The sequence below is a fragment of the Anabrus simplex genome, chromosome 1, assembly GCF_040414725.1.
Source record: "Anabrus simplex isolate iqAnaSimp1 chromosome 1, ASM4041472v1, whole genome shotgun sequence".
Taxonomy (NCBI): domain Eukaryota; kingdom Metazoa; phylum Arthropoda; class Insecta; order Orthoptera; family Tettigoniidae; genus Anabrus; species Anabrus simplex.
Genome location: NC_090265.1, coordinates 509568412 through 509832774, shown reverse-complemented (window position 1 = coordinate 509832774; position 264363 = coordinate 509568412). Strand labels below are relative to the sequence as shown.

Genomic DNA, 264363 nt, shown 5'->3' with positions numbered 1-264363 from the left:
GAATTCCTTTTATGAGGACACATATCTCAAGAACTTGAAGATGCTAGAATCATGATAATTGGTATTTAGTAGATCCTTTATTATTAAAGAAACAATAATGTTTTGTGAAAAGAAGTGAAAAAAGTTAATTATTTTTATGGGGTACTTACATCTCAAAACTCAAGGTAACAGACATGAATATTGATATTTGGAATCTCCTTTAAACATAAAGAAACACGCCTTCTTTTTTTTTTTGGATGGGAGGGGATAAATCAACTTAATGGCGGTGGGGTGAAAAAGGAGTTGAGACCAATTGATTTTACTGTTCATAATGTACATATTAGGAGCCTCTGTGGCTCAGGTGGCAGCGCGTTGGCCTCTCACTGCTGGGTTCCGTGGTTCAAATCCCGGTCTCTCCATGTGAGATTTGTGCTGGACAAAGTGGAGGCGGGACAGGTTTTTCTCCGGGTACTCCGGTTTTCCCTGTCAACATTCATTCCAGCAACACTCTCCAATATCATTTCATTTCATTTGTCATTCATTATTCATTGCCCCAGAGGAGTGTGACAGTTTTCGGCAGCTGACACAATTCCTATCCTCGCCGCTAGATGGGGCCTTCATTCATTCCATTCCTGACGCAGTCGAATGACTGGAAACAGGCTGTGGATTTTCAATGTACTTATTCTGATCACAAACCGAACATTTTTAATCTTTCCTCGGTTCGTTTTCAAAAGCCATCTTTTCCTTTGGAGAAAGTTCCTAGATTACAGTAGATTCTCCTGACATGTAAATAAAAAATTTAAACACATTTGAAATAAATGATAGGAATGATATTGATGGTGCAATTGTTCACCTCTATAATAAGGTCAATAATGCACGGAAGTATATCATTCGTATCACCAGAAATCCTGCGCACTTGCATACGCACGACAATGGTGCTGGTCACATAGTCAGCAATGACAATGGCAGAAGATGTACTGTAATTTACCGCCAAGTAGCGGTCTTGCATCTTGCTGTGGGGTCCTGAACATCAATAATAATAATAATAATAATAATAATAATAATAATAATAATTATAATAATAATAATGTTCTGGACCATTGTCAAAATGTGCGGACCACGCTGGAAATGTGTCCTGGCCGGGTAATGACTGTGAATACAGTCCGGCCACAGGTTTAGTACCGCCAAGGCACCCACGATGACACCACGCCGGATCTCTTATAGGGAAAGATGGCACAAAGACTTAGGGACCCAACTGACCGGGTGGAATAGTTGGACCTAGGCCGGGAAGTACGAAATTGATTGCTGGAAGGAAAGATTGAAAAATGGGAGGAACTTTGCCGTAATCTCTCAGAGAACGAGTCAGATCGCAAATTTTGGCGGATTCTCTCAGAAAACGAGTCAGATCGCGAATTTTGGCGGATTATATATAAAACATTAAGCATTCAATCATAAATTTCAGTCTAATACCATAGCGAAGCACGGGTATCTTGCTAGTAATCAAATAAGTACTTCAGATATGGTACTATATCCCAACACATTGTCTTTAGTTTATCCCCACAAAATATGATCAATTCCAACTGCTCTTCTAGTTTTTGTATCTTATTGTAAATGTCATTGTTATCATAGGTAAATTTTAATACTTCTTGAGTATTAGTCACCTCCTCTATCTGGACAGTATCCTTGTAATCAACAATCCTTACATACTGCTGACTGAATATTTCTGCTTTTTGAAGATCCACACATACACACTCCCTTTCTTCATTAATGATTCCTGGAATGTCCTTTTTGGAACCTGTTTCTGCCTTAAAGTACCTATACATACCCTTCTATTTTTCACTAAAATGTGTATGACTGCCAATTATGCTTGCCATCATGTTATCCTTAGATGCCTTCTTTGCTAGATTCAATTTCCTAGTAAGTCCCTTCAATTTCTCCTTACTTCCACAGCCATTTCTAACTCTATTTCTTTCCAGTCTGCACCTCCTTCTTAGTCTCTTTATTTCTCTGTTATAATAAAGTGGATCTTTACCATTCCTTACCACCTTTAAAGGTACAAATCTGTTTTCACATTCCTTAACAGTTGCTTTAAACCTATCCCAGAATCTGTTTACATTTTTATTTACCGTTTTCTGCCGATTATAGTTTCTTTTAAAAACTCCCTTATGCCTTTTTTATCAACCTAATAGTCCTACTTTTAAGACCTTCCTTTCTATCACATTTATTTTTAACTACAACAAAAACAGCTTTGTAATCACTGATACCATCTATTAATTCAGTTTTTCTATAGAGCTCATCTGATTTTACCAGCACCACATCCATAATGTTTTTGGAGTGTACAGACCTAGTAAGGGTGGTGCAGACACTAATTCGGAATTATTTGATCAGATAATCAGCTATGCGGAAAGCGATGCGGAAAGGAACCTGACTGTAGTGGGTGATCCCAATTTATCAAATATCAATTGGGAAGCTGAAGTGAACGACAGGAAGCATGACCAACAAATGGCAAATAAGTTAATCTGGGAAGGACAGCTGAATCAGAAAGTGATGCAACCAACTAGAGAGAAGAATATTCTGGATGTGGTGCTGGTAAAATCAGATGAGCCCTACAGTAAAACTGAAGTAATAGATGGTATTAGTGATCATGAATCTCTCGTCGTAGTTAAAAACAAAATGTGATAGAAAGAAGGTCTAAAAAGTAGGATTATTAGGCAGTACCATATGACTGATAAGACAGGCATGAGGGAGTTTAAGAAGAATAATTATGATTGGTGGAAAACAGTAAATAAAAACTTAAACAGACTGTGGAATGGGTTTAAAGAAATTGTTGAGTATATGAAAACAGGTGTGTACCTTCAAAGGTGGTAAGGAATGGTAAAGCCCCAATATATTATAACAGAGAAGTAAAGAGACTAAGAAGTAGGTGCAGGATGGAAGGAAATATAGTTTTTTTTAAATTGCTATTGGCTTTATGATGCACCGACACAGATAAGTCTATGGCGACGATGAGATAGGAAAAGCCAAGGAGTTGGAAAGAAGCGGCCGTGGCCTTAATTAAGGTACAGCCCCAGCATTTGCCTGGTGTGAAAATGGGAAAACACGGAAAACCATCTTCAGGGCTGCCGAGAGTGCGATTCGAACCCACTCATCTGATTTTACCAGCACCACATCCAGAATGTTTTTGGAGTGTACAGACCTAGTAAGGGTCACTGCTGGCTCACAGCCCTGCGACCCTAACCGCACGGCCAACTCACCTGGTAGGAAATAGAGTTAGAAATGGTTGCGGAAGTAAGGAGAAATTGAAGGAACTTACTAGTAAACAGAATCTAGCGAAGAAGTCAGCTAAGGATAACATGACAGCAAGCATAATTGGCAGACATACAAATTTTAATGAAAAATGGTGGAGTATATATATAGGTACTTAAAGGCAGAAACAGGTTCCAAGAAGGACATTTCAAGAATCATTAATGAACAAGAGGACTGTGTATGTGAGTATCTTCAAAAGGCAGAAGTATTCAGTCAGCAGTATGTAAAGATTGTTGGTTACAATGATAATATCCAGATAGAGGGGGTGACTAATACTAACAAAGTATTGAAATTTAGCTATAATAACAAATACATTTACAATAAGATACAAATGTACCATATCTGAAGTACTTATTTGATTATTGTTTGCATGAAGGAGCTATACCAAAGGAATGGAGAGTTGCTATAGCAGCCCCTGTGTGTACGCAGGTGAAAAACATAACGCCGAAAATTACAGGCCAGTCAGTTTGACACGTGTTGCATGTAATCTTTGGGAAAGCATTCTTTCTCATTATATTGGACATGTTTGCAAAATTAATAACTGGTTCAGTAGAAAGCAGTTCAGGTTTAGGAAAGGTTATTCCATTGAAGCTCAACTTGTAGGATTCCAGCAAGATATCTTAAATTCAGGAGGTCAATGGACTGTATTGCAATTAACCTATCTAAGGAATGTGATAGGGTAGATCATGCGAGACTACTGGCAAAACAAGTTCACTCGGACTATACAAAAGAGTGACTGAATGGGTTGCTGTATTTCTAGAAAATAGAACTCAGAGAAGTAGAGTAGGTGAAGCATTATCTGGTCCTGTAATTGTTAAGAGGGGAATTCCTCAAGGTGGTGTTACTGGAACTCTATGTATTCTTATATATATAAATGATATGATTAAAGAACTGAAATCAGAGATAAGGCATTTTTCAGATGATGTTGTATTGTATAGAGTAATAAATAAGTTACAAGGTTGTGAGTAACTGCAAAAAGACCTCAACAATGTTGTGAGATGTCATTCAGACAATGCTATGATAGATGATAAACAAGGTTAAAAGTCAGGTTGTGAGGTTCACTAATAGGAAATATCCTCTCAGTTTTATTTACTGTGTTAATGGGATGAAAGTTCCTTATGTGGCTCACTGCAAGTATCTAGGTGTTAATATAAGGAAATATCTTCACTGGGGTTATCACATAAACGGGATTGTAAATAAAGGGTACAGATCCCTGCACATAGTTATGAGAGTATATAGGTTTTGTAGTAAGGATGTAAAGTAGAGGGCATATAAGTCTCTGGTAAGACTCCAACTAGAGTAATGGTTCCAGTGTATGGGACTCTCACCAGGATTACTTTATTCGAGAACTGGAAAAATCCAAACAAAAGCTGCCCTTTTTGTTGTGGGTGATTTCTGACAAAAGGCTAGCACTACAAAGTTTGGACTGGGAAGACTTGGGAGAAAGGATACAAGCTGATCAACTAAGTGGTATTTCCAAGCTGTCAGTGGAGAGATGGCTTGGAATGACATTTGCAGACAAATAAATTTGAGAGGCATCTTTAAAAGTAGGAAAGATCACAATATGAAGATAAAGAGGAAAAATTAGGGCAATATTCATTTATAGGAAGAGGAGTTACAGATAAGAATAATTTACCAAGGGAAATGTTCAAATAATTTCCAAATTCTTTGTAATTAAGAAAAAAAATAGGTAAACAACAGATGGGTGACTGCCCTAAATGGAGATCATTGATTGATTGATTGATTGATTGATTGATTGATTGATCGATCGATCGATCGATCGATCTAGTATTGTTTTCTTATAGTCTATAGATCAGCAGTTCTCAAAGGGTTTATCCTAAGAAAAATAACACATTATGAAAATATGAACACACAAAACTAGGCATATGTATTAAGTATTTTGGTAATGTTATTTATTAACCTTAGAGAATGTTCACCTATGTAGCATAACAGTTAACACTATTAGCTGCCATCCTCATTTGCCTGGGTTTGATTCCCGGCACTGCAAGAAATTTAAGATTTGCAGGAAGGTTGGTATGTGGTTAAAATGGTACATGCAGCCCCAGCATTTGCCTGGTGTGAAAATGGGAAACCACGGAAAACCATCTTCAGGGCTGTCGACTGTGAGTTGCTGCACCTGGAGAGGAGGACCCTTTTTATTTATCTTAGAGATTTGCAAAGATATGATAGAAAACAAAAAATTAATAATGCCCTGTCAGTAATTACTTTATTGTTACAACCCATTGGGAAATTTGGGGTGTTTTTTTTTTCTTTGCTAAATACTTCAATATATGGAAGAATCACGGACAAACAAACCCATAATTTTGATCTACAGGAAGAGATGTCATCTCCATTTTTTAATTGTTTATCCGTGCCAAAAATCCCTGTTCATACAGGCATATTGTTCAAAACTGAAATAGTATAGATAGAGCATGAGTGACTAATATGCTTGTTGAGTGTTCCAGTGGTTTATATACTTTCCACCAGGGTTTGTAATCTATCAGGTCTGCTTACTAATGTTCAAAATATTTTTAAAGTAGGCTGAATATGCTGCAATATTTCACAAGGGTAAACAATGAGCTGAAAAAGCCTTCAATAGATTATATCTGTTAGCATTTTGTTTTCTCAACTGATTTTCTGTTGTTGTGGAGGGTGTTTTCAGATTGATACCCATGTGCAGCTCAAGACAGATAATGATCATTGAAAGTCATTAAAGTATGTTCCCTGTTACAAAATTATTTAAGAAACTCAGGGGATAGATTAACTTACAGGAAAAATTGGGCAGTTAATATTTAAATATTACATTAAATCAAATATTTGGGACAGTATTAAAAGATACACTTTAGAATACATACTGAATTTATTTTGTGATAACCTTATTAGTTTTATAGCTGCCTCTGTGGATCAGTGGTAGAGTGTTGGCCTCCGGATCCCAGGATAGCGGGTTCAAACCCGACAGAAGTAGTCGGATTTTTGAAGGGCAGGAAAAAGTCCATTCGACACTCCATGTCGTACAATGTCGGCATGTAAAATATCTCTGGTGATGCATTTGGTGTTTACTCGACAAAATTCATTAAAATCTCAGCCACAGATGCCCAAGAGAGATCCGATTTACTCTATCTGCCATCTAGTAGGCCTAGAGTAAAACAGAACATTGAAACTGATGAGCAGACAGCCAGATGGTGTCATATTGAAATATCTGAACATGGTAGCTGAGGCCATACGATGATGATGATGATGATGATTAGTAGTAGTAGCAGTAGTAGTAGTAGTGGTGGTAGTAGTAGTAGTAGTGGTGGTAGTGGTAGTAGTAGTAGTAGTAGTAGTAGTCCGTTAACGCTGTGTATTTTGCCCTTTTATTGCGCACCGCCAATTCCTCAGCAGAACCAGCAGCCTTGCAAGTGTGAGGCAGATGAGATGGTGCTAACGTATCCACACACACACATGGCATCCCACAGGAGAGATCTGCCTTTGTTCCATAGGAGTAAAGTCAGACCATCAGGGTGTTTTCCGTCTGTGTGACTAATTCCACTCGGTTCTAGGACAGAAGGGACCTCGATAGATGTGAAAGCTCTTTTGATAATGTCATTAATTGAACAGTGTCTTGAAAATCGACCAGCACTCTTAGGGTAACTTATAGCATGGCAGCCATAAACGTCGACTTTCACTCCGCATATGCACTTATGTGAGTGGCATATTTTGCAACCAAGACGTAAGCCGATTGCGATTTTAAACGACATGTTATCCATAAGTGTGTCCACATTGGGTGATGGAAAAGCCTTACGCCATGAGCCTGCTTTCTTTTCCTGAAGAGCTCGATCAATTTCTGGTGGACATGACAAAATCAAAGAATCAAAAATTAGACGGGTGTTGATCATATCCCAACTTCTTTGTGAATCGAGGGATACTGGAGGGCTCAAGTTATTGGTCATGATATTCCAGTGATATCTTGTGTCAGCCAGATGGCATATCTTGATGTTATCACCGCAATCAGAGAACAGAGACTTAATAAAGTCAGATACTCCACAGGCAGAAGCAAGAAAAGTGGCAATAATTATAATAAATAATAATATAAAACCTCCAAGCACAATCTGAACAAATACAAACCCCCAAGTCTACAGTTTAAAGATTCTAACAGGAAACTAGCTCACAATGATGAAGATAATTGTCAGATTCTAGCAAGTTATTTTGAAAGCCTCCTCAACTGTGAGACTCCAGAGACCACATACATTTATGAAAAAAAGTCCAAACATCCACCCAGATTCGCCCCCACGACGAAGGCAGAAATCAGGAAGAACATCCAAGAGCTGAAGGACAACAAGGCACCAGGTGAAGATTTGATAATTGCTGAACTGTGGAAGCATGCAGGTGATAAGGCAATCGACATGCTTGTTGCAATTATTCAGGAGATCTGAGAAAGCAAAAAACTTCCAAGTGGATGGACTTCTGCCATAATTCATCCACTGCATAAGAAAGGGGAGATAACAGATGTCAACAACTAGCGTGGCATCTCTCTTCTGTCAATAACTTACAAGATCCTCTCAAAAGCTCTACAGAATAGGGCAGAACAACAAATCGATCCACAACTGGGGGAATACCAAGGAGGTTTCAGAAAGGGATGATCATGCGCTGAGCAGATTATGAATCTGAAGTCCATCCTTTCATATCTGAAACTCAGGAACAGGGAATTCATGGTGACTTGTGTTGATTTTAGGAAAGCGTATGACTCAATTGATCAAACCACCCTATTGCAAATCCTTGAAGAGTTTGGCTTAGATAACAAGACAAAAGCAATTATCCAGCAAACCCTGACTAACACCACCTCCAAAGTGAAGTTCAAAGGAGAGATGTCTGATGCCTTTGAAATCAGGACAGGAGTGAGACAAGGAGATGGCTATCACCTCGTCTCTTCAACTGTAATTTAGAAAAGGTCATCTGAGAATGGCGGAAAGAAATGAAAAGTTCAGGGGCAGAAAATGGGGTAAGGCGAGGCTACAAGTATATGAATCTTACAATCGACTGTCCAGCCTTTGCAGATGATCTAGTGATCTTTTCAAACTCCATTGATATGGCAGAAGAACAACTTAACCAACTGAAGACTAAAGCATTGAAGGCTGGGCTTCAAATCTCCTTTGAGAAGACGCACTTCATGACAAACATAAAATCAGCGCCAAAAGGTCGGACTAGAAAAATTAAGCAGGCAGAAAAGTTTAAATACCTCGGTGAATGGATAGAGCCTACCTAACCTATCAGAGATAGAAGCCTTCATGTCACGCATTAACAAAATGAAAATTGCCTACCAACTAACTAAAGACATCTACAATAAGAGATCAATATCCTTAAATGCCAAAATTAGACATTACTACACTGTTATTTGACCAGAGGCTCTGTATGAAGCAGAGACTCTTACAATGAACAAGAAAGGTCTAATGGAAAAACTAGAGGCTAAAGAAAGGAAGATTTTGAGAAAAATCCCAGATCCCATCAAAGAAAACAGCGAGTACAGAAGGCATCACAACCATGAATTATACAAGCACATGAAAAAATAAATGACACAAATCGAAAAAGAAAGATTGCCTTTTTTAGCCACGTGACACGAATGAGCCCAGGCAGGATGTCTGAATGGATATTAACATACTTTCAAGATAAGAAAACCAAAGGGGCATGGTTCACAGAAGTTGAGAAAGATCTACGAGAAATGGAAATTTCGCCTAAAGATATTCAGGAGCGCGTTCTGCTTAAGGAAAAACTACGTACGTACAAAGGTTTCCAGGTAAAGCTGAAGCTGAAGACAGGAAAGGTGTGGACCCAAGAGAGAAAAGAACAACACCGGAGACGAATGCAGGAGCATTTGGTAGCAGTTAAAGCTTGAAAAAGGAGACAGTTTAACTGACATGGTTCCTAGTTGGCTGAAACGAAGAAAGAATAATAATAATAATAATAATAATAATAATAATAATAATAATAATAATAATAATGAACTATTTGTAAGTGTGCAGATGCTTATGTGATTAAAATGTAACACCACAAATAACTATTCATTGGCTAGCTAGCTTGTCATGCACTTTCACATTGTAGCAGCCTGTAGCCACCAGACAATCAATCAATCAATCAATCAATCAATCAATCAATCAATCAATCAATCAATCACCCAGATGGTAGATTATCTATCAGTTGTTTACCTAGTCTTTTCTTGAAAGATTTCAAACAATTCAGAATTTATGATTTATGAGAGGATGATACTTACCACTTTAATTTTATTTTTTTCTTACATTCATCATCATATGATAAGTTGTTTATTTTCCCTTGTATTTCTTACAACCTTTTTTGTTGTTTTTCCTTTAATTTTCTTTCACCTCTCAGTAATTGAGTAACACCAGGATATGATGAGAAGTTGCCTAGTACTTTACCAGTATGTCTTTAATATAAGTCAGAGCCTTTTGGGATGAGATCACTAAATCTATTGCACTCCCTCCTGAATTGGCAGTTTCCTGTTTCATTCCCCAACCACCCACCGATCAGAATCTATTATTGCTCTATTGCACATATTTCTAATAATTTATCTCCATTCTTGTTGCAGTCTTTATCTTTGCTTATCCTTCCTTCTATTCCTATTTCATCTATTTCTCTATCATACACTGAATATGTTTCACCCACCCTTGTATTGAAATCTCCCATTATAATTATTTGTGCTTCTTCATTCTTTAATTTGATCTGATTTACTACTCCAACAAGATCATCAAAGAAGGTTTTCTTCTCCAAAGAGGACCCCAATGGATGACTGTAGCAGAAACCTATGAAAAATTATCTCTCTTATCAACTTCTTTTAGCTATTTTCATCCAAATCATTTCATCAATCCCTGATTCCCATATTTCTACCTGATTACATATTTCACCTTTTATAAACACTGATATCCCTCCTGAATAGTACACCATCAGGCTTCTTCTTTGTTTCATTTTACTCCAAATATTAGCCTGGTATTTGTAGTTTACATCCTATCAGAAGCCATATTTCAATCATCTCCATAATCTCATTACCCTGCATTAAATCCCTGACCTCATATTTTCCAGTTTATTCAATACTTATTAATCCCATGACTCAATCTAGTTATTTGCTCAGGGGCATTTCTGCCAAAAGTGTAGTCCTATTCTTCATAATTTGTGATTTCTCTAATTGTATAATAAATCCACTGGGGAACTAATTATTTCCTCTTGCAATTCATCAGTACTCATCAACATTTTTTAGCCTAAATTTCCTTCAAATTTAATGCTGACTTACGTTTTTCTTCTTTTCCTGAGCTGACTTCCCTCCTCAAAACCACCTTTTCTTCCTGTACTACTTGTTTGGATTGAAGATGTCTCGAAGTCATTGCTAAGTCACCATGGCCTCTAGTTCTGCCTTGTTCAGCGGCACACACTGCCACTTACAGTTGACTTTCTGCATAGCTGACACATCAGGATGTTGATCCATCTTTCATAACTGGTTAACAGTCCACGGCCTACTCCACAAATTTTTTCCTACCATAAGTCTGTTCCTGCAGACATATGCCTTTAATCCTGATTGATGATCTCCTCCTAAGTGAAAACATTATGTTTTCATATTTTGCACTTCTTCTTACTTAATCCAAATTTTTGATCCTTACAAGTTTTTTTGTGTTATCCAAAAAATTTTTGGCCTTCAAGCTTGTTACCATACATACTTTAATCAGTCTTCTTCCCATACTTTTCCCTATTCTCAAGGCATTTTCAGTGTCACTGACATTACACCCAACCTTTAGTTTCTCTCTGATTAAGGAGAACATATCATTAGAATTCTCTTTATCTGAATCTACTAGCCAATATATTATTATATTTCTCCTCATATCTTCCTTCTCTGGTATCCATTCTTTTAGCTCAAGCTTCCTTATTCTAAATCCAGGACTTTATTCTTCATTTCATCCAACTTGAGCTTATCCTGCAGCAGGCTCTCCTTGATGACACTGAGTTCTGTTTGTAAGAAGGTCCCCAAATGCTTCATTTCCTTATTTTGATCCATTAACATTTCCTGAATCTTATCCACTTGACATACTTCTTTCATAACCTCCTTTTCTCCACATCTTCTGAAGACAGTCAGGGCCTGAGTTTAACTCAATATCATTGATCACCAATAGCAACATCACCACCACTGATATTAACACCATTTGCATAAAGTTATAGTTATTATTCATCATTAGTATTATTTTCACTTTCAACCTGCATTGCCACCTTCCTATAGCACACCAGTAGTACTCAATTGAGACTCCCATGTTCGGTTAATGCACTCGTCTTCAAAATCCGTACTCTTATCACTCACTCAGCACTCCATGTATTTTCCTCTCGCTGGCTGAATTGCAACTGTGCTTACAGCTACATGGCACATACCACACAACCAACTCATTTAATTGGAGCATGTCATACAGTCCATATTAGGTTGGAAAGTCTTTTCCTATCATTAGTACCTGATTTAAATAATTAAAAAAAACATACCAGAAATGTTTTAATTTACTTGTTATTACTAGCTTTGCCTACATTGAAATTGGATTTGAATACTGTTGGTTAGGAAAAAAATACATGATATGAACTATTTTGTAGAAAATTGAATTCCGAGTGGACTTGGTAGGCTCTATTTTTTATAAGACTAACAGTTCAGGCAGGTTTTTCATTTTTAAGGGTTCTGAACACACAATTTTTATAGTTTGTTCTACATTTTTATAGCTTCCTACTTCCCTGATAAACTAGCATAATCATATACTATATATCCTGTAGAAATAAGCCTTCTAATGGTCAAAGAATTGCTGAGAACAGTCGTGTACCCAAAATTACCCTCCATTTATAAACAAACTGACAGACTTTCTCTCTTTATAATATTAGCATAGATTAGAATCCTCATCTGCAATGGGGCTCATTGCATACATGTCGTCCTCATGGTGGGAATGGTAAGACACATCCACAAGGACTGCCTGTTCTATGAGGCAACTAAAAGAGGCACCACAAGGAGTCCTCAACTCTGAGCATGGGTTGACGATCACCAGGCCCTTGCTTTCATCTTTCCTATCCAACCTCCATTGATCAACTCTTGTTCTCTTCTGATGATGACAGTGTTAGATTGTCTTTTAATTTCACACTCTTCAAAGCTCTTTCCTTTCAATCAATCAATCAATCAATCAATCACTGATCTGCATTCAGGGCAGCCGCCCAGGTGGCAGATTCCCAATCTGTTGTTTTCCTAGTCTTTTCTTAAACGATTGCAAAGAAATTGGAAATTTATTGAACATCTCCCTTGGTTATTCCAATCCCTAACTCCCCTTCCTAGAAATGAATATTTGCCCCAATTTTTCCTCTTGAATTCCAGCTTTAATCTTCATACTGTGATCTTTCCTACTTTCAAAGACACCACACAAATCTTGAATCAAGTAATCCTGGTGAGGGTCCCATACACTGGAACCATACTCTAGTTGGGGTCTTACCAGAGACCTATATGCCCTCTCCTTTACATCCTTACTACAATCCCTAAATACTCTCTATACCATGTGCAGAGATCTGTACTTGTTATTTACAATCATATTTATGTGATTACTCCAATGAAGATCTTTACCTACAATTAACACCTAGGTACTTACAATGATCCCCAAAAGGAACTTTCACCCCATCAATGCAGTAATTAAAACTGAGAGTACTTTTCCTATTTGTGAAACTCACAACCTGACTTTTAACCCTCTTTATCATCATAGCATTGTCTGAATGACATCTCACAACATTGTTGAGGTCTTTTTGCAGTTGCTCACAATCTTGTAAGTTATTTATTATTCTGTACAGAATAACATCATCTGCAAAAAGCCTTCTGATTCCACTCCTTTACACATATTCATATATAATTATAAGAAAATATAAAAGTCCAATAATACTGCCTTCAAGAATTCCCCTCTTAATTATTACAGGGACAGATAAAGCTTTGCCTACTCTAATTCTTTGAATTCTATTTTTTAGAAATACAGCAACCCATTCAGTCACTCTTTTCTCTAATCCAATTGCACTCATTTTTGCCAGTAGTCTCCCATGATCTACCCTATCAAATACCTTAGATAGGTCAATCGCAATACAGTCCATTTGACCTCCTGAATCCAGGATATCTGCTACCTTGTTGGAATCCTACAAGTTGAACTATACCTTCGTTCTTCAAATAATCAGAACTCTTCCTCTGTTTAGTGTAAAGAGATGAAGGTTGCCCAATTGTACTTCCTCTTTAAAGAATAATCACCATCACCACCACAAAAAAATACGACTGCAAAATAAGCTATTCCAATAAGCTACACTCCACATAAGCACACAGTATGGTGATTATGGAACCATACTCTAGTTGGGGTCTTGTACAATAATTTATACCTAAATATTTTAAGTATGTATGTATGTATGTATGTATGTATGTATGTATGTATGTATGTATGTATGTATGTATGTATGTATGTATGTATGTATGTATGTATGTATGTATGTATGTATGTATGTTGCATACTACGTACATACCTTATTTATTTATTTATTTATTTATTTATTTATTTATTTATTTATTTATTTATTTATTTATTTATTTATTTATTTATTTATTTATTTATTTATAGGTCATGTGGCAATGTTTACCTTGCGACTATTTTAATCGTTTCTTTTCCAGCACTGCAACAAGTGTATGTAATTATGACAAATATAACAAGATAAATTATTTAAGTTACATCTCTTAATGTGTATACTTCTTCAACAATTTTCATGCTGTATAAATTACAAAATAAAAACAATTTGAAAATAAAATGGTTTCTTTAATTTGCCCTGTCATCATAATTATTAAAAAAGGTTTGGTCAAATTTGATATACACTCCGGGTAATTATTGGGGGTCATGCAGTGACATGTGGTGAAATGTTCATTACCCCAGCTGAAAAAATATTAAACATCACAGCCCCTCACCCCGACATTACCATTTCCAAACTAGTATTCAAGGTACCACCATAACAGAAGCTACAGCAGATTTTAAACAACATACTTTTAACCCCTTAAGCAGGGAGCTCGGTACACCCCAGCTCACTTCCAGGTGGGAGCGAATTCACTGATTGAAAAAAATATGGAATTACTTGTTTAAAAACAATCTTAGACTAAAATGAACTGTAGAAAGGGCCCTAAGAGAAATACTTATTTGAAAATAGTTATTTAATTATTGAAAATCCTATAATTTTAAAAAAAATATTTTGTGCAAGAACATGCCAAGTGCTTTCACGCTGTGATACCGAGCCTGTTTCTTCCTAATAGCAAAGCTCTGGTTTTCCCTTGTACAATAATTTATACCTAAATATTTTAATTTACTAACAATCTCTGCCTGGAAATATATTTTTTGTTAGCCTACATGTAAATTGTACATTTACAAAGTTTACATATACTTAAAAGATTTAGAACGGAATAAATTATAATACTCACAAAATTTTCTGTAATGTTGGTTAGCGCTTTTGAGATTCAATTTATATACCTACAGTTCATAGGCGACACACAGGGACTATATTACACTACACTGCTGGCAATATTTAAAATCTGTACAGTGTTATGTCTTTTACAGATGTTCATTATAATACACATGGAAGCAGATCGTGTCCCTGTCCTGGCTTTGTATAATTTTTATGATTCCATTCCAAAATGAAATAGTTTTTTGGCATGTAACTTTCTACTCTAGACACCCTTTCCATAACAAGAGGTTCTCATCAATTGACATTTTGCCATCAGGGGTATAAGCTTCCGGACTTTTTGCTATCAGGTAGTCAAATACTGGCTTTATCTTACATATTTTGGGAAGAATTTGTTCATTATACACCTCATTGTTAGAGAAATGTAAAAAACTGTAGAGGAAAACTCTCTTCTCTGTCATCAGCTGATAGAAAATAGGCATGGTAAACAAGCGATTGCGAGAAATACAATGGTCTAATTTGTGTTTCTGTACAATCCCCTGTGGCAGCAGTATGCCCATAAGAAGCTTTATTTTGTCCTTATTTGTCAGGACCCAGTCTTGATCTCAACTCCTTCATTTCAACTTACTAAACTGGGTTTTATGTACGATTTTCTACTGGACATAAAGATTTGTTTGTCCAGCTATGGTCTGGCATAGCTCATCATGAAGAAAAATAATTCAAGTATTTTGTTCGGTTTTGTTTTCCCTAAAAACTTTCCCTTTACACCATTATGTAATTTCAGATCTTTGTCCATCTTCAGTCTAAGTTAAAGAAGAATTTGCACTGGTTGGAATATTACCAGTATCACTGATCACTACTTGAACTGGAAATCGAACGTGTTGTCCCTTTCGCAACTGCTGAACATTCACATCAGCTGGGCCCAAACCTTGTATATTCAAGCCTGTAGTATTTAATCCAGGTAAATTCCCATCTAGGCCTTTGCTGGTAAGATGTAGTGTTTACAGTGCACTATGTCCTCTGGTATGGGCTAGAATAAAATTGTTACTTTCATTGAGCTCTCTCAGTCTTATACTTGGCTTTGACAATATGAAAGTGGCTGAGGTATGAGTGACGTTATTAATGCCATTCCTTATGCAGCCAGTCCCTGCTATGAATGGTGTGAAAATGTCACTCATAGGGTTGGTTGGTGCACACTTTTCAGTGGGCTTGGCAGACTGATGTGCAATAGCAACTTCTGGCTCAGTGAGGAAAGCAACGGGAAACTACCTCACCCCTCATTTCCCTCGTACGCCTCTTCAGTAACACCTAGGCAATCTATGACACCTAATGGTGAACCTGTTGAGGATCCAACCAGCCTTCGGACTGAATACCCAACAAACATACATACATACATACATACATACATAAATTCCCATCATGAATTCCCCTTTGGCAGAACTTTGGCCGAATGTCAATGGAATTGAATCCGCAAATAAACTGGTCACTTGAGAAAATAAAGCAATTACTTTCATGCGGCTGAATGTCAATGGAATCGAATCTGCATTCTTTTAACGTATGTGACACTTGGCACAAATATGATATTATTCACAAATAGTTCACTTATGCTTTTACAGCTCAAAGAATATAGTACAATTATTTGTAGACTTCTACGGCTTTGTGATTGTTTTGCATGTATTTACAAAGTTAATTTAACACTGTTGTGATGCTATGAATGACAATTACTTCACTTTGGTAGAGGAAGTTAAATGCTTGGCCTGTGAAATTAGTTCCTTTCACATGCGCTGTCATGTTCACGTTCAACCACAAATAATAATGCTGGTAAGGCTTTATAATACTTTGATAGTGAAAATTAGTTCTGTTCACTAATAGTCCTGGGGTCATTTAAAGATACTGTGAAATTATAAGTTAATTCACAGTGAAGTTTGATGTTTTCCTAACAATCAGATTTCACTTGAAGAAAACAAATCCCAATGCACTGTTCAATATTCTAAGTTCGCCATCTGCGGAAATATTTCAATTACTTTGAAGAACTTAACACTTGAGAAACTACAGGTCTTAATGCACTGTTCAAATTCTAAGTTTGCCATCTGCGGAAATATTTCAATCACTTTGAGATATGAACCACCTGAGAAAATACAAGTCCTGTTCCAGATTCTAAGTTCGCAAGACTACTGAAATGTTTCAATCTCTTCTCACCGTAATTTTGTTGACTGTAGACTTCGATTCCATATTGTCACGTCGTGGCACAAATTTCCACCAGTCAACCGTCCTGGTTTGACTGTGGGACAAGACTGTGTCGTGTTTAATTTTTCACTCCTCTTTTATACCAAAGTCGTGGAAATTGCAGCTGTTTCATTTCTTTCAATATCATCCTTAATCTGAGGTGGATTTTAATGAAACTTAGTGGTATTGTAGATATTAAAATGATGTATATGGTGATGTTATTATTACACTGACTGACAGAGCAAATGCAACACCAAGAAGGAGTGGTCAGAACTTTATGCCAATTGCAGGGTAGACTGACGTCACTGAGGTATGCTCATGATGTGAAATGCGCTGCTGTGCTGCGCACGTAGCGAACGATAAATGGGACACGGCGTTGGCGAATGGCCCACTTCGTACCGTGATTTCTCAGCCGACAGTCATTGTAGAACGTGTTGTCGTGTGCCACAGGGCACGTGTATAGCTAAGAATGCCAGGCCGCCGTCAACGGAGGCATTTCCAGCAGACAGACGACTTTACGAGGGGTATGGTGATCGGGCTGAGAAGGGCAGGTTGGTCGCTTCGTCAAATCGCAGCCGATACCCATAGGGATGTGTCCACGGTGCAGCGCCTGTGGCGAAGATGGTTGGCGCAGGGACATGTGGCACGTGCGAGGGGTCCAGGCGCAGCCCGAGTGACGTCAGCACGCGAGGATCGGCGCATCCGCCGCCAAGAGGTGGCAGCCCCGCACACCACGTCAACCGCCATTCTTCAGCATGTGCAAGACACCCTGGCTGTTCCAATATCGACCAGAACAATTTCCCGTCGATTGGTTGAAGGAGGCCTGCACTCCCGGCGTCCGCTCAGAAGACTACCATTGACTCCACAGCATAGACGTGCACGCCTGGCATGGTGCCGGGCTAGAGCGACTTGGATGAGGGAATGGCGGAACGTCGTGTTCTCCGATGAGTCACGCTTCTGTTCTGTCAGTGATAGTCACCGCAGACGAGTGTGGCGTCGGCGTGGAGAAAGGTCAAATCCGGCAGTAACTGTGGAGCGCCCTACCGCTAGACAGTGCGGCATCATGGTTTGGGGCGCTATTGCGTATGATTCCACGTCACCTCTAGTGCGTATTCAAGGCGCGTTAAATGCCCACCGCTACGTGCAGCATGTGCTGCGGCCGGTGGCACTCCCGTACCTTCAGGGGCTGCCCAATGCTCTGTTTCAGCAGGATAATGCCCGCCCACACACTGCTCGCATCTCCCAACAGGCTCTACGAGGTGTACAGATGCTTCCGTGGCCAGCGTACTCTCCGGATCTCTCACCAATCGAACACGTGTGGGATCTCATTGGACGCCGTTTGCAAACTCTGCCCCAGCCTCGTACGGATGACCAACTGTGGCAAATGGTTGACAGAGAATGGAGAACCATCCCTCAGACAACCATCCGCACTCTTATTGACTCTGTACCTCGACGTGTTTCTGCGTGCATCGCCGCTCGCGGTGGTCCTACATCCTACTGAGTCGATGCCGTGCGCATTGTGTAACCTGCATATCGGTTTGAAATAAACATCAATTATTCATCCATGCCGTCTCTGTTTTTTCCCCAACTTTCATCCCTTTCGAACCACTCCTCCTTGGTGTTGCATTGTCACTGTCAGTCAGTGTATATTCATGTTGTAATTCCTACACAGGTTATTTATGATAGAAAGTTTGGAAGGTTCTATGGATGGTATAACTTAGACTTGGCGAGCCGAGGCTGGCTCCTGTGTCACTCGCTGCTTGCTGTAGCCAGCTGCTTCATTGGCGTGCGGCGTGTATTTTAAGTTTGAAATACTTAAACTCTAATGCTGGACCAGCATTCCTGGTACATGTTACTTATATTTATATTTAGTCCGTTAAGAATGAATACTGCATAACTGACATTTCTGGTGGAAACGACCTTTCGGCATTGTTTGTATCCTTAATGAGTCCCTCATCTATTTCATTGTTGTTGAAAAATTGGCAGTGACACAATACTGCATAAGTACAGTGACTCATATATTTTTTAAATACTGTGAAACTGCATCGTCTCATTTGGCAGAGTTGTTGTGAATTAAGAGGATCTCCCTCGCATTTTTATAACTGCTGCCGATTCATACATAGTGAAGTGAAAGTAGCACGATATTGTTGCCAACAGCCAACTCTGTGACTGTCAACCAGTAGCCCAGGTCTACAATAGTTCGATGGGAAGAGAAATTTGCCTCAAGTTCACTACAATACTTGTGTTAAAGTAATATTTGTGTTAAACTAACTGTGGTAGTTATTATCCAGAAAAATCAGAATTTAAGCCACTGCTTTACGTGGCTTCAGAAGGAAAACTCAGTCATGAAATATGTTTCACTGATGAGTACATATTACTTGAATACTCCGATGATGTTGATGATGATAATGTTCTTGGAACATGAAATAATAGCAAAATAAGAGTAAATGCAAAAATCAAGTAATTTTGTTTTCAGTACATTATTTATTACACAATGTAGTTTCAAAAAATATATTCATTCAATAGTAAGTCTGTTTGTTATGTAAATTAATCACTTTATATTACATTATAATGGAGACTAAAAATTTTTATTAATATTTCAGATCACACTACTCTGCATTTATTTACCCATGCAATTATAGATACAAATTCCAAATCAACTTAAATCAGTATTTGTTATTTCATGGACTCTAAATTAAATTTATGATCACATGCCCTAATTTCCTTACATTTAGCTTTAATTGCTTATTTTGGTGGCCTTAATTAAGGTACAACCCCAGAATTTGCCTGGTGTAAAAATGGGAAACCATGGAAAACCATTTTCAGGGCTGCCGACAGTGGGATTCAAACCCACTATCTCCCGGATGCAAGCTCACAGCCGCACACCCCCATCTGCAAGGCCAACTCGCCCGGTATATTTTTGTAGGTATTGGTGATGGAAGCGTGAGAATGGTGCTCTGAAATTCCAACCAAATAAGAGATCTACACCTGGGTCTTCAAGCACCTTTACAGACAATGAAGTATGCACGTTGCATTGCACTAATTTTCAGTACAAGATCATCTAACTACGTGCTAATATTTTCATAATGTTACTTCAACCTTTTATAGATGTATAATATTTTGCTTTAAAGGACAACCCATCCTTCCACCTGCCAACAAAGAATCCAAAGAAAATGACTCTGATTACTCACCTGTAACATCGGCTGAGCTATTCAGTGCACCAGAAGGTGAAGAAGAAGTTTGTGAAAGAGATCTCTTTGTAAATTGAAGTGAATCAAGAAAAACAAAGAAGAAAAGTATGAAGGATACATGTAAACTACACAAAAATAAGAAATTAAGAATGAAAAGCAAACAATACCTAGGTTACAGAAGGACAAAGAAGTGAAAGTCGTACAAGATGTCAAGAGAAACTAAAGGAAGCAGGGCCCGCCTTGCACTTCAAATATGTGTGAAAAGTCCAAATTGAGGGAGTGTAACAACATTAAAGATGAAGAAAGAAAAGAGGTATTTAAGGAATTTTGGGAGACTATATCAAGGGATCAGTGTAAACTGTACATTACTGGGCTTGTGGATTTCATCCCCAGAAAAATAACCATGTACAAGGGAATCAAGACGCAGTGGTACGTTGGTCTATTACATTTGCATCAGCCACCAGAAGAAACAAGTTTGTCAAAAACTGTTTTTAAACACATTCAGAATTAATGAGTGGACTATGAGGTACTGGAAAGGTCATGCTTTGGACAGTGGAATCATTCCTCATGCTGAGAAAAGCCATCCATTAGTCTATCCTAACAAGAAGAGTGGGGTACATAACTTTTGGAAAAATTGCTGAAATTATCATATCACTACTCCAGAAGCAAGTCACGAAAAGTATATCTGGAGCCTGTAATTCAATCAAGTAAGTAATCTGTACAAACTGTACAAAGAAAATAATGAGACTGCAAGTAGATACATCTTCAATATAATTTTCTCTGACTTAAACATAGATTTGTTCAGACCTTTGTATTGGCTACACAGCTGGCAATGTAATTGAGTATAAGTATTTAAAACATATCGCCATGAAAGATAAAGCTTAAAATGAGAAAATATAGGACAAAAAGGATGCAGAAGCCGGAGTATGTTCCGTGCCACCATGGACCTTCAAGCAGTGAAGGTAGCTCTGTTTCTGAGGGCTAGCACATTATATTACAGAACAAAGCTTGCTGTACATAACATTACTGTATATAACTTAGAAACTCATGATGTACCGTAATATGCCATTGATTCGATGAAAGTCAAGCTGAGCTTGTAGCTTCAGTATTTGCCTCTTGCATAATCGATACAATAAGCAAGCATTTGGAAAAGTCCAGAGTTCCTATGATCTTGTATTCCAATGGATGCACCTATCAAAGTCAGAATGTAGTGATGTCCAAATGCTTTGTTGAAGTTAGTTAAGAAAACTGGGGTTATGATTTTCCAGAAATCCCTAGAAAAGGCCCACACCCAAGTGGAATATGACTCAATCCATAGTGCAATTAAATGTAAGTTAAAAAACTGCAAAAATCACACTTCACAGACAATATGCATCAGTGTCAAAAGAAGCATGAGGAAAACACAAACCTCTCTTTTAATATTTAAAATTATATTTGTTCGTTGCGTCAACCTCTGCAGATCTTTTGCCACTACTTTCACCCCATACGATAGAAACCTGCGTGTAAGTGTAATTGCAGAAGTGTAGAGTGTTGAATGTGAGGAAAGGAACGTTAAGGATGACACAAACACCCAGTCCCCAGGCCAGGGATATTAACCATTTACAATTAAAAACCCCTAACCTGGCCGGGAATCGAACCCGGGGCCGCCAGATGACAGGCGGACGCATTGCCCCGTACACCGCTGGGCCAGACAAACATCAACCATACAATGCTGTTCATCTCAACTACTCATTCTTTACCAATTATGCTGTAAAAAGATTTATGGATCTATGACTCCATTCCCCCCAGACGAAAAGCTTATGGCAAAACTGTAATGGATCTTAAAATTATTAAATAAAATCTGACCGGAGTCATTTTTACTGGTTGGATTTTGAGGATGATTTTATGGAGATGCCCAGGAGACCTAGACCAGTAGGTGAACAAGAGCTTCCAAAACTTTACCAAGAGTGCTTAAACATCAGGAAAATAAAATGCGATCATCTCCAGTAACTCAAAAGTTAAATTCCTAAAGACTGTCACTCCTATTATAACAACAGTCCACACTCATAAGAAAGAAAACACGCTATAAATTTTGGATAATGATCATATTTGATGGCTCTCATTTTATGTGGCCCAATCTGGGCATTATAAAAAAAAGGGATGTTGGACTTTAGTTTCTTAAGGTTTTATTTTAAATTTAATGGTAAATCTTCTGTATCAGTAAAAAATTGGATTAAAAGGAATGTAAACAATTAGGTTTTATCAATGTTGTTATGGAATCCAACACTGCATAACTCAAAGTTTTCTGAAAATTTAACTGATCCAATTTAAAAAACTAAAAATTCATTCAATAGCACTAGCTGAGTATCCAGTGAGGCTTTTATTCTTGTGTTTATCTAACTTTCTCCACATCCTACACTTACTACATCAAGTATGAAAATATCCAAGGAATGTCTCAATAAATGTGGATGCCTACCCTTAATGGAGCTGGCAAACAGAAGCAGTCCAGGCGAAGGCTGAGAAGAATTAGATATGGAAGGAAGTAATGATGAAAGAGTACGTCTATGAAGATGTCAGTACGTGAAGATGTGAAGTTGTGAAGTTTGTCCTTGTTCTTTTGTATTTTTATGTTTGTCCCTGTCTCATCTTCTGTTACTCGCTCTTCTCACACTAGTGTGTCATTTTTTTATCCTTTGTATTTGATTCTTTCCTCTTATCTAACCCGTATCTGCCCGGAATTATTTTCTTTCACGGATATTCATTATTCTCGCAAATATGGTGCAAAATAGATAATAAACTGTAAGAATTGATTAATTTTAACTCTACGATGTCCCAAAGCTGAGATACAGCATGATAAGGAAACACACCACCAGGCGTATAAGGTAAGGTAAGGGGTTGTTCTGCCCGAAGGCAGGTCCGAACCTCCGCAGAGGTATTCCTGAGCCGGAGTTTACTTGCGGTAGGGTGGCCAGTTCCTTTCCGCTCCTCCATTCCCTTACCCCCCACCAACAGCGCGTGGCAACCCATCCAACTCCTGACCACGCCCAATGTTGCTTAACTTCAGAGATCTCACGGGATCCGGTGTTTCAACACGGCTACGACCGTTGGCAGGCATATAAGGAATTCTTATCATTTAAAAAAAAGTAAAATGCTTGAATATTACAAGGTTAGTCATTATTTTAACTATAATAAATCTGTACAGTTAGATTCAGTAAAGATGCTATTGTCTGAGTTTACTCTGAAAATATATACAAGAAAAACAGAATACTTAAAACTTTATGGATCTATGTAATTCCATAATCTGCACTGAAACGTCAACAATGTCTGTGCTACTTACGACAATGGAAGGAATAAAATCTTTTTTCATGTAATACAACTCAACACTTTGCACATTTCATGGTCATGTGTGACTTACGCAAGGCACATATTGTTCTCTTCAGCTGGCTTACAACAAAGTGTCCCCTTTCATCAAAACGTACATCTGAAGAAATTCAACTTGTCACTGATGTTGTTCTTGGGTCTGGTCTAATCTTGGAGATTCCATACTTTGCAATAAGGTCCATTGCCACATTTCTCCAAAAGTGTAGAAGATCCATTTCCTCAGTTTTGGTGATTACTGCAGAATTTCTGTAGAGGACCATACATTTTGTAGTGCAACATCCAGACCCAAAAAAACTAAAAGCCACCACCACTTCTATATTTGCTGACATTTTGATCCATCCTGTCTGTTCTACCCATAACAACCTTGTACTTCTTTATTACATTTGGTTGGGAAATTGTCATCGTCTTCTTCTCAGAAAAAGAATATTGCTAAGCCTTCAACACAGGCTCAATACCATCACAATTTGATGCCACCATAACTAAGGAATTGTCATTCCAACGGTAAACCAGCAAGTTTTCATTACTGTCAAATTTTACATCATGACAGCCTCTGGCATCCTTTTTCATGATGCTGATGTCTTTTAGTGGGCAATGCCGATTCTATTACTCCGTAGAGTACCTGTGAGGCCAGAGCCTATGTACATGAGTGTCCACAGTCTCAGGTGCCATGAAATAGTTATCTGCATATAAATGGTGAAGGAGCAAATTCCCCTTTCCATCTTGAGGCAAACATTCACAAAATTTCAGTAGAACTCCAACTCCTAAACCATGCTTCTGCTTGTATTCATTCTGTGTTCCTTTCGTACCTTGATACACATCAAAATCAACCAGGTAAACTAATCTCATGTTATGGGACTACACTTTATATCCAAAACAGATTGGTTTGTTGCAGATAAATTGTTTTGATCCATGTCTACTATAATATGGTATCATAGCTTTATTGATGTTTGATTCCTTCTCCCAAACGGCGTATTTCATGAAGATGACGCTCAGATTACTTAGGTAGGGTCTACTTTTGAAATGCAATTATTTACATCCAAGACAGTATTATCAGCCAGATGAAAATTTCTTGTAATCTCTTCAAACCTGTTTCTCCACTTTTCGTGTCAATACTTTCCTCCCAGTACATCCTACATTGAGGCAAAACCACATAACCGCTGAGTACTAAAATTACGATACATGCTCCAAGTTCTTCAGGATAGAATTGAAACATGGATCAACCTTTTTGGGCTATGTACATTACACTATATTTCACAATTTCTATGATCAAATTATTGTTCAGAAACAGTTCAAAAACTTGCAGAGGGGACAGTGGTCAGCACAGAGGGTTTGGTTCATAAAACACAGTTTGATGCATTTCCTTTAGCTTGTTTCTTATTTAACAATCCTTGGGCATATCACAACTATTCCATTTCCTTTCAGTTACTACATCTGATTTTTTACTAACTACCAAAAATTTCCTACATTTTTGGCATGTCCTGATTACGTTCAATTTTCCAAGCACTTACTGCAGAATCAACATACTGTCATACATAATCACTTTTTCAACACTGTCTTCGTCTTTATTTATAATCACATACTCCCTCAAGTTTCTAATCACTGCCTCAGCTTCATCCCCTTGCTGATGACCGCTAAGATTATCCATCGTTCCCCTGAGTCTTCATCTGCACTGTCTTCATCAGTATCGTACCTTACATCAGGTGGAGCCATAAATATATATCTACTGAATCAGCAGTCATCACTTCTTCTGAACTCTCTTCCTCCAAAAGGCTGATAATTTTGTGGATGGTGAGGTTTCTGAAAATAATTGCGCAGTAATGTAGCATAAGTTAACTTATATGACAATGTCACTCGTGTGAGAAAACATAACTTCTGTACCATCATATCACAATACGGTGAAAAACTATTAATTGTAAAGAAAACAGCATTATATTGGGTTTGGTCAGTCATATGGCATGTGCCCAGTGCTACGAAAATGTAACATTCATTTTTCAGCTCTTATAACTAGCACAATGCCACTTGAAATATTCATTATTACACATGAAATAATAAAATGGAACCAATATGTTCTAAAGCACTATCAAATGTGTCGTCATTCTTCATAAAACAACAATAATTACCTGTTTCTATGTGAAGATGTAGCCATTTTCAAGTGTCACTTGTCTGCTGAATTCAACTGTCAATTCAAAACATACAACTGACCAAATAGCAATGGAAATGCACCAGAGATGTTATATAAGGCATACATATTGTATCCTATACAATTAAACAGTTGAGGAGCATATTGGTGTCTGTGAAGTTTGCAAAATGAAGACTGGGTATATATGAGCTAACTTCCTTACTTTCATGTATAAGGTGACCCACCTAAGTTTTTCGCCTCAAATATCTTCTCAATAGTTGAAAATAATGATAAGCGATTTTCTCCTATGTGAATAATAATAAAGGGCTCATGAAAGACCATGCAGTAATAAGCACCAACGCATCAATAACAACTTGTTTGTATACCTCGCATACCTAGTTGATGGTAAACAGTCACATTTAGCAATGCAATTATACCCACTGTCAGACATTGGTGAAAAGGAGTATTGAAATTTGTCATTTTTAGATGTGGCACCAACATTCTGAATGTTGATGGTGGGATGATGCATCAGAAGTTGTTTGTATGTTCATTCTTCCCTGAGACATTAACACAAGGTGAGGTAATCCAACAGATAGGAACTCCTGAAAACATGCACACTTCAATGTTCCTTTTCGTCAGTCTGACTGTGACAATAATTGAATTGCTGAATGTAGCTGTCTATGATTATGCATGTATTTATGTAAGAGAAAAAAGCAACCGTTACCACTACCTTGGTGCTTATTAGAGCATGGGATGCATACTGTACATCTTTCATGTGCTTCTTACTTTCATTCACATAGATGAAAATTGTTTATCACTACCTTCAGCTGGTCAGAAATCATTTGAGTTGAAAAACTTAGGTGGGCTACCCTTATATCTTTCATTACATTAATTTACAATATTATTTTCTGCTTTTCAAAGTTTATTTATGTTAATATTACAATCATCACTGAACAGATCACAACATAACATTACAATAGTTGTATATAGGGCAGTACATATGTAAGTTTTCCTTTAGTATGAAATAAAGTTTCACATTTTTGAGATAGTAATAAATACAGATTTCTACAATAAGTACTTCATTTCATGCATTTGTATCAAAATTCCCCAGTTCAGAAATATCTCTTTATTGAAAGATAAATTTCCAGCATATCATCTTCATTTTGGAAGTTACTAACTTGATCCATTGGGAAATTAAAACAGTCTTTCCCCTCAAAAATGTTCTGAAAAGTATTGGTCATGGTGTGAACATCTCGTGAGAAACTAAATGTCCTCTCAGAGTTTTTGGCACTGCCAGACATTGAGAACTCATACCTGTATTCAGCAATATCTCTCTCATCCAATATCAGGACTGCACCATACAGTTTCTTATCAGAAAGCTGATATACAAGCTTTGCAATGAACACCATTCCATGTACTAAAATCATTTTGTGGTAGTTACATGCTGCTGGATTATGGACATCAACAATAAACTTCATGCTTGGCTCAACTGAAGTGTGTTCTCCATGGCTGTTTACCATATGATCCCACATACTATCTCGCTCTCCTGTCCAAGTACACTCAGGACAAATACATTTGAAGAAGCTATAGAGACAGTGGGCTTCATGGACTTTCTTCACTGCAGGTGGAAACTTATCAGAACAGCCTACATCTTCATTTTTACATGGTAACAGAAGACTATTAACCAAGTTTTCTAGAGCAATACTGCGAGTATCTATGAACTCAGATTTACATAATGGGCAATGAGGACCAATTGAACACAGAGAACAGATAGAATGTCCCTGTTCACACTGACCTATGGGAGTAGTGAGATACTTATCACACTGAGGATTCTGACATCTTAGGATGTTGATTACAAACTTAACATCATCTGCCTCATCATTGCAATTCCTCAAGTCAACCAAATACCTTGGGTTTTCAGCCATTTTAAGATGCAGCCTCATGTGCACATTTACTGTCCACTTGTCCACTGCATTCCACAAAGAGGAACTGAAATATAGAGAGAGATATACACATGTAAAATTTTACTCTAGAATAAAAAGAATTCTTCAGTATATTTTAAATAGAAGATAAATTGCCCGAGTATGTATTGAACTCATGTTCTGCATAGTGTTCATGAACTGATTTTTAAAGTAATATCACAAATTACAAGGCAGCACATACTCATTATTAAGATGAATCAGACACAGGGTGGCATTGGAAATGACACCCCATATAACTTTGTTCTTAAATCTATACTCCTGGGGTATCAGCTTTCATACTGTACAAGCAAATTCTTCAGTTCATGGAAATTAAGCTAGGTAGAATTGTTAGTCCATGCATAAGTTTGTGATAATTGATAGATAAAGGAAGAATATAGAAACAAATTCATATTCAAACATGTTCATTAAATAAATAAAAGGAAATTTTTCTTACAGCCAATCAATAGTATTTAATACTGTACAGTACTTATTATTTAAGCATATATGTTTTGCCTTGTTTAAAGGCTTCCTTAGGGTGTAAGTCATTTGCTAAAACAACTTATATATTAACATTGCTCAGTTGTATATAAAAAGCACATACATTATAATTAAAATCCTTAAATCAAATTAAAATTGGAATTAAATTTACAGTAAGAAGCTATTCTAATAAGAAGTTATTTAATATAAGTAAAAATTAAAATGAAATTTAAAATCTAAAATAGAAGACTGGAGGACTATAGCATGTCCTATGCCCTTTAGTTGCTGAATCCAAAATTGCTTATATTTACTGTATATTACAAGTATTGACACTGATACAGAACTATTTCATTTCAACTATTGCACAAAAGGCAATGGTTGTACTGCTGTTTGCAGAAAGAAATGTTACAGTGACCCAGAACATTTGTTGTAAACACTTTTGTACACTATGAGATCCCTGTCCACAGACAATAAGCAGATTGTCTCACCAATTTGAATGTGATGGAGAAGAACCAACCACATGATGATACGATTCACACTCCAAAAAATGTTGTGGCTCTGGTTCAAAGCCTGAGTAAATCAACAAGAACTGATGTGACTTTTACATTTGGGGTTGTCTCAAAGGGAAGGTGTACCACGGGAAACTCAAAAATACAGCATAACTCAGGGTCATCATCGTGGAGTTGTGCTATGCGATTCTGAAGATCCGTACTGGAGAGCCATCACCGAAGTAAGGTTGCATCGTCAGGAAGTTGCGAGGCATATAGAACATGTTGTCCATAGATGCATTTTCTATGCTTTGATTACATTTTTATCAATTCTGAATCAGTCTTGCCCAAAATAAATATGCCCTATATATGCACTATGTGCACCACCCTGTAGGTAACACTAGTTGGTAAGTATCTTTTACTCTCCATGGACCTTCAAGGATACCCATCACATGCTTTATATTATGTCAAATATAGACTTCAAAATGATTATATCCTGTGTGATATTGGATGGAATTATGCAGCACAGGTGTTTCGCTTTCCGAGTTGTCCAGTTCTGCACAGTAAACTGGTAGGTTTGCAGATAAGCAAGCAATCAGCCAAGTAGTCAGCAACTTTTTTTTTTTTTTTTTCAAGATGAAGCATGGCTGAGTAAGGTACAAGCAAGGAAATGTCATCATCCGGCAGCAAAAATCTTAAGCATGTTTGATTCTTCTAACTCATGTTAAAGCACGTTCTTCACAACAAATTTTACGACAACATATATGGTTCTTTGGTCAACGCCGAGTGTGACACTATTTCAGACACCCGTGCACGAGTAAATGTGGCCTGGATGAAGTGGCAGCAAAGTATTGGTGTTCTCTGTGATCGTCGGATACCAATCCACCTGAAATCCAAGGTTTATAGGACTGTTGTTCGCCCAGTCGCTCTGTATGGCTCTGAATCCTGGCCAGCGGCAGTACAAGCAAACTCTTCATGTCATGGAGATGCACATGCTTCGCTGGTCACTTGGAATGACCCAGCCAGATCATGTCACCAACCTAGAAATCTGGAAAATCATGGGAGTTGCCCAGATCATATAAAAGATGCGTGGGACCCAACTTCGGTGGCATGGTTTCATAATGCGTAGAGAAGTTTCATCTATTGTACAGACAGCACTTCGCATCACACTATCTGGAAATAAGCTATGTGGTTGGACCAAGAAGCGCTGGCTTGATCGCCTTCAAGAAGACAAGCGCTATGTTCATCTTGTTTCAAATGATGCCCTTAATAGAATCAAGTGGAGATTGGCTTGAAAAACAGCGGACCCTACTCCACTGCGGGACAAATGCTAAGAAGATGTATTCCAAATCGAAAGAAAGTCACTCAACAACACTTCCTTGCCTGAATACTAAAAGGAGCTTTCCACATCTGAGACTTGTTTTGAAGTGGTAAAATTCAGGTGAACTTGTAAAGCAATGTTAACCTGTTAAAGCTAAGTGTCCTGTTTTTAAGACTGCCTTAATACTATTTTTAAAATAATATCAAGGTCGCTTAGCATTTTTATCACAGAATCATAACAAGTAAGATGTTTTGATGTTATTTTGGTCAAAAATGTGTTTAAATATGTTATTTGTAATTTATTCTTCAATTCATCAATAGGTTGGCCCTGTTACAATATTCTGTTACATCTTTCAAACTTTCAGCAGCATAAGTTCAGTTGTTGTTCTAATGTATTCATTACAGATTTCCCTTTCTGGTTATCATCTAAGTAGTTTCATAATCAAAATGATTTGTGCTACTTAAAATGAACATTAATGTCTTTTAAACAGATATGTTATTAAGAGAAATTGATACAGATTTTTATTTAAAGAAAATGCATACTGTGCCTGTTAAGGTCTATCATCTTGTTTGATGATGGATGATATTATCCAAACTGAACAGATTACTTCATAAAATTGCTTGTATTTTCATATTTGTGTAGTGATACATTTTCACTGCAAATTAAAATACACCGGTATATAGTTTGGCTTTAATGGGTTAATTAAGTAACCTTTATTTTATTAGATAATGTGCTTTTGTCCCACAAGAGGTTCATCCAACCAATTTCAACGAGCTTCAATGTACCTGTTGGGGGAACACTCAACAGTAACTTGTGTATATGGGTTTAGGTCAATAAACTTCAGTTTAAAAAAAAAAAATTGAGGTCAAATGTCATGACATAGGATCTGCTTCAGACCAAGTTGAGACGATAGAACTTTAAAAGGTGAACAAAATTTACTTTAACATGTCAGGTCCGCAACCTAATAATTTCCAAAAAATTGATGAATCCCATGTTCCATTGCAATAAATATATACTTGGAAAGAGTCAACCGGTGGATCCACAAAATTCAACAAGATATCAAAGCAGTTGCATTCAAAACAGCTGATGCAGAGAACAAAAATAAAATTATCGCCTTCTTAAGACTCACAAATTTTCAGCAGAAATCACACAGTCAGGCAATAGCGATTTTAGACAAATTGAGAAAATTACAATCAGAATGAATGAGAAAGTACTGAGCAGATCACTAGAAACAAACAGTACAACCTTCAAAGAAAAAATGAACTAGAAGATATCCAGACACCACTCATCCACTGATTAGATGGACAGCACTTGAGTGCATGTTGTACAAGCTGTGGTTGAGCTGTGCAGTCATTGGGTCAGCGAAGGGCTTCACCAACCACCTTACTTTCTATTTCAAGCCACTGTGACTTCAGCTTAATCCTTAAGATAAAGGAACCAATTCACAGCAGTTAATTAAGAACTTCCAAATATTCTTTAGGTAGTAAACTCTTCTGTTTGTGTGATTAACCTAACAGTAACCAGTTACTTCTACAATGGATATTACACAATGTTGGTGACTACAATAGTGTTGAATAAAACTTGGAAACAGCTGTCTATTCTGCACATGCAGTTATAAGTAATTGCAACTTTTAATATGCTACAGTCATATGCAAGTTAACTGGAGCTTTCCCGTGATTGATATTCTTAGATTCAGCATTTTCTATGTATAGTTTGTTGACTGAAGAGTAATTGCTTTGTGTGATTATTGGTTTTTGCTCAAGTGTATTTATTCGCATGTGTTGAATTTTTTAAATTTCGTTGTGAGATTCAAAATATACGTCTTCAATGTATACAACCCCCAAGAGGTGTAGTGCAATGATGGCAGTATTACAGAATACTTCTATGAAACAAAGACAGATAGCTCGAAATTTTGTATCTATGAGAGAGATATTGTGCCAGCTTCATTGTCTAGGGTTTGCGAGCCTGTCTCTTATCCAGAGAGCCTGAGTTCCAATTCCTGGGCAGTTCAAAGATTCTTACCTAGATCTGAGGGCTGGTTCAATGTCCACTCAGCCTAAGTGAGAACAATTGAAGCACACCACCAAACAACGCTGTACCGGGTGAGTTGGCCGTGCGGTTAGAGGTGCGCGGCTGTGAGCTTGCATCCGGGAGACAGTGGGTTCGAATCCCACTGTCGGCAGCCCTGAAGATGGTTTTCTGTGGTTTCCCATTTTCACACCAGGAAAATGCTGGTGCTGTACCTAAATTAAGGCCACGGCCGCTTCCTTCCAACTCCTAGGCCTTTCCTATCCCATCATCGCCATAAGACCTATCTGTGTCGGTGCAACGTAAAGCCATTAGCAAAAAAAAAACAACGCTGTATAGCACATTTTTGGTCAAGTTGGGTTAATGGCCGACCATTGATGTATAGGGCATTCTGTGCGCGCTGATGCATGAAACAAGGTAGGATGTTATTTACAAACACCTCGTTTTGAGTCTATAAGTTTGGCGCTAGGTGAAAGAACGTTGTACGGCACATTGGATTCTAAAACATGGCGAGCACGAGATATGCTGTGTTGTGTCCTAGTAGTGTAAATCGACTGAACATATCAAGAAAATGTAAAGTGAGTGGAAGTATATCAAGTGAAAATTAATTCGGGATCAGGGGAAGGCATATAAAAGTTGATGTGGGAGGAATATCGCTGCCAAATAACTTCCATACCATGTAAGTGGAACAACGCTTTATGGTTTCTCAAGTGATGGTTCCTATGCAGTGGAATACGTGATGGGAGAAGCATCTCTGAACAAACCATTCACAGTAACTGGACTCCAACAAACTGATTTTAAGAATTTAAGTCATGTAGAAGCATCCATACACAAAGGCTGTAACCTAAAAAATAAACTAAGGTTATATGGTTAAAATTTTCCAGTGATGATCCAAATGCTCTGAGTGCTCACGAGTCCCATAACATTCTTCGTCCATGGATAAGATACACTATGTTGTGCAGGAACAAGGCGACATCATTGAACAGTGTTTCAGCAGGTACTCTGCCACACAATCTTCCAGCCTTATATGTGAGTCCACTTCCCATCACCAAAGAAAGGAAAAAGCTTTCCTAAACATGTGGAAGTATCTGAGCACAAAATACATGAATTTTTAGAAAAATATCCTCTCTGAAGACTAGTATTGCTGTTTTGACTTCATGGAGTATTGTATACTTTGACATGGTTGCATTCTTTTATTTGGTTTTCTTGTAAGTTTTTAATGACAGTTAATGACATCTATCGGATTTTTCTATTTTAGTCAGACTATCTGGTTGAAATATGATATTTTCAATTATTTTCAAAGCAATATCAATAATTATATCAGATATATTTAATATCAACCGATAAATATAGTGCAATGTGCATTGTGTTCATGTAATACATGTATTTTCCATGTAATGAAGTACATTAGAAAATGATTTCTGTTATTATATTCATGTATGCTGTGTTTACTATGGAACAACGCTGTATAGGCATTTGTATACAGCATTGTTCTACTATATTCAGATTTCAAACAGGTGTTGCACTGTACTTGGAGCAGTATTATGGCATCTGACGATTGAATATGATTTGTTATATACAAATAATTATGTTTAATGTTTTGAAGTCAAAAATTAATATATGTGCGATAAAGAAACATTTTTGTTTGTTCCTGTACATTTTGATAAAAGTGCCATGCAGCATTGTTCGGTGACGTGCTTCAATTGTGGAGCATCTGACAGTGAGATAGTGGGCCCGGTCTAGAAAGCCAAGAATAACAGCTGAGGGGATTCGTCACACTGATCATGTGTAACCTCGTAATCTACAGGCCTTTGAGCTGAGCAGTGGTTGCACGGTAGGCCAAGGCCCACCAAGATTGTAGCATCATGGGGTTTTTAAAGTATGAAGGCTTTCACGGCCGGTGTCAGTATAATAAAATTCTTCCGGGCTGTTATGCCGTGGTCCACTCCTCTCGCTTCTCCCAGATGTTTCGATTACTGCTGCGGTAGTCATCTTCTGTGGCGTCGTGTAGATACGCTCTCCTGTATCCCGCTGGCGACTGCAAAAGTTGTTTGGGAAGCAGCTGTATTTATATGTAAGTGTGTGGCCTCCAATTGGTTCGCGCTGTGCAAACCGACATCTGATTGACTATCTGAAAGCACGACCTCCGATCGGGTCGCGCCGAGCAGCTTGACGTTTGGTTGGCTACCTGAACACACGACCTTTGAATGGTTCGCGCCGGGCATGGATTCTGACTGGGTCGCTCCGAGAAGTCTGTCGTCTGATTGGATCTCGGAGTGCACGACCTCCGATTGGGACGTGCCGAGCAATGGATCCTCTGGTTGGTTGACTGTAATGTCCCTGATCTTAGTAAACTTCGGCCGTACGTTATATAAAGGGGTGTACCTGGATCAAGAAGTTATTTGATCTTATGTTCATAATCCATGGTGTTCAAGATAACAGTAGCATTACCTTTGTCAGCTGCTAATATGATAATACTTTCGTCGGCTTTTAAATCCTTTAGAGCAAGCCCCTCCTTCTTGCTAAGATTACGTTTTGGTAACTTGGCCTTGCAGAGTATCTTGGAACAGTCGTGTCGTATTTCCTCGGAAACCTCTGGCAGCAACTGACGTATTTCTGATTCTATTTTGGAAATAATATCTTCTATTGGGATGGTCGCCGGTGTAACAGCAAAATTGCCTCCTTTTGCAAGAACAGTAGTTTCATCTTCTGTTAAACAACGGTTAGATAAATTAACGACTGTCTGGGCAGTGTCCACTCTGTCGATCGGATCCCTCGTCCTCATATTGCCACTTACGCGTTCGTACTTTTTCTTCTGCCGTAGCGTATCCTTCTTCTCCTGATGTTCCATGGTGTTGTAAGTAATCCTGTCTATTCGGTCCCAATCACTCCAGTGCATCGAGTTGCCTGTCGTCAAATGTAGTGATAAAAGCCGTTCATTGAGGGCCAGTTCTTTACGAGTAAAATGAATACGTTCCCTAAGAAGGGCTTGTTCAGTCCTGTTATAAATTCTGTGTGCCGAAGGAGTTGAAAAAAGTCTCTTCTGTCGAAGAAATTGTGGAATAACACATGTGTCGCGGCAGCGGAGTAAAAATGTAAGAGAGCACAGTAGATGGGATTTCTTCTTGCGAAGCGTTTCAAATTGACGACTTAAACGATAAATATCCTCCCCGTAGAGGTGGGTCATTAAAGTATGAAGGCTTTCACGGCCGGTGTCAATATAATAAAATTCTTCCGGGCTGTTATGCCGTGGTCCACTTCTCTCGCTTCTCCCAGACGTTTCGACTACTGCTGCGGTAGTCATCTTCTGTGGCGTCGTGTAGATACGCTCTCCTGTATCCCGCTGGCGACTGCAAAAGTTGTTTGGGAAGCAGCTGTATTTATATGTAAGTGTGTGGCCTCCAATTGGTTCGCGCTGTGCAAACCGACATCTGATTGACTATCTGAAAGCACGACCTCCGATTGGGTCGCGCCGAGCAGCTTGACGTTTGGTTGGCTATCTGAACACACGACCTCTGATTGGTTCGCGCCGGGCATGGATTCTGACTGGGTCGCTCCGAGAAGTCTGTCGTCTGATTGGATCTCGGAGTGCACGACCTCCGATTGGGTCGTGCCGAGCAATGGATCCTCTGGTTGGTTGACTGTAATGTCCCTGATCTTAGTAAACTTCGGCCGTACGTTATATAAAGGGGTGTACCAGGCCTTGCTGAGTTTCAGTCCTTCCTCCTTTCTATTAAAGTTATCTGGATCAATAGAATCAGGAATACGTCAGTTGCCGCCAGAGGTTTCCGAGGAAATACGACACGACTGTTCCAAGATACTCTGCAAGGCCAAGTTACCAAAACGTAATCTTAGCAAGAAGGAGGGGCTTGCTCTAAAGGATTTAAAAGTCGACGAAAGTATTATCATATTAGCAGCTGACAAAGGTAATGCTACTGTTATCTTGAACACCATGGATTATGAACATAAGATCAAAGAACTTCTTGATCCATCGATCTACAAAAAACTTCCCCGTGACCCGACTATGAGTATCCTGCGCAAGACCAATACTCTGATTAAGAAATCTTCTATTTCACCAGAAGAACAGAAGAAGCTGAAGAAATCAGAAGCCTTGTGTCCAAGACTATATGGTCTTCCTAAGGTCCATAAGCCAGACGTCCCTCTTCGTCCCATCGTTAGTACCATTGGCTCTCCAACTTATGAAGTCGCAAAATATTTAAGCAATTTACTGAAACCTTACGTAGGGACTAAGGACTCGCACATCAAAGACTCGGCCCATTTCATAAACAGATTGCGACACTTACGAGTACAACCGGGGGATATACTTGTTAGTTTTGACGTCGTCTCGCTGTTCACTATGGTACCAATCAAGGATACTCTTGAACATATTCAACATCTCTTTGCAGAGGAGACAATAGTTTTATTTGAACATGTACTTACGACGACATTTTTCCAATGGAAACATGAATTTTATGAACAGACAGACGGTGTTGCCATGGGAAGCCCACTTAGCCCTGTTATTGCTAATTTTTATATGGAGTTCTTTGAAGAGGAAGCCCTGCAGACTGCTGTAAATAAACCCAGCTGTTGGTTCCGCTTTGTTGATGATACTTTTGTAATATGGGGACATGGAGAGGAGGCACTTGACGGTTTTCTTACACATCTGAACAGTATTCATCCTCGTATACAGTTCACTGTGGAGAAGGAAAAGGATGGAGAATTAGCTTTCCTGGATGTGCTGGTGAAGAGGAAGAATGATGGATCCCTAGGGCATCAAGTATACCGAAAACCAACACACACAGACCGATATTTAAACAAAAATTCGAATCACCATCCTGGGCAGAAGCGCGCCATGATGAAGACTTTGGTGGATCGCGCCCCTCGTGTCTGTGAACCAGAGTACATCGAGAAGGAACTACGGCATCTTGATCTAGCCTTACAAACCAATGGCTACACGGTACAAGAGGTCAGGAGAGCACTCCACCCCAGAAGACAGCCAGCGAATAGTAAGCGAGAAGAACCAAGGAAGAAAGGTATCGCTTATTTGCCGTATATACGGGATGTCACGGATCGTATTGGAAGGCTCCTTGAACGTCACGAAGTTAAAACCATTTTTCAGCCGACCCAACAGCTACGAAACATGTTACGTTCTGCCAAAGATCCACGTGACCTTTTAACATCTACTGGGGTCTATAGGATACCTTGCAGCTGTGGAGCTGTTTATATTGGCACGACTGGCAGAAGTGTCAATACTCGCCTGACGGAGCACAAAAGGAATTGTCGCTTGGGACAATACGACAAATCAGCAGTAGCGGAGCATGCACTGCTTGACGGAAATCATGAGATCCGTTACGAGGATACTGACATACTGGCCACAACATCCCACTTTCACGCCCGTCTCTACAGGGAAGCAATCGAAATACATAAACATCCAGATAACTTTAATGGAAAGGAGGAAGGACTGAAACTCAGCAAGGCCTGGTACACCCCTTTATATAACGTACGGCCGAAGTTTACTAAGATCAGGGACATTACAGTCAACCAACCAGAGGATCCATTGCTCGGCACGACCCAATCGGAGGTCGTGCACTCCGAGATCCAATCAGACGACAGACTTCTCGGAGCGACCCAGTCAGAATCCATGCCCGGCGCGAACCAATCAGAGGTCGTGTGTTCAGATAGCCAACCAAACGTCAAGCTGCTCGGCGCGACCCAATCGGAGGTCGTGCTTTCAGATAGTCAATCAGATGTCGGTTTGCACAGCGCGAACCAATTGGAGGCCACACACTTACATATAAATACAGCTGCTTCCCAAACAACTTTTGCAGTCGCCAGCGGGATACAGGAGAGCGTATCTACATGACGCCACAGAAGATGACTACCGCAGCAGTAGTCGAAACGTCTGGGAGAAGCGAGAGGAGTGGACCACGGCATAACAGCCCGGAAGAATTTTATTATATCATGGGGTTTATTTTGTAGGGATTGTAAACTGAATTATTCAGCAGCATAAACAGAACTGGCTCAATCTCCACCAAGTAAAAGGGAAACTGCAGCAGGAAAGAAAACTGTATGACTGATGTCCACTTCCTCCTCAGAAGAAGCAAATTAAACCCCAGATTCACTGCTGTAGTTATGGAAACCAAGATGAAGAAAGAGATTTTGTAACAGATTTTTGTAGAAGGAATGGATTAATTATTGGCAATATGTGGTTTAGAAAATAGAACTCACAAAAAATAACTACAGTAGATATGGTTGGAGAAATAGAAAGACAAAAACAATTATTGATCTTATTCTGATGGAGAAAGAGAAATGTAGACAACTGGAAGATGTGACAGCAATGCCAAGGGACAATTTCAAAGGAGACCATTAAGTGGTGGTTGCCAAATTGAGACTTAGTAAAATAATGAAGTTAATAGAAAAAAGGGAAAGAAAAAAGGGATGGAAGTTAAAAGAGAAAGAAATAGGGGAAAAGTTTCAAAAAGATCTGATGAAAGAAATTCCCAAAGATGACGTGAATAATGTGGAAGAGGAATGGACATGTTTCAGAAATGGTTTTGTAAAGTGTGCAGTAAACACCTCTGGAAGACTATCAGGGAGGAAAAGGAAAAGCAGACTTCTTGGTGGAATGGTATGGTAAAGGAAGCAGTTAAAGAGAAACAAATGGCTTGGAGGAAGTGGATGGGCAGCAATAGTACAGAGAATAGGCAGAAATATAAAGAAGCCAGAAAGGTATGTAAGAAAATAGCATAAGAAGAGAAATAGAAGAGCTGGGAAAGTTTCACAGAAACTTTACAGAAGGATATAAAGGGAAGTAAAAAGGTTTTGTACAGTTTGGTGAAGAATAGTTTAAGAAATAGGGAAGATACAAAATTTGTAAAAATAGAAACGGCAGATATTGACGCAAAGAGATGAGATACTAAAACAATGGGAAGAATACTTCTCACAAGGGAACAAATACTTGGGATACGCTTGGATCCGGTTGAAATTGGGTAGGAATATTCATGGGAGGCAGTAGAATGCTAAAGTAAAAACTGCATGTGTCCAGCGCAAGTTTGAACGCCAAGATTGAACAATTAAATAGTCAATATAAATGGTCCGTTATTGGACATTATAAATTTTCCAGCTAACTCATTCCTGGTTGCCAGCATTTTGCCCCAGTGTGCTAAGTTGGGCCCATCAGTTGGTAAATAGCACACCCACCAAGACGCATGGCTAGTGCATACCGTGGAGGCCTTTTTTTTTTTCTTTCCAAAGTTTTCATTCCCCACCCTGAAGGGGTGGGGCGGGCTACCTAGAGGGTTACACCCTCTCTCTGGCCAAGAAATGCAGGCGGGTCAAGAAGATGTGATGGAGAAGGAAGGTGGGTAAACGAAGTGAGAAATGATAGGAGATGTGTGCGAAACGGGAAGGTTAGTTGAGGGTTCCAGGGCAGAGATGCAAGGTTAGGAGGTGGAGGGTGGTGATGAGATTACAAAGTGAAGTGGTGAGGAGTCGAAAGAAATGTGGCGTCGGAAAGATTTGGGGAAAAGAATTAATTGGGGGGAGGGGTGGACAGACGGGTTGATGAGGTTGCAAGGTAGGGGGAGCTGGCCGGGGGGCGACAGTGGGCAGTGGTGGAAGGATAGCGAACAGGTCGGGGTGGGGAACGAGAAGGCTCCACTCGGTAATGATGGCGGTAAATATGGGCGTCGTTGTCGATCAGGTGTTGGACGTCTGCTGCCGTTGGAAGGTGGAGGCGAACCATGTAGGTAGGGCCGGAGCTGTTCTGTATCGGGGACGCACGTCTGGCAGGTATTCCTGTTGTTCGAAGTTCATGAAGTATGTCCTGGTCAGAGATGCTGGGGTCTATGCTACGGAGCACGCAGCTAGGCATACCGGGGTGAGATGTAGGTGGCAGCGGTGATGTTGACGATGTGGCAGCGGCTGCTTCGGCGTTGTCTGGTGGGGATTGTAGAGTTGATGGCGGTGCTGCTGTGGTCGAATCCAATGGGGTGGTGGGGAGTTGTTGGAGACTAGGTTGTGCGGGAGTCAAGGAACGATGGATGATGACATTGTAGATGAAGGGTGGCAAGGCGTGATCGTAGTAACAGGAATATAGGAAGAGGTATGGGCGGACGTCGTAGTGGTAGTGGTGGTGGCGGTGACGGTTGTAGTGGTGAGGTAAATGGCAACGGAAGGCGATGAAGGTTGTGATGGTGTATGAAGTTGAGTAGTGGTAACGACAGGCAGAGTAGTTGGATCTGTAGTGAGTTGGGTCAAGATGGGTGGAGGAGTAGGCTCCATGAGGTAGAAGCGGTAATGTATGCTGACTCTGGAGGCGAGGAGGCGCTTCCAGTCATCACACGTTGGTAGATATAGGAGAATCTGTGATGACGGTGTTAAGCTGGAGCCATCCAACAGCCGGCAAACATCATGGACTTCGAAGTTGGCTGAACGGAGTGCACGGCAAACGTCGTCTTCTGAGATGGTAGGTTCAATATCGGGAATGATGCAGGTGAGCATGGTTAGGGAGACCGACTTCCTTCTTGGCGTCTGGCCGATATGCTTTGTTGTGGCCAACTAGGTGCATAATACAGGTGAGGCATCACCCGGCCAGGCAAAAAAAATAAGTTTGAGGTATTGACGGTGTTGTTGTCCTCGTTGAGATCGAGAAGCGATGTGTGGATCGTGTGTGAACCAGAGCTGCCGTGGAGGCCACTGCGTAGGCTACTTGAAGCCACCGGCAGTGTCAATGCACTATGAGAGACTTTGTCTCATTACGAAAAATTGATGCCTGCCTGGCCATCAGATGATATAGATGTAGATTCCCAAAGGGAACCTGAAATATTTGTCCCAAATTAGTAAATTTATAATACTAATATAAATGGTCCGTTATTGGACATTATAAATATTCCAGCTAACTCATTCCTGGTTGCCAGCATTTCACCCCAGTATGCTAAGTTGGGCTCATCAGTTGATAAATAGCACACCCACCAAGACGCATGGCTAGTGCATACCGTGGAGGCTTCTTCTTCCTCAAATAGTTATTTCATTCCTGCCCAGTAAGGGCTAAATATGTAGCTCTTTGACCAGTGATTGAGTAAATAAAATGTAGAAATTTGGAGCAAATACATACTAGTATGTCTCGTACATACTGAAAAGGAGATGGTAGGTGATGATGTGGCACAGAGGCAACCGCAAACACACAAGACGGACCCCAGGGAGCGCCCGCAATACACCCACCATAGTCGGCCCCCGCTATCCCCCGTTTATTGCCAAAACAAAATCAAGTACAGAGTGGGACACAGAAAATATGAAACATACACAAGTATACAACAAATAAATATCATGGGATTTCTTCCATGTCAGTCTATAGTGCACTGGCTTCGATGGGCACATAAAATAAACAGTCTCGTGCCAAAAACTGTGACACTTGATCAAAAGCATTTTGGTCACAACCAAATTGTGAATAAGAGAAAAGAGAAAATGACAAGTAATAATAATAATAATAATAATAATAATAATAATAATAATAATAATAATAATAATAATAGTAATAATAATAAGAAGAAGAAGAGATAATAAATATAAACACACAACACAGTACACATAAATAGAAATACCTTCAGTCCATCTTGAAGAACGATATGAAAAACGCTATGGTGAATACGGAAGGAAATGAATGAACACTATAGAGACAAAGATGACACGAAAAGCACAGAATGATTGAAAACGAACACATATAGAGATGACACTGGTGGTGTCCTAAATCACTCAGACACAGTTATTGGAGGCCGGTACCACTACCAGGAGGAGCATCATAATATCCAGTAAAAGAAAAATGTAGAAAGAGGGGAAGTTACGTGATAGGAGTAGGGAAAAGATAAGAGATAGCAGGAGTGCGGTCATTATTAAGGATAGCGGTGGCAAGAGGGGAGAGGTTGAGGGCTTCTTTAATCATAGGATGATTATTGGCTAGGGCAGATTATAAGTAATTGAGACAGAGGTCATGGAGGTGTGTAAGGATGGGGGGAAGGAATAAAGAGGTTGGAAGTCAGCAGAAGGGGTATAAAGGGGAGATGGTATGCAATACGCATAGCATGTTTGTCAAGTTTAAGCAATGTCACATATTGTCTGTCAGCTGTGAGCCAGGTCAGTGAACTGTATGTTATGACAGATTGGATAAAGGATTTATAAACTGTGAGGATTTGGGAAGGACGGAGGCCCCATGTATTACCAGTGAGAATACATAGGACGCAGAAGCGGTGAAGGGCACGTTTATAGACTTGTGTTAAGTGATGTTTCCAGTGAAAGTTATTCTGAAACTGAATCCCAAGGTAGTTTAGTGTATTCGTTTCTGTTGTTGGGGTATTATACAACGTTAAAAGAACTCAGTGGCGGTGTCTACAGAGGCGGGATTTTTTCCAAAACACAATGAATTGGGTTTCGGTTGGGTTAACAGCAATATGAAGCCAGGCATCAAACCAGGTTTCAAGGAGGGACAAGTAGGTCTGTAAGTAACGGGTAAGAGTAACAGTGGTAGGAGTAAGCGCAAGAATAGCCAGATCATCGGCATATTGATATAATCTTAAAAGGGAGTCGGGATGTGGAATATCGTAAGTGTATATATAATATATAAGAGTGGTGAAAGGGGGGAATTTTGGGCTACACCCACAGTCATACGAAAGGAATAGGAACAGGTACCACAGATGAGGATGTGTGCTGATCGATATTGGAGATAGTTGTGAATAAAGCGGATAACGGTGATAGGAATGGGAAGATGGCGCAACTTAAAAAGCAACCCAGCATGCCAGAATCAAAAGCCTTATTCACGTCAAGGCAAACTAAGGTGGCAGTTTTACGGGGGCGAAGATAGGCATTAAGAGAAGAAAGAGATGATCGTGGGTGGAGTGTTGGGAATGAAAGCCGGCTTGAGATGATGGAAGAAGACCTATAGAGTCGAGATAGGAGGAAAGTCTCCTACTCAAAATCCCTTCTAGGATCTTACTAAGGACATGGAGTAAGGAAATGGGACAATAAGACCAAATGTCGGATGTATGTGTAAATAATACTAAGGAAATCAAAAAGAATGGAAGGAGTTTCTTGGATATGACAATAAGAGATGGTATCTGAGCCAGGGGATGTTTTTCCTATGTTTCAGGAAAAGCCATATGCCATTGGGTGTAATGGGAGCATTTAAGGGATGAGTATAATCAACATGAGAAAAGTGGAGGAATGAAGGTTGGAGTTGAGGGAAGTTAGGGTCAGAGTAAGCAGTGATGGTGGGTTCATGAGGATGATGAAAGTTAGGGGTGGGAGAGGGGGAAAAGACAGTTTTATAGTAGTCAGCAAAAAGATTAGCCTTGCCTTGATCAGTTAGTGGATGATTGGAAGGATGTGTAATAGGGTATCGAGGAAGAGGGTTGGTAGTTTTGGTTAATTGTCGAAATGTCGTACAAAAACGTCTAGGGTCATGATAATCAGCTAGCTCAGTACACTTGTCCATCCACAATTTACGTTTAATAGCTTTAATATAAGAACGCGTGTGACGTAAAGTTCGTCTGTGTTGTTGAAGCATAATAGGGTCCTTAGTTCGAGTATATGCCATATAGTAGTCATAAGCTAGCTGGAGTAAACGGAGAGCTTTGGTGGGTATAGGAGGTTTGGAGGGGTGGTAAGAATGGCGAGGAATATGAAGGAAATCAGCGGTTAGGATAGCTTGCTCTATTTTAGAAATTAATGAGAAGAGAGTGGGAATATTAGTAGGCGGTACAGCATCACTGAGTAAGTTAGTGAGAGTAGAATTTATTAAAATTCGTATCCACCTTATTCAATACCAAAAATACAACATTTTAATAAATTGTAATCTTGGTTCAATACGGACGAATAATGAAATGTATATACTTAACTAGTAAGAGTAGTGTGATAAGCAGTCCAATTAGTGTGGGCGGAACGGCAAGTAGGGAGAATGTCAGAAACATATCAGATGTAAGGCTTTTCAGACGTTTGCTCTATTAACCAGCGTTTCATCTTAGGTCTGACACTAGATTCATCAGAGTGGGATGTGTCAGACCCTACCCACTGATGCTGGGGTGTATGCAGGTGAACTTATCAGAAGCCCATAACCCTTTCAGACTGAGTACGCACAATTGTGCGGGTTCGTATTTTAGTTATCCCTGACCGTATTTGATGTTTTTTCGGTGCTACACCGGACTGCAGTGATTGTGCAGGACACGTGGCGTGTATTTCAATTGATTTTAGTATGCGCTTGACCGCCAGGACGAAGGAAGAAGAGTTTAAAAAGCACAGTTGATCGGCGAGATGGCAGGAAGCAGTAGTGCCGAAAGTAAGTATTTATTTACTGCGTTTATATTAATCTAGAAGCTTTACTGAATACCGGAATATATTCAATGAAGTGTGTACATTGGTTAGTGAACGTAAATTTTGAAGCTACACCATCGTACGTGATACGAGGTTTTGAATTTTGATACGCACAATTGTGTGGGTCCTGTTTTTCGGATGTTAGTTTTTATTTTGTAAAATAAACTATTAATATGTGTATTGAGGAGCATTTTAGTCAGTTCTTGACGTACAAACAAAAATTCACACCTCCAGTTTTCTTTCAGGTCTGAAAGGGTTATAAGAGTTACAGTCTGATAACTGCATATGGGAGATAAATCTCCACAATGGAATTATTGCCCGCCTAGCAATTCCAAATGGAAAATTTTAAATTCCCATGGAGGGAATTAGATGGGGGAAGGCGAGGAGGGGTTTGGGTCGTGCGGGGAAGAATACCAGGTAGGGTGATGAGGGCAGAGGTGTGGTCGCTACCTGTAGAGATGAGCTTCTGGATGGTGATGGATGTAGCAAGGGAGGGAGAGAGAAGGAGGGCATCAGGGGTGGAATTATTGGCTGGGAGGGTGTGGAAAAAGAAATGGAAGCGCAGGCCCTGGAAAGACGTACATAGATTATTGAACTTAAGAGCTGAGTGGGGGAGTAGGAAGTAACATTGAGATCTGCAACTATAATATATTCGGAGAATTTAGCGTCTGTATATTTAATAAAATCAGAGGGAACTGAGGGTTTGAACGGAATGTACATAGTAGCAACAGTGATAGTTTTCTGAGGAGTATTTACTTCAAGGATAAGATATTCAGTCGTGATTGAGACAGTGGAGTGAGCGGATGTGCTGAGTAGAGTGCTGAATATGGGTGATTCACTAGCGCAGTCCATGGCAGCTATAGGAAGGTGGAATGGAATGAAAAAGTGTGATGAGAGATGAAAAATGGGCAGCAAATCGGTATATTGGTAACCTTGTTGGTAGCCACAGTGATAGCAATCGTATTGGAAATTGGTGGAGTTGAGCTAAACCCAGGGCCTGGACCAGTTGGTGCAATCGGATGGGAAGAATTTGAAATGATTAAGGAACTGATCAAAGAAGCATGTCAGGATGAGTAAACTAGAGACCTAATTAGAGAACAAGCCAAGGAAATAAATAAGGAAATACAAGAGTTAAAACAGTGTGTTAAAGAGGAGATGAATGTGATAAAAGGGAGAATGGTTCACAACACGGAGTAAGTAGAACGACTGAAGACCAAAGTCAGGGATTTAGAGGAGGAACTGCATCAAGTTCAGTGGTCTGAAAACAGGAATAACCAAGAGCTCAGGAGGAAAAAGCTTTTAATTTATGGTGTGCCGGAAGGAGACAACGAAAGCAAGGTGAATAGTATTTAAAGTGGTAGAAGTAATACAAAGTAAAATGAAGATAAACTTTAGTGAGGGGGACATAGAATATATATATAGAGTGGGAAAAGTGAAGGAGACTGATCAAGGTTAAGTTAATATCAACCCTGATGGCAGAAATAGTGCTGAGGAATACCAGCAACATAAAAGGTGAGAAAATTTGGGTGAGAAGGGGCGTGGACAATGGCATCCTCAAGGAACAAAACATTTTACGGAGGCACCTAGGCAAAGCAAGATTCAAGTCCTAAAGACCTACAATAAAGGGCAGCATTTGGTCGTTGGAGACGGTCACTGGTGGCGCACGTGGACACCAGCTCAGATACAGGAAATAGACGAAGAACACCAATATCAGCAAAGTGTAACGTGTGAGGAAGGAGCAGAAGTGAGCAAGGTAGTGCTGACGGAAGTCAGTGATGACGTAGGTGGGAGCGATGCGGCAGAAGGAAGAGGAGTGGATACAGGAGACGAGCAGTCAGCGGCGCACGCAGGAGCGGAGGGCAATGCACTGGAAGACAGCCCTATCAAGCAACGCCCAGGGGTCAGCAAGGGGATGGAAGAAAGAAGACGAGAGACAATGGTAAAGGGTAAAAACCTAAGTCTAAAAGATTTATGGCCAAAGAGAAATAAGTTACAGACTTATAACGGGGAGAAAGAGAATGGCAAAACGCATAAAACTCTGGAAGAGGATACGGTAGAAATAGAACAAATGGAAAGATCTAGAATGACCAGAAGTAAGTCAGGGAATTTAGAATACAAAAGTAAAAAATAACTAGAGTTAAAGGTATCATGTGTTAATATCGAAGGAATATGGAACAAAATAGGTAACGAAGACTTTAAAGAGCTACTGGAAGAAATGGACATTCTTGGACTTGTAGAAACTTGGGCTGATTACAAGAAAGACTTAAGGATAGAAGGGTATATTGAATGGAGTCAATATCGATCAAGGAGATCCAATAGAGGAAGGATATCAGGAGGAATTTCGGTGGTAATCAAAAACAACTTCAAAGATAGGATACGGCTCTTAGAATCTGAATTTAAGGAATTAATCTGGATAGGAATACTTGATAGGGTCAATTGGAGGAATGAAATATGTATAACTTTTATATATAATCCACCTTTGAGCTCCCCATTTTCACAGAATGAGTTTTTTGAGAATTTAGCGACAGAAATTAGACGAATGAGAAGTACGTATGTTCAGGCAAGCATTATTATTATGGGTGATCTTAATGTGAGGATAGGGGATAAGAAGCCAGTTTATAGTCAACATGAGGATGAGGTATTAGTAGTTAATAGAAATAGCCAGGATTAACAGAAATGGAGAAAAACTACTAGAATTATGCATGGTAGAGGAGCTTTATATATTGAATGGATGGTGGTTCGGAGATGAGAGAGGAAAACTAACCTATATAGTAGAAAATGGGGGCAGTACAATTGACCTAGTTGTATGCTGTAAGGATAGTTTGCAAGTTATCAAAGAGATATGCATTAGGGATTGGGCGGAGGCAAACCATATGACAGTATCTATAAAATTCATGATTAAAGATATAAGAGTGCAGGAGATAGTTTACGATAGCGTAAAGGCGAGGAAAATACCCACGTATCATTGAAGAGAAGAATTAAGGAATGAATTTAGAGAGTACTTCAATGGAGAGAATTTTGAGATCTGGAAAATAGGTATTGTAAAACTGATAGAAGAGAATAGAGTTGAAGAAGCCCTAACCAGGATAGAAAATGTAATTGGAATGGCAGGAAAATGTATGAGGCAAAATCCTGGTAGAACGCAGATAAAATGTGGATAGTATAATACAGGATGTGCAAAGAAAAAGTCACTGGTTATGAAGGCACTTAGAAGATACAGGGAGGATGGTGATCAAGTAGCTAGAAATGAATTTTGTAGGGAAAGGAAAGAATACAGAGAATTGTTAAGAAAGACGAAGTCGGAAAGGCAACAAAGAATGGCTGCAGACATAAATAAAAAGTGTACGTAAAATGACAGTAGGAAAGTATGGGATAAAATAAATCAGATGACCAAGAAGAAATCAGGTTCAGGGGGGACCAATATAAGTCATAGTTACATGGGTCTAGTTTTTAGAGAAATTATTGAATAAAGAAGACAAATGGATAGATCATCATGAGGGGATTATTGTCTCAGAGGGCTTGAGTGTCACTCTGCCTGAATTAGATGAGGCTATTTCAACTCAGGAAATAAGGAACATGTTGCAAGGAGCTAAAAAGGGAAAATCAGGAGCTATGTCGGGTATCACATATGAATTTTGCAAAGAGGTGGGAGAGCGAAACGGAATGTGGGAAATTTTGACAAGGATATTCAATAAAATCTTCGAGAAAGGGATATTCCAGAAAGCTTGGAAAGAGGGGATAATGTGCCCTTTATACAAAAATAAAAGGGATAGATTAAATCCTGGAAACTATAGGGGAATTACATTATTGGATACATTGGGGAAAATATATACTGGTATACTAGCAAATAGACTAAGGAACTGGACGGAAAGACATTCAATCCTGTCAAAATTTCAAAGTGGATTCAGAAGGGGAGAAGAACAATAGATAATGTTTTTATAGTGAGAACTCTTATTGACAAGTATGTAAAGAAAAAAGAGGTAAGCTCTATATAACATCAATAGATTTTGAAAAAGCATTTGATACTGTGAACAGGGGGCAGTCGTTACTAGATTGAGACAAGTTGGAGTGTCATGTAAAATGAAAAGAGCTATAGAAAAGTTGTATGCTGAAGTAAAGTGTAGGTACTGTGAGAGTGGAAGAAGGTGTAGTAGTAGGAGAGATTATCTCCAAAATGGGTTTGAAACAGGGGTGTAAATTGTCACCGATTTTATTCCTATTGTTCACTAACGATATACTATAATTTGAAGTTGAGGAAAGATTTGCACTGCCATGTTTAGAAAATCAGGATAAGATATTTGGAGAAGTTATTAGAGAAGTGAAAATAATGTTGAACGACAATAAGATCTCGTCTGACGCCGATAGCCACTCCACCATGGCCTTGAGTAAGGCGATCAGCGTGATAGAAAGTAAGCAGTGGAAATTGAGGCTGTTGGATTGGCGTCAGAAATGTCTCATTCAGAACAAAAATATCTGGTGCATACAAGGAAAGGGAGGTATCCAGCAGTGACTGATTGGACTTATGAGATCTTATGTTAGCATAGTAAAGCTTCAATATGCTAACGCACAAAGTGAACAGTACTTAGGGGAAAAAATGCAAAGTGGATTTTATTCCCCAAGTACGCCATGTCTACATGGGTGTTCAATACCAATCGAGCCGCTAACTGGATCTGATTCAGGATGTGTGGGTGGTGGAAAGGGAGGACATTCATAATTTTTTGAAAAGACATTACACTTTTAATAATAAACAACCATTAAGAAATTCCATTGACTTGTGTGACATTTTGCTTAAATTTGGCGTGCGTTCAAACCAGATGATGTGTTCGTATGACGTAGTGAATATGTTCCCAAATATTCCGACAGATAAAACTGTTAATATTATTCATGATAATATTTGTAAACACAGTAATCTTAGTAAAATGGAAGTAGAAGAATACACTAGATTGTTAAATTTTGTATTAGACAATAATTAATTCTCATTTAACAATAATATTTATAAACAGAATGGATTAGCAATGGGTGACCCAATATCGGGCAATTGATTCAATCGAACACAATGAAATAATAGCAAAAAGTAAAGAAATTGATTTATGGTTGAGATATGTAGATGATACATTTGTAATCATAAACAAAGATGTCACTAATAATCAAGAAATCTGAAATAAATTAAATGAAATCGAATCTAATTTGAAATTCTCGAAAGAGGACGTAGTCGATAACTCATTGAATTTTCTAGATATAACAGTTACGCGTAAGGTTAACACTTTTGATATCCAAATATTTAGAAAACCGATACAATCATCTACAACTATAAACAATTTTTCTTTACACCCGAATTCACATAAACAAGCATCTTTTCACAGTCTGATTTACAGAGCACTTAGAATCCCTCTATCTCCCAAGAATTTGAAGAGAGAATTAAATTATAATAGGTACCTCACTAAACAAAATGGTTTCAAAATAGAAATGATTAACAAATTAATCAATAAAATTAAGAACAAGTTATCTACGAATCTGATACCAGCAAAAACAAAAAAAAACTGAGTATTCTACATTCACTTTTAATAATCCAGCTATACACCAGATTACTAACATATTCAAGAAACATAATTTTAATATAGCTTTTAGAACTACTAATACTAACCAATCCATATTCTTTAATCATAAAAAAGTTAATTATGATAAAAATCGTTATTTGGGATCGGGAGTATACAGATTCAAATGTACTCAGTGTAATTTTTCATATGTTGGACAGACTGGGAGAAGTTTTGTGACAAGATACATGGAACATGTTAACGCGGAAAAACATAGGAAATACTCAGCGATGAGTTCGCATATGAGGGAGACTGGTCACAGATTTGAATCCATAGAGAATGACTTAGCGATAATTAGAAACATACAAAAAGGGAGAATGTTGAACGAATTAGAAAGTTTATACATCTATTTAGATCAGACGTACAATAAGCAACAGAATCTTAATGAAACCACGGACAATAAAAGTATGTTACATGAATTAATGCCAAAATTATTAAAGTCAGTTAGTTCGAATAAATTTAGGATACCTAATATATTTAATTCTTCAAACTCTAATACTCCTCCCATACCTACAGATATTAGGCCTACTTCCAGCAATACGGTTGACTCCGCCCCTTTGTCAGCTTCGTCACAATTGACTCCACCCATCCTCTCCTCCTTTCCATACTCCCCTATTCCTTCCCCTCCGAGTTCACTGCCGCCTCTGCAGCACAGTTACAACACCAGACTCAGAGCCAACAGACGGGCAGCAACCAACACAACAGTAGATAACAAATAACAACTTCCACTAACATGTAAGTCCTCATCTGCTTCAATTTATGTAAACCGAATTCTCTCCTTACGTTCAACTTCTTATTTCTTTTTTTCCTTCTCTTACAGAAAACATTATTTCTGCATCTACTGACATTTTCTGGCAAGCTTTCAGCCAATTTTATTACCTACCGGTGCTAAGGGCCACTTACAATTTTTCAACAGATGCTTCTGTCTCACTTTATGCTGACGAATTTCATCAGCGGCCTTGGAAAGATTGTATTTATGACAATCATGTTTATGCTTGTGTTCACGCCCTCATGTCGTTGGCTTTATATTATTACCACTTTGGTTTTCCACTAATATTTTAAATGCACTGTTTTTAATTAGAATTTTAATGGAAGGAGTTTTAGTCTCTGACAAGATTATAGTTTAATCATAGACAGTTTTCCATTACCATCTTTATATATTGTATCATTTTTCACATTTTTATGTTCCAAATTTTAATAACTGGCTAAACTTTTAGCTTCTACTTTTAATATTAGTTGTATTCTTAATGATTGTTTTTAGGCTGAAGATGCCCTTAATTGAGGGCGAAACATGTCCCATTTAACTAAGAGTCTATTTATGTAACCACTATAAGTGAAAATAAAAGTATTGAATAGGTGCAACAAATTAAAACACCTTTATTGTTGTTGAACAAGTGGTATATTCCGAGCTGTCAGCGGAAAGATGGCGTGGTATGACATTAGTAGACGAATAAGTTTGAGTGGCATTTATAAAAGTAGGAAAGATCACAATATGAAGATAAAGTTGGAATTCAAGAGGACAAAGTGGGGCAAATATTCATCTATAGGAAGGGGAGTTAGGGATTGGAATAACTTACCAAGGGAGATGTTCAATAAATTTCCAATTTCTTTGAAATCATTTAGGAAAAGGCTAGGAAAACAACAGATAGGAAATCAGCCACCTGGGTGACTGCCCTAAATGCAGATCAGGATTGATTGATTGATTGATTGATTGATTGATTGATTGATTGATTGATTGATTGATTGATTGATTGATTGATTGATTGATTGATTGATTGATTGAAACAAAACAAAACCTAGGATCCTGGCTATTTTGATCTTAGGTAGTAGGAACAGCGGCTGAAGATGCCTAAAAAATAGGCAAAACATAACAATAATGTAAAAATATTTATGTAAATCAATAAAAGAACATAATGTATTGAAAAGGTGGACTCTCAAAAAACATTATTTTAAAAAGATATATGTTGCTCAATACGGACCCAATGATGAGATTTAACTTGTAAAGAAAGACTTGTGATAGAAAATGAAAGAATGAATGAGGCCGAAAAATCGTAATCCCACATTTTTTATGAATATTGGCAATAAAGCAGCAATTGTTGTTGGGTATGTTTTAATGTTGAAAACATTTCTTATCAAACAAAGTAGGGGCCCCCATACTATGAAGAATGTAAAATTAAGGAGGTTCCTCAATTGTGCCGAAAGTTGAAGGGCTAAGAGCCCAGAAAGGTTTCAAATTGTGAGTCTTGGATAGCTATATCAAACTTTTTTTTAAAAATTGAAATTCACTTCCGGCCCAAATGCAGCCTAAAATCGCTTGTTTCTCTGCATTTTCTTTTGGATTCAAATCCTAGCCAAATTAACTTTTTTACATAATTCTTTCCATAATGTATTTCTTGGTTCAATACCCTCAGACTTTTTTTGATATTTTGAAAAATGTCCACACCGAATGCAGTTACAAGGGCTTAAGTGAAACTCTGCATTGACTCACATTAGCGCTCATAGTGTCGCTTATGTGAAACAATGCATTTACTCGCCCATAGTGGTAGAAAAAGGCAAACGGCTAATCTAATCGACAGGATAATTACTTACAGTACTACTTACTAGTCTGGCTACACAAACAGTAGTCGTTTTTGGCCTTGCCAATTAGCCTCCTCCACCTTTTTCGATCTGTGTATTCTTCTTCGGTTAGTCCCATTCTGCTCATATCCTCTCTGACCCCATCTATCCATCTCAATCGTGGTCTTCCCTTTGGTCTTTTGCGTCTGATGTTTTCTTCCACCACCTGCCTGGTTATCTGACCTTCTTGATGCATTATGTGTCCATACCACTTCATCCTCCTCTCTTTAATCACTGCCACAATGTCTAGCGATTTGTACAATTCCTAGTTCTAGGTTTTTCTTTTCCCTCCATTCTCCTCTATCCTTCACTGGTCCAAAAATCTGTCTCAGTACAGCCTTCTCAAATGTCATGGGTTTTCTTTCTGTCGTTTGGATCAGAGTCCAGGTCTCTGCTCCGTATAGGACCACGGATTGTATTACAGTCCGGTAGATCCTTATCTTCGTGTGTCTCGATAGAAGCCGGGACTTGAGCAGCTTTCTGACTGCAAACCTTGACCTGTTTCCTGCTTGAATTCTAGCCATTATTTCTTGATCTATCTCATTCCTCTTACTGAGTACTCCCCCAAGAGATTTAAATGCTTTTACTCTTTCAAAGATTTCTTCATCCACATCTAAGGGTTTGTTATTGTTTTCTTTGCTCACTACAAGGTATTTGGTCTTTTCCATATTCATTTTTAAGCCCACACTAATTGTTTCTTCCCTTAAAACTCTTGTTATTTTAACAAGATCTTGCTCATTCTGTGCTATCAAGATTACATCATCCACATATGTCAGGGTGTTGATTCTTCTACCCAGTTGAATTCCTGTCTCTAGGTTTGTTACTTTCCTCAGTGCTCTTTCTAGTACCAGATTAAACAGAAGGGGAGAGAGGCAGTCTCCCTGTCACACTCCAGTCCTCACTTCAACTTCTCCGACCTCCTTCCATTCACACGCACTGAGCATTTTGCTTCTTGTATACATGTGTTAGTTTGATTAGTTTCCTTGGAACTTGTGCCCTTTCCAATTCCTGCCATATTGCTTGCTTGTTCACACTGTCATATGCTTTTTGGAAGTCCACAAATAGACAGTGTGCATCTCTGCAAAATTCCCAGCTCTTTGATAATATTTGCCTTATTATACAAAGTATGCAGTTGGTCAATGGTTGATTTTCCCTCTCTGAACCCTGCTTGTTGGAATCCAAGTACTTCCTCGACGTATGGTGTTAATCGTTTTAGTAGCAATATGCTCAAGATTTTATATGCTGTACATAGTAAGGTGATTCAGAAATAAACCCCCTGGTAGAATGCCACTATGCAGAAAGTGATAAATGAAAGGAATATGGCTAGGAAAAGATAAGGATAAGGAGAACCAGAAGGGTGCAAGAATTTTTTTTATCAGACTGAGAAAATTAGAGCCAGCCCCATGGTGTAGGGGTAGCATGCCTGCCTCTTACCTGGCAGTCCCAGTTCGATTCCCAGCCAGGTCAGGGATTTTTACCTGGACCTGAGGGCTGATTCGAGTTCCACTCAGCCTACATGATTAGAATTGAGGAGCTATCTGATGGTGAGATAGCAGCCCCGGTCTAGAAAGCGAAGAATAATGGCCGAGAAAATTCATTGTGCCGACCACACGACACCTCGTAACCTGCACGCCTTCGGACTGAGCAGCGGTGCTTGGTAGACCAAGGCCCTTCAAGGGCTGTAGTGCCATGGTGTTTGGTTTGGTTTGAGAAAATTAGATCAGAAGTACAGAGATTTGAAACTTAAACCTAAGAGATTAATCAAATCAGAGAAAGAAAAATGTTGGTTGGATTTCACTGCCAAATTAGAAAAGGACAGCAAAAACAACAAGAAGCTCTTGTACAGCATTTTGAAATATAGAAGAAAACCATATGTACCAGTGAAAGTTATAGAAAATGAGAATGGAACGGTCATATGGAAAGAAACAGACATAAGACAAGTGATGAGGAACTATTTTGTGCAGTTATATAATGGAAAAGATGCAATGGAGAAGGAAGGAGAAGGTTCAGAATCTGACAGTGATAGGAGTGAAAGTGAGTCTCCCCTAACTTGTTCAGAGGTTGAAAATGCTTTAGAGAACAAAAGATAAGTCACCTGGCATCGACGAAGTGAATGTTGACATGATAAAGGCTGCGGGAATTCCTGGACTTCATTGGTTGTTCAGAGTTACGAATGCCATCTGGAAGGAAAATAAGGTTCCAGAAGATTAGACAAAGGATATTATAGTTCCCATCTTCAAAAATAGAAGCAGACATCAATGTAGCAACTACAGAGGAATCACACTCCTGTCTCATGGATTAAAGCTTATGGAGAAAATTATTGATAAACAGCTCAGGAATATCATTGAACCTCAGCTAGAACAATATGGATTTAGGGGTGATAGAATAACCATTGACCTCATCTTTGCAGTTAGGATGATTATAGAGAAATACTGGGAGAAAGGAAGAGATATCATCTTTGTCTTCTTGGATCCCGAAAAGGCTTATGACAGCGTGCCGAGGGATAAGATCTGGGATTGTCTACAAGAAGAAATGTTCCAGACTCTCTTATCAGAAAAGTGAAAATGCTGTATAACTATTGTCAGAGCTGTGTTAAAATAGGGAGCGGATATTCAGATTGGTTTGTTACTTCGGCACTGCTGTTCATCTCTGTAATGAACAAAATCACAATGAGAGTGAAACAACAGTGTGTCGGTCCTGATTTCAAAGCATTGGCTTTCGCAAATGATGTGATGATTTGGGATTGCACAGAGGATGAAGTACAGCAGAAACTAGATAACTGAAACAACCAATTTAAGGAGTTTAGCCCAAAAAGATGGTAGCCATGAAGGTTAGCAGGTAAAGAAGAAATATGAATATTATGCTGGATGGAAAGAAGGTAGTAGAAGTTGATTAGTTTCAATACCTTGGTAGCATTGTAACTCAAGATGGCTGTTGCTCAGATGAAATCAACAATAGGTTTCAGAAAGGAGCTTATTTGTGCCAGCAAGTCAGGAACCTCCTCTGGTACAGCCAAATTCCTTTAATATCTAAGAAAAGTTTGTAGCAGGTCTACATTGTACCGGTAACAACATACGGTCTGGAAACTTGTCCCATTAACAGAAGGGATAACAGCAGACTCCAGGCTGTGGAAATGAAATTCCTGAGGTCAATGCTGCAGAAAACGAGTCAAGATAAGATTTCAAATGAAAAGGTCCGTGAAGACATCCAAGTGAAACCACTCAATGAAATTCTAGCAACATCAAGATTGAGATGGTTTGGTCACTCAAAGAGGATGGATTTGAAGAGGGTAGCACGAAAATGGTTCGTCAAAGATCTGCAGGGAAAGCGACCTAGAAGCACACCAAGGATACGGTGGATCTCCCAAATAAAAGATGATCTGCAAAGAAAAGGAGTGGAATTATGTAAAGTTGAAGAAGTGTACTTGCATAGGCATAAGTGGAGAACACTCTTGCACTGCTCCCGGGATACTGGAGACAGTTAAATGATAATGAGTAAGTCATATGTGTACCAATTGTGGTTGACAGCTATGCTGGAACATATGTCCATAATTTTGGTACTGTAGAATCGTTGAGCTGACGTTGCCATGATGGCCAGCTATCTCTTCATCTGATTCAGAGAGAGAGAGAGAGAGAGAGAGAGAGAGAGAGAGAGAGAGAGAGAGAGAGAGAGAGAGAGAGAGAGAGAGGGAGAGAGAGAGAGTGTGTGTGTATAAAGAAATGGAATCAGAGATAAGGCTTTTTCCAGATGACATTATTCTGTACAGAGTAATAAATAAGTTACAAGATTGTGAGCAACTGCAAAATGACCTTGATAATGTTATGAGATGGACAGTAGGCAATGTTATGATGATAAGCGGGGTTAAAAGTCAGGTTGTGAGTTTCACAAATAGGAAAAAACCTCTCAGTTTTAATTACAGCATTGATGGGGTGGAAGTTCGCTTTGGGGATCATTGTAAGTACCTAGGTCTTAATATAAGGAAAGATCTTCATTGGGGTAATCACATAAATGGGATTGTAAATAAAGGGTACAGATCTCTGCACATGATTATGAGGGTATTTAGGGATTGTAGTAAGGATGTAAAGGAGAGGGCATATAAGTTTCTGGTAAGACCCCAACTAGAGTATCCTCACCATGATTACTTGATTCAAGAACTGGAGAAAATCCAAAGAAAAGCAGCTCGATTTGTTCTGGGTTATTTCCAACAAAAAAGTATCATTACAAAAATGTTACAACGTTTGGGCTGGGAAGACTTGGGAGAAAGGAGACGAGCTGCTCGACTAAGTGGTATGTTCCATGTTGTCAGTGAAGAGATGACGTGGAATGACATTAGTAGACGAATAAGTTTGAGTGGTATCTTTAAAAGTAGGAAAGATCACAATATGAAGATAAAGTAGGAATTCAAGAGGACAAATTGGGGCATATATTTGTTTATAGGAAGAGGAGTTAGGAACTGGAATAACTTACCAAGGGAAATGTTCAATAAATTTCCAATTTCTTTGTAATAATTTAAGAAAAGGCTAGGAAAACAACAGATAGGAAATCTGCCACCTGGGCAACTGCCCTAAATGCAGATCAGTATTGATTGATTGATTGATTGATTGATTGATTGATTGATTGATTGATTGATTGATTGATTGATTGATTGATTGATTGATTGATTGATTGATTGATTGATTGATTGATTGATTGATTGATTGAAATCCAATATTTCTCCTATTTTAGCCTATGTTAATGTGCCAAATGGCCAAAATCTGGGGAATGGAGAGGGCTATTTAAATTTCTTGTAGATGGGCTTACCTATAGGGTCCTAAAGGGTGAGTATACAAAATTTGGTTCAGATTGGTGGAACAGTATGGATTTGTATAAGGAACAGACAGGCAGGCATTCTGCTTGATATACCTACATATATTATTATACTTTTAGGATGAAAGCCTTGATGAAAGTACTAGTTGCCCCCATAATAATCTACAGTATTTGCAATTTATTCTTCTGTTTCTGAGTCTTATCATGAAAGCATTAAAATTATATCCTATACATCCTTCATCCATACAGGTACTATCATACACAACTGGCCTCACATGCCGCAGGTTATTCACACAGCTTCAACCAATGAGTTTATTCCTAATTAGACTTTTCTTTCTTTCTTATGAAATACTTGAAATACTCTCCTGTTATTTTTCCTATCAGTTTGTACTAACAAATTAAGTGTGTCATAGCATATTCAACAATCTCAATTTTGCTATATTTTTCTGTCTGGGCAAAAGTCTGCCTTGTGCAGTTGCATTGTATAAACACCAAGAAGGAATTGTGCTAGATAAACGAAATTCGGGAGGTGTGTTTATACATCTGAGAGATGATGCTTATTCAAATCTGTGCACTAGTCAACGAAGAGTGGTGCTAGTAGCGCCACTATGACCTTAAAAAGCAAGTTTGCTTTAAATATGTACTGAACACTTCACGAGCATTAGTCATTGTTCAGTGTTGATGTTGTGAGGTAGATGTGAGTCAAACATAATTTTAGGGAGACCAAGAAGACAGTATCAGCAACTTGCTGAGTTTGAACAAGGCCGTGTAATAGGGCTACGAGAAGGTGGATGTTCTTTTCGCGATATTGCAGAAAGACTTTGCAGGGATGTATCCACGGTGTTGGCAACAATGGTCATGGATAGGAACTGTCTTCAAGGGTCTATCCACACACGTAGAGGGAAGACAGCCATATTTGCCACATGACTGCAGTGGGTCGTGCTGCATCTGCAGCAGCCATGAGAACTTTAGTTGGCAACAGAGTGACACAGTGAACTGTAACAAATCGATCACTTAATGGACAGCTCCGAGCCAGATGTCCTGTAGTGTCCTTGCCACTAACTCCACTTCAGTGGTGTCAAGCTAGAGCTCATTAGAGGGCGGAGTGGTGATATGTTGTTTTCTTAGATGAGAGCCGTTTCTGTCTTGGTGTCACTGATGGCCATAGGTTGGTAAGAAGCAGGCCAGTTGAGCGCTTGGAACCAAGCTTCTGTAGTGTCGGCACACTGGACCTACACCAGGAGTTATGGTCTAAGGAGTGATTACTTTTGACAGCAGGAGCATTTTTGTTGTTATTCTAAGAGCCTGGAGAGTGAATTTGTATGCCAGACTGGTGATTGAACCAGTTGTGCTGCCATTCATTCACAGTATTTAAGGGGCTGTTTTCCAACAGATTAACATTCATCCCCATACCACTGCTGTTACCAACATGCTCTAGGGTGTGTCAATCAGTTGCCTTGGCCTGCAAAATCACCAGACATTTTTGTCCATTGCTAATTTTTTGACCAAGTGCACAGGCATGGAATTCCATTCCACAAAATGACACAGGCATCTGTATGAAGCAATGCATGCACATTTAATGCTTGCATTCAAAAGGCCAACTCGCCTGGTATGAGACTCTTTAACACCACCATATCCCCTATAGTATCTTATGGATTAGAACTTATCTGGGAACATCTTAAACTTAGGGACTTTGCTAAAATAGAAGGTGTCTAAGAACATTTCCTTAAGAATGCACTGAGAGTGAGAAAATCAGCACCTACAAGAATGGTTTATATACCAGCCAAGGAGACCTTTTATGTTGAGGACCTGAGGAACCAATTGTTCCCGCCATCTACTGAACAATATGCAAAACATCTGGAGAGAAGAGTGGCTAAGAGCAAAGAGATGAACATAGACTTTTACGCTGCAAGTGCCATGATGAAGGAAAATCAGGAACTCAGACATGTCGTGATCTGAAATGCCATGCACGGCTTTCATCACAAAATATGCATGACCAAATTGTATTACAATCCCAGCAAAAATTGTATATGTGAGCTGTGCAATCAAGAATGTGACAGATAACACCTAACACATGTCCCTTTTCATGCGTGGAAATAAAAAGTCGCATGGAGCCAGGTCAGGCAAATAAGGTGCATGGGGCAACAGAACCATACCATTTTTAGCCAAAAGCTGTCTAACAGAGATGGCTGCGTGTGCAGGTGCATTGTTGTGGTGGAAGAACCAATCTCTTGTCTGAAATAAATCAGGTCTTTTTTGATGAACAACACTGTTGCTCAATCTTCTTAAAACTTCCAAATAAGAGGTTTGATTGATGGTCTGACCTGGGGGAACAAACTCTGAATTAACTACGCACTTGGCATCAAAAAAGCAAATCAGCATTGTTTTGATGTTTGATTTGACTTGATGACATTTTTTTGGACGGGGTGGAAAATGACATCCTCCATTAGCTTGACTGTTGCTTTAATTCTGGATCATAACCATAGCACCATGACTCATCACAAGTAATGACAGAAAATCTGGATCAGTTTCAAGCTGTTGTTTCAAAACACGACATGTTTCAACTCAACACTTTTTTTTATTGTCAGTCAGAACCCGAGGAACAAACTTGGCAGCAACCCTTTTAATTCCCAAATTTTCCATTAAAATTTGCTAAACCAAGCTCCAAGATAACCCACTAATCTCTGACAGTTGATCAATTGTCTGTCGATGATCTGTGAGCACAAGCTCTTGAATTTTTTTAACATTTTCATCGATTCGGGCAGTTGATGGACGTCCAGAACGAGGTTTGTCATCAATCGATATGTCGCCATTTTTAAACCAAGCAAACCACTCGTACACTTGAGTTTTACCATCTTTGTAAGCTGTTTTCAACATTAAAACAGTTTCAGCAGCATTTTTACCAAGTAGAAAACAAAATTTCACAGCTGCACGTTGTTCACTTAAACTTGCCATCATAAAAAACGAAACAAGAACAAAACAGTGCTAGCAAAAACAATCACTGCATATGAACAAAACAAGCCAGATCAACAACACAGGCGGCACTGAACTGGCAATGAGTTGCGCTATACATGCCTAGCGGCAGAAATGCGTACTACACAAGCTTCGCCCACGGCAATGTTATTCTGGTTATTTTTGGATACCCCTTCGTAAAGTGGTTGACGATTTTCAGAGGTTCTCCATTGAGAGTAAGAGAATCCCTACCTGAAATTTTTCCTCCCTTTTGAAATGTCATTTGGACTGTCTTCTCCAAATTTATTGTCAGGCAATTTTTCTTTACCCACTTCTCCAACTTTATTAAAACACCTTGTAGGTCTTTTCTATTGGGTGACCCCAGCACCATATCATCTGCGTATCCCTTTCAGACCACGTACATACAATTGTGCAAGTTCATTTTTTATTTATGTCTGAGCTTATTTGACGTTTTCTTGGCACTAGACCAGACTGCAGTGCTTGTGTGGGACACGTAGCATGTACTCCAGTTGTTTTTATTTAGTGCTTGACCACCAGCGGGCAGGAAGAAGAGTTTAAATATACATTTCATCGGCAAGATGGTGGGAAGAAGTAATGCCTAAAATAAGTATTTATTTATTTATTTATTGCATTCATATTAATCTAGAAGCTTTACTGGATATCAGAATGTAATCAGTGAAGTGTGTAAATTGTTTAGCGAACGTCAATTGTGCACTCACAACACCGTACATAATACCATGTGGTTTTGAATGTTGATATGCACTATTGTGCAGGCTAGGTTTCCCTGCAGGCAATGCATTCGGGAGTGTTTGGTGCTGCCACCAAAAGGACTGTGAAAGCAGAACTCGTATTCTACGTGAGAAATATAATGTATAAGATTATGCTTGTGAAACACTATTTAAATTGAACACCAAAGCAACAACTGATACACTGCAAAAGGTTGACAGAAGGATACTCAGAACAATCATTAATAAAAAACATCAGGTGGATGGACAATGGAGATTATTGCCTAATGCAGTGGTTTATAGGGAAAGTGAATCTATAATAGATACAATGAGAAAAAGAAGAATTGCCTTTTTCTGTCATCTTTCTAGATTAAATGATAATAGGATAATAAAACAACTATTTAATTACTTTTGGAAAAGTAAAACAAAAAATAATTGGTTTAAAGAAGTTCAGAATGATTTAGAAGAGCTGAATATTACAATGAAGCAAATTGAAAATAGAGAAGAAAAAAGGATTCTCAAGAACAAACAAATAAGATTGTCATTAAAAACTGTACAACACAAACAATATGTCATATCTGATGAAGAAAGGGCAGCCAGGTCAGCCAGAATGAAGAGGTTTTGGGAAAGGAAGAAGATGATGCAAGCTAAATCTTCAGTTAATTCTTTGTTAACGTAAATGTATTTGGGTTTGATTTAGGTGCTCCAATGTGGGCGTAAACTATGTAAATAAATAAATAAATAAATAAATAAATAAATAAATAAATAAATAGAACATTTGATCATGTACATGTGTATATTCACATGTCCAGAGCTGAATTTTTTATTTTTTATTTTCTGTAAGTAGTGAATTAATTCCTGACACGCACAATTGTGTGGGTGCTGTTTTTCAGACGATAGTTCTTATTTTGTAACATAAACTGTAAACACATGTATTTAAGAGCATTTTAGTAAGTTCTTGATGTACAAACAAAAATTCACACCATCAGTTTTCTTTTAGGTCTGATGACAAGGTACTGCTGCCAAAAGGACTGTAAAAGCAAAACTCGTCCTCAGTGTATAAAATGAAATGTATACTTGTGTTTGAACAAAAATTGTAATTATTTTAAATTATTCCACACTGTAAAACAGAACATTTGATCATGTACATATGTATATTCACATGCAGTGAGGTAATTTTTATTTTTTGTAAGTAGTGAATTAAGTCCTGACATGTACAATTGTGTGGTTGCTTTTTTTCAGATGTTAATTTTTTTGTAGAATAAACTAAAAATATATGTATTTAAAAGCATTTTAGTCAGTTTTTGATGTACAAACAAAACTTCACAGTACCAGTTTTCTTTCAGGCCTGAAAGGAATGAAAGATAAGTTTTGTATCCGCTGTGCTCTGAAGGATGTCTGTAATATCGGCTGTAGCGATGTTAAACAATAGAAGGGTCATTGAACCTCCATGCAGGACTCCATTTGTTTGTTCAAAAGACTCAGGTACATTGACTGTGTCCTCAAACTGCACTAAATTAACTGATGAAATGTTTGCTCTAACAAGTGGATGTGTTGATCCAATCATATCTTTTATCTTTGTAATCAATCTTTCACTGTTTAGTAAATTGAATGTCTTCATGTAGTTAATAAAGACAACAAAGTATTTTCCGTTTGGGTGCCTCAGAGCTTCTTCTATTTCCTCCATTAAGTATTTGATTGCTTTTATTGTATTTCTACCATGTACAAAATCAAACTGGCATTCAGGAATATTAGCTAAAGTCTCCAGTTTTGATGCTAGTATTTTGGAGTATAACTTGAAGATATTATTTTCCAGTGGGATTCCCTTGTATGAGTTGGGTCACCTGTATCCCCTTTCCCTTTGTATAGTATCCTGATGGATGATTTTCTCCAACACTGGTATTGTTCCAGACCTGAGGCATTCGTTTAGCAATTTTGTCCATACTGGTATCATTATCTCTTGTGACTGTTTTAGGTGTTCTTGACTTACTTATCATCTCTGCAATTTCTGTGGGTGTTATTTGCGTTATTTGTACCGATTGCTGTATTGAGGACCTTTCGTCCATTTTGAATGCACGTTATGTTCTCCTAGTTCAATACTTTTTTGAAGTGTGTCTCCCATCTGTCCATTGGGATTTCCTTTGGTCTTATGGCAATTTTCCTTCTGAGTAGCAGGAAGGGGTCCAACTTTGCTTCTTCCACTAATCTTTTTTGCCTCTGTTTCCAAGTAGTGGGATTTCTTCGGTGCCAAGAGTTTCTCATCATCCTTCCAGTATGTGGCGTATTCTAGTAACTCTCTTTCCGAGTCCCTGACCCTTGCCTCATGTAAAAACCTTAGAGTTTCTTTTCTTTTGTGGTAGCATTTGCCATCAAACCACGGCTGTTATTTTCTCTCCTTTGCTTGTCTCCCTTATCAGATCTGAGCGATTTGCGTTACTTCGTTTAGATGTCCTTCTTGTATTAGGTGTTCTGCTAATGTAAGTGCTTCCCTATTCTGTAGTTTTTCAGTGTCCAATCTTCTTGATATTTTTTTCTCTCAGTCTGTATACTTATTGGTAGAGGCATGATTTTTTCGCATTAACGATAATCGCGACAAAAATTATTTTGAAGCGATTTTGCTATATCTTTATGAATCATATGTTTCTGGTTAAGAAAAAATGGATATTATGTTCGCGAATTAAAGCGAATTAAAACGATAAGGCCATTTTAAAGCGAAATTCAATTATTTCGTGATAAGCGCGATATTACAGCGAAATCTGTAGTGAATAACGAACTTGACACTTTGTTCTAAGATTATGTATGAAAAGAAAAGGAAGAGCGAAGAAAGATTCATCAACAGGAAAGAAATATGTTACTGTATCATTAATGTTCTGGAAAATCTCTTTAAGACATGACATCAAAGAAAAGGGGTTGGCTCCAGGTTTCTTGCCAAACGAAATGTTTGGAATGTTGTTCTTGTGGTGGCTGGTAATCCCACCCCAACCTGTCTCCTCACGGCATTGTGCAATTCTGGAATCCCTAATGACGTCTACAAGCAGCACAATTGACTGGTGTATTTCGGCTTCGTGGTCAGGTAAAATTAAGAAAGTGATCACAGACAGTAGTGAAGATGGGTCGCTCGACAAGTGTTATGGTGCACAACAGAGCTAAACAGTTTGTGAGTGAAGGTTTATACGTTTCGGAAAGCAATAGTTTAGTGTGTAAATTTTGTAATGTTCGTATCGAGTGGGAGAAAAAAGATACTGTCTCAAAACATTATTTTAAAAATAAGGAACATTCAGAACGTAAATTTAGCACTCCAACAGTCAATCAATCAATTAATCAATACTGATCTGCATTTAGGGCAGTCACCCAGGTGACAAATTCCCTATCTGTTGCTTTCCTAGCCTTTTCAGAAATGATTTCAAAGAAATTGGAAATTTATTGAACATCTCCCTTGGTAAGTTATTCCAATCCCTAACTCCCCTTCCTATAAATGAATATTTGCCCCAGTTTGTCCTCTTGAATTCCAACTTTATCTTCATATTGTGATCTTTCCTACTTTTAAAAACGCCATTCAAACTTATTCGTCTACTAATGTCATCCACGCCATCTCTCCGCTGACAGCTCGGAACATACCACTTAATTGAAATAATAACATTAAGTTATTTATTAGACCACCTAATCAATACAAAATCGTCTTGGATGATTTACATAAATTTGTTCTATTCACCAACTTCATATCCTCAACGTGTTCTACAACTTCACCATATGCATCTGACTTTCGTCTTTTATCTTCAAGATCATGATTAACTTCGGATCTCTCGACTAACTTTGACTTTTATTCTCTCTTCTTTACTTTGATTATATACGATTTTTCGCCATCGTCTAATTATAACCGCTAGACTATCAACTTTACTTTTATGTAATCTTACTACTTGTTGTATAACAATCTGTTGTTTTATCCATTGCACTTATTTTAGCAGCCTTCTAATGTTAATTTTGTTAATACTTCCACTATTATATCTCATCACATTGTATTTTCAAACCATCATTGTTATTTTTAATGTTATTTTACTTCAAATCTCTTCAAGATTTTATAATTCATTTCATTACTACATGTTATTTAGACGCTTATTTTTAATTTAAGGTTAAGACTATGGCTGATGATGCCTTCAGGGAAGGCGAAACATGTACCACTATTAGTTAACAAATTTATGTAAATCATCCAAGACGATTTTGTATTGATTAGGTGGTCTAATAAATAACTTAATGTTATTATTTCAATCAAATATCATCAATACGGACCAAAAATGATATTTTTACATGTAACATACCACTTAGTCGAGCAGCTCGTCTTCTTTCTCCCAATTCTTCCCAGCCCAAACTTTGCAACATTTTTGTAACACTACTCTTTTGTCGGAAATCAATCAGAACAAATCGAGCTGCTTTTCTTTGGATTTTTTTCCAGTTCTTGAATCAGGTAATCCTGGTGAGGGTCCCATACACTGGAACCATACTCTAGTTGGGGTCTTACCAGAGACTTATATGCACTCTCCTTTACATCCTTACTACAACCCCTAAACACCCTCATAACCATGTGCAGAGATCTGTACCCTTTATTTACAATCCCATTTATGTGATTACCCCAGTGAAGATCTTTCCTTACATTAACACCTAGATACTTACAATGATCCCCAAAAGGAACTTTCACCCCATCAACGCAGTAATTAAAACTGAGAGGACATTTCCTATTTGTGAAACTCACAACCTGACTTTTAGCCCCGTTTATCAACATACCATTGCCTGCTGTCCATCTCACAATATTTTCGAGGTCATGTTGCAGTTGCTCACAATCTTGTAACTTATTTATCACTCTATAGAGAATAACATCATCCGCAAAAAGCCTTACCTCCGATTCCACTCCTTTACTCATATCATTTATATATATAAGAAAACATAAAGGTCCGATAACACTACCCTGAGGAACTCCCCTCTCAACTATTACAGGGTCAGACAAAGCTTCACCTACTCTAACTCTCTGAGATCTATTTTCTAGAAATATAGCAACCCATTCAGTCACTCTTTTGTCTAGTCCAATTGCACTCATTTTTGCCAGTAGTCTCCCATGATCCACCCTATCAAATGCTTTAGACAGGTCAATCGCGATACAGTCCATTTGACCTCCAGAATCCAAGATATCTGCTATATCTTGCTGGAAGCCTACAAGTTGAGCTTCAGTGGAATAACCTTTCCTAAAACCGAATTGCCTTCTGTCGAACCAGTTATTAATTTCACAAACATGTCTAATATAATCAGAAAGAATGCCTTCCCAAAGCTTACATACAATGCATGTCAAACTTACTGGCCTGTAATTTTCAGCTTTATGTCTATCACCCTTTCCTTTATACACAGGGGCTACTATAGCAACTCTCCATTCATCTGGTATAGCTCCTTCGACCAGACAATAATCAAATAAGTACTTCAGATATGGTACTATATCCCAACCCATTGTCTTTAGTATATCCCCAGAAATCTGATCAATTCCAGCCGCTTTTCTAGTTTTCAACTTTTGTATCTTATTGTAAATGTCATTATTATTATTATATGTAAATTTTATTACTTCTTTGGCCTTAGTCTCCTCCTCTATCTCGACATTATCCTTGTAACCAACAATCTTTACATACTGCTGACTGAATACTTCTGCCTTTTGAAGATCTTCACATACACACTCCCCTTGTTCATTAATTATTCCTGGAATGTCCTTCTTGGAACCTGTTTCTGCCTTAAAATACCTATACATACCCTTCCATTTTTCACTCAAATTTGTATGACTGCCAATTATGCTTGCCATCATGTTATCCTTAGCTGCCTTCTTTGCTAGATTCAATTTTCTAGTAAGTTCCTTCAATTTCTCCTTACTTCCACAGCCATTTCTAACTCTATTTCTTTCCAGTCTGCACCTCCTTCTTAGTCTCTTTATTTCTCTATTAAAATAAGGTGGGTCTTTACCATTCCTTACCACCCTTAAAGGTACAAACCTGTTTTCGCATTCCTCAACAATTTCTTTAAACCCATCCCAGAGTCTGTTTACATTTTTATTTACCGTTTTCCACCGATTATAGTTACTTTTTAGAAACTGCCTCATGCCAGCTTTATCAGCCATATGGTACTGCCTAACAGTCCTACTTTTAAGACCTTCCTTTTTATCACATTTATTTTTAACTACCACAAAAACAGCTTCATGATCACTAATACCATCTATTACTTCAGTTTCCCTATAGAGCTCATCTGGTTTTATCAGCACCACATCCAGGATATTTTTCCCTCTGGTTGGTTCTATCACTTTCTGAATCAGCTGTCCTTCTCATATTAACTTATTTGCCATTTGTTGGTCATGCTTCCTGTTGTTCGCATTTCCTTCCCAATTTACATCTGGCAAATTCAGATCTCCCGCTACAATCACATTTCTTTCCATGTGGTTTCCCACATAGCTGACTATCCTATCAAATAATTCCGAATCCGCATCAGTGCTACCCTTTCCCGATCTGTACACTCCAAATATATCAAGTTGACTATTATCTTTAGAAATGAGCCTTACACCTAGAATTTCATGTGTCTCATCTTTAACTTTTTCGTAGCTTACAAATTCTTCTTTCACCAGAATGAACACTCCCCCTCCCACCATTCCTATCCTATCTCTATGATACACACTCCAGTGCCGTGAGAAAATTTCTGCATCCATTATATCATTTCTCAGCCATGATTCAACTCCTATTACAATATCTGGTAAATATATATCTATTAAATTACTTAATTCTATTCCTTTCTTTACAATACTTCTACAGTTCAACACTAACAATTTTATGTCATCCCTACTTGATTTCCAGTTCCCTGTTCCCTTATCACCGCTCCCTAGGCCATCCCGTTTCCCTGAATGTACCTCCCTATTACCCTTCCAAACAAATTTCCTAAATTATACGTACCACTGCGGTTTAAATGAAGGCCATCCGAGCACAGATCCCTATCTCCTACCCACCCATTAGGATCTAGAAATTTCACTCCCAGTTTCCCACATACCCACTCCATAGTCTCATTTAAATCCCCAATCACCCTCCAGTCAGTATCCCTCCTACACAGTATTCCACTAATAACAATCTCCGCTTTCTTATACTTCACCCGTGCTGCATTTACCAGATCCCATACATCTCCAACTATGTTGGTACTTATATCAGCTTGCCTTACGTAGTTGGTACCAACGTGAAACACTACCACCTTCTCCTTCCCCTCCTCCCTCTCTTCTACTTTCCTCAACATCTGCCTCAACCTAATTCCTGGATAACATTCTACCCTGGTTCCCTTTCCTCCACACACTTTCCCCACATGTCTAACGATGGAATCCCCCATGACCAGAGCCTCAACCGTACCCACCTCATTTGATCCCCTCCCCTCCTGGTCAGCCCTATCTTTCCTGATAGCTGCAGAAGCTACTTCCTCCTCCTTTTTCTCCTTCCCATGACCCTGTTCCACCTGTCTTTTCCTATCCTCTACTCTACATTTCCCTTTCCTAGCTTTTCCCTTCCTCCTACTTCCACGCATCTCAGCACCAGTTCCCTGTCCCTCATCTTCCCTCTGTTGTTCTACCTGGAGTGACTCGTACCGATTTCGCACAGACACCTGTCCTGAATTCTGATCCTGAATAGCGCCCTTAGCCTGCAGTTTCCTTCCCCTTAGAACATTAGACCACCTGTCTTCTACAACTCCTCCCTTTCCTTCCCCTCCCAGCAGGCAACAATAGAACTCTCATTAGATATGAAAAAGAAAGCTAAGAGTAAAAAAATAGAATTTATTCATGAAATAACAGTGATGCTACTCAAAGCCAACATCCCGCTGGAGAAAGACGACCCTGCAGTTCGGAAATGGCTTCAAAAGTATGTATCAGGTATGTACAGTCTATCAATTAAACCTCCACAATCAACGATCAGTGATAGTAATTAAACCTTTAATGAAACATTTTAGAATTTTATTAAAGCAAAATTAAAGCGATATGGCAATATCTATTTCGCAAAATAACGCGAAAATTAGTATCCTTCTCACGAAATGGGTATGGATTTCATAATTGTGATGTTGGTCACAACTGGTATGTGTTTCCTTATCAGGGCTGCACCTGAGTTCCAGAGAACTTCCTGCTTCTGTATGATGATTGCAGTTCCTTTGTAGAAGACAAGGCCTATAGTAGCGTACTTGAACCATTGACTGCAAAGTATGTTTTTTCTTCCTTTTTATTTATTAGGCTGAAACCCTCCTCTAATAGCATTTCAAGGATCAGTTTTGACTTTTGGTTCAGTTTATCAACTCTATAACTGATGTCCCCTGCAATGATGATATTTGCCTTGTTACAGACTTTCTTAATTGCTTTAAATAATATCTCTATCACATCTTCTGAAGAGTTGTCTGGTTTACTATTTAAAGTTATCAGTGGCGTAGGTACTATTACTACATTTTCTTCTTTGTATGTCTTTTTCAATTTGCCTGCTGTTGCCTTCAAGAAACATGAAACTACTCCTTCTGTTCTTCCTGCAGTAGGTGCTGCATATGTGTGAATGCCATAGTATCCTGGTAAGCCAAAGTTTTCTAGTATAAATTATTTTGTTACTATTAATATACCTGTTTATTTCATAATCATTTGTGGGATTTGAGGAAGAGCATTTATTCAGTCCTTCAGTATCCCATAGAACTATCTTGATTGAGTGCTGCTCCTTTAAATTTTCTGTGGGAGAAGCAAAAGCGAAATCTTCGTACTAGAATATCTCTGGGCCAGAATTCTGGTTCTGAAGTAACCGTGAGGTATTGAAAAGGGATTCCTATTTTGAATGCCTTTTTCTGACCTCTCCTTAAGAGTTCCTTGCACTCTATTTGACTTTGGATTCCATTCCTCTGGAGAAATTTCTTCACTGATTCCGTAGTAGTGTTTGGATTGAGCCTCCCTACTAGAGCCAGGCTCTTTTCATTCTGGCTTGGAGTTAGTCCTTCCCAGGCAAAACTTTTTATGTTTTTGTTCCAATTATCACAGGATTCTTTGATTCCAGTATCTGTGTCCTTCTGATATGCGTTACCTTTGCCCGAGAATCATGATTGGCTGGGTTTCCTTCTTTTCCCTCTCCTTGTACATTTTGGAGTTGACTCTCCACTATTATTGCCTGAGTATTGTCAGTAGTTTTATTTTTTGATGAGCTATTACTATTTTCTCCTCTATTAAAGCACTTAGTTTGTTGGTTAGAAAGAACTACTCTTCAAAGAACTCTCTTCAAAGTTTGTGGTTGAAAATCTGTGGTCATAAAATGCAGATGCTCTCAGCTTGTATATCTGTTTGTAGCCAATAAGATTTGCCTTTTCATCTTGGTTTTCCTAATTTTTAATTTTTAAATCTAACTGGATGCAAACTGAGCAAGCATCTGTAACTGGATGTCCAAAATCTAAGTTGAAGTTGTAACTGAATATCCTGGGGGAAAAAAGTGCATTAAACTTTTAAGTCATCAGGGTTGATAGCATTGTACATTGTATGTAGTTTGTTGATACTGAGCTCTGAGCTTAAATAACTGACAGGAACAGAATCTTCACATTTTATACTACTAATAAATCTCATGACTTTCTCTTTATAGCAGTGAACTTCTCAGACAAGTAGTCTCCTGCTCGGTTTTCTTTTTTGATGAGAACCAATTGCATCCTCTTTTATTTTATCTGTTGTGCTGTAGAATGTCCTGTGAAAATTTTTAATATCACTTGTTATGAATTGAAGACCCTCTTGTACCTAAAGTGAAGAGAAAATTAATATGTTTTATTCAATCTACAAACATTAACTTAAGGAACTCGGAATGTAAAAGTAGTTTATGGAGACAGGCCAAAATTGAAAATATTACATATGTTATCATGTAACCTATATTAATTAAGGGCTATAATTAAATTACAAGGTAAACGTTACATACCTAAGCTCTTTATCTAAAGATCTTTTTTCAGTTTCCAGGAGATGTTTTTCTCTTCCTAGCCTTGTGGGAAGGCACTTGAATAGGACTTTGATCCATTATAAAAGTAAAAATTCTAAAGAAGGATACACCACCATAAACTAATAACAAGCTTACAATAATCATCATCATCATCATCTGTTTACCCTCCAGGTTCGGCTTTTCCCTCGGACTCAGCGAGGGATCCCACCTCTACCGCCTCAAGGGCAGTGTCCTGGAGCTTCAGACTCTTGGTCGGGGGGGATACAACTGGGGAGAATGACCAGTACCTCGCCCAGGCGGCCTCACTTGCTATGCTGAACAGGGGCCTTGTGGAGGGATGGGAAGATTGGAAGGGATAGACAAGGAAGAGGGAAGGAAGCGGCCGTGGCCTTAAGTTAGCTACCATCCCGGCATTCACCTGGAGGAGAAGTGGGAAACCACGGAAAACCACTTCGAGGATGGCTGAGGTGGGAATCGAACCCACTTCTACTCAGTTGACCTCCCGAGGCTGAGTGGATCCCGTTCCAGCCCTCGTACCACTTTTCAAATTTTCGTGGCAGAGCCGGGAATCGAACCCGGACCTCCGGGGGTGGCAGCTAATCACGCTAACCACTACACCACAGAGGCGGACGCTTACAATAATGACAACAGAAAAAGTGGTCATGTGACCCTAACCTGGCCATACTAATGGATGAATTGTAAATTGTTGTGTCTATTGTGAATTGAGAAAAGAGACTGTTCAGCAGTGAATACAGATTTTTTATAGCATATTTTAAGAACAAGTTTTTTGAATTAGCTCCATATAACACTCATATTTATGTTCAAAAGGCATTTAAGGCATTAGACCAATAAAAAAGAAATCCCAAAAAGTGGAGATTGTTGACTTTTTTATGACACACTTCAAACATTCTTTTTATTTCATGTCTGTACAGGTAATCTATAAGACACTGTGAGTCCACACAGTTATCATTTCAGATCAAAATCAACCTCAAAACAGAATGCAGGACAATTTTGTCTGTAAATTCACTTCTATGAACTCTCTCTTAAATATATACACAAATGTTTATGTATCATAATTACATTCACTCACAGTAGATTTGCTTATTTGTGTAGGATATTGGCAGTTCCTCAACTCAGTCATTTCAAAACATAAATTTCTAATCCTTAACCCATGATGCATCCTCATCATACAAAGAAGTAAAGCATAATGATAATTGTTACATTTTTATTTTGATATCCCAGCATGTTGATTTTGACTTTCCCTTTTACTCTACCAGACGGTAGAGAATCTAGCATGTTATTGGGTGTCCTAATGCTGAGTTTTAATTAATTCTTTCAGGTAATCATTGAATGCGCCATCATAGATCTTTTACATGCTGACATATGAAATGGAGTGCCAAATGGCACTTTTTCCACCCATCAAAAATTCAATTACCTCTCCAGTGTTTGAACCCTTGACTTTGGAACTCAGAGACTGATACTCTACCACTGATCCACAGAGAAGCCGTACTTATGATAACATTACTTATGGTAATTCTCACTCAACTCACTCCATAGGCTTCCGGGGGATGTGAAGTTCTTGTGTCGATCTCACAATCCTCTTTCATCCCTTTCAATCTTGAGCCCGCTCTTCCCAGTTATCAATTTGGAAGGTCTGGCATACCTTGTTGATCTCTTTCTTCCAGGTGCTTTGGGGTCTTCCTGAAGGTCTTTTCCTATTAAGTGATCCCTTGTATAGATCTAATGATGCTCTGTTATCCTGCATCCTCAGTACATGTCCAGCCCAGTGCAGTCTGTTGGATTCTATCACACCCATTATAGTGTGTTGTTGAGAGAGCATGTAAATCTCATAATTAGATCTTTTCTGCCAGCTTTGAGAGATAGGATCAAACCATGGGCCAAATATTTTTCTATAAACTTTATTCTCGAAGACTTGCAACTGTTGCTGCTCTTTCTTTGTTATACTCCATGTCTCAGAACCATACAGAAGTACTGGTCGAATGATTGTATTGTAGATAATCATTTTTGCATTCCTTGTTAAAAACTAGGAGTCTAATATAGGGCTCAGAGTAAAATGCCTTGTTTGCATTCTTAATTCTAGCTTGGTGTTCCTGTTGCATTTGGTTTTGCTCATCGATTAATACACCAAGGAATTTAAACTCCTCTACTCTTTTAAATATATATTTCCTGATCTTCAAAGGCAATCTGTCAACCTCCTCATGATTTGGTCTCTGCACAACCATGTAATGTGTCTTTTTATCATTTACCCATTCAATTTTTGCTGCCATTTTCTCTAGTTCCACAAATAGCCTAATTTCTAATTCATTGCAGCCAATGAGAACAATATCATCCACATATGCAAGGACTTTATGTTGTCTCCCCAATATGATGCCAGCAGGTACAAGAGCTAATTTCCTGATAATCTTCTCCAGTGCAATGTTAAATAGAAGAGGAGATAGTGCATCCCCTTGTCTCAGACCAGTTTTATTCTGGAAGGAACTTGATTTTCTGCCCTTGAGCAAAACACAGCTAACATTACCATCCATACACAGTTTGCACATGTTAATTAATTTCATGGGAAAGCCAAACTCCATCATGATTTTTCCACAGCCCTTCTCTATGGATTGAATCATATGCCTTGAAGAAATCTATAAAGAGATAATGAAATGACTTCTTGTGTTCCCACACCTTAATAGTCTTAATTGCAAATATGTTGTCTGTAGTGGATCTGTTTCTGTGAAAACCGTTCTGATAGTCCTCAATAACATTTTCAGCAAATGGTTTTAAATGCTGTAAAAGAATAAAAGACAGAATTCTGTAGGCCGCGTTTACAAGAGATATACCACGATCATTTTGAACTTCTTCCTTATTCTCTCCTTTATGAATTGGGACTCATGGTAATAATAATAATAATAATAATAATAATAATAATAATAATAATAATAATAATAATAATGGCACGCAGTTAGGGGCGCATAGCTGTGGGCTTGCATCCGAGAAATAGTGGGTTCGAATCCCACTGTTGGCAGCTCTGAAGATGGTTTTCTGTGGTTTTCCATTTTCACACCAGGCAAATGCTGGGGATGTACCTTAATTAAGAGCACGGCCGCTTCCTTCTCACTCCCAGTGCTTCCCTCTCCCATCGTCGCCATACGATCTATCTGTGTTGGTGCGACGTAAAGCAAATTTAAAAATTAAACAATAAAAAAGTAATAATAATAATAATAATAATCATCATCATCATCATCATCATCATCATCATATGGTCTCAGCTACAGTGCTTGCATTTTGACTTAATTCCATTTAGGCTGCCTGCATGCCAATTTTGACATTCCACTTTTACTTTACCAGATGGCTGAGAATCAGATCTCTGTAGGATGATCTTTGGCTGAATTTAATTAATTCTGTTGGATAAACCGAAATGTATCACCAGAAATCGTTCACATCCTAATATCGTACAAGCTATTTTAAGCTTAACCACTTCCTTGGGACTTAAACTTTATTTACACAAAGCAGTACTAGTACAAAATTAATGAGAAAAGTATATTTTTTAAGTCATGAACTCAGGGGGAATCGATAGCTTATGTGGTGATTGTGAGTGGTACAAATGACATTGCTGCAAATGAAGGTGAGGAACTAATTACGACCCTCAGAGGTAAGATTTCCAAACTATCTGACTCAAAAGTAATTGTAGTTAATGTGCCACCCAGGTATGACCTTTTAGAGGACTCATGTGTGAAGAATACATGATGTAAATATAAAAATCAAGAGATTATGTAAGAGTTTTAGAAATGTCTATGTAGTACATATTTTAGGTCTTGGCAGGTAAATATTCACTAGGCATGGGTTACATCTGAATGGTAATGGAAAAGCAACTCTCTGTAGACAAATTGCTACAATTATCAACAGAGATCTGCAAACTAATCTGCACTTAAGAAAACCCATACCACTAAACTGGCACATACAGGGAAACTTGCCAGAAAACCCAGACCCTTAAATCAAGATCTATGTACAAGGATCTGGGTTCCAGGGAAGTTCTCAACTCAGGAGTCAAATGTTAGCCAATAGCAACAGACAAGTTTTAGGGAAGAAGGGGGTCTGAGATTGCTCTTGGTAAACTGTCAGAGTGTAGTAAATAAACAATTAAAATTCGGTACATTGTTGGAATCTTACGAGACTGATGTGCTGATAGGAGTGGAATCGTGGTTGAGAGAAGGGGTGGGTAATAGAGAAGTATTTCCAGAAGGGTATACAGTCTATCGTAGAGACCGAGGAGATTAAATGGGAGGGGTGGTATTTATTCTGGTGAAGGAAACTTATTGTTCACATGAATGGTTTTCCGATGAAAGGGATGAAATATTAGGGATAAAATTAGTTTGTGATAATATGAAGGAGGTGGGAATTATAGGAACATATAGGCCTGGAAGAGAGGAAAGAGACATGGAAATATTTGAGAAAATAATAGATTATACTCATGAAAACAATAATAATGATATGGTAATAATTGAGGGAGATCTAAACTTGGCTGAAGTTGTATGGAATGGAGCTGCAAGTGAAGCCCATGAACAGAAACTGGCAAATAAGTTAATTTGGGAGGGAGGAATTACACAAGTAGTACAAGAACCAACTCGTCTCCATAACTTGCTAGATGTATTCTTGGTTAAACCATGGGAAATTGTTGATAAAACTGAGGTATTGAAGGAATAGGTGACCATAAGGCTGTAATAATGGATGTAGGACTTGTACCAAAAATGCTTAATAAGAGGGTCACACAAGACAAGAAATTATACAGAAAAACTAAAGTTGATGAATTTGGGACTTACCTTAAGTCACAATTCAGTTGTTGGATAAGTGAAGGGAGTAATGTGGATGCACTTTGGGCTAAATTTAAAGGAATCATTTGGGAAGGAGAGAAGAGATTTGTACCTGTTAAGAAGGGTAAAATGACCTCAGACCCTGTTTATTATACAAGGGAAATAAGAAAATTAAAAAGAAAATGTAGAATAGTAAACAGGAAAATCAAAGAGGGTAGGGAGAATAGAGAAACTAGAAAACAATGAGGAAACTAAAGAGAATTATATGAATGGCATACTTCAAGAGGGTAATGACTACAAAGGGAAATGGAGAAAGCTGTATTCATATATGAGGAATCAAAAAGGAAAAGGAATACAAATTCATACAATGGTGGGATAAGGGGGGTAAACACTATTTAACAGATACTGAGAAAGCAAATCTATTTAGTAGGGAATTCAGAGATTCAGTAGAAGATTGTCAGGAGTTGGAAACCATAACAGAGGATAGAGAGGGAGAGCCACATAGGGAAAAAAGAAGCTTCTCATTCACAAATGAATATATTTTCAGAGAAATCCAACTGCTTCAGCAAGGAAAAGCAGCAGGAAGTGATCAAATTACTGCGGAGGTATTAAAGACAATGGGGTGGTACATAGTGCCTTATTTAAAATTTCTCTTTGACTATGTCATAAATAATAGTGTAATACCAAAGGAATGGAAGGAATCTATAACAATACCAATTTATAAAGGAAAGGGTGATAAAAAGAAACCAGAGAACTACAGACCAAACAGCCTGACCAGTATAGTTTGTAAAATACTGGAGAGTTTAATAGCAAAGTACATCAGAGGGATGTGATGATAAAAATTGGTTCATGAGGAGCCAGTATGAATTTAGAAAGAAATTTTCTTGTGAGGCACAACTGGTGGGATTTCAGCAGGACATATCAGATCAGTTGGATTCAGGAGGCCAGTTAGATTGCATAACCATAGATCTTTCCAAAGCCTTTGATAGAGTGGAACATGGAATATTATTAAAGAAATTGGAGGGAATAGGATTGGACGTTAGGGTTATATGTTGGATAAGAACATTTCTAAATTCAAGGGTTCAGAAAGTCAAAGTAGGAAATAATATATCACAGGAAGAGAAAGTCTGGAAGGGAATTGCACAGGGTAGTATAATCGGTCCATTACTTTTCTTAATATATTCAAATGATTTAGGGAACAATATAACATCAAAAATTAGATTGTATGCAGATGGCATAATTGTTTATAGGGAAATAAATAACATTGAGGATTGTTCAGAATTACAAAGGGACCTTGAGAGTATCCAACAATGGGTTGAAGCAAATAATATGAAGGTTAATGGAGGCAAATCAATTGTTACAACATTTACAAACAGGAGCTTTAAAACTGAATTTGAATATACTTTGGATGAGGTAGTTATCCCAAAAGATGGCAAGTGCAAATACTTAGGTGTGAGATTTGAAAGTAATTTGCACTGGAAGGGTCATGTTGATGACATTGTTGGGAAAGCATACAGATCGTTACATGTCATAATGAGGCTACTTGAAGGATGCAACAAAGAATTAAAAGAAAAAAGTTACTTAAGTATGGTTCGTCCATTATTGGAATAGGCAAACAGTGTTTGGGATCCTCACCAAGAATACCTAATAAAAGAAATAGATAGTGTGCAGAGAAAAGCAGCAAGATTTGTAACAGGGAATTTCAGAAGAAAGAGTAGTGTATCAGAAATGTTAAAGGAACTTGGGTGGGAAACTTTAAGTAAGAGAAGGGAGAAAACTAGACTTATAGGATTATATAGAGCCTATACAGGAGAAGAAGCATGGGTAGAAATCCGTGAGAGGCTTCAGTTGGAAAATAATTATATTGGCAGAACTGACCACAGGTATAAAATTAGAAGGAATTTTAGCAGAAGCAATTGGGGTAAATTTTCTTTCATTGGGAAGGGCGTGAAGGAGTGGAACTGTTGATCCTTTCCCAAAATTTGTACAGATATTCAAGAAGAGAATAAACAGCAACAGAGAAAATAAATGGAATGTTAGAGGGCATTCGACCAGTGCAGGTTATTGTAAATAAAAAATGTGTGTGAATAAATTAATTCCATCCCCTGGTCTATGGAGTTTGGACAGCTGAAGTAGGGGACTGCCTGTAGTGGTGAAGTACAGTGGGGACTTCGAGGGTCCTGGGACCCCTACGGTAGCTGTGAAGGCCCTTCGGGAACACTGAAAAGTGGTGGCAAAAGGGGCTTTGGTTAAGACGCAGCAGGTCGTTATACTACTTAGGTTCCAAAATGGGTAAAAAAGTAAATAAATGAATGCAATGTAAATTTTAATCTTTTACCAGTTGTATAGTATTATTTGAAGTAATTCCGCATACTGTACATGAGTTGACTATGTTTGTAAGTGCAGGAGATATTATAAATAGAATTTTGTTAACAATATAAATTTATTAAGGATGAGCTATGTGTTTAATAGAAAAAATTGTTTGCGTAAATTGTATAATTATTGTATTCTAGGAAAATTTTCTTCTTCTCTTGTTGATTTAAAATTTAGTGCTTGACAATAATGTACAGTATTTTAGTGTACAATTTGCCACCAAGGTAGACGCCTCATTTGCAAATAAAGAGATTTTGATTTGATTTGATTCTTTCTTCTTTCCCAATACAGTCTACTATAAACACTTCAAGACACCCTTCTTTTATGAAACAGTAAAATATTTAGTTTTAAAACATAGGCTGTAAATACATATATTCCATTTCACTTCCAGTTCTGTCTTCAGTACAAGGTCAAATTAAGACCAACATAATGTCTCATAGTAATTGTCTTGCTTTCATCATCTATATGTTAAATAGTTGAGAATCCTATACATTTTGTACTTATTCCTTAAACCTCAACACTCAACATGAACACAGGCAACACCAAAAATGCACATTATTTTGTGTTCTGAGCATTATTGTGGATTTGTGGAACATCTAGGTTAAAATCAGGAGTCCAAGATATACTGGGATAATTGGTCACTGTCTTAACTGATAATAATTTATAGTATATTTCATAATCTGAATAATTTATTGCTTTATCTGTAGTACATTCTTTCAAAAAACACAACAATAAACAAGTTCTTCTGAGCACTTTTTTTAGGCTGGTTAAGGTTTACAATATTTTATTTAAAGTATCATCATGAGTGTTAGCTCTATCGGCACCTGAATATTTTATTGTTAGTTTAATATTTATAGCAGCATCAGGATTCTTGAAAAAAGTTGAAATAATATTTGTTGGTATTATAAAACATTTTTCATTCTCAATGATACTGGAAATTTTTTCTTCAATAGCATGTACTTTACTACAATATAAAAAATCAAACTGAGAGTGAAGTGTCATGTTAACAACATGAAATTCGTATTTGTACAATTCAGGATCATCCAAAGAAACAATTTGAACAAGGCCAGACAATCTGTTGTTGTAAGGATCATACATAACTTTTGCCAAAAATAAGCTATCACCGATTCGTATTAACAAAGGCTGATCATGTGTCTTTGAATCATTTATTTTAATTGTGAAAGAATTAATAATATCTAAAGAGGTAAGGTTTTCATGAACCTTTGACATATGATCCCAAATTTCTTCATGCCTCCCAGTCCATTCACAAGGTGAGTAGAAACATTTAATCTTAAGAAATAAACATTCCCTATAATGCTTAAGCTTCAAAGTCCGAGGAAACCTAAAAGGGCATCCTGCTTTCTCATGACCACATTGTAAAAGAATTGTACTTGTGATCAGTTCTAACAGATAATTCCTAGTTCTAATAAAATTTTCTCCACATGTAGTGCATTTAGAATTCTGACAAATAATACAGAATGAGTGTCCATTTTGGCATTGTCTGATTGGAGGTGACAAGTAATTTGTACAATTTAGGACAGGGCATTTAAGTGCAGCTTTTACTACCTCATAATCTCCTTGAACATCTAAACTTTGAGCTAGATCAGCTGCTAGCCGTAAAAAGCATCGGCTTTCCACAAGTGGAGTCCAACTGAGTCTCTTTAATCCAGATGGTCTGGGACTTCCAGTCAGAGATGATGTTCTGCTGGGATTGTTGTTTTCCACCATATCAATAAAAACTGAAAAGAAAGAAAAAAACATGAAAGAATCAAACAAAGGTAGAATACAGGCTATAGGCAACATTGTCAAGTTGTAAAAATTGAATAGAAACGAAGAGCAACCACCAACATGTGCATTAATCACACTGCACTATTTGACAGAACTCGATTGCTGCTATGTTGCCTTTACTACCTATCAGCTGGCCAAGGGTAGCATTTATCTGGCGAGTGGCAGTACTGGCGTGGGCTTGTGTCATGGAAACAAAATACCACAATTCACTCAGGTGTGCATGATAACTGGTTCATCACCATGTTCAGGTTAGTGTACAGTACCCATCAGCAGGCTCCAACATATCGTTTTGTTATACATTTCTTTCTTTTGTTTCCCCCTTTTATTTCTTTCTTTACCAAGACCAACTTATTCTAATACAATAGAAACTAAATTTGAACCAATAACTTAAAATATTATTGATAAAACAAATGAAAACATACAAAATAAGCCTATTATTAGTGCAACAGGCTTCGGCAGCTGGCACAATTTCAATTCTCACCACTAGATGGGGCTTCATTCATTCCATTCCTGACCTGGTTGGATGACTGGAAACAGGCTGTGGATTTTCATTTTCATAGCCTATTATTACTCTCTTCCACACTCTATTGTAAGCAAATTCAAAAATTGAGATGATTTGGTTTCAAGAATGTCTGGTATTTGTTAGGTAATGAATTTATGTATATAAATCATCTTTACTTTTTAACTTCATTTAACTTCATTTTTAACTGTCTCTTCAGCACTTTTTGTTGAGCTGGAATATCTGTATTAGTGTTCAGAATCTGCATTCTCAAAATCAGATAATTCACTGATTTAGACGTAATGTGAGTATACTTCCTCTCCCTCTCTCCCTCTATTTCTCTCTTGCATATACACACAAACACCCCTGTGTTTTCACTTGCCACCGTAATATAGCAGGAAAATGCTATCCTTGGCCCCACAATATATTCAGTCCACTACTAACCACCCTCTAATTTTATAGGTATACCATTTGTTATCCAGAATGTGTGACATTTCCATCTTCAGGCATTCCAGATTTTGTCTTCTTCCTTTTTTATTGTAAATAATCAGCCTAGCTGCCTCAATATAACCAAAAGATGTCATCTCAAACTGTAGGATATCTCAACTTGACTTCACGCTATCAGTCTCCAACCACTTGCGCATTCTGTCATTTTATAATAATACTTTATTGCCAGTAATGCCATTTTACAATGCAATAAAAAGTAAACAAAACAAACTAAAAAGAATGAAAGAGTCAGTGGAGTATAAGAAGATTTTTTAAATGTAAAAATACAGTATATAAGCTCACCGAACAAAAAGTTAGTCACCCCTGGAGAAATCATTACAAGCATCATTTTATTATTATTAAGAAGAAAGGTTCGCCCAAATGGGCATTAGATTATAAACTAGGTTTTACAATAGTCACTCAATGACTTTGTTCTCACGCGGCACACGGTTATATGATATCTATCACACTTATTACTGCACAGAATACACACACAACTTTCATTAGGATCGTGATAGGTTTTGTTCACACAAATCTTATGGTGAAAGCCATGAATGGCAAGTCTTGTTATAATATGGCTTTGCTCTTGGTTTTCTCTGGTCTAGTTCCTGTCGAGAATGGCGTCTGTGGTGTAGAAATCTAAATAGATTTCTCTCCTCTTGGCTATTCTTCCTTCTATATGCTCGGTATAGCTCCTTGTGGATGGCAGTGATAGTTGTAATCTCAGATCTTCTACATAGAAGGATTCTTTAGCTAGTTCATAAAGCAGCCTTGTTGGAGCAAATTTCCCCATTCTCAATACATGCTTTAAAAATCGACTCTTTACACTCTCAATTTTTGCCAGGTCCTTAATCGACTAGTGTTCCCAAACTACCTGTAAGCTGTAAGTTGCTATTGAGGATATGGTTACCTTGAAAAGGGTCAGTGCTGTGGCTAGGGACAGGTCCGTTATATTCTTGATATTATAAATTGCTCTTATCGCTACTGTTCTCTGTTGTACATGATGTCGGAAAGATTTTGCTGTGGTTTGGAGGGTTATTCCTAGATACCTAAATTTACTGACCGTTTCTAGTGGTTGTCCATTCAAGTAGAGTGTGTCTTTCATTGAGGTTTTTCTTCCCTACCTAAAAGTCATCTGAACTGTCTTATTCAGGTTAATTTCAAGGTGATTCATTTTCACCCATTTCTCGAGCTCTGTTAGTGTCTTTTGCATTTCCTCTCTGCTCTGGGAACCCAAAATCATTTAATACCGTGTAACTTCGCCTCTAGACTTTATAACCACCTGGATTTGGTTAGGAAGTGAGTCCACAAGGTTGTGCAGGTACGTTGCATCCAGGTTAAGCCACTCACTGAGGATTTGATCGCACAATTCCATCAAATTGCAGAGATGCTGATGTTGGCGTTTTACATACTGTTCCAATATGTCCAACAGATTTTCAATGGGGGTTCAAGTAAGATGATTTTGCAGGACAATCGAGATGCAGTAGGGTGAGGGAGTGTTCATAAAACCACTCACATATGCATCCAGCCTGATGAACTTTGCTGTTGTCATCTTGAAAAATCAAGGTATCATTAGCATACTCATCATGCAGATGTTGACTGAAAGGCAACACCTGATCATGTAGAATGTTTAAATAAACATACTGTTTCATGTTAGTGGTCACCTCAATGAGTGGGCCCAAATTATGATACAAAAAATACACCCAAAACTACACAGATCCACCACCTGCTTGAATCTGACCTTGCACACATCCAGAACGAAATCCTTTGTTTGGCCTTCGGTTCAGTCGATGACGTGCATCATTGGAATACAGGCAAAAATGTGATTCGTCAGACCACATTACATTTCGTCAGTCAGCTCCTGTTCGATGACTTCTAGCCCATCGAAAATGTGCAGCTTTATGTGCCTGTGTCAGCAATGGCCTCTTTCGAGGTGGCCGATTCCAAAGGTTCATTGCATACAATTCCCGTCGCAATGTTCTCTCACTAACAGGTTGGGATGGACCTTCGTTCACTGATTGCAGCAATTCCTGTCCAGTTTGGAAGCGATTTTGATTCAAAAGCCGTGAAATGTCTCTCTGGTCCCTCTCAGTCAGGATCTTATATCCGACCACAATTCTGATGTGTTTTGTAGACACACTGAACAGTCCAGTGCGAAACACCACAAAATCCAGCAACTTGATGCACCGTATGGCCATGGGCAAATACAATTGGCCCTTTCTGACACTCTGTCACATCCTTACATCTACCTATGCTGACGTAGACTATCCGCTTGAAACATTAATGTCTCACTGATTGTAGTAAAGCTAATGCGGAGAGCTCGCAGTTGCAATCAACAATGTTCTGTAAGGAAGAAGTCAGCTCCCGGACAAAACTAACTTTACATCTTCTGTTTTCAGACCAACTTTGCTTTATGGGAGTGAAAGCTGGGTGGAATCAGAATATCTTATTCATAAGTTAGACATAACAGAAATGAAAGTACCATAGCGAGAATGATTGCTGGTACAAACAGGTGAGAACAATGGCAGGAGGGTACTCAGAATTAGAAGATAAAGGCTAAGTTAGAAATGAACTCGATGGATGAAGCTGTATGCATAAACCAACTTTGGTGGTAGGGTCATGTGAGGCAAATGGAGGAGGATAGGTTACCTAGGAGAATAATGAAAACTGTAATGGAGGGTAAGAGAAGTAGAGGGAGACCAAGACGACGATGGTTAAACTCAGTTTCTAACGATTTAAAGATAAGAGGTATAGAACTAAATGAGACCTCATCACTAGTTGCAAATTAGGACTGTGGCGACATTTAGTAAATTGATTTCTTTTTTGCTAGTTGCTTAACGTCCGCCGACACAGATAGGTCTTATGGCGACGATGGGACAGGAAAGGGCTGGGAGTGGGAAGGAAGCGGCCATGGCTTTAATTAAGGTACAGCCCCAGCATTTGCCTGGTGTGAATATGTGAAACCACGGAAAACCATTTTCAGGGCTGCCGACAGTGGGGTTCGAACCTACTATCTCCCGAATACTGGATACTGGCCGCACTTAAGCGACTGCAGCTATTGAGCTTGGTGAGTAAATTGACAGAGGCTTGTAGAGTAAAGGGCATAACAGTCTATGATGATAATGTACGTATGTATGTATGATTGCTATGATAAGAAGAATAAACAGATGAAAAGTGTTGAGCAAAAAAATTGACTATGTTTTCACCAGTATCCACTGTAATATGAAGGAATTTAGACATTGCCAGAATTTCTGTGAATTGGAACTAATACTTTGTTCACAGTTGGAGACACAGTTTGTATAGAAAGATTTGGATTCAGACTTGCATTCATTTCTTTATTTAGAAAAATGTTGATATCACTAATGAGACCTGGTATTTTGTACAGCTTGTGTGTTTCCTTCTTTTCAATAATCAGTGATTTCAATTTATGATTATACCATTTTGGGAATTTGAGAGTCTGAAAATTCTGTAGAGAGATGTAAAATTCCATGCCGTCAATAGAAGGTTTCTACTGCTTTATCAATTGATATAGTCTGAAATATCATCTTCCAGCTGAACTGTGACAGGTAATAATTTAGTCCATTATAATCTCCATTTAAAAAGTCGAAATAATAACTATCAGCAGATAACGAATTGTATAGCTCATTTACTGGTAAAAAAGAATTCTAATGCTGGGTGGTGTCTATTGAGGGGGACAATGCTTTCATTAGTAAATTTTATTTCAATGAAACTGGAGTTACTGAAAAACCAAATCAAGAAAATGATTCAGAAAATCTGGGACATTCTTAAACTTATTTTGAGCAGAGATAAAAAATGTGTCTATAACTAAACTGGATTGCACCATGTGGTTACCTACTGACATAAGGCCAGGAAATGTTTCATCATTTACTATTCAACTAAGATGTGGTGGATTGTAGTCTCTCGTCACCATAAGGCCTATCTGTGTCGGTGCGACGTAAAGCCACTAGCAAAAAAAAATTGTAGTCTCCAACAAGGGGTAGTAAATGAATGTCATGATCTGAGACAATTTTTTCAACAGCAACGCAACGGTTGACATATTTTTGGACAGGAGACCTGGTGTAATGTATACAGCATCAATGATTAATTTTGTGATGTTAAAGTCAGGAACACAAACAACTATTCAACTGTACTATTGCATGGTATCAGAATAGGTTTAAAGCTCTTGCTAATACAGATCATTACACCCCCATGAGATGCTTTCATACTTGTTAAAGAAGACCTATCACAGCTGAAAACTGAATGTGTCTAGAGTCAGAGTTCCTCATCACTAATTTATTCATTTAAGTTTGTATCTGTTAATATCATAAAGTCATAGTCAGCTAAACATGAAGAAATTCTAAGTTCAGTTAGTTTGCCTTTCGAAGTCATTTATATTTTGATAATATCCTCTAAAGTGTTCAAACTAATCTTTTTACTGATGTCTTTGGTTTCTTGCTAGGATTGTGTATTTCACCACTGTGAATGGATTCCCTGTTTGCATGTGTATTTCATTACTGATGTAAGTTGTACTTTCTAAATCATTTAAATGATATAAAGTTTTGACCATTAAGATTGGCAACATCCCATTTTCTTAATTAGTTTCCCAAGAGTTTTCTACTAGATATTCTATTGAGGAGTTCACCAAAATTAGAAATTCCTTTTCTATTAAGGTGTAGCCCATCTTTACCTTTTCTAAGCCATCTATTAGCATCGACATAAAGGACCTCTGTTACAGCATAACTAGTCAAGAGTGGAGTTTATGGCATCTATATAATGATAATCAACATTGTGCTGGTAAAACACCACTGAGACAAAGCTTTGCCACTGAAAACTTCCCTTTTGAACGGCCAAGTATAAAGTCTATGTTGTTCACCAAATTATTTTCTCCTCAATTTACCCAAAAAAGCCTACCGTTATTAAAAGCTTCAGTGATATTCTTCCAACAATAATAATAAAATTGAAGCCTGTGGCCATTCTAGGAAATTTCAGCATAAGCAAATCACTCAATTATTTTCATTGCTATATTCCACTATTGGCACCGAGACAAAGCTTTGCCACTGAAAACTTCCTTTTTGAATGGTCAAGTGTAAAGTCTATGTTGTTCACCAAATTATTTTCTCTTCAATTTGCCCAAAAAACAATAATAAAAATAAAATTGAAGCCTGTGGCCATTCTAGGAAATTTCAGCATAAGCAAATCACTCAATTATTTTCCTTGCTATATTCCACTATTGACATGGTTTGGTTTGAGCATGTGGTTATGTGATAAATTCCACAAATATTTTACATAGTTCACACACATAATTTTCATCTGGGTCATGAAACACTTTTCGGGAGCAGATCCTATGGTGAAAACCATGAACTGCAAGCCTGGTCACGTCCAACAATGCTATCAATTTACTCCAAGTTGCCCTGCTTCCATATGACTGTCCACTCAAATTAATATGGTAACCATAGAAAAAAAAAAGATTTAAACTACTCCCTAAAGTATCAAAAACTTTCGTGCTTCATACACCTAGATATATCAATAACCATGTCTTTCCAGTCTCACTCATTAAGCTGTCCTTTATGTAATATTTCCAGTGGGGACTGCTGAAATGAAGCTAATGAAGTGCTATTTCATCAATTTATAAATGTTTAAATTCCATACAAAATTTTGTTTGCATACTTTTTAATTTTTTTATTCTACTGTCCAAATATCTGTGTTGAATGTATGGTACAACAATATATTTCTTTCTGCATTATGTTCAGTTGGAGTCACCAAGGCTGACTAATACTGCAGATAGGAAGAGGGTGTAAAATGGTCTGCAACTGCATTATTAGAACTTTCTGCTTGCCTCTGCCCTGTAGAGTTTATGCTTGGCTACAACAAGTTTCATGTCAAAGTGCACCTCTTTTCCAGATATCTTCTAGGAGATTCAGAAGAACATTGTAGCTTCCTTTGGCAGTGTGGTTCATTAACATTACCAAAAAAAACATTTTAAGACATCCATTGCCCCTTTTCCATTGTAAAAAATCTCATTCAACCACCAGTACTTTCAGTCCATGATTTTTTTCAGACAGAGCAGTTAGTTTTGTGCAGATCAATGATGGTGATCATAATCATTTCCCCCTTTCCATCTGACACCATGTCACAGTTCCTCTCCTCTTCGTCCTGTCTTTCCACCATTCCTCATCCAACACCGTGTTCCAGTCCAGGTTTCGTTGTCCTATACTGTTCTTCACAGAGTCCATCCATTGTAATTTTTGTCTTCCTCATCCTCTCTTCCCTTCATCTGTCTTTCCAGTGCTTGTCTTGTCAGTCTTTCTTCTTTCATCTGCTTGACATGGCCAAATAACCTTAGTCTGTTCTGTTCCAGTTGTCATTTAGTTTTTGCACATTTAACTCTTTCTGTACCAGTATGTATTAATTTCCCACTCTATCCCTCCTTGTCTTCTGTATCATACTCCTCAGGAATTTCATTTCAGCTGCCTGTAACCTACTTTAATCTTGCTGAGTCATTGTCCAGGTTTTTGCTGCATATATCATTACAGATAAGTAATATCCTTGTACATTAGCCTTCATTGATACATCTTTATTCCATATTAATCTCCATACCCAGTGGTAGAAGGTACTCTCCAATTATATCCTTCTACTAATTTTCATATCCCGTCTTCCATTTTCTGTCAGTTCACTTCCCAAGTATTTGAATTGTTCTACTATTTCCAGTTCCTTGTCTCCAATTTTGATAGCTTCTTTTCCTTCTTTACTTCCTCCACCCATCACCACTATCTTGTTCTTCTCCACATTGATCCCCAGTCACCATTGTTCAATCCTTCTATTCAGTACATTCAGCTGCCAATGTATCTCCTCTTTATCTTCTCCCCAGATCACATCATCATCTGCAAATAATATTTCATTCATTCTTTTTTTTTTTTTTTTTTTACCTCTGTAATCTTCCCTTGCTGCCTTTGCAATGTCATCCATCTCCATTACAAACAGTAAGGAGGAGATGACAACACACTCCCTTGTTTTAGCCCATTGCCAGTTACAAACCATTCTGTTCTACTCACTGTTGTCTTCACACAACTGTAACAATTACGGTATCATATATTGCTTTTATCATTGTTATTAGTTCCTTGCCAATCCCCCATGTGTCAGGCTTTCCCAAACTTTTGTACTGGGGATGCTGTCATATGCTGTCTAAGTCTATAAAAGCCATTACTATATTCTTCCCAAATTCCCAGCTCTCTTCCATGATGTCTCAGAATGAAAATGGGTTCCGCTGTTGACCTGTCACTTCTAAATCCAAATTGTTCCTGTGGTTAACTGACTTTCCACCTTTTTCGTTTCTAATTCTTCTTTCCATTATCTTGGCAACATGGGGATGGTAGTTACTGTAAATCTTCATATCTCCTTTCTTGAATTTTGGTATTATAACCATCTTTTCCCAATTCTCAGGCACTTCTTCCTCTCTCCATACACACTTAAGTATTAAATAAGTCCACTGGAGTCCTGCTGGTCCTGCAGCCTTGATCATTTCCATGGTTACTTCATCTATTCCCACAGCTTCCCATCTTCATCTTTTTAACTGTCCATTTCACTTCTGTAGTAATATCCCATTCCATCTCTGTTACTTCTTCTATTCCTGCTGTCTGGTTTCTCATGTTCAACAGTTCACTAAAATATTCTTTCCATTTGTTCATTATCCCTTCCAGTTTTGTCAGTATTACTCCTTTATTCTTCACAAACCCTGTGTTTACCATTTTATTCCTGCAGTTTCTTATAATTCCATTTTTTTTTTCCCCTCTACAATTCAAATCTTCCTTTACTTCCTGAGTGAATGTTTCTAAACTTTTCTTCAGCTACTACATTTTTGCAAACTTCTTTAACTTCTATGTATCTTGCTCTACTCTCTTCAGTCTTTTGTGTTTTCCATTCCTTCCAAGTTTTCTTCCTTTTCTTTACTTTAACTTTCACTCAATCATTCCACCATGTTGTCTCTTTCTCTCTTACCTTTCTTGATGTTCTCCACATGTTTTCTATCCACATCTTAAAAATGCACTCTTAAAATTATCCCATTCCTGTACAAATATTACTGATTTCTGTCCTTGGAATCAGTTTTTCTAGTTCTTTCTTAAACTCTTCCTGAACCTCCTTTTCCTTCAGTCTCCAGACCCTGAACTTTCTTTCTCTTTTTTTCTTGTAGTTTTGAATAATAATAATGTTATTTGCTTTACGCCCCACTAACTACTTTTACGGTCTTTGGAGATGCTGAGCTGCCGGAATTTAGTCCCGCAGGAGTTCTTTTACGTGCCAGTAAATCTACTGACACGAGGCTGTTGTATTTGAGCACCTTCAAATATCACCGGACTGAGCCAGGACCGAACCTGCCAAGTTGGGGTTAGAAGGCCAGCGCCTTAACCGTCTGAGCCACTCAGCCCGGCTTGTAGTTTTGAGACCTTTCCTACTTCCAACTTTGCTATCACTGCTCTGTGGTCACCCCCAAAGTCTTCCTCAGGCAAAGCTGTAACACCCATAAGATCTTTCCAATGTCCTTTCTTCAATAAAATGTAATCAATCAACATTTTTCTTATTCTGTCTCTCCATCCATACCTGGTAATCTTCTGGCTATTTTTCTTCCTGAACCATATGTTCCCTATTATTAGTTGATTCCTCTGGCAAAAGTCCAAAGTCTTGATTCTTCTTGCCATATCCATATGGTCTCCAGAATCCTTTCTCTTCCCTGTCTCTCTTCCCACTAGTGCATTCAGATGTACCATTAACATTACTTTCTAATCTTATATGTATTTCTCCACTTCTTCAAGGAATTGTTCTATATTCTCTTCTTTATTTCCAGTTTGTGGAGCATATACTTGGAAAAGATCTTGTGTTCCTGTCTCAAACTGTATCCTTGCTATGATCATTCTGTCATTGATTTTCCTTACCTCCTCCAAATATTCCAGGATATCCTTTTTCATTCCTACTCCAATTAATCCTTCCTCCATTATAAAACAGCCTGTACCCTCCTTCAGTTTTCTTTCCCCTCTTTCCCCCACCAAACCGCGCCCCTATGGCGCAACAGCCCTGAAGGGCCATGGCCTACCAAGCGACTGCTGCTCAGTCTGAAGGCCTACAGATTACGAGGTGTTGTGTAGTCAGCACGATGGATCCTCTTAGCCATTTTTCTTGGCTTTCTAGACTGGGGTCGCTATCTCACCGTCAGACAGCTCCTCAATTCTAATCACGTAGGCTGAGTGGACCTTGAACCAGCCCTCAGATGCAAGTAAAAATCCCTGACCTGGCCGGGAATCGAACCCAGGGCCTCTGGGTAAGAGGCAGGCACGCTACTCCTACTAAACCGCGGGGCCGGCTCTTTCCCCTCTTTCACTCCATTTTATTTTTCTGAGACCAAGGATGGCTATGTCTTCCCTTTCACAAACTCTGTCAGCTCTTCGGTCTTGTCTGTCAGGTTTAGGATAGGCCCTCTAAGGAGCATGTAGAACCATTAGTTAGCATTCTTCTTCTTGTTTCTCTTATCCTCCCAAAACTTCTTCATCCTCGCGTTGTGAGTCTGTCGTCTTTCTTGAGTCCATGCCTCCTGGAGTTTCAAGTTTCTTGTACATTGTCTGGCTTCAAAGCTGTGCAAGTTAATTTTGTGTCTAAATGTAGCCCGTGTAGTTGTCAGTGGGTCAACGCCGACTTCTGCGAGATCTTTTTGGGTGTCAGCCAGCCACCGTACTTTATTTTGTCGGGTTCCGCTGATAATGAGGAAGATTTTCTTGGTCAGTCGCGAGTCGTCCATTCGTGCTAGATGTCCGTAGAATTGCATACGTCTTTTCCGGGCGATTGAAGTGAATCTTTCGGTCAACGAGTAGAGTTCTTCCGAGCTTTTTCGCATCCATATTCCATCTTGGAACTTTGGTCCAAATATTTTCCTAAGTATTTGTTGTTCCATTTTCTCTATGCCATTCATATTGATGGTCAGTGTTGATGTTTCAATCGCGTAGAGTGCTTCAGGAAGAACTACTGTATGGTAGTGACGCAGCTTGGCTTGGATGGAAAGGGATTTCTTATTGTAGATATTCCAGGTGACTGTGTAGGCTTTACGTAATTTTTCGGCATGGGTTTTGTTAGCTATCCTGTCGTTACCAGTGCTTCCGATAATTTCACCTAAGTACTTGAAATGTTTAACTCGTGTGATATTGCCATATTTGGTCCCAAGTGATTCCACACTGGTGTTCTTGGAGTCCATGTATTGTGTTTTCTCATATGATATTTGGAGGCCAGTCTTAATAGCAATCTCATGCAGATTCTCAAGAGCGGTTCTGGCTTCCTCGGGAGTGCGGGTGATTATTGCTAGGTCGTCAGCAAAGGCAAGACACTTAATATTGATTCGCTTATCTCTCGTTCCCATATTTATCCCGTGTACTTCTTTCTCCCATGTGCTAACGATCTTGTCTAGTACAAGATTGAACAGCAGTGGAGATAATCCATCACCCTGCCTCACGCCTGTTCTTATCTCAAATGATTCGGAGATTTCGCCCATGAATTTCACTTTAGAAGTTGTGTTAGTTAAAGTCTGTTGGATTAACTTCGTTGTTTTGTTGTCAACACCATATTCATGAAGTACATCTAATAGGGTGGCACGGTCAATCGAGTCGTAAGCTTTTCTAAAGTCAACAAAAGTGACCACTGTTCGAATTGATTGGCGATGTTGGAGAATCATCTTGAGGTTCCAGATCTGTTCTGCACACGATCGGTGAGGTCTGAAGCCCGCCTGGTATTCTCCAATCTTCCATTCTATCTGTTGTTCTAATCTGGTACGGGGAGCACGAGAGAATACTTTGTAAGCAATTGAGAGGAGAGAGATACCTCGGTAATTGTTCGGATCTGTCTTGTCACCCTTTTTGTGTAGAGGATGAATCAAAGCAGCTGTCCACTCTGCAGGTATGATTTCGCTCTCCCATATATCCGCAATGATGGCTTGTAATCGGTCAATAATGACCTCACCTCCGATCCTGAGCATCTCGGCAGTTACACAATCTTCCCCTGGTGCTTTGTTGTTTTTCTGATTTAATACAATATTCTGTATCTCGTCATGTGTTGGTGGAAGTGAGTCGTGGTTTGGGGTGGATATGCTGAATTGCAGTTTTTCGGCAGGAGGTTCACAGTTATGTAACGCCTCAAAGTACTGCTTCAAGATGTCACAGTTGGCTTTTGTATTCGGCTCAACTGTTCCATCGATGCGACGAAAACAAATACTAGGGGGTTTGTAGTTAGTCAGTTCTTCTCTAAAAGTTCTATAGAAATTTCGAGTGTTGTTCCTTTTGAAATCGTAATCGATTTCCGACAATCTATTGAGGTGGTAGGTACGTTTAACTCGTCTAATAGTTTTGGCTGTTCGCTTCTGTATTTCTATGAAGTTACTCCAATTTTCTGGTGTTTGGTGACTATGCCAATTCTTCCAGGCTTGCATGCGGGATTCAAGAGCTCTATCGCAATCGGCAGTCCACCACCTGTGTTTACGTTTTCGTGGAGGTTGGCCAAGTTTCTCGCCTGCTTTTTACAGCTCCCCCAATATCTGAAGAATTGCACATCATCTGCAGGGGTCACCCTAGCATTTTCTGAGGCTTCACCATATTTGCGCTCATTTTAGACTATTGTTACGATGGGTTCACCACTCCCAAAGCAATTTTAGAGCTACTGCCAGTGGGTGATGAGACTGCACCTAACGTGGAGTGCAGATGCCTTCTGCAGCCACCCCTAACCTGGAGACAGATGCTGCTTGATGGGTTCCAGTGTCATTTCCTACACTGAGAGGACCATCATCCCACCTATGAATACACATCTGTCCGAAGCCGTAGGTCCTCTGAAGAGGTTGAGTTATTTCTTGCTGCCCGATTATTTAACTTTCAGTTTGAGATATAGGCTGATGCTGCTCTTAATTAAAGAGCGAAACATGTCCTTACAGTTTTAATTCTTTTTTTTTAAATTCTTTTTATGTATTGAAAAGGTGGAACAAATAAACTTTCATATTTACTTGATTTTACTCAGAGCAGAGTCGCTGGCTGTATGGTACACATAGAAACTCAAAGAAAGAATTTTATATTTACAGTAATTAATGTCTTGTTATAAGTGAATAATATTAATATGACAATGTGAATGTCGAATGAATCCACAAAATTATATAGTATGTAGTGTATTACAGAAACCATTGCAATGTTGCACGACTTTCATACTGTATAATATGCAGTTTAGGTGTCATGTAGCTGTCAGCTTGCATTCGGGAGATAGTGAGTTTGCTGCCCCAGAAATGGTTTTGGGTGGTTACCCATTTTCACACCAGGTAAATGCCAGGGCTGTACCTTAATTAAGACCATGGTCTCTTCCTTTCCAGTCCAAACCCTTTCCTATCACATTATTGCCATGTGTCTGGTTCCATGGCTAAATGGTTAGCCTGCTGGCCTTTGGTCCAGAGGGTCCTGGGTTGAATTCCCTGGCTGGGAATTTTAACCTTGATTGGTTAATTCCAATGGCTGGGGGGAGAGGAGGGCAATAAAGTATACCTCTGCTACCTTTCATCGCAGCACATGCTATAGTATGCAAACCTTTTCTTGAGCCCTGAGCTCCATAGTAACGAATGGGAACTAGGGCTCAAGAAAACGTTTGCGTACTATACACATCTACTTGCTGTGGCGCTGTACAAATAGGTTAGGCACGACAAATGAAATTTTGTGCATATTTCCTCAAAGTACTTTTCTTAATAATTAAAGAAATGAAAGGAAAGAATTAGCTGAAAAGATAACACGGTTTGTACAAATTTATTTTTTGTTTGTTTATAATTCCTAGCTTCAGGTAGCTTAAATGGAAGAAGCAAGTAACCTATACCAAGACAAGCCACTGACAGCTGCATGTCCACCTACATGCCTCAGAATCTTAGGAGCAATATGAGGGGTCGACAAAAATGTAATCTTGCGTATGCTAAATGATTGTCCCATCAAAGATGGGTACCTTCAGGATCAGAACAAGAGATGAACAAGGGTTGACCAAAAGAGGATGGACAGAAAAATGTGGAGAGAAAACTGGAGAGTAGCATAAACAAGTAAAAAAAATAATGCTAAGCTCAACTGAAAACCATAGTCACTAAAAATGCCCCATAAATTGTCCCATCATGATGTAAAGAAGCCTTCATGCACTGATACAGTTTGGGGACTTATCTAGTTGTACTTCTACTTGTAACAATAGTAAAATCACATTATCACTGGAACTATTTCAGAGAGAGATAGAACAGCTGCAACAAATTCGGGAAGGATAACTGAGTCACAACCTTATGATAGACTGAGCTTTCCATAGAGGTCACTTTATAATGCAATTTTGTAATAAATTGGTATCTGAAAATTTTAGTCCTAATTGTACTCTTGAAACTATGTGCTATGGTACAGGTATAAGCTATCAGTATTTCTGTATGAAATTCATAATTGTTCATTGTAACAAATCCTTGGTCAGTCTTACGAGCAAACAAAAGTAAAACAATTTTCAGTACTGTCAATGGTCTTGAATGCAACCTTATAGCTACATGAACTGCACTTCAAATAAATAATAAGAATGTATGTCCAACACTTGTCCTGTTTCTCTACAGGGTCAGATATAAGTGAGATGAATCTTCGCAGTGAGTTTTTATGACCCGATACCCTTCCTGACGTCAACCCCATCAGAAGAGTTAATGAGATGAAATGAATGACATGATATATGATAGTACGAAGGGAGAGAGTGAAACACGGTGCTGACACATAGCCTACTCCTATCAAATAGCACAAAGGGGTCTGCTTCAGGCTTAATATTTCCGTCACAAATCACCATCAACAAAATCATATGCCCTCACTCCATTAAAACACTGCAAAGAGGTTTCGAATTGAATACAGGTGTTTGGAATGCAGTCTAGTGTGCTACCCTAAAGGCCAACATTCAAATGATGAATCTTTTTTCGACCAACAGGAGTCGTGGTGGTGGTGATTATTGTTTTAAGAGGAAGTACAACTAGGCAACCATCCTCTATATACAGTAACACTAATCAGAGAGAAAAACGGAAGGGATTCGAACTTCGAAAAAATGAAGGGGTCGGAAAAGAACAACAGTTGACCAAGGGAGGTCTGATAGGATAAATGAAAGTGAAGAGCCTGGCACAAGTAAGTGAAAGCAATGTCAGCTAAGGACCCCATGGTCATCAAGCCATTCTCCCAAGTTGAGAGCACCTAAGGCCCCTGTTAGTCGTCTCTTACGATAGGCAGGTGATACCGTGGGTGTTATTCTACCACCCACACCCACAGGAGGGTTGACCAACAGGACTCGAACCACCTAATCATGTAGATAATATAATTATAATAATGAAAAAAATGAAATGGCGTATAGCTTTTAGTGCCGGGAGTGTCCGAGGACACGTCCGGCTCGCTAGGTGCAGGCCTTTTGATTTGACACCTGTAGGCGACCTGTGCGTCGTGGTGAGGATGAAATGATGATGAAGATAAAACATACACCCAGCCCCCGTGCTAGCGAAATTAACTAATAATGGTTAAAATTCCCGACCCTGCCGGGAATCGAACCCGGGGCCCGTGTGACCAAAGGCCAGCATGCTAACCATTTAGCCATGGAGCCGGACATAAAATAATAATAATAATAATAATAATAATAATAATAATAATAATAATAATAATAATAATAATAATAATAATAATAATAATAATAATAAATTAACTATATTCCAACGAAGTGTCAGATGAAGTCATGAAACTCCAACTATTGTTTTAAGAGTAAGTACGACTGGGCAACCATCATCAAGGCAAATGTTCTGGTGGTGAGCCCTGCTGCTCACTTCTAGGCTATGATACTGATCATGAAACATTACTGTAAGGAAACTAACAGAAGAAACAAAAGATTCTGAAGAAAATCTATTGGGCTTCCACTTTGTCAAACACAAATTTTACTTGAAGTTACTGAGCTTTCAACCTGGGATCTGGTATTGATCTTAACCCTCTGAACCACATACGGGCCTTCAGGGATATTTTTTTATACGGGGTCACTTTAAAGTGAAGATTTGCATGCATTTTTTTTTTTTTTTTTTTTGTAGTAGACTACATATCGTTCACGAATGATAGCTTAATCAGTAGTGTTAAGTACTTTACCCAACACTTTCAGTAGGCCTACGTACCGTATATGACTTTGCCTCAATTCTTAATGGTGACATAATATGATTGCATTGGTATCCGATGAATTTGTCATCGTCAACAAAGTTGTAAATGTCATTTAATTGCCATTCTTGTGTTACATGTCACAAGGGAGCGTTGGGAAGACATTAGTTATTGTTTTAAAAGTGATTGAGAATTTCAGAATTAAAATTCCGGATCCTCAGTGTTGTGTTGTGAACTGCAGAAAATGCAGGGTTGAACAACGCTTGTATTAGTAGAAGTACTACTTCTGCTACCAACACGTTTACAACATACAATTTTTAAAGACCGCCATATCTTTCGCATACGAAGGAATAGATCAAAGAACTTCACAGATTTAGCCGAGAGAGAGTTCAGCAATTTAGCGTGAGATGTCGTCGCAATCCTAGCTTCTGTTCCTTACCGGCCAGTCTCGTTACCGCAGCGCTGCAGAACATGTTTACACATTATACTCTTTGTCCGATTCAGTAGTCACTAGCACTAGTCAGTTGGATTTTAAAAGTAAGCGAGTGTGTGCGTGTTGTGTGGTGTAGTGTGAGTTTATTGATGTTTTCTTGTGTCCTACTGGATTTAACCTCATTTCAATAAGGTGAGTGTTATAATTTACTAATATTTCTTGAAATTGTATAAAATTCAGCGGCTATTTGCTTCAGTTCTGTTCTATTTTTCTTAATTTATTCAGCTGCTTAGCTAACAGGGTTGCAAAAATATTTGCGTTGACGAACTAGGCCTAAACATTTCGGGTGATTATGTTTATTTCTTGCCCATTTTGAGGTACAGTAGATATCATGAAACTTAAATAAGGGTTACTTTGGTTGACAGTGAACTTGATAGTGTTTCTTGTTTTCAAACGATCATTCATACTTGATACTTCCCTTTCTTTAGGCTACTGCTGTAATACGATCCAGAAATTCAGACTTGCTATTGAATGTATATTTTAGGGGCATCAATAAACCCTCTATATTGCCTTCCAAGGGGTGGATGCAAAGTATATTATCTTGTAGGAAATGTATTCCGTTCAAATTTATGCAAGTCTGTTAAAGTATGTGATATAAGAACTCTCTTTGCAGTTAAACTTATGGGATATTCTGAATAATGAATTTTGGGGCAGAGTTAAAGTATGATTATTGTTGTTCTGAATATCTTGCTAAGTAAACAAGGTTAAACTTACGTTAGACTGGGAGAGGCAATACATTACAGTATTTAGAAGTAAGAAATGGTAGACTATTATTTCTTATATATTTAGAAATAGGATTCTTGTGTTATGTCTAAACGTGAATTCTCTAATATATAAATCACTTAAATGGCAGTCACAAGTATTAAAGGTGGAGAAGCATCATTATCTTAAGATAGACTACTTTTGTTGATTTTTTAATGCTTTGAGGTGTTAGCCATAATATTCATAAGGTCCTAAATGGATGGCACTCCAGGTATTAATAGTAGCTTCGTTGTATACATTCCCGACAGGAAGTAAATTGTATTATGGCGGTCTCCATTCCGTTGCTTTTATTATCATTGATATTTGAATAATTTTTCTTCTTATTGGTGCAGTTCTTGGAGTAAGTTCCTGAGACCTAAAGCCTTCAAGATAGGTGAATGGTGCGAGAGGTGATATTGGGCATTAGGCTACCACCCACTCAGGTCATCGGTCCCTAAATATAGAGGGGAGGAATAGATTTGGCCTTTCAAGCAATATTGAGCTGCACGAAATGAAATAATTTTGACCAGCAAGATAAAATGGGGTACCTTCGAGTGACTTATGTGCCTAAGAACAAGATTCGACCAAGGGAGGGTGAGAAAATCAGAAATATTGCAAGAGGGTTCAGAATCGAGTCTCGTCGGATGTTTCCTTCGTACGTCTGACCAACGCTATAGCCTATGAACTTTGTTTACTGTTGTAAGAAAGTGGTGGTTAACAGTATTTTATCGTGGCGTTTTGGTTCGTCGACAAGCTACTGATAGGATTGTTTCAAAATTCATCACCTTTCGCTTTCTTTTTGTATCTATGATAGGCCCCTATCCATTTTTAGGCAATATTCATCGGTAAATGTAATGTCTGCGTAGCCGGAATTGTCTTATTTTATTTTATGTAGATACAAGCTTATCCGATTGTAGTATAGGAAAGAAATACTGTAGTAAGTCGGATGATTTACTAGTTTTTCCCATGGACTGGGCGTCAGACTACTTTCCCTCGTCCAAAGTACTATAAGTATTGTTAGTGAACAGGCAATGGTACTGAACTATGTGAGTATTCAACAAAGTTATATTTTATCATTTTCCTTCGTGAACCAATACATCATTGTTAATTCTACAGTGACTGTGTCCTCACTCTTTGACAGTCAGAATGTTGGCCGGCAGGGTAGGAGAGGTGGTGGTATACAATTTTTAATCACTAGAGTGCGTGCCAAAAGCCTGGATTCATTTCCAAACCTCTCCGCAACGTTCTTATGGAGTGAGGGCATATGACACTGTTGATGATTCGTCCGTCGTCCTGAGACGTTAAGTCTCGAGCAGACCCCTTAGTGCTATTCGACAGGAGTAGGCTTTATGCCGGCAGCGGGTTTCACCTTCTTCATTCCTACTATCATATATCACGTCATTCATTTCATCTCATCAACTCATCTGATGATGTTGACGTCAGGAAGGCCATCCGGTCGTAAAAACTTGCTACGAAGATTCGCCTCACGTCATACCAAACCCCGTACGGAAACGGGATAGGAGTACATACATACAGTGTCTCTCCAAGTATATGCTGACATGTAGTACTAAGCCATAACATTATTATAATTGCGGTACAGGCAGGATTTGCCACTTACTATCTTAACTTTACTATGTATTACTATCATATCTACAGTATTTGATATTTCCACCTGGTTGATTAGGCTACTAAGGGCTTTTTAGTTTGCTTGTAACTTTTCTTTAAAAAATTTGTACTGAGACTTTCTGAATGTCTTTTCTTAACTGATGTACAAACATGCTCTCGAATGACTACTTATTGGTTGGTTAAAATATGCATAATCTCACTCAGCACATGCAAATTAGCATAGGGGCCCTAAAAGATGAAGCACTTTAGGCAAAGGCAGCGAGCACCTTACCAGCTGTACCACATAGCCGACCAGTCGAAGGCGATCAAGGGACATCATACAAGATAGGTGAAGGAGGGCCTTGCCAAAAGCCATAGACCCAGTTATTGATTAAACATGTAACATCCTGGTTTTTGTCGACCCCGCCCCCATTTCCACTGTTGTTTAGGATAGTGATTTATGTGATTTGCTTTTGTCACTTTCCCTCAACATTGTAATAATGTGATGATTATTCAGGTTCGGATGTTAAGGAAAAGTCATTTCTTTCCTGAGCTCATTTGATCACAAATCTGAAAAATAAGTGTGAATTATGGGTCCTTGATCCTGTTTAATGCAATTTTATATCGCTTATGAATCCATATTTCAGCCGTTTTCGTTGTTTCCGTCATATTTTGCTCATTTTTAAAATACGGTCATATTTGTTTATATTTGGAACATTTTTGCTTAAATTGGGGCGTCGTTTTTTAACGAGATACATGTTATCTGCGTAGAGTTTCGAACATGGGATTTTCAGATACTGTAGTAGACTTACATTTCTTTCTTTTCCCGGAACAGATAGGTAGCAGGTTTAGAAGACCTGATTGTGAAAAGGAGCTGCTGTAAGGACGTCTCATTGAGTAGTATGTCACTCTAGAACAGGGGTTCTCAAACCTTTTTCGTTCGCGGCACACTTTCGCAATGCTGAGTATAGCGGCACACCCCAGCGTACAGGTATGCCTGCTTTAGAGGAATTTCGAACGCTAGAGAGCAGTCCCGAAAGAATGAAAACTCTCGCGGATAGTACACGAATAACTGGAACGTTAGTATAGAATTACTTCCTCACCCTAGTGGAGCATATGTAAACCAATCAGCGGTCACCTGCAGTCAGTTCAGTACTTCAGTTGGATTTGGAGAGATGTTTGCATGTAGTGCAATTGATTGAATAAGTCGCAATATTTGGTGTTGTTATAAAACAAGTAAATACTGTACACAGATATTGTGTTGTAATATGGAGAAGTTTTTAATTAAACGCCAACGATTAAACAGCAGTGAAGAACATCTGAGTGAATATAGAGCAAGTGAATCACCCGAATCAAGTGTCGGTGAGAAGAATTTTGAACGAAGAATCACATACTGAAGAGTTCCTATCCTGCAAAGAATTGCCTCTGACGTCAACAGGATCAAACACATATAATTCTATGACAGCGACATTAGAAGAAAATGGACTGAGTTGGAACAATTTTATTTCAGTGTGCACTGATGGAGCCCCAGCAATAACTGGTCGAATGAGAGGTTTTTATTTCAAGGTTGAAGCAAGATTTTCCGCACACTAGATCCACACATTGTATTTTTACATCGCGAAGCTTTGGTGGCTAAAATCATTCCTTCAGATCTAAGGAACAGCGCGGTTGTTGAAATGGTTAATTACATTAAAAGTAGAGCTCTAAAAACTAGACTTCTCAAAGTAATGTGTCAGGAAGCAGGAGCTGTTCATGAAACTCTGGTCTTTCACATCTAAATTCGCTGGTTGTCCGAAGGAAGTGTACATTCCAGATTTTATGAACTTAGAAATGAGTTATTGCAAATACTTTTCACAGAAAAAGCTGAGTTTGTTGAACCTCGTTAGCGACGAAACGTGGTGTTCCAAAGATGCATACCTAGCTGATATTTTTCGACATTTGAATAATCCCAATGCCAGTATACAGGGAAAGAAAGAGAATATTCTTACATCAACTGCCAAACTGAATGGATTCTTAAGAAAAGTTCAACTGTGGAAGTTAAAATTTGAAAAATTGATATTGAAATGCTTCCTCTCACAGCTGATACAGACATCTGTTCCAGTCTGATTTTAGAACATCTTTCTGTTTTGGAGAATAAACTGGAAGAATATTTTCCTTCCCTCAAAACACCTGCCATTAGAAGGGGCAGAAGAATTGGCTGAACTTCGAAGCTGAAATTTAGGGAAGAAACACTATTTCAGTGAAAAGAGAGTTCTCAGTGTTACCAGAACATGCCATATCTTTCTTAATACAGTTTTCAAAAACATATCTGTTCGAACAGGGATTTTCGGCACTAACTTGCATTGAAAATAAGAAACGTGAGCGACTTCTTTCTGTAGACCAAGAATTACAGGTGTGTGCGCGATTCCTCCCCGCATCGAACAGTTGTGCAAACGTAAAGAAGCCCACATTTACTACTAATTTGCAATCCAATAATAGTGTAATATTATTAACAGAACATCTTATTTTTTGAGTTCTTACTGCATGTGGGCTTACGCCGTTTTGTAATTTTAATAAATAATATTACTAAAATATTGAATACACAAGCAATTTTTCGCGGCACAGACCAAAAATTTCACGCCACAATAGTGTGCCGCGGTACACCCTTTGAGATCCCCTGCTCTAGAAGATACAGTATATTTAGCCCAGAAGCAATTAGCAAACAAGGAAATTCCTTGTTCTCCACTTCATCTGATTCATCCTTGGCGGGTCCAGTTACAACCCCCGTTCCCTTTCACCACCAACGAATTTGTAGTGCTCCAATGAATCCCATCATGCCTAAAGTGAAGTGAAGTACTATGCTGTGAATGTGTAAAATTAAGAAATGATGTAAAAGACATCGTCGAAGAGATTTTCGGTACTGACGGAATAATTCTCTCATTTGTAAAGCGTTTGAAGTTAAGACAACCGGGCGAGTTGGCCGTGCGCTTACGGGCACACAGCTGTGAGCTTGCATCCGGGAGATAGTGGGTTTGAACCCCCACTGTCGGCAGCCCCGAAGATGGTTTTCCGTGGTTTCCCATTTTCACACCAGGCAAATGCTGGAGCTGTACCTTAATTAAGGCCACAGTCGCTTCCTTCCCAATCCTAGCTAGCCCTTTCCTATCACATCGTCGCCGTAAGACCTATCTATGTTGGTGCGACGTAAAGCAAGTAGCAAAAAAGGAAGTTAAGACAGCGGCAGTAAAGCGATATGAATGAATAGTGAAAGTTTTAACGTACTGTTGCTCTATCAGTTGGTATGATTTAATCTGTCTGCTGTATTATCACTGATCGATCACTTTTTGGTACTTAAAACGTTTAATGTTTGTAATACTTTCATATGAGCTACCACTCAGTAAATTTTATAATTGCCGGGCTGAGTGGCTCAGACCGTTGAGGCGCTGGCCTTCTGACACCAACTTGGCAGGTTCGATTCTAACTCAGTCCGGTAGTATTTGAAGGCGCTCACCGCGGGAGTTGGCCGTGCGGTTAGGGGCGCGCGGCTGTGAGCTTGCATCCGGGGAGATAGTGGGTTAGAATTCCACTCTCGGCAGCCCTGATGTGGTTTTCCATTTTCACACCAGGCAAATGCTGGGGCTGTACCTTAATTAAGGCCACGGCCGCTTCCTTCCAACTCCTAGGCCTTTCCTATCCCATTGTCGTCATAAGACCCATCTGTGTCGGTGCGACGTAAAGCCACTAGGCAAAAAAAAATGAAGGCGCTCAAATATGTCAGCCTCGTGTCGATAGATTTACTGGCACGTAACAGAACTCCTGCGGGACAAAATTCCGGGACCTCAGCGTCTCCGAAAACCGTCAAAGTAGTTAGTGGGACTAAAGCCAATATTATTATTATTATTATTATTATTATTATTATTATTGTTATTAAATTCCATAAGTCATTTTACTTTCCTTCGGTCATATTTAGCACCACTTTTGGTCATAAACGTCCGAACCCTAATAATTATATTTCGGTATATTGTGGAGCTGTCTTCAGATATCACTTCAAATTATGGCATCCGTAAGAGGAGGATTTCTATCAAAGGAAAACAAATGCATGCATCTAATTCTGTTGGTGCTAAACAACATTATTTTCCTTTCATGCGGGTATCGGTTTGTTGAAAGAGCGTGGCCATGAAAAGAATTGAAATAAAAGTTTCTTAGGTTCTTCAGCTTTAATTAATATCTTTGATATCGGAAGAGAACTATATTTAAGCGAAGGAGGTTAGTCAGGAAATATGGCAGGAGCCAACTGATACAATTTAAAGTGGTTCTGTACTGAGACAGGGCCTTGTGACAAATCATACATCTCGCAAGCTTACTGTGCGAGCACAGCGATTTGCTTGCCCGCTACAACGGGGGGGCTTGGCTCAAACTACACAGTAACGCATCAATGCGTTTTATTTAGCGTATATGGCTGTTCGTGCCGGGAGTGTCTGAGAACATGTTCGGCTTGCCAGGTATAAAAGTATTTCTATTTGACACCAATGAGCGACCTGCGCGTCGGGGTGTGAGGTGAAAATGATACGGAGAGGCTGTCGAATAACGCCAAGAGGTCTGCTCAAGGCTTAACGTCTTCATTCGACGGGCGAATCACCAACAGTGTCATATTCGCTTTACGTCCCACTAACTACACTTTCGGTTTTCGGAGACGCCGATGTGCCGGATTTTTGTCCCGCAGGAGTTCTTTTACTTGTCAGTAAATCTAGCGACACCAGGCTGACGTATTGGAGCACCTTCAAATACCACCGGACTGAGTCAGGATCGAACCTGTCAAGTTGGGGTTAGAAGGCCAGCGTCTCAACCGTCTGAACCACTCAGCCGGGCCTTAAAATATATATATAACACCGCCTCGCCTATCCTGCTGGTCATTAGTCTGATGGTGAAATTGTTTTTCCACCGACAGGATTCGAGCTAGCAAACCAGTGTATGAACTGGTAGGTGCTGATCGTTGTTTTAAAAGAATGTACGATTGGGCAACACTAATAAGAGGGAGAAAGAGAAGAGTCTGACTTTGATCATTTGAAGAATGAATGTATCGGCTAAAGAAAGCGAAGGGTGTGAAAATGAAAAGCACTGTAAGTCTTGTAAATCTCGTTGGGATCGGCAGAGAACAGAAGTCGACCGATGGAGATCAGACAGGAAAGACGAAGGTGAAGAGCATGGCACAAATACGTGGAAGCAATCCCAGGCTCGGCTGGGGAACTGCGGTTGCCAACCCATGTTACGAAGTTGAGCGCACCTGGTCCCCGTTTTAGTAACCTCTTACGACAGTCAGGGAGTACCTTCCGTTGTGTTTTACCACCGTTACCCACAGGGGTGGGGTATAAACTGAAACTGCGTGATCCAGTAGGTATGGTGCATATCTGTAATTGGATTCTGCAATCTATTCGTGTTTATGAGATAGTCTCACAATGGATTCCCTCTTTGGAGGAATATAGTTTTAATTGGGGTAGTCACTTCACAAAACAGTAGATATTGGTCAACAACGAACCCTAGAGTACGGAGCAAGTTAGCTGCGTAGCTGTAAGCTTTTATTAGGGAGATGGGGGTTCGAATTTCGCTATCGATTGCACTGAAGATTATTTTCCGTGGTATACCATTCTCATTATTTAAAGCCACAACCGCTTCCTTTCCAGTTCTCCTCTAGCCCATCGTCGTCAAAAACGTGAGTTAGATCGATGTGCAACTACTAACAAAATAATGAAGAAGCGTAGATTCACACATAGTTCCTCTTCGCGGTGTAAAAGTTGGCGTATGGTTTACTACTCGTGCAAATGGGATTGTAGAGCCAATCTTCTTTTCAGAAACGATTAAAAGCTATTGGTATAATATCAAAATTTTGCACTCTTTCTTTGAGGAGTTTACTGAAGTAGAGAAAGCCTGTGTGGTGTTTCAACAGGATTCCGCGATGGCGCGCGCAGTTCGGGAATATAAGGTAGTTTTGTATGAACTTTTGAAACAGCGTTTTCACAGATAATATATAGGCACCCATTTTCCGCGACATCACCTCCTGTGACTGTGTATACTACACTGGGGACGAACTTCTAACAAAAAAAGTTCATTAATTTTTGTTGACGAACTCCAGCCAATGGGAACTCAATCTGAACTGGGTGCACAAAGCCTCCGGTGACAAAATTGAGAACAGGGATTTTAGCTGTTCCAGATGTGGTTCTCCTTAGTTTTTTCACTTAAGGAGCAGGATGGCACCTAACATACGGTATCACACATATTTCTTCCGTCCGTTTCTTAGTTCAAATTAATAACAGTTTACACACATTAATACAGATTTCACACCCTTGTTATAAAATGTGGGATTGATTTGGCATCATAAATATTCTTAGAATAATACTTTGCAGACAATAGGTATTTTATTTAAATCATAGTAGTGTCGAATGGTACATTATCATACCTGATTGTCATAGTTCGGGAGCTCATAGTTTTCGCTCTTCCTTTCATTTTAATTTTGAGTTGTTTCTCGTTTGGGGATGTGGAGCAGCTGTAGAGTTTCAGAGCAAATGTGGGACCCCTATAAGTTGTTCATTCATACTGCGTGGTCTGATTATAAATTGGTAGACCAGTAGCTCGAAGGTGTAAAATTTCCCACATTGATCCCTAGCCACCGAGGCTTGGTGTTGCTATGGTTTCCACAACAAACAGGAATTGTTGATGTATTATAGTCGGGCGCTCCCAAGTATCTGTAGATTGGAGACAACTCGGATACTCTTATGCTGAAGATAAAACAAGTCGAGATACTGAGGGTGAATATAAACGGAACATTGTATCGGAAAGAGCCGTAAAAACCTCCTGTCCAAATTCTGTTGTTCTCGATTCATAAGTAGGCCTAACATTTTCCACATAGTAGCACACTAGCAACCATAGGTGTGCAAAAAAAAAAAAAAAAATTTCAGTATAATAGGAAACATTTAAAATTTCGGACAAAATTCCGACTTCATCCAGCTACTCGCGTACACAAACGGCAATGTGTGGGTGAGCAAAAGGCATCACCTGATCCACTAAAATCTCCTCGATGTATATCGTTGGGATGTCAGACTTCCGTTCTCGATGAACACACGCTCGGTGCGTGCATCAGTGGTCTCAGCCTAGACCATCACAGAACCTCCATTGAACTGTGTCCTTGCAAAGAAAGTGCTGGGTGAATAACGTTCCCCCGAACATTCCCCGTAATCTCTCCCTTCCATCCGACGCCTTCAAACAGCAACTGGATTCACCCGTAAACAGCACTGAGCTCCACTGTTCCACAGTCCAGTTTCTCGATGGGTACTGGCGATTTGCATCCGAGAGGCACGGTGTTCACGTGTAAGCAGAGGTCCTGTGGCAGGCCTCTTGGACTTTAAATCCGCTTCATACAACTTCCTCCTTACTACTCCTTTCGCTGATGCTCGTGCCCTGTACTTGCTGAAAACAGTTTCTGGCCTGTTGTGTGTCGACCAGGAAGAACTTGCATCACGAGAAAACGATCTTTGCGCTCAGTAGTGATGTAGATATTGTCCTCTCTGTACCTTTTAACACTTCTGTACACATAGCGAGCGTATACTGCACCCATCCTCCACTAATGCAGCGGCCCTGGCTGCATTTTCAGGTGAAAGAGTCATTATGACTTAGAAGCAAGACTGTTGAAGACAAGCCGCCATGATTGTGTTTCGCGACACGAGAAGTCACAGCAATAAACCTTAAGTCAGCTTTTTGTGGTTGTTCTTGTCCAAAGGCGGGAAACGGCAATATTGATCTTGTGATTGTCACGAACAATAATGTTTATCAATTATTACGCTGAAACTTCACAAATGGGCTAATTAACTTCAATCAGTCAATACTGATCTGCATTTAGGATAGTCGCCCAGGTGGCAGATTCCCTATCTGTTGTTTTCCTAGCCTTTTCTTAAACGATTTCAAAGAAATTGTATATTTATTGAACTCCCTTGGTAAGTTATTCCAATCATTAACTCCCCTTCCTATAAATGAATATTTGCCGCAATTTGTCCTCTTGATTTCCAGCTTTATCTTCATATTGTGATCTTTCCTACTTTTAAAGACACCACTCAAACGTATTCGTCTACTAATGTCATTCCACACCATCTCTCCACTGCCAACTCGGAACATATCACTTAGACGAGCAGCTCGTCTTCTTTCTCCCAAGTCTTCCCAGCACAAACTTTGCAACATTTTTGTAACGCTACTCTTTTGTCGGAAATCGCTCAGAACAAATCGAGCTGTTTTTCTTTGGATTTTTTTCCACTTATTGAATCAAGTAATCCTGGTGAGGGTTACATACACTTGAAGCATACTCTAGTTGGGGTCTTACCAGATACTTACATGCCCTCTCCTTTACTACAACCCCTTAACACCCTCATAACCATGTGCAATCTGTACCCTTTATTTACAATCCCATTTATGTGATTACCTCAATGAAGGTCTTTCCTTATATTAACACCTAGGTACTTACAGTGATCCCCATAAGGAAGTTTCACCCCATCAACGCACTAATTAAAACTGAGAGGACTTTTCCTATTTGTGAAACTCGCAACCTGACTTTGAACCCCGTTTATCATCATACCATTGCCTGCTGTCCATCTCACAAAATTATCGAGGTCGTTTTGCAGTTGCTCATAATCTTGTAACTTATTTATTACTCTATAGAGAATAAGGTCATCTGCAAAAAGCCTTATCTCTGATTCCACTTCTTTACTCATATCATTTATATATATAAGAAAACATAATAGGTCCAATAATACTGCCTTGAGGAATTCCCTTGTTAATTATCACAAGGTCAGATAAAGCTTCGCCTACTCACTTTTTTTTTCCTACTGCAATTGCACTCATTTTTTGCCAGTAGTTTCCCATGATCCACCCTCTCAAATGCTTTACACAGGTCAATCGCGATACAATCCAGTTGACCTCCTGAATCCAAGATATCTGCTATATCTTGTTGGAATCCTACAAGTTAAGCTTCAGTGGAATAACATTTCCTAAACCCGAACTTCCTTCTATCGAACCAGTTATTAATTTCGGAAACATGTGTAATATAATCAGAATGAATACCTTCCCAAAGCTTAGATGCAATGCATGTCAAACTGACTGGCCTGTAATTTTGAGCTTTATGTCTATCACCCGTTCCCTTTACACAGGGGCTACTATAGCACTCCCCATTCGGTTCAGAGGGTCCCGGGTTCGATTCCTGGCCGGGTCGGGGATTTTAACCTTAATTGGTGAATTCCAATGGCCCGGGGGCTGGGCGTTTGTGCTGTCCCCAACATCCCTGCAACTCACACAACACTATCCTCCACCACAATAACACGCAGTTACCTACATATGGCAGATGCCGCCCACCCTCATCGGAGGGTCTGCCTTACAAGGGCTGCACTCGGCTAGAAATAGCCACACGAAATTATTATATATGCAAACAATAACTTCTGATACATCTCCACATTGCTGTAATGTCATAACACTTATTCACGGTTTCAAATGGGCTACATTAAATTTTGTCTGAAATACATACTGTCGGAACGATACGATGGCGAGTCCCATGATGCTCCAATACAATTTTAGACAACTTCGCTCCATTTCTCCAATTACTTACTGAATAGGTGACAATTTAGGTAGGGATAACAATAATAATTAAAAGGTGTATGCTAGGAAATAGATGCCACACATCTGTTGAGTTTCTCCACCAATTTCTGTGGCTCTGAATGTGTACTACATCTGTTGTTTTTCTCATGCTATAGGTTCCCTTTGCGAGCATGTATTTTCAGACTTCTGAGTCAGGGATTGGTCTCTTGTTAATCGACTGACTCATGAACGGTTTTACAAACTCAATTATTGTAAGAGAAATTCAAACTGATGAACTTTTCTTAGTGACCATCGCGAACTGTTTAACAATAATCAGTTTTTACTTATAAGCATGGATGGAGGACAACTATTGGTGACGAAGTCTTGTAGGTCTCCTTAATATATATATATATATTTTTTACAACTTGCTTTACGTCACACCGACACGGGTAGGTCTTACGGCGACGATGGGACAGGAAAGGGCTAGGAGTGGGAAGGAACTGCCCGTGGCCTTAAGTACGGCCTGGTGTGAAAATGGGAAACCGCGGAAAACCATCTTCAGGGCTGCCGACAGTGGGATTCGAACCCACTATCTTCCGAACTGTCGAGCTCGGTCTGAAAAATTTGAAAATAAAAGCTGAATATTGTGTTTACGAAAACGAATCGGTTATTTGAATTCCTTGGTACAATGTACAGGAAATGTCTTTAAGAATGTTTATTTCAGGCTTTTAAGCATATCTGAAAGTTCGGCTCCCAGGATGAATGGTCAGCATACTGGCGCAGAACCGGGGATATTAACCACGTTGGTTAATATTCTTCTAGCTCAGAGACGGGGAGTTTGTAATCGTCCTAATCTTCACCTACACACAACACATCACACTACCATAGAAATAGCAATAGTGATCACATCCCTCTCACGTAGGGTTGGCGTCGGTGAGGGCATCCGGTATCCGTTAAACAGGGATTAACTAGGCGAGTTGGCCGTGCGGTTAGAGGCGCGCGGCTGTGAGCTTGCATCCGGGAGATAGTGGTTTGAATCCCACTGTCGGCAGCCCTGAAGATGGTTTTCCTTGGTTTCCCCTTTTTCACACCAGGCAAATGCTAGGGCTGTACCTTGATTAAGGCGACGACCGCTTCCTCCCAACTCCTAGGCCTTTCCTATCCCATCGTTGCCATAAGCCGTATGTGTCGGTGCGACATAAAGCCACTAGCAAAAAAAAAAGTGCCGGAGAAATATCTCTCCAAAATTAAAATTTTCCAAATTATTATTTTTTCAGTAAATTTGTTAATTATATTCTTAGAGAAACAAGTAAAGACGGCGTAGTTTTATAGGTTACATTTGTTTTATTTTCTAAATTCTTGCTTTCGTAATAGTTTTGATTAATGGGTTCAATTTTCTAAAATCCGTATGTGCTGTTTAATTTGTCAAGTTTGTTCCGGGGGTAAGGTTTGAACCCCCCTAACAGCCTCCTTGGTGCGGCCTTGTTGTTGTGCCACACTCAACCTCGTTACTTCCATTTCTTATCGAATTGCATCACGGCGAGTAACTACAGCTCCATTATTCATTATATGGCGACGTTTTTGCTCGTAGTATGACGCACGATCAAACTGAATCTTACTGCAACAGAGAAAGGTAACTCAGCAGAAGTTTGAAGCATCGCTAATATTACCACAGTGACGCAATCGTAGTATGGAGAGGTTACCTTCGTTAGAACCAGCGTCCATCGCCTCCGGCGCCGATAACTTTAAGAGAGGTCTTGTGTTCATATATTTTGTACAGTTTATGAACAGAGTTCGCGACTAACAATGTTTTATAATTGACAATGGGTTTTAACAGTTATTTGAAATTGGATGGTTACTTCTCAAGGCATCCAGAGATTGCACACGCAGCTGTGGTGGCCAGTGTAGTATTGATATTCTCTCTGCGGTGGCATAGTTCAAGATCGATGTAGTTAAGGATTTTGTTGAAGTGTGTTGTTGTTGTTGTTGTTGTCACAAATGCTTCACCTTTCGCCCGTCGTAATTATACATCTTTATAGACTGTTATGTCTTTCAGCGTTCAGTATGCACGTTTCTGTGAATGAACGAAGAGTCTGCAATTAGCCCCGGGACCTTTTCTAGTTCTATGCCTCTTGCCTTGAAATTAAAGAAGAGTTTGGTACTGTCTGAGGTAACCTATCCATCTCCATTCTCCTCACTTGATCCAGTCACCCGGAAGCTAATTCATGCGCACTCCTGGCATCGTTTCCATCTATTTGCAATAACAATCGTTACTTTGTCTTCTCTTCCCATCTAATCTTATGAATAAGATCTCCTGAATCCATGCAGCGTACATTCCATCTCAGCAAAGTCGATATGCATATCCAATAAAATCCCGCTTTAACCAAACTAAAGGGGTCAGAGCCATTTTGGATAACAAGTTTTTGAAAAAATAACCAAGGGAACTATGTTTTGGGCGAAAGGGACGAATATTCTACTCCTATTTACATACAGTGTTGTTGAAATGTAAATCACGCTGTTTGGATACACTATTTCATAAAATCGGATATTGTCCTTCGAACTTTCCTTTTGCAACCCTTGCGAGCAGGTATTAACATTGTTTGCAGTTTGTTTTACGTCGCGCCTACACAGATAGGTCTGTTGGTGACGATGGGATAGAAAAGGTCTAGGAGGAGGAAGGAAGCAGTCGTGGCGTTAATTAAGGTACAAGCCCCAGCATTTTCGTGGTGTGAAAATGAGAAATCAAGAAAAGCCGTATTATTCAGGCCTGCCGACAGTGGGGTTCGAACTCGCTATTTCCCGAATGCAAACTCACAGTGGCGCGACCCTTCCAGCACGGCCAACTCGCTTGGTTAACACTTGTTGCAGCGGCAAATGATGATTGGAATGTGCGGAAGAGAGGGAAATTTAATGATGTACAAGGTACTGGAATGTGAGGTAGGGGTAAGAGAAATAAATTGCTGCAAGCAACTTTACCAGTTCGCTTTTGATCACTGGTCCCGTAAATTATTTTATTTTCGTATTTTTTGCCATCGTTTCTGTTTAACGAAGTTCGGTTAAGCGGGGCTTTACTGTATCAGTGCTAACGGATGGCATTTTGAACATTTCATGTAATAAAGAGTTTCATGTAGTATGCTGGTACGTTCTGTTCCTGTGTGTTTCGCATGATTAATGTACTATGTATAGTTGTAGAAAATGAGTTAGCCTATAACATAAAGGGTTTCCGGACCCATCATAACATATTTTTATTTTTATGCTCTGTAGAGAACTATACCATTTGTCAATATTTTCGCTTCGGTTAAATCTGATAGGGGCCCAATTATCATAGTTATGAATAACATGGCACATAGCAGATTCAGTGGAGAAGAAAGCGGAGGAGCTATTGTGAAATATCTTGTTCACCATTGGTTTAAACTCCAAAATCTTCCAGAACCCTTTGGGACAACAGCGAAACATGATGAGATAGCTTGTATCTTCTTGTATTAATTCATAATTAATCCATTTTTGAATGTGGTTAACATTCTCGACAATATGCTCGGTCTACTCGGAATTCCTTGATACTCAGTTTTCACGTACTGTGGCTTCTACGCAGGCTGAATCAGAGTTAGGAAGTGAAAACTGGTTAGGCCTAAGTATGTCTCGAGTATGAATGTGGTTTCGGAACAATAGGAGGAACTGTACCATCTGCATCTCTGGAAAGCATAACGTGCTAGTAAGCGTAACGCGTCAGAGGTATCATTAAGGTATTTCAATTGATTGTGAGTTCATCCTTGTCTTGTGTTTTTCTTACAACTATTTACCCCGTGGTTTAGAGGTTGAGTTTACAATAAAATGAGAAATCTGTTTTACAACAAAATCTGAATACCGCTTCCTTCTGGGATTATTTCGTACGAATTGTTTTCCCTTCATTAACAATATTTTTAAAATTAGTTTTACATACGTATAAACAGATAAGTGGTATAGAAGACAAACTTTTCTATGCCTTATCGCCATATTTTTCCACTGCACGTCATTCCTGTGCTATTCTTAAAAGGAACTTTTAAAGTGCATTTAAGGTCGGAAATATGTGCTTTTAGGCCGATAACTCGGTGTATTTAAAGAGCTAACCGGTGCGACTAATACTCACGGGTTAAAGAGACGGGTGGTCTCGACTCTCGCCGTTGATGACCCCTGAAATAATTTTCTGTGGCTTCCAGATTCAACTCTATGCAAACTTTGGTATGTATGGCAGCTTGTTTCCATTATAGTTCCAATTAAGGACAATATCGCGCCGAAACATCCACTGCTGTAACGCAGATGCTGCAAATGCACGAGGCTGTCGACTATAATATGCGAAGCCCGAAATATATACAGGATGGACAAAAGAAAACTGGCCCGGAAAATATTTATAAGACTTGCGCGGAAATGCTGGAAACCGTGATTTCGATGCACCAGTCTGTTGTTGTCACATATCTGAGCGTGCACAATTTCCGCATGCTCTGTCTCGAGTACGTCGCTGTGTCATTTCGTGTGAGTGAGAGGAATAGGCGTGTTTAGTGACCAGGTGAGTGCAACACAAAATGGTGCTCACGATAAAACGGCGCGTGTTCATCGTCAAGTGCTACGCTAAGCACGGTCCCTGAAAAACCTGTGCGGAACTGTTTGCACATGAGTTTAAGATTGGAAGTGTTTTGGCAAAATCTGCAATGCAAAAGTTAGTGGCAAAATGGCGCGAAACAGGCTCTCTAGCGAATAAAAACCGTAACTATCCAGAAAGAATTCCACCGGCGAAATCTCAACGCCGTTTATCTGTTCAAGTGAGAATTAAGAGATCGTCGTGTCGAATCATTATCAAGGACGACCTGCATCTGTATCCTTACAAATTTACTGTTGTGCATGCGTTAAAGCATCCAGACGAACCTTCTAGCAGAGATGAGTGGTAGAGAGAGAGAGAAAGCAGCTCAACTAACTCGGTAGTCAGTCAGGGTAAGGTCACCATTGTTGGTAAGTTTTAGAGGCTTGGGAAATTCTGGGTCATCACATTTTGTTTTCTTACGACTCGGCGATATTACGGCACGCGAAACCTAGATTTTCAACACACCCACCACCAACTCCCACCCATTTATGATTATTTCTTTCCCCCTTTCCTTCAGGTGATAGTTCCTTGACGTTTTTCTTCTTATTTCGATGTTTATCTTCATTATCTTCCGTATCAATACGGGTTAATGATGACACTTTCAGGCAGCTTAAAGAAACTATTACGTCAATAACCACCGCCATCGACAGTTAATTTGTTACGATGGCAAACATTATTTCCTCGTCAGCAGTGTTCCCCTTTAATTGACTCTACCAGAGCATACAATTTGAAGTCAGAAGACGGTAAGTAGCCTCTTTTCTTCGGTCGCCATATAATCGAATTTATATAATTCCCTCTTATTATTTTTTTCCCTTCATATGTTTACAATACAATACAGTATTTGCACGTTGCGAGACCGACGTATAACATTCACTCAAAATAGTGTAACCAACCTTCCTTGAATACCCTTTTAAGGGGAAAGTTATTTTGAACGTCTTCAAATTTTCTTTTCACAGGACAGGAAGGCAAATTGACTTCAACACTGTTGCAGCCCGATTCACTTTCATTTTGTTTCGGAGACGCTTGCGTTTGCACGTGGGATATAGTCCGATCATTAAAACATTAATTTTAAGGCCGTCTATAAAAAGACAGAAGATTACTTTGTTTTTTCCTTCATGGCAGTTGCTTAATTGCTAAATGTCTAAGATCGTGATTATCTCTATGATTATTGCTCGTAGTCTAAATATGTCTGGTGTAAAAGATCGGAAATTCTATTTTCTCTCATTCTTGGTTATAACGCATGATTTTTTCGCGTTGATTTATGTTCGATTTCGCGAAAAGAAAATGTTTCGCGTTATTTCGCGAAATAGGGCTGACCTCATCGCTTTTTGCTTTAATCATTTCGTAAAATTATTCATAAAATGTTTAATTCGTGTAACTATAATATAGGCCTAATCAAGATTAATAACAAATTGCCCTAACACTATATATGGCCGCAGCTGCCACTCTACTGCATAATGCCATACCACTAAGGGATTTTACAATGTTAATTAATACGAAGAGATACTTCTGTCGAATTGAGAAGTCGTTATTCTGTCATCTGTTTCTCTTCATACACGAGATATTTGCATACAATTTCAAGATTGTTATTTTCAATGAATTTCGCTGTATTTTCGCACTTATTGCAAAATAAGTGCATTTCGCTTTAAACTGGCATTGTCGCTTTAATTCGCAGTAATTCGCGAAAAAAATGACTGATTTCGTAACCAGAATCATATTATTCTTTAAGATATCTCAAAATCGCTTCAAAATAGTATTTGTCGCGCTTATCGTTAAAGCGAAAAAATCGTGCCTCTAGTTATAACTCTTTCCATAAAAGATGGGAAATTGTATTGTGCACAACTTTTAGAATGCACCATTTTTTCATTCTTGTAATATTAATTTGACTTTTCCTGTTTTGTCTCCCTTAAGAACTTTTGTCACGTTCCACTGTGCTGATCAAATAATCCGACTATACCCTGATATCATTTCTAGATAATTATATTTAGTAGTTTTCCCTTGATGTTTTTACAAACATACATTCATACATTTAACTGAACCGACTTTCGATTTGTCTATACTTCGAAATAAAGAACTAAGTGTGAGGCAAAACTTTGAAGTGAACAGATACAGTTGTCATGTTAATCATATAAATGGTGTACTGTGGACACGACGATGTTATTTGTGTTCGTGGTTATTCTTTTTTTTTTTTTTTTGCTAATGGCTTTACGTCGCACCGACACAGATACGTCTTATGGCGACGATGGGATAGGAAAGGCCTTAGATTTGGAAGGGAGCGGCCGTGCCCTTAATTAAGGTACAGCCCTAGCATTTGCCTGGTGTGAAAATGGGAAACCACGGAAAACCATCTTCAGGGCTGCCGACAGTGGGATTCGAACCCACTACCTCCCGGATGCAAGCTCACAGCCGCGCGCCTCTAACCGCACCGCCAACTCGCCTGGTCGTGGTGAATTTAGGACATCTCGTACTGAGGAAACTGTTGCCGTCTCTCTTTGCTACCATGGTCCTTCTCTTTCGGACTTTTGAATAATATCCAATGAAAATTCATTATTAGAAATTGCTGGGTAAAGATCAAATGACGAATTCTGTTTTCTCTTGAGCGCATTCGCCGCCGTGATCAAAGTTTAGCGCAGTTCCCTGCCCGGTCGACACTAGTGTGATTCCCAGCTCTGTTTCTCTGGTTTGGGAAACTGGAGCGGGGTACAGTCAGCCCATGCTCACATTATTATGTATTTTACCGCAACAAATGGTGACGACATTGCGATATGCGGGAATAGCTCAAGGAAAGAAAATTATTATTACACTTCTTTATTATTTTATTCACAATATTGCAGTTAGTATTGAGTACTTTTGATACGAGGAAGAGACACTGCATACTGTATATCAAACGACTTGCAAACAACTATACTGATGATTCATTTGGTAGACTCATGCAGTGGATGTTCCGTTTCTAAAAACTTGCCGTCGTTGTGATAGGTAGCTAATATGAATGCTTTTTGAAGTTCTATGCAGCTGAGGGGGTGTAGATTGAGAATTTTGCGGCCGTTATGCAATGTCTTTGTAATACGACCATTGCACACGATGATTATTGGCACTGTCATAACCTTATTGGCTCTCCAAATGGCTTCAATTTCCATTGACAAATCGGTGTACTTGGATATTTTCTCTGTGTGTGTTGCCCACCGCCGTCTCGATCCTCCTATACTGTCTGCTCTATGCGAGGCTTTTTGCGATTAGGCTGCGACAAAATTTCTCCGCTAGATGGCAGGCATAGACGCACAATGTTCCAAACTTATTCTAATGATGACAGCCTACAAAACACTTTGCAGTATGGTCATATGTTCACTGAAGCTCGTAAATTACATCAGTGATATTAAATATCGGCAATATTACCTGTATGAAGTCGCAGTCCTCTTCATGTGACAATTTAAAGATTTTCTTGGACGAAGGCTTGGAGTGGTGCCGTACTTTTTGTGTTCTTGCCAACGCAATATCAGTTGGTAGAGGTCTGGTCCTTGGTCTTGGAAGACGTCGCAAGTCCTCGTATTATGTTCGTACGTTTGAAGGACTTCGACAATAGCGCACAGCAGTTTAAACGAACTCCTGCAGATGCTTCACCAGAGCAACAAAACAAGGTTTTGGGTATCGAACTCCTCCTTTGTCCTGATGCATAATCAGTTCCATTTAGCGGTGTCGAAGCGCTAGGCAGTGAGATGTTGCTGACGCAAATGTCACACTCCATCCAAGTACCCGAAAATAAGGATTTGATTTCCAGTTTGTAGTTTGATTGGGATATTATCGTCTGGATATTTGAGGGTGTCCAAAATGTCTGAACATGAAGACGTTTGTTTTGTGATTGTCTGTCAATTCTTATCGCAAGGAATCCACTATCCTCCACGGCTTTAATCACCTTAAAAATCCTGAGCCTTTTTTCCAGTCAGTCGGCTGGTTCAGGAATGGAATGAATGAAGCCCCCATCTAGCGGGGAGGATAGGAATTGTGCCGGCTTCCGAAGCCTGTCGCACTCCTCTGGGGCAGTGATTAATGAATGCCAGATGAAATGATATTCGAGTGTTGCTGGAATGAAATATGACAGGGAAAACCGGAGTACCCGGAGAAAACCCTGTGTCGCCTCCGCTTTGTCTAGCACAAATTTCATATGAAGTGACCGGGATTTGAACCACAGAACCCAGCGGTGAGAGGCCGGAGTGCTGCCACTTGAGCTACGGTGGCTCCATCACCTTCTGAAATGAGGTGTAAAGGCACAGATGCGAGCGTAATCTGAGGATATCCAATTACTTCCTATGTTAGGTCCTTGTCTAGATAAAGCCGACAGCCGCTTTTCTCTTAATTCCCTTCTAGGTGGTATTTCATGGAGTCGTATCTTTTCTGGCTGCGAACCACCTTGCCGAGATTGGCAAAATGGTGTACAACAGATGAATATTTCGGGGAAAGAATCTGAAGTTTCAGTTCTACAAAAAATATACCTTGCACAAACGGAAAGAAACAAGTACCGTACAACTTAAAATCACTTTTGAAATATCTATAAGCATAACATGATTAATTCATTTCACAGTTCTATACAAAATCTCTCTTGTGCGATCGGAAGTGACCAGACACTTTTACTCATTGTACGAGATAACTCAGTTTTTCACACATATTCATGCATCATTAACACAATCTACACCCACACCGACAGCGAAGATTGTGCGTCTACTACTGCACTTTTACGGCGACTTGAAGAAATATTGGTATTGGCGCCTTCCTGTGTTAAACTAGTGGCATAGAGCAGGCAGTATAAGAGGATCGAGACGGCGCGCGGCGGTGGTGTTGCGTTACAGGTTGTGAGAACCAAGGCATGCTATATCTACGATGTAGAGCTGGTTTCTTGTTACCACGTAGCTCTATGTCTGGTCTGTTACATGGTATCGACTTGTCAGTGATGACACTTCTATTCCAATAAGGTGTTTAGTACTTAGTGAGTTGGTACTGATGAGCCAGTTTCTGATGGATTATTTTTGCTATTTCATCATGATCATGCTTATATCTCTAATTCACGTTTGCCAGTAATCGGCATCTAGAAGTGATGTGCTGTATTTCTCGCTGCAATGTGGAGCATAGCCGAGAGTGATGACATTCCACCGATTGGTCTTCAGTAGAGAAGAGAACAATCCGAGGAAATTGCCTATATCTCCAGGCGCCAGTCTAAACATGATGGGACGACGTTACCGACTGGCCGTCGGAAGCTTCCTGTTGTTCACGCTGGGAAGTGAGCAAGCCCAGCGGTTTAATAAGGTCAAGTCATGACGAGTTCAAAAATCGTGGGCCACGTTAATGGATCCAGGGCCCCTGTGTTTAGTTCAATGCCGTTAGATGCTCTTTGAATAAGGGTAAGTGGAGTCGAGAGTAACATAAAAAATAAATCGAATGCATTGAAAGAAAATAGTGCCGGGAAGAGTGAACTATGGGAACGATTTTATGTTATTGATGACAAGAGACAGGAAGCAGAATGAATGCAATCTAAAATAGATCAGTGTCTCTTACGAAGCTCAAATACCAGCACATTAGCAAGGCATAATTGCACTAGTTCTCCTTCGAGTCAGGCGAGTGCTTCATGCAGTCGAGTTATTCCTAGCTCTACAAAACATAAAATGTCAGAGGCGTGTGTTAAAATGTGTTCTTTAGACCTACGCCCTTTTAATGTTGTGTCAGGTACAGGATTTCAAATGGTGGCACAAGGAAATTTAGGAAATGACTTTTGTAAAGTAAATGCCTGCCTGCTGTCATTTCTTGATGGATACAGTACTTTTGCATCCATCTCTTGGCACAGGCCAGAGTAAAGTGTAGCTTCCACCGAAGTCCCAGTCAACTTCCATGGCTATGACAGTATGGAAGTTGCTGGGGTATTGATAGTGCTGAGTAATGACATTCAGAGCATGACTAGTGCATCTGAGTGTTATGAAAGGTTCTACTGCAATAGTACTTTCTGACCCAGTGAGGAAAGCAGTGGCAAACTACCTCACTCTTGCCTAGTATGCCTCATTTGGGCTCTGCCATTGGTTTTTGGGGTTTCCTTATAACCGCATAACCTTTGGTGGTGCTATTTGAGGATCCAACCAGCCTCCGGGCTGATGACCTAACAGACAGACAAAGTAAATGCGTCTGAGGCACTACCGTGGGGGACGACTGTTTCCCAGTGGTCATGAAGTGGCCAATGATACTCGTCGCTCTGTAATACAGTAATACTGGACGTCCGTGACGTAATGCGGTATTATTTTAGTACTGCGACTACAGACACGTGGACGGATGGTTACAAAAGTAATAATTCTATTTACCTTACCGTTCACTACGATAATGAGTGGTCAATAAAAACAGAGTTCTTTTAACCCGTCTCTTCCCCAATGCTCCGAAGTCTGGTGAAAACATCATAATCAAGTAAACACGGGCAGTTGTGGCCTATTTCAAACGTACAGGTGTAGTTAGTTTTGTCGAGTGTACTCTGTGTTGGGATGAAAAAACAAGATGGAATACTATGCTGATCATGCTAGAATCTGTACATAACCAGTACGGTAAAATGATTGATGCTGTTACTTCAAGCAAAAGGAATGGCATTACTAGCATCGCTCATACCTCGGTCACTTTCATGTTGTCAAAGGCAAGAATAAGACTGAGACAGGTCAATGAAAGTAACAAATTTATTCTAGCTCGTAACAGAAGATATAGTGCACTGTAAACACTACATCTCGCCAGCAAAGGCATGCTCAGTTTCTTATAAACGAATGTTTGCCTCAATTTGTCCTCTTGAATTGCAACTTCGTCCTCTTGTTGTGAACTTACCTACTTTTAAAAACATCACTCAAACTTATTCTTTTACCAATGTCATTCCACGCCATCTCTCCACTGACAGCTTGCAACATACCGTTTATTCGACCAGCTTGTCTCCTGTCTCCCAAGTTTTAGCGTAATGGTGCAAGCAAGGACCTGAGCATTATGGCATTGAGATCCTCTCTTCCAAGATCTGCTGTGTTAATTTGGTGCATTAGTTACCTTCCATGCTGTATATATATATATACTGGAAAGTGGTTTGGTTTTGTAACATGATCTCACGAAACTTCAAAGTATCTGAATAAATGTTACCCATCTTATGATTACCTTGAACGTTTTAAAATTTTATTTTTTAGCGCAAGACTTTTAGTGCCGGGAGGTTCGAGGACATGTTCGGCTCGGCAGATCTGTAGCTCCTTTTTCTAGTAAACCCCACGGGAGTGAGCTACATGTACTACTATGTGAGGGTGTTGTCTGTGGGTGTAATTATACGGGCTAGGAATGGAAAGGAAATCGTGGCCATGAGAAAAGTACCATCCCGGCGTTTGGCTGGAAATGAAAATGGGAAACCGCGACAAAACATTTTCGAGGATGGCCGACGGGGAATTGGAACCCAGCCATCTCCCGAAATAGCCGTAACAGGCAGTGCCGTATCGCACTGACATAACTTGTTTGGTAACTTCTCTCAGACATGGAAACGCATCTCCTATATGGGCATGTTGTAGGACAAAACGTAAACGGATCACCATATTTCATGTTGTAAAAAACTACCAGTTTCCCGCAGTACATTCTTCAAATTCAACTTAGGAAGATGCTGCTCTGTCATTTCTGTTCCTCGAAAATCCAGGGACTGAACTTCATGATCCCCAAGTAATGTGTTTATACATAAGGTAAGTGTAAAACAAATATAATCACTGGGCTGAGTGGCTCAGGCGGTTGAAGCGCTGGCCTTCTGACCCAACTTGGCAGGTTCGATTCTGGCTCAGCACGGTTGTATTTGAAGGTGCTCAAATACGTCAGCCTCGTGTCGGTAGATTTACTGGCACGATAAGAACGCATGCAAGCCTAAATCCCAGCATCTCGGCGTCTCCGAAAACCGTAAAATGAGTTAGTGGGACGTAAAGCCATTATTATTATTATTATTATTATTATTATTATTTAAAAACATAATTTTCGTTAAAATATAACTTCTGTTATTGTAGTATTCAAAATACAATTACCTGATTGTACATTTTCCCTCGCATTCTTAGGTTTTTGGCCTTAAATGTATCTTATATTATTTATGACCCATTTATGTTTTCTCTTGTGAAGGAATATATTAATGGCATTCCAAACTATACATTACACTGATTTAGTTTTCAACGTCGAGTTCTTGAGTTGGTTTTAGATAAACCTTTGTGTGTGATATAATGTGTGCATGTTATATTTGAACTTTCGTCATAGAAATGTACGTACTCTTTAATTATTATTTATAAATATTTCAAGCAGTCGTTGAGATTGTTCTCCGTAAAGATTTATACCGACGACTTCGGTTCCATTTCTAAATGGTTAGCGTGCTGGCCTTTAGTCACAAAGGTCCCGGATTCGATTCCTGACAGGTTCCGGATTTTTAACCATCATTGGTTAATTCAGCAGGCACAGGGGATGGGTGTATGTGTCGTCTCCGTGTTATCCTCATCACGACGCGCAGGTCGCCCACGGGAGTCAAATCAAAAACCGTGCATCTGGCGAACCGAACATGTCGTCGGACACTCCCGGCACTAAACATCATACGCCGTTTCATTTTTTTTTTACCGACGACTAATTTAGTGTACATAATTAAATGTGCATGGTTTGTGGTTATAGTAGTTCGCTATTTGAACAAAACAAAGAAAAATTTAATTCCCAACCTGGTAAGCAGTGGTATAAATGTTTGGCCTATTTTCTAACCTTTTCTCATTCTCATTTAGTTTACCTTGTCTTGGATAATGCCGTGGCTTGTTAAATTAAAACTGGGTTGTCAACGCCGGTCGCATCCGGCATGATTAGGCCCTACAGATTATGCGGTCGCTATGGCACGGGTCGCATGCGGCACGGTCGCATATGGCACGACACCGAACTTTCACACATGGCACAGTTTGCGTTGTGGTGGCATTGAGCTTCCCATAACTGGTGCAGTCTCAAAATATTCGAACAGGAAATTGACAGAAATCGGTCTCAAAATATATGTACGAAATATGTAGCCGAAATAAATACGTTAATGAATCTCAAAATGTCCGAGAAGTATAGGTAGTAGCATAGATGATAGGGGGTTTTAAAAACAAACAATTTCTAAGTTCATTAGCTCTGTGTCTGTACTTCGCTACGTTGAGGTGAATTTTTATTTTTATTCATTTTATTTGGAAGATTTTTCGGCTACTTCGTCGACCAGTGGTTGAACTTGAGTTGTGGAATTGTCATGTAAAACGACACGGTAAAAACAAATGTCGTTGAAAGATCTCGTCGGTAGAGCGCTGGCCTTCTGAGCTCAAGTCGGCGGGTTCAATCCCTGCTCAGTCCGGTGGTATTTGAAGGCGGCTCATATACGTTAGCCTCGTGTCAGTAGATTCTAATTATATTTGCTTTACGTCCCACTAACTAATTTTACGGTTTTCGGAGACGCCATGTGCCGGAATTTTGTCCCGCAGGAGTTCTTTTACGTGCCAGTAAATCTACCGATACGAGGCTGACGTATTTGAGCACCTTCAAATACCACCGGACTGAGCCAGGATCAAACCTGCCAAGTTAGGGTCAGAAGGTCAGCTTCTTAACCGTCTGAGCCACTCAGCCCGGCTGTCAGTAGACTTACTGACACGTTAAACAACTACTGCAGGACAAAATCCCGGCACCTCGGCGTCCCCGAAAACCGTAAAAATAGTTAATAGGACGAAAAAATTATTATTATTATTATTATTATTATTATTATTATTATTATGACTGAAACCTGTGGTAACATTCTGAAGAATAAATTATAAATATTTTCATATTAAACTTTGTAAATGCCAGGTTGAGTGGCTCAGACGGTTGAGGCGCTGGTCTTCTGACCCCAGGTTGGCAGGTTCGATCCTGGCTCCGTCCGATTGTATTTGAAGGGGCTCATATACGTCGGCCTCGTGTCGGTTGATTTCCTGGCACGTAAAAGAACTCCTGCGGGACTAAATTCCAGCACCTCGGCGTCTCCAAAAACCGTAAAATAGTAGTTAGTGGGACGTAAAGCCAATAACAGTAAACTTTGTAAACACCGAGCTCGATAGCTGCAGTCGCTTAAGTGCGGCCAGTATTCGGGAGATAGTAGGTTCGAACCCCACTGTCGGCAGCCCTGAAAATGGTTTTTCGTGGTTTCCCATTTTCACACCAGGCAAATGCTGGGGCTGTACCTTAATTAAGGCCACGGCCGCTTCCTTCCCACTCCTAGCCCTTTCCTGTCCCATCGTCGCCGTAAGATCTATCTGTGTCGGTGCGACGTAAAACAACTAGCAAAAAAAAAAAAACTTTGTAAACAATCAAAGTTGCATATAAATATATATATGACAATGCAACTGCTGCATTTAAAAAATGGGACTAGGCCTAAATTTGCGCGGGTTCGTGGATCTACTGACACCGTTTCGTATATGTTTGTGCAAGGCTTACGGTATGCCCGTCTCAATTGAGGTAACATTTTTAGAAGAGAGCATGCAGTCCAGCTGACGTTAAGTGATCTTCGTATTACTTTGTATTTATTAAAATAATATTGTATATATGCTGTCCGACTCATTGGCTGAATGGTCAGCGTCCAGGCCTTCGGTTCAGAGGGTCTGATTAATTCTTCTGACCCAGGGACTGGGTGTTTGTGTTTGTCCCATATATTGTTTTCATATTCAGACAACATAATATACTACCAACCACCACAGAAACACGCAATAGTGTTGGGTCAAGAAGAGCATCCGGTCGTAAAACAGGGCCAAATCCACATTTGCGACACAATTCGCACCCGCGAAGAAGAATATTATATACATGCAGGGTGTTTTGAAACAGTGCCACCATTGGAAAATTCGGATATTTTGAGACTCGTCGTCCAGGTAGCAAACAGGCTCGTTAAACCGGTATCTGATATTTTAAGATGACACGCCATAACTGATGTTACAGGACTGCTGTTCAAGATATCCCAAACCTCTTAATGTGGAGAAACAATAGCGTATTGAGTGTATAACCCTTCCATTAATATTATCACCAGATACTCCTTCCTCTCTCTCTCTCTCTCTCTCTCTCTCTCTCTCTCTCTCTCTCTCTCTCTCTCCATATTGTCCTCTGTGTACTTATTATCGGATTATTGATTGTACCTTCTGAATTTTTCATCTTTTGTGGTGGAACTCGCCACTTTTCCAATTGTTGACAATCATTCTCTATGTTTAGAAGCCTCCGTGGCTCATGCGGCAGCGCGCCGGCCTCTCACCGCTGGGTTCCGTGGTTCAAATCCCGGTCACTCCATGTGAGATTTGTGTTGGACAAAGCGGAGGCGGGACAGGTTTTTCTCCGGGTACTCCGGTTTTCCCTGTCATAATTCATTCCAGCAACACTCTCCAATATCATTTCATTGCATCTTGTCATTCGTAAATCATTGCCCCAGAGGAGTGCGTCAGGCTTCGGCAGCCGGCACAATTCCTATCCTCGCCGCTAGGGAGGCTTCATTCATTCCGGTCGAATGATTGGAAACAGGCTGTGGATTTTCATTTTCATTCTGTATGTTTAGGAGTTTAAGTTTAGAGTTGTCATGAGTCGTCTTGTTCTGCAGATTGTATGGGAATGTGCCCTGTCATTGTTTATCAAGCCTTCCTTCCGCTCGCTATTTCCCCCAAATGCCTTTGTTCTTACTGTACCGCCGTTCCCTCCAGTGTACTTAAGAAGTTCGGCTTTCCATTTCTAACATGGGACTTCCGTCGATTCTAATGTCAGCAAGTGTTTATGTTCTCGCGGAACGAATTCTGTTTCCTTATGTGTACTTCAGTTTACTTATTCTTGGTTGATAATAGTTAGCCACGTTTTAATTTCGACCCTTTTAAACTCAAATTGTGGCCAGCCTCACTTCGTTATTACACAGTAAATGAGTAGTGAAGATTTAAGGCGGTTCTCGTGGTTATGGGCTATATTATAAGAACTATGACGAACCGGTAACGGTAAAACGAGAGTTGTATAAGGCTGTTATTACTTCAGTCGCGAAAATATCTTCATTTTCTCAGTTAGACGACTCGATGTGTTTGCGTATAATGAAAGGAAATGGTTTCACAAGTTTAGTTTGATTACATTTGATACAGTTTCTTGATAGAATCACCACTTATGTATTGGGAACCATCAAACATAGGCCTAGATTTTTTCGAGTAAATCATTTCTTACGTTTTTCAGAATGTACCATTGGTCGAAAGCAAGAAAAAGAGGCCTTTCGCTATCAGCGGGATGGCAGATTTTCGGTTTAATGTATTTTGAAAAAGACAGTCTTTCCATCATGCTGACATTAGTCTTATGATCTTCACTCACAATACTCAACACGAAAAAACCGCAATCCAAACTTACGCCGTCGTAATGCAGAGCTTCTTTCATCAGTGATGATGCTTATTGTTTAAAGGGGCGTAACATCTAGGTCGTCGACTCTCTTTCATCAGTAGGAGTACGGTAGTTATTTCTGAAAGAATGTGGGTTTCCCAACGTGTTCCAAACTACTGAAATTCAAGTCAAGAGCGTAGGAAAAGTATCCTTCCGCATGTGAGCACGTCCCCTGTTCCCCCTTTCCGTCTCGTCTTCGTTCTCCATCTCCGCCACAACCAGCTTATCATTAACGCCGTGCGTCCATCTGACAAGTACAGTACTTCATTCTGAAATAGTGAAGCATCAAACGAAATCACTTCCTTTCACATAGCTGTAATTTGATTACGTACCATACCTATTTATTCCTTTATTGACCATGTAAAACCTACAGATTACTGACGAATAACGAGGCAAGAGAAGCAAGGTTTATTTTTATTCCATGATGCAATTTGTGTGAGGCACATGGGGACTTACAACATAAGTATACGATTCCGCTCTCGTGCAACGACTGTCAATGGCAGTTTCTCACAGTTAAGAAAGCTGAAAACCCACCCGTGAGTGGGATTGCAAAATACAATGCTTCCAGGAATTTTATAAATATTGTAGTCTCGTCATTCGGAAGGTAAAAACGAACTCATGATCCTCTCATGACAACATGTCTGCGGTTACGAATATAAAGTAAAGTAAAGCAAAAAGCAAAGTCACCTCCATACAGGCCATGAAGGCCCTTGGAGGAGTGGAAGGTAAAGGCTTCCACCATTGTTAACCTCGGCACGTGATGGAGTAGAGTGGTTAGCTCTACGCCCGGCCGCCTTTGCCCCCAGGAATTAACCTGGTAGTCATTTTTGGTGTAGGCTGAGTGAACCTCAGGGCCATATGCACCTCCGGAAGTGGAAATCTCGTTTCTTAAATTTTACGACTTCCTGACGGGGATTCGAACCCACGTCCTTCCGGGCGAACCGAGCATGCCTTTACCGCCTCGGTCAGGCAGCCCCTATAAAGTAAAGTACACATTATTACTATTTATTATTATTATTATTATTATTATCATCATCATCATTATCATCATCATCATCGAATACGCCAAGGATCCTATTCCCATACCGTGTTAAGGCCCTTCCTGTTTTATTTACGGCGAGTGCTGAGCTGACACATCGATCTTTCGCTGGAGACTTGGATTTTCCGTGGAGTTTAAATTCCAAGCGAGCGGCGTAAACACTGTACACAGAAACGCCGATCAGCTGCGCGGTCTTTTTCACATCTTCCACAGTCCACAGTGGATTCTAATCTCGTAGGCTACTGTAAACGTTTAAAACAATTTGGTTAGATTTTCTACTTTATTTTTCTCCACTTTTGTTAGCTTTAACGTATTTCACAGGGGACTCTAGCGCCACAGTATCACACACGTCTTGCTCACAGCTGGCAGCCATTGTGAATACTGAACACGCTGTTGCAGCCAGTATTGCCAACAGTTTTCTTGGATCAATCTTCAACATCGCACATATTATGCGAACTTATCAGCAGTGGAATGAACTCGAACAAATTTACTAAGTACACAGTGCAATAAGATATCAATATCATATTAAATAATTATTATTTTGCTACATACACCACTGAGAACAATAACTATTCATAGCCATCGACGTATGAAATATAAGAGTTGGTAACGAACCCGAATAACATACAACCTGTGATATATTTTCCATATTTATACAGGGCAAAAATTTTAATTCATCAAGTCAGTTCACCAAAATATTTAACCAAACTGAAGAAAGCTCCTGACTTCAGGAACAAGTAACAAACCTAGGGAATTATTTGGCGCTGCGGAAGCCTTTTCACCGACCAGAAGTCTGACTAACATCAAAGGGACCGCTAAGGCCTTGAGTTGACTCTCAGTATATCCCTTGCTGGCACTCAGAACAATCAGCAAGGCTTTTGAAGTAATTAGACAGTTCTGAGAACCCAGTAGGCAGCGAAAATGCGATAAAAAAAGACATCGTCCTTCCGTCTTACTAATAAACGGTGTGTAACTTTTATACAAGGTTTATACACCGTTTATGTGAAATTCGGTACTAATAAACCGTGTATAAGCTCCTGTGTATACATCTGTTACAAATATTCATTGAATTGCTTATACAGACCAAGACCCTTGCATAAGCGTTGTATAGCAGCGAGTGGCGGAAAAAGAAACGAGTGAGCAGTTTATTTTCGTGGTATGTATTGTCTACAGCAGGGCCTCTCAGGATGCATGCGTCGTGCAGTACACGGGTGCAAGGTGCAGGAGACGTCTTCACTAGGTTGACCAGAGTGCAAACTCCCACTCCACTTCTCCTACACCTGTCTAACCCGTTCGGCCTGTCTTCGCCTTCTCCACCTTCCCCGCTCTTCCTCCCCTCACTGCGAAATGTTTACTGTATGTGCGGTGAGCGGGGTCACTGTTGTATGGGACAACGTTACCGGTGTTAAAACACTCTTCTTTCAATTTGGTTTGAGCGGATAATTTATCTTCTCTAGGTCTTCTTTTCCTTTATCTTTGCAATGATACCAGTAATGCCTGGAACAAGTGACCGGTTGACAGCAATTTGAGAGCCTTCTTTAAATTACAATCAGAAATAGGCCTACTCGCACGCAATCTAGTTTTCTTACAAGTCAAAGCAGGAAAAAATACCTTTCACATATGCATGTGGAACCAGATATAGAAATAATCTTAGCTGCTTCTCGATGCAGCTTAGGAAAATCTTCCTTCGACAAATTCTCGTAGAATTTGAGCTAAGCCTTTGTATTGGAAAACAGATTTTTTTTATTAACTTATCACATAATTATTGTCCCACGGATTAAACATTTGGCTTTATCGTCCCCACCGACAAAGATATACGAAAGTTCTCAGTTCGATTGAAATGGACTTTCGGAAGTCTTTGCTTTCTTTGAAACAGGTTGCTCCATTAATTTGTTGTTGTCTTGCGCTTATCTATTTCACTGATAAACAAGCCGTCTGTCACCGAACGCTTTGTCGTTCTCAGCGCACTACACCATCCGAGTTAAGCCGAGTTTAGCCGAGACGGAACGATACACAGTGCACGGAGTCTCTGCGCCTCGATATGCACGCGTGAGATTTTGAGCGTTTGAGAGGCCCTGGTCTACAGTAATATAATCGTGGTTAAATATTCGACTTATCCATTTAACATTGAACACACATTGAAAGAATGGACGATAACGTTGATGATCTTCACGATATTGTAATGGTCATAGCGTCCGCCATGCCAACTGGCAGTGGGCCCGGCCCGGCACCGTATAGGCCCACCCCTTACGCTTCAGCTGCGCTAATCACAAGCAGCGCTTAAGTGCTAGGCCAGCCCCACTCGCTTCCGCTCGCGGTCCCGTAGCAGAGGAGTATGGAAATTACTCCACGATTAATCTGGAATGTTCCATCTTGCGATATTCCTGGATCCATCCAGCATCCGGACAATTCTAGAAGGGCCAGCGCAGGTATATAAGAGAGGAACGACCTGCCTGCAGTCGGTGAGAGACTGAGTTAAAAGTTGGTGTGGTTCAGTCATGAGCGACTGCCAGAGTAGTGAATTGTGTGAACTGCCGTGATTATCGGACTAGTGTGCTACAGTGCGGACTGTCGGCGAAGGAGAGAACGTGTAGCCGTGCGACGCGGGACCTTGTGTGTGAGTGTAAAACTGTGTAGTGTGAGAACAAGTGAGAAACGAAGGGAGAGAGACCGCGCGAACTGTGTAAGTGTGTGTTATGAACAAAAGTTGTGTGTAGTCTTGTGTAGTTTAGTGCGTAGCTAATAAATCTTAGTATTGAAGCTACCAGTCTAGTGTTAATTGATCCTGCTACCCCGCCAACTCGTTACAATATTTTAAACATTGAGGTTATGGAGGCTTCGTAAAGTAAAACACTTTAAAGAGACGGAATGACAATGATTAACTATAAAAGAAATGATGGTTGGGCGTATTTTTGTGTAATAATGTGTTACAGCTTAATAGACTTTTGATACTGCGAGTTTATTATACACTATCTGTGACGTACCCTCTCGGCCCACAGATGTGTGACAAAATTATAACGTGGCGGGTCACTTTAATATTAATATAAATAAATGATATCTCATTGTTTCTCCATAAACAGTATCCCATGGGCGTCAGCCTTCAAGCTTATGGCTTGAAAACGAAAGTTGATAATTAATAATAATAATAATAATAATAATAATACGTAATGAGACTCAAAAAACTCCCAGGGGTGAGATGACGGAACACAAATCATTAAGTACACTAACTTGGAATTTAAGGATCATTAATGATAATTTCAGAAAATACAAATTAAAACAGCTATTTATTAGGATGAAAAACGTGACGTAACGGCGTATTAACGAAATCTGAACTTACGGAAGCAAAATAAAAATTAAATGAAATGAACTCTTAAGAATATGAATTGTAACTCGTAAACTTGCAGTAATTTAAGCCATTAGCTCAGCATTTGTAGACTCTGTTATCTGGAAGCTGATGATTGATGATGTTTCTCTCGTACCGGCTGCGTCATCTGTTGTTGGATTCCAGTCCTACTTTTGCTTTTCCTGCCTTTAACACTTCCTACTGTACTCCGTACGTAAAGTCGTAATTTTAAATGCAAAACCACCATGGGTTATGTTCATGGAGAGAATACACTTGTATTCTTCCGTATTACGGAACAGTAACGTAACTAAATTTCATAATAAAATCTCTCCTCCCGTATACTAGTCAAAACCGTTCTCCCGTTGACTACCTCTCGTCACTGAGATAACAGGTCCCAATGAGAGTAACTTTTGAGTAGTATACACTCAGATGCGAAGTGAACTAAGTTAAAGTCTTCTCCGATGTGCAGACGTAGAATCGTAGTAAGTGTCTTCCAAGAGTGTCTCTGTGTCTAAGAGTAAGAATGAGAATGCCCTCTCCAGCTCTTGTCTTCGAAGTATAGGCCTATAGGTTCAAAAGTCTCCCTCCATCAGCCATATCACATGGTCCAGTAAGATTTGAGGTCTCATCCCTTCTCCTATGTATTGCTGTGAATCCATCACGTTGCTTCATTACGTCCAATCACATAGGCTGAACTTTCCCGCGAAATCAAAGCGTCAGGTAGCGAACTTCGAAAAGTCGGCGTTCATAATGTTTCAACTGTCTCTTCAGAAGGTGGAGAGGGTAAGGTCTCTGGTAACCTTCATGACGTACATTTCCTGGAAATGGGCTGAAATTAGCCTGCTGACTCTGGTCACCTCACAACGGCTATTGGAAAATTTACTGCAAGCTATTAATATGAATGATGTTGAAATACTTTACCCAATATGTGGTTCGTTCAGAATACGTTATAACCGCGATACAAAAAAATGAAATGATGTGAAATGGATGATTAAAACCCTATATATACATATTAATTTAAAAATGACCTATCAGTGATTAAATATATACATATCAATTAATTAGACAGTTCAATAATTTATCACATGCTGTGATGTTCCAAACATCATATATCTGCCCCTACGAGATAAAAAATGGCGTAACTTGAAAACCATACATAATATGATTTCCGTACTTTGTAGTTGAATACGCAGAAATATGATGTATAAATGCCTAACAGAAACTTTTTTGATCAAACCTTTCTTTTAAGCTACAAAACAGTTTTTCCTTTCTCCTGAAAAGTAAGGCTTTTGAAATGTGTACCCTTTTCAACTCGCCGATTCAATTACAATTGCTTACGTTTTCCGTACTATCCCAGTTAGGAGCTATTGATATTTTCCTAAGCATTTCCATTTCCTTTTTGGCGTTCATTACACAAGCAAGCTGAAGAAATGTTGATATCCGTATAAGCCAATTTCCAGCGGTCTCACTTAGTGTTGCCACTGCCTTTTCGATATGCCATGCTACTGTGCGACTTTCCGGAAAGTTTTGCTCGTAGATAACCCAGCAGAAGCGATCATAAAGGCGGTGAAAGTGCGAAATACGTCAGTGAACTGCAGGAAGAGATTCCTACGCCTTGGAACGAGTGTATACGTGCTGTATAGTAATACAATGCGTATACATCGTTTATTAGTAAGAAAAATGTAAAACGCTTATACAGGGTTTATTCACTGTATAACTATACAAGAGTTAAACAACTGTATAAGGACTTTTTATTAGTAAGACGGCTTGTCTACACTCGAAATACTGAAGTTTCGAACCTGTTTATAATTGTCGGCAGTCAGTGTAGCTAAGTAGGCTTAGGTTGAACGGTTGACTTGTAAATTGTTTGGTCCTAGGAACGAGATTATTTCTTAATAGTGTGGCGGTCGGCGTGTTTTGGTTACTATAGTTGGAATATGCATTTCGTTTGTGTGTGTGTGTTCGCACAATATAAGTGTATTATTTTAATTCCTTCGTATTTGTTAACTAAATGATATTATTATTATTATTATTATTATTATTATTATTATTATTATTATCGTTGCGTCGTTGTTGTTTGTTGTAACAATATATAACGTTGTACTACGAAATAAACTTGTAACTTTCCTTATCATGAAAAACGAGGGGCCCATTTTGCAATTATAGCGGGATGCCCCGAGCTTCTTAGCGCCGTTACTGGTGGGGATTATAGGTCATCACGTCCTTAACAGGGCAGATATACCTATCACACCAGAATAGTAGATTTGTTTGGGGAGGGGGTTTTGCCGTGTGAGATGAGTCAAACTGAAGGGAAAGTCTTTTGCATTTCGCTTAGACTTGGCTTCACTTTCTCAGAAGTGAACCACGTGAAATAGTTGGTCAGTCGTAACATCTTGTCTAATAGCCTATACCTGAAATTTTTTTGGACATAAATTCTCACTTTTCCAATTATTATCCAAGCATCCTTTTCCTCATTAGCATGGCAAACGTATTGATTACATGAAAACACTTCTAGCCGCGATATCGTTTGGATTAAGAGTGAGAATCTTAACCCTCAACTTGTGAGGACGTTGGCTGTTTCTGAGAAGTGTGTTTTCTGATGAGGCCAAATATATTGTCTATGGATGGATTACTGCAGTGATAAATAACAGTAATCGAATGGCCTCAGCTACAGTGTGCAGGCATTTTGGTTTGAGGCATTTAGGCTGCCTGAGCATCAGTTTCGACGTTCCGTTTTGCTCTACCATATGGCATACTGGCCTGGATCTCTGATGGGCGATCTGTGGCTGTTTTAATTAATTTTTGAGGGTAAATACCAAATATGTCAACAGAGGCGTCTTTTTCTTGGGGTTTAACGTCGCACTAACACATCGAAGGTTTTTGGTGACGCAATGATGGGAAATGGCAGCATTCGGAAGGTAGCGTCCCTGACCTTAATTAAGGTACAGCCCCAACCATTGCTTCGTTTGAATATGGGCAACCACGAAAACACATCTTCAGGGCTGCCGACAGTGGGATTCGAACCCATCCTCTCCCGAATGCAAGCTTCACAGCTTCGTGACCCTAATCGGGTGGCCAACTCGCTAGGGTTGGCCAGACCGGAACACTCAGTTATTCCGGAACATCAGGAGCTTGAGGTGGAGTGTTTCGGTATAGTGTGCCGGCTCATGGGACACGGGACTGTAACTGCGCAGTAGAGAGAACTTCGCGAGGCAACATGAAATGCTTCGCTTCAGCAGGAATGTGCTACTGTACCGGACGTGCTGTGTATAGTTACAGCCAGCGTAAAGCTGCACGGAACGTGAAGGAACAGTCGGAACACTGAAATTCGCGTTTAAAGGCTGCTTTTACCTGAAGATTTTTTCGGTCAATATGAAATACACATAACACGGTTACAGTGGCAGTACAGGTGTTTAAACGTAACTAATCCAAGGATATTTTCACCAGTTGAATACATCAGCCTATATTGTGCACAGTTGGGGTCAGGGAAAAACTTCACGGCACGTGGGAAAGCAGTCGGAACTCTGAAATACGCACCCAGAAAATCCTGTCTGAATGTTGTTTTTAGGATAAGAATGTTTTCATTCATTCTGAAATACACCTGTGACAGTTGAAGAAACATTCGTCAGTACGTACACAATATACAAACGGAACACAAAAAATAATCCAAACACGAAGATAAAAATTAAACACTATATACAAGCGGAACCGGAAATTAAAACTAGGCCTATACAAGCAGAACATGAAAATAAACACACCGGGCGAGTTGGCCGTGCGGTTAGGAGCGCGCAGCTGTGAGCTCGCACCCGGGAGATAGTGGATTCGAACCCCACTGTTGGCAGCCCTGAAGATGTTTTTCCGTGGTTTCCCATTTTCACACCAGGTAAATGCTGGGGCTGTACCTTGGTTAAGGCCACAGCCGCTTCCTTCCCATTTCTAGGCCTTTCCTGTCCCACCGTCGCCATAAGACCCACCTGTGTCGGTCCGACGTAAAGCGACTACCAAAAAAATTAAAATAAACATTGTAGGATGTTTAAGTTTCAAATGTCTCGTCACTGTGCCGCTTGAAGATCCCTTTTGCAGACAAAATAGAAGAACATTAATTGCATGTCACTCTGTCCGGTTTTGTTCTAGTAAAACGTCGTAAACAGGACTCCGGTGTGACATTATTCAAAGTTAACGGTGCAATGGAACTCACAGAGCAAAGAGGATACGACGGAACACGGAACACTCCAGCACATGGCGGCACACTGCTGGTATCGACAGTCAGCTATAGGTGAAGGGCAGTGCATAGTGGCGCTTCCGACGCAACAGCGAGTCACTGTCTCGGTCTCGTTTGAGAATGTTTCGGAACAACTGATTCTGCATGTTCCGGAACAGCGGATCATAACTGCACCGGCATAGTGTGCCGAAACAGGGACCCTAAAACTCGCTCGGTAACAGAGATATTTTACGCTCCGACAGGGTATGATAGGGTGTGCTGAGTCTTGGACTACCTCTGCCGGAATTAAACCCACGATATTGGGGTCCGGAGGCAGAGACTGTACCACTGGTCCACATAGCAAGATACTGTTATGATTGGAGTTTTGCAATGAAAAGTAGAATCCATATTGTTCGGATTCCATGTAAGAATGCAGGTTCCATGTCTTTGATCAGTATGTTAACAGTCTCGTTACTTGCCGGGTTTTTTTTTAACCTGTATTTATGGGCAACCCATTGCACTCTGACGTAACGTCTGCAGGTACTCGTACACCATTCAGAAGGAAAGCTAGTTCCAGTGTTCTATTCCGCATTGAGGATTCTCCGTGGCAGTCTTTACTTCTTGTCACATTCATTTTTTTTTTTTAAGTACTACGAATGTGCAATGATTATTTACAATGAACTACCAGTGTCATTATAGCAGTCTCCTCTTATAACTAGAGCCCGGATTACATGTAATTACATATTCTGTTCTCATATATGTAGGTAGGTGAAAAGCTATAATGTCGGCAAATCACCATTATTTCAGGAGTTTAAAGTTACATATTTCGATAAGTATTACATATTTTAAATATTTTGAAGGATATTGGGCATCAGAAAACACAATTCTTTTTTTCACTAATTTTTACATCGATTTAAGTTTTTAATTAAACCCCTGAAAATAGTTTAAAAAGCATGCACGTCTGTAACATCTGAAAATAATTAATCATTTAAAGTGAAGTATTCTGTCAAAGAATCACATCCCTTAGCTATGTTGATGGTCTGTACATCCCTTATGAAATAACGGTACTGTGTGAAGGGCGAGCCAATGACATGTCACTGCTACTACGGAGAAAGACACAAAGTAAAAGTATGACAAACGTATTGGGTTCAACTCCCTGAGAATGGAAACGTATCGTCCAGTATCATTCCTTATTTGAAATACGCGCCAGTGACTTCCTGTGAAGTGATAGTTCTAACAGACAGAAGGCATTCGATGACCGCAGAAAATTTGGAAAAAAGTCTATATATTTTAAAAAAATATGAAAACTAAAGTCAGTCAGTCCGGTCATTCCATCCGGTCGATTTCCTTCATTCTTTTTTTAACGGAAAGGTATCCATGCACAGATTTGTTATCAGGTACTATAAATCACTTAACTTCCGCCTTCCTCAAATTATTTGATTTTTTCATCTTTTTGTCTCTGAAGCAATCATATCTTTGGTTCTAATTGAGGTATGGAGTTCGTTTTGACCTAAGAACACTCATTGGATCATGCTCTTTCATTTCAGCTCTTAAATATTCAAATTGGTTGATTCTGAGGAAAGTTATGAGTGCACATTCAATTTGACAGTCGCGTTTCTTCGACATTTTTTCTCATTGAAGCAATCATATCTTTAGTTCTAATTGAGGTACGCAGTTTGTTTTGGTCTAAAAACATTCAGTGGATCAAGTGCTTTCTTTTGAGGCAATAACTACTTAAACTGGTAGATTCTGAGAAAAGTTATGAGTACATTTGTCTCCATGACGAAGATCTTTGAGGGACTTTTTAACAGTTCGGCGCGAGTGTTGTTCCAAGGAACGTTTAATTCAATTTCTTTGTGTGATGTATTTTCAAGTGTTTTGTTGACATAATATTACATTCTATTACCACAGCAGATCAGGTGTTTTATTTCATTAACTCGAAACTTTGCAAATACGTCCGTAAGGATAGTAACGAACAACACCATACTTTGTACATTGCGGGCGGAGCCGGCGGGAAACTGCTAGTTAGTTATTAATTGCGCCCCCAAATGAACATTAGAGGTTGAATAACATCTGCACTTAAACTTTTTTCAGGTTTGTTTCCTTTTCTGTGTACAAGAATACATCACCTAAAGCTTGGATATTAAGTTACATATTTTTTATTTATTATATATTTAACTACATATTTTGTCAGTTTTAGCTACATATTTATGTACATACTGTATTTCTTATTTTTATATTACATATAATCCGGGCTCTACTTATAACATAACAGGCATTTTTTTTGTTGTGTTGCCCTGTTGACTGCATGTACTGTAAAGCGGAATTCTTGCCTGGGTGCGCATTCAGGGAAGGCGGAGAGGGAATTAAATATGACCTTATTCTGTAGAACAAAGACTTTCAAGATTAGTAAATCAAATAGGCCTGCAAATTACAATAAACTAATAGCATTATCTTCATGTAGAAATAACCAGAATATAGTTCTGTCGTCCATGCCTTTTCAGTAATAATACTAATAATAAAGGGAATCTTTGTAGAATGTCTGGAAATGTACACCTGACCATAAACTAGATCTTTTTTTTTTCCATCGAGCGAGTTAGCTGTGCGGTTAGGGTCGCGCAGCTGTGAGCTTGCATTCAGGATATAGGGGGTTCGAACCTCACTTTTGGCGGCCCTGAAGATGGTTTTCCATGGTTTCTCATTTTCACACCAGGCAAATGCTGGGGCTGTACCTTAATTAAGGCCACGGCCGGTTTCTTCCACTTCCTAGGCCTTTCTTATCCCATCGTCGTCATAAGACATATCTGTGTCGGTGCGACGTAAAGCAAATGGCATAAAAAGTAGCTTCCTTCCCACTTCTAGCCCTTTCTTATCCCATCGTCGCCGTAAGACCTATCTGTGTCGGTGCGACATAAATCAAATTGTAAAGAAAAAAGTTGTTTTCCTATCAGACTGGGGGACGATTATTAACTGGAGTATTCGTTCGTGTGGCGTAATGGCCATTGGTCTAGAGAGAAAGGAGATACTTGATAATTGTTCACGGATGCACTTTCTCATGTTTTATTCATGAAATCCAGTGCTACACTTTCTTAAGCCGGCCTGCACTTTAACTGGAACCTGTTGGGCAGATCGTGGTGTGCCACATTGTACAGTAGGCTATAGGTCACTCGGTCTCCGTCTACGACCTCCTTCTCACTGATAAGCCGGCCAGTGAAAGTGAATTGCCTTAGTTGAGGAAGTATAAACTTTAGCGTGCTTGCTTATACTCACCCGGGATGGACTTGAACGAGTCATTTATCAATTTTTTTTTTTTACCAGAACCTCGCTCTCTTTTTTTTTGCTAGTTATTTTACGTCGCACCGATAGATAGGTCTTATGGCGACGATGGGACAGGAAAGAGCTAGGAGTGGGAAGGAAGCGGCCGTGGCCTTAATTAAGGTACAGCCCCAGCATTTGCCTGGTGTGAAAATGGGAAACCACGGAAAATCATTTTCAGGGCTGCCGACGAACCTCGCTCTTGCTCCTGATCTCTTCTCAATTATCTGGGGTCGGCACTATGATGGATTAAGTCTAGTTTTACGACTATTTCTTGTTTTTGTGGTGGTTTGTAGTGTGGTGTGTTAGAGTTATACAAAGAGCTGTGTATAGGGACTAACACAACACCCAGTCCCCAAGTCAGATGAGTTAGCACGGAGCGGTTAAAATTACCGACACGGCCGTCAATCGAAACTGGGTTCTCTGAACTGAAGGCAACATTACTGACCACTTCATCCAAGGAGTAGGATATACATTTTAATCAATATACAAGTTAAATGGTACATTGTAAAATATATTTCAGAAACTTAATTTTTTCCTAACTGTCACGTTTTTTTTTTTTTCCGGCAGTGTATAATTGAAATGCAGAGATAAAATTATTTCATAGAGTAATAGGATTAACCTAGAATTTGAACACCGTATCGTCTGCTTGGACCAAAGCAGTAATTGCACCAATCTACAATAAAAAGAACATGATGGTTTCCAACAGCTATCACCAACACTGTAGTTAGCGTCTATTCTTCGACGCTCTGCCTTTCTTATTGCCCAGGTCTTTACCGTGTGTATGTTTGTGTTAAGAGATATGTCTCTCAGTGGTGTGTGCTGGGATCAAGATGCGGACTACCACTAGACTTAGGTTACCTCTTTTCGATAGTTGGTTTAGTGAACGTCAAGCCTTAAAGCGTTTTGAGCTGCAGCCAATAGCCTGCTGTGTTGTCAAGGCTGCTTGCCTTTGGTCCGATGGCCCCGGTTCAATTTTCAGAATTAATCCCCTCGTACTATTTATTTCCCTTGCTTGGGGACTGGATCTTTATGACGTCTTCGTCATTCATTTTATTCTCATTAGGTCACCACCAAGCCTATACAAATGCCATGCACCATTATTATTATTATTATTATTATTATTATTATTATCATTAAATAAAAATGTTGAATTTTACCGCGGTCGTACCAATCGTTCACTGGCTAATTACCTTCCTCGGAAGATCAGTGTTGGTGTCCGACCCATGATCACGGGTTCGATTCCAACGAACAAAAGAGAACATTAAACCTGAAAGATTGCATTTCATTTTAGCAGGTCTACCTATAAAAATAAAACTATATTGCTCCTACAACAGCAGCCCTGCAGTGTCTTCCTACAAGGATGTAGAAGTAAACGGGAGTGAAATACCAGCACTCTGGTATCTATGTAATGAAGTCAGAAGGATGAGGTGAGGAAGTATATACGATGAGTAACGCATGATTGATAACAGTGGCGATCTGACGTACCGAAGCCTAGCACACGTATTCCCCCCCGATTCCCGTTCCTATCAGGCACACAGCAGCAAGCCGCGTGAGGTGAGTCGAGTGGAGAGGGACGAGAGTCTGGGCTGCAATATCAGTCTTCGAAGCCTTGTTCTCAGAAATACGTGCGACATTTTTTCTCGTTCCTTTCTAGATCTGTAAATGGAACAATGTGTCAGATGCTTACATTATAATGTGCTTCAAATTTCCATCGTTCGCATTTGAGGTTTGGGCTTCACTGATAGCCTTGGTAGCCCTCAGTATACGCCACTGATGTCTCTACTCTTGAAAACACCTTCGAGATTGGCCATTGTCTTTTTCCCCAGGAGTAAGCTTGCGTCATTAATTTGTGCCTACCTGGTGGTCATGATCGTTATGGCGCTAGGTCTATGATTTGACTCCATGGTTAGTCGCTTCGAGTCACCTTGGTGCAAAAATAATTCTCCATCAGAATGTTTGGCCGGCAGAGTAGGAGAGGAGTGGTATACCTATTTCTAATCTCTAGATTACGTGCCAGAATCCTGGATTCAGTTCTAACCTCTCCACAGTGTTCATATGGAGTGAGGGCATATATGACGCTGTTGATGGTGATTCGTTCGTCGGATGGAGACGTAAAGCCTTGAGCAGACCACTTTGTTGTATTCGACAGGGGTAGATTATATGCCGACACCGGGTTTCAGGGTCGCACCCCCTCCCAACCTCATCATCTTACACTCAGATGCGCGCGTCGCCCATGGGCTTTAAATGAAAAGATCTGCACCAGGTAATACGAAAATATCCTCGGACGCTACCGACACTAAAAGTCATACGCTGAATAAATACATTTGATTTCACTTGCACACTTCCACTCTAAAAGATGACACTAACTTAACAGTTTCTTATTTAGGTCTTATGTCGATTCTAATTGGAATCTTCGGCGGATATACTTCAGACCATAAAATATACCAGTTTTACTGTCTGACTGGGAAGCGATTTTGAACTGAAAATGTAGAACTTATCCTTTCTTTTGAACATGATCAGTGCTATTTCGACGTTGAACTGATAGGAAAAATACAGTACATCCAACTGATCCTACTAACTTACCCTAGGAGTATTTGAAAATAGAATAAGTATTTCTATGCCTATATTTTGCAAATTTATAGTATGTGTGAGGGAAATATGTTTTGCTTTAATGTTATATTATCCAGAATGATGTTTAATTACGATTTTATGTTTTTTTTTTTTTTTTTCAATACAAGTTCCAGGAAATGTCCGCAAAATGGCTAGCTTGAAGAGCATAATGAGACTTGAGTGCAGGGTTGTGTGGGGCACTCTAATCAGGGCGGGTACAGTGTATTGTTTTCAAATAAACGTAAGGTAATTTATTCTCAATACGTTTGTTGAATATCACATTTCGTTGGCTTCTGCGGCATGAACACTCTTGGGCACGTTCACGACGTTCCACACATGGACTTCACGTAGTCCAGTTAGCGTTATCAATAACCATGGGCACCACGTAGTCCAGCCAGCGTCGCCAACAACCATAGGCACCACGGAGTCTAGCCAGCGTTACCAGTTACCGCGGGCACCACAAATCCTAGCTTGGATATCATGAAGTTCTGCAATGAGTTCACTGAATAAATTGCACTCCTCCGCCGGCCGATCGAAGATCACGCAGTTACACTTGTCTTTCTTGCTCCTTGGCTGAATGGTCAGCTTAGTGCTCTTCGATTCATAGGACCCCGGGTTCGATTCTCAGCTTGGTCGGAGATTTTAACCTTAACCTCGTTGGAGGGTCTGCCGTATAAAAGCTGCACCAGGCTAGAAATATCCACACGAACTTAAATTATAACTTGTCTAAATAGAGTCCACAAGCAATGATGAAATTTAATTTTGAACACGTGTCTTTGCAGTCGAGTCCACAATTTATTAATGTTTGAACGAATAACATTTAATTCAAGTTATTCCCTGTGGGTGGGGGACGCAGACGAAGAATACACCCACGGTATCCCTTTCCTGTCGTTAGAGGCGACTAAAAGGAGCGACCAAGGTTTGATCGAATTAGAACCATGAGACTACTTGTAATTAGTACCTCCATGCGGGGAACACCATGGGTCGCTTTTACTTGCGCGTAGTACCACTATGTTAGGTACAAAATAGGTTTGTGATTAGATAGGGAATCTGCCACCTGGGCGACTGCCCTAAATGCAGATCAGTATTGATTGATTGATTGATTGATTGATTGATTGATTGATTGATTGATTGATTGATTGCGCTGTCGGCTTTTACACTACCTGTGATTAGTACCAATATATGTGCGACACCATGGTTCTGGCTTGCCTATGATGATTAGTACCCACTATATGAGGAACACCACGGGATAGTACGAGTCCCTGTGGTTAGTACACTTATGTGACGAACACCATCGGTTTGCGTTGCCTGTAAATGGCGCCGCAACGTGCGAAACACCGTAGGTCTGCGTTACATTGCGACTTTCATTACTTGTGAGTTGTACCATATTTGGAATACCGCGAGTCTACGCTACTTTTGATTAGTACCGCCACATGACAAAAACCATGGTTCTACTTTCCTAGCGATAAGTACCATTATGAGGGGCAGATGACTTGGACTTTCGACCCCTTTAGACTACAAGTATCAGTATTGTGCTATAGAAGCAGTTTCTTGGTAATACTATTGTTTTAAGCCAGTTTCTGTGAATGTGAGGCATTGCGGGTTGGATCCACTGATTATTTTAAATTCATTTCCATCCATACATTCTTCGTCCTCACGTTTTGAATTCTGGTCAGTGGAGGATTTTGGACTTTTAATTTGTCATTACATTTCGTACCATTAGGGGACGATGACCTAGATGTTACGCCTCTTAAGCAACTATCGTCATAATCAAAAATTATTTTAACACTAGGAGAAGTTTAAATGTCAAATTAGTCGATGACAAGTCCGTTGACACTATAGAAATAAACATTAAACGTTGTGACTCAACAAAAATAAATGCAAAGTTCCAAATGACGTCTTGACCAATTAATGAGCACTCGGTATAATAACGATTTCATTTGCAGCCTTGTAAGGCAGACCCTGTGACGAGGGTGGGCGGCATGTGCCGTGTGTGGAAACAGCGTGTTGTAGTGGAGGATAGTGTTTTGTGTGGTGTATGAGTTGTTGGGGGTGTTGGGGACAGTACAGATACGCAGTCCCCGAGTCAGGGGGATGAACTCTTTACGGTTAAAATCGCCGGCCTGGCCGGGAATAGAACCCGGAGTCCTCTGAACCGAAGACGACTACGCCGACCATTCAGCCAAAGAGCCGGACGAGCACTCAGCGTAGAAAATAATCTGAGTTCGATGTTCACACTGCAGAATAAATCACAGCGCAGAAATATTCACAAGTCCCTAGTATGACCTTAGTAATTAATACTCGTAGTGGAAAATCGCATAAGTTAAATATTTACACTAGAAATAAAGTTCTCAAATGCGACTCTCTAGCACCGTCTCGACATTTACTCGAACACTTGTAACAGAAGCAAGTGAAATATTTTATACTGGAAAAAAATAATATAAGTTCTCGTGTACCGCCTTGGAATTCTTCAAACATTCATAAGTAGAAATAATGGAAGTTTAAGTCTTACACCTAGAAATAATTACAAGTCCTCAACCTGGAGATATTTACAAATCTCCAGCACGAAGTATTTTAAGTCCTGAAGACAAAATCATTACAAGCCCTTCACACAAATATTATTACATGTCTTCCACGCGGAAATAGTGCAAGTCCTCAAGTATTGTCTTGGAAATTACTCGAACACTTTGAGTGATAGGGCCTACACCTCGTGGAGAGTTTTAATTTCGCTTCGTCTTTCGCGCTAAGTTACGCGAACAGCGAGTTCCGTATAGCCTTGCTTTCAGCGGCCTGGCTGACAAGCGAAGGGAGAATGTATACTGGATACGGTGTACTGAATGGATACTCTTCTTTCGCCGTGCTTGTGCAGCGAGATAGCAAGTGCTGTGAATCATAGTCCGTCCACGTTGCACCAGTCTTTACAATTCTTCATTTACGGGCCATAGGATTCTCATAATCGTTTTGAAATGTAACCAGTCCTTTGGGTACTTTAATGATACGTATGTTGCTTTTGTCGGTCTCATTTTATCTCAATATTTACGGAGATATTAAAATAAATGTAACGTTAGCTGATTCTGGATGACATGTAGCTCGGCGCAAGTGAACTTTGCGATTTCCGCTTAGAATAATCACTGTACCGTCGTTACTGATACACTATTGAGGCGTCAACAAACGCTGTTGTCCTGTGCTGCGAATTTGCGGCTGATGCCACGTTACCAAAGCTATCCCTGCGTATTCCACAATGAAAACCGTTGGCTGTATGCAGCTTATCTACGAGCAACGTAGCCGGTTGTTATAAGCTTGGATAGCAGTTACAGATTGTTTGATATACCTTCAGTGCCTTGTCTTGTTAGACATTTGGTAATGCCCCATTCTCCAGCTGAGAACGATTAAAGGAACTACGACGTTATGGAAGACTTCCTTTTGGGTCTCTCGGAGAGATGCGGGGGTATAACGTCATCTTCGCAGCCATGGTATAGCAACTCACTCCTACTTACTGAAGGTGAAGATCCTCCGGTGTGTACTTACGGCGGTCAACTGACCGTAGTATACATCACGGTTACTAGACTGGACGGTCATCTGGCCCCCACTGCAGGGCTTACAGTAAACACGACCCATTGTAATTGTGTGTTTCTGTTAATGATTTGCTTGTTTTATTTAACCACTTAATATTTTTCAATTTTGTAAAATATAATTGCCAGTTCTTATGTGTAGATAATTATTTTTCAATTTATTTCAGTATTTTCAGAACACTACAAGTAATATAACAACACTGTTCTTAACACGAACTATTCCGGCAGCTTTCTCAGTACGAAATAATCTCTCACCTCGCAAATAAAGTATTTACAGTTCGGTTTTCGTATTTTCTATCCACCCAGTGATTTTAGAACGGTTATACATAGTACATTTTGCCTCTCCGTTCCAGTTACAAGAATATGTTTCATTAAAAGCTTATGGGCATATTGTAGGTCTTCGCCCTCACTTTGCATTTCAATTAATTTTGCAATGCTTCTTTTGTAACACATTGCCCACTTTCGAGTTTATATCCTTCATTAAGAAGGTGATTCCGCAGTAATTTAAGTGCATGAGGCACATCACAAAAAAAAAAACATATGTTACGTTCTTTACTTGATGGGTTTTCCAGCGATGGTTTGGCCCTATGAAATATTCAGATCAGTCATACATTTCCCATTTGAAGGTCCCATGTCACATACAACTGCTCTAACTTTAAATTCTGTGCTTTCTACGACATGAATTACTTCTGCTAACAGTCCTTTTGACATCGCTGTATCAGAGTTGTAGCAGATAGGTTGCATTCACTTTTGAGCTTAACTTCTTATTACAATGACTTGGTCATTAACATAGGGCCCTCTAATCATTTCTTCATTCTTATCAAAACACAAGTCGTTGTTAACCTTCATTTCGTCAAAGCTGAGTACATCTTTTTCAAAATTTGTAAAAAAGACTTGATTGTGTTTTTAAGATATTAATGCTCAACTCAGTGAATCCAGGAGAAATATAAAACTGTCTTAGCCGTCGTTTGATTGTAACTTCGCTAGGAAGAGGGTAATTAATCACGTCTCTAACAGTACGCAATGCTTTATATGTTATAGACCGTAAGGTGACCGTCTTTGCAATGTCCTCAGATGACCAGCTTGAGCATCTGCCTTTTACTAAAGCTTGCTGTTGACTTTTAGAAAAAGTACCCTAAAAAACTTTAACATTAATTTTTATCATCTCGGTATTAGCTGCACTAAGACGGTCCTGAAGATCCTTATTTTGCTGTTTTACGTCACAATTTTCCAGTTTAATTAAATCCAATTCTGCAGTCACTTCAGCAATTTTCTCATCACAGAAACATTGACGTTTACTTTTGTTATCTAATTCCTTCCTCGAGATTACATTACATCATTAACATTTTCTGCTTCATTTGGTACCTACAATTGTAAAATTTGCCTATCTCCTTACTATGATTTCGTTTTTGTGCCCTTATTTCTTGATCTTTACAGGACTGACTCGCTAAATCGTTACTACTCAGTGGCAAATTTAAATGTGGTACTGCGTCAGGCCTTAAATCACTTCTAATTGGAAGGCTTAATAACTCGTCAAGTCCCTTGTATAGTCCGAGTCGTCGAAGTGTACAGAACAGACACGAGCATTCTCAACAGTAAACGAGTCAGCCCGTTTACAGGCATTAATCCACTTTAATTTAATGTCAGTTCTTTGGAAAACGATGAAATTTAATGTTTAAGTCCTTCTGGTGTCTATCGTGGTTAGAGCAACCGACGACAGCACAACACACCATGGCATACCACAAGAACAAGGCCTTCCAGCTGTCAGAGAGAAATACTATGATTTCACGGCAAGAAGGCCATCCGTACTTCAGCCATGCTGTTACAGAATGTGTGTGTAATGCATAACCTATCGTTGCTCTGTTATTATTAAGCTATAGTATTAATTGTGCGTGTTTTCATTGGATGGACCTAATGAGACGGAGTTACGAAAGAAATGGTTAAGGGCAATTTGCAGAGTTGATTTTGTTCACACAGAATATAAGAATTTACCGAATGGTATTTTAAAGAAATGACCCTTTTTTGACTGCACTGAACTAGGGCCAAGAATTTTCAACCTCAAAATCATTCACTTTGGTTGGTTCCTGTTAAAAGAGGACTAGCTCCTATTGTAGGCCTAAAATACTAGTACTGCAGCTATATTCCATTGATTTCTTTTTTAGGTATGTGAAGAACATTTTAGAGAAAGTGACATCGAAAGAACGGTATCAATGTACGATACGAAAACAGAAATCTAATTTCTGCTCCGTTGTTATATCCAAGAGTTGGTGAGTTGAAAATGTAATATAATATTTCATTGTGGCTGATATGGCTCTAATGACAAGAAATGAGCTTATGCAACAAATTGAAACATACTTATGCACTTTCTTTTAATGTGGGTGCTCATTTAAAAGTACCTGAAAATCAAAAACAATCATATTTTGAAGTTAGGTGTCTGAATTACTCTTGCATAAAATTGCATAGGCCTAATGTGTAAGTTAATGTATCACGGTATGATTTTAATGTTACCTATTACTTATCCATTCAAGGTGCCGCTGTGCCTGGGTGCCCCAAATATTTATCACAGACTTCACCATCTACTCGTGAGTGCCCTGACACCAGGCAAAGTCGTTTGGAAAATGAATTCTTGAGAAGTGCAATAGACAGCATAGACAGCATAAATAACATCCATGAATTTTAAAAACTCAACTGATTTAATTTGCCTGCTTATGTTCATTTTGTGTTAAGGGTAAACCTTTTCGAAAAATGCAATGTGCTGTGCATGCCAGTGAAGAATTAATTTTATAACCTTATGTTGATGATACTTCCATGTATGTCATTGCCAAAAAATGTAAGTAGCATGAATGATGTTGAGAATACAGTGAATGAAATTAATAGAGCTTTCTGTGATAATCACGACAAAAATTCAGTGAAACATTGTATTGATTTAATTTTAGATTTTCTTGATCCCATCAACAAAATGTTACCAGAGAGCAAAAGCCAAACTTCATTTTTAAAGGAACAGATCTTTCTACTTCATGTACATACAAATAGTCAGATATTCTTGGCATTTAATTATATTTTGTAGTCTACTTCATTCTATGTCACCGTATGCATATAGGTATCTGAGGTCATCAAATAGTTTGAGAATACTCTGTCCATCTACTGTTAGACAAGTATGCAGCAAATTATCCAGCAATCCTCAGTTGGAATAAGACTCTTCTAGATTACGAATTATATTTCCTCCAGAGTTAGTATGTTATCACTAGAAGACTAGACAGTTCTCTTGTTAATGGATAAAATTCACTTGAAAAATAGCTTGGGTTATAAATGTGGAGCTGTAGTAGGAAGTGTCTTGAATAGTGAAGTGTGTTCTGCTAGTGCGTATGTGTTCATGATTAATAGTTACTCAAACTTAATAAGTTCTTCACTACTTGGCAATTGAAACCAAACATATCCAAAACTAAGGTCACCTGCTTTCACTTGAACAATAAGCAAGCAACTTACATTCCCTCAAGTACAATTAATTGGACAACTACTGAAGTTTATTCCTCATCCAAAATATCTAGGCGTTGTATTGGATCAATCATTGACCTACAGAGAATACAAACATATTTGAGCAGTCGTAAAACATACAGAACGAGACTTAGATCACACGATGTATTAGTGTCAGAGTTGAATGTTTAATATGTTTAATATACCCGCAATGAACAGGCTGGGGTACAACTGCATCTGCCTTAAGAAGAACGGCTCTTTCTTTAGTTTACCCAGTAGCTGAATATTTTAGTCCAGTGTGGCTTAATAGTGCCCTCACAAAAAAAATCGACACTCAGCTGAATGACACAATAAGGACTATATCAGGGACTATCCAGACGTCACCTTTGGAATGGCTACCAGTACTTTCTAACATACCTCCCCCTCATCTTAGAAGACAACTGGCACTGAAAAAACACTGGCTTAAATGCCATGAAAATTATATCAGACTACCAATACACCAGGACTGCTCACATCAACGCCTTAGGTTAAATTCAAGGAAACCATCATGGATACTAGGCGAGGACTGATCCAAGAATAATTTAACGTGAATCAAACATGGTGCAATATGTGTTTTTCTTTAAACCCAAACAAATTAGGCTTAATCCTGGATCCGTTAAACGTCCTCCTGGTTTCAACCTTTCCAGAAAAATCTGGACGTCATTAAATCGAATAAGAACTGAACACGGCAGTTGTCAATACTGGAAGCGTAAGTGGAAGGTAACTGAGAACCCTTACTGTGACTGTGTCGACGTGACCCAGACTCTGCAACATATCGCTATGGATTGCCTCCTCAGGAAGTTCAGCGGAACACTCCAGGACATCCATGAGGCCAACGAAGAAGCTGTGAAATGGTTAAGCATATTAAACATTCAACTCTGACCCTGCTACATCATGTGATCTAAGTCTCATTCTGTATGTTTTAAGACTACTCAAATGTGTATATAGTTGGAAATGTTTTTATCGTTGTTTGTAAACTTGTATAATTCTGTCATACGAAATAATACTATTATATCAGTCCCCATCGTACTAATAGCCTATATATGATACATTCATTACATCCCTGACCCGGTCAATGACTGGAAAACAGGTTGTAGGTTTTCATCTTTCATTATTATGTCAGTATACCGGGAGGTAATGCTTATTTACATACATACATACATACATACATACATACATTATCATTATAGACCGTTATGCCTTTCAGCGTTCAGTCTGCAAGCCTCTGTGAATTTACTAAACGTCGCCACAATCCTCTCTGTGCAACTAGTGCTGTGGCCTTATTTAGTTCCATACCTCTCATCTTTAAATCGTTAGAAAGTGAGTCTAACCATCGTCATGGTCTCCCTTTACTTCTCTTACCTTCTATAACAGAGTCCATTATTCTCCTAGGTAACCTATCCTCCCCCATTCGCCTCACATGACCCCACCACCGAAGCCGGTTTCTGTGTACAGCTTCATCCATCGAGTTAATTCCTAACTTAGCCTTTATCTCATCATTCCGAGTACCCTCCTGCCATTGTTCCCACCTGTTTGTACCAGCAATCATTCTCGCTACTTTCATGTCTTACTTTTAACTTACAAGATATCATGAGTCCACCCAGCTTTGGCTCCCGTAAAGCAAAGTTGGTCTGAAAACAGACAAATGTAAAGAGTTTCGTCAAGGAGGTGACCTCTTTATAGAATAGGCTACTGTTGATCGGAACTGCGAGCTCACTGCATTAGCTTTACTACACCTTGATTCAGTCTCACTTACTATATACACAACCTAAATACTTAAAATTATGTACCTGTTCCAGCTTTGTATCACCAATCTGACATTCAGTTCTGTTGAATTTCTTTCCTACTGACATCAATTTAGTCTTCGAAAGGGTCTCATTTTCATACCATACTCATTGCACCTATTTTCAAGTTCCGAGATATTAGACTGCAGGCTTTCGGCACAATCTGCCTTTAAGACCAAGTCGTCAAGCATAGGCCAGACTGCTTATTCATATATGGAATTAAACCGGTTTTTTTTTTTACATAGGTCTAGGCTAACAAAAAACTGTCGTAAACCCTTTTCATTAATTTGTACACTAATAAAACACGCAACGAATAGGTAACAATGTAAAAATGACGTTTTAATGTCAAAGGTGTAAACTTTAGAAAATGAAGTAACTTCCTTATGTTTCAGAAATCATGCTGTAGAACCCCTCCGTCAACTACTAATGGCATTGCGGTTTTATGCCTCCGGTAGTATACTTATTACAATGAGATATTTCGGAGGAATTTATAAGGTCACTGTTTCACGGACTATTGCTTGTGATATGTTATAGCTTCTCTTGCTCAACAGCACATAATATTGCCAACAAGAAAATGACATGTCAGTAAGTAATAATCAGTTTTACAAACTTCCCAAGGTTTCCAGAGTTACTGGTGCCATTGACTGTATTCACATTAGAATACAGTCCTCTGGAGGAGATTCTGCAGAGCAATACAGAAACAGAAAGAGGTTGTTTTCATTAAACGTGCGGGTTGTAGCGGATGTAAATCTAAAAATACGGAATATTGTAGCAAGATGGCCATGATCGGCACATGATGCTACCTTATTCAATAATTCACGAATGAGGGTCAGTTTGAAACAGGTATACTTGGCAGTTCTCTGTTGCTTGGAGAATCTTGAGTATGGCGTCAAACCATACCTAATGACACCACTTCGGGAACTTGCTACTCCTGCGGAATCGTTGTATGAGTCTCAAATAAGAACAAAAAAAACGTTGTTGAGAGCCTCTTTGGAGTTTGAAAGCGTCGATTTCCTGTTCTGTCTGTAGGCATAAGACAAAAGTTGAAAACTGCGGTTTTGCTAACATTGCAAAAACTTGATTGAACCTGAGCCAGACATGGTTCATGTCGATGAAGACAGACTACAAAGGTATTGTTTCGTGCTCAAGCGACAGCCATCCTTGTCGCAGCCCCTTCGGTATTACCTGAAAGGGGCCGCTTCACACTAGGCGACAGGAATCGGCGACCAGCCGCCCGTGCTTGTGGAACATTGTTTCAAATGGAGCCCTTCACACTGGGCTGCTCAGTAGCCGAGCTACAGAAAGAAGCCCGGCGACCGACCTTGCAGTAGCTCACTCCCGCTACCAGTCAGCGAGGCAGATTCCGCAATCCTGGCTGGCGACAGCTGGTGAACCATTGTTTTGTATTGGAGTGAAATGAAATGGCGTATGGCTTTTAGTGCCGGGAGTGTCCGAGGACATGTTCGGCTCGCCAGGTGCAGGTCTTTTGATTTGACGTTCGCAGGCGACCTGCGCGTCGTGATGAGGATGAAATGATGATGAAGACGACACATACACCCAGCCCCCGTACCAGCGAAATTAACCAATGATGGTTAAAATTCCCGACCCTGCCGGGTATCGAACCCGGGACCCCTGTAACTAAAGGCCGGCACGCTAACCATTTAGCCATGGAGCCGGACAGTATTGGAGTCTTCACACTAGGTGACTGTGTAGCCTAGCTACTCGTCCTCTTTGCGTTCCATTCCAAACATCCTTAAGTGTCATTGTGCATTTCAAGTACCTTCCCGTTATGTATTCCGTTTCAGAATATTATAAACTCTACTAAATAAATATATTACATTCAGTAATTATACAAACTGAGCAGTGTCCATCTGGAAATTAAACTGTGACGAGTAGGCTATAGTAATGAAGTTGAGAAGTAATGACACAGTTTTTCGGCGACTTTAAAGAAAGAACATCCTAGGAAAGAAACGAGCTTTGTAATTAAGGTATAGGAAGCGACCTTGTTCTTAATTAAAGTACAGCCCCAGCATTTGCCTGGTGTGAAAATGGGAAACCATCTTCAGGACTGCCGACACTGGAGTTTGAACTCACTATCTCGAATGGTTAATGCCACTGCCTCGGGGACGAGGTGCTTTTGTTCGTCTGTACACATAACACACCACACTACCAACCATCACAGATGCACGCAATAGTGAATACATCGCTCCTTAGATTTGGGTCAGATCTACATACGGTGCCGACCTCAATTGATTGGGAAGAGGCACGGCAGAATAAGAAGATAATGGAGATTGTGCCAATACAAGGAGAGGCAGGATTTTTTTTTTTTTTTAATTATGAAGTTGTGGAGAGAACGATATTTAAGACACCTTGTTGCGAGCGTTCTTGATGTTACTTTAAAAAATGAGGGTTGAAGGGAATCAACCAATAATTTTCAAAATGCGGCTGTGTGTACTAACAACTTTACATTAGCGTCTTCTCAGTAGTCTACGGAGAAAAATGAAGTACCGGTAACTAAAAAACTTGGTAACATCATCACATAAATCATTGGACAGTTTATAGAAAAGTGCTTTTTCCAAACTATCTTTCAACATAGGATGTGAATGAAAACCACGAAGCTTCTCTTCTTTCTTTCCGACAATAATAAGAGCAGCAAGAGGCACTCCTCTGCCTGAGAACTCATTATGAAAACTGTCACCAGGTCGGGGAAGGTGGCTAAGTAGCGCGGCCGGTGACACGGAATTCACCTGAGCTACTCTGTAGCCGATTCTGGTCGCCGATTCCTGTCGCCTAGTGTGAAGCGGCCCTAAAGCCAGCTCGGGGAACTTCCCAGCCCGCCCGAGGACATGCCACGGCCCTTTCTCTATTGTTCCCTTCATCTAGTTTCTCCATGCGATTTCTGGAAGATATTACGGGAAAGTTCGATTTCCAGCCGAACCCTGAATGTTCTAGTGGCCCAACATCGAGGTATAAATCAAGGCCCCTGCGAGCGAGTTGCTGTTGTAGTGTCGGAGGGACCAGTGTGTAGGTGCAGGCGACAGAACGAAAGACTGTAACGTGTGTTCGCGTAATTATGTGAGTTACCGTCCTGCTGTTGGATTCTGTTGAGCTGTTGCTGATTGTTGTTCATTTCATGTGACTGTGAAAAGTACCGGACTATCTTGGAGTTGAACCAACGAACAGTCGTCGCCTGTTGTATAGCCAGGGGCACTGTGTTCAAATCCAGCCGTCTACGTACAGCGGCTGTATGAGTTGATTGACTGGACTTGGGCAAGTGAAAATGAGGCTTAGGCGTTCGCAGGTAGACAAGTAGACTGGACCTCCTACGGTGTATACAGAAGAGAGATTTGTAAATAGACTGGTAATTAGTAGTGTGGCCATTCATAACTGGTTAGAATTGTTTGTGTTTAAATGTGTGTGTGTGTGTGTGTGTGTGTGTGTGTGTGTGTGTGTGTGTGTGTGTGTGTGCATTTATTAGACCATCCTGAAATAAATTAGAGTAATGAAACAGATGGAGTTTTATTCGCAACAGTATAATGGAAAGGGCGATAGGGGTTGAAGTAAACAGATGTGGAGAGTTTGTTAGGTAAATGGTAGTTCAAGATTACTTTTCAAATTTATTGTGAAACTAATGTTACATATAACGAAATGCATAAATACAAAAATGTTCATATTTACTCATTTTTTTCACAATCATTATTTCTAGATGCAATTTATCTTGGTTAATTTCGAATTCCCTCATAAAATCCATCTCCACCTCTTATTTTTTCTCTTCATCTCAGCATCCTCTTTTTTTGTATCATTACTGTGTCAACTGGTTTATTCTCTATTTTCACCATAACTATTCTATCACTGTATTGCACATAGCTCTTAAACTCTTTTAACTTAGTAACCGAGCGAATTGGCCGTGCGATTAGGGGCGCGGCAGCTGTGAGTTGCATTTGGGAGATAGTAGTGGGTTCGAACCCCACTGTCGACAGCCCTGAAGATGGTTTTCCGTGGTTTCACATTTTCACACCGGGCAAATGTTGGGGCTGTACCTTACATAAGGCCACGGCCGCTTCCTTCCCACTCCTAGCCTTTTCCTATCCCATCGTCGCCATAAGAACTATCTGTGTCGGTGCGACGTAAAGCCGATTGTAAAATAAAATACTTAGCACTGTCCCTTCACCTGCATAACTTCATTTTTCTCCAGAGTGTATAATTCTAAAATTACCCCTCCAAAACTCTCCTCAGTTTTGTTTCACTTACTCCTAGTATGTCAACATCATGTTTGGCCATCTCCTATTTTACGTTCTCTAGCTTTCCACAAATGTTGAGAGATCGCACATTCCAAGTCTCTTGTAGCACATGTCACAAATATTGACAAGAATAATATATAACCGAATAAGCAATAAAATTGAACCAAATTTAGCTGAAGACCTGTTTGGATTTAGACGGAACAGGGGTACAAGTAAAGCTATCTTAATGTTACGACAGGTTATAAACAAAATGCTGGACGTAAGAAAACCATTGTTTATTGCATTTGTGGATTTAGAAAAAGGCTTTGATAATGTGAACTGGACTATGTTAATGAAGTTTATGGCTAGTGTTGGTCTACATTTTAGAGACAGACGAATAGTATTATGATCTATATAAAACCCAAAGAGGCATCATGAACATAAATGATGAAGTACAGAAGGCTTACAGAAAGGAGTACGAGAGATGTAATTCATCACCGGTGCTGTTCAACCTGTAGGCTGTTGAGAAAGGCATTGAGGAATGTAAGGAGGATATGGAGGGGATGAAGATCAGTGGAATAGAAATGAAAATAATAAGATTTCCTGATGACATAGATGTCATTAAGGAGAACGTCCGCCTCCGTAACGTAACGGTTAGTGCTATAGGCTGCTGTCCTCGGAGGCCCGGGTTCGATTCCGGTACTGCCAGAAATTCAAGAATGGCGGGAGGGCTGGTACGTGGTTGAAATGGTATATGCAGCTCACCTCCATTGGGGGTGTGCCTAAAAAGAGCTACACCACCTCGGGATTGAGGACACGATTTTACTTTTAGAGAGGAGAACGAAGAGAAACTACAAATAGCATTAACAAGAATGACAAGATATCGAAAGAGAAGTATGGCATGACAATTAATACAAAGGAGACTGAAATCATGGCATGCAACCGTCAACATATTGCAGTCGACGTAAGAATGAATGATTTACCAATCGCTGCAGATGGTAAAAGAATACCCGACATAAAGAGCAGAATTGTACAGGCAAAGGTCGCCTATTACAAGAAAGAGAACTGCTTACATCATGTACTCTAAATGTAGAAACTAAAAACAGATTTATAAAGTATGTCCTTGTACGGCTCAGAAACGTGGTCTATTGGTGCATGCGATAAGAAACATCTGGAGGCGTTTGAGATGTGGTGCTGGAGGAGAATGGAAAGGACCTCATGGACAGCAAAACTCTCAAATCAAATTCTTAGCAGAATAGGTGAAAGAAGATCTTTATTATCAACAATAAGAAAGAGAAGGGATGAATTAATATTGGCCATCTCTACAAGCACAATAGTTTTATAGTTAATGTGATGGAAGGAATGATTCAAGGCAGGAGAGGAAGAGGAAAACCTGGACTACCGAGCTCGATAGCTGCAGTCGCTTAAGTGCGGCCATTGTCCAGTATTGGGGAGATAGTGGGTTCGAACCCCACTGTCGGCAGCCCTGAAGATGGTTTTCCGTGGTTTGCCATTTTCACACCAGGCAAATGCTGGGGCTGTACCTTAATTAAGGCCACGACCGCTTCCTTCGCAGTCCTAATCCTTTCCTGTCCCATCGTCGCCATAAGACGTATCTGTATCGGTGCGACGTAAAGCAAGTAGCAAAAAAAAAAAAAAAAGACAAGAAAACTTAGACTGCAATACTCTAGACAGATTAGAGATCAGAGAAGATCTAGGAGCAGGCTTATACGAGGAAATGAAGAGATATTAACAGATTACAGAGTTGAGTGGAGGAGAAGAATATTGCTGCCAACCAATCTTCGGATTGAGAATTAATAAGATGGAATAAGAAAGTGTACCGACACGAGGATGACGTATTTGAGCACTTTCAAATACTACCGGATTGAGCCGGGTTCCGAACCTGCCGACTTAAACACAGAAGGCCAGTGCTTTACCGCCTGACCTACGCAGCCCGGGACATTTAATATTTCATCAAATTTAATTTTAATTATGATCAAAATATACTTCGCTTCCCATGTAGACGAAAACTACGAGGATAACCATAAACACACACGTTATACATAGGTTGAGTTGTTTCTGAGAAGAGCATACTTGAGAGGAACTTACAGCTTAAAACGCACATGCTCATTCTTTTCTTGAGCGACTGTATGTTCAATTTTCCTCTTTAATAGACACATTTTTCCCTTCCTTTAGACTGTCTATTATTTGTTTTTGTAAAATGAATAGTATTAGTAGTAGCAGTATAAATATCTGTTCCATAATTTTACACTGGAGGAGGCTTCTACACTTTTATAAATTATGGTAACTTCTTTGAACATTTAGATGTCTTTATGTCGGTCGTTTCGGCAGTAATCTTCATGGCTTTTAACGATAGTATTAGCCTTATCATATCATTGCTGTCGAGTTTATCTGTTGTCTCGTGCTGCGCACCGTTGTGATGCGGGTGCGGTCTTTGCCTCATTGTGTCTTAAGTTTTATCTAACCATTTGTTTCAACAGAGCACAGCTGTGCCATGTTGCCCGTTCCTTAAGGTATCACATTTCCACGTTAGGAATGTCTTTTTTAAATGTGTCGGTGGTTACAGAATGAAGTGATGAAGAATTATAAAAATTCAATTTGGACACGATATCTCCACTTTGGATTAGGCTACTTTACACCCTTCATTTTCACGGTGCGATGGAGTTCCTTTCCTCTAGCCCTTCATTTACTTGGCGCCATACGTTTGCCTTTCAGTAAGAAAACATGTGTTCTCACTTCCGAGAGTGGTATCTTTCTATGTATTATTCCTTCTCTTTCTTAACGGGCTTACTTAATGATATCTGATTCTTTTTCGCTTACCTCGGTCATGTAGGGTTTTTCTATAAGTCTCTCCCTCACTTCTAAGAATCCACCTAGAGAGTTGGCCGTGTGGTTAGGGGCGCGCAGCTGTGAGCTTGCATTCGGGAGATAGTGGACTTGAACCCCACTGTCGGCAGCCCTGAAGATGGTTTTCCGTGGTTTCCCATTTTCACACCAGGCAAATTCTGAGGCTATACCTTAATTAAGGTAATGCCGCTTCCTTCCCACTCTTACCCCTTTCCTATCCCATTGCTGCCATAAGATCTATCCGTGTCCGTGCGACGAAAAGCAACTTTTAAAAAAATCGACGAATCATTCACGCTAAGCCTGCTTTCTTGATTTTTCAACCATCACTGCTGCAGTTTTTGTTTGTGTGTTTGTTTGTTTGTTTGTTTGTTTGTTTGTTTGTTTGTTTGTTTGTTTGTTTGTACGCCTAATCTTGGAATTTTTTCATCATTTTCTGTAACTGCAACGTATTTTAGCTTGGTTATTTGGCCTTTTCTGCGGTGAAGATTTTGTTCTGTTCTCACCAACAGATCTTTTGATATATGGATTTAGGAATATTTGGTCATTTGACCTTAATCCTGTTGAAACTTCTACGAAATTATTAGCCTGTCATACTGCGATCTCTGTCTCCTACTCCTGATTTGACATTTTAGAGAAGCAAGTAAACAACGTAACTTAACTGGGACATCCAGCAGCGTATTATTTATTGTAAGGCTTTTATTGCTGGGGCTGTTCGAGGACATGTTCGTGTGGCCTGGTGCAGGTCTTTCTGTTTGACGCTCATGGGCGGCGTGTGCGTTTGGATATGGGATGATGATAATGAGACCGCGAGAGGGCGAAACTTGGTGTCGGCGCATAGCTTGCTCTCGTCGAATAACATCAAGGAAAGGCTTAACGTCGCCACCCGACGGACACATCATCAACAGCGTCGTATGGCCTCACATATGAACAATGAGGAGAGGTTTGTAAGTAAACCACGCTTTTGCCACGCAATCTAGTGATTATAAACTGTATAGGCCTACCACCACCTTTCTTGTCCGCCTCCGTAGCGTAACTTAGCTGCCGTCCTCGGGGGCCCGGGTTCTATTCCCTGTACTTCCAGAAATTTAAGTATGGCAGGAGGGCTGGTATATGGTTGAAATGGTACATGCAGCTCACCTCCAATGGGGGTGTGCCTCAGAAGAACTGCGCCACCACGGGATGAGGACACGAGTTTACTTTTACCACCTCTCCTACCCTGCCGGCCAACAGTCTGATGGTGAGCATTTTCTCCACTAACGGGACTCAAACCGGCTAACGACGGTGTCAGACCATAGAGACTTGACGCCATAACCATCATGGCCACCAGACGGGCTGTTCTGCAGATAATGCTACATTTGTTAACAGAGCACGTGGCACTTCGCAGTAGTGACTGAATTCTAATGTAGGGGAGACCGGGGCTAGTTGTTACAGGGGCAGGTTGTTACAAACATCTTTTTGAAAAAACCAATAGGAGCAGCGCACCCCTCTCCATATCACGTGTTGACCTTGCTGTCCCTCACAATCCGAGGGAGTCTCATGCTGCGTGTGGATCTGTGAAATTTTTAAAGTGGAAAAGTCTATTTTTGCTGTGTGTTCAGGCAGCGTCTTGCACCTTTCCGATCTTTAACCACGTGATCAAATATACAGGTAAACAGAATTTTTCTGTTTGTGATTTAAGCCCTCAGACATAAGCCTTTGTTTTCTAATGTAAGATAATTCTGTATTTCCTGTGTGGTTAACTGTAACACAAAATATAAAATGGCGGCTACTGGGGCTAGTTGTTACTTACAACGCGGGGCATGTTGATACATGTAACAATGTGCCCCTTGCTGTTCTTATTTCGATTCTCTCGTTTCTTAATGAGAACGTGGTTCATTCCCGTAAGAAGACAATGAAAATGGTAACACAGACATGGAGACATTCGAAGCAGCCGCTTTAGAAGATCAAATGAATCTTCCATTAGGAAAACTACTACCGCGTTCTGAATTCAATTAATGACTTTGCACCATTTCACAGTATCTCGAAATACTTTCCTCGGGAAAATGAACATGTGAGGAACCGAATTATCAGCTGCGCTAACTGCGAACTAAATTTCCCCTTTCCCCTGATGTTACTGCACCAATTTGCTTTACACCTTTTACTGCCAAAATTTTGCTGGGACCCTTAAATGTTGTGACAGCTGTTTCATCGCAGTTCCAAAGATGTAACGCAAGACGATTCTTCGTGGAACAAGCCTGTCTCAAGCAGATCCACAGTTACCATTAGCACAGATAGTCCCAAATTACCAGAAACATTAGAAAATGGAAATTCAGCATTACGGCATGTTAGTCCGCAAGAAATTCGTCCAGACTCGAAAACAGGTGAACGGAAATAAAAGCTAATTGTCGTAAAGTTAGGAAGTCCTTAGTATTGACCTGACAATCCGTAAAAATGAATTTCAAGAAGGATGAGAATAATAAAAGTGCAGGGAAGAAAACTCAATCGCTTTGGAACTCCGAGACAAAAAATCTGAGAAAGAGACCCTTACGGGGCAGGAGGTTAAAATAAAGTGCCGGATTCCAAGTCCCTCTTCTTCAGAAGACGAAAAATGTGTTGGATATCAAGGGTATTGGTCTGAAGGAAAATTTAGGGCGGGATGGATTCAGTGCAAACGTGCAAGTTTTGGTGTGACTGAAACGTGCTTCTAAAAAAAATCAATGTTATTTTTGTAGTAATTGTAAGACCGATAACGATGATTAGTGGTAATGACCAAGAATGTCGAACAGAAACCTAACCTAGGCCATGTCTTTTGATTGACCAACCCTAGTAAATCATGTCACTACCTATCATTTTATTATAATAAAAATTATGTTGATTATGGTCTCACTGTTTGCTTCTTGGTAATGATCAATTTTAGACATAAATGATTTTAGAGAAGCATTTTTTTCATATTTTTTGTCTTCATTGCAGGCTACGTGAATGAACTTCAAATCAGACCATTATAAACTTTGTAGAGTATTGGTTTAAAATGATGTTAATTAGGTCATAGGAAGTTGATAAACTATTATATTAATTGTGTATGTATGTTCAGTCCTCAGCCGTAAGTCTGGTTGGGTCCTAAACAGCTCCGCCCTCAGCTGTCAAAGATAGCCTAGGCATCTCTGAAGAGGCGTACCAGGGAAATGAGTTACGTAGTTTCCCGTTGCGTTCCTCACCGAGCCAGGAGTTGCTATTACATACCAGTCTGCCAAGCCCACTGAAATGCATGCAGCAAATGACCCTACGAGCAACATTTTCACACCATCCATAACAGGAACTGGCTGTATAAGGAATGACATTACTAGCATCGCTCACTTTCATATTGCCAAAGCCAAGGATAAGACTGAGACAGATAATTATGTTATGTTTAATGAATGGTCTAAGCTTATTTTCAATTTAAAATTAAAATTATAAATATTTATCATATTTTCAATGACATTTTACTCTATGTAACAAAGTGCCCCTCGCATGTAACAACCTGCCCCGCTGTGGGGCACGTTGTTACAGAATACCTAGGCAGATAAAAATGCATCTTATTGACATATGTGTGCATGTTCTAGAATTTTTCAACTGCTATTCTTATGATAAAGGTTTGTTCTTTCTATCAGCAAAATTGAAATTTCATTTGCTATTCACCTTAAATAAAAAAAAAAATGAAAACCAAACATCGTAACAGCATGCCCCGGTCTCCCTTACGCCTGTCTCATCCGATCAAAACACATTATAGACAACAGTTAACATTTTAAACTCAAAATAAACGTTCAGTGTATTAGGTCGTGTTCAGTACATGGAGCATTTATCGAAGTTATGTTAAGTACTGAAAAGAATGGTCAACAGGACACCAGTGGAATCCGAACCGACGACCTTCCGATTTCATATGGGATGCTCTTACTATTGAGCTGTGGTGGCCTAAGACATGTTTGTTCTGTTGTAAAGGATCTAAGCTTCAGATGTGGCACTACTGTCAGCACAACCGTACAGTGCGTGCAATTCGCCCCTGTAGGCCGATTCAAATACCGATATTTATTTAAATTTTCATGACATATTCGTAAGCTGTTACCAATAGAGATTGATGAGTGTTCTGTGCATGGTTGGTCCTGAAAAGGACTTTTCGTTGGTAAGTTCTCTTGCATACTTGTTGTGTAGCAGCACCTTTGTGCTACTCATGTGACTTCTACATTGAGGAACTTGGTAAAGCCTTAAATATGCTAAAGGTAAACAAAGCCGCTGGCTTTGATGGCATATATCCAGAGTTTATTAAAGCCATCGGACCGTAAACAAAGTTATAGCTCCTTGAATTTTTCAATGAAATTCTGAAAACTGGAAAATTACCAAAGCTTTTCAAACAGGCTAAGATAATTGCCATCCTGAAACTGGGAAAAGACGGAACTGATGCTTCTCACTATCGTCCGATATCACTACTCAACGTGACCTATAAGCTACTAGAAAGGCTTATTCTAAATCGCATTCAAGAGGCCATTGATCAAACTGGACTGGTACATCTCCAAGAAAAACCTGTGCAGAAACAGTGGGGCAGAACGATTGTGAAATAGGAGTTGAGATTAGCAGAAAAGTCCAATCTGGCTGGTATAAATGAAGAACAGCTACGGTAGTCCTGTGTGACCTGCCTTGACATTTGGTTTGGAAACCGGCCAATGGCAAAAGCTTCTGAACGAAAGCTGGATGTGGCAGAAATGAAAATGCTGTGTTGCGGTCGCGGCGTGTGAAGGAAGGATAGAATCAGAAATTAAACTCTACGCCAGTGCTTAAAGATGACCAAGATTCAAGAGCCAGGACTAAGATGGTTTTGGCCACATCATGAGGAGAGGAAGTGTGTATTTGGGAAGAAGCCTCTAAGCTATGCCTCCTCCAGAGAGCAGAAGAGGAAGTCCCGTAGGAGATAAGGGATCTCAAAGAACTGGATTTGGAGGAGGGCTTAGCATTCAATAGAATTGAATGGAGGATTCAGCACTCAGTCTACTACTAAGCATCAACGACTCTGCATGCCAACGGGACTAATCATGCTGGAGAAGAAGAAGAAGAAGAAGAAGAAGAAGAAGCTCAGAATTAATATTTGGTCGAATATTAAAGCGGCCATTAGTCGTTGCTTAACTTTGTTACATAACTGAGAGCAGTGGCACACACACACGATGCTATTTCGGCGGTGGGGGGCGGGAGGGCTATGCATTTTTCCAGAGTACCTCCTAATGCATCTAAATTGAACCGTTTCAACGCCATACATTTTCAAGTACTAAAGAAATTGGTTTCCTTGTCTTTCTATTAATATGAGCATGCATATGAAATAGATATATCCCAAGTTATTAAAACATTTGTCAAACATTAGTCAGTGTTACTCTGCTTTGCCAAATCATTTATCACTGTTTGGACGTCAGCGCGTTCTTATCGAAAAATTGCCATAATGGCAAGCCAGTTCAAACATGCCCCGCTAGTTAAATTCCTCAGATATGTCTTCAGCTTCTTCGGGGTGGAAAATTAGCGTTCGTGGCTAAAAATACTGGTGGCGTTGTCAGAAGTAAGAGTAACTGAAATTTATTTATTTATTTATTTATTTATTTATTTATTTATTTATTTATTTATGGCGAAGTTAGGGCTCTTGGCCCTCTCTTACACTTAACCACACTATGCGGCTTAATACTGAATCCAAACTTAATATTCAAACTTAACACAGTGTATATAATATAATAGTAATATAACTTAATATAGTCTAAAACTAAAAGATTACATCCTAAGTCTAAAATTAGAAAAATAAATTCAATATTAACGACCATAGACCAGAGGTATTCACGCTGGACTTTTCGTCCCGCACAACAATTAGTGGGCAGGTGTGCGATCATTGCGTGCACTTAAGCAACAGCAACGTTGTGATTACGTGAAAGACCGTGCAGGTCAGTGAACAGTGAACGCTCACTTGAGTATTAAGGGAGTATTGTTACCATTTGTATTTCCAGTAAACAGAAATCTAGATAATTTTCAATACAATGTCCGGCTCCATGGTTGAATGGTTAGCGTGCTGACCTGTGGTTCGAGGGGCCCCGGATTCGATTCCCGGCTGGGTCGGGGATTTTAACCTTAATTGGTTGTTTCCACTGGCCCGGGGACTGGGTGTGTGCGTGTGCCGTCCTTAAACAGAAAACACAAGGGAAAGAAAGAAATAAGGAAAAATACAGTAAATAGGTCTAAAAAATACAACGTACGTTGCAAGAAATAAGTTACTTATGTTCTATTTATGTATACTGACCGGGTACTTACTACCGGTACCTTAAAATATGTTTGTACTCTACGCAGTGATTTACAATTTTCACTACCGCATCATAAATATTATAACAGGGATATACTTAAGAAACATTCCTAATACAGTGAGTAAAGCGGGTAAGCTGTGGCTTGTTGCTTGAGTTTAAATGATCTGATAAACTCTTCAACAATCCAATCATGTTCACCGGGAGTGGCATTAGTTTGTTTAGATGCAGACATACTGTACATCTACTTGTGATTGCATTTACAGTGTTGTTATACTTGAATAGCAAATATTCTGAACAGGAAAATCGCATAGCATTACAACACTGTGCAAGATCAAGCATTAAACTTGTTGAGGTATGTAAATATACCGGGTGATTCACCAGTCCCTTGCGGTTTAGTTTTATGCACCCCGCCGATTTTACTACAATTCTGAAATACATCAGTCCCTCTCCCTAAACCGGGGTAATATAACAAGATGTGTGTTTAAGGGCTAGATGACTGCAGGAATCGTGAGCGCCTCTATTAATTCAATATGGGTACCTCGAATGAACCCGTAAAACGAGTACAGGTACGAAGAACACGTACCTCCTGCAGACCAGGAGCAGTTATGGTATAGGATGAAAACTGCGCGCTGCTGGTCTAGCCTCGCAATAGCTCACTTGGATGCGGCGCGGTGGGAGTGTGATAGTGGACGGTGCTCGAAGGTTCTAATCCCACGCAAGTATTTTTTTTTTCTTTTTTACTTTGCCGCGAATTGCCTTGGATGTGGTAAGTTTGTATTCTTGATAGCTTCCACAAGACTGATTTGTTTATTTGGCCCTGTAATGGGCCGTATATATAGTGGCAGAGGTATTGAGCTGGGCTGGACGAGGATGAGGAGGTGATGGTTTGTGGCTAGGACACAGGCAACCAATTAGCTACGTCGTACACGTTTCAAGCTTCGTAGTCCACAGGTAGCGGAAAGTATGTCCTATTAAAACGATAACAACATGCGATGGCAGGTAGGCATATAGCTGCGCAAATTCCCGTCCTTCGGGTCAAGTCACAACAAAACAAAGCTTATTCACTGCCTCGTGATGTATTCCAGCGACGAGTATGTTGATATGTTACTCATCTATGGACAAAGTAGACAGAATGCGTACCAGCCACAACGCCTGTATCGAGAATGCTATCCGGGCATACGATAACCGACAGGCATGGCTACTGCGTCCCTGGAAGGACACGGCCTATTCGAGATCATCCAGTGACGTCTGCTCACAATGAAGTGGTTGTCTTGGACGCTGTCCGGCAGAACCCTTACACTAGCACACGGGTCATTGCACAAGAGACGAACATCAGCTGGGCGTCTGTTATGTGGATATTGCATATCCAGTGATTTCACCAGTATCATTTGAACTTACACCAGGAGCTCCATGATAATGATTTCGAAGCACTGGTAGCGTTCTGTCAATGGATTCTACAGCATGTGGATACTGACCGTGCCTTTTTAGCGACCATCTTTTTTACGGACGAAGAACAATTCCACAACAATGGAACCGTTAATCGACGTAATATGCATTACTGTAGTGTGGATAATCCCAATGGGATACTACAAGCAGCTTTTCAGGAACAGTGGAACGTATGGTGTGGCATCATGCGTGATCACCTCATTGGTCCCAATTTGTTTGAGGTTCCTCTGATGAGAGAATGCTATCTGCCGTTTCTCCAAGGTGATCTATCACTGTTCTTGTAACATGTGCTACTCCTTGGCCACTGCAGGATGTAGTCTGAACATCGCAAAGCTCCACCACACGCGGCGGTGGTGGTCCAGAACTATCTCCATGCGACGTATAAGTGGAAAGGAAGGGGAGGACTTGTCCCCTGGCCCGCCAGATCGCCCGATCTTACACCGCTGGATTTTTCTGTGGGACCATGTAAAACAACTGGTGTATTCACATGAGCCGACCAGTCCTGGTCACCTTAGACAGCTCATCACCGAGGCATGCTGATCCGTTGCACCGGAGATGTTGCAACGTGCCAGACGGTCCTTACAACATCGTGCGCAATTCTGTATCGACTACGTTATCAGTTCGAGCAGTGCTGCATTAAAAGGCGTAGGTAACCGAAATCCTGTCGCATGTTTGCTAGCCTCGTCCAACCCAGCACCATATACCATATGCCACCATACCAAGGGCCCTTTTCAGGGCCAAATAAACAAACAAATCAGTCTGTGGAAACTATTAAGTATGCAACCTTGCCACATCTCAGTCAACTGGCTGTAAAAAAAAATAATAATAGTGGAATTTGAACCTTCAAGCACCTATCACAACTTCCACCGCGCAGCTGCCAAGTGAGCTATTGCGAAGCTTGACATGCACATCTCGTTATATTACCACACGGTTTAGGGAGATGGACTGACGTATTTCAGAATTGTAGTAAAAGCGGTGGGATGCATAAAACTAAATCGCAAGGGGATGGTGAACCATCTGGTATTACGTTTTACTGAAGGAATGCACTTTTCTTAGTGGAAATTTTGTTATTCCCGCCGGTGAAGTTGTAAATCTGAACTTGCACGCTTCACCCCCGTATTTTTGTACATTGTAACATGAAACTTGTGAAGTGTCAGGTTTCTTTGAATTTGTAAATATAGGAAAATAAAACCATATCTATTAATATCGAGCGCAGTATTAAATCAAACCCGAATATTTTGAAAAGGTCTATTTTTCTTGCGATTATAGTTTTTTTTTCTTTCATACTGAACGCCGATCAACATTTCGTTGAATGGTGCGAGGTGAGCTTCGTGAGCTTTGTTATGATAGTTTCTTATTTTCTTAGGCATGCATAGTCTTATTTGTAAAAGGCCCGTTGTTACTCTTCCAGTTAGCATGTTCCTTGAATTATTGTTCCACACTAAGTCGTGTCCTGTTTGGGTACTTCGTGCATACTTGCGAATCTGGCGTGTTCTGTCTGCCATGTCCTCGAACCTGTCCTTGCACTCTCTGAGTAAAGTTGGGAAATGATTGTGGCTACGCGGCACGTATGACTTCGTTACTCGTACGCATGTAGCCTACTAAGCACAAGACAAGCTTGCGAAACTTCCACGACACAACACTCCTATAGTTTTGAAAAGAACCACTGTATTTCAGTTCTTGTAGGAACAAATTTCAGTAAGATGGCATTTATGTTATATTGGAATTAAATTACATGTGACTAGTAGGCCTATCTCATTACAGTGGACTGTTTAAAGGAAAAATACTTATTTGAGATTAAAGCATAAATTATTTGGAGGTCATTGTCTTTGCTCAGGGTTGCAGGATCGGATCACAACACTGTGGATTGGCTTTTGAGAATTATTAAGTGTGAGATACTGAGGACGATAGTTTTGCTAGTGTGTTAAAGAACATTTTATAAGAGCAAAATTCCCTCTTCCTGACGTCTGTTGAGACAGCCGGTAGTTGAAAGGACTTTATGCTCAATAATAATAATAATAATAATAATAATAATAATAATAATAATAATAATATGTCATAATTTGTTGCAAAGTCACTTGTAGAACTGTAACCAGATGATACAACCCACTTAACTACAAGTTTCTTCTGTGGACCAGTAGGAGAGTACCGGCCTTCGGATCCGAAGATCGAATGTTCAAACGTTGCTTAGGTAGTCGGATTTTTAAAGTGTAGAAAAATGTACATTCGGCACTCCATGTCGTACGTTGTCTTCATGCAAAATATTTTGGTGACACATTTGGTGTCTACCTGACGAAATGAATTAAACCCTCTGTTATGGATTGCCCAATAGGGACCTGTTTCTCTGCCATCTTGATGTATTAAAACGGAACGTCGAAATTGTCACATTGGCCAGGCAAAGTAGCTCAGACGGTAAAGAGCTGGCCTTGCGACCACTAGACGGCGGGTTCTATCCTGGCTCAGCCCGGTGGTATTTGAAGATGCTGAAATACGTCAGCCCCGTGTGGGTAATTGGCACGTAGTTGCTTGGTAGGCCAAGGTCCTTCGGGGCTGTTGTGCCATGGGGTTTTGCTTTTTTTAAATTAATATTTAACTGGCACAGCTTAAATGTATCTCTGCTTTGTATAGTAGACTTCCTATTTGGCTGTTAAAGACTTGTTTCATCTGCCGGTCTCTGTACGGTTATTTTGTCATCTTACTTGTTATATATATATATATATATATATATATACACTGACTGACAGAGCAAATGCAACACCAAGAAGGAGTGGTCAGAACTTTATGCCAATTGCAGGGTAGACTGACGTCACTGAGATAGGCTCATGATGTGAAATGCGCCGCTGTGCTGCGCACGTAGCGAACGATAAATGGGACACGGCGTTGGCGAATGGCCCACTTCGTACCGTGATTTCTCAGCCGACAGTCATTGTAGAACGTGTTGTCGTGTGCCACAGGACACGTGTATAGCTAAGAACGCCAGGCCGCCGTCAACGGAGGGATTTCCAGCAGACAGACGACTTTACGAGGGGTATGGTGATCGGGCTGAGAAGGGCAGGTTGGTCGCTTCGTCAAATCGCAGCCGATACCCATAGGGATGTGTCCACGGTGCAGCGCCTGTGGCGAAGATGGTTGGCGCAGGGACATGTGGCACGTGCGAGGGGTCCAGGCGCAGCCCGAGTGACGTCAGCACGCGAGGATCGGCGCATCCGCCGCCAAGCGGTGGCAGCCCCGCACGCCACGTCAACCGCCATTCTTCAGCATGTGCAAGACACCCTGGCTGTTCCAATATCGACCAGAACAATTTCCCGTCGATTGGTTGAAGGAGGCCTGCACTCCCGGCGTCCGCTCAGAAGACTACCATTGACTCCACAGCATAGAGGTGCACGCCTGGCATGGTGGATGAGGGAATGGCGGAACGTCGTGTTCTCCGATGAGTCACGCTTCTGTTCTGTCAGTGATAGTCACCGCAGACGAGTGTGGCGTCGGCGTGGAGAAAGGTCAAATCCGGCAGTAACTGTGGAGCGCCCTACCGCTAGACAACGCGGCATCATGGTTTGGGGCGCTATTGCGTATGATTCCACGTCACCTCTAGTGCGTATTCAAGGCACGTTAAATGCCCACCGCTACGTGCAGCATGTGCTGCGGCCGGTGGCACTCCCGTACATTCAGGGGCTGCCCAATGCTCTGTTTCAGCAGGATAATGCCCGCCCACACACTGCTCGCATCTCCCAACAGGCTCTACGAGGTGTACAGATGCTTCCGTGGCCAGCGTACTCTCCGGATCTCTCACCAATCGAACACGTGTGGGATCTCATTGGACGCCGTTTGCAAACTCTGCCCCAGCCTCGTACGGACGACCAACTGTGGCAAATGGTTGACAGAGAATGGAGAACCATCCCTCAGGACACCATCCGCACTCTTATTGACTCTGTACCTCGACGTGTTTCTGCGTGCATCGCCGCTCGCGGTGGTCCTACATCCTACTGAGTCGATGCCGTGCGCATTGTGTAACCTGCATATCGGTTTGAAATAAACATCAATTATTCGTCCGTGCCGTCTCTGTTTTTTCCCAACTTTCATCCCTTTCGAACCACTCCTTCTTGGTGTTGCATTTGCTCTGTCAGTCAGTGTATATATATTTATTTTTTTGCTAGTGGCTTTACGTCGCACCGACGCAGATTAGTTCTTATGGCGACGATGTGATAGGAAAGGCCTAGAAGTTGGAAGGAAGCGGCCGTGGCCTTAATTAAGATACAGCCCCAGCATTTGCCTGTTGTGAAAGTGGGGAAACCACGGAAAACCTTTTTCAGGGCTGCCAACAGTGGGATTCGAACCCACTATCTCCCGGATACAAGCTCACAGCTGTGCGCTCCTAACCGCACGGCCAACTCGTCCGGTTGTAATATATTTAAGAGCAATTTTATGTGAAAATAGGTGAAGTGCAGTGGGAGATCACGGTTCATAACCTCTGCGTGTACAGGTAAATAGTTATGCATGCGTTAGAATAGCCTTTACATAGTATTATCGATTAACTCTCTAGTATTGAGTAAAACATGTAGGTGGTTTGTGCAAAGCAGTAATTCTAACATTAGAGTGCCAAACTACACTGCCGGAAAAGAATAACATGCGCAACATCCTCAAGTACTGTGTTCAGTGGCACCAGGATATAATATGTACGTACTGAGGAGTTGTTGTGTTACGGACATCGGCATCAGATGGCGTTCGGGAGGCCTGTCCGTTCGCACTCTGTTTTAACTCAGTAGGCAGTAACTGTGCTCAGGTTAGATGTGAACAGTGTTTGCAACATTCATTCTAGGATACAACCATGTCCCGCCGCCGAGTACATGCTCCTCTTGACCAACTGCAGCCATTTGAACGGGGTCGTGGAAAGCTGGATGGACGTATCGGCGGATTGCTGTACATGTTGGGCACAATGTATCCGTGATGTGTCGCTGCTTTCAGCAGTGGTCTGTGCAACATGTCCACACCCGTAGACCAGGCTCCAGACGTCCGCGTAGTACAGACGCACGTCAAGAGCGACGCATTATGCGAGCAGTGGTCGCCGACGGAATTTCATCCAGGAATGAAATCCGGTCACATCTGGCACATGCTCTGTCACCAAGGACCGTTGGGAACCGTCTGCTTGCAGCAGGATTACGATCACGTATGCCTCTGGCCAGGCTACCACTGACACCACGACACCACCAAGAACAGCTACTCTGGTGTCCTGAAAGAGTCTACTGAAAACGAGAATGCCGCTCTGTTGTTTTCAGTGACGAGAGTAGGCTCTGGTTGAATGCAAGTGATGGACGAACACGTATACGGCGCGGCGTAGACCTGGTGAGCGGCCTATTCCGGAGTGCATTTACCTACGACACCAAGGTCCCACGCCAGACTTCATGGTGTGTGTGGGGGAAGAGGGGAGGGGGGCGATCAGTTACAAATCGCGGTCAAGTGTTAAGCAGGATAGCGTAACCAGTGCATGGTAGATTAGTATTCGCTACTGAGTGTATGATTCGAAGCAGTGTATCGTTTCATTGAAGTGTCCGCGTGAATCGATTCACAGGAACGGCGAGCTCATGGCACACGATTCAGCTGACTCGCAGCAGACAGTGCTGAGTGGAGCACTCACGGATCAGTGAGACACAGTACACACATGGCTCATTATCGGGACACTGGACATTGGTGGGGAGCCGAACTTCCGCTGCAGCAAGACATTCAAAGCCATGGCACACTGAAAGAATCGTAGCAGTCACGCATCAGTGATACAGTGGGAGTCGAACTTCCGCTGCAGCGATACATACAGAGCCACACTGAAAGAATCGTACGCTCTATAACAGACTATCGCGCTCAGCTCATTTGAAAATATACCCACTTGCATTCACTGCCCTCTTCATACAGGTTGGTTCAAATAATAGGTGAATGTATTTGCAGTGTTAAAAATGTAGTCAAAAATAACCAAAGTACCTAGCTTGTAAGTAGGTAGGCTATTAGGTTATTCTATTTACCGTATTAGTTTAATGAATCAGTATTTTTATAACTAGTTGACATTCGACAATTAATTAAACTCAGCTCTCTAGACTAACTGCCTGGCTGAGTGGCTCAGACGGTTGAAGTGCTGGCCTTCTGACCCCAACTTGACAGGTTCTATCCTGGCTCAGTCCGGTGGTATTTTAAGGTGCTCGAATACGTAAGCCTCGTGTCGGTAGATTTACTGACACGTAAAAGAACTCCTGTGGGAATAAATTCCGGCACCTCGGCGTCTCCGAAAATCGTAAAAGTAGTTATAGTGGGAAGTAAAGCCAATAACATTATTATCTAGCCTACCCTATGACTATCAGTAACGCGCATGATCACTCGATATTGTCTGTTTTATATTGGGAAGAAACGCTCGGTGTTTTCTCAGTTTGTATGTCGCATCATTGCACAATACTTCAATAATCGAATCACGAGGTCACCGTTGTACATGTACAGTGAATAAGTGAGCCGACTGATGCAATGCTTAAATAAAAATAAGTTTAATCAGAAAACCAGTGGGCTACTGTACATCTCGGGTAGCCTATACAAAATATGATTATTTAAAGAATCATCTGCTGATAGAAAAAACGTTTTAAAAGACGACCTAGCTAGTTGGCCGTGCGTTTAGGGTCGCGTAGCTGTGAGCTTGCATTCGGGGGATGGTGGGTTCGAATCCTACCATCGGCAGCCGTTAAGTTGTTTTTCCGTGGTTTCCCATTTTCACACCAGGCAAATGCTGGTGTTGTACCTTAATTAAGACCATGGCCGCTTCCTTGTCACTTCTAGCCCTTTCTTATCTCATCGTCGCCATAAGACCTATCTGTGCCGGTGCGACGTAAAGCAACTAATTTGATTTACATTTAATATGTAGGCTAGTTTTTGTGAACAAAGGTATTTTTAGATCTAATTCTGTATATATAATAGAGTTATAACTTTCAGAAAACTGTGGCACATTTGTTGTCTATCCGACAAAATTATTTAAAACTCAGCCCCAGAGTAAAATGGAACGTGTAAATTGACTCGCAGGCAGCCTGAATGAAAATGTCTCCACTCGAGAAATGTAGCTTTAAAATTGCATTATTATTATTATTATTATTATTATTATTATTATTATTATTATTATTATTATTATTATTTTACCGGGAGGTACACCCCAACGCCGCGCATTCAAAATCAGCGCCTAAATGAATTCCTCTATTGGTCAAACAGTGAAACTGAAACTACACCAACTTCGAACTTTAATCAGATGTCACCACTAACATATTGAGTAATTTTGTTATTGTGAAGTTTCCTAAACACACTGAATTTCTCCTACTTTTGTTTGCTATACATCAAGAAGTTTTGACTTTTCTCCACAGATGACATTACCAAAAACTATGATCCTGCACCCTGGTGCAAAGTGTAAGAAGTTATTATTTAAAGAAATTTTGTATTTCTAGGTTTTTGTAACTAATTGATGTTCATTTATTTTTGGGTTGGCAATATTTCCCTTTTCTTTCCGCCAGTTTTGAATCTAACCAATCACTAATTTCTATAATTAATTTTCAACCTATCACACAGGCTTCTTGTTCGATTCTGAGTGTAACTTTGAGTTTAACCAATAAAATTAATAGGGTGTGGCTGTTTAGTCTTGAATGATCTCGGCTTTTCACGTTTCTTGGCCAATTGATCGACGTCTGACTGTGTGTATGTTCAGGAGGCGGGCGGCCTCTTTCGTCGGCGACCAGGACATCTATAAGATAATGGCCACATAACTTTATTCCTTCTTGCTTCCGCCGCACTTTAACCCGAGGGAAAAGTCCGACTCTTTAATTATGTAACAAACTTTTCTAAAATGTAAATCACCGGGCGAGTTGGCCGTGCGCGTAGAGGCGCGCGGCTGTGAGCTTGCATCCGGGAGATAGTAGGTTCGAATCCCACTATCGGCAGCCCTGAAAATGGTTTTCCGTGGTTTCCCATTTTCACACCAGGCAAATGCTGGGGCTGTACCTTAATTAAGGCCACGGCCGCTTCCTTTCAACTCCTAGGCCTTTCCTATCCCATCGTCGCCATAAGACCTATCTGTGTCGGTGCGACGTAAAGCCCCTAGCAAAAAAAAATGTAAATCTTCTTTCGGCTAATGTAAAATCTTTGAAAATCTCTAACTGTAAATCGGGGATAGAGAGTGAAGTACCCTCTCGAGCTCCCCTTCATCTTGGTTTGAGGTGCCTACGTTTTTGTAACCTTTTGTTTCTGCAATGTATCAAAGTTATTTCCATGCGTGCTACCTCAGTAATTTGGGAATAGCCCCTGTTTCATCGGCCGAGAGCCTTATAGGTTAATTTTTTGAGCTCAGTCTTCGCTTCCATTCAAATTGTACTCGGGCCGTTTATTTAACATGTTCTCTTCACTTAGACCCTGTAGGTCGGGTACTAGATACCTCTGTGTAATAATATTTCTATTTGTAAATAGTGCCTTGTAAGGCCAGAGATTGTCAGATATTCATGCGATGTTGCCTTGAGTAGGCTTGAGAAACTGAGAGTCTGTTAGCTCTTTTTCAAGTTTTGTAATTGTAAAGAGTGCCTCTGGAAGGCTAGATATTTGATTTTAGGAGCTAGTGCACTTTGAATTAGGGGATTTCTGCCCTTGATTAAATTTGTCCTCATTTTTGTATTGTAAATTTGAGCTGGGAGCTCTGGAAATTGTAAAATTATGGGCTTGAAGCCCAGAATCTGTTAAAGTCACTAATCTCGGACTCTCCTAATCTTGTTTCAAGAGTACCTTGTACCTGATATGTTTTATGTTCACCAAGTGAAAATTGTTAAGTTGTTTTCTGAAAAAAATATAACATTCTGTTCAAGTTTTAAATTAATTTTGATATTGTAGTTAGACCCATTCAAGCCCGCGCCGTCTTTAACCTCTTTCTGCTCCACGGGTATCCCTATTATTATTATTATTATTATAATAGGTTGTTGTCGTAGCATTTAGTTGAACAGATAATACGGTGTTATTACTTACTTACTCCTTGACGCTACGGTCCTTGCAGAACCTTGGTCTCCGCAACAATCTTCTTCCAAAGCTCTCTGTCGATTGCCTTGGTCCTCCATCTCCGGACTCCCATGGTACGTAGATCAGCCTCCACCTCTTCTATCCATCGCTTTCTTGGTCTACCTCTACATCGTCTTCCACCTGGATGCCCCTCCAGCACTTTCTTAGGTTCTCTTGTAGTCTCCATTCGATGGACATGTCCTAGCCAACGCACTCTAGCAGTCTTCATGAAAGATACTATATCCTGCTCTTGGTACAGGTCTCTAAGCTCCTGATTAGATCTAATACACCATCCCAGTGCAGTTTTAACTGGCCCAAAAATCTTCCTCAATACCTTTCTTTCCCATGTCATTAACCTATATTCTTCTGTTTTATTTAATACCCAGGTCTCAGCTCCATATGTAACCACGGGTCTAATGACAGTCTTATAAATGGTCAACTTAGCTTTCCTGGATATTTGTTTATTTCTTAATGTTGGAATTAAGGCAGCATAGCATCGATTTCCTGCAGCCAGTCTAGAATTTATTTCCTTTTTTGTTTCATTTTGTGAAGTAATCAGAGAGCCTAGATATCTAAATTCCTGTACCCTTTCAAAACACTTTTCTCCACACCTAAGTGCATTTGGAGGTTGACTAGATCTGGAACTCACTAGGAACTTAGTTTTGTTGTTATTCACTACCAGGCCAATTTGCTGTGCTCCCCTCTCCAATTCTTCATAGGTTTCGAGAAGTGCATTCTTTGTACGAGAAATAATGGCCACATCATCTGCATATGCCAATATTTGAATTAGTCTATGATATATGTTCCTTTCACGATTTGCAGTGATGGTACGCACAGCTGTTTCTAAAGCAATATTGAAGAGGACAGCAGACATTGGATCTCCTTGCCTCAAACCCACTTTTACGTCGAAGGTTCGCGATACTTTCCCTTGTACGCATACCTTAGATTTACTTCCACTCAAAGCTGTTTTTACCAACCTAATCAGCTTCCCAGGATAACCAAGGGCTTTCATTTCGATGAGTAGTTTTCCTCTTTGCACTGAATCGTACGCTTGTTTAAAATCAACGTACAGTTGATACAGTGGTATGTTATATTCATAGCACCTCTCCAGGATGATCCTCATTGTAAAGATATGATCTATTGTTGAACGGTTTGCACGAAATCCACACTGATATTCTCCAAGATCCTGCTCTGCTTTGTGTGTTAGACGCTTAGCTATTATTATGCTAAAGATCTTGTAGCCTATGCAAAGCAGAGATATCCCTCTGTAATTTTCACATTTCAATTTATTTCCCTTCTTAAGAATTGGGTACACCAAAGCTGTTTCCCATTCTTCTGGTAATTTCTCTGTTCGCCAGATTTCCAGTATCAACTTATACAATGCTTGTATCAATACCGTTCCACCATATTTTAACAACTCAGCTGTTATTCCATCTTCTCCTGGTGACTTATTATTCTTCATCGATAAGAGGACACCTTTTACTTCCTCCAAAGTGGGTGGTTCACTATTGCATTCCTCAGATTCATCTTCATTAGATTCACTATTTGGCAATTCTAATTCATATTCTTCATTTTGTATTTTAACTGGATTCAAAACCTCCTCAAAATATTCCGCCCATCTATCTAATATTTCCTGGGTATTTCCAAGTAGTTGCCCATCCACATTTTGTATGCAGCTTACTCTTGGTTGAAATCCACTTTTTCTCTGCTTTACGTTTCTATAAAACTTTCTACTTCTCTTATGCTCATAATCTTGTTGCATCTCTTTTATCAGATCTTTTTCCATTTCTCTTTTCTTTTTTCTACAAAGATTCTTGGCTTCCCTTCTACATTCCACATACGTTTGGTGAGTAGCTCTTGTTGCCCGTTGCATATATATCATCCTTGCTCTATTTCTTTTCTCCAAGGCTATCTTTACTTCCTCATCATACCAATCCTTCTTTGGCTGTTTCTTTCTTTCTCCTAGTACCTCCTGGGCTGCATTTGTGATGGCTTCTTTAATCACCCGCCATGATTCATCCACTGTTACTGCATTTTTATGGTTTTTCAAACCTTCTTCAACCTGTCTTTCATACTCCTTTCTCCTTGCATCATCATTAAGTTCTTCTTGGTTAAATCCTTTCCTCCTTTCTGCTTTACCTCTGACTCTTACCGCAAGCTTTTGTTTCAATTTAGCTTTCACCAAATAGTGGTCTGAATCTATATCTGCACCTCTATAGGTTCGCACATCTTGTACATCAGACGCATGTCTTTTATCAATCAGTATGTGGTCGATTTGATTCTTGGTGTTCCCATCTGGTGCCTCCCAAGTTTCTTTATGAATTCTCTTGTGCTCAAATGTAGTGCTACTGATTACCATATCCTTTGCTGTAGCAAAGTCAATAAGCCGTAACCCATTGTTGTTACTTTCCAAATGTAAACTCTGTGCTCCTATTGTGGGTCTAAATTCTTCCTCTTGTCCCACTTTTGCATTGAAGTCCCCAATTACTATTTTAATGTCATGTCTAGGTGCCTCATCGTACTGTTTCTCTAGTTCTTCATAAAACTTATCCTTTAGTTCATCCTCCTTTTCTTCCGTAGGTGCGTGTACGCTTATAAGTGTATAATTGAAGAAGCGGCCCCTGATTCTCATGATACAGATTCTTTCATTTACTGCCTTGTAAGACATTAAGGTATGCTTCAGTTGTTTAGATATCATAAAGCCTGTTCCACAGATGTTATCGCCATTCCCACTGTTGATTAAAGTATAATCCTGTAAATCGAACATCTCAATTTCCCGCCATCTAATTTCTTGTAGAGCAGCGATTTCAACATTATACTTTCTTAGTTCCTCTTCTAGTTTTCTGCTTTTCCCTGGCTGGAGTAGGCTTCTCACATTCCAAGTCGCTAATACCAATCCATAACCATTTCCTCGCCTAGGTCGTTTGTCAATTTTATCCGTCCGGTTTGTTCTTACTCTTTGCGGCTTCTCAACAGTTTATTTTTTTAATGGGATAGAGTTGTCAACCCTATGCCCAACCCCCAACCTGGAGGACCAGGGTATCCCTTTTAGTCTGGATCATCACCTTCGACCTGTCCGGCAAGGGAGGCCCTACCAGTAGCTAAGCTACCGCCGGCATAGCTCTCTGGATCTTTTGACCACACAAGCCCCACCACCACGACAAGGTAAAGATACCATCGATGGGGACGGTGTTATTAGCTTAATGATTCTTTGTAGACGTGTTGCATTCCTTGCAGTTTAGTAAGTGTACCGAGGACCAAAATATGCTGTCCGCCCCTACTGCTGTAGGTTAATTATAGTGACGGAGTCTATTGTCGCCAGCAGGAGCCAATGGCCTGTTTGACCCGTGTACTCCGGGAGGTAAACTCCAACGGGTCCAAACATGGGTTGTTCGTAATTCCAGCCACACTTGTGGCATGCCATCAACTTTCACATCTGGAGTTAGGAATGAAAATGTCCTTCGTTGCTTTGAGTTGATTTATTTTACCGAGCGAGTGGCTACGCGGTTTGAGTCGCGTAGCTGTCAGCTTGCATTCGGGAAATAGTGAATTTGAACTTCACTATCAGCAGCCCTGAAGATCAAATATGACTTTCCGTGGTTTCTCATTTTCACACCAGGCATGGTACCTTAATTAAGGCAACGGTCGCATCCTTTCCAGTCCTATCCCATCGCTGCCATAAAACCTGTCTGTGTCGTTGCGACATTGAAAAATTAGTTATTTTCAGCTCCAGTTAGCTGGACCGGGTTGCCGTGATTCAAATTAAAATTTGTGTTGCATTATTTTCTTATGAACAGAAAGTTGAACACTGAAATTTTTATGTACGTGTCTTATCTTCATCATCACTGGCGCGACAGCCCTTTATGGGTCTTGGCCTTTTGAAGAAGTTTTCCCCATTCTTTCCTGTTAAGTGCAGAGCTCCTCCAGTTCTTGATACCAGTTATCTTTACATCTTCTCTCACCCCTTCTTCCCACCTTAACTTTGGTCTGCTAACTTTCCTGATTCCTTCTGGTACTGCATTAAAGATCTCCTGTATCGTTCTGTCATTAGCACGCAGCACATGTCCTGCCCACTCCAATTTTCTGATCTTTATGCAGTTAACAATGTTTGGTTCGTTATATAAATTAAATAATTTATGATTATATCTTCTTCCCCAGACACAATTTTCTTCCACTGGCCCAAAAATTTGCCTCAAAATCCTTCTTTCAAATATACCGAGCTGTCTTTCATCAGATTTTGAGAGTGTCCAGGTCTCAGCACCATATGTTAATACAGGGTTTACTAAAACTTTATACATCAGGACTTTAGTTTTCCTAATAGCAGCTTAGATTTCAGATGTTTTCTGAGGCCATGATAGCACTTGTTAGCAGACAGTATACGTTTTTGGATTTCAGAACTAACATTGTTCTTGGAATTAAAAGCTACTCACAACATCAAACTTATACGAGCCAATTTCTATGAATATAGACCCGCTAGGGTAGTCTTTCTTGGTTACGGGCATGTACTTAGTTTTTCCTTCATTAATCTGTAAATTCATCTTTCTTGCTGCTTTTTCGAGGCTTGTGAAATCTTCTTTCAATGGTCTTGGTGTTCTTGCGATTAAATCAATATCATCTGCATATGCCAAAATTGAACTGATTTATATAAGATGGTTTCCCTTGTGTTGATACTAGCATCTCAAACAACTTTCTCCAAAACAAAGGCATGATAATGAATTCCCTTGCCTAACTCCATTCTTGGTCGTTACAACACTTGATAACATATTCTGGATCTTAATTTGATTCCGAGTATTTTCCATAGTAGCTTTCTCAAGGGCGATCAATTTCTTAGGGATCTCAAACTCTTCCATTGCTACATAGAGATTACTTCTCTCAGTGCTGTCATAGGCTTATCTGAAGTCAATGAAGAGATGGTGTGTATCAATTCCAAATTCTTTACATATTTCAAGTATCTGGCGGATTGTGAAGTTCTGATCAATAGTAGATCTTCCTTGGCGAAATCCGCATTGATAGTCACCAACCGCATTTTCCACGTAAGGCACCAATCTCCTAAAGAGAACATTGGAAAATATTTTATAAGCAATGGACGATAAACAGATACCTCTGTTGTTAGAACACATCATGATATCACCTTTCTTATGTATCGGGCAGATGATATCTACGTTCCACTCATTAGGGACTGTTTCAGCTACCCGTATCTTGGCCACTAGTTTGTGAAAATGTTTAACAAATTCTTTTCCAGCATTTTTCACAAGCTCTGCTTGTATTAAATCCATTCCCGGGACTTTGTTATTCTTTAACTTCTTAATGGCAAGCTTAACTTCCTCAGTAGTAGGTATCGGTACTTGTATGTCTGATTTTCTTGTATTTATAGGAGGTAAGGTTTTTTGGTCATCAGCTGGACTTTCATTCAACAGTTCATCAAAATATTGGGCCCATCTTTCTAGTATTGCATCCCCACTGCCCAGTATTATGCCATCTTTATCTCTACACAAACTTGTTCTAGGCTGGAAATCCTTACGACTTTTATTTAACTTCTGATAGAAAGCTCTCGCATCATTCATCCCTTTCAATCGTTCCATTTCTTCTAATTCTTTCCTCTCATACTGTCTATTTTTCTTCTTGCGCAATCTCTTTTCTTCTCTTCTGGAAGTTCTGTACTCTTTCACTGCTTTTTGGGGTGTGGTTCCTCTGTTGCATTCTCTTGTATGCTTCATGCTCGTGCACACTCTTCATCACACCAATTGTTGTGCCAGATTTTCTCTTCCCTTCCTAAAACTTCATTTGCAGTTTTTAATAGTGCATCTTTTTCTTCCAGATTTCATCATTACTCTATTAGGCAAATCGGTCAGGGCCTCATTAAGCAAGCTAGCATATCTGAAAGCAGTTAGGGGCTCCTTCAGCCGAGCACTGTTGAACTTTCTTGCATTGGATCCATGTACCTTTCTTGCATTAGATATTCGGCTTCTAATAGTTGCTTCCTCAAAGTAGTGGTCAGAGTCAATATTGGCCTCCTTATAGCTCCTAACATCCATTAAGTTAGAGAAATGTCTTGCATCTATTAGGAGGTGGTCAGTTTAATTAAAAGTACTTCCATCTGGACGTGTCTTACCTTGCATTGTTATATTACAATCAATCAATCAATCAATCAATCAATCAATCAATCAATCAATACTGATCTGCATTTAGGGCAGCCGCCCAGGTGGCAGATTCCCTATCTGTTGCTTTCCTAGCCTTTTCCTAAATGATTTCAAAGAAATTGGAAATTTATTGAACATCTCCCTTGGTAAGTTATTCCAATCCCTAACTCCCCTTCCTATAAATGAATATTTGCCCCAGTTTGTCCTCTTGAATTCCAACTTTATCTTCATATTGTGATCTTTCCTACTTTTATAAACGCCATTCAAACTTATTCGTCTACTAATGTCATTCCACGCCATCTCTCCGCTGACAGCTCGGAACATACCACTTAGTCGAGCAGCTCTTCTTCTTTCTCTCAGTTCTTCCCAACCCAAACATTGCAACATTTTTGTAACGCTACTCTTTTGTCGGAAATCACCCCGAACAAATCGAGCTGCTTTTCTTTGGATTTTTTCCAGTTCTTGAATCAGGTAATCCTGGTGAGGGTCCCATACACTGGAACCATACTCTAGTTGGGGTCTTACCAGAGACTTATATGCCCTCTCCTTTACATCCTTACTACAACCCCTAAACACCCTCATAACCATGTGCAGAGATCTGTACCCTTTATTTACAATCTCATTTATGTGATTACCCCAATGAACATCTTTCCTTATATTAACACCTAGATACTTACAATGATCCCCAAAGGGAACTTTCACCCCATCAACGCAGTAATTAAAACTGAGAGGACTTTTCCTATTTGTGAAACTCACAACCCGACTTTTAACCCCGTTTATCATTATACCATTGCCCACCGTCCATCTCACAACACTATCGAGGTCACCCTGCAGCCGCTCACAATCTTGTAACTTATTTATTACTCTGTACGAAATAACATCATCTGCAAACAGCTTTATCTCTGATTCCACTTCTTTACACATATCATTGATATATATAAGAAAACATAAAGGTCCAATAATACTGCCTTGAGGAATTCCCCTCTTAATTATTACAGGGTCAGATAAAGCTTTGCCTACTCTAATTCTCTGAGATCTATTTTCTAGAAATATAGCAATCCATTCAGTCACTCTTTTGTCTAGTCCATTTGCACTCATTTTTGCCAGTAGTCTTCCATGATCCACCCTATCAAATGCTTTAGACAGGTCAATCGCGATACAGTCCATTTGACCTCCAGAATCCAAGATATCTGCTATATCTTGCTGGAATCCTACAAGTTGAGCTTCAGTGGAATAACCCTTCCTAAAACCGAATTGCCTTCTATCGAACCAGTTATTAATTTCACAAACATGTCTAATATAATCAGAAAGAATGCCTTCCCAAAGCTTACATACAATGCATGTCAAACTTACTGGCCTGTAATTTTCAGCTTTATGTCTATCACCCTTTCCTTTATACACAGGGGCTACTATAGCAACTCTCCATTCATCTGGTATAGCTCCTCCGACCAAACAATAATCAAATAAGTACTTCAGATATGGTACTATATCCCAACCCATTGTCTTTAGTATATCCCCAGAAATCTGATCAATTCCAGCCACTTTTCTAGTTTTCAACTTTTGTATCTTATTGTAAATGTCATTGTTATCATACGTAAATTTTATTACTTCTTTGGCCTTAGTCTCCTCCTCTATCTCGACATCATCCTTGTAACCAACAATCTTTACATACTGCTGACTGAATACTTCTGCCTTTTGAAGATCACATACACACTCCCCTCGTTAGATAGCTTATCTCTGAATTTACAAAAATATGTCCGATTATTTTAGATGTGTTGGCAAAACATGCAAAATAAAGTTTATATAGGTCTAACTGCACAGGTGAGAGAGAGAGAGAGAGAGAGAGAGAGAGAGAGAGAGAGAGAGAGAGACCACATTCCTTGATGTAATGTTCATCATTCAGTTCGTAGCGCAGTTGTGAGTATATACACTTTCGTGTGTAATAATTGGCTGTCAAAAGATCTGCAAAAATAAATTATTATTTTTCAATTGTAATAATACCGAACCATTCCAAAAAATTGTTGACATTAACAAGAATCATGCAACTGTACTGTGCGTTGTTAAAAAGATGTAAGAGCCGATGACCTCGATGTTAGGCTCCTTTAAACAACAAGCACAAAGCAAGCAAAAAGATGTAAAGTGCAATAAATGAAGAGCAATAAGAGGAATGTTCAGTTTCAAAAAACGGTCGTTGGATAGTGAGACAATTCGGAAAAACAATCAGTGCTTCAAAATTTGCTATGGAGATTATAGAAAAGAGAAACAAAGAAACTCACCTAGGTGATATTCAACTTACTCAGAAGTAACATACGGTGGACGAATAGCTTGGAACAAACCAAGTTTAACTGGAAGAAGAGATTGGTTATCGTTATTGAATTATTTTTAAAATATTTCGACTCCAGGAAGGCCTGTTTCTGCTAATAAAAGCAAGTATAATATCTTCGGATCGTGTAGAACGTTTACGATCAATTGAAGAGTAGAAACGTGGTAATTTGCGCCCAATTTGTAGCACGGTAAAGGCAGTGTAACTCCCTAGGAGATGTATGAAATATAGTAAAAAAGGAGAGTTACCTTCTATTGGTAATACGTTCAAAATGTTTGTGTCAGCGTTCTCACTGCGTAGTCTCACCGTCTAGCGCTCAAATACTCGGTATACTTCATCGGGATATAGGTTACCGGGATAAAAACACTTACGGTGGGCTCACAGGGAGCCATGAACCGAGCGAGAGCACTACTTGTTTTGAGCATGCGCTATGACACTTATTCAACACAGGGACTAGGACGACCTTCTCCACTTCACACGGAACAAGTGCCCTTGTTGGTCTTAAGTTTCTCGTTCGTTGTTCAGTCATGGCAGAACGTGAAGCTGCGGAAATTATTTACGAACTATTAATACATGAGTTGAGAAATCATTTGAAAACATCAAACATTGAAAAGAAACATGGTTTGTTACTGGTTGAAGAGGCGGTATTTACTCGTTGCCTCCAATAGTATTTGCAGGAAGTTATCCTTGGAAGATCAGAATGGCTACGGATACTTTTTCAGGATGGAGCCAAATCTGTTTTTTTTTTGTTTTTGTTTTTTTCAAAAAGTGAAGTCAACGATTCAGAAAAAAGTACGCCGATATGAGGAGACCAATTCTGGCAGAATCGGAACTTCATGTCAGTTTAAGATTCTTAGCTAACAGTGATTCATTTGCTAGTCTGCAGCATTTATTCAGGATATGCAGGAATACTATCAGCACATTTATTTCTGAAGTTTTGGATGCGATTTACAACGCTTTACTGGATTACATAAAAGTATATTACAAAGCAGTTTTTGTGTGAAAAAAATAGACAAATGTGTTTGCTTTTCACTTTTTATTTAATCGATCGTGTTTTTTTATATGTACCAAGCTGGGAAGAAGACTGAAAAGAAATCGAAATAGCTTTTAATAAAACATGGAATTTCCCAAGATGCACTGTTATTATTAGGGTAATTTCACCTCTCGGAGTTCACAATATTACATAAATTATAAATGAGAATCCCTTCTGTCGTTACATGAAAACCATGAACTTATTGAAGATAATAACGACGTCCTAATGTATTACATTATCATACAAAATGTCTGCTAAAATACCTATAATGAATAATCTAGGACACATGCTATTCCTTGGCCGAATAGTCAGCATTGAGACCTTCGGTTCAGAGGGTCCCGCGTTCGATTCCTGGTCGAGTCTGGGATTTTAATCGCGTCTGCTTAGTTCCTCTGGCTCGGAGGTTGGGTGTTTGTTCCAGCACACTCTACGCATACAAGCGCACACCTTCGCAAACACGCACTAATGAATACATCCCTCCACATAGGGTTGACGTCAGGAAGGGCATTCGGCTGTAAAACAAGGCCAAACTATTATGTATGACAGAGTTCTCACCCGCTACCCGACCAAACTGTGGAAGAATCAGCAGAAGAATAATAATATCGGGGATTATAATTTTGAGACTGTTATATCTGCGAGCCGTTCAAACATTCATCGAATTTGAGAAAACACTATCGAATTAACTGCCTAACACAACTATGAGATGTGGAAAAACACACACACGAATTCAATGATGGAACACAATCATTGTGCATACATACAGTACATATTCATTTCAACGTTCAGTCTGCAAGTCATTGCGAATTTACACTGACTTAGCAAATGTCATGGGATATTCACCTAATAGCGTGTGGGGCCTCCTCTGGCTCTGCGAACTCCAGTGAGACGCCGTGGAAGTGACTCGACAAGTCCCTGGTAGTCCTGGACGCAGCTGACACCAAATCATTTGCAGAGCGGCCGCCAATGCTGGTCTGTTCGTGGGTGCAGGATCCATGGCATGGAGCCTGCATTCCAGAACATCCCCGATATGCTTGATAGGGTTCATATCGGGGCTCCTGGGTAGCCATGGCAGTCGTTGGACCTCCACTGCATGTTCCTGGAACCATTCCCGGGCGACGTGGGAGCGATGTGGCGGCGCATTATCATCTTGTGAAACACCGCAGAACCGTCTGGGCGTTGGAAGGCCAAAAATGGGTGGAGATGGTCTCCGAACAGCTCAACATACCGCGTACCATTCAAAATCTCTTCCAGAACAACTAGGGGGCCCATTCCATACCAGGAAAATGCACCCCAGACCATAACACAGACACCAGCGCTCTGGACCACACCTTCAAGGCAGGCGGGATCCATCGCTTCATGTGGTCTGCGCCATACACGGCGCCTCCCATCGGCATGGTGCAGTTGAAATCGTGATTCGTCCGACCATATCACGTTACGCCATTGTTCCAGTGTCCATCCCTGGTGACTGGCGACAAATGCGCGTCGTTGTGCCCGATGACGTTGGAACAGTGGCACCCGTGTGCGGCGCCGGCTCCCATACCCCCATAGAACCCATGTTCCTACGGATTGTCCACTGGGAGAGGTGTCTAGCACGCCCTGCGTTAAATTGAGCCGTGATTTGCACGGTTGCCCGTCTGTCACTATTGACAATCCGTCTCAGATGTCGCCGGTCACGGTCATCGAGGGTGGCTGGACGGCCGATCGTTCGTCTGTTGTGGACGGTGACACCCGCATTCAACCATTCACGATACATCCTGTAAGATCGTGTGAAGCCAAATACCCTACCACTTCCGAAATAGCGCTTCCCATCCGTCCACCGACCACCATACCCCGTTCGAACGGTGTCAGCTCACGACGACGTTCTATGTTACACCTGTCACATGCACAGCTACTGCTCACAAGGTCTCCTATATAACTGCCGCTTTCACAGGAAGCGTGTGGTGCGCAGACAACACACCTGCGCATCAGTGCTCCGCTATCCCATGACATTTGCTCAGTCAGTGTACAATAGTCCTACACTTCCATAATCCTCTTACTTGTAACTAGCTTCGTGGCCGCGTTTAGTTCCATATATCGTATCTTTTAATAATAAGAAACAGTCTAATCATCGTCATCTTTGTCTCTTTCTACTTCTCTTACCCTCCATGACCGAGTTCATTCCTTACTTCGCTTTATCTCGTCATTTCAGGTACCCTCCTGGCATCGCTCCCACCATTTCTATCAGCGATCCTTTTCACAACTTTAATGTCCATTACTTCTAACTTATGATTAAGATGAGTTCAGCTTTTAGTCCCGTGAAGCAAAGTTGGTCTGAAAACAGACCGGTGTAAAGATAGGTTCGTCCGGGAGCAGACTTCTTTCTTACGGAATACTGTTGCTCGCAACTACGAGCTCCCTGCATTAGCTTTGCTGCATCTTGATTCAATCTCACGTACTATACTACCTTCCTAGGACAATACACATCCCAAACACTGGAAATAATCCACCTGTTCCACTTGTTATTCCCAATCTGACATTCAATTCTCTTAGGTTTCAACCCTACTGACATTACTTTTAGTCTTCGAAAAGCTACTTTTCGTATCATACTCATTGCACTTATTTTCAAGTACCAAGATATTGAATAGGGGGCTTTCAGCACAATCTTGTCATTGGCCAGACTGCTTACTACATTTCCACCTAACTGAATCCCTTCCCTGCCACTTCATACCTTTCAGTAGATAATCCATGTAAACTATGAACGGGCCGATGACCTTCGATGTTAGGCCCCTTTAAACAACAAGCATAAGCAGCATCATCGTCATCATCTAAACTATGAACACCGAGTGAGTTAGCCGTGCGTCGCCGAAAACATGAAGTGTGTTGGTGCGACGTGAAAACCTAGAAATATGACACTATGAACAACAAAGATGAAAGATTACAGCGCTGTCTAACTTTGAACCAAACGCTCATTTTACCATTACTTCCCTCTGCAGCCCAATTGTCAGCATAAATGCATTTGATTGCTTTATAATAACCTATCCGTAATTCCCCAGTACAGCTAAGATATTTTCCCTCGGTACTCCAGTCATATGCCTTCTCTGTACCTCTCGTAGCATTTTTGAGTTTCTCGGCGCATACTGAAAATCTGGTCCTGACAGCCCAACTGTGGCCTGAAACCACACTGGTTTTGAACCGACTTATTCTCAACCACAGATCTTACCCTCCCTTCCTAAATGCCAGTGAACACCTTGCCTGGCACAGATCATTGCAATACCTCGATAGTTGTTGCAAGCCTTCCTGTTCCCTTGCTTATAGATAGGTGCTATTACTGCTTTCGTCCTTACTAATTCATGCTAATCGTTTTATTCTATGAAGCCATTTCATTCCTATCATTAATATCTGGAATAAAAATCTGTCTACTTTTACAGCAAGAAAGGAAGAAATAATGAATTATTTTAGTACTAATTTCATAATATTCTCCACTCAGCTTATTTCTTGGTGGATGAAGATCACTTTCAGACGATGCGAACACGCCTAGCCGCCCATAGCGATCTTGAAGTCTCACGTTGTATGCGGGATTAGCTTTACCAATTCGGAAAGTTCCAAAATATCTCCTGTTGATATATCGCTGTGGCTGTCGTTTCTCTTCTATCCAAGGATGGTGGTTGTAAAATCTGGAAAACAAGTCAGGTCTTAAAATCCACCCAACGTGGTCTTCACACAAAATAGGATGGCAAACGACATTCTGCATATTCAGTAGCTGGAGCAAACTCGCTCAGGGTGAGTGTGAGGTTGAAATTCTCATGAACACGGTTTATATAGGAACTTTTGATTGAGCCTAATAGAGAAGTAGAATTATTCACATTAGACGAGGCCTTAAAATGTTGTGTTTAAAAAAATATTACTATTAAATTTGACTAATTTTACTCAGACACTGCTCTTCTTTTGCTTTTACTCGTAGCAGTTATTTCATTATTATTTCGAGACAACTAGAAAGTAATATTTGAATTGTTACACTCGTGAACGTGTCACATACGCGCACTGATACACTACTCGTGCGATGCACATTACTGAGGGAATATGTGAAATGCAATTACTTTACCATTAGTCTGTTTTTTTTCTATAATTCTTGTGTCTGCCTGTTTTCAGAATAATTGTCCACCGTTTTGTAATACAGCTGACTTGTTAGATGCAGGTTGACACAAGAAAGCTAGTGTGGAGCGGGTCCCGTACCGAGATAAGATAATGTTAATGGAACGTTGTGCTGTAATTATCGATTGCTCTTTTGCATCTTACGTTAAATGGGATCAATACATACGTATGCATTTTCGTAATTGACTGCGATGACTTCGTGCTTGTAAGCCCCTGTCTCTGAATAAAAATAGCCAATATTTGAAGAACGCATCAACATCTACTATATCATTTACCGTTACACGTCCAACTCTTATCTACACGTAACCCATTATCTTCTTAACCTCTTATATTCTAATTTATGATATTTGTGTCGAAAACAATTATGAGGAATGTACTGTCTTTGCTATGGTCTCTCGCTACTTAATCACACAATCATTACAATCATCACAATCATCATTAATCTGTACATAGGGCTGTCGCCCAAGTGGCAAATTCCCTACCCAGTTGTTTACCTAGCTTTTCCTTAAACTTTTTCGTAGAACTTAGAAATTCATTGAACATTTCCCGTGATAATGTATTCCAATCCCTTACTCCTCGTCCTATAAATTAATACTTGCCCCAATTTGTCCTCTTGTTTTCCAACTTTATCTTCATAATATATTTCCTACTTTTAAAAGCTCCGCTCAAGCTTATTCATCTATTAATGTCACTCCACGCTATCTCTCCACTGACAACTCGGAACATACCCTTCCACTTAGTCGAGCTTCTCGTCTCCTTACTCCCAAGTCTTGCCAGCTCAAAGTTTGCAACATTTTCGTAAAACTACTCCTTTGTCGGAAATCATCCAGAACAAATCGTGCTGCTTTCCTTTGGATCTTTTCCAGTTTTCGTATCAAGCAGTCCTGTGTAGGTCCTATTCACTGAACCATACTCTAATGGGGGTCTTACCAACTTGTTCTATACTTCAAGATAATCTTCCAATTACTGTACTACATTCACCAAACCTGTCTTTGTCTTCCCCTGTGGAGGGTGGGTGTTGCCGGTAGAATAACATTCGCAGTATCCCCTGCCTGTCGTAAGAGGTGACTAAAAGGGATTCCTAATTTGGGAGCGTGGGTTGACGACCACGGCTCCTTTATCTGAGTCTCGGCATTGCTTCCACTTAGGCCAGGCGTCTCGCTCTCATGTATCATATCCTACTTCCCTTAGTCAGCTCTAGATCTTTTCCGACCCCGACGATATGACTTTTTCCCCTCTGATTAGTGTTAATAGAGGATGGTTGCCCAGTTGTACTTCCTCTTGAAACATTAATCGCCACCACTTATTTGTGTCATTCATTTCCCTGTCTGCCTAGTTAGCTACGCATGTACAGAGGTTATAACGTATATCACATCCACATATCTACTTTCATAGTGCCACAGTTAGTACTATTAGCTACCATCCTCAGACACCCGTGTTCGATTCCCTGCCTTTTCAGTTATTTAAGATTGGCAGGCTGGAGGAGCTGGTGCGTATTTCAAAAATGTACATGCATCTTAATCTCCAATGGAGGTGCACATGAAGAGAGTTCTACCACCTTCCATAGTGAAGACGCGAAAATTGATATGGAAGGAGTGATTGTTATTGTAAGGAACAATTCGACGCAATTACCATCATTATTTAAAATTTCTCAATCAGCAACAGATCCATTTATTGTATGTAAATAGTATTTTGTTGTAACGTAAAATTGAGAGCTGGTAGATTTTTAAAATCTTAAGCATGTCGTAACTGAAATATCCCAGTGTCTTGCATTGCTCTTTAAATTTACTAGCTACTCAAGTAGGATTTATTCTATACTAGCTGATGTACCCGTGCTTCGCTACGGGATTCTCAGAAAGACTGACTTTGTGGTTTTCCTAACTGAAATCAACCATAGGTCATTACAAAAACGTAAGTAGGAATGTAGCGATTAAAAGCAATGCTATCATATAAAATACTCGATCAAATGGAAAGCCGCACGTTTTATCACTTTTAACGAACAGTGTTGCGGTTAGATTATGGTGCCAATCTAATAGTCCAAAGTTCCAGAGCTGGGATGACCAGACCGCAGATTGCCATGAACACTCATCTGTCATTATTCCGCTAAATATGCACACTGTTCATTCCAATCAGTGCCTCAGAGTAGGGGTTGAGTAGCCCGAATGCTATGATGATCCAATGTGTTACGTACCAGTAGTATCAGAAAATTTATAAAACAGGGGAATGGCATGCTAAAGAAGAAAGTTATCTAACTCCCCAGCTACTTCCCATCAATATTCAGGCAGGATGTTACACTCTGTACGACGGGGCGAGTTGACCGTGTGGTTAGCGGTGCGCAGCTGTGAGCTTGCATCCGAGAGATAGTGGATTCGAACCCCATTGTCGACAGCGCTGAAGATGATATTCCGTGGTTTCCCACTTTCACACCAATCAAATGCTGGGCCTGTACCTTAATTAAGGCCTAAGGCACTCCTAGCCCTTTCCTATCCCATCGTCGCCATAAAACCTATCCATGTCGGTGCGACGTAAATCAAATAAAAAATACTCTGTACGCAGCAGTAGTCCTATCTACCGGAGATGAGAGGCAACAGAAGACACAAAGCACATCACGACAAACAATGGTCAATGTAATGTTATTGTTGATCAATGTTAGGAGCTTTCTATATTGTAGGCCTTCACATTTAGTTTTCTTTCGACTCTGTGATTTGTAAAATATTTTATACCGTAAACTGTAGTTTCTTATTCTCCGACTTATATAGCGATTTTCATTAAATACTGTTTACCCATTTTCTCGTTACTCGGCGCTGATATGGACTTAGTAACAAAAATCCAAATTCATGAATATGTTTGTGATCATAGCCAGTACGGTAACATGTATAAGACATGAATAATAGGAAATTTAATACTATATAACCTTAGTTACGTAGCATTCATCGATTACATCTCTAATAAGAAATATTTGAGAATTACATTTTAGGCCTTCCCCTAAACTACCATTTCAATCAGCGTGAATAAAATAATTTACAGCCTAGATTATAGCGACTTATTTCCTGACTTTGCATACCGATTTTCATCAAGATAGGACTACTAATAACAATATTTGAGAATTAAATTTTAGGCCTTCCCCTAAACTACCATTTTTCTCAGGCTGAATACAATCATTGATAGCCTAGATTGTAGCAACTTATTCCCCAACTTTGCATACCCATTTTCTTTAAAATACGACCGCTAATAACATAAATAGTTGAGAATTCAATTTTAGGCCTTCCCCTAAACTACCATTTCACTCAGCGTGAGTAAAATGATTTATAGCCTAAATTGTAGAGGCTCATCCCCCGACTTCACATACCGATTTTCATTAGACCACTAATAACATAAATAGTTGAGAATTTAATTTTAGGCCTTCCCCTAAACTATCATTTCACTCAGCGTGAGTAAAATGATCTATAGCCTAGATTGTAGAGGCTCATCCCCTGACTTCACATACCGATTTTCATTAAATTCTCTTCAACCGTTTTCTCGTGATGCGTGTATATACAGACAGACAGACAGACAGACAGACAGACAGACAGACAGAAATTACGAAAAAGTAAAAAGTGCATTTTCTTGTTACTATGGACATGACCGATACAGAAATACCATTATTTTCCAATTCTGAGCAATGTACAGACAAAACTCTTATTTTATATATATAGATGTAATGAATTCCTTACATTCCCCGAAAGTCCGTAAACGAAACGCCGTGTTGATTATAGGACCTCAAGGCTAGTCTAACCTGCTTTGCATGATCTCTTATTACCGAATGATTACGGGAAGTAAACACAACGAGACATTTGTTTATATACTATTAATAAAAATGAGATCGTACTTGTTTGTTCCGGATAAGGTCGAAAACGACTGGACCGATTGAGCTGAAATGTGGAAAGGATATAGCTTGAAATCCCAAGTACATAAAGGATACTATTGATTTTGATATATTTCACCGTTTCCAAGTAGTGGGGCATTTTTTATGTCAGTGTTAATTGAAAGAATGGAGAGTCGAACGAGTAAAAGCGAACAAAACTTTCACTCATCTCCCAGCAAGGAATTGACATTAACATTTATTGAAGGGGACTTCTCCTTCAAATTAAAATGAACTAGTGTGACGAACCCACTCGACCCACAGATGTGTGAGAAAATTATGACGTGGCAGATCACCTTAATATTAATATAAATAAATGATATCTCAGAGTTTCTCCATACACAATATCCTATGAGCGCCAGCCTTCAAGCTTATGGCTTGAAAACGATAGTTGATAATTAATAATGATAATAATACGTAATGGGACTCAAAAACTCCCAGGGGAGGGGTGACGGAACATAAACCATTAAGTACATTAACCGGGAAGTTAAGGATCATTTATAATAATTTCAGAAAATACAGATTAAAACAACTATTTATTAGGATGAAAAACGTGACGTAACGGCGTATGAAGGGAATCTGTACTTACGGAAGCAAAATAAAAATTGAATGAAATACACTGTAAGAAAATCAACTTTTGCGCGAATACTTGCAGTAATGTATGCCATTAGCTCACCATTGTAGACTCTGTTATCTGGATGCAATCTATGTAGCAGCTGATGAAGACTGATGGATCTCTCGTACAGGCGGTGTCATCTCTTGTTGTGGATTCCTGTCCTACTTCTGCTTTGTGCATAGCACACTAGTTGAACTATGAGTTTCCTGCTTTCAACGCTTCATACTGTACTCCTTACATAAAGTCGTAATGAGTCCTAATTTTGATAGCAAAACCGCCATGGGTTACGTTCATGGAGAGAATACACTTGTATTCTTCCGTATTACGGAAATATAGCATAACTAAATTCATAACAAAATCTCTCCTGCCCTATACCAGTCAAAACCGGTCTCCCGTTTACTTTACCTCTCGTCATTGAGATAACAGGTCCCAATGAGAGTAACTTTTGAGTAGTACACTACTCAGATGCGAAGTGAACTAAGTTAAAATCTTCTCCGATGTCAAGACGTACAGCCCTCCTCCGATGATAGATTAGAAGCGTAGAATCGCCGTAAGAGTGTCCTTCCAAGTGCCTCTCCGGCTCTTGTCGTTGATGTATATAGCCTACAAAATCTCCCTCCATCAACCATGTCACATGGTCCAGTAAGATTTGAGGTCTTATCCCTTCTCCTATGTATTGCTGTGAATCAATCATGTTGCTTCATTACGTCCATTCACATTGGTTGAACTTTCCCGCGGAAACGAAGTGTCAGGTAGCGAACTTCGAAAAATAGGCGTTTACCAGGTTTCAACTGTCTGCTCAGAGTTTGGAAGGGGTACGGTCTCTCGTAAGCTTGATGACGTACATTTCCTGGTAATGGGCTGAAATTAGCCTGCTGACTCCGGTCACCTCACTACGGCTATTGGAAAATTTACTGCAAGCTATTAATACGAATGATGTTGAAATACTTTACACAATAAGTTGTTCGTTCAGAATACGTTATAGCCGCGATACAAAGAAATGAAATTATGATGTGAAATGTATGATTAAAATCCTATATGTATATACATATTAATTTAAAAATGACCTACCAGTGATTAAATATATACATCCTATCAATTAATTATACAGTTCAATAAGTTAATACATGCCGTGATGCCCCAAACATTACACTAGCCTCGTTGTGTTCACCCTGTTTTATTATGAGACGTAAGGTGGGTTTTACAGCATGGTAAGCCTCTCTACATTGGACAGAAAAGAGAAAGCAATGTCTCTTCAAACCCTGAAAGCGTTTACAATGTGTCTTTGTTACTATTAGGAAGTACGTCAGTGAGGAGAATAAAAATATAAAAGTGCATCCACGTGCCCCTCAATGTGACACTACCCGTAACGACCATTCTCCGATTAAGAATACAGTTTTACATATTCTAAATTAACGGCTGATAATACTGAAAATAAAACCTTTTCAGTAAGGGAATGACAGTAGATAGAAATTACTCATCCCTTGAAATTTTCACAGTGATACTTCCTTTAGGAAAATGTACAAACAGTTCACTAAGTTGATGGAAAAAACATACATGGATATCTGCACTTGGGTGTAGTAGCTGTGACTATCTTTAATATTAATTTCACCTTGTTGTGTCACATACAAGTACGGCACATTGCTCCGTTTAATTATACAGTAGGCTTTCATTTACACGAAAAAGGACACTTCATTTCCAAGAGAGAAAAGCCATTGGGATGAAATACTATCCCGTCTGGACTCGAACACAGCCATGGCTGCTCTACTTTGATGCACACTCCCACCTGTTTTACAAAACAGTAATTGCGTTTGCAGTACTCAGCCACCGCTAGTTGTTCAGTGTTCCTACCGTAACTCATCGCAGGTGTGTTAAGGGATGAGGAAATAAAAATGACCTTGCAAGCTGATCATAATCACCGCTTCTCAGTGTGAGTTTGCTGGCAGATAAGCGTAATTTTCTTTGTTTGGACCGTGCAGCACAGCGATATTGAAACCTTGTGTCAAATGCAATTTTGTACATCTGTTCTGTTGTAACTGTATTGTTTGCGATATAAAATAGTTGCACATCTTGAGGCAAGAAATCGAGATAATTGACGGGTTTGATTGATAATCTAACAATGAACATTTTCGTAGCAAAATACCACCTATGGACTGCATGGGTATTCTGATTTTGTACTTAGTTCACACACTTGATCAAATCCTCAATTTCGCTACGTTCTACAGCATCATATATAACGTTTTGTAAAATGGAACTTGCCGCCACCATGGGCGCCCAAATTACAGTTTATTGGGAAGGGCCCAGACCTGGGGGGTACGTAATATTTTTATTAGTTTTGGAAGATAAATACCGACTTGTATTCTGCGGTAGAATAACCCACGGTATCCCCTGCGTGTTGGTGGGGGATGGTACTACCACTTCTACTTAATACTGACTTTTAAATAATTTTCTTGAAAGGAAAACACCTGACTACATTAGATTTTTGCCTTTCTCTGAGAGCTAGAGGGGGGCCGCAGCCCCACCTTGCCCCCAGGTATGGGCGCCCTTGGCCACCACGTAATGTTCACTCTCACATTCGGCTTTAAGCATGTCAGTGAAGGCACACTTAATATGTTTTACTCGTTGGTACAAAGGAGTTTTATTGAAAGTGGTTGATTCTGTTTGTTCAGCAACGTCGACGTATGATTTCAACAGTTCTGCTATCTTCTCTCCTTTCGGATATAGATCCTTACGAGCACACATCGGTTTTTCCCATTGTTGTACTATGGTTGTTTTGGAGGAGTCCCTCTCGGAGTTAATAAAGGAACACAAAGCATCAATGTGCTTACAGCGTTTCAACTGACCTGCTTTGCATCCACTATCACCGTCAACAATGTTCCTGTTACTGTCTATCTGAAAATAAATAAAAATACTTATAATGAGGAATTATTTATTGCATCACCTTTTGGAATTAAATACTTTTGTTATAATCTTTGAACGATTTCATCATCATTCACAGGTTATCCCGCCTGCGCAGGGGAAGTACACTCAAGAAGAAATTGTCGCCATGAATTGCGGGTCGGTTGCGCTTCCTCACTCAATATTTATAAACTGAAAATCTGCCGGGATTTGAACCACAGTCGCCGGAACTTGAGGCAAGCCGCTCGCTACCTCCTTTATAATAGTAGAAAAATTGGCTTGCTTTCCCTATGTTAGCTTAGCTGCTAGCCTCTGACTTTAGTGACCGTGGTTTGAACCCCATTGTCACCGAAGTGCGGTTTTCAGTTGAATGAATTGTGTTTCAGGAAAGGCATCCGACTTTAAATTCATGATTACAACTCTTACAGGACTCAGTGTATGCAATGGCCCCGCGCAATGATTCAATAATTTATAACTAAAGTTATTGTGAGTAAATAATTAACAATTTCCCGAAATACGAATAAAATATAGTAAATACCTTAATTTCAACGTTGTATGGTGGCTGATTAATACTCGTTTCCCTTAGACACTTGCCGTATATTTCTTGCCCTAACCTTTCCTTCACGTCAAAGACATGATTAGGCCTACTGCTGTTTAAGTCTTCACCTTTCTTTAGCGTTGATTCCCGTCAATAATATGGGTGTTGCACTGTCTGAAACCCTACATAAATTATAGCCGTCGCTGCTACTGTCGAAGCCATTATTGTCTGGCTTTACCTCTTTATTTTACAGTCACAAGTCAAAGCTTACTGCACTGGTTGCAATGAACTGCACTGTCAAAGGTCTCGCGAGTGCCCCCATCAAACGACTGCAGCTGTTTCCGTTAGGGGCGCTAGCTACTAAAAATCTCGTGCACGCGCGGTCACTATAGTTACAAGAGCGTATTGTAAGAAATATACTTGCGGGCCACCTTAATTTAACCACTTTAAATAATCCTTGATGATATTATTATTAGCGTATGGCAAGGAAATTATATACATAATATACAATATATACATAATAACAAAAACATTGATTCACTTCAGGCGTTAGTGTTATATCTGAATGTCCAACTTTTCAATCCACTGTAGTGCTTCCGCTGTTGGAAATAGGAAGTCTTCCAAACTACCTGGATAAGCCCGCAGTTGACACTCGCTTACAATGTGAGGAATAGTCTAGCGAGGGGCTCCGCAGTCACATTCTGGAGATGGTACAAAGTTCCACTTGTAGAGAGAATCCCTGCACCTTCCATGACCTGTCCTTATCCTGTTCAGTCTGGACCAAGTTGCATTGTAGAGAGAATCCCTGCACCTTCCATGACCTGTCCTTATCCTGTTCAGTCTGGACCAAGTTGCACGTGGTAGTTGGGATCCATTTGCAATATTTTCCCCTCTGAAGATGTTATGCAGGGGCACGTTGGGAGAGTTATTCCAGCGGCCTTTCCACTCCTCCAAAGCACTGAAGTTGGTGGACGTCTTCAGAGCAGCATCACAAAGGGGTGGATGTCGTGATTTCAGTCTTTTGAGATTAAGAGCTGGTATGTCATTTAGAACAGGTAGCAGAGGATTCTTGCAAATGTTGTTGTACTCTCGAACAAGAGCTCTGGATCTTCGTAAGTCAGGTGGCTTTATTCCTGACAACAGAGGGAGCCAGTGAACTGGAGTTGATCTGATGGTGCCAGATATAAGACGCATGCTGGTATTCAATTGTGGGTCAATATACTTTGTATACGGACTATTAATCCACACTGGAGCACAGTAGTCAGCAGCAGAGAAAACCAGTGCTAAGGCTGAAGAGCGTAGGATGTTTGCAGTAGATCCCCAAGAGGTACCAGTTAGCTTCTGAATAATATTGTTTCGGGTTTTCAATTTCTTCGACAAGTTCATAAGATGTTGTTTGAATGATAATGTCCGGTCCAAGGTAACACCGAGATATTTTGGATACCTATTGTGATTAAGTACTCGATTGGAGAAGGTAATATTTAGTTTTAAGTTAGCGAGCCGGTTACTCAAATGGAAGCAAGAAACCTCCGTTTTGGCTGTACTGGGTCTGAAATATTCTGATAAATCCGTAAGAAGAACGAATACTTTAGAACAGAATACTCCTATCCCCCAGTTTCGGATCATGAAACCGTGGGGGTGGGGGAGTAATGATTAATTGTAATCCAAAATGTGTTTTGAAACACGCCTTATTTTTCTTATTGCTGTTTATGTATTACTGCATTAAACATTACAATTAAACTTTTTAACTATTTCGATCCATTTTCTAAATTGTAATTTATTTTTCTTTAAAGTTTACTGTATTTTTGTCCTAAAAGTTGGCATACTTATAGTCTTGGACAAACACGTATCTTACCTGCTTAAGTTCTATTGGTGCTTCCTTTTATGTCAACAATTTTTATAGAGTTATCCTACAATTACAACATGCATTTTGAATGAATGAATGACTAGTTTCTGAATGAAAGATTTCATGATTGAATTGAGTTCGAGCCCCACTGTCGGCAGCCCTGAAGATGGTTTTCCGTGGCATCCCATTTTCACACCACGCAAATGATGCGGCTGTACCTTAATTAAGGCCACGGCCGCTTCCTTCCCACTCCTAAGCCTTTCCTATGCCATCGTCGCCATAAGACCTATCTGTGTCTTTGCGACGTAAAGCAACTTCAAAAAAAAACTAGCTGATGTACCCGTGCTTCGCTACGGGATTCTAAGAAAGACTGTATTTGTAGTTTTCCTAACTACAATTAGTTAACTTAGGCCATTACAAAAACATCTGTCGGAATGTATGGATGAAAAGCAATTTTATCATATAAAATACTCGCTCAAATGAAAAACCGCACATTTTCTCACTTTTAACGAACAGTAGGCCTACTATGGTGCCGATCTAACAGTCCAAAGTTTCAGTGCTGGTATGACCAGGCCGCAGACAGCCGTGAACACTCCTCTGCCATTGTTCCGTTAATATCCACACTGCTCATTCCAATCAGTGCCTCAGAGTGGGGACTGAATAGCTCGAATGCTATGATGAACCAATTTGTTACGTACCAGCAGTATCAGAAAATGTATGAACCAGAGGAATGACATGATTAAGAAGAAAGTTATCTAACTCCCCAGCTACTTCCCGCCAATACTGAGGCACGCTGTTATACTCGGTGCGACCGGGCGAGTTGGCAGTGCGGTTAGGGGCGCGCAGCTGTGAGTTTGCATTCGGGAGGTAGTGGGTTCAAAAACCACTGTTGACAGCCCTGAAGATGATTTTCCGTGGTTTCCCATTTTCACACCAGGCAAATGCTGAGGCTGTACCGTAATTAACGCCAGGGCCATTTCCTTTCCACTTCTAGCCCTTTCCTATCCCATGGTCGCCATAATACCTATCTGTAACCTCATCTATCGGACATGACTGGCAACAGAAGACACAAAGCAATTCACAACCAACAATGGTCAATGTAATGTTATTGTTGTTCAATATTATGAGTTTTCTGTATTGTAGGCCTTTACATTTAGTTTTCTTTCGACTCTGTGATATTAGAGCATCTTACGAAATTATTTATAGCGTAGACTGTAGCTCCTTATTCCCCGACTTTACATAACGATTTTCATTAAAATTCTGTCAATCCATTTTCTTGTGCTTTGGCGCTGATACGGACTTAGCAACAAGAATCGAAATTCATGAATATCTCTGTTATCGTAGCCGGTACGGTAAAAATGTATAAGACAAAAATGATTGGAAATTTAATACTATATAACTTTAGTAATGTAGTATTTGTCGATAGGACCACTAATAACACAAATATTTGAGATTTAAATTGTAGGCTTTCCCCTAAACTACCATTCCACTCAATCTGAATAAAATTATTTACGGCCTAGATTATAGCGACTTATTTCCCGACCTTGCATACCGATTTTCGTTAAGATAAGACCACTAAAAATTTAAACATTTGAGAAGTTTAGCCCTTTCATTAAATTCTCTTCAGCCGTTTTCTCGTGATGCGTGTACATACATACATACAGACAGACAGAAATTACGGAAAATTAAAAAGTGCATTTCCTTGCTATTATGGATACGATCGATACAGAAATACCATCCTTTTAAAATTCTGAGTAATGTACAGACAAAACTCTTATTATATATATATATATATTACATTTCAGGCCTTCCCTTGAACTACCATTCCACTCAGTTTGAATAACATTTTTGATAGCTTAAATTATAGCGACCTATTCCCCGACTTTGCATTCCAATTTTCGTGAAGATACGACCACTAATAAAATACATATTTGACAATTAAATTTTAGGCCTTCCCCTAAACTACCATTTTTCTCAGCGTGTATAGCCTATATTGTAGCGACTTATTTCCCGTCTTTGTCTAGCGATTTTCATTGACACGATCACTAATAACATAAATATTTGAGAATTAAATTTCAGGCCTTCCCCTAAACTACCATTTCACTCAGCGTGAAAAAAAAAAATAATTTATAGCCGAGCTTGTAGTGGTTCATCACCCGTCATTACATACCGATTTTCATTAAATTCTCTTCAGCCGTTTTCTATTGATGCTTGTACAATCATTCATTCATACATACATACATACATACATACATACATACATACATACATACATACATACAGACAGACAGACAGACAGACAGACAGACAGACAGACAGACAGACAGACAGACAGACAGACAGACAGACAAACAAAAATTACGGAGAAAAAAAAATGCATTTCCTTGTTACTGTGGACATGACAGATACAGAAATACCATTCGTTTCAAATTCTGAGCAATGTACAGGCAAAATACTTATTTTATATATAGATTACATTTCAGGCCTTCCCCTAAACTATCATTTCACTCAGTGTGAATAACATTTTTGATAGCCTACATTATAGTGACCTATTCCCCGACTTTTCATACCAATTTTCGTGAAGATACGACCACTAATAAAATAAATATTTGACAATTACATTTTAGGCCTTCCCCTAAACTACCATTTTTCTCAGCGTGTATAGCCTATATTGTAGCGACTTATTTCCCATCTTTGTCTAGCGATTTTCATTAAGACACGATCACTAATAACATAAATATTTGAGAATTAAATTTCAGGCCTTCCCCTAAACTATCATTTCACTCAGCGTGATTAAAATAATTTATAGCCTAGATTGTAGCGGTTCATCACCCGACTTTACATTCCGATTTTCATCAAATTCTCTTCAGCCGTTTTCTCGTGATGCGTGTACAGACAGACAGACAGACAGACAGACAGACAGACAGACAGACAGACAGACAGACAGACAGACAGACAGACAGACAGAAATTACGGAAAAGTAAAAAATGCATTTTCTTGTTACTGTGGACATGACCGATACATAAATACCATTCTTTTCAAATTCTGAGCAGTGTACAGACAAAACTCTTACTTTATATATATAGATGTTCGTGCATGAGCGAATAGCCGGGTCACCGAGTGACGGATAGCCACGAACTGGGGAGAAAGCATTCATTAATGAGTAAATGACTGATTGGACGAATGAATGCATAAATGATTGAGGGGATGAATGAATGGACCGGGTTGCTGTAAAATAAGTTAAATATATGTATTCTCTCTCTGTCATGGGTAACCACCAACTTGGGAGAGAGTTTCATGAATGAATGAAAGAATAAATGAATGGATGGATGGATGGATGGATGTTCTCATTCAGTTCGCATGAAATTTAATAATGAACGTAAGGAAAAAAAAGAATGTCACTACAGTACAACAGTTGTTACATTTAATATTAGCCTATATTTAAACCTATTTGTTTTCCCATGTTGCCCACCCGCCCCAATTTTGCTTTCTAACCTAGATGTAATACAGTGTTACATATTCTCGGGTAAACATGTCTCTTACCCTTCATTATTTTCGTTAATGCTTGTTTTTTGTCTCATTCCTTTAGCCACGTGCTTTTTAGATTACAAAAATGGAGTTCTTCCCGGTGCAATCCATTCCTTATTAAATAATTTAACGATTGTGTAGAATTCTTTCCAGGTTTTTCTTTATATTCTCTTCCTAGATATTTTACTCTGATTGCATCCGTCTCCCCACACAGTAAATAACGGTTCTTGTCATGTTTCTCTCTCTGACGCTTATTCTTACATAGCCCCATTAGCCACCACACCATACATCTTCTGTTTGGAAGCCTTTCTTTCTTAATTGAAATTGTATTGTTTGGCTATTTCACAGAATTCGGATTACGTCCTTCTAGTCATACATTCTGCTATAATAATTTGGTTATCAATATATTTCACTCTAATCGTTATATCCTTGCACCATTTGTCTTTGTTATGAATCTCTCTATCCCAGTATTCTCCCATTCCTATTCTATCAAGCGTCCTTTTAACTTCCGTTAACCAGTAATAATCAGTTAAACGTTTTGTCTGGTGTTGATGTACCAAATTCATTATATCTCCCTCCCCCGTTTCCCTTCTTAATCTCGGCCAATATTTTATCACCTTGCCAGCTACATGTATGTGGCTCTGTTATTCGTACAGGCTTTAATTTTGTTATCAAGTCTCGTTTATTCACATTAACGATACAACAGCTGAAATAAAACGTACATTACGGGTAAAAATATGGTTTGTCAATGATAATTCGTTAGTCAAAACTATACTTATTTATATGCAGGCAGGAAGATTTTATATGAATGTGCCAGCATCGACAAACGGGTGTACCGGACAGGATTATGCGCATAGGCATTCGACTGGTCAAGTGCGTTAGTCTCCTTCCATAGTGTATCGGTGGTGGACATGGGTAGGAGTGCAGAGTTAAATACGGGGTTTAAGAACACTATACTACTGGCACTTAAAATATTTTCATTACGAAAGATCGGACAGCTGGTCAATAAAATACATTCTACGGTGCAATATGTAGTTGATATATTTAAATACAAAGGCACTATTTAGAACACGCCAGGAAACTCAGGAGAAAATGTTTAACTGAAAGGGAAGAACGGTTTGTTGCTCGGCTGATATGTCAGATTCCAAATTAAGTGCACCAGTATTGAGGCGTTTCACGGAGGAACGAACTGGAAAGAAGATCAGCAACTCCACCATCCATCGGATCCTGTATCAGCATGGTTACTATGGAATAATCCCTCGGAAAAGGCCAAACGTAAGTAGAAAACACAAACGGCTTAGACTGACACATTCGCTAAAGAGCATATAAATACGGAAACGAATTCTGTAATATTATCTGCTCTGATGAGACAAAAATAAACCTTTTCAGGTCAGATGACATCCACAAAATATGGATAAAAATTGGTCCGGACAATGATGTGCAAATACACTCCCAACTGTAAAATACAGTGGTGGTTCTGTAATGCTTTGGGGTTGTATGTCAGCCAGAGGTGTGGGTAACATACATTTCATTGACGGAATAATGAACAGGAAGGGCTATAATGCAATCCTGAGGGCAAACGTGAAGCGTAGTGCCGAAAATTCGGGATGCCACATGTTTATATGTTCCAGCATGATAATGACCCAAAACACACTGCTGACATTAATAAGACACGGTTGATCTGGAACATTCTTAAGCAGCTTAGAACACCTCCCCAGTCTCCGGATTTAAACCCCATCGAACATCTTTGGGCTACATTGAAGAGGAATATCCGCAGGCAACGTGTGCGTACGAAGGAGGAACTTAAAAGTGTGATTCTTCAGTCCGGTCATGTGCAAGAAATTAATGTATTCTATCCGGTGACGATGTCAGGTAGTTATAAAGGCTAGGGGACATTCTGCTAGATATTAACATGTTCCAGGAACCCTTTATATTTTGTTTATTTCAAGTGTTCAGTTTGCTTGTACGAATAGGAAAGATACACGATTATGAGCGCGCTTTTCTTTATTAAAAGCTGTATGTTTTGTTAACATAGTTGCAAACAGATATAGTAGATATGTTTTTTGAAGGCTTTGTTGGATATATGTTGAATGAACAAAATCCTTTTCAGTTTGTTATTTTCTGGCAGTGCGTTGAGGTACTAAAGCAAATAGCCCATACGAATAGAATAGGTACATACTGTATATCTGCTTGTATACTTATACCTTCCATAATATTTTGATCTGCTGTAGGCTACATTTTGGTAGACCCATTATTATTTTGCAGAATTTGTTACTAATTACGTCTAGTTCTTTTTCATCTATTTCAATGCCCCATACAATGCTCTTGATATCACAAGAGCATTTAAAATATTTATGTAGGTTATAGTCATTGTTTGGCATCTTCTTTTCCAAACATACCGTGCTAGATAACTCGCCTGATTTGTTGATTCCACATCCCATTTGATGTTATTATAATACCTAAGTATTTTTTCTCTTTTGACTACTGCAAGTTCTAGCCTTCTAACCATCACATTTCGTTTTTCTTTAATTTATTTCCCTGTGTACAGACCATTACTTATTTTTCTAATGTTAATTTACAAATTCCATTTCCTGTGATATTCAGCAGCTTTCTTGATACTATTTTGCTTACCGGCTGGTGTCAGACAGAAGAAGGATGTCGTCTGCGAAAACTAGGTCAGGAATTTCTCTATTCAGACATGGGCATGTCCTATCCTCGTTCCCTTCATTATCCAAAATATATCGTTAATAAAATGTATGAATAATATTGATGATAATTCACATCCATACTTAAGACCTTATTTGAATGTATCTCTCCCATCGTTAGGTCTTCCTTTAGTTTAATATTGTACATGTCACTTCTGCATACAGAGCCTTTAATCATTTTATTCTACAGACCTATTCTAACCAGCCTTGCAGCGACAGCCCGTCTGCTGACCGAATTAAAAGCTTTTTGTATGTCAATAGCTGTAAAATATAATCTACCCCCTTTTCTTTTTATCTATTTATCAATTGTTGTTGTAATTATAAATATATTGTCTGTGGTTCTCATTCCTTTCCTGAATCCCGACTGTTATACGGAGAGTACAGAGTATTCCTTTGCCCATTTAATAATTATTTTTGCTAATATCCCGCTATATATCTTACTCATTCTATCCGACAAAGTAATACCCCTGTAATTATTTGTATTCAATCTGTTTCCCTTCTTTTGTGTATAGGAAATATTCCTTCTTGCCAAAGTTTTGGGATTTTTCTACCATCAAAAATTTTGTTAAATATTTTAATTATTTCCAGCGTGGCTGTTCTTACCTAGCTCTTTCAGAAATTCGTATGCAATTCCGCTAATAGCACCTGATTTACCTCCCTTTCCTTTTTTTCATTGTCTCTGATACTTCATCCAGGTATTGGATCGTCTAGTACGGACATTGCGTTCTCCACATGTCTCAGTACACCAGTCTCAGTTTTAATAATTTTCCATTCACCCTTACCCCCCTAGTAGCCCCTTAAAGTACCTTATCCACTACTCCTCACTTATATTTGTTCGGTTTCTACCTTTATTTTCTTTACAGATTATCTTTATACTGTTCCAAACTTTATTTACCTTTTCTTTACAATGCATTTTTTCTCGTTTAGGGCCATTAGAGACCACGTCAAGTAAAACTGCAAGACATTTCTGAAAGTCTTTTTTGCAGCCCATAAGCGTTGCATTCTTTCTCTGACCGCCTGTCACCGGGCGAGTTGGCCGTGCGGTCAGGGGCACGTGGCTGTGAGCTTGCAGCCGGGAGATAGTGGGTTCGAATCCTACTGTCGGCAGCCCTGAAGATGGTTTTCCGTGGTTTCCGATTTTCACACTGGGCAAATGCTGGGGCTGTACCGTAATTAAGGCCACGGCCTCTTCCTTCCAACTCCTAGGTCTTTTCTATCCCATCGTCGCCTTAAGACCTATCTGTGTCGGTGCGACGTAAAGCGACTAGCAAAAAAAAGAAAAATGACCGCCTCCCTTCTCTCTTCTGTCCAGCCGCTTTTGCTGATCGTGGAAACACTTCAAGTTGTTGATCACTGATCTGTTTTTTGATCGGGTAGAGGTATCCTCCTGATTCAGTCCTATGCTCTTGAGGTCCTTCCTTACTTCCTTGAACCACTTATCCGAGACGTTAGTTCTGTTGTCCGATACATTAAACATCTACTTTGTTAGTCGGGTTGCATCCATCCTGAACAGATACCCGTAAAACTTCAGTCGTCGTTTCCTTATTGACTCCATCAGTCGTTCATTATCCCTGTATAGCTCTTCTCTTCTTCGGAGTCTATACTGTCCATCGTTATCTTAGGACCCATTATTTTGCGAAGGATCTTGCGCTCCTACTTCTGCTTCTCTCAGTCCAGCCTTTCCTGTCATTCTGAGGCATTCACTTCCGTTCAGACACTCAGATTTGATCACTGTGTTATAGTGCGTGAGTTTATATTTTCTTGAGATTGCCTTTTTCTTGTATAGGACATGCGTCCTTCGAAAAGCTGCCACCATCTTCCCTCGCCTGCTGTTGTTAGCTTTTTCATCTGCACTGTCTTACCAAGATATCTGAAACTGTCCATTTTTTTTTCTATTTTACCGTACATCTGCACTGTCTTACCAAGATATCTGAAACTGTCCATTTTTTTTTTTCCTTTTCTATTTTACCGTACTCTGTTTTTAGGTGTTGAGGTGCTGTTCGGATATTGGTTATGTACTTTGTTTTCTCGAAAGAAATTTGGAGGCCAGCTTTCTCTACCTGTTCTTTCAGCATGTTTAATTGTTCCACAGCTGTCTCTGTGTTTCTTGACAGAACTGCCAGGTCATCAGCGATGACAAGGCTGGTGACTCTCACGCCTTTTTTTGAGCCTCCAATGTGAAATTTGTTCAGTAACCCTTTCCCGGCTAATTCCTTTTCTTATTCTCGGATGACCTTTTCTGAAACACAGTTGAAGAGAACTGGGCACAGTCCATCACTTTGTCTGACGCCAGTTTTAATTTAAAACTCTTAATAGTTATCCCATTAATTTTTCTTTTGAATGTGTCTGTGTTAGAGTTTGCTTAATAAATTCCACTGTTTTACAGTCCACTCCAAATTCTGTCAAGATGTCAGACAATAATTCCTGGTCGACCGAGTCATAGGCTTTCTTAAAGTCAACGAAAACCACTACCATTTCCTTAGAGACGCAGTTTTCCACTACTCTTTTCAAGCACCAAAACTGCTCAAAAGCATGACCTCACTTTCCTGAATCCACCTTGATATTAGCCAAGTTGATGATCTACTTGCTCAACTAGTCTATCCTGCAGTGCTTTGGAAAGTACTTTTGTAGGTATGAGGTATGACAGAATTGCCACGATAATTGTTGACATCAGTTCTATCACTTTTTATATACAAGATGAATCGGTGCTGTTTTCCCTTCAATAAGTATTATTCCAGTTTCCCAGCTCTGTTCCATCTCTTGACTTTTCTCCTCCACTTTTCAACATTTCTGCTGTGGTTGAGTCTTCCCCGGCGGCTTTGTTATTCTTCTGTTCCGCAACTATCCTCCGAAGTTCATCAGGAGTAGGAGCTGAATCGTATCTTTGCTCTGGAATTATTCTCGGCCATTTTTCTCTGGATTCTTCGCAGTTAAGCAGTGTCTTGAAGTACTTGGCTAGGATCTCATAGTTTCCTTTATTGGTCACTGCCAGTTTTCCATTGTCTCGAAGTTCAGACTTGGTGGTTGATAGCCATTTACATGCTGCTGAATGTCCTGTAAAAATTCCTACTGTTGTTTCTGACTCAGTGGTCTCTATTTCTTCTGTGATTTTGGCTCTCTTAGCTTTACGGAAGGTTTTTGCAGCATGCTTCCGCACTACTTTGTACTGAGAGCTCATCTTGTTTATCTGCTTCCCATATTTTGAAGGCCATTGCTCTTTGGTCGGCTGCCTTATCTCAGTTTTCAGTCCAACATGAATGCTTACGTCTCCTTTGTAAGGGTGCAACTTCTTTTGCAGTATGTGCCATATTTTTTCGGATATCCTGCCAAGTCTCTGTATTCCTTTGCTGAACAGCCCTTGAAAATCAGCTTTGTTTCGATTTAGCTTATCGGTGTCGCGCCTCGCAACTTTAATCTGAGGCAGTTTTTTCTTATTTAATGGAAGAAGTCTAACCTTTATGCGGGTCAGGAAGTGATCTGAGTCAAGATTGGCTCCTTTTCTTACTTCCACATACATAATTTCCCTAATATTCCCTTTCGACATTGCAACGCGGTCCAACTGAAATTCACCAAGATCTTCTGTTTTCGCTTATTAGATCTTTGTATTCCTTTCGTAATCTCCAAAAATCTCCGTAGTTCCTGCGATTCCTCTCTTCTGTACGCTTTTAATGCCCTTATCACTTCAGATTTCTTTCTCTTGCATTCATCATTGAACCACAGGAATTGTTTGTTTTCTCTCTTCTTTCTTACCATCGTTTTTCTACCAGCTGTTACTATCGACACTTCAATCATTATTATTGCTTCCTTTATGTTATTATTATCTACACCATTTGCAATGCCTCCCTTCACAATTTCTACTTTTCCCCTCTGTAATAATCTCTAAATTCATCCCTATGTTCCTCACTCCATCTATTACCTTACTAACTCTTTCGGGGTATATTTAATCTGCTTTGTTTCTTTTGCTTTTCCTTCACTTTTTAGCAGACGAATAACCACTGAGAAATGAAGAGAGACTGTCCAGTTATTTACCTTTATATTTATAATATAGTTAAGTGCTTCTCTATGCCAACTAAATCTATGGTACTCCCTCCTAAATCAACTATATACTGTACGTTAAATTCTCCTCTCCTGTGAACCATTGCCATAGTACATATATCACACCCCAGAATTATATGTAGAAGTTAGAGATATTATTGTCTGTATTCTATTATTATTATTATTATTATTATTATTATTATTATTATTATTATTATTATTATTATTATTATTTCATTTGTATACTTTGCCATTTATATTGGTAAGCTGGAAGATATCCACATATGTAGGTATGAGTAATTTGTTTTGCACGAGTGGGAAAACATTGCTGTAATAACTCTGGTAATTTGAATGAGTCATATGGCTACCCCAGTGTCTGTTGTGATGTACTTGTGTCAGGAAATTCCATTAGTCATGTATATATCCCAGCCTGATGAGATGAGCTTGTTGTACCAGGGAAATTTGATGATTCATGTAAAACTCCCGAGTGTTTGTTTATAACTTGGGAGAAAGAAGAGGTTTACTCATGATTGGTGGGCAAGCACGAATCCAGACGTATCATCTGAGAGGAGGGGGATGTTGATGTCTATAAAGGTTGATCATACGGCGGCAACCAAAGACATTGTTAAAAAACATTGTAAGGGTGATTGTAGAGGTGATTGTAAAGGAACGAGAAGGAAGATAACTACAACTACAACTGACGCACTGTACGGGAAGGAAGTGGTGCTGATACACGGTACTGGAGTGGCACGGCTGCAATGGACTGGACTTCAAACGTTCGTGGAGCGTAGTCTAGTTATGTTCGTGGAAAGTGACTGATTGTGGAGAGTGCTTGCGCATTAAGTATTGTAGCACTAGTGGCGGCCTAGTATTATATGTTGGTGAAAGCTATCTCAGACTTTCCATAAATTTATGTTGAGGATCGACCGACGAGTGTATATATCTTTACAACAAGTGTTAAAATACCGGGCGAGTTGGCCGTGCGCGTAGAGGCGCGCGGCTGTGAGCTTGCATCCGGGAGATAGTAGGTTCGAATCCCACTATCGGCAGCCCTGAAGATGGTTTTCCGTGGTTTCCCATTTTCACACCAGGCAAATGCTGGGGCTGTACCTTAATTAAGGCCACGGCCGCTTCCTTCCAACTCCTAGGCCTTTCCTATCCCATCGTCGCCATAAGACCTATCTGTGTCGGTGCGACGTAAAGCCCCTAGCAAAAAAAAGTGTTAAAATATGTGAACACAGTAGTACAAGGTACAGTATCTGTGTGATGAGATAACTGCCGATTATGAGAATCGGTAAGTCGAATTGATATAGAGACAGTGAAGGGTATTTATCTTCATACATGTACATTGTTCATCGGACCATCTACAAATGGTAGCTTAGTTCTCGCTTTCGTTTTCCCACGATTTTCATTATTATTGTTGTTGTTGTAAATATGGAGTCTTCCAGCAATATTTTATGTGTGTATTATATGTATAATGTTGTATGTTGATGAGGTGCTCGTGCACGGAATTTGTTCAGAATATAGTTAGCTATTTTAGAATCAGTGTTATTGATGAACCTAGGTGCAGTTCCTACCTAATTAGTCGTTTTCAGGAGGTTAGGTAAGGCCTGCAGCAGATGTACCAGTACGCAGCATTATGTACACGCCCTGGGATATAAAGTTTATCATGCTCTTATCTAAATTCGAGGGATCCATTCTGGTGAACTCTGGCGCCCATACTATGGACATTTCGGTTAATTATGCTTATTAATTTTATTAAGTTTTTGAGTAATTTTATTTATACATTTTTATTTATTTATTATTATTATTATTATTATTATTATTATTATTATTATTATTATTATTATTATTATTATCAGCAAAAAAAGTTTCACCATGTGACCTTGTCGCGGTGGGGAGACTTGCGTGTCCCAGTGAAGCAGGTAGCCGACCCGTGGGTACAACCATATCGCATGGGTATCTGTCGAGAGACCAAACTAATGAATGGTTTACCGAAAAGGGGGGTAGCAGCCTTTCGGAAGTTGCAAGAGCGGCAGTCTAGATGATTGACTGATATGGTCTTGTAATAATACTTACCGTGGCTTATCTGTGTTGATACTGCTACACGGCTGAAAACAACGGAAAATTACAGCCGTAACTCATTCCCGAGGACATACAGCTCTAACTGTATGAATGATGTACTGATGATGGCTTCCTCCCGGGTAAAATATTGGGTTCGAGCCCCACTCTCGGCAGCCCTGAAGATGGTTTTCCGTGGTTTCCCATTTTCACACCAGGCAAATGCCGGGGCTGTACTTTAATTAAGGCCACGGCCGCTTCCTTCCACTTCCCAGGCCTTTCCTATCCCATCGTCGCCAAAAGACATATCTGTGTCGGTGCGACGTAAAGCAAAATAGCAAAAAAAAGATTGTTACTCAAGCTTAAGAGCTCAATTTTGTACCTGATGTGTTATTTGCTTAGCAAAGTGTAAAGTTTAAAATTTGAAAATAAAACAACAAAAAGGTTAAGAAAGGAAATAAAACTGCCAATTTTTAAGTTTTAAATTAATCTTCCGACTTTCGTATATTCACCCATTCTTGCCCGCACCTTCTTTCATCTCTCTGCTCCACAAAAACACGGTAACAATACCTATTCCCAAGAACGCCGGTGCTGGTAAGTGTGGAAAGTACCGCACCATTAGTTTAGTATCTCACGCCTGCAAAATTTTATCACACATTATGTACAGAAGTGGAAAGACGAGTTGTAACTGGGTTGGAAGATAAGTTTCTCTTCAGAAGAATTGTAAGAACACTTGAAGCAAGTTTGACTTTACGTCTAATCTTAGAGGACCGAATTAAGGGGAACAAGCCCAACTACATGGCATTCGTAGATCTAGAAAAGGCATTCAATAATGTTGATTGATTGGACAAAGCTATTTGAGATTCTGGTGATGGGGTTCAGATACCGAGAAAGAATTATCTACAATCTGTACAAAAACCAGTTTTCAATGATAATAATCGGGGGCTTTGAAAAAATGGCATCAATCCAGAAATGAGTGAGACAAGGCTGCAGTTTCCCCTGTCCTTTTTCAGTGTTTTCATAGAACACGCGATGAAGGAAATCAAAGGGGAATTTGGAAAGGGAATGACAATCCAAGGAAAGGAAATCTAAACCCTAAGATTTGCCGATCGATATTGTTATTTTATCTAACTCTGCAGATGATCTGGAGAAATTGCTGAATGGTATGAACAGAGTCTTGGGGAAGGGGTAAAAGATGAAAATAAATAAGTCCAAAACAAAAGTAATGGAGTGCATTTGAACAAAGTCCGGTTGTGCAGGAAATATCACCTTAGGAAAGGAAGTCTTAAAGGAAGTAGATGAATATTTTTACTTAGGTAGTAAATTAACTAATGATGGTAGAAATAAGGAGGACATAAAATGCTGACTAGCACAAGCAAGGTAGGTCTTTCTTAAGAAAAAAAAATTTGCTCACCTCGAACATTGTTATAGGAATTATAAAGATATCATCTGTGCCTGGATCCAGGTGCTCTACTTGGTACATATTTCGTCCTGCATCAAGACTGAAATCTCTCTCGGATACCTCCCCTTATTCACTCGTCTGTCTTTCGATGTACTCCAAATGTTATAAACCGGTATCTGTAATTCGTACCCTGCCGGCATCCACGTCATCTCATTACTCCGCATTAATTCCTTGACCTCATCATTTCCCAGTTTACCCAGTATTCCTTCGATATTTTATTAATCCTATGTTCCATCCTAGTTATTTGTTCGTGGGTATATCTACTATTACTGGCTACGTGTAATCCGTGCTTTCTCTAATCGAATAATGGATCCACTTGGTGAACAAATTTTCTTCTTCTATACCCGCCTCTCCCTCTACACAGTTTACTTTTTTTTGCCCAAATGCCCTTTAAACTTAAAGGTGCCTTACGTTTTTATCTTATTTTCTTCCTGAGTTGTCCTTCCTCCAGGGAGGTACCTCTTCTTCATGCGCAGCTTTCCTGGTGTGCTGGTGTCTCGCGCTCTTCTACGAGTCATCAATACCTTTACTTCCGTGTTACCCAGGTACCACTTCTACTGTTGCTGAGCATCAGCGTTCCCGCGTTTGCCAGCCGTGACACTGACCTTACGCATTACCGACGTCTCTGGTCGTTGCTCCGTCTCCTCAGTTGCTTAGCAGACCACTTTCTAGACCAAGAATCGCCTACCACCACAAGCCTGTTTCCGGTTATAAATGCTTTTAGTCCTGACTTCCATGCTTGATATAAATGGAAGCTTAGTATTATCATTTCTTTGTATTTCTTCATCAAGTTCTTTCCTAATCCAAATGTTCGATCCTTTCAAGTGTTTCGAGTTTTCCAAAAATTTTCGGGTTTTTAGGCTTGACACCGTACATACTTTAATTGGTCTTCTTCCCGTATTTTTCCTATTTTAAAAGAACTATCTGTGTCACTCTCCCTACCGCTCAACTTTGACTTTTTCCCTATTAAGACAATTACTTTGTCCCGCATATCATTAAAATTTTCCTTCTCCGAGTCAGCCAGTCCATGTATAATTATGTATCTCCCCCTATATTCCCATTCTCATGTCAATTCCTTCATCTCGAGCTTTCTTATCCCTTTCTTCTAAGTCCAGAACTTTATTCTTAATTTCACCAACACTCTTGATCTCACTTAGTTCTGTTTTAAAATCAGTCTTCATGTATTGCAATTCCTTTTTTTGGTCCGTCAATAAATACCTCGTCTTATTGACTTGCCATACTTCCTTTATAACTTCTTTCAGCTTCTCAGTATCCTCCCAAGTCAGGCCAGGGCCCGGGTTCAACTCCACACCACCAATCGCCAATAGCATCATTACGACAAATGATGTTAACACCATTTTTATAATATTACAAATATTGCAAATCGAGACGCAGAGACTCTGTGCACTGTGCATCGGTCCGACTCGGCTCAACTCGGCTTGACTCGGGTGGTGTAGTGTACTGAGAGCGACGAAGCGTTCGGTGATAGACGGCTTGTTTATCAGTGAAATAGATAAGCGCAAGACAACAACATAATAATCGAGCAACCTGTTTCGAAGAAAGCAAAGACTTCCGAAAGTCTATTTCAGTCGAACTGGGAACTTTCGTATTTTTTTGTCTGTCGTGACGATAAAGCCAAATGCTTAATCCGTGGAACAATAATTATGTGATAAGTTAATCAAAAAGATCTGTTTTCCAATACAAAGGCTTTGTTTGCTCAAATTGTTCGAGAATTTGTCGAAGGAAGATTTTCCTAAGCTGCATCGAGAAGCAACTAAAATGATTTCTATGTTTGGTTCCACATGCATATGTGAACGGTACTTTTTTCCTGTTTTGACTTGAACGAAAACTAGATTGAGTGCGAATAGGCCTATTTCTGATTGTAATTTAAAGAAGGCTCTCAGAATTGCTGTCAGCCGGTCTCTTGTTCTAGGCGTAACTGGTATCATTGCAAAGATAAAGGAAAAGAAGAGCTAGAGAAGATAAATTGTCTGCTCAAACCAAATTGAAAGAAGAGTGTTTCAACACCGGTAACATTTTCCCATACAACAGTGTCACCACTCACCGCACATAAACATTTCGCAATGAGAGGAGAATCAGTGGGGAAGGTGGAGAAAACTAAGATAGGCCGAACGGGTGACACAGGTGTACGGGAAGTGGAGTGGGGATTTGCATTCTGGTCAACCTAGTGAAGTCGTCTCCTGCACCTTGCGCCGTGCAGTGCACGTGCGCATGCACCCTGAGAGGCCCTGCTGTTGACATTTCGAATGAATATCACTTTCATCCTACAATGCCACCTCCCTAACACCTGTATTGTTCGGTTGGCACTCTCATTCTTATGCGTACGCACTCTTGTCACACACTCAGCGCTACACGTCCGTTCACCTCGCTGGTTGGATTACAACTTGAACGAGTACTTTAGCTAGTTATCAATAGAACTCTTTGCAACCTTTTTTTTTTTTTTTTTTTTTTTTTTTTTGCTGTGCTTAACAGAGAAAGAAGTACTGTCAGTGATATCATGTGACTGCCTTATCCTGGTCCATACGTTCAAATAGTTCTCTCTTTTTCGGTCATCCTAGAAATGGTTATTAATTGTTTATTCTTCTTCACTGCGTTTTTTATAGGCCGAGGTGATATTTCAAGGCAATCAGCTGTTTATTGATAAACAGGAAACCGCTTTTCGCATAGCTTCTCACCCTCCAAAGTAAGTTTAAAAAAAAAAAAAACCGACTCGGTTGGTCGATCGGAGTGTGAGAGCTGCCGGACCACGGACCAACCCTGGCCGCTTGTAGGCCGAAGCCTACTCTGCAACTGCCGTTGTCGAGAGGTAGCCTTGAATTCAAGGAAGCAATTAAAATAAATTATTATTATTATTATTATTATTATTATTATTATTATTATTATTATTATTATTATTATTTCCTTCTTCGTTGCAGGTAAGCTGTTCACAGTGAAGTCCGTGGAATATTCTAGAAGCCATCATTTTATGATTCATTAATGAAGTAGGTAAGTTACTTTATACGAAAGTTACATCATGTTAGTACCAGTTCAATGATTTGTTCCCAAATTTTCAGTGATTGCCTGAGTATGGTTTCCCGAGAGTTTTTCAGTAAAAGAAATATATCACTTTGTCTTGAGGCACTTGAATCATGCATTCGTTCATGTATTCATCTGTGACACGACAGTTCATCTTAATCTTTTGCGTACATGGGTGTTGTAAAATGTAATAATAAGGTCCACATTGACATCCGCACCTAGGAGGATGTGGCGTGTGACCGGTCGGTATGGCGATGTAATGTCTAAAGCGCCCTACACACATGGGAACCCGGTTCGTCGATCTCGGTTCTCACAAACCAAGTTCGGCGTTTTTTTGCCTGAGTGTAGAGGTGGTGAACTTGGTCTTCCATCGGGTTGGAAAATATTTGTTCGGTTCGCCGCATGGACTCAGAGCGTTCGCCTATATGTAGCGATGTGTGGAGGTCACGAAATGTTCGCCGTTTTGTCAGTGGTGACGCTACTACAGCACGGAACGATTCACTCTACAGTTGGTTCTGTTTACATTATTTTTTCACTCACTGAAAACAATTCTAGTAGTGATGGCGTTAAGTTTATGAACCTTTCTTTTCTGAACGATTTTTGTGAAGCCTATCGGCAGTACCCGTGTTTATGGAAAGTGAAAAGTGACGAGTACGGAGACAGGAACAAGCGTGACGAAACTTTGAATAACATTTTGCTCATGACTTGCGAGACCATTCCCGGTGCTGTCATCAAGTATCCCAAAAACAGAATTGAGTCACTGAAGCAGAATTTTCGAAGAGAATTTAGAAAGGTAAAAGATGCCATGAAATCTGGTATGTCTGAGGAGAGCGTGTGTAGACTAAACCACGATTGTGGTACTGTGCCATCCTATCTTTGATCGCCGATCACGAACGCACAAATACTTATCAACTTTTCAAGGTGAAGAGGAAGCAGTGGACAAAGAAATTCAAGACAGTCCCGAGACCTTTATATTTTTTACTGTTTATTGACAACTCAAATTTTATTAAACAGCGATAAATACATTTCAGTGTAGGCCTATAGATACAATTCACCCGAACTATGCAGCGACACTCAGTTTTCTTATTTTCTTACCACTTTTCTCACATCTGTGGGGTCGCGGGTGCGCACTTTTTCGTACATGTGAATTTGGCCCTGTTTTACGGCCGGATACCCTTCCTGACGCCAACCCTATATGGAGGTATGTACTCACTATTGCGTGTTTCTGTGTGGTTGGTAGTGTGGTGTGTTGTCTGAATATGAAGAGGAGAGTGTTGGGACATCCATAAACACCCAGTCCTCAAGCCAGAAAAATTAATCAGAAGCGATTAAAATTCCCGACCCGGCCGGGAATCGAACTCGGGTCCCTTTGTACCGAAGGACAGTACGCTGACCCTTCAGCTAACGTGGCGGACAGCGACACTCAGTAAAAATACGAAAATTTAAGGAATATTGATATTTACTTCAGTTTTGTGGTTTACTTGATAACATAGCTTAACAAGGGTTAAGTAGATAATAGAAGACAGGTTTCATTAAGAAACAAGAGTAACTTCGAACAACTCATCTCGACCGCATTCGAAGGGAGAAATTACTTTTTGGTCGAACCGTTGGCATTTCCCTCTACTGTGTATAGAGATAGACGTTCACTAACTTGGTTCATCGAACCGAGATCGGCGAACCAGGTTCCCGTGTGGGTAGGACGCTTAAGAAGTCATTTTGCATAAACGCGATCAATAAGAGACATGGTAAAATGAAATGGCGTATGGCCTTTAGTGCCGGGAGTGTCCGAGGACATGTTCGGCTCGGCAGGTTCAGGTCTTTTGATTTGATACCCGTAGGCGACCTGCGAGTCGTGATGAGGATGAAATGATGATGAAGACAACACATACGCCCAGCCCCGTGCCAGAGAAATTAACCAATGATGGTTAAAATTCCCGACGCTGCCGGGAATCGAACCCGGGACCCCTGTGACCAAAGACCAGCACGTTAACCATTTAGCCATGGAGCCGGACAGAGACATGGTAGAAGAGAAAGAGGAAATCAGAGAAGAAATGACCACCAGCAAACCGGCACTTTGATGGATTTCTTGTGTCTGCTTCGAAGCAGAGTACTGTGTGGTACTAATATTGGTCGGTTTCTCTCTCTCTCTCTCTCTCTCTCAGGATTATTATTATTATTATTATTATTATTATTATTATTATTATTATTATTATTATTATTATTTCCACAAGTTGCTTTACGTCACACCGACACACCGTCTTATGGCGACGATAGGATAGGAAAGGCCTAGGAGTGTTAAAGAAGCGGCCGTGGCCTTAATTAAGGTACAGCCCCAGCATTTCATTGGTGTGAAAATAGGAAACCACGGAAAACCATCTTCAGGGCTGCCCACAGTGGGGCTCGAACCCACTATCTCCCGGATGCAAGCTCACAGAGCGCCGCTAACCGAACGGCCATCTCACCCGTTACCATTATTATTATTATTAAAATAATATTAATAAAGTTGTAACAACTGTTCATCATCTTACACGGTAACTTGCTTCTTGTTGGCTCGCGCGGCGCACAGCGGAGTGGAGTTGTGCTAGAGAGAGAGAGAGAGAGAACTCGCAGCTGCCACGCGCCAAGGTTACTTTGTTACGGAACGAATGTGAAACATAAATGAGGTGCGTTAATCGCACGATAAAAACACAAATATTTTTGGTACCATGTACAACGATTATGCAGTTTGAGGGCACATTGTTCTTCAGTTTTCTTTACTTATTTGAAGGCAATATTTCCCAGGCACGTCGAACTCGGGATGTCTCTCCGTTGTATAATTGGTTACGAACCACGGATATTTAATTATGTCCTTGAACCGTGGGGAAGAAAATTGAAAATGAATGAAGGACTGCATTTTCAGTATGTTGTTTCTCTGATAGACATCGAACTGAAAGTCTTCACAAGTCGGCACAATGTCTGTTAGGCGGCGATACAAAGCCTTCCACTGCCGGAAGAAAAACTTGTCCAAGGGATGTATTTTCCCTGTATTGCCGGGAGGAATCGAGAATTTATATTCTGTTGGCTGGAGGATTGTCTTCAAGACAGCTCTTATCAGTATAAGTAGTCCAGCAGTTTAGCAGTAGCAAACACTTCTCTTCCGCAAATGGGAAGAGAATTCTTTAAACCAATACTTTAATTCCTTGTTCCCCATTTATCTCGATTTTGTGATTGGTACAATTATATTTCTGGCATGAAACATTTCTTCGGACCGAAAGTTCCAGTTGACTCCTGTAGTGCAATGAATAATTTCGGGAAAAGAGTACCGGTCATACTAATTGTAGGCATGATTGTATACGAATGGGTGAGTGCACTAACTGTTTCTCACCAACAAACGATAGAGTCCTTTTCGCTTTCATTTTGCGCATTAAACCACTCTGATCAGTATTGTAGATTGACGAAATCGCTCTGTAGCTGCTGCCACAAATTTATTTGCGACTATATATTGTTCGTCTTCTTCTTACATACACGTACGAGATACAAATTTCGTGTCTTTTCTACTTTTTATTCTCTACTTTTTCTTAAAACAACTCAACCAAGTAGCACATCCGCTGAAATTAGTTCGCCCCATTGAAATCTCTTGAAATTTCCAAGGCCCACAGTCGTAGGTCTTCGTCGCATACATTCCGCTTCAGTCCTCTTGCTTCTATGAAGTGAGAAAATAATTTTGTGTACATAAATTTCTTGTATTCAGTGGGACTCACTGAAGTAGGTTCTAATTGGTTCTTCCACCTGTACAGTTGTAGATGTCGTATGATTGCAGGAAACGGAAAACATGAAGTCTTAAGGGTAGTCGGAAACTACGTGAACCGGGTATATGAGAGGTTTGGTCATTCGGATGAATAATTTGAAAGAAATAATTCGATATGTCACACCATAGAGTTAGTAAAATATGCACAAGAAGTAGCACTGGCGCTGCAATCGCATGCGAATTTGAGCGAGCGCACTGTTGGCAAACGCTATCTTGTTTGGCGCTTTCACTACTGGAGCTGTCCGGCTCCATGGCTAAATGGTTACCGTGCTGGCCTTTGGTCACAGGGGTCCCGGGTTCGATTCCCGGCAGGGTCGGGAATTTTAACCATCATTGGTTAATTTCGCTGGCACGGGGGCTGGGTGTATGTGTCGTCTTCATCATTATTTCATCCTCATCACGACGTGGAGGTCGCCTAGCGTCAAATCAAAAGACCTGCCCCTGGCGAGCCGAACATGTCCTCGGACACTCCCGGCACTAAAAGCCATACGCCATTTCATTTCATACTACTGGAGCTTCCCGATAAACTGAAGTATGTACTTCTCATATGAAAAATGCCAGTCTCTTTGGCTGCATAGAGAAATTCATAAAGGGCAATGACGTTTCTTTGAAATTAATTTTCGTGCGTATAAAATAATTCTTTGCGTGACTCTTGTCAATGTGGATTGTCGTACTCGCGCTGACTTCTTCTCCCCCTCCCCCCCTGTCGGCGTGAATGGAATTTTTGCACCTTACATTGAGGGTTAAAATCAATGTTTTATGAGATATAAGGGATGGCATTTTTCTTGCACTGAATGGCCAAGCTGATTGTGAAAGTGTATACGAATATACAGTACGTATTGGCGGGTTATACATGCATGATCCCAATGTTAGAAGTAGGCTAACAGAGACCATTTTGTTTCGTAACCAGTAAATTGATAAACTCAGCTATAGACATCCAAGATGGATTTGGTTTACTCTGCCATCGAATTGACGAGCAAGCAGCCAGATGACGTCAAAATGAATATGGTTTCTCACGCGAGCTGAGGCCATACGATGGTTATAATAATAATTATTATTATGATTCCAAGGACAATAAATGATTGTAAACCATTTTTGTTTTCTTCAATAAGGTTCACTCTCCTTTTGCATTCCATTTCCATAGAAGGAAGCCATTTTAAATTCTTAAAGGAAATAAAACATTTCCCGAGGAGCTAAATAAAAAACATAATAGACTGAAACCACAACCAGGTGTCATATTTCAACTTTTAATCACGTTTAAAAAACAGCTATATAAATATACTAGCTGATATACCCGTGCTTCGCTACGGAATTCTACATTGTATACAGAATTCTAGGTTAGGTAGTGTACACGTTGTGAGCAAAATTGTATTAAATTGCATAGCACTTAACGTTACCCTAGAAACGCGACGGCGAAGTCACCAAACGTCTTTCCTCTTATGAATATTTCATTGTAATGGTAGGCCCGTTCGCCCATTATCAGTCACAATCAGGTTGGGGAGTTTTCATTATAATGGCAGACACTCACTCTCCACCTGCCTTTTTACATCCTCAGAAAGACTGTCTTAGTAGTTTTCCCAACTTAAATGAACATAGGTCATTGAAATGACGTCAGTAGGAATGGCGCGATTAAAAGCAATGCTTTCATATGAAATACTCGATCAAATGAAAAACCACACATTTTCTCACTTTTAACAAACATTATTACGCTGCCGATCTGACAGTCCAAAGTTCCAGAGCTGGAATGACCAAGCCGCAGACAGCCGTGATCCGTGAACATTCTTCGTCTTATTTCGGTCGAGTGGGGGTGTCGAATAGTGGAGACTCCCAGGGCAAAATCTATGCCCATTTACTAATCGGTTTCCTAGGAGTACCCGATGAGTCTGAAAATCTCAGTTCACTACATAGGCGGCGGAAAAAATCTGACTTGGAGGCAAATTTTTCCTCCAAGCTAGAGGAGGAAACCCCTCTTCACTGCTGATTTGGAATAAAATGAATGTAGAATTCAATAAAAGTGAAGAGGAAACAGCTTTTTTTTTAAGAAGCGGCTCTTTTCAGGGTTGAATTTCAAGTTATTTAGTGAATTCTGGTGCTATAATTTGGAATAGGCCTAAATTGTAATTCTAGACCAGGTCATACTACTACTACTGCTGCTGCCGCTGCTGCTGCTGCTGCTATTAGGTGAGCCTCTGCCTTAAGTGTGTGCACTGCTCATTCAAAACAGCGCCTCAGAGTAGGGATCGAATAGCTGGAATACTATGATGAACCAGTCTGTTACGTACCGGCAGCATCAGAAAATGTATGAACCAGAGGAATGGCATGCTGGAGAAGAAAGTTTTCTAACTCCTCAGCCATTTTCTGCCAATATTCAGTCAGGCTGTTATACTGGGTACGCAGCAATAATCCCATCCGAGTTGAGCGGCAACATAAAAGACAAAGAACATCACAACAAACAATGGTCAATGTAATGTTATTGTTTATCAATGTTATGAGCTTTCAGTATTGTAGGCCTTCACATTTAGTTTCCTTCCGACTCTGAAATACCACTCTTATCATAGTCGGTACGGTAAAACTGAATAAAACATAAATGGTCGGAAATTGTATTCTTTTATAACTTTTGTTCTGTAGTACTTTTCAATATGACCAATAACATAAGTATTTAAAAATTAAAGTTTAGGCGCCTTCCCCTTAACTACAATTTCCTTCAGGGTGAATAAAATTTATAGCTTAGGCTGTAGTTTCTTACTCCCCGACTCTATATACCGACTTTCATTAAATTCATGAATATCTGTGTTATCAAAGCCGGTATGGTAGCAATGTATGACATAAATGATCGGAAATTTGATTCTATATAACTTTCGTTATGTAGTATTTATCGATAGAACCACTATTAATATAAATGAGAATTAAATTTTAGGCCTTCCCCTAAACTACCATTTCACTCAGCGCGAGTAGTCCGACTCGTTGGCTGAACGGTCAGCGTACTGGCCTTCGGTGCAGAGGGTCGCGGGTTCGATTCCCGGCCGGGTCGGGGATTTTAACCTTAACTGGTTAATTCCAGTGCCACGGGGGCTGGGTGTATGTGTTGTCTTCATCATTTCATCCTCATCACGACGCGCAGGTCGCCTACGGGAGTCAAATAGAAAGACCTGCACCTGGCGAGCCGAACCCGTCCTGGGATATCCCGGCACTAAAAGCCATACGACATTTCATTTTTTTTTTCAGCGCGAGTAAAATTATTCCTAGATTGTAGTGGCTGATCACCCGACTTCACATACCGATTTTCATTAAATTCTCTTAAGCCGTTTTCTCGTGATGCGTGTGGAGACAGACAGACAGCAGACAGACGGAAATTACGGAAAAGTAAAAAGTGCATTTCCTCGTTACTATGGCCATGTCCGATACAGAAATACCATTCTTTTCAAATTCTGCACAATGTACAGACAAAACTGTTATTTTAAATATAGACTAGCAAGGTACCCGTGCTTCGCTACGGTATTATACTGAAATTTATAATTGAATGCTTATTGTTTTATATATAATCCGCCGAAATTCGCGATCTGACACTTTTTCTGAGAGAATCCGCCAAAATTCGCGATCTGACTCGTTTTTTAAAAGATTACGGCAAGTTTCCTCCCATTTTTCAACCTTTCTCTCCAGCAATCGATTTCGTACTTCCCGGGCTAGGTCTAGGTATTCCATCCGTTCAGTTGGGTCCCTAAATCTTTGCCATCTTTTCCTATAAGCATTTTTAATATGGATCAAATCCTTCAGGAGATCCGGCGTGGTGTCGTCTTGGGGGCCTTGGCGGTGCTGAACCCGCGGCCGAACTACATTTTTAGTCATTACCCGTCCAGGACCCGTTTCCAGCGCGGTCCGCACATTCGACGACCGTCCAGAACATTATTATTATTATTATTATTATTATTATTATTATTATTATTATTATTATTATTATTATTATTATTATTATTATTATTATTATTATTATTATTATAGATGTTCTGGACCCCACAGCAAGATGCAAGACCGCTCTTGGCGGTACATTACATCTGCTGCCATTGTCATTGTTGACAATGTGACCAGCACCATTGTCGCGCGTAGGCAAGTGTGCGGGATTTCTGGCGATACGAATGACATACTTCCGTGCATTATTGACCTTATTATAGAGGTGAACAATTTGACGGCCAATCTCATTCCTATCGTTTATTTCAAATGTGTTTAAATTTTTATTTATATGCCAGGAGAATCTACTGTAATCTAAGAACGATCTCCGAAGGAAAAGATGCCTGTTGAAAACGAACCCAGGAAAGATTAAAAATGATCGGTTTATGATCAGAATAAGTACATCGAAAACCTACAGCCTGTTTCCAATTATTCGACAGGGTCAGGAATGGAATGAATAAAGCCCCATCTAGCGGCGACAATAGGAACTGTGCCGGCTGCCGAAGCCTGTCGCACTCCTCTGGGGCAATGATCGATGAATGACAAATGAAATGAAATATTGGACAGTGCTGCTGGAATTAATGATGATAGGGAAAACCGGAGTATCCGGAGAAAAACCTGCCCCGCCTCCGTTTTGTCCAGCACGAATGTCACCTGGAGTGACCGGGATTTGAACCACAGAATCCAGCTGCGAGAGGCCGGCGCGCTGCCGCCTGAGCAACGGAGCCTCCTTATAAGTACATTATGAACAATAAAATCAATTGGTCTCACCTCCTTTTACACCCCACCGCCAAAAAAATAAATAAAAGAAGGCGTGTTTATTTATGTTTAAAGGAGATTCCAAACACCAATGTTCACGACTGTTGCCTTCAGTTTTTGAGATATAAGTATCCTCATAAAAATAATTCACTTTTTTTCACTTCCTTTCACCCCCCCCCCCTCCAAGTGAATTTTCCGGCAAATAATACCTGTTTCTTTAATAGTAAAGGATCTTCTACATACCAATTATCACAACTCTAACTTCTTCAGTTTTTGATTTATGTGTCCTCATGAAAGGAATTCAACTCCTTTTCACTTCCGCCCCCCAAGAAGGTTTCCCCCGAAAACGCGTTTTTCTTTGTTTTAAAGGAGATCCAAATACCAATTTTCACGTCTGTAACAACTTTAGTTTTTATTAGATGTATGTATTCTCATACAATTTTCCAAGAATACGTGTTTCTTTACTTTTAAAGCAGATTCCAAATATCAAATTTCACGCCTGTAACATCTTCATTTTTGAGACATCAGTAGCCTAATTAAAAGAATTCAACACCATTTTCAGTCACTTTTACACCCCCCTCTCCACCCAAGTGGTATTTCCGAAAACTAAAAATACACGTTTCTTTATTTTTAATAGAGATAAAAAAATACCATTTTTCACTTCTGTAACGTGTTAAGTTTTTTGAGATATACTGTAGACATTCTCATTTTAAAATTTCACCACCTTTTTAGTTCCCCTTAAGTGGAGTTTCCAGAAACAAACCACCTATGTTTCTTTACATTTACAGGAGATTCCAAATACCCACTTTTTACGTCTGTAACATTTTACGTTTCTCAGATATTCTGTAGATATAGTCTTTCAAAAAATTCACCCCAATTTGTCACTCTTGTTTAACCGCCATTAATTGGATTTTCCAAAAACAAAAAAAATCGTATTTCTTTATTTTTAAAGGAGTTCCCATATACAAATTTTCAGTTCTGTAATATCTTCAGTTTCTGAGATATATGTATCCTCATTAAAGGCATTCAACCCATTATTCACCCTTTTACACTCCTCCTATTGGGATTTACAGAAAACAAAAAAATACTTGTTCCTTTATTTTTTAAAGGAGATTCTAAATACCAATTTTTACATCTGTAAACTTTTAAAGTTTTAAGATGTAGACACACTCGCTTTAAAAATTCACCCACCCCCTTTTCATCCTCATTATTTCGATTTTCCAAAAACGAATAAATACGTGTTTCTTTATTTTTAAAGTAGATCCCAAATACCAATTTTCAGGTCTGTAATATTTTCAGGTTCTGAAATATAAGTAGCCTCATTAAAGGCATTCAACCCTTTTTTCACCCTTTTCCACCCTTCCTATTGGGGTTTTCCGAAAACCAAAAAGTACGTGTTTCTTTATTTTTACAGGCGATTCTAAATACCAATATTTACATCTATAAACTTTAAAGTTTTGAGATATAGATACACTCATTTTAAAAATTCACCCCCTTTTCACCCCCCCCCCATTAATTGGATTTTCCGAATACGTGTTTCTTTATTTTTAAAGGAGATCACAAACACCAATTTTCAGATCTGTAATATCTTCAGTTTCTGAGATATAAGTATCCTCATTAAAGGCATTCAGCCACTTTTTTACCCCTTTTCACCCCTCCTATTGGGATTTTCCGAAAACAAAAAATACGTGTTTCTTATTTTTAATGAAGATTCTAAATACCAATTTTTACATGAATCTTTAAAAGTTTTGAGATATATATGCACTCATTTTAAAAATTCACCCCCCCCCATTTTCACCCTCCCGTTAATTGGATTTTCCAAAAACAAAAAAGTACGTGTTTCTTTATTTTTAAAAGAGATCAAAAGTACCAATTTTCTGGTCTGTAATATCTTCAGTTTCTGAGATATAGGTACCGGTATCCTGATTAAAGGCATTCAACCCCCTTTTCACCCCTCCTATTGGGATTTTCTGAAAACAAAAAAATACGTGTTTCCTTATTTTAAAAGAAGATTCTGGATACCAATTTTTACATATGTAAACTTTTAAATTTTTGAGATATAGATACTCATTTTAAAATTTCATCCACCTTTTCACCCCCTTAGCGACGGAATATCCAAAAATCCTCTCTTAGCGAGCACCTACATCTTAGTATGAATATATCCCCAAAATTTCATTTCTTTATGTCCAGTATTTTTGGCTCGGCGATGATGAATCAGTCAGTCAGTCAGTCAGTCAGGACAAGTTATTTTATATATGTACTAGCTGATTTACCCGTGCTTCGTTACGGAATTCTAAATTGTATACAGAAATCTAGGTTAGGTAGTATACATGTTGTGAGAAAGATTGTATTAAATTGCATAGCACTTAACGTTACCCTAGAAACGCGACGGGGAAGTCACTAAACGTCTTTCCTTTTCTTTTTTTGCTTTACGTCGCACAGACACAGATATGTCTTATGGCGACGATGGGATAGGAAAGGCCTAGGAAGTGGAAGGAAGCGGCCGTGGCCTTGATGAAGGCTAGCCCCGGCATTTGCCTGGTGTGAAAATGAGAAACCACGGAAAACCATCTTCAGGGCTGTCGACAGTGGTGCTCGAACCCACTATCTCCCGATTACTGGACACTGGCCACACGTAAGCGACTGCAGCTATCGAGATCGGTGACATCTTTCCTCATATGAAGACTGGGTTAGGGAATTGTCTTTGTAATGGTAGGCCCCCTTGCCTGCATCAGTCAGAAACAGGTTGGGGAGTTTTCATTATAATGGCAGATACTCTTCATCTACCTTTTCACATCCTCAGAAAGATTGCCTTAGTAGTTTTCCCAAATTAAATGAACGTAGGTCATTACAATGACGTCAGTAGGAATGGCGCGTTTAAAAGCAATGCTTTCATACGACATACTCGATCAAATGAAAAACCACACATTTTCTCACTTTTAACGAACAGTACTACTATGCCGATCTAACAGTCCAATGTTCCAGAGCTGGAATGACCAAGCCGCAGACAGCCGTGATCCGTGTGAACGCACTTCGTCTTATTTCGGCCGGCTGGGGGTGTCGAATAGTGGAGACTCCCAGGGCAAAAACTATGCCCTGTTACTAATGTGTTTTCTAGGATTACCCAGTGAGTCGGAAAATGTCAGTTCACTACACTGGCGGAGGAAAAATCTATCTGACTTGGAGGCAAATTTTTCCTCCAAGCCAGAGGAAAAACCCCGTCTTCACTGCTAATTTGGAATAAACTGAATGTAGAGTTTAATAAAAGTGGAAGAAGCTTTTCTTAAGAAATGGCTCTTTCCAGGGTTGAATTTTGAGTTATTTAGTCAATTGTGGTGTTATAATTTGGAATAAGCCTAAATTGTCATTCTAGACCAGGTCATACTACTACTACTACTACTACTACTACTACTACTACTACTACTACTACTACCACCCCCCACTACTACTACTACTAAGTGACCCTCTGCCTTATGTGTGCACACTGCTCATTCAATACAGCGCGTCAGAGTAGGGATTGAATAGCTGGAATACTATGATGAACCAGTCTGTTATGTACCGGCAGTATCAAAAAATGTATGAACCAGAGGAATGTAATGCTAAAGAAGAAAGTTTTCTAACTCCCCAGCTATTTCCCGCCAATATTCAGTCAGGCTGTTATACTCGGTACGCACCAGTTGAGTTGAGCGGCAGCATAAGAGAGAAAGAACATCACAACAAACAATGGTCAATGTAATGTTATTGTTGATCAATGTTATGCGCTTTCAGTATTGTAGGCCTTCACATTTAGTTTTCTTCTAACTTTGAAATACCACTATTATCATAGTCGGTACGGTAAAACTGAAAAAAATATAAATAGTCGGAAATTGTATTCTCTGTAACTTTTGTTATGTAGTACTTTTCGATAGGTCCAAGACATTGGTACTTAACAATAAAATGTTAAGTGTCTTACCCTAAACTACAATTTCATCCAGGGTGAATAAAATTGTTTATAACTTACACCATAGTTTCTTATTCCCCGACTCTATATACCGACTTTCATTCAATTCTGTTAACCAGTTTTCTCGTGGCTCGGCGTTGATATGGACTTGGCAAAAAAATACATATTCATGAATATCTGTGTTATCAAAGCCGGTATGATAACAATGTATGACATAAATGATCGGAAATCTAATTCTATATAACATTCGTTAGGCAGTATGTATCGATAGGACCACTAATAATATAAATATTTGAGAAATAAATTTTAGGCCTTCCCCTAAACTACCATTTCACTCAGCGCGAGTAAAATGATTTATAGCCTAGATTGTAGCGGCTCATCCCCCGACTTCACATACCGATTTTCATAAAATTCTCTTCAGCCGTTTTCTCGTGATGCGTTTACATACATACATACAGACAGACAGACAGACAGACAGACAGACAGACAGACAGACAGACAGACAGACAGAGAGACAGACAGAAATTACGGAAAAGTAAAAGGTGCATTTCCTTGTTACTATGGACATGACCGATACAGAAATACCATTATTTTCAAATTCTGAGCAATGTACATACAAAACTCTTATTTTATATATATATATTGCCTAGTTCGCACCAAAATTTCTCCAATGCTTTTAGACCAAAAGTTGCTCATTCTCTTCGTACGAGAGGGATGTTTTCGGTCTTTGGACAGAATTATGCAGTAAGTCCTGGCCATTTACACAAAAAATAGCGAAACATGCGTACCTCCAATCTTAAAGTACTTTGATTGAAGATTGAAAATGAACTGTAAATTGATTTTGTGTTCCGTAATCACAGCTGAACACCGTCCTCTTTAATCACGCATTTCATCTGCCTCTGTGGATCAGTGGTAGTGTGTCGGCCTCCCGATCCCAACCCGGCAGAGATAGTCGGATTTTTGAAGGGCGGGAAAAAAGGCCATTCGACACTGCATGTCGTACGATGTCGGCACTTAAAAGATCTGTGGTGACACATTTGGTGTTTACCCGGCAAAATTCATTAAATCTCAGCCTTAGACGCCCATGAGATTTTCGGTTTACTCGGTCTGCCATCTAGTTGGCCTAGAGTAAAACGGAACGTCAAAATTGACGAGCAGACAGGCAGATGGCGTCAAATTGAAATGTCTTATTATTATTATTATTATTATTATTATTATTATTATTATTATTATTATTATTATTATTATTATCATCTCTATTATGCTTTTTGTGCTTTCTACTGGAAAGAAGCATCGCAAGTATACTGTCGTCTCTGAGAATGTTTACATGTAAGAATTTGAAACCATTTCAGTATTCATACAGTTGTTGGTTTTTTTTTTTTTTTTTTTGCTTTAGTCGCACCGACACAGATAAGTCTTATGGCGACGATGGGATAGGAAAGGCCTATAGGTGGGCCGGCACAAGGTTGCACTTGACAGTTGTAAGTCATGTTGGCACCGCTACAAAAATGAAATGAACGTCACCCGTCAGTCAGAATCACCAATCCACTACTTTTTATGGCAGATACAGTTACGCATTTTATTCATGTTAATTCGTATTTAATGCCGTATAGTGTTCATAATCTTGTATTTGCTTACACAAATATGAGCATTTAAAATATATTATAAGGTTTAAGCGAGCTACAAAATAGATACGAACTATTTTCAGTTGATTGTTGTTGGCAATATAGGTAGTATAGTGGTGCCATCTATAAGTAGCTTGACTACTGTATTGAAGTGTTGCCGTTTTGTCTGTCGCCGCTAGCACGTGGTCAGGTGTGATTCGCGCGTTTATGACAGTTTTGTTTTCATTGTGAGATAATTGTGAAATTTTATTTTAACGAATGCAGTGCGATGTCTCGGAAATGACACCATAGTCATGAAGCGCGAAGTGATAATCCTTTGAGTCGCGGAGTGTCCCTTAATAGTCAGGCATTAGAATTAGTGCGGAGAACTCGTGAGTTTTACGAGAGGGAGACGAAATTCGTACGCTTGTATAGCCGTCTCTCCGTTCCTGTAGATCATGTTGTGGATCGCATATCTCAAACATTAGGGCTTTCAAAGCGTACTGTCATTCAAACAGGTGTTCGCCTCCAAGAACAGAAGGAAAAAGTGACTGGGGTACATAGCAGTAGCAAAAACGGGGCTGATAGTAGGGACTTGTTTCACAGCACTCCGGGAAAGAAACGAATTAAGCTATCTCCTGTAACAGGAATTAATTTTTTCAGGCTGATGCAATACGAAGACACGAGTACGATTTTTACAGCTCAAATTCCCTTCTGTCATTGTTATGAACAATGCACGTTACCACTCCGTAATAATGGACAAGGCCCCTTCTTCGAGCGCCCGTAAAGAACTGTAAGTGGAATGACTGCAGTAAAGAAATATCCCAGCGCATATGTGTATGACTAAATTCGTCGACACCGGGCGAGTTGGCCGTGCGGTTAGGGGCGCACAGCTGTGAGCTCGCATCCGGGAGATAGTGGGTTCGAATTCCACTGTCGGCAGCCCTGAAGATGGTTTTCCGTGGTTTCCCATTTTCACTCCAGGCAAATGCTGGGGGTGTACCTTAATTAAGGCAACGGTCGCTTCCTTCCCATTCCTAGGCCTTTCCTGTTCCATCGTCGCTATAAAACCTATCTGTGTCGGTGCGATGTAAAGAAAATAGCAAAATAAAAAAAAAAAAAGTCAACGAGGTAGCGACGGAACAAGGGCACGAGGTTATTAGGTTGCCGCCGTACCACTGTCACTTCAACCTCATTGAGTTGGTACGGTCTGGGGTGAAGTAAAACATTACGTACGCACTTATAACACGTCCTTCGCAGTTGTATGTATGTTTAGTCATCAGCCCGAAGGCTGGTTGGATCCTCAACAGTTCCGCCATGAGCTGTCATAGATGGCCTAGGCATCACTGAAGAGGCGTACTAGGGAAATGAGGAGTGAGGTAGTTTCCCGTTGCTTTCCTCACCGAGCCAGAAGTTGCTATTACAAATCAGTCTGCCAAGCCCACTGAAATGCATACACCAACCGACCGTATGAGCAATATTTTCACACCATTCGTAGCAGGGACTGGCTGCGTAAGGAATGGCATTACTAGCATCGCTCATACCTCAGTCACTTTCATTTTGTCAAAGCCAAGGATAAGACAGAGACAGATCAATGAAAGTAACAAAATTGCTCTAGCCCGTACCAGAAGACTTAGTGCACTGTAAACACTAGGTCCCGCCATTACTGAAGTGGAAGGACTGTTCCGGGAGAGTATTGCTCGAATGGATGCGGCTTTGTGCAGGAAGAAATTTAGCCATGTCACAGCATTCATTAATTCGGCAATGGCAATACATGGCATCATCAGTGACTCTCAGGAGTTGATGATCTGCCTAGACGATGATGACAATGACAACGAAGGCGATGGTAGTGATGGCAGTGAACTGGAGGGTATCGAGCCTCTGCCTTTGTGAATCAGGTATTAAAATAAGGTTTCTGAATTTTCGTAAATTGTATAGATTTTACTTGAAACATTTTGTGTTAGCACCGGTGTATATTATTCTAACATTTATTGGTGTATTTGAAGTGAGATCCTTGTCGGCCGATTTCTTCCGTGTTTTCTAACATCGCGATAAGAAGAACTTCGTAGTATATTTATCTCGTATAATTTTGTGTGATGAATAATCGGTGAGTTGAAAGTTCAATTTTTGTCGGCAGATTTCATTTGTATTGTGTATCATCGCGATGCCATTAAAAACATTTCTCCCATGTTTTTAAAAACCCATGTGTCGTGCAATCATCTGTTGTTACGGCGGCAACATCGCTTCGTGCGCCATTGCAGTGTGACCAATATTGTGCGCAGCTGTCATGTGCAACCTTACGCCGGCCGACCTATAGGAGTTGGAAGGACGCGGCCGTGGTCTTAAGGTACAGCCCCAACATTTGCTTGGTGTGGAAATGGGAAACCACGGAAGACCATCTTCAGGGCTGCCGACGGTGGGATTCGAACCCACTATTTCCCGGATGCAAGATCTCACCCGCGCGTCCCTAACCGCACGGCCAACTCGCCCGGTTCCATACAGTTTGAGACTCCCCTATTTACATTGATGAGCACAGCGAAGCGAGCTTTTTGCCAAACAGCTAAGATTTCAACATGCTCCGTTCGCTGCAGTAGTTCTCTCGCAGACGGTGGCGCCGCTTCTACCTCTAGTGTATTATTTTCTAATTCTTTATCGGACACCATTGCCATTTTACTAGCTGCTGAAGTTAGCCAATCAGCTCGCTTCGCGGGTGAATTCAAATGGGCTTAAGCGGCACTGTTGCTAAATCTGTACGTGACATGAGAACGACTTGAGAGCCATGCGGAAAAATTAGCATCAAACACTAACACACCGTTGGTTTCAGCCAGTATCACCGTAGCGTACTTGCTTTGGCGCAATCCTGTCAGCTAGGAGGTGTAGCGAAAGGTTATTCTTCGACTACTGCACTCTTAAGCCACGTACAGATTTACCAACACCGCCGCGCAAAGCCCATTTGAATTCGCCCGCGACGTGATCCGATTGGCTAGCTTCAACAGGTGATAAAATGACAACGGAGTAAGATATCGAATTATTTCTTTCAAATTATGTATCAGCATGACCAACCCTTATAACGCTCATATACCCGGTTCACGTCGTTTCCGGCCACTCTGTATTGTCTAAATATTGTAAATGTTGGAATACCTTTGGATGGTTATATGTGTAGAAACTTACGATAATCTTCACGTTTTGACACATTTCTTATCAGTTCATGTGGATCATGTTTCAGATATAGGTAGTTAAGAGATTATTTTATTTTTCTGGCCTTTTTCCTTTTATCTGGGATCGGCACTAATGTGGATTAGGCCTAAGCCCTATTTTACGGATGCTAGATGCCCTTTCTGAAGTCAACCTTGCGTTGGGGGATTTATTTTACTGGTGCATGTTCCTGTGGTGGTTAGTAGCGTCGTGGTATGTTGTGTGTGGGATAAGGTGTATTAGGATGATCACAAAAACTCTACTTTGGTAATCGGCTGACACAAGGAAGGTTTTTGCAAACTGCAAAAGTGCCCCCTACTTTACCAACATTATCCAAATGCAAAAATTATATTCTTCAATAGTAGTAAATGAAATATACTTTGGGTATAGGTAACTTCGCAAATTCAAAATATTATGAAAATTATAGACAAATGATTTTTAGAACAATGTTTAAAAATGTCAGTAAGTGCAAGATGGAAATTAACGAAATTCATGTATATAAACAAGAACGAACTATTAAAAATGGATTTGGGTGGCATTATTTTTAATAAACATACCTAAATATTTTCATGTTATCGAGCCGCTATAAGATTTCTTTAAATGTATCAAATCTGTAAACATCTTTTATAATAATTTTAGTGCAAACAAATTTGGTTCCCTCCATTTTTAAACAAATGACACATACCTTTGCTTTGACTACTGTGACTTTATCTTTCCACTTAATCCGTTGAATTGTAAATGCTGTTACTCTAAAAATGTTTGAACTTTTTATTTGATTAAATATATTTCAGAACTAAAAATATAGCATTTTTTATTTGCTGATAGTTGTGGTTATTGCTTTAAGAGGAAGTTCAACTATGCAACATTCGCCTTTATAGCGTAACTTTTAGTTCTACTAACTGCCGGTATGAGAGGCCCGGTGCTGCCAGAGATTTAAGAATGGCAGGTAGGCTGGTATGAGATTTAAATGATCCATGTAGCTCCCCTCCATTGGGGCTGTGTCTGAAAAGAGCTCTACCAGCTCGGGACAGTAGTTTTGTCCGGCTTCGTGGTTAAATTATCATGCTGATCTTTGATCCTTTTGGTTAATTCTTTAGTTTCGGGGGTAGGGTGTTGGTGCCGCCTTCAGCATTAGAATTTATACAGTATTATGGAGGGACTCATCGTCACAGATGCTCAGGTCGACTATAGAGCGTCATCTCGAAAGACCTGCGCCACGCTTCTCCGGAGGCATACGTCTTTATTATTATTATTATTATTATTATTATTATTATTATTATTATTATGCAACCAGCCTTTATTAACACTAATCAGAAGGAACGTAGATGATGCCCAAAGAATGAAGGCATCGCCATAAGAAAGGGAAGGGGGGTGAAGATGAAAGACCTCCTACGCCTTGCAAACCGAATAACATTGGGTTCGAAAGAGAACAAGTGTTGACCAAGGGTGGTCGGATAGGAACGATGTAAGTGAGGGGCCTGACACAAGGAAGTGGAAGCAATGCCAGGCTCACCTACGGGAACCGTGGTTGCCAACCCACGTTCACAAATTGAGAGCCACACGCCCTCCTTTTAGTCACGTCTTACGACAGGCGGAGGATACATAGGGTGTATTCTACCACACCTACCACAGGGTATTTGATTGCTCCTATAGCTTTTGTTTTGAAGCACTCACCCACCCAACCCACCCGCCACCGAAAAATCCTAACTCCACCCCCCTCCCTGAAAAATATTCCTGGGAACGGTTTTGAATACAACCATCCTCATAGGGTTGGTGTCGGGAAACGTATCTGGCCTTAAAAAAGGCTAAATCCATGCAAAGTGTCGAACCCAGGTAATTGGGAAAAGGCCTGGAAGAAGAAGAAGAGAATGAATTGTTATACAAAATAAACTCCATGGTGCAACAACTCCGGTGGGCCTTGGCGTCCTCAACCCAAAAGGCCTGCAGATTGCGAGGTGACACGTGGTCAACATAACAAAACCTCTCGGTCGTTATTCTTGGCTTGCTAAACCAGTGCCGCTATCTCACCGTCAGATAGTTCCTCAGTTGTTCTCACCTAGATTGAGTAAACTTTGAACCAGTGGTCAGATCCAGGTAAAAAATCTCGGACTTGGCCGGGAATCGAGGACGGAGCCCACTCCCCGTATGGAATAGGCTCGATACCCCTAGACCACGGGCCCGGTTCTTAATATTACAAGGTATGGGTATATTCACGGATACCGTATTTATCAGTCTTGTGTTCTCAGCACCGGGCGAGTTGGCCGTGCGCGTAGAGGCGCGCGGCTGTGAGCTTGCATCCGGGAGATAGTAGGTTCGAATCCCACTATCGGCAGCCCTGAAGATGGTTTTCCGTGGTTTCCCATTTTCACACCAGGCAAATGCTGGGGCTATACCTTAATTAAGGCCACGGCCGCTTCCTTCCAACTCCTAGGCCTTTCCTATCCCATCGTCGCCATAAGACCTATCTGTGTCGGTGCGACGTAAAGCCCCTAGCAAAAAAAAATGTGTTCTCAGCAAAATCAATACATTGCCGAGAAGATCTCGGTTCGAAAAAGTATATCGCTATTTCTTCCCACCATTGTTCGTAACCGAGAGTAGTTTATTGACCCGGGAGAGGGCATGTTCCTCAGGGAGACAATGATTGACGTTGGTGGTGCGAACGGAAGTGATTCACTGTCTTGTGAGGTAGGCAGACGACAAGAACTACCTCCGCAAGGTCGCACTCGCTAGCGTGGCAATCAGAGCGCGATGGAGCGCGTGCACAACGTGGAGTTACGGTCGATCTTCGTGCAAGCCTGGCGCCTCTCCAAGCCACGGACTGGTACTGTACACCACAAAAGAGAACAATAGTCTCCCAGCTGTAAAAGTTTGACTGTCCGAGATATGAATTTGGTTTTCGCACCAGGCAAATACTTAGGCTGATTGAACCAGTCCTCAGATCCAAGTAAAGATCTCTGGCTTGGTCAGGAATCGAGCAAGGGGCTCCTGGTAAGAGGCTGGACACGTTCACTTCCTTCCCAGTCCTAGTCCTGTCCTATCCCATCTTCGCTGTAGACCTGTCAGCAGTCGGCACGACGTAAAACCTATAAGAATAGGATGTTACAAATTTAGTTAGGCACTCTCTTTAGCTGAAGGCCGGGCCGAGTAGCTTGGACGGTAGAACGCTGGTCTTCGGGTTCGATTCTGGCTTAGTCCGATCGTGTTTGAAGGTACTCATATATGTCAGCCTCCTGTCTGTAGACTTATCGGCACGTAAAGGAACTCTTTTGCGACAACATTCCGCCACCTCGGCGTCTCCGAAAACCATAAAAGTAGTTAATAGGACGTAAAATCAATGCATTATTATCTTTGCTGAAGGTAGCGAGATAGAATCTCGGCGCAGCCACATTCCATTTAAGGGATCTTAAATTATAGAGACCCGTGTCAGACTTTCACGTAAAATAACTCTTCCCGAGCGAGTTGGCCATGTGGTTTGGGGCTTGCAGTTGTGCGCTTGCATTCAGAAGATGGGGGCTTCAAACCCCACTGTCGGCAGCCCTGAAGATAGTTTTTCGTTGTTTCCCATTTTCACACCAGGCGGCCTCTTCCTTCCCACTCCTAGGCCTTTCATATCCCATCATCGTCATAAGACCTATCTGTGTCGGTGCGACGCAAATCAACTTGAAAATAAAACCTCTTTGTCATGAAATATTGATAGCGTTTCTTAAGTCCTATTATTATTATTATTATTATTATTATTATTATTATTATTATTATTATTATTATTATATGCGAATAAGCCCATTAAGAGTACGCAAAGTACTTGGAGGAATGCATTTGCCTTCCTCTGTGCCCATTCCATTCTTTTATTGTGGGCTTCCTTTCTGTCTTCAGACCAGGTTGTCCCAGTCTTCTTCTTTGGTCTTTCATCTTGGTCAACATGCCATTTGTGAATTTTGGATCTGAAGATTACCCTGCCTTTTTGGACGTCTCCTGGCGTAATTCCTGCCTGTTTCAAATCGGTTTTAATTTCGTCAATCCACTTCGTTGTGTCTGTTTTAGCCATACTCCTATTTTCATAGAAATCGACTATTCGTTTGGTAAGTCTGTCTGAATCCATTATTTTAATATGATCATAGAATCTTAGCCTGCGTTTTCTAATGTCCCTGTGAAAGTTTATGTATTGTTTGATTTCCTGCCTGCCTCTAAGTTGGTATTGTCCGTTGGTGAGTTTCGGGCCTAGAATTTTTCTTATGATTTTGATTTCCTTTTTCTCAGTGTTTTGATTGCTTTCCCGTTCAAAATTAGCGTCTCTGATCCATACAGACATTCTGGTTTAATGACTGTATTGTAATGTCTTAGTTTTGTGTGTTTAGAGATACATTTTTGTTATAGATATTTTGGGTTAGTCGATATGCAGTTTCCATCTTTTGGCATCTAATTGTCATTGACTTTTGTTTCGAACCTATTTTTCTGAATTGTTTCACCAAGGTATTTAATTGTGATACTCGTTTAATTTTGCCATATTTTGTCTCCATGAATTTTGGTACTTGTTTGTTGCAGGTCATGTATTCTGTCTTTTCAAAATATATCTGAAGGCCGACTTTTTCCGCAGTTTCTTTGAGGAGTTCGGTCTGATTTTGGGCTCTTGAAATGTCTCGGATTAATATTGCTAGGTCGTCCGCAAGTGGTAGGCAATCTATTGCTAGTTTTCCTCTACCTAAAGTGATTGGTTGGTAAATTTTGAAGACCAGTTTCTGTTTGCGCCATTCTGGTATACTTTTTCAAGGACGCATTTGAAGAATAAAGGTGAGGTGAGAGTCCATCTCCTTTTCTTACTCTCGTTTTGATTTCAAAGGGATCTGAAGTTTCCCCCCACGAATTTAACCTTGGCCTTAGTGTCTGCCAGTGTCTGTTTTCAGATAGCAAGTATTTTTATGTCTAAACCTTTTTCTTTCAGTATTTGAAAGAGTTATTTGTTATCATCTGAAGCATAGGCTCTTTTGAAGTCAACAAATATGCACAGACTAAATTTTTGATAGAAATTCTCTGATGTAGGATTAGTTATAGGTTTAAGATTTGCTCTGGACACGATCGGCCTGGTCTGAATCCTGCCTGATATTCTCCGATTTGTGGTTCTAGTTATTGTTGTGCTCTATCAAGAAGACATTGGGATATAATTTTGTATGCAACCGATACGAGTGAGATACCTCTGTAGTTGTTTATATTTGTTCTGTCTCCCTTCTTGTGTAGCGGGTGAATTAATGCATTTTACCACTCTTCTGGGATTTGCTCTGTTTGCCAAATGTCTTGCATGATTTTTGTGATTCCTTTTATGGTCTTGGGCCTGCTGATTTGAGGACTTCAGCTGTGATTCCATCTTCACCTTTTTTAAGTCTTTTGATCTGTCTTACGATTTCTTCGTCATCTGGTGGTAATGAATTTCGATTAGTATTTTCAGGTTCTTGTGGAGAAAATCTTTGTGTTGTTTCTGGACAGTTCAGTAATTCTTTAAGATATCTGGCGAGTTCCTCACAGTTTTCTTGGTTGTTTAGTGCCAACCGTCCATTTTCTTTCATGAAGCAGAGACTTTGTTGTTGATACCCTGTAAGCTTAGTTTTGAAGTTCTTATAGAAATTCCGTGTGTTGTTTCTCTCAAAGTCTCTTTTTCGATTACCCCCTGTGGATGGGGGACGCAGACGAATACACCCACGGTATCCTCTGCCTGTTGTAAGAGGCAACTAAGGGATGATCAAATTAGAACCATGAAACTATTTGTGATTAGTACCACCACGCGGGGAACACCATGGGTCGCTGTTACTTGCGCGTAGTACCACTATGTTGGGTACCGAATAGGTTTGTGATTAGTAGCAAACGTGGGCACGACGGCTTTTACAGTACCTGTGATTAGTAGCACTGTATGAGCGACACCATGGGATGAAGGGACCCATGGTTCTGGCTTGCCTATGATTAGTACCCCCTATATGAGGAACACTGCGGGATAGTACGAGTCCCTGTGGTTAGTACACTTAGATGATGAACACCATAGGTTTGCGTTGCCTGTCAAGGGCGCCGCAATGTGCAAAACACATTAGGTCTGTAATACATGTGCGAATTTCATTACCTGTGAGTCGTACCATAATGTGTGGAATACCGCGAGTCTACGCTACTCTTGATTAGTACCACAACGTGGGAAATACCATGGTTCTACTTTTCTAGCGATAAATACCATTATGAGGGCCGATGACCTGGATTTTGGACCCGTTTCGAGAATGAGCATGTTCTAATCGATTCAGCATCGTGCTATAGAAGCAGTCCCTTGGTCCGTATTACAATTGTTTTGTGCCAGCTTCTGTGCATGTGAGGCACTGTGGGTCGGATCCACTGATCGTTTTACCTTCATATCAATCCATCCATTCATTCTTCGTCCTCACGCTTTGAATTCTAGTCAGTGGAGGATTTTGGACTTTTAACTTGTCATCTCATTTCGTACCATTAGGGGCCGATGACCTCGATGTTAGGCTCCTTTAAACAACAAACATCAATCAATCAATCAATCAATCAATCAATCATTTTCGATTTCAAGTAGGCCTAGTTGATCCTTTTCAAATTTCCTCTTGGTCTGTCTGATCAATTGAGCTGTCTCTTTCCTCACTGCCAGGAATGTTTTGGAGTTATTCACAGTCTTTTTGCTGTTCCAGTTTTTGTATGCCTTCTGTCGAGATTGGACTGCTTGTTCACATTCCTCATTCCACCAAGGGTGTCTGTTCCGTTTCTGCAGAGGAATTAGTGTTTGTGCTGTTGTAATCATTATGCTTGGTCATTTGGTCAATGGTCAGTTTGGAATTCGCCGATGGGTGTGTTCGGTGATCTCCATGTCATTTGTTTTAATGGTTTCTTTTTGAAGTGTGTTGACATGATTTTTAGGTTGAATATCTTGCAGAGTGCGACTAATCTTTGACTGTTTAGGTTGGTCCATTTATGTGCTGGGAATAATTTTCCTCTTGTTTCTCAGTGTTTTCTTTCTTTGCCTAATTGTGCATTGAAGTCGTCTAATAGGATTCTGACGTGGTTTGGAGGAATTTTGGATATTATTTCTTCTAGTATTTCCCAGGACGTGTCTATCTTTTTGCGATCTATTTCATAGTCCCCATTGATTGGTATGTGTGCATTAATTAGTGCGTATGTTTTATTTGCACACTTCATGGTAATTGTCATTAGTCTATCGTTTACAGGCTTAACATTTGTTATTGAGTTGTTTTCCTTGATTGCAAAAGCGACTCCTAAAAGTGGTGTATTTTTGAGAATTCGTTTGTCTGTTTTACTTTTGAATAGTCTGTAGTTCCCGAAATCCATTGTGTATTCGTCAGTCACTCTTGTTTCTTATAGTGCCAGTGTCTGTATTTCTTGTTTGTTTAGGGTTTGCTCTAGTTCATAAAATTTTCTTGCTCGTATGATAGTATTTATGTTTAGTGTTCCGAAAAAGATTATTATTATTATTATTATTATTATTATTATTATTATTATTATTATTATTATTATTATTATTATTATGTGGGTCTGTCAGACTTTGCGCCAGTGTTCGTGTTAAACATCCAAGTGCACACATATTCCCATAAAATTACGTGTACGCGTCTTAGGGTATTACAAATAATGTTTCAAATGTTGAGTACTTACTTTTTGGTGGGTTTAGTGTGAACTTTTATATTAGGCTAATGGAATTTTACTTAGTGAACTATGGCCAGTGAACAAGAAAGTGAGCGTATAAGAGTGTTACTGGAAGAACACTGTGAACGCGATTTAGAATCAAACCCTGACGAATCAGACACGGAAGAGAAGGATAATGTGATTCATGTTCAAAATAGAGAGTAAGACTACTGCAAATTTTGTAAAAGGCTTTTTTGTTCCAAGTCTTGCTGAATCTTCATGCCAGGGATGTCCTGTTTCCAAATAGTATATGAATAGCAAATTCCGTCGGAGTGATTATTTTTTAAGGAAATGTTTTGCATTTGATATTTTGCTATTTTATAATATAGTTTAATATGAAATAATTTCAAATTCTAGACACTAGTATTTTTGTTATGTAGGCCTAATATATACTACCATTACACATTTTTACAGTAACATTTATAATTTTAAGTGCATCTCTAAAATGTATCACAAGTGTTTGATTTATCATTTTTTACCTGTTATTTATAAACAATTTATACTATCAAAACAATTTAAACTATTTATTGCTTATAATTTACATTTTTTTTTAAAATATACATGGGGCTGTGAGACTATTTAATAGTCGCCAGCACTCAAGTCACAACATAGAGTGCCAGTGCTGCAGGGTTAATAACTTTGAAAGCATTAATACAGATTAAGGCTTTTCAAAACTGGAACAGGTAGAATGTTTGTGCAACCTGAAATAGAAATACTGACGGTGTATCAGTTGGTAGCCCAAATAATGAGCAAATGGCCCTTTTTTTTGGAGAATCTCTAAAGGAGGAATTATACTTCTTTAGGTAATATCATTGCAGAGCGGATTAATCCATTCGGTCGTGCTCAGCTGGTGAGAGTAAAACTGATGAACCGTGATAATGCGTAGAAAGCCATTGTTTCCAACATTGATATTATTGTAGTGATTTCTGCTTTGTCAGACTGCAGTTTACATCTCTATGATGACAGATCTGTTCGAACGTTAATAATGTTCTAAATTTGACTGTGTTCTGAGATGTTAGGAGTATAATAATAATAATAATAATAATAATAATAATAATAATAATAATAGCTATATTTCAGACGTATAACACACATCGAAATTTGTTGCTATGTGCTTACCAATTGATCCCGCGACATGCTTTAAGAAGGCCTATTTATAGTACCGCCGTCTCTAGAAACAATGAAGTTACAATGCTGAAGGTTTTTCAACTTCACGCACGTCCTTCATAGTAATAATAATAATTATGGTAATGCTAACTGGGATATATATATATGTATATAGGGTTGGAGCAAATATTGTAACTTTTTTCTTGCAGATATGTGAGCGGATCACACACTGCTATTTGTGGCGTGGAAGCTATGCGGGCATACTGTGTATTCACAACAATAAATGGCTCTGTGATTGCTGGTAGTAGCACAGAGAGTGCTGTGAAATCAGTTGTGTGGCGAGCGTCGTGCAAGATGAAAGTAACCCGTGTTGAGCAGCACACATACATCAAAATAGCCGTTCTCCGGGGGGAGAAATGCGAGAGAATGCCACAGTGAATTGGTGGAAGCCCTTGGGAATAACATCCTCCCGTACCGTACAGTGTTATGGTGGGTAGGAAATTTCAGTAAACCGTACAGTATTATGGTGGGTAGGAAAGTTTCAGTAAGGACGTGTGGCAACGGGTGATCTGCAAAGCTCGGGACAACCTGTCAGTGTGCGGACCGACGTGGCACGTGCCATCATCGAGCAACTCCTGGAGGAAGACAGACGATGGGACGCTACTGGAGTTAGAAGGGCAAGTGGCATCGAGAAACGCACTATCTACAGGATATTGCAACTGCACAAAATCACATCGTGTTGGGTACCGTATGCACTGACGGAAGTTCAACGGTGGATGCGATTGCAACATGTTCCGACCACCTAGCACCCTGGCAACAGGACGGCGTCCACTTCCTGCTGCTCAACACGGGTTACTTCAATCTCGCACGACGCTCACCACACAACTGACTTCACAGCGCTGTCTGTGCTACTGCCAGCAATCACAAAGCCATCTGTTGTAAACACACACTACGCCTGCATACCTTTTACATGACAAATAACAGTTTGCGATCCGCTCACATATCTGCAAGGAAAAAAAAAAGTTGCAATGACTTTTGCCCCTCGTATATCTGACTGTGTGTGTGTGTGGGGGGGGGAGTTCGGGCTGAGTAGCTCAGACGGTTGAGGCCCTCGCCTTCTGACTGCAACATGACAGGGTCGATCCTGGCTCAGTTCCGGTGGTATTTGAAAGTGCTTATATGCGTCAACCTCGTGTCGGTACCTAAAGGAACTCCTGCAGGACTAAATTACGGCACGCTGGTGTATTTGAAAACCGTAAAAGTAGTTAGTGGGGCGTATTTATATTATTTATATATATGTATAGTTACAGCCCTGCACGGATGCGGATATCCGCTAAGTTGGTGCCTTGGCGAATGCAAAATGTATGGCAGTGCTGGTAATTTCTAAATAATGGAGTTATTGTATGTGGTTAGGCGAGGCTTCACATTGGTATAGGAGAATGGTGATATACACTATATAAAGAGCCTTGACACCATAAAGCCGTAAATCTGACCTACTCCTAACTGGATCCTGTCCTCAGTTGTAATGAAAAGAAAGAGCAAAGGTCAATACGTCGGTAATTGTCGCAAGAGAAAATTCCTCATAAGCCTGTGACTGTAGGGGTTCTGGTGCTAGGTACCAGGCCCATTGTGTTATGTTAACAGATTTATCCATTTCAGTACCTTGGCTGTAATATGCTGTAGTTAGATATTTACAATATCCGCGGGTGCGATGAAGTGCGGATGCGGGTAATATTTTGTATATCCGCGCAGGGTTCTACTTATAGTTAGCTAGATCCGTAATAAGGTCTTAATGCACGTTATTATGAACAGTCGCATGGTCTACAAGGTTACATAATTCGAATTTTTGCTTTATCATGAATATAAGACTTGTTTTATTTGGGTTGGAATCAGTTGCAGGCAAAAAAGAAAAAAAATAATAAAAGAACATTTAGGCTGCTTTATTTCTTGCCCTTTTCGTGTTTAAAATATGCAGGGTGTAACAATAAGGTACGACAAATTTTCGGGGCACATTCCTCACACGTAAAAGAAAAAATATGTTATACGAACGTGAACCCGGAAACTCTTAATTTTCACATTGAAACTCATTTTCTACAACTCTACATAGTACATTAATCATGGGAAACACACAGGAACAGAACGTACCAGCGTACCACATGAAATGTTTAAAATGCCCTCTGTTAGCATTGATACATGCATCAACCCGTCGTCGCATTGAATCCTGATGTATGCCTGGAGTATTGCGTATGTTCGCAGCCTTCAACATTACGGGTACGAAGACTCTCTGCATAATGTACCTGGGTTCGGTATACAAGAGCTTTCAAATGCCCCCACAGGGAAAAGTAGTGGGTTTAGGTTACGGAGAGCGTGGAGAACCGGGTAAGTGTTTCTGGACCCATGTCCATTGAACCTGTTTGCGTGTGACGAATATGTTCTGAAAGTTTAGTCGTACGCTGTTACATCCTTCATTTTAGAGAAATGAGTAAGGGAACTGTCCATACTGTCATATCGAAATCGACAATGAAATTCGGTAAAGATAATGAGGGGCCCATAAGAAAGTAATGTACTAAAATTCAGCTGTCATTTCCATCTGTAAGGTCCTGAAATTGATACGGAAATGTCTAATGTCTTTCTCGTGTGCGCTGCGCGAGCCAGCAAGAAGCAGGTGCTAGGGTTGCCCTATGACCTGCGTTGTCACATGGATTTTGATTCAAGATTTTGAAACCTTCCAGTTCGAAATGGCAGCTAAATGTTTGTACATCGCTATTTTATGGGTCTCCTCATGGTCTCTGCGACATTCCATTGTCGATTTCGATATGACAGTATCGACAGTTCCTTCGTAAGTGCATTTATCCAGTATGTCATGAAGCGGTGCTGTACAATCTACAGGAAAACAGGAATTCCTTATTTCTCTGTTGACACAAAATCTGGGTGGATTTGTACGTAGAAGCCAGTGTCAAAATTTCTGTACATCGTCCTGTGTTATGGTCTTTCGTAATAAAATACTTCTTGTGTTACTCTTGAATATACACTTTGCCAGTAGAATTGTGTTGTTCTGTTATGTTAGTACAGTGAACAGGTGCGTTTAGGGCAATTTGTTGCGTATATTATCATTTCAACTCATTCTGTAAGCATAGAAGTACACCTTTTTATGGGCAAATTGTAAGTAAACCTCTCTGTCGTAACAAGTCCAAAAAAAAAACCCCTATCTGTAACGTGTTCTTTCCCTTCGGTCGTACTTGTACTCGGGGGCGAAATTTTCAGCCTACCACTTTTGTGCTAGGAAGTGTACCCATAAATACTGTAGTATAAGCTTTTAAACTCAAAATATTACCACATCCCATCACACATAGCGTTAGAGGTTGTCCGACGGACATATGCTGTAGGTAAGGTAAACGTGATGGTGGCCTTGTATTTCGCTTGTTTGGTTAGTTCTCACGTTGTACTAACATGGCTTCAGAACAACATTTGCTTAAGTAGATTGCCTTGCTTGGTGCTTTGGATCAGACTGCTCGTAGCCTTGTCTGCACATTTTCTTCAGGGAAGGCATACCATTACACGATAGAAAAGCATAAGTTTATTTTCCGACTCGTCATTCATCTTTGGATTATTGTGACCACGGCTGAAATCGTGCTAGTCTAAACCCGATGACCACCTCATATGTGTAATTGCACCTCGTATTCCTTATGCCTGCGCACTGTTTCTCTGAATTAATGATCTTACTGGCGAAAGGTCCAGCTCCATGGCTAAATGGTTAGCGTGCTGGCCTTTGGTCACAGGGTCCCGGGTTCGATTCCCGGCAGGGTCGGGAATTTTAACCATCATTGGTTAACTTCGCTGGCACGGGGGCTGGGTGTATGTGTCGCCTTCATCATAATTTTCATCCTCATGACGCGCAGGTCGCCTGTGGGAGTCAAATCAAAAGACCTGCACCTGGCAAACCGAACATGTCCTCGGACACTCCCGGCACTAAAAGCCATACGCTATTTCATTTCACTGGCGAAAGGGGCTTGTGAAAACTTCCGTGCGGATAGTTTCAACGGAGGAACACCATGAGACAATCCCTTGTCCTTGTGGCTGTGTATTAGCTACGGAATTTTACTCCATTTGCAAAACGTTTTTAGAGTAGTCGGAATTTTTTTCCATGCTTGTTGCCTGTATTTATGTTGTTGAGTATAATTCCTCAACATTGTAGAAAATATTCGTACATATGATTATAGAGTTCATGCCAATATCATTTTTACGGTATGCGGCATAACAAACGACACTGGAATTATTCCTCGTCTGCTGTCTACGTTTCTGTAGCAACAAATTATTCATTTATTGTTGGTTAATTAAGAGGGGATTTCCTCAGGGCAGTATTATTGGAGTAAAGAAATGGAATCAGAGATAAGGCTTTTTGCAGATGATGTTATCTGTGCATCTGTGTGTTATGAAAGGTGTTGCTCATAGGTTCAGTCGTGCTGCAATAGTACTTTCTGGCCCAGTGAGGAAAGCAATGGCAAACTACCTCACTCCTCATCTTGCCTAGTACGCCTCATTTTGGTGCTGTCATTGGTTTTTGGGGTTTCCTTATAACCGCATAACCTTTGGTGGTACTATTTGAGGATCCAGCCAGCCTCTGGGCTGATGACCTAACAGACAGATTTAAGTGTATAGGATATATAGTAGTTTCTCTGTACCCTCTATACGCCATACGAAATAAATTTTTAAAAAAGTATTGGTTAGTGTTCTCAGTTATAGGTTTCAGTGGTCAGATAGGTTATATAATGAAGTCAAATTCTTACATTCATTCTTTGGAACATTGGCTATACTGTAGTTTAATTTGACGAGTGTGTATTTATTTTTGTGACAGATGGTACAATGGATGTTCCTTGTAAAGTGAAAATGAGTGTTACTTTATAGGGGTATAGGTGGTAGAGGAACAGGAAACGATGGTAGCTGTGGGTTTGTCTTGTTACTTCAATGAGATGATTACTATCTGTGACTAATAGAATAAGCATCCTATGGCTCTTTCTCCTTCATTTGAACCCTTACCGACAAATTGAGTTCAGGTTGTCCACCTTAAACGTGCGAGTGGTGGTGGAACGTGATTTATGCAAAGCATTGTACCGAAGTCTGGAAGTAGATGTACGAGGAAAATTTCGAAAGCTGTTATCAGTTAGCTAGAATTTTTGATGTGCTATATGATGTCAAACAATAGTTCATCGATGTTAATGGCGTCAATATCTGAAGCGAGGTATACCTGACCTCGGTAATACTATTGATTCTAGAAGTGATTTTCCGCTTTTCTGCAACTTTTATCCGGAGCTGATGAAACTCTGTACATGAAATAACACTGCGATAAATATTGGGAATTGCACACCTTAAGCATAGTAGGCTAGTACATACCATACACGGCTTTCAGTTGAATGTGTCCGGCAGTTCATTGCTCCTGTCTGCGTTCCTTTTTCCAATAATTATTGCTTTCTATATCTGGCCTTCGTATAATGCTAACAGTATGTTCCAGCTGTAGTAGTCTCTTGACTGCGAAATTATCTACGTTCTAATAAATCTCTTTTATGAAGGGCGATGTGTGTATGGTCATCGTCGTTGTGAATCTACGCTACTTTCTTGTAATGGTTCTACTTAACTTAAACCACTGCCTTCTTGATGTACAGGCCGTACTGTAGCCCGGATGACGTCACGCAAAGAGGCGAACAGTTTTCTCCGTCCGGCCCGCGCAGTGCAAGTGCATGATACGTCTGTGTCTGTACAGTAGTTATGAAATATTCTCAAATGCTGTATTAATAGAATAGGTGAGATCATTAATACCTGTAATCGTTTGATATCTCGTAAGTTAGGTCTATGTAATTTTAAGAGAAGTAGGCTTAAAATGTGATTAAAATGGTCAATGCATAACGATTGATGTACTCTTGTATGTACCCAACAAATCATAATTGGTGTGCATTAATAAAATATGGAGACAACGAACGTACACAAATAACAATCATAATGATAAGGCTTCGCCACCGTGCCTTTAAATTATATAAATAGAGTGCAACTTTCCTGGGTTTCTTTTCTTAAAACTTCTGGCACTATCCTTCAAGAAATTCTTGAAGTTGCATTATTTGTAATACCGAAATATTGTCTACTAGCAATAGTTTAATTTAAATTGCTTAAAGTGTACAGTATGTGCAACAATGCCAAAATCATGTGATCGAAGGTTTTGTTTTATAAACTGCATTTAGTTCTACATTTTGGACTGGATTCCGCTTTTATTGTACGTTCTCAATATTAGGCTACCTAACCCAAGAAATAACGAAAATTTAGGCTCACGTCGTTACTGATCTAGGATTATAATTTATCAACAATAAAACGCACTGCCATAAAACTACATAACAAGAAAAAAGTCAAATTCAAAACTCACCCTCAGCTCGGGAAAATGAGTGAAACATACCCCTGTATTCTTCGTAGGAGGATTTTCGCCTCGCATGCGTTACGTTCCTTGAATTTGCATTACTCACCACATGAAAAGAACATACCTAACCTAAACTATGAGGTCTCGCTATCTCAGTAAGAGCTGTTTATGTAAATCCTAATGTGATAAATTTAGAGAACAAGAATTCAATATACTTTAAAATAAAGGTCTGTCTTTCAACAGCCTAATTGTCCAAAGAATGCTCTCTATTAGGCGTACTATGTATTACATTCACGAATACAAATCATAACATTCATTTAGACCGCCCTAATCGATCAGCTGATGGTCTTCGCGCACTCTTCCTACTGCACTGCTTGTAGGGTACATCACGAAGGCAATGACTAGCAGCTATAAAAGCAGAATAAATACTAGTGCACGATCTCAAGCATTGGATGTTACACAGTGTGCAGGAAGGAACAAACTCAGTTTTATTTACTGCTAGACTGTCAATTGCGTTCGAAATCATACCAATTGAACGGACTATAGCTATAAAAATATTCGTTGTTCTATATTTTGCGTTGTCATTCCATTCACCGTGTTCATTAATTTTCTTCAAATTATTGAAAGGAATGGGCATTATTATTCAAAACTCAGCCATTACTAATTATATTATATAGTCGTCATGTACACTGACTGACAGAGCAAATGCAACACCAAGAAGGAGTGGTCAGAACTTTATGCCAATTGCAGGGTAGACTGACGTCACTGAGGTATGCTCACGATGTGAAATGCGCCGCTGTGCTGCGCACGTAACGAACGATAAATGGGACACGGCGTTGGCGAATGGCCCACTTCGTACCGTGATTTCTCAGCCGACAGTCATTGTAGAACGTGTTGTCGTGTGCCACAGGACACGTGTATAGCTAAGAATGCCAGGCCGCCGTCAACGGAGGCATTTCCAGCAGACAGACGACTTTACGAGGGGTATGGTGATCGGGCTGAGAAGGGCAGGTTGGTCGCTTCGTCAAATCGCAGCCGATACCCATAGGGATGTGTCCACGGTGCAGCGCCTGTGGCGAAGATGGTTGGCGCAGGGACATGTGGCACGTGCGAGGGGTCCAGCACGTCAGCACGCGAGGATCGGCGCATCCGCCGCCAAGCGGTGGCAGCCCCGCACGCCACGTCAACCGCCATTCTTCAGCATGTGCAAGACACACCCTGGCTGTTCCAATATCGACCAGAACAATTTCCCGTCGATTGGTTGAAGGAGGCCTGCACTCCCGGCGTCCGCTCAGAAGACTACCATTGACTCCACAGCATAGAGGTGCACGCCTGGCATGGTGGATGAGGGAATGGCGGAACGTCGTGTTCTCCGATGAGTCACGCTTCTGTTCTGTCAGTGATAGTCACCGCAGACGAGTGTGGCGTCGGCGTGGAGAAAGGTCAAATCCGGCAGTAACTGTGGAGCGCCCTACCGCTAGACAACGCGGCATCATGGTTTGGGGCGCTATTGCGTATGATTCCACGTCACCTCTAGTGCGTATTCAAGGCACGTTAAATGTCCACCGCTACGTGCAGCATGTGCTGCGGCCGGTGGCACTCCCGTACATTCAGGGGCTGCCCAATGCTCTGTTTCAGCAGGATAATGCCCGCCCACACACTGCTCGCATCTCCCAACAGGCTCTACGAGGTGTACAGATGCTTCCGTGGCCAGCGTACTCTCCGGATCTCTCACCAATCGAACACGTATGGGATCTCATTGGACGCCGTTTGCAAACTCTGCCCCAGCCTCGTACGGACGACCAACTGTGGCAAATGGTTGACAGAGAATGGAGAACCATCCCTCAGGACACCATCCGCACTCTTATTGACTCTGTACCTCGATGTGTTTCTGCGTGCATCGCCGCTCGCGGTGGTCCTACATCCTACTGAGTCGATGCCGTGCGCATTGTGTAACCTGCATATCGGTTTGAAATAAACATCAATTATTCGTCCGTGCCGTCTCTGTTTTTTCCCCAACTTTCATCCCTTTCGAACCACTCCTTCTTGGTGTTGCATTTGCTCTGTCAGTCAGTGTATTTCGTGCATTGCTGCAGTAACTTAAACGAATTATTGTATATCGTTTTACGAACCTTTCAGAATCTTAAATGTATTCTCAATAAATTAACAGAAAATGATGACTTTGAAATAAATTCCTTAGGTTGCATGTTGTGTAACGAAAACGAAGTTTTCATGTTTGTCATTTATATTTTATTATTAGTTGACTTTATTGCTCGTGGCGATGTTGGGGCTACTGGCCCTTCTCTTGTACACCATCTTACAGCAATTATGACAGAAACAGTAACTGTAAACTTCCATGTAAAAGCGAACGAACGAACGAACGAACGAACGAACGAACGAACGAACGAACGAACGAATGAAGTTATTTCATTCCTGTCCTTTGACAGGGGGGGCCGTCAGCTAAACAAGTAGCTTTTATTGTTATTTTAATTGATGATTTGATTTAAATGGGATTGTATATGTTGTACATACGTTTTAATTGTTGTTGTCTCTGGCGCAGAGACCGCCGGACCACCAAGGGGAACCAATCCAGGGAGAGGACCCGCACCCCCCCCCCCACCATAGTTTTCCCCCGCTATCCCCCGTTTATTGAATTATTTGTTTTGTACATATTGTAAAAGCGAGTATTACCACAGTCTAATATATACATTAGCGACGCTCTGCTGATATTTTTCATCCGAGGCAACTACAGGGCTCCAAGCGGCGAGGTAGAGGCAACTTGCTAGCCGACAACAGGAAATGAATTACCACTATAGTCTAAAATGGTCATAACGTCTGAACCATTCATACAAATAATATCCTGACAATGTTATTGTAATCCTTATGAAATAGTGGAGGAGGTCAAACAATTTATTTCGATGAGGAGTTCGAGGAAAATATCGAAATATTTATTTAATCTTAAGGAGTTATTTTTTTACCGCTGACTATAATATAAAATCGCTTCTAGAGGACAACCGGTTCGAAATAGATATATACCATGACGGACTTTTTTGGAGAGGTTTCTATGCTCTACAATTTGTACGCTTACACTTGGGGTCTATCGTTGACGGTTCAGGCAGCGTAAGCCAAGAAAGCAAGTGACCCACCGACCGACTTCGAACCTGCCAAGTTGGGCCAAGAAGACCAGCGCTCTACCATGGTGGGTCACTTGCTTTCTTGGCTTACGCTGCCTGAACCGTCAACAATAGACCCCAAGTGTAAGCGTACGAATTGTAAAGCATAAAAACCTCTACAAAAAAGTCCGCGATGGTATATACCTATTTCGAACCGGCTGCCTCTAGAAGCGATTTTATGTTATAGCCCACGGTAAAAAAAATAACTCCTTAAGATTAAATACATATTTCGATATTATCCTCGAACTCCTCATCGAAATAAGTTGTTTGACCTCCTCCACTATTTCATAAGGATTACAACAACCTTGTCAGGACATTATTTGCATGAATGGTTCAGAAGTTATGACCATTTTAGACTGTAGTGGCACTGCCTTCGTGATGTCCAGGCCGTACTGTAACGAGCGCGGGAAAGCAATCAGCTGATCGTTAGGGGGGAAGTTTAGCACATGAGTTAGTCGAGATCAACATAGATTTTCGCAGTTTTATTGAAATTTTTACCGGTAGCCGCATGTTCACTCAGATATATGTGAGAATGAGTCGTCATCGACTGCATTATTAGGTGGAAAGTCGTTAATTAGTGAAGAAAACTTAGTGTGAGCGTGTATTTATGTGAAGCTATAGGTTAAGAAGATCGTTCTTCAGTGTTTTAATTTTGTAGTTTATTTGTGTAAAGTTATATTTATAGTGTAAAATTAATTGAGTTAGTGCATTCTGTGTTTTATTATTAACCACTAATTGTATATACTTGAATTAAGATGATCAGTGAGGGAAATCTCCATACCTAAGAGTTGCTGTGTGCCTGGCTGCAAAGCCAATTATAAACAAGGAGAGTAAACTCCGGTATTTGTGTTTCCTTCTGATGAAGAACGAGTTAAGTTATGGAAGAAGGCTATTCCCAGGGAGAATTTAATAGTTAAACACAACACAGTTGTGTGTATCAAGCACTTTCCTGAAAATCGCATCCTGAGAGAAATAAGAGTGTCCCGTCCAGATGGTGAGTTAATTTTTTTATTATGTCATAAACATGGGTAACATTAGGCAGGCCCTATATTTTTAAGTAATCAGACCTACGGCTTATCTGAATTCGGTGTGTTTGAACATGCAAGTCATATTTATGAGTATCACCGAGCTCGATAGCTGCAGTCGCTTAAGTGCGGCCAGTATCCAGTATTCGGGAGACAGTGGGTTCGAACCCCACTGTCAGCAGCCCTGAAGATGGTTTTCCGTGATTTCCCATTTTCACGCCAGGCAAATGCTGGGGCTGTACCTTAATTAAGGGCACGGTCGCTTGCCATTCCTAGACCTTTGCTGTCCCATTGTCGCCGTAAGACCTATCTGTGTCGGTGCGACGAAAAGCAAATAGCAAAATAATAATAATTTATGAGTATCAAACAGCAGTGTGATTTACGTAAATCTTATCTTCTGACAGATTCAGATCTTATTTATGAATTACCTCCAGAAGTAAGATATCTGAATTTCCTAAATCGAGGGGGCTCAAAGTACCCATCAGAACTTGGAATTGAGGTGTACAAAGTAATTGTGTGTTAGTGTCAGATACATATAAGATGGTATTTCTAAATTCAGACAATCCTAAGTGTATCATAAAATTTGAGGATAGGTTTTGGTTTTATTAGGTGTTAACAGTTCTTTAAGTAATTTAAACGACTGTGTTATTCAAGCGGAGCGTATGCGTATCGCCTTCAAGTCCCCCCCAAAGCGTGACGTCATCAGAGGTACAGTACGGCCTGGACATTACGAAGGCAGTGGTAGTGGTAATTCTTTCCCTGTTGTCTGCTAGGAAGTTGCCTCTACCTCGCCGCTAGAGGAGCTGGTGTCGCTCCAACTGTCAAGTGGATGAACCTTCCTCTTATTAGAGCTTCGCGACTGTATATATTAGACTGTGGTATTACTACTGATAATATAAGCAAGATTTTTTGTCTGTCTGTCTGTCTGTCTGTCTGTCTGTCTGTCTGTCTGTCTGTCTGTCTGTCTGTCTGCCTGTCCCGATTGTCGGGTATGAAGTAGATTAATCTTCGTAGCGAGTTCTTATGACCGGGTGCTTTTCCTGACGTCAACGTTATCAGAGACGTGAATGAGATGAAATGAATGACGTGATATATGATAGTAGGAAGGGAGAGGGTGAAACCTGGCTTCGGCGCATAGCCTACCCCTGTCGAATAGCACCAAGGAGTCTGCTCAAGGTTTAACGTCGCCATCCGATGGACGAATCACCATCAAAATGTCATATGCCCTCACTCCGTATGAACACTGCGGAGAGGGTTGGAACAGAATCCAGACCTTTGGCATGAAGTCTAGTGATTACCATGCCGACCAACATTTCTATACTGGAATTTTTTCGACCAACGGGACCCGAACTAGCTAAGCACGATGTCAGACCATATAGACTTACCGCCTTAACGGTCATGGCCATCCGGTAGATAAGCAAGATAAAGTAACTACTTAAAATATTTTAGTTCACGTTAGTTACTTTCGGCTTGGTGATGATTGGAAAATCTGAAGTTAACAAAATCACAATGAAAGAAAGGAAGAACTGTAACCCAGTTTTCAGTATCGTTTGATAGAGATAGTATGGTAATTGTTGTTTTAAGTTACAAATCAACGGACATATCAACCCTTCTATAAAAGTAATTGAAGGAGAATCCTCCCCTTCTAATAATTGGGGTATCGGCTAAAGATAGGAAAGCCCATTGAAAGGCATTGTATCTAGGTACTTGGCTGCGCAGTTCGAGTCACGTAGCAGTGAACTTGCATTCGGGGGACGGTGGGTTCAAACCCCACCGCCGGCAGCCCTGACTATGGTTTCTTATGGTTTTCCATTTTCACACCACAATTGGCACACGTCTCACCTGCTGTCAGTCGCTGAAGATAACTGAAACAAGCGCATGGTGTACAATACAGTATAATTCCTGCACACCACTCACTGGACCTTTATTCTGTGATCTAAAGGTGCGTTTTCCAAGGTGCGTTTTCCAAGGTGCGATTGTAGCCGCACGGCGACAGCAGTCTCCATCTCCGCGCATGCGCAGTTTGAATTTGGTCTGCGACTCGCTGCGATTGCGGCTTGAGCCGCCACACTGGTGCAGTGAGCAGTACTGGCGGCCGCAGTCGCTGCGACAGAAGTGACTATTGCCCAATACCTCCTCCGCATGCATTCTCCTCTGTCAATCAAGGGCCGATAAAAGCCGAGCCGTGCTCAGATGTAAACAGTCTTGATATATTGTCAAGATTACTGGGTCATAATTTATAGGAATGAATATACAGTGTAATATGTACTTTTAAATAAAATGTAAATCCCACTCTGCATTATCATTTTTATGCGTTGATATTGACTCCTTCATTCCCTAGATTACACCGATGGAATGGCGTGTAAATAATTGACATATTGGTGCAATTAATGTTGTGTCACTCAACTAAGTTGCGTGTTTGTTAAACTTGAATTTTTCTGGGCCAGTTGACTGTGCTGTTAGGGGCGCGCAGCTGTGAGCTTGCATCCGGGAGATATTGGGATCAAATCCCACTATCGGCAGTCCTGAAAATGGTTTTCCGTGATTTTCCATTTTTACACCAGGCAAATGCTGGGGCTGTACCCTAATGAAGCCACGGCCGCTTCCTTCTAGCTCCTAGGCCTTTCCTATGCCATAGTCGCCATAAGACCTATCTCTGTCGGTGCGACATAAAGCTACTAGCAAAAAAAATCTTGAAGTCTATTACGACCACAGATTTACTGATCGTTATGTCTTACTGTAAAAACACTTATTCAGCTGAGCTAAACACTGTTAAAATAAGATTAAAATATCCGTACCTGAGAGTGAGTGCAAGTTTCGCAGCTGGGCTGATAGGCTTCTTGTACCGATTGCATGGGGTTTTTCAAAATTTCACTTTTTAAAAGTTAGAGACTGAAAATGGTTTTCCGTGGTTTCCCATTTTCACACCAGGAAAATGCTGGGGCTATACCTTAATTAAGGCCACGGCCGCTTCCTTCCAACTCCTAGGCCTTTCCTATCCCATCGTCGCCATAAGACCTATCTGTGTCGGCGCGACGTAAAGCCCCTAGCAAAAAAAAAAAAAAAAAAGAGAATATAACTAAACACTCAGTCTGAAATACTTCCTGAACTTTGTCTCATCACTTAAAAGATGCCTGTTAATTAAATTGTTATAGCGTCCTTCCTCATAGTGCGATGCAAATATACTGTTGACTTTCCTTCTTTTCGGGCCGAGATACCACATTAACAAGTCTTCTTCTTCTTCTTCTTCCATTCAAATGTCAAGGAAAGACCTGCCACTAACGAAATCGCCCGTGCTCTCGTCCATTTCTGACGGACTGGACTGCGCGACTGGCGGCTGGTGTCGTGTCTACTAAGAAAACACCCGACGTGCCTGTCGCTTGCGGCTGCTGTCGCCAACGTACAGTTACTCCCATAAATATTCGGCCACTGATAAAATCCGCGAAAAAGTGATGACAATAACGCAACCATGAGCAGGATGTGAAACCAAGTGTGTCTAAGTAATGGAACTACATGTGGTTGCTTATGCCGAAGAGGAATCAGGGAGCATTGATTTACATTGTGCTGTAATAGAAACGATATTGCTTACATGGGTGAAATGACACGCCTCAAATATATTCGGTCATCCGAAAGGCCAGGATTGCCGTTGTGTTCATTGACAGAGACAGGGCAGATAGCGTTGCAAAACTTTCAGTCCAGAAATGCGGTGCCGCAAGACACGTCGTGCCGAAGTCATTCGCTGCAGTGTTGCGGACAGGTATCAAATAGGGCGCAAAAGACAACACAGTACCACGTTTGAAGAACGCCAACTCGTGATATTCCATCATGCTCGAGGTAAATCGCATAGAAAGATATTGCAGATGCTTAACATAGCAGAATACTAGTTGGAGACATAATCAGACGATTCCAAAACGAAGTTCCTCACACAGGCAGACCAAGAAGGCTGTCAGAACGACTGGAGCGGTTTGTGCTTCGGAATGGGGAACGAAATCCAAAAATTAGTGCTCAGAAAGTGGTAGCAGCTATTTTAGAGGAGTGTAGAAAGAAAGTGAGTACGGAAACCGTGCGAAGAGCACTACGAAGGAATGAGTTACTTGGGAGAAGAGCTAGGAGGAATCCATTCATTAGCGCGGTATACGAAAAGAAGCAGTTAGAGTTCGCGAAACCTACGTAAGCAAACCCAGTGCTTGGTGAGAGGATGTGTTATTTGTTGATGAGTCAAAGTTCAACGTGTTTGGGTCCGATGGAAAGCAATTGGTGTGGCGGAAACGTCACGAGGAACTGAAAACAAGCAATTTACAAGCAACGGTAAAACATGGTGGAGGAAGTGAAATGGTGAGGGGATGTGTTGCATCGAACGGGGTTGGTGCACTGAGTTTCACTTGAACATATTTTGACAAAAGAGGGCTATTTGGCTATCCTCAAAAACAATTTGCGACAATCTGCGGAACAACTTGGTATACAGCATACTTTCAAATTCTACCAAGATAACGACCCCAAGCACAAGTGGTAACTTGTCAGGGAGTGGATGCTGTACAACTGCCCGAAGATTTTGGAGATTCCACCACAATCACCCGACCTGAACCCCATCGAGAATGTGTGGAGTCAAATGAAGGCAGCTCTGCAATTCCGGCCGACAAGTTCCCTCACAGACTTGAAGAGTAGACTGCCACAAGAATGGGCGGCATTAAGCCCTGATTATATCAAAAAAGTTATCACCAGTATGCCGAATCGACTGTAAGAGGTCATAAAACATAAAGATGGACCTACAAAGTACTGAATGTGTAACAGGGTTGTGAATTATGCGAGTTTATGTTGCTTTTTTGTACAGTGACCGAATATTTTTGAGGCGGCACGGGTATTATTGCTTTTATTTAAATGTACGACAGATGGCGTACTAATGACTGCCAGAAGAGTTTGACTTACATTACAGTGTGTCTATAACGTTATGTTTTCCTACATGTTTCGTTGTATTATCATTATAGTGTAAGAATAATTATCCAATAAAAGTGTTTAAAAAATTAGTGACCGAATATTTATGAGAGTAACTGTATATGGCGACCCCAGTCGTTGCGGCTGTGGCCGCCGTGGCGACTATAGTCGCACCTTGGAAAACGCACCTTAACTGAACCTTTGACGTGCGATGCTCAACTGCAACTAGCGTAAGTCACCTTACGCTTTATTTTCTTAGGAAAGCATGAAACTGAATGTGAAGCAGGAAACTGGCCTACTCGAGCATAATCGGAACTAGAACACCACCACAAGGATATGGATAAATCGCACGACCCTACTACACGCCACTGGAAATTTGACTTTCAAACTTCCGTGTGCCCCAACACCTCCTAGATATATAATCTAGGATATGTTGGTGTGCCCTCGCTTCGCTGATAGCGCCATTCTTTCACTGGTGGAGCTCAGGAGGCTAATTGACTCTCAAGGAGCAGGCTTGGCTTCCTTATCTGTAAGGTGCGACTCGACTCACATGCCACGTTCAGTCGACACGTCTCCTGAACACGTGTTACGTTGTTCGTGTGACTAGCTAAGCATTTCACGCAGCGACTAGACATGTGCCAATGTTTGTTGTCGACGTACACAGAGGAACAGGCGTACTGGAGTTAGGCTGGTTGCCAAGAGAATGGTAAAGGTAGCCACGAATAAAGAACAATACTTTTATTTTCGTTAAACAACACAGTTGTACTTGACAAAGTCCGTCACACATTAAAATGATTGAAACTTGAAACTCTTATGTTCGTGTTAAAACATTGACTTCTCACTCTATATTAGTTATGAAAGCTATGGTCTACAAATTTTTGAGTGGTCTTAAAGCTTATAGGGTTACCATTACTGTTTATAATTGTAATGGGTGTTAACATGAGGGGCTGCGCAAGGAACTCACAAAGGTACAAGAAGGTACTGTTTATAGACATTTTGATTTGAGAAAAGTATGTGAGAGTAAAAAACGACGTGATGCATTAAATGAGTAGTTGAAATATTGGAGATTTATAATGCATGTTGAGAAAATGTGATGGCAGGAGGAGAGGGAGGAGGAGAGCAAAATTAAGATAATATAAACTCTTCGCTATCAACCAGACTTTTATTAGGTTCTTCTTAAATAGCTTTATTGGTTTGTTTCGGTGTTCTAGAGTAAGATTGTTAAATAATTTGATACTTAGAGTCTTGGAAATAAGTGTTCATACACTGCAGTGTAGAAAAATAAACTGTATTTTTTCCACTATGAAAACAAAAATTCTCATTGAATTTCTAACACATGCATTGTTCAGTAGAACAAGTATTTACCTAATATAATGCAGAAATATAGTGTCAAGTGCTCCTTTTTACTAAGAAATAAGTATTCACGCACTGACTGAAAATAAAACTTATAGCAAAGCCACAACTGGTTTAATACTTCGTATGCATACCCCTTCAATGGATCACACCCTTCTAGTGATCACCTCTTTCAACCTCTTTGGCATGGAATGGACTCATCTTCTTTTAATCTATGACAGGTGGGATGATTTTTATATTAAAAGAGGTTTTGCACCGAAACTGTCAAGTAAGGCAGTGGAAGCCAGGCAGAGGAAAGCGACGTAGAGCAAGTATGCTCTTCCTTCTGATGTGATCCGTCTCTTTGACTGTTGATTGAAGGGAGCAGTACAGTGCTCAAGTAACATTTGTAATTGGGAGCTTCGAGCTCAGCCTGTAAACTTGTTATTTGATTATTCTAGATTGTCTTTCGAGCTCACGAGATAAAATTGTACCTGATTTTGTCATTTTATTGGCAAAGTATAAACTTTGAAAATAAAAAAGGGAGAGATTAAGAAAGGAAATAAAAGTGTCAATTTTAAAGTTTTAAACGAATCTTCTGACTGTTTTATATCCACCCATTCATGCTCGCACCTTTTTTTCACCTTTGTCCACCACCATATTTCCGTAACAGTGATTATTGTTTCAAGTTAAGTAACTGTTCACATAGCACCCAGATTTGGGGCAACTATTAAAGTTGCAACAGCTGTTAAGACATATGATGTGTGCAGTATGTTTTTGTTTTGCTGTATTTCGTATAAAATATTTTGGAATAAATACCATTTGGCGCTCTACTCCGTCGAGTAACAAGTAAATAATCTCCTCTTTAGTTTAAATAATTGCCTCTTTCTGTTCAACAGGTAGGCTGATTTCTGAAGACCTTTCATCATTTTATATAGACATTCTTGCTATCAAGCCTGTTTGGGGCACATGACCGGTAAGGCATGAGAGAATGGACTTATAGGAACGGTTCTTTAAACGTTCTTGCAAATGCTAATTGGACAAATTCATAAACTGCCCTGTATCAATGCAGTAGTGAAAGCTGCGTAGCTGGCACGTTGCTGAAACTCAAGCGAACTCCCATAGGAGAACTTGAGTAACTCAGAAAACCTTACCAAAGATAGCAACCACTACAAGAAACTGCTAATGTTTCGAACCACATACTTCGTAAAGCCAGGTGTGTGACTTACGCCAGATTTGACATAAGCAAGTTCCTTCGCTAGAGACCCGTTTCCTTGTCATCCTAGTTCATGATCTGTTCACTAACGTCACCAATGTTTCCTCACCTAGGCGGCTGCAGTTGAGAAACCGGTCAATGTGGGACTTTTAAATGAAAAGTCACGACCCTATGATTTGAATTGTTCCAAAAGTCCCTTGACTATAATGTTTCCCTCTTTTGAAAGAAACACTTGCCTACCTTTCAGAAAAATCTCATACGAACTCTCCTAGCTTTATGATACCCACGCCATTGTTGGCTTATATTCTGAAATGAGATTAGTGATATCTAAAGGTGTTTCGCAGTCCTCGGAGCTGTTAGATATCGCGAGCACATTCTCACGATGTGTGCCAAACAGGCCGTTGTCCTCCCCCCCTCTTTACTGTTACATGTGGTATGATCGATCAAACCAGAGTTGAAATCTGTACCCAACTGTGTTGACTAGTTCATTCAACCATTGCATGTGTGGATTTCCGAGTATACGATACTATCAGCTTTATGCTCAATAATTCAACCATTGTCAGTTTTAACACATGTACATGGACAAATGCTTAATTTTCTTACGTACTGTATGGCATCAAAAGAACTAGGTTTTTTTTTTAAAATTTCACTGTATGTACTGTATATAATAATGATTACTAAATTCCACCTGTTTCTTTTCATTACCTGAACAGACTTCACATCAGGTGTATAGGGGTTGTTATCAACATAGAAAGTTGTGATCACATTATGAGAACTACGCACCGGTCACACAAGTCCTTACTACTAGTTACAGGTTTCTACTACAGACTGAAACAAAATTGAACGGCCGAATTCAGACCGCTAAATTCAGATACTGACACTAGTCATCAAAGTAACATAGGGCATCTCAGTACAATTCTGTGAGCTACTGAATTCGTTGTTCCTAACCTCTTCATTCGAACAATGGATTTCCCTTGCACTATAGTGAAAAGTTTTTTTCAGAATAACTCTGCTTCTACTTTGTATGCTAAGACGTTTATGGACGGTGATGGCGCCTAGCTGGGAAAACTTCAAAAAGACAAAGACACCTCCGTACAGGCCACGAAGGCCCTTGGAGGAGTGGAAGGTAAAGGCTTCCACCATTGTTAACCGCGGCACATGATGGGGTAGAGTGGTTAGCTCTACGCCCGGCCGCCTTTGTCCCCAGGAATTAGGAAAACTTCAGCGACTCTTATAGTATTTTCACTCTTATTCATAATCATACATCTAAAATTCTTCAGCACCAATCCGTATTCTCTTTCATTTTCTTGATATTGTTCAGCCAAGATCTTCGTCCATATCTTTGTCGGCCATGAAGTATGAGCTTCTGTACACGGCATTTGCTTCCTCGCATGAAATATTCCTTATTCCACAATTTAATCACTGGTAGCGTCCGGCTCCATGGCTAAATGGTTAGCGTGCTGGCCTTTGGTCACAGGGGTCCCGGGAATTTTAACAATCATTGGTTAATTTCGCTGGCACGGGGACTGGGTGTACATGTCCTCGGACACTCCCGGCACTAAAAGTCATACGCCGTTTCATTTCATCACTGGTAGCAGTTCACGAGCCTTTTTTCGTTCTGTCTTTAATACGTCGCTTATACGATTGCTTGGCGTAAGTTTTCAAAACCATACCAAACTTAAGATAAACCCTATGGTGCTACAGGCTCCTGTAGGTCCCAGACCCTGTGGCGTTATGGGCCCCGGTGGGTTCAGACGTATTCACCCTTCAGCTTTCTTCGTCCTCTGGAACTGTGAAATTCGGAGCAATTCCATGTGGACCCTCATTTTAAATGCCATCAAGGTTTCTCGTAGAGGCAGCATTTGGTGATGTACCTCAGAGTGTCATCATTTCAGAAGAGAGTATCTGTCTTGTTGTGCGGCTCCACGGCTAAATGGTTAGCGTGCTGGCCTTTGGTCCAAGCAGTCCCGGTCCGTTCGGGGATTTTAACCTTAATTGGTTAATTCCGTGGCTCGGTGTGTGTGTGTGTATGTGTGTGTGTCGTCTTCAGCATTAGAATCATTGTAGGTAGGGCCCCATCCTCATAGACGCACAGTTGTACGGCGTCAACTTGAAAGACATGCCCAGGACTCTTCGGAGGCCACACACGATTATTATTATTATTATTATTATTATTATTATTATTATTATTATTATCTTGTTAAAATATGCCCTAGCTGCTTCAGAACAACTGCGGATTTCCAGATTAAAATGTAGCATTCCTCATGTCAATAACCTGACCATTAAGTTGTAACGAAATCTCCCGTTACATCCGAAGGCCGAAGACCATGAATTTCATATTCATGGTATTGTTGTGAAGGCCCTGTTTAAATTCTGCGACGTGCTGTCTAATAGGGGAGACGTGTTAACAGAGTGGTGCAGTCAATGGCTTCTCACCAAGGCAGCTGCTGTTCGATTCCCGGTCAATGCATGTGGATTAGAGACGTTATTTTATTGTTTAATGCACAAAACATGTTAGTTCATCGCCACGATAAACATAACGTAAATAGCCTCGTCTTTGATTCTTATGATTGAAGACAGTAGGCAGATAAAGAGGATTTCTATATTGCAATAGCAGTTAATATCTTAATTTATCTGTGGGCTGGTCAGTGAATTAATAGCTCAGCTAGTAAAAGGATTGAATAGTGTCAGATACCGTAGTTGACAGTTGACGTTCGAATCCAAGCCTCTGCCTGCCGGATCAGCCGGTATGAAAGTTACTACGCAAATCCCTAAATCTCCCGGAATTACACACAGGTCCAAAATACAACACTGCCACATGTTAAAATTGGTGTGAATATCTGAAACACAACTGACTAGAGAATTAGATTAAAATCGCCCTCTGTGTGGTTTTCCATTGTTTACCCGTTAAGTAAATAGTAGGATATCCGAAACTTACCATAGTAGATCAATTATAAATACTTACATCGGTAAACACTCTTATATCTCGAGCACTAATTATACAGGACCGTTGACTGCAATGTCCGAAGCCTTTTTCTTGAAACAACTACGATTTCTCTCGCTCTCTCTCTCTCTCTCTCTCTCTCTCTCTCTCTCTGATCAAAATTATGTGTTCAGCTTCATCACATAACCTAATAATATAATATTTATGATTAGACGTCCGACTGTACATGTTGTTGCTGGTTGATATATAAGCACGAAGGATCTGCAATTCCTGTGCCAACTACGGTCATGTGATTTCTGTATTATTTTCTAATCGCAGTATTTTTGTGCATTAAATCTCTAACTTGCTTGGGAGGAGCTGCTTTGGCTTGTAAATTATCCTTTCGTATCATGGATACCGAAAGCTTCTAAAAACTAACTTTCTTCAGAATATCCCAGTTATTTCTGGGACCGTTGGAGCCAGCTGATTCATTTAGGGTTCTGGCCAGATGTCCTTGACACCTCGTGATTTTTCAGGTGAATAGTCCAACCCAGGATCGACAAAATAGAACCTCAGCCGTCCAGTTGGAGACCTGGCAGCTAAGCCACATCGGGTTTGTATACAAATGCATATTTTGTCTGCCGATATGAAGGCCCCCAAAACAGACAAGGAAGTGCGTTTGAAAGTGAAATTGGGCGAATTATTAGGTCTAATGGTGCATACATATGCATATTTGTATATATTTGAGATTAGTGCATACATTTCAATTTTGAGATTTTAATGCATATTTTAACGTGTTTTACAAGCAGTCTTCAAGAAAATGTTAAGTAATTAATGCCGCGAACTTTTCCGGCGATGAAACGGTTGAAAGGAAACTGACATCTATCAAGATACACTTACAAATCAACCAGAATCAATCAAGAAGCTAGAAACACGTGGGTTGCGTCTTGGCGATTCGCTGGACATTATGGAGAACGCGAATCGTGAACTGGAAGGTTTCCCAGGAAACCTCGGACTCCGTCTGCAAACAAAATATCGTGATATCCTTAAACTAAATCCAGGCTACGACTTCATGATAGCTATAAACAAATATTTGACTGGTACCTGATAATGTGTATCTACGAGAATGTTTTAACACATACACTCGCTCCCGAATTCAAGTACTGTCCTGTCACATCCGTAGCTGCAGAGATATCATTTTTTGCAATGCATCTAGTTTTAACAGACAAATGTAACAGATTTAAACCAAAATACTTGGAAAAGACTGTTGTAATGTACTGCAAAGCAAATTATGGACAGAAGTAGGGTGTACAGTGTAAAATAAGAGGAATACCTACTGAATGCGTTTCTTCACGTTTGTGTTTTTAACACGGCTTTCTTACAACCTTACTAATTAATTGATCGTGTGTATTAATTATAATCAACATACTGTGTCTTGTTGTTTTAACAGTGACTGCTGATAGATTGATACATCTCACAAACTGTGCACGGATTGTTTGTATCAGTGAAACAGCCACAGCTATAAGTAGTGTGATTTTTTTGTTTCTCAGTCAGTTGTTTATTCATGATTTTATGGATGGAGAGAGAGAGAGAGAGAGAGAGAGAGAGAGAGGGGGGTGGGGGTAAATTAATGTTATATCTTCATTTCATACAGGTGTTTAATAGCATGAAAATAAGTTCATACTAAGATGCATATTTTAACACTTTTTGCAGCATAGTTGCATGCTTATATTGGTAACTTATAGAGCATATAAATCCGGTGTCTACTAATCACTAGAGCCTCGAGGTTTAGGCAGTAATAGGTTTGAATGCAAACCTACTGCAGCGATTAACAAGTATACTCTAACCTGCACAATGGTTCTGATGTGAGATAGCATAAGCATTAGGGGCACGGACTATTAGAACCCGCAGGATGTCTCTCTCTACATTACGTTTGAGGGAGCTAGCTATACGATCCTTCCTACTAGCCAAATTAATTTGCATTCTGGCCTATTACTGCCTAAACATCTGAGCTCTGCGTAATCACTAATCGCGTCCCTCTATCGAAAACTTCTCACTAGGAACGAAATATTTCATTGATTGCTGTTGAAACGCCGTACCGTTGGGATTTAATCCCTATTCACCTGCCATTTACTTCCGTCTCACAACTGATCATGTTCAGGAATATAATTCACTTAAACATATTTTCCTTCTGTATTCTTTGACTTGAAGTAGTTTGTTAAAATGTTTAACCAGTTGCCTGTTTCTTCCGTTTACTTTCTCATAGGCCGCGATGGGTCAGTTACTCGCATTGTTTCCCGGCGAGAAGAGCTGAATATCTACTTGCAAAATATGATTTTCTTCCCAACTTATCCAACACATTAAATCTGTAAAATCCAGCTCCACTTTACTTACGTGTTATTCGTTGGAAGAAAACATAGAGCTCTCGGCTTTTTGTCGCGGATTGCAGAATACTGGAGATGATGTTAACCTGTTAGTAGTATTTACATAGCTTGTAAATTAGATGGAGGAATATTAAGCTTCCGATGCGATTTTTTTTTCATCCAATCCTCGAGTTCATATTATATATTAAACGGCCTTTTACCCTCAGGGTCGCGGGAACTAATGCAGGCACGTTCAGTTAGCATCCGAGAGTGCTCGTATTTGAGGTAGCCGATGGAGCAGTTTGTCTTACTCTCGAACTTTTTTTCAGCTGACAGAATTCTGGTGTCTCCTGTTATCGATATAAGTTGAAAGGACATTTCATGGCAGAAGTTCGTGAATAGGACCAACATTTCGATTCTTTTAGAACTCATACATTGAAAAGTGCGCCTCCCCGAAAAGTAATTTATGTAATTTGTGTGTATTTTTATGAAGATTTCCAAAGAAATTTATAAAAATATTGAAGCCTCATTCTAAGATACGAGTGAGTGTAACACAGACCTAAACTGCAATTTCGCGCAAACTCACTTTTTTCACTTTTTGGTATAGACTACATAGCACGTGGACTGTTATATCTTGCACGCTAATTTATGACTGCTACGTCAACTAAAACTGTACAACTTTAAAGTAATTTCTAAATTGTGCAATTTCTATGACCGTAAAGTTTATTTATTTATTTATTTATTTATTTATTTATTTATTTATTTATTTATTTATTTAACAGTGGTGAAGTTAGGGTTCGTGGTCCTCTTCTACATTTAATCACGTAAATTATAGGATAATAAAATAAATATGATTCTGTAAATCCCAAGATAACTAAGCTGAATAAAATATTTGGAGGATACGTAATGAAACCTCAACAAAAGAAAATAAATCCGAAACATAAAAGTAAAAAGAAAGAGAAAAACAATATTTTGTTTATATTTATGTTCTAAAATCACTTATAAAAACAAGATCAATGAGAAATCAGAGGAGGACAATCATAACCTTCGTTGATTTCAAAAAGGCATATGAATGAACGTTCTGCAGTAGTTTGGAGTGGATCAGAAATCTCTGGCCGTAATTCGACAATCTCTAACAACACCTTTTCTCAAGTCAAATTTATGGGCGAACTCTCAAATCAGTTTGAGATAAAAACGGGTTTGAGGCAAGGGGACAGCCTTTTTCCACTACTCTTTAATTGCATTTTAGAAAAAGTTATTAGGGAATAGAGGTTGAGAATGACTGAAAATGGAATGAAGAATGGGGTAAAGATAGGTTGTGGAAAAAATGCTATGATGTTGGACTCCCTTGCCTTCGCAGACGACTTCGTTTTTATTACAGTCAACCGTCAAACAGCCAAGAAACAAGCTGAAGAACTACAAAATGTTTCAGTCAAAACAGGGTTAAAAATCTCCTTCGAAAAAAACAGCATTCATGGATTCTATAAAAAAAAAGGCGACACGGACAGACTTGTTAAATTGTATGGGGATATCCAGCGTGTGCAAAAAATTAAATACCTGGGAGAAATGCTCACCCCAAATGGAGATGAAAAGGAGGAATTAAAGGAGAGGGTGAGAAAGATACAGTTGGCATTCAGACTATGTTATAACACCTACACTGAAGAAAATGGAAATTGCAACACCCAGAAGGAGTAGTGCTACAGTGCTGCAATTGAACATGCAGGACGAGTGTTCGGTTGTAATTCGATGATTACACTTTCAGGTCCCTCTGACCGCAAGTTTGACAACAATCAATACAGGATGTGCCCACCACGAGCTGCAATACATTGATGAATTCGTCGAGGCATGGAGTCAATAAGGCCCTGGATCGCTTCCTGAGGAATTGTGGCCCATGCTTGCTGCACTGCACGGGTCAGTTGTTCCA

At 40.0% G+C, this 264363-nt stretch overlaps 2 protein-coding genes across 2 annotated transcripts; both read right to left on the bottom strand.

Annotated features, from left to right (window-relative positions):
• Positions 1 to 26697: 26697 nt before the first annotated feature.
• Positions 26698 to 79812, bottom strand: LOC136868493 (E3 ubiquitin-protein ligase SIAH1A). The gene is made up of 3 exons (XM_067144778.2): positions 79727 to 79812; positions 54582 to 54666; positions 26698 to 27630 (listed from the first exon to the last, which is right to left on the bottom strand). Exons 2-3 carry the CDS (start codon positions 54638 to 54640, stop codon positions 26754 to 26756), a joined length of 936 nt encoding a protein of 311 aa, XP_067000879.2. The 5' UTR covers positions 54641 to 54666; positions 79727 to 79812; the 3' UTR covers positions 26698 to 26753.
• LOC136875108 (E3 ubiquitin-protein ligase SIAH1B) lies at positions 78933 to 157345 on the bottom strand. The gene is made up of 2 exons (XM_068227913.1): positions 157168 to 157345; positions 78933 to 79899 (listed from the first exon to the last, which is right to left on the bottom strand). The coding sequence occupies exons 1-2, from the start codon at positions 157343 to 157345 to the stop codon at positions 78935 to 78937; spliced, it is 1143 nt and encodes a 380-aa protein (XP_068084014.1). The 3' UTR covers positions 78933 to 78934.
• Positions 157346 to 264363: the final 107018 nt, after the last annotated feature.

Excerpts from the sequence above, each read along its gene's own strand:
- LOC136875108 (XM_068227913.1), bottom strand. The coding sequence starts at position 157,345 with ATGGTTATGGCGTCAAGTCTCTATGGTCTGACACCGTCGTTAGCCGGT. Across the intron at positions 79,900-157,167 it reads GAGGCACACCCCCATTGGAG|TTTTTATTGATATGGTGGAA; the intron begins GTGAGCTGCATG and ends CTTTCTTTTCAG.
- LOC136868493 (XM_067144778.2), bottom strand. The coding sequence starts at position 54,640 with ATGAAGTCCAGGAATTCCCGCAGCCTTTATCATGTCAACATTCACTTC. Across the intron at positions 27,631-54,581 it reads ATTCACTTCGTCGATGCCAG|TTCCTCTTTGTGGAATGCAG; the intron begins GTGACTTATCTT and ends TCTATATTTCAG.